Source organism: Alosa pseudoharengus, unplaced genomic scaffold (genome assembly GCF_046254945.1).
Source record: "Alosa pseudoharengus isolate Yale_2024_CS ecotype anadromous, Long Island Sound unplaced genomic scaffold, YU_APseudo_1.1 YU_APseudo_1.1_scf_1, whole genome shotgun sequence".
Classification (NCBI taxonomy): Eukaryota; Metazoa; Chordata; class Actinopteri; order Clupeiformes; family Clupeidae; genus Alosa; species Alosa pseudoharengus.
The window spans coordinates 57596097-57876994 of record NW_027468564.1 but is presented as its reverse complement, the minus strand read 5'-3'; the positions used below and the strand labels follow the sequence as shown (position 1 = coordinate 57876994).

At 43.3% G+C, this 280898-nt stretch overlaps 23 protein-coding genes and 2 long non-coding RNA genes across 35 annotated transcripts; 14 read left to right on the top strand and 11 right to left on the bottom strand.

The window, feature by feature from the left end:
• Positions 1–2921: 2921 nt before the first annotated feature.
• On the top strand, positions 2922–6552 carry LOC143134757 (LITAF domain-containing protein-like). The gene is made up of 5 exons (XM_076295382.1): positions 2922–3274; positions 4684–4790; positions 4966–5019; positions 5552–5696; positions 5798–6552. The coding sequence occupies exons 2-5, from the start codon at positions 4700–4702 to the stop codon at positions 5901–5903; spliced, it is 396 nt and encodes a 131-aa protein (XP_076151497.1). The 5' UTR covers positions 2922–3274; positions 4684–4699; the 3' UTR covers positions 5904–6552.
• An 11433-nt stretch (positions 6553–17985) lies between these two features.
• On the top strand, positions 17986–19784 carry LOC143116469 (uncharacterized). 2 transcript variants are annotated; one of them, XR_012985793.1, is made up of 5 exons: positions 17986–18047; positions 18697–18815; positions 18956–19062; positions 19290–19344; positions 19453–19784. It is a non-coding gene; the product is annotated as an uncharacterized LOC143116469 (long non-coding RNA). The 2 variants fall into 2 exon arrangements; XR_012985792.1 differs by having other exon boundaries at positions 18924–19062.
• Positions 19785–50801: 31017 nt separating this feature from the next.
• Positions 50802–53244, top strand: gpr139 (G protein-coupled receptor 139). The gene is made up of 2 exons (XM_076277662.1): positions 50802–50946; positions 52217–53244. The coding sequence occupies exons 1-2, from the start codon at positions 50802–50804 to the stop codon at positions 53242–53244; spliced, it is 1173 nt and encodes a 390-aa protein (XP_076133777.1).
• Positions 53245–58313: 5069 nt separating this feature from the next.
• On the top strand, positions 58314–60367 carry gprc5bb (G protein-coupled receptor, class C, group 5, member Bb). Its single transcript, XM_076277653.1, has 3 exons — positions 58314–59388; positions 59491–59603; positions 60323–60367. Exons 1-3 carry the CDS (start codon positions 58314–58316, stop codon positions 60365–60367), a joined length of 1233 nt encoding a protein of 410 aa, XP_076133768.1.
• An 8758-nt stretch (positions 60368–69125) lies between these two features.
• Positions 69126–73818, top strand: knop1 (lysine-rich nucleolar protein 1). Of its 2 annotated transcripts, XM_076295349.1 has the most exons (5): positions 69126–69294; positions 69769–71079; positions 71625–71687; positions 72298–72351; positions 73137–73818. In XM_076295349.1, the coding sequence occupies exons 2-5, from the start codon at positions 69769–69771 to the stop codon at positions 73440–73442; spliced, it is 1734 nt and encodes a 577-aa protein (XP_076151464.1). In that variant the 5' UTR covers positions 69126–69294; the 3' UTR covers positions 73443–73818. The 2 variants fall into 2 exon arrangements, with proteins under 2 accessions (XP_076151464.1, XP_076151472.1); XM_076295357.1 differs by lacking the exon at positions 71625–71687.
• An 80-nt stretch (positions 73819–73898) lies between these two features.
• On the bottom strand, positions 73899–76675 carry exosc1 (exosome component 1). The gene is made up of 8 exons (XM_076295370.1): positions 76627–76675; positions 75863–75978; positions 75583–75657; positions 75357–75445; positions 75178–75211; positions 75004–75054; positions 74723–74807; positions 73899–74454 (listed from the first exon to the last, which is right to left on the bottom strand). The coding sequence occupies exons 1-8, from the start codon at positions 76652–76654 to the stop codon at positions 74348–74350; spliced, it is 585 nt and encodes a 194-aa protein (XP_076151485.1). The 5' UTR covers positions 76655–76675; the 3' UTR covers positions 73899–74347.
• A 311-nt stretch (positions 76676–76986) lies between these two features.
• Positions 76987–79335, bottom strand: pgam1b (phosphoglycerate mutase 1b). The gene is made up of 4 exons (XM_076295322.1): positions 79032–79335; positions 78381–78655; positions 78002–78182; positions 76987–77756 (listed from the first exon to the last, which is right to left on the bottom strand). The coding sequence occupies exons 1-4, from the start codon at positions 79168–79170 to the stop codon at positions 77587–77589; spliced, it is 765 nt and encodes a 254-aa protein (XP_076151437.1). The 5' UTR covers positions 79171–79335; the 3' UTR covers positions 76987–77586.
• A 139-nt stretch (positions 79336–79474) lies between these two features.
• Positions 79475–88840, bottom strand: cdc25d (cell division cycle 25 homolog d). Its single transcript, XM_076295310.1, has 11 exons — positions 87387–88840; positions 86709–86803; positions 85493–85529; positions 85378–85408; positions 85094–85243; positions 84876–84977; positions 84662–84721; positions 80813–80911; positions 80339–80544; positions 80082–80199; positions 79475–79948 (listed from the first exon to the last, which is right to left on the bottom strand). The coding sequence occupies exons 1-11, from the start codon at positions 87542–87544 to the stop codon at positions 79838–79840; spliced, it is 1167 nt and encodes a 388-aa protein (XP_076151425.1). The 5' UTR covers positions 87545–88840; the 3' UTR covers positions 79475–79837.
• Positions 88841–88938: 98 nt separating this feature from the next.
• pi4k2a (phosphatidylinositol 4-kinase type 2 alpha) lies at positions 88939–95640 on the top strand. Its single transcript, XM_076295298.1, has 9 exons — positions 88939–89400; positions 90776–90976; positions 91697–91828; positions 93476–93629; positions 93712–93773; positions 93910–94009; positions 94148–94281; positions 94372–94431; positions 94527–95640. Exons 1-9 carry the CDS (start codon positions 89062–89064, stop codon positions 94686–94688), a joined length of 1344 nt encoding a protein of 447 aa, XP_076151413.1. The 5' UTR covers positions 88939–89061; the 3' UTR covers positions 94689–95640.
• Positions 95641–96121: 481 nt separating this feature from the next.
• avpi1 (arginine vasopressin induced 1) lies at positions 96122–98282 on the bottom strand. Its single transcript, XM_076295335.1, has 3 exons — positions 98122–98282; positions 96854–97304; positions 96122–96608 (listed from the first exon to the last, which is right to left on the bottom strand). The coding sequence occupies exons 2-3, from the start codon at positions 97222–97224 to the stop codon at positions 96413–96415; spliced, it is 567 nt and encodes a 188-aa protein (XP_076151450.1). The 5' UTR covers positions 97225–97304; positions 98122–98282; the 3' UTR covers positions 96122–96412.
• A 6600-nt stretch (positions 98283–104882) lies between these two features.
• LOC143116440 (uncharacterized) lies at positions 104883–106182 on the bottom strand. Its single transcript, XR_012985782.1, has 3 exons — positions 106073–106182; positions 105324–105443; positions 104883–104997 (listed from the first exon to the last, which is right to left on the bottom strand). It is a non-coding gene; the product is annotated as an uncharacterized LOC143116440 (long non-coding RNA).
• A 4365-nt stretch (positions 106183–110547) lies between these two features.
• Positions 110548–118306, top strand: zfyve27 (zinc finger, FYVE domain containing 27). 3 transcript variants are annotated; one of them, XM_076295268.1, is made up of 13 exons: positions 110548–110703; positions 111267–111520; positions 111666–111736; positions 111881–112067; positions 112612–112707; positions 113268–113380; positions 113467–113591; positions 114631–114702; positions 114868–114921; positions 116444–116585; positions 116724–116770; positions 116872–116953; positions 117090–118306. In XM_076295268.1, exons 2-13 carry the CDS (start codon positions 111291–111293, stop codon positions 117158–117160), a joined length of 1290 nt encoding a protein of 429 aa, XP_076151383.1. In that variant the 5' UTR covers positions 110548–110703; positions 111267–111290; the 3' UTR covers positions 117161–118306. The 3 variants fall into 3 exon arrangements, with proteins under 3 accessions (XP_076151383.1, XP_076151391.1, XP_076151400.1); XM_076295276.1 differs by lacking the exon at positions 114868–114921 and having other exon boundaries at positions 110554–110703; XM_076295285.1 differs by lacking the exons at positions 114631–114702; positions 114868–114921 and having other exon boundaries at positions 110556–110703.
• A 1204-nt stretch (positions 118307–119510) lies between these two features.
• On the top strand, positions 119511–122423 carry golga7ba (golgin A7 family, member Ba). The gene is made up of 5 exons (XM_076277638.1): positions 119511–119573; positions 120625–120750; positions 121156–121308; positions 121496–121597; positions 122340–122423. Exons 1-5 carry the CDS (start codon positions 119514–119516, stop codon positions 122421–122423), a joined length of 525 nt encoding a protein of 174 aa, XP_076133753.1. The 5' UTR covers positions 119511–119513.
• Positions 122424–126064: 3641 nt separating this feature from the next.
• LOC143134661 (B-cell receptor CD22-like) lies at positions 126065–134014 on the top strand. 4 transcript variants are annotated; one of them, XM_076295246.1, is made up of 11 exons: positions 126065–126147; positions 126295–126349; positions 126688–126744; positions 126926–127204; positions 127442–127699; positions 127786–128058; positions 128602–128871; positions 129430–129669; positions 129821–129899; positions 129986–130040; positions 130118–134014. In XM_076295246.1, the coding sequence occupies exons 2-11, from the start codon at positions 126301–126303 to the stop codon at positions 130370–130372; spliced, it is 1815 nt and encodes a 604-aa protein (XP_076151361.1). In that variant the 5' UTR covers positions 126065–126147; positions 126295–126300; the 3' UTR covers positions 130373–134014. The 4 variants fall into 4 exon arrangements, with proteins under 4 accessions (XP_076151361.1, XP_076151345.1, XP_076151370.1 ...); XM_076295230.1 differs by having other exon boundaries at positions 126872–127204; XM_076295239.1 differs by having other exon boundaries at positions 126079–126147; positions 126295–126441; positions 126872–127204.
• Positions 134015–141791: 7777 nt separating this feature from the next.
• On the top strand, positions 141792–145705 carry LOC143115937 (sialoadhesin-like). Of its 2 annotated transcripts, XM_076277606.1 has the most exons (9): positions 141792–141858; positions 141960–142035; positions 143030–143410; positions 143490–143735; positions 143886–144224; positions 144332–144586; positions 144878–144980; positions 145069–145123; positions 145212–145705. In XM_076277606.1, exons 1-9 carry the CDS (start codon positions 141793–141795, stop codon positions 145401–145403), a joined length of 1713 nt encoding a protein of 570 aa, XP_076133721.1. In that variant the 5' UTR covers position 141792; the 3' UTR covers positions 145404–145705. The 2 variants fall into 2 exon arrangements, with proteins under 2 accessions (XP_076133721.1, XP_076133722.1); XM_076277607.1 differs by lacking the exons at positions 143490–143735; positions 143886–144224.
• mis12 (MIS12 kinetochore complex component) lies at positions 145615–147844 on the bottom strand. Its single transcript, XM_076277628.1, has 2 exons — positions 147789–147844; positions 145615–146905 (listed from the first exon to the last, which is right to left on the bottom strand). The coding sequence occupies exons 1-2, from the start codon at positions 147811–147813 to the stop codon at positions 146283–146285; spliced, it is 648 nt and encodes a 215-aa protein (XP_076133743.1). The 5' UTR covers positions 147814–147844; the 3' UTR covers positions 145615–146282.
• Positions 147845–148512: 668 nt separating this feature from the next.
• On the bottom strand, positions 148513–151854 carry fam20cl (family with sequence similarity 20 member C, like). Its single transcript, XM_076281219.1, has 10 exons — positions 151349–151854; positions 150858–151033; positions 150358–150436; positions 150169–150261; positions 149909–150024; positions 149583–149763; positions 149206–149315; positions 149019–149100; positions 148839–148898; positions 148513–148753 (listed from the first exon to the last, which is right to left on the bottom strand). Exons 1-10 carry the CDS (start codon positions 151852–151854, stop codon positions 148513–148515), a joined length of 1644 nt encoding a protein of 547 aa, XP_076137334.1.
• Positions 151855–158458: 6604 nt separating this feature from the next.
• Positions 158459–161604, bottom strand: nptxrb (neuronal pentraxin receptor b). The gene is made up of 5 exons (XM_076295217.1): positions 160900–161604; positions 159875–160106; positions 159482–159723; positions 158864–159043; positions 158459–158774 (listed from the first exon to the last, which is right to left on the bottom strand). The coding sequence occupies exons 1-5, from the start codon at positions 161602–161604 to the stop codon at positions 158541–158543; spliced, it is 1593 nt and encodes a 530-aa protein (XP_076151332.1). The 3' UTR covers positions 158459–158540.
• A 968-nt stretch (positions 161605–162572) lies between these two features.
• On the bottom strand, positions 162573–167778 carry cbx6a (chromobox homolog 6a). The gene is made up of 5 exons (XM_076295204.1): positions 167336–167778; positions 166571–166614; positions 166393–166458; positions 166134–166200; positions 162573–165854 (listed from the first exon to the last, which is right to left on the bottom strand). Exons 1-5 carry the CDS (start codon positions 167402–167404, stop codon positions 164505–164507), a joined length of 1596 nt encoding a protein of 531 aa, XP_076151319.1. The 5' UTR covers positions 167405–167778; the 3' UTR covers positions 162573–164504.
• Positions 167779–167951: 173 nt separating this feature from the next.
• On the top strand, positions 167952–184468 carry pla2g6 (phospholipase A2, group VI (cytosolic, calcium-independent)). Of its 2 annotated transcripts, none has more exons than XM_076295179.1 (17): positions 167952–168044; positions 168913–169125; positions 169607–169819; positions 169944–170124; positions 170287–170474; positions 170558–170654; positions 170905–171087; positions 171461–171569; positions 172389–172502; positions 175302–175392; positions 175556–175719; positions 175854–176004; positions 176208–176344; positions 179849–180003; positions 180586–180753; positions 180954–181027; positions 182970–184468. In XM_076295179.1, exons 2-17 carry the CDS (start codon positions 168917–168919, stop codon positions 183112–183114), a joined length of 2379 nt encoding a protein of 792 aa, XP_076151294.1. In that variant the 5' UTR covers positions 167952–168044; positions 168913–168916; the 3' UTR covers positions 183115–184468. The 2 variants fall into 2 exon arrangements, with proteins under 2 accessions (XP_076151294.1, XP_076151285.1); XM_076295170.1 differs by having other exon boundaries at positions 168898–169125.
• A 3-nt stretch (positions 184469–184471) lies between these two features.
• On the top strand, positions 184472–192866 carry baiap2l2b (BAR/IMD domain containing adaptor protein 2 like 2b). Its single transcript, XM_076295196.1, has 16 exons — positions 184472–184681; positions 184835–184985; positions 185157–185235; positions 185489–185564; positions 185884–185970; positions 187284–187345; positions 187439–187510; positions 188129–188218; positions 188829–188960; positions 190032–190136; positions 190351–190447; positions 190571–190778; positions 191410–191475; positions 191618–192068; positions 192263–192309; positions 192414–192866. The coding sequence occupies exons 3-16, from the start codon at positions 185182–185184 to the stop codon at positions 192487–192489; spliced, it is 1623 nt and encodes a 540-aa protein (XP_076151311.1). The 5' UTR covers positions 184472–184681; positions 184835–184985; positions 185157–185181; the 3' UTR covers positions 192490–192866.
• Positions 192867–197704, bottom strand: pvalb7 (parvalbumin 7). Its single transcript, XM_076295192.1, has 5 exons — positions 197630–197704; positions 194815–194883; positions 194513–194645; positions 193669–193778; positions 192867–193407 (listed from the first exon to the last, which is right to left on the bottom strand). The coding sequence occupies exons 2-5, from the start codon at positions 194873–194875 to the stop codon at positions 193382–193384; spliced, it is 330 nt and encodes a 109-aa protein (XP_076151307.1). The 5' UTR covers positions 194876–194883; positions 197630–197704; the 3' UTR covers positions 192867–193381.
• Positions 197705–204914: 7210 nt separating this feature from the next.
• ncf4 (neutrophil cytosolic factor 4) lies at positions 204915–229580 on the top strand. The gene is made up of 10 exons (XM_076295158.1): positions 204915–205016; positions 205558–205642; positions 205869–206010; positions 208196–208266; positions 208704–208831; positions 209176–209224; positions 224030–224128; positions 225306–225481; positions 226470–226535; positions 229168–229580. The coding sequence occupies exons 1-10, from the start codon at positions 204985–204987 to the stop codon at positions 229373–229375; spliced, it is 1056 nt and encodes a 351-aa protein (XP_076151273.1). The 5' UTR covers positions 204915–204984; the 3' UTR covers positions 229376–229580.
• A 2181-nt stretch (positions 229581–231761) lies between these two features.
• LOC143115776 (cytokine receptor common subunit beta-like) lies at positions 231762–241223 on the top strand. Its single transcript, XM_076277599.1, has 14 exons — positions 231762–231820; positions 232111–232269; positions 232390–232510; positions 232625–232800; positions 232996–233138; positions 234011–234155; positions 234553–234688; positions 235233–235387; positions 236030–236160; positions 236266–236449; positions 238043–238127; positions 238870–238948; positions 239074–239177; positions 240362–241223. The coding sequence occupies exons 2-14, from the start codon at positions 232134–232136 to the stop codon at positions 240753–240755; spliced, it is 1989 nt and encodes a 662-aa protein (XP_076133714.1). The 5' UTR covers positions 231762–231820; positions 232111–232133; the 3' UTR covers positions 240756–241223.
• Positions 241224–258759: 17536 nt separating this feature from the next.
• Positions 258760–271372, bottom strand: pdgfba (platelet-derived growth factor beta polypeptide a). Of its 2 annotated transcripts, none has more exons than XM_076295132.1 (7): positions 270581–271372; positions 266357–266453; positions 263448–263522; positions 262069–262268; positions 260718–261738; positions 260241–260382; positions 258760–260066 (listed from the first exon to the last, which is right to left on the bottom strand). In XM_076295132.1, the coding sequence occupies exons 1-7, from the start codon at positions 270653–270655 to the stop codon at positions 260054–260056; spliced, it is 1623 nt and encodes a 540-aa protein (XP_076151247.1). In that variant the 5' UTR covers positions 270656–271372; the 3' UTR covers positions 258760–260053. The 2 variants fall into 2 exon arrangements, with proteins under 2 accessions (XP_076151247.1, XP_076151258.1); XM_076295143.1 differs by having other exon boundaries at positions 260241–260379.
• Between the last annotated feature and the right edge of the window lie 9526 nt (positions 271373–280898).

The following is a 280898-nucleotide window of genomic DNA, read 5'->3' as shown; positions in this document are numbered from 1 at the left end:
AATATGAAAATGAAAAAAGAATAGCCTACATGGATTTCTATGTAACGTCACGAAAACATGCGTGCGCAAGAGGCAGAAAGCAGCATAGAACAGTGCTCTCCATGAAAAGAACAAAATAAGTTTTTGTGCTGAAAATTGCACCAATTCGAAATCACGATGGTTAGAGAATGTTCAATATGTTCAATATCTCTAAAGGAATGCATGTCTTCGCCAAAAATGACAAAATACGATGTTAATGCAAACTCTGAAATATAGCCTGAAATGAGATGCTATCATTGATACAACGGGGGACCAGGGGTATATAAAAAATATGATTGTAGCTTACAGAAGCGGACTTTTTAAGTCAAGTGTATAATGTTGTGGCACCAAGCGTCTTCTGCCCCACGGCTGCGCGCGAATGTAGTTTTGTTGATAAACGGGAAACCCGCCGCTCCACAAACGTGTCTTAATTAACGTCATGCATTATAGGACCTCTTTCTCTGTCGCCATCAGCATAAAGGCCTCCAAATTATCCTGTGACAATCGTGTCCTTAGGCGATTCTTGATGAATTTAAGAGTGGAAAAACTCCGTTTGCATGCCACTTGAGTGACAGTGTTAGTAGGAATTCATTTGCTAACCATATATAGTTGTAGGCACAGGTAAAGAGGTTTAACTGCTGGAGAAGGAAATAGCAACAGATTGCACAATTCTTGCAGGTAGCACATTTCTTGCTCACCAGGTTTATTTCTGTATCTTCCTATATCTCCGCGGCATCATCAAAGTCCGACGCTTTGACTGTATTAGGCCTACTCGTTTAGAGGAGACTTTTTCAGGCTGTCCCAGTGCGTGGCGACATGTGTCAATTCCGACTGTAGATTTTCAACCGTAGCACCTTCACTAAATTTAAGCAGACATTCTCTTATGTTTCGAAGTGCATTTGGGGGCAGTTTATTAGCTTTTATAAGGGGAAAATATCGAGGATCAAGGCATGCTAGATCGGCAATTCCCCGCGCTGAAGGTAGTAGACGCATTCGGTTTTGAAATTCCCAGAAGTCCTTGGTTCATGTAGCCTAACTTTTGTAAAACAATAATAAAATAAAATATACAGGCAGCATATTTATTGTATTCCAATTTCAAACAATGCACTTTTAAATCATTTGATTGAATAAGGTTACAAAAGAATGTAGACTGATGTAAATATTGAGGGTCACCATGACTGTAGTGTAGAGACTCATGTCTGGTATAAATACTGATCAGTTTCCAATCATGAAGGAGGAAAAGGGAGTTATAGATAAATGGCTTATTCGAAGCCATGTAACACTATTGATGCTTGATAGTGGGCCGAGAGATAAAACCGATAAGACGGAGTAAAACCGTCTTTACGATAAATGGGCCGCGCAAACCTGACAAACATGCCGCTTCGTGATTCGCCGCCCCAAACGGCCCACGAGGGGCCGCGGCCCTTCTGGCATCTGCCCAAATGCCAGACCCTCCAGTCCGTCACTGCCTTTGGGTCTACAGCCCAGTATAGTTTGATATCTCTTTGTTCCATTAAAATTAATCCCATTCTTCCGACAGCTCAACCAAAGGCTATAGATCACCTCCCTTACCTCTTGTACAGTAAGAATCAACAATGACATGCCAAGTGCAAAGACAATAACAAGCTTGGGACTGAAGCCATGCAGACTCGGCTAGATTTAACAGTGTTTCTCAAACTTTTTTTCTGGGGACCCACTTTTTAAAAATGACAGACTATCGCGACCTAACTCGTGACTGTGGTAGTTAACAAACTAGATCAGTGGTTCTCAAACTTTTTCTTTCATTCCCCACTTTGAGGGGGCATTCTCGAGCCCCACCTGTCCCTCATCGCTCTAAGAAAGTGGTAGGTCAAGCTTAAAATTGTCAAATTTATTGAAATAATGACAAGTTCTAAATATATCCTCTTCAACAGAGTTAAAATCAGCTGGTGCTGCAGATATAATAATAAATAAATAGCCTACATAACACACATATTTCTGTTTTCCAGCAACATATTAGGAAGCATTGGCCATTATACAGCATTGTACAATATATTCAATGAAATGCCAACATGCTGCATTAAATGGATCCATAATCCAGTCATACTGAGCACTGCTGGTTGGGAAATATTTTTTAAATAAACTTTGCAGGGATGTGATGTAGGCCTACTGTTTAATACATGGGATCACAAGAGTGCCTCCCAATCAGACGTTTCAGCGATTTCGCTCAGAAATCTCAAAGGCATAATACTGTCGCGATCGAGGCGCCTGTCCTACTCAAGTTTTTTTGGTGAATGCAGTAATCTTATTTGCTAGGTGAGGTGCTTGTCTTTGCCTTGTAACTGGACATTTAACTCAAATGTATCGCTAAGATATATAAAATATATCGCTAAGATAGGCCAGCTTCGTCAAGAAATGTTCATTAGTGAACGTGCTTGCAGATTCAAACATGCGCTCTTCCTCCAAGAAGAGGCGACTTGGAGCTCAAACACGCACGACAGCACTTTACCAACCCGCGCCTTGCCGTGCGGCTGCAGTCTACTTGGAAGCAGCGGGGAACATAGGACCCGGGGAACATAGGGATGACCCCAAACAATCTTAGATAGCTAAAACGTTTTTTAAACAGAAAAGTGAATTATTTTATAGATTTCAGTCGGTGTTATGCTGTAAAACCTATCAATCTGAGCATGCGTGACTCACATCGGGTAGCGACTCACATCGGGGAGTGACACTACCTCGCGCTACCTGGCTTCAATCCTGGTGCGCCAGCAAGATCTACGTCATTTTGACGTCACATTGTCGCGCTACCGGTCGGGTGCGTCGAGTATGTAGAAGCCCTTAGGTCGTTGGGTGTCACCGGGATGCAGAGCTGGAGAGACTGGGAGGCTGGGAGGTGAGGGTAGGGCAGGCACGCAACCAAGAGTCGTGTCTGAGTCAGCTGGGGGTGGTGGACAGACCACCGCCATTGGAGCTGGAGCAGGGCAGTCAAACCTGTTGTAGAAGTGGTTCAACTGGTTCGCCCTGTTCTTCTTCAGGCCAGTGATAATTGTATAACTTTAGGGTGGAATACCTTGCCAAAAACCACTATGAGACTTATTCCCCTCAGATGGTACTGACCGACCCTATGGCTCAAGGACTATGTGTGTAATGCTGTTCATTCAGAGAGCTACACCCATCTGCAGGAGTGGCCGTAGCGTTAGGTCAGCCCTTAAAAAGTCTTACTTTGCCACTCACTGAAGCAGCATCTGTGACCGGCCACACACACATACAGGACCTGGTGAGTAGACGTTAAAATATCTGGGGTGATTTACTCTAACAATGATCTTGTTGTAAGCAAGGCTAACTCGAGACAACTTGCAAAGCTGGACAGAGACATTGAGAGGCTAGATAGGCTAAGCAACCAAGACACTTTATGAACTGTGGGAATAAAACAATGGTGCAGTCATTATGACTGTGTTGAAATGGGTAAAAACGATCATACTTTGCCTTATGTGCAACTATCATGAAAATCATTTTAAATGGAAATGTAGACATAGGCCTACTGTATTTAGGAAGTCAAACACCAGTAGGACTGTGTCTTTTTAAACAAAGTTATTGTACATGCAACTTTCAAATAGGACAGAATGTACATCACAGCAGTTCTAGCATATTGGGGGTTTCTTTGCCATATTTGGAAAATTAGAAAATAATAAGTACAGTAGGTAAATACTTAAAATGGCTTGTATATGTTTGAAAATAGTAACTGGCTGACGCAATGGAAACTAAGCCTTTCACAGTTGCCTTTATTATTTGTTGTCTCAAAGCCACTCTTGATATAATGTCCTCCTGACAGCTGGGCAAATGATTAACTAACTTCTCTTGCTAATTAGCCAAAGTAGCATGGAGACGTAGTCATGACTGTCTAAATGAGTTGAGCAGTGTTGTGATAGTGATAGTGTTGATAGTGTTGTTACTCTGTTTGTTGAGTGTGGACATGAAGCACCCTGTCCTGCTCTCCCACATTCCTATGTGTTTCTATGTGAACCTTGGACTCATATATCTCCCTATGTCACATAGAACACAGGACTAATATATCTCCCTATGCTACATAGAACACAGAACTCATACAGTATATCTCCCTATGCTACATAGAATACAGAACTCATATATCTCCCTATGCTACATAGAACACAGGCTCACGTCAGAACGTGCCATGTGGTTACAGGATGCACTCAGGGAGAGAGATAAGTATAAGTATAGTATAGAATATATACTCTTTTGATCTTGTGAGGGAAATTTGGTCTCTTCATTTATCCCAATCCATGAATTAGTGAAACACACTCAGCATACAATGAACACACAGTGAGGTGAAGCACACACTGATCCTGACCCAGTGAGCTGCCTGCTACAGCGGTGCTCGGGGAGCAGTGAGGGATTAGGTGCCATGCTCAAGGGCATTTCAGCCGTGGACTACTGGTCGGGGATCGAACCGGCAACCCTCCGGTTACAAGCCCGATTAGCCAGTAGGCCACGGCTGCCCCACAAGAAGATAGACGGAACTAAAGTTCTTAAATACACTCCTGGACCAAGTACAGAAAGAGTCATAGTAAGTGCCTTCTCCTAAATGTGTTCAATGTGTGAATGTGAGTGTGTATGACTTCATTATAGTTTTGGAATAACAACTAACCTCACACCTTTATTATTCAGTTATAGCTGTCAGATTATGGAAAAGGGTCCACTTCCTCCTCCGTATCCAGGACCACCCACAAATCCTGACTATGGGGCTGGATATCCTCCATATCCTGCCCAGCCAGGTGAGCTGCTTCTCAAGGTCTCAAACAATTATAGCCAGTGTGTCTTCATTAAGCCTCATTATGTTGTGGGATAGCCTTTATAGGCTTCCTATGCATTATAAACATAATTTGTTGGTAGGTGGGACTATCCTCCATGAGCTTGCATACTGAGGATCTCATTACCTCTCTACTACAGGTCCAGCCCAACCTCCACCAGCTCAATATGTAATGAACCAGCCAGCACAAGTGGGTGAGTCTCAAGAGTGTCATTATCCTGTGCAACCAGTTCCTAACAACCATGTAAATCTTACAGGTACAGTCAGGGATTTTACGCGATTTCAAGCCCATTCATTTTTTTTGTCACATTCAGTTAGTTGCCCATTCTGTGAGTACACTGTAAAAAAAGAAAAAAGTAGGCACTGTTAAATGTTTCACTGTTCATTGGACCAGGTTCACACCAAACATCCTGGACCCATTTCACCCAAACAATTTATATTGGTGTCACTGTTTTGCAAAAATAAATCGTAAAAGTTTTGTGCTTAATTGAGCTGTCTGGCTCAGATGGGGTCCAGCATTTAAATAAATCTGACCAGGAGGCACTGTCCCACCATCACTCCATCCATGTGTGACAAGTGTGAAAAGCTCTAGGTGCTAAGCTTTAAATGCAAACAGAACTTTTTGAACTTGTACAACTCTTTTGTACTAACTCTGTATATTTATGCTTTCTCTTTTGTACTAACTCTGTTAGTATGCATGTGTGTTTTGTGTATTTGTACGAGCAGTGACAGTGGTGGTAGCAGCACCAAATTTGACTGATGTCCCTGGTCAGATGCAGTGTCCTCATTGTCAGTCCGACATTGTGACTGAAACCAGACACACTACTGGCCTTTTGACCTGGCTCATATGTGGTGGCCTCTTCCTGTTCTTGTAAGTGCTCACTTGGGCTTTTTGGAAATCCATTTGAAATTGCAAGTTGGAATAAATATTTTGCTGTATATACAGTATATAATTGAATATTTCTCTTGTAGTTTCTGGCCATGTGCTTTCATTCCATTCTGTGTGGACTCCTGTAAGGATGTGGAGCACATTTGCCCACAATGCCACCAGAAAGTGTACCACTACAAACGCTTGTGAAAGCCCTGCTTCCCCAACAGATCATTGCGAATGAATCAAACAAGGTTGGAAACAAAACATTCTAATCCACAGAAAATGGAAGACACACATCTAATTCTCTCTGTCCATCTGTAATTCTTCAACATCTTCAACAGTGACAATTCTAGAAAAAACTGATGGGGTGGCCAGGTTGGGGTCGGGCTGTTGTTGTTTTTATGATGTATTTACTGTATATCCACTGTTTGGTGAACCTTTATGTTGTATTTATGTGTATTTATGAATGTGTTCTCTCTGCTGGCTGCATAACAAATTGAAAGACTCAAAGAGGGGTGGCACATAAATTTAACATGCGAAAAGTAAAACAATACATATTAAACTCTTAAATTCAATACTATATAAATGAATTATGCATTATTGACAACAAACTGCTTATTTTATATAAAGAAGAATTTAAAATAAACAATTTGACATGTGAAGCAGCAAATAACTTGGATTTTTGTAAACGTGAAGCACATAACTTGGTAGATGCAATGCAACGAGAAAGAAAAAAGCCAGTACCTAGCTCTACAGGCTAGATGTGCAATGCATGAATAGAAAACTTTACAATGGAAGAAATTGTAATTAAAAATTTGTTGTACCTGTGACAATGACAATAAAGACCTATTCTAAATGGTTCTTAACCTCAGTGACACAGGACATGTACGGCAACATGTGCCCATTAATATAGCCTAAATCATCTGGCCAACATCAAATCATATAAAATGCTTGTTTTGGCTAAGAAAGCAAATTTTCTTGAAGATGTTTCGTGCTGACAAGCCCATTATCTGATCCCTGGTAAGGTGGCTGACTGGATTTTTGGGGTGGCCTGTGCCACCCTGTGCTCTGTGCATCTGGCTCTGGCCCTGTAATTCTTGACTGAATGGGGGTTCTCAACTGTTGTAGAAAGAAATGGCTGATCTTTAATGCAATATCTGCATTGCCCATTATCCAATATTCCAAAGACACATTCTGTTTACTAATCTGATATCATTTTACAGTAAAAGGCTAACTGAAAAAAACATCTGAGAACCCTTTTACAATTATGTAAGTACATCATAAGTGCTTCATATAGACCAGAAGAGGGTGTGCACAGCCACGATACTCAACATCGCCAAACTGTCTTCTGAAAGAGCACAAGTTGCTGTAACATTCATTCTCAGAGCAAAAGTAGATTCTGGTTAAGTAGAGAGTGACTGACAAGGTAGAAGAACAAAGAAAGACTTGGAGCGACTGATTGAGGATTCTGAATTATCACACCTCTTAAACTCTCGCGATGACGAAGAAGTCTAAAATGCAGACGTTTTGCTCAACACATGTCTAACTGTTGGTCTTACATGTCAATGACAGTTACATTTTGGTAGGAATGAAGTTATAGACAGGTGATATTTTTGAGATATGTGCTTCCTAGAGGCATTTTTTAGTAAAAGTTGGGAACAGGACTTTTTAACATAATTAAGGTGTGCTGAATCCAACTAGCCCTGTTCCCAAGCTGAATTTTGAGTTTATAACCATCAAATTAGCATAAACAAAATGGTTGCCAAAATGGCGATTTTGGGCACTTTCATTGGGCGGATGTCATTATACAATGTAAATTAATTAATATTGTTCACAGACATCTTCCTTGGCCAATAGATCAAGAATACAGGCTGTGAAAAAAAGAAAAACAATCTAGTATTATGCCCATGTTAATTACCTGAAAAAACTTTGAAAAATATAATTGTTAAAATTGTATAACTGAGCAGGCACACGGTATTTGACGAATGAGACTTATGTTTTTTGAGGGTCAAGAAAGATGTGTAGTGATGAAATGTAAAGTTTAAAATTGTGGCCTACTGGTTAGGTCTTCGGGCTTGAAACCAAAGGGTTGCCGGTTCGATCCCCGACCAGTGGGAAAAATGTGGGTGGTGGAAAGGTTGAGCACTAGTCTCCCATGCCCACATCAACGGCTGAAGTGCCCTTGAGCAAGGCACCTAACCCCTCACTGCTCCCCGAGCATCACTGTAGCAAGGCAGCTCACTGCTCCAGGTTAATGTATGCTTCAATGTGTGACCTGTGTGTTCACTAATTCACGGATGGGATACATGCAGAGACCAAATTCCTTGTATACCCAAGTATACTTGGCCATAAAACCTGATTTACATTACATTTACATAATTGAAGCGAATTGGGTTGGTAGTTACACAGGCCTTTACCCATTTCGGTAACACTTTACGGTAAGGGTACATTAATTATTTATGTATTACTTCATTCATTAATATCTAATTAATCATCAGGAATTTACTGAGTTCATAGTTTGTCATTTGTGACCTCATACATGAACACATTACTAAATTATTAGGTACGGTGGGCACATCATTATGAATTATGATGTATTAACCATGATCATGACTTTATTTTTCTGCCAAAAATGTGGTCATCACTGCTCAAATTCTGATTTGAACATAACTTTGGAGTTCTCTAAACACATGTCATTATTCACTACTTTATTTGAGGGGCCACAGACATGATGAATGCATGAGCAATTATCCTAAAATTCATGTAATCATGATGATCATGCTTAAGAAATCATAAATCATAATGATATACCCATCACACCTAATGCTTTAGTTGATATGTTGTTCATACATGAGGTCATCATGAATAGATAGATAGATAGATAGATAGATAGATACTTTATTGATCCCCAGGGGAAATTCAAGATTGAATGAGAGTATATGAATTCATGTCAATTCCTGATGATTCATAGGCTATAAAGGAATGAAGTAATGCATAAATCATGAATTAATTCATGCATGAATTCATGATAATTCATGTACCTTTACCATAAAGTGTTACCCATATTTCTTCATACTATTTGTGTTAGTAAAATGATTGCATGTCCTGTGAATTAATAGCTAGATGAATAATTTAGTGCATGAATGAATAACTAGTGCAAGTTCAAGTTTAAGTTACTTTATTTGTATCCAGAGGTAGATTTTGTTTGCAGTATAGAATGCTTCAAGAGAATTTGCCAGAACAGGAGCACAGAGGATGCCATCTTCCCTGTCCCTCCTTGACAATAGCAACACCTATGTGAGAATGCTGTTCATTGACTTCAGTTCAGCATTTAACACCATTATCCCCTCCAAACTGATCACCAAACTCAGTGAACTGGACATCAATACCTCCCTCTGAAACTAGATTCTGGACTTCCTAACCAACAGACCGCAGTCTGTTAGATTAGATAACCTCACCCACTCAACCCTCACCCTGAACACTGGCGTGTGCTGAGCCCTTCTCTACTCCCTCTTCACCTACAACTGCATACCTGTATGTAACGGATGCCAGCTAGCTTAGCTGTGCTTGTGGAACGTTGGTAAACCTCACTCCCCGACGCCTCAAGAGTGCTGCTGGCATACGAGCCAGTAGACTGGGCTATTGGCTCAATTGTTAGCGCGCTCGCCTCCCAATCCGAGGTGCTGCTGTTCGCGGGTTCGAGTCCGGGCATGTGCAGGGCTGAATCGTGCAGGTTCAACACAACGCAGGTTACATGTACATGGCTCTAACACCATTGTCAAGTTTGCAGACAACACTACAGTGATTGCTCTCATCAGCAACAATAATGAGACAGCCTGCAGGGAGGAGGTCCAGCACCTAACATCGCGGAGCACCGACAACAACCTGGCTCTCAACACCAAGAGGACCAAAGACCTCATTGTGGACTTCAGGAAGTCAAAAAGCAAGCACACAAAGCCCCATCCTCATCAACAGGACTGAGGTGGAGCATGTCACCAGTTCATGTTTCTGGGTGTCCACATCTCTGTAGACCTCTCTTGGACCCTCAACACCTCTACCTTGATCAAGAAGGCTCACCAGCATCTCTTCTTCCTGAAGAGACTAAAGAACACAAGCTCTCTCCTCAGATCCTGGTGAACTTCTAAACCTCTACCGCTGCACCATTGAGAGCATCCCCACCAACTGTGTCACAGTATGGTACGGCAACTGCTCTGCCTCCGACTGGAAAGGACGGCAGAGGATGGTGAAAACTGCTCAGCGCATCACTGGTTCCTCACACCCCTCCATCAACGCCCCCCCCCCCCCGGTGCCTCCGGACAAGGAGGCGAACATTTTGCCCCTATTCCACCCATAGTATTCTATTTACATTTATAAATGTACACACTTTATTACACTTACATATAGCGATATTCTACTGATATTTCTACGGTTGTTCATGATTAGTTCAAAGGAACTCCAATGATTTTAAACTCCAAACATGTGTCCACCCACCACGAAGAAGATGTTTACCAAGTCAGGCCACACTCTTTGCCAAAGAGGACCGTAAACATAGTCAAGAGTATAATAAGGTGATAATAAGGCTAATTAGCATAATAATAGTTTTTTTTTTGCATTTTTATATTTTTTATAGCCTTTACCTTTTATTTATTGCCCACGGGAGATTTCTGAGATGCACAGATGTGAACAATATTATTTTTTTATTTACATGGTATAATGATGCCCGTCCGAAGAAAGTGCCCAAAATCGCCATTTTGGCAGCCATTTTGTTTATGCTAATTAGATGGTCAAAAACTCAAAATTCTGCTTGGGAACAGGGCTAGTTGGATTCAGCACATGTTAATTATGATAAAAAGTCCTGTTCCCAAATTTTACTAAGAAATGCCTCTAGACCCTTATACAAGGACTTTTTCTTGAAAAAGCACTTGTCTATTAGTAGTTCATTTGTATTCAATGCATTTAATATTTTCACAGTTTTATGGCACTATGGCACAGACATAGCAAAAATGAAGGCTGGCACTCCTCATTTTGAGAACTATGTTTGCCTTTTGTTGTCCAGTGTGTAATGATTGATTAAAATCACACAGTGATTTGGTTACAAGGTGTGTTGTTTGAAGGCAACATTTGCACAAAATACACTATACTGGTTCCCTGCTGAAATTGGCCTCATTTCATTGCTTGTGTCATTACATGCAAATGTGTTGAATTAGCTGTCATAACTATATGTCAAAGTCTAGCATATATAAATATATGTGACCTGACAGACAGGAACGTCAGGATACCTAGAAATGTACTGTGGTGTACAGCTCTGACTAAGGGGTGTTTTACTGTACATTGGTCATTTGCACAATGCTGTAAAAGCCTTTGCTTTCTTTATATTGTCACAATGTCTGTCAGCAGGAAAAACTTTGAAACATTTCCACTGTCTTGCAATCAACCCCCTCCACACACAATAATGTGTAACTTAGTTTTGACATTGAAAATGCTGCCTTGCACATTGTTGATTAGAAAATACTTCCAGAGTAAACTGTCATATCAATTTGACTATCTTGACATAAACAATGGTACTGACACTGACATTGTAATAAATATTTGCTTTTGAGCAGTGATGCCAGTAACGCGTTACTTAGTAATGCATTAGTCTATTTTGACCACTTTTTACAGTAACTAGTAGCCTAGAAATCTAGACGCACCCTACCCAGATAGCAAGCATAGTCGGCCCGATTCTGGCCGAGTGCTGGCAGTGTCGGCTGAGGTCCGAGTCGGCTGAAGCACAGTAAACACAGTCGGCCCGATCCTGGCTGAGTGCTGCCACTGTCGGCGGAGTTTCAGGTCGGCTGAGGCACTGTCCCCTTGAATGGGCCGACACTGACACGCAGTAGTTGGGCTGATTACTGAGTGTCTTATTTGGCCCGATTGGGGTTTGATGGGCTACTGCCAGGTTTCGAATCAATCTCGGCAGACGGATTTCATACAGTGTGTGGCCCGATACTTCAGGAACGAACAATGATCGATCAGTATCGCGGCTGTTGGCGGCAAAAATGAAACATTTAGCGACAGCCGGACGCTAAACGTACATGGCCCAATTCTGTAAAGTGACTGTCGGCCCATTACATGTGGAAGAGCCACGAGCAGAGCAACACTGCCCTCAGAAGGCAAAAGACCTTAACTCACCAGAGTGTGAAACTGAGAAAAATGACTTTAAAGTTATCTTAATGTCCTGGCAATTGAGCTATAGGTATAATATTGTAATTTTCACACTTTGTAGTGTATACCTGTCTTAATCTATGTACAAAAAAAATGACACTCAAATTTGACCTTTGACCTTATTTTGGAAGTTACTGTGTTCTGCCTTAGCATTGGTTGAAAAATGACAGTCAGTCATTCTAAGGCAAAAGACCTTAACTTCTATTTCATGGCACAATGTCATGATAATGATAAGTTTCACTTAAAATTCAAACAATATTGACCCTATTTGACTGACCAAGAGTAAATGCCTTTACTTTGTCAACATAAAACTAGATCAGTGAGGGTATTTTTTTCTCTCTGTATTTCATTCTATACTATACCACACAGGCGGTCAATTGATTGACTCACACACTCTCTCTGACAGATCTCAGTATTAAGAATGAGAGTGTTTACATGTTGATGTTTAAATATCAAGCAGGTACTGATGTTTGGATATGAGGAAATAATTTGGACTCTTTGGCTTGTTTATTTGGATAACCAGTGGCCTAGAACAGCAACGCTATTTCAGCATCATTCCATTGTAGCATCTTAATGTTGAGAGGCGGTCTGCTAGGAATTGATTGGGATTTTACTTGCAGTAGTTGCATTATTATACAGTATATTCAGGTCTGACATTTAATGGTGTGCTGAAAAGTATGAATGAACATGATACTACTGATACATTTCAGTTTTCCCTCACAATTTACGTCAAATGATGAAGCGATTGGTTGCCCTTATTTGGTCATATTTTATTTTTATACCATTTAAAATAAGAGTCTGACAACAAAGTTTAATTCATGCTATTTAATTAATTCATTGAATTGGTTAATGGAAATAGGGAAAAAAATAGTTAGAGATGGATGAAAATGAGGTGTGTGTGCGTACATCCGTGCATGGGTACATATGTGTCTGCCTAGCCTAAGGCATGTGATAGGCTGGCGATCCGTGGACTTTGCGTTGGGGGGGGGGGGGGGCTTTCTAGAACAATAGCCAAAAACTTAGTAAAGTAGACAATAATACATTCATCATAGGAATAATGTGTTGATCTGTTTTATCCTGTTGAATCATCAAAAAAATGTGATTCTTTAAAGTGTAAGTCTGGTGTGAATTGACCCATTAGTCCTGTTGTTCAAGCTCACCACATGCAGCCCATAGGAATAAGAATGAGACGATTTGAGACAACATAGGCCAAGTTGTGGACAGGCAGCTTAAAGCAGACCCATGGGGGCATGATGGAGTTAGCAGTTAGCACTGCCCCATGCCCTCATGGGTCTGCTTTAAGCTGCCTGTCCACAACTTGGCCTATGTTGTCTCAAATTGTCTCATTCTTATTCCTATGGGCTGCATGTGGTGAGCTTGAACAACAGGACTAATGGGTCAATTTATACCAGACTTACACTTAAATGAAACCTGTCTTGTGATGCAGAATTAAAGCACGCGTGTCTGTGTGTGTGTGTGTGTGTGTGTGTTTGTGTGTGTGTGTGTGTGCGTGTGCGGTTTTGTGCGTGTGCGTATGTGAGAGAGAGCTGAGTGAGAGGGGAATGAGGCCTGACCCCCTATTCTTCATCCTCACAGTCATTCCGCACAGGTAATGACTTCCAGAATGAGCCTCTGGTAGCTGGCATCAAGGGAACAAGGTTTTTCAAAATCCCCTCCTTCTTGCCCTTCTCAACACCGAGATTTTGAGCTCTCAAGGTGGAAGGTATGCAGGTTTTGAATTTCTTTTGTAGAAAGTCTACCTCCATGAAGTCTTCTGCGCGATGTGATGTTTTGACCCACATGGACGTTGAACCACGCTGCAGTTTAATGACTTTGAGGGTCGCCAGTCGGGGCGTTTTCTTTGTCTTTGCCATGGAATGGCCATCCACCCAGTCCCTGATGGCCTCATTCTTAAGTTCCAAAACCTCCATCCGCTTGTTGTTGGAATTCTGGACAACGGCCATGAAATCTTCGAAATCATAAACCACCCCTCCTGGTCTACGTTTCATCTGTTGTTCCACACCATGATGCACGCTGTCAGCACTCATAAAAGTGTGACCAGGCTCAAAGAATTTCAACGTGATGTCTTCTGTTGAAACCACCGTGGAGTTGACTAGTGACACAAGAGAGGAGAGGAGGCACCAGTTCTTATTTTGGGCACTGCAGTTATCAACCCAGTAAATTATATGCTTGCAGTCCCTCTCCTTCTCTAGCGCCATCACATACGCAGATGTGATCTCCTTAGCACCTCGCCCTGCTATTCCCTCATGCCAGACAACAGAGATGTTCTTTTTCTTATTACCTTTTCCTCCCACCGATGCGAATGTCTCGTGATAGAGACTGATGCGCCTGGTAAAAAGCGCCGATTTCACCCCAGGCATTCTTGGCAGCATTATGACTTTCTGTAAGTCCACACTTCTTACTGAAGTATCATCAGGCCACTCTCCATCCGCATCGGCACGATAGTGTAGCCTGGTATCAACCGCTTCGGCCTTATGCTGCTTCCACCTATCACACTGCGGGCAGTTTTCCATCTGGTGTGCTGCCTCTATGTGCTGGTCCTGCAACAAACAGAGTTCGCACTCCTCTTCCCCAAGTTTGGCAAAACTGATATTTTTTGACTTCACTGCCTTGCGGTAGGTGTCATACCCGCACTTGTGGCCTTTCTCGACATAGTCAGAAAACATGAGCTTCATGGTTATGTCACTAGGGAGATACCGGCGGCAGGGTGCGTGCTCCCTCCTGTAATGACTGATGGTGGGGTGAAAAGACTCAATATGAGCAAAAATAGGCTCAAGGTCAATCTTATTTGCCGGCTCATGTCTCCCTCTCTGGTCAGCTGGTGGGGCTAGGGTGGATGTTGGCTCCTTGCTGATGACTGACTGGACTATGCTGTCGTTCATGGGATGGTAGCCTAGTGTTGAGAGGAAGAACAGCTTGCAAACTTGATGTGGGTTTTCACCCTCATCTTTCATCCTGTAAATGAAAGTCCTGCCTCTCCTGCTTGGATTTTCAGTGACCTTTGAACTTTTGACCTGGCTTACGGAGTGAAAAACAAAGGCTCTCTTCTCTTTGTAGGTAAGGTCCCAAAAATCTCGCCATATCTTCCTCCGATGGTCCTGGGAAAATTTGGCGGAACATTGTCGACGGCACTTCGCTCCACATGGGGCCCTTAGCGGTGGTCTGCTGCTGGGCTCTGGAAGAGCAGGAGTAGATGCTGCTCCGGGCTCACAGCTTGGGACAAGCTCCTGGACAGATGAATATTCAGGGGTTGTCATCCTTGGGGCTGAGGCTGGTGCAGCTGGTGGGAGTTGTGGCTCTGGTGGTGTGACATCTATAGGCTCAGGCTCAGGCAGTGACATGGAGGGCTCAACAGACACAGAAATGAGGGCAGACAGGTCAGTGAGGGAAGGCCCTGGTTCCATCAGTGAGAGAGGGATGGAGTCCTCAAAAACTGCTTGGATGGCACCTGGAGTACTGGTAATCAACATGTTGTCCTCTCCAAAGAACAGATCAGTGCTTGCATCAAGGCAGTCGAAAATGGTCCACTCCTGTTTTACAGGGGACTTGCATGCACTATCAGTTTTGCCAGGAACTTGCTGCTGATTGTGTCCAGTAGTAGTAGTAGGCACAATAGAAACTGAAATGAATAAAATAACATTGATTAAAAACATGTTGATGATTGATAGTACATACAAGAGAATTATTAAAGATATGTTTCAATTGTCTACTGCAGTGGTGGCCAAACATTTTTGGTCACGAGTCACAGAAAAATATACACCGCTAAGGGCCAATACAGAATAGAGCGGCACTTTTCAAACAGTTAAAGCTGGTAGAACAGTATTTAAATCAGAATACACCTGTTCAAAGACTTATGATAATAATGAAATCACACAGTTCTGTCCAATTGTTGATGATTGTTGTATGAGTTAGTTGTTAGGCCTACTGTCTGGGTAAAATGCACATAGAATAATATAAGAATGGGCCACATCTTTTTTTAATATATATATATATATATTTATTACGTATGGTGATAATTATACCATATTATTATTTCAAACATCACAACCATGGTGGGTTTTAAATTAATTCCACCCAAATCGTATTCTCCGACTTTTCTTTATTGTATGTATATTTAGTAGCAGTAGGCTAATGATAATTTGGCTATCAATAAAACAAGCATTACAATTATTTATTTTATTTTCAACATTTGCAAAACAACACGGGAAATATGTTCGACCAATCATTTTACTTCTCATCATGACATTTCTAGGCTACAGCTTGCTCGTTAATGCTAGAGTTTTCTTCGGAGACTAGTTATAATATTTAGGCTATATCATAGGCCTAGTTCTGATATTCAATCAACTGCAATGACCAGCAAGCTAAATGTGGTGCAAAAAAGAAAAGACAGTTACATTTTATTTGATACCACGCTATCACTTGTAAGAGGTGTAAACATTCAGGGCGGTCTTCACAACGTGACACCGTGACATCAAGAAGTCACATGTTGGGATTCGTCTAATCGTTGATCATTTAATTTCCTCGCTTGGCAAATCAAGACGTAACTTGGATCAGGAAACTTCCTTGACCGACCAGTCACGCTAGCGCGAGTTAGTAGCTAGCAGTTATTGGCAACAATGCTTGAGCAACATGGGAGTGTAACTGGCTGCAAGTTCATTGTTTGGCATGGATTTTAACCGGGGTTCAACAAAAAGGTAGGCTGCTAATTACTACATTTTTGCTGCTGGTGTCACGGGGTATAATGCATGCCTGCCTGTCTGTCTGTCTGTGTGTGATATGTTGCTGCGGCTCCAATCAACCCTCACCCCAGTGAGTGGATGTCATTGGCAGGCGAGAGCTAGCCTGAGAAGCAAATTTCTATTTAATTGTAAATGTATTCTTGTAGGCTATGACATAATCGATATCCTACAAGCCATGATGTGATGTTCTGATTGTTACGGGATAGGGCTACGTGGACTGTAAAGTGTTTGTGTCTAGTTAGTTGGTGAAGTACGGTTAGTCTAAGTTTGCTGACAACAATGCTTAAGCAACATGTGAGTGTAGCGTAGCTGGCTGCAAGTTTCGTTTAATGGATTTGTTTCCTTGTCGGTGGTTTGGCATGAATTGTAACCGGGGTTCGACAAAAAGGTAGGCTGCTAATTAGCCTACTACATTTTTGCTGCTGGTGTCAAGGGAAATGTATGCCTGCCTGTATGGCTGTGTGTGATATGTTGTGGCTCCAATCAACCCTCACCCAGTGAGTGGATGTCATTGGCAGGCGAGAGCTAGCATGAGAAGCACATTTTTATGTCATTGTACATATATCCTTGTTGTAGGCTGTGACATAATCGATATCCTACAAGCCATGATGTGATGTTCTGATTGTTACCGGATAGGGCTACATGGACTGCAAAGTATTTATTATATTATAAGTGTTTGTAGTACTTGGTGAAGTAGGTTAGCCTGCTGCTACTTAAGTTTGCATCGGTAGCTAAAGCTAGCTATGTCTAACTGTTAGTGGATTTTAGATTATGCTCCAAACTATATCTTTATGCAGTCGTGTGTCATTCTTACCTTGATCTTGGCGTTTCCGCTTCAAAGCCATCTCCAGCATCATTTTGCCTCTAGAGTATGCCATCTTCACACTTAGATTGTCAATAATCACAACAAAAGCAAGCACTGCAAATACACTTTATTGACGTTACAGTAGGTTAATGTGTGTGTCTGAGGTGATTTAATTTGACTGTACATAGGCTTAATGAGTCGTAACTCCAGCGCGGCAATCAGTAACTTGGTCGGTCAGAAGAAGGCAGAATGCCATATGTCAACCTTAACTTATTGGAGTGTTCAGGGGCTGCGTGAAAGGAAGGCAGAAAGCCGTATCCGAAGTTAAGGGCTTCTACCTCAGATTCCTATCGCCTTTTTTAAGTTACGGCAAAAACGTGATCAAATTTCTCCCATAAAACAATCGAATTGACACTTGATTCTTGTCTACATGATAAAACTCATGTTTATTACCCTGAAAATAACAATAACTCATTTTTGCCAAAAATTGAAGTTATGGCCTTTTGCCTTAGCACGGCAGAACTGTTCAGTTTGAAACCAGCAGGACGGCGCGAAACTGTCTCGTTTTGGACACTGCCTGTGGTAAGTAACATGCAACTTTACCTTTACCTGTTATTGCATGTAAATCATTATGAATGTACGTAGGCTTATTATTGCAGACAAAGTTTAACAAGTAGCATAACAAGAATGGGTGTTTCAATCTAACCCCCTTGACGATGACGAAGCTAGCGGTAACATACGTTATGATTTCTTAGCCTACTTTGTTGGCCTAATTACCGTTAACGTCAGTGTTGGTGGTTAGTCAAAAACGTTCAGTGCTGTAACGTTAGCTATACTTGCATAATTATGTGGTTTTCAAAGAAAAGTGTGATCTAATCATTTTAGAAATAGCTTAACAGTTAACCAGTATTGGATTACTTAGAATATAGCGATTGGTAATTGGGCATTTCATCGTTATCTATCCAACTTCAGGCATAGGCAGGCAGGACTGAGACTGTATGCCTTAAGAGAGTGTGTGAGTGTGAGAGAGAAAGAGAGAGAGAGAGAGAGAGAGAGAGAGAGATGGTAGCAGGGTGGGTCCTGTCCTGGTCATGTAAAGCTCATCAAAATCTGTATTTTAAGGTCGTTCTGTATTTTGTACTGAGGGGTTGTTTATGATCATGTAATAATTTTGAACACATACTTCCATTAACCTAACGTTACTGTGACTTTTTTTAAATGTACACCTCAGAATCCAGGCCACACTGACCAGAGACCTGCCTGCACTCCTTTGGATGAAGAAGGCTACCCGTGTATACATGTGTGAACCATTTCTTGTGTTGGAAAAACAGGAGACCTGAATAGCTCTTGGTAAGTACATTGATTTAATAGAATAAGTAATACGTTTTTGTTTAGATGAGCCAAATCATAGGAATCAGCTTTCATCTAGGCTTGTGTTTTGTGATGTGTCATTTTTAGATGCTTTTGGTTTGCCTCATCCATTATGTCAGCAAAGAACAGGAGTGGGCAGGAAACATGCGCTGTTGAAAACATGGCCAACCAACTGGAGCACCCACAAGGCTCTTGTGAAGGAAGTCCACAAGCCTTTGTGCTTCAGGTCTGTATGTGTTGACAAATATGTCTTGCTCTTGGTGATTGTCATTGGTAATATATCAGCATTTAACAATCACACAATGTCAATGTTGCCCAAAATAACTAAGACAGCTGCAGAGTGGCAAGACTGGGCTTTAGTAATATTTTGTCAGACAGTAAAGGATAAATAGTTTAATGATTTTATTTCTTTTCTTTTGAAATGACATGCTGTCCATGCATCTCAAATTGAAGGATGGATGGAAAGAACTCTTTGATCAACCCCCACAGAGAGCTGAGGTGGCTATCTGTAAGTATATTTGAGTGGACAAACAGAACTTCTCTGACAGATGACATGTTAAAATCTTGCTTTAGACCTCATAATGATCTTATAATATTCTTTTATACCTAAATGCAGTTTGGAGACACCCCCGGCTGGTAGTGCTGCTGAAACTGGTGGAGGCAACAATGAAGCGGCAACAGAAAGAGAAGGCAGGTGGCAAAGGTTGCTGCTATTGAAAAATGCTTTGATAGTGAGTATGTGTGCATGTATGTAGCTGGGTAGGTCATGGTACATGGTACAAAAATACAGAATTTAAAGCACTAGCACAACACTTAACTCACAACCCACAACTACTGCCAATGGAATTACTCTTTTAGAGTGAGTGAGTGAGGGAGAGAGATAGAATATTTCTGTAAATGTTTAATGTTAATTTAGAATAATTTATTTCTTTGAATCATTATACAGTTTTAAAATGTTTAATTGTTTGTGTTTTTGTATATGAAAGATGTTGATTGTTGTAGATAAAAGTAGATTGTATATTTTAACTTGTTAAATTTCTAAAGTGTATATATGTAAAAGCTTGTATAATTTTTAAATGTTTGTTTTATTTGCAAGGTTGTGTTTGTCAAACTTGTTAATAAAAGTAGCTTGTGCTTTTAATTACTAGTTCTGGATTTGTGTTTATTTTCAAGTACTTTTGGTAGTTAATGGGCCACATGTGGCCCGGGGACCCAGCCGACATTCAGCCAACACTCAGTCAGATCAGTTTTATAGTGTGTGGGCCAGTACAGGCCCAGAGGCCCAGCCGACACTCAGCCAACACTCAATCAGATCAGTTTTATAGTGTGTGGGCCAGTACAGGCCCAGAGGCCCAGCCGACACTCAGCCAACACTCAGTTATATAGTGTGTGGGCCAGACCTGGGCCAACAGAATGCATGACGGTCATTTCACAGTGTGTGGGCCACACCTGGGCCAACAGAAACAATAAGAGTCATTTCATGAGTATCCAAGATGGCGGCGCGTACACACGCAGCGACCTCTCTCTGTCCCAACCGTACGGTGTTTTGTTCGTTTAAAAAGTGTTTGTCCGAAAGTTTTACGTGTTCGTCTCGTCTTACTACGTCGTACTACAAGTACAGCAGACAGTTTTTAATTGACATCTGCAAAAGCAAGTTTTGCAGCGTTCTGGACTTTGCAACAGAGACGCTAAAGGAACTCGGACTACTCCGGCCTGCAACAACACCGGACTCGCCTGCTACTCCTCCCCCGGAAAGAAAGCGTCGGAAGCGGTGTGCGAGGAAGCAGAAGAGGGGCAAGCGCGGAGGCGTCCGGGCCAGGCTAGCGGCCAGCCCAACTCGCCCAGCCATACCATCCATTCTCCTGGCAAATGTACGATCACTGGACAACAAAATGGATCACATACGACTGCTGAGATCAACGAACCGGACAGTAAGTAACTGCTGTGTGCTTGTCTTCACTGAGACTTGGTTAAATGACAACATTCCGGACTCTGCTGTACAACTGGAGCAGCTAGCATGCTATCGAGCAGACCGGGCCATTGTAAAGGGAGGTAAATCACGAGGAGGAGGAATCTGTGTTTACATCCGTGAAGAATGGTGCCGGGACACTGTAGTAGTATGCAAACACTGCTCACCTGCAGTGAGCAGACCATCGACGGTGCTGTGGTGGAGAGAGCGAGCAGCACCAAATTCCTGGGGGTGCACATCAGTGAAGACCTCTCCTGGACCACCAACACAGCATCACTGGCGAAGAGAGCTCAGCGCCGCCTGTACTTCCTGCGGAAACTCAGGCGAGCAAGTGCTCCACCAGCCATCATGACCACATTCTACCGAGGCACCATTGAGAGCATCCTCTCCAGCTGTATCGCTGTGTGGGGCGGAAGCTGCACTGAATACAACAGGAAAGCCCTGCAGCGCATAGTGAACACAGCTGGAAGGATTATTGGTGCTTCACTCCCCTCCCTGAAGGACATTTACACCACCCACCTCACCCGCAAGGCGACCAAAATTGTGAGTGATGCAAGTCACCCCGCTCACAATCTGTTTGATCTACTGCCCTCTGGGAAGAGGTACAGAAGCCTGCGCTCCCGCACTACCAGACTCACCAACAGCTTCATACACCAAGCTGTTAGGATGCTGAACTCTCTCCCTCCTCTCCCCCCTCCACCCTCAGCTACATAACATCCTGGACATTGGACCCACAAATGGCCGCCTGCACCACTCCACTTGCACACTTGTACACTTTGCAACTTGTTGTTGTTGTCCTGGAAACACAACACTTCTGCTGCTCTTACATAACTTGCACCACTATGCCACTTTATTTCTTACTTAGGTCAAACAGAACTACCTCAGCCTCTTATTGGCCTGACTTTGCACTAGTATTTTATTTTATTGACTGTCTATGCACAATTTCAACCAAATTTTGCTGCTCTTATTTTTTCATTATATGTGCCCTCTTATTTACTTATTTACTTACTTTTTTGTTTACTTGAATGTTATGTTTGTCTGTGGACTTAAAATTGTTAAAATATGTCTTGTCTCCACCGTGGGATAGTGAGAAACGTAATTTCGATCTCTTTGTATGTCTGGAACATGTGAAGAAATTGACAATAAAGCTGACTTTGACTTTGACTTTGACTTTGACTTTGACTTCACAGTGTGTGGGCCACACCTGGGCCAACAGTTCCAATAAGAGTCATTTTACAGTGTGTGGGCCAGAACTGGGCCAACAGAAACAATGAGAGTCATTTTGCAGTGTCTGGGCCACATCTGGGCCAGAGGAAATTCTTTGTGTCAGTTATCAGTAACTGGGCCATTGTTGGGCCGGAGGCCCAGCCAGAACTGGGCCAACACTCACAAAACCCTGAGGCAAGGTAGTGGGCCAGAGGTGGGCCGGTCAAATTTTGCTATCTGGGTAGCGGCAGCAAATTAATTTGCTCAGCCTGTACGTCTAGTATCGAACCATAGGAATTTCGATTGGCTGACGCCGTGGACCTCATCCAATCACAGCGCTCTATTTTGTTAGAGAGTCGGGCTTAACAGCAGGGTTGCCAGATTGGGCGGTTTCCCGCCCAATTGGGCGGTTTTGCAATCTATTTTGCGGGCAAAAATGGGTTTGGGCGGGTGTATAAAAATTGGGCTGGTTTCGGATCAGTTCGGCGGGTTTTTGTAACCGAAACACATAGGCACTTCAGACCCTTCTTCCAGCGACCCTCAGCAGGCAGCAGTCTCTCACTCACTCACTCACTCACACACCCTCTGGCTGACGTGCCCCCTAAACTCACAACAGACACTCTCAGCTCACGTCACCTTATGTATCGAAACATGCATTCTAGCTATAAATGGCATAGTGCATGGTATTTCCATAACCGCGAGATATGCGCTTCACAATGACGGCAATAAATTGTTAGATATTCATAGCAGACAGTAAAGCCCAGCAGTAATTTATCTAAAATAACACATATTAAGAACCATTCATGATGTTGTCAAATATTGAAGTTGTGGGAAGTTTAAGCTGTATGTTTCTTTCGTCCCCCATGTCGTTTCATTTATCCCGGCCAGGAGGGACGAATGAAACAAAACGCACGTTCGATTTCTCCTTAAATAACTACTGAATGGTTTTGTTCAGACCTGAAAATGCAACTGTATTTGACAGAGGACAGATGTAGGTTGCTTGTGACAAAATATTAGCTTTCAGTGTTTTACGATGTCTTTGTAAATTACGTTTAATTAAAAAGTGTTTCAGTCTGGTTCTCCCCTACTGCGGCGCAGACCGCCCTTCAAACACACAGCTCGCGGGGTTTTCAAATTAAGCTAGCTGACTGACAATATCAATATGCCAAAGTGGGCAAAGATAATTTTCTCATTACAGTCAATCTCTTTATGAGGGTGCACACTGCTGAAAGATTACCTACGAGACAGGATGGACTTTCCCCTTCTTTCAGGGTTGATGGATGTGCGCACAGGTCTTGCGCGAATGGCTTGACATAGGACTACGGCCCACGTTCCGTCCAGCCCGACAGTTGTTGAGGAAGTTTGACAAAGCCTACTAGAACTTTTTAATTATTTTTAGGCCTAATAACAATTGCTCAAAGCAATTTTCACGAAGGGCCTTGGCCATATGCCTATGTTTTTTGTGTAGAGATGGCCCGCCATGCATGAACGTTCTGCTTCTGCAGCGCACTGACACCCCTGTTCGTTCAACTCGACTTTCATGAAAACTCTAGGTTTAACTGCCTGTCAGGTAGGCCTACTAATTGTTCTAAATTACAGGTGTCAAACTCAAGTTTGCCTTTAGCCTATATCTGGCGTATGAAAATATTTTTTGCGTGTATAGAGTTGCCATGCATGAACGCACTGCTTCTGCAAAGAGCGCACTGACACTGGCCTAAATAGCCTATGTTCAGCGCGATTTTCAAGAAAACTCTAGGCCTAACTGCCTGTCTCAAGGAATAGATAGCGCCTATGTATTAATTAATTGTTCTAAATCACAGGTGTCAGACTCAAGTTTAACTCAAGCCTTTAGCCTACATTTGGCGTAGGCCTATGAAAATATTTTTTGTGTAGCCTAGAGTTGGCCCACCAGTTATGAACGCACTGCCTCTGCAAAGAGTCGACACCCCTGTTCTATAATCAATGCGATTTCATCTAATGTTATACATGAATATGCATGTCATGTTGCTATTATAAATAATTGAAATGTTGTGCGTTAGGCTATTTTGTATGTTCATATATCCACTCAATGTTTTTATGTTAGGCTAGTCTACTGAATGCTTTTGTTCCAAGCGTCTATTGACACAAACAGACTCATTGATAGTCTACGTTTATTGCATTATTTTCCGTAACATAAGCTTATAGAAGAATAGTCTGACTGAGGTCCGTGTAGCCTACTTTTGCGTTCATTTGATTGAATATTGTTTCTGAAATTGGATAGGCTAAGTCCAAAAATGGGTAATTTTAAAGCTTGTTAATGATTTCAATGTGTTTAAATGAGAAACAAGCAAAAGCAAATTTGGGCGGTTTTTTGTGCATTCTCGCGGTTTTTGGCGAGGCTTTGGGCTGGAAAACCTTGCTGGCATCTGGCAACACTGCTTAACAGGATAACGACAGTCCTGCGACGGTGAACAACAAGGAAGGTGGCTATGGCGAACGAAGAGCGGTTGTTTGAATCGGCGTTGGCGTCAACTTTGGAGGAGTAGGACTTGTGCTTTTCTTTGAAAGTAGAGCAACACAATGCACTTAAGTCATTCCTTTCGAAGAAGGGTGTATTTGCCGTTTTGCCGACCGGATACGGATATGGTCGTAGCGCTGGCCTATTGCATGCCTAGGCAGTTTGAAAGACAATTCTCTGCCCGCCCTTGGATTAAGCAGGTGAATGATTCGATTCCAGACTAGGCTATACATTTCAATGATATAGGATGGCCCGCCAGGCTAAGTAACTAGTAATCTAACGCGCTACTATTTACAAACCAGTAATCAGATTAAAGTTACTTATCTAAGTTTCTGTGCGTTACTATTTTTGTTATTTTCCTTAATAAAAAGATATATTCTTTGCTTTCTTCTTGTCTTGGGGATTAATGTCATGTAGGCTATGCTCACGTTTTCAGCATGATCACAATTCAGTGTAAAACCATGCAGCGACACAAACGTAAACAATGGAGGGAGAGAGAGATGCACATTTCATCAGTCATTACTTTGAGTTTGTGTCAGCTGAAGATGACAACATTAAGGTACATTGTACATTCTGTGCTGGCGACAAAGTGCTGTCTAGCTAGACATCCCAAGTCTCCCGAAGTGGTGCTTTTGTGCCTGAAGAGCATCCAAGACAGAGAGCATCCTGGTCTGTTTTGCTAAATCAACCAATCAGTTTTCAGTGTAAGTGTGCTTATATCTCTTTTCTCCCAAACTTAATTAATCAGTTCAGTCAGTGTATCTAGGAACAGGAGCGTGATGGCAGCGTCAGTGCTAGGGATGTTAACCGGTAGCCGTTTAACCGGTGGTTGACCGAATCAACGTTGACCGGTTAAAATTTTCTGCCGCCGGTTAAAAAACAACAACAAAAAAAACACTATTTTTAAAGCTCCCGAATGCCAGCCAGTGTCTGTTATTACACTGCGCACACACGTGTTATTGGTGTTGTATTGTATGGGGCGATATGATCACTCAGTTTTTCTTAGGCTTAATGTAGGCCCTTTTGGCCTATTTCACACGGTGTTTATATGTTCATGTTTGCCGTTTTAAACATGTTTCAAGTTCACCGTTGAGTTAAAAATATAGAAATTGTTCTGATCGTTATTACACCATTCTCACCCATTCTCACAATCATTTTGACGTGAGAAGTTAAGTGTTGCGTGTAGCCTATTGCAATCCTGACTGCAATATTGTGACAAACTTCACTGCTTGTGAGTGGCTGCGTGTTGACTATGGCATGATGATAATTGTAACAATGTAATGGCAAACGAAGACACGAAAGACTAACTTAGCATATGCCTACTTGTTGTGTTTTATTATTCATCTGTACTTAAATGGCATGACGACAGGAACTTATTGCAAAGGATTTTGTGCAGCACGCTACAGAGGCTGTTGGCAATCGGTAAGTTTTTTTACGAAGACGTTGGTTAATATACTTTCCTGTAACACCACCAAATGTAGCGTTAATTCTCTGTTTGTGACTGTAACGTGAGCTTTTTATAGCCCGAGCTCGGTGCCGCGTTGCATGGAAGGTCGACGTTGTGCGTAATGTGTGCCTGTGCGTGGGTGCGCAGGGAAAGCAATTATTTTTCTCCCCAAAACAAAACCCTTATTCCTCCACAAGTAGTGGACAATGATTGGGGAAAATGTATAATACAAAGGGCACGAACTAACATTGTGTGACGGGAGCCTAACCATTCTAAAATGGGGGGATAACTTGTTTCACGGGCAGAGAAAGACGCGCGACAGGACACGGGTATCATAAATGGCAGTTATAGAATTTTCGGTGACCGACTTTAACCGGTTAATGAGGCTCAGTGGCCGGTTAAGATTTTTTTAAATTTCGCCATCCCTAGTCAGTGCCCCTCAAAAAGGAAGATTTAAGACCCATTTCACATCAGACTACACAAAAGTGTACCCAATTGTCTCAAAAGATAAAACATAATGATAATCTTGCACACTGCACTGTTTGTAACAGCGACTTTAGCATTGCTCATGGAGGGTTAAATGATTGCAAAATACTTGTTGAGGTGAGTTTAACAAGTGTAATTTAATTTGCATATTACTCAGGCCTATACAAGATGGCTAGTTGCCAAGGCTACATGAAAAACAAATCTACAAAAAATCGACATATTTTACTATAACAATTTCTATCAATAGGCCTTCCTTATTTGGTGTACTTAGACATTATTGAACAAACATCTGAATTTCAGTATCTAAGTAGGTTAGGTTGGGATGTCTGCTATACATTGCTGTTAAAATGCACTTCCAGTATAGTGAGTATTGGAAAAACCAGTTATCATTTTTATGTTGAGGCGGTGGGGGTGTTGTCGGCAGCTGCTGAAAGTAACTAATAAAGTAACTTGTATCTAACTTAGTTAATTTTAAAATCAAGTAATCAGTAAAGTAACTAAGTTACTTTTTAAAGGAGTAATCAGTAATCAGATTACTTTTTCAGGGTAACTGTGGCAACACTGCTTTTGAGGCATAAACAAAGAATTTTGAGCAAGATACGTGTTTTTGCAGGTAATCTACTATGCGTGCAGTTTCCTCTAATTGCTTGGAGAAATGCACTAACTGTTGTGCAAATTGATAATTCGAGAAATGACTAAAGCGACTGAGAAATACTGTAACATAGGCACCTAAGTTCCCATCCAAGTGGTAGCCCAAACTATGTCTACATTAAATCTATGGTGACAATCTGGCCATAGCCTGCAGTTACAGTAAGTCATGATACAATGATTGTTATTTTGGATCATGAAAGTAAGTTTGGATTATTTTTTAACTTTGGACGTGCATAACACACAGGGAGAACAGTGCAATGATTGTACAACCCCAAATCAGAAAAAGTGTGTTGTGTTAAATGCGAATACAAACACAAATGTAATAATCTACAAATCTACAACTCATATTTAGTTGCAAAAAGGACACAGACATCTTGCCTGGCTCCGCCTGTCTACTTCCGCTCAATTACATTTCCCTACAGTACTCCGTTTAGCATAGCTTGATCCACCCTCGTTTACTTCGGCGTCCTGGAAGCCGAACCAACCACCCTACGTCCCCGCCCCCAAAGCAGACCGCTTGGAATACATCAACGTCGGGAGCGAAAAGGGCTTATATACTTATAAAAACTTTGAGCAAATGTGAATAAAAGGCACAAAATAAGGTTTGTGTGAGTTATCTGTGTGTACGTTGGATTTAAGGGACCATTCCATTTCTATTTTTAGCTCTTTCTAGTTTACTAACAGGAGTGTCACGAACAAAGTCACAGTCGAGCTGCCTGCCTGTGGGGTTGGCAAGTTGAACTTTACATGTTATAACGTCAGCTGAACTAATTTTCAGTGTCCCGCCAGCGGGACGGTTACCCCCCTCCCCCACCTCCCCCCAACATTCTAAATCAATTGTATGCACCATATTGCTATGTAGCATAGTAATGTTATACATCATTTCAAAGCTTTGGCTCTTGTGAATCCAAAAATGACAACTTTTTTCATGTACAATCTGTATAGTGCTTTACATTCTCAGATTAATTGTATTATGTCTCAATTAAATTTGATCCAAAATGCCCCCCTCCCCCTCCTCCGCTTTTGGTGCTACCCTGACTTCTGGCTGCAGTGTAGCTGCAGCACCATAAGTAGATGCAATAAATTGCATACTGAAATATTCATAAGAATCCATAGAAATTGAATCTTCGTGTTGTATTATCCAATATTAGTTGTACAGACTTTTTTGTAATTATTTCATAATTACAGACTTTTTTGTAATTATTTCATATTTTGTCTAGTCAGTCTATATCAGAACACCTGACATACAATCTAAATAGTCCACAAGAAACCTCAAATTGTTAACCCTCATTTGAGACCAGGATTATGCTTCTACACAAAGGGGTTCATGTGCAGTAAGCATTTGAGTGTCAGTATGCATTCTGGATAACAAAAAGTCCTATGGGGAGTATCCATAGGCATTTTACAAAACGCATGAGCATACCTTGGCAAATAATGGTCTAAAGCACTCATATTTTCATTCTATATTGATCTACTTTTGCACACAGCTTCACAAGACCTGGTGCTAGGGCTCAGTTGTGTTTCTAAGGGATATCAAGTGACCTAGAGGGCTGAAATGTGGTCAGTTCAGAGATGCTTGTAATCCGGCAGAAAGAAAAAACTATATTCTAGCCTCTGTAACTCTGTGTGAGTACATCACACAGTTATTTTGACTGTTTTCTACGAAAACTACAGGTTCTCAGCTTTCTATAGAGGTCCAACATTTGATGGTAGGCCCCAAAAGAGGTGGGAACAATACCCTTGTAAATAGGCATAGTGCAATTTCAGGCAAAAACTTTAATTTATTGAGATCAATGTTAAGTCATACCTTAAATCTGTCACTTGAAATACAAACGTATTCCCTAAGATGACATACTTGGCTATTTTCTACCAGAGAGGGTTAAAGGGGAATTTAACTCACATTCTAGCCTGTTATCGCAGAGCAATCAAGGATCTTTGGCTATAAGGAAGTTCCACAGTTAACGTTATATGTGTCCTCTACACTGGGGTATTGGAAATGAATTATGTTGGTAATGTAGCCTAGTTTTGGGATTAGTCAGTAACATATAGCCTACATATTTCTTCATAACTGTTGAGTTAGTAAAAGGTCTGAATGTCCTGTGAATTAATAACTAGATGAAACGTGTGACTGTTAGCTGTCTTTCCAATTTGAATCCATGATAAAATGTAAGCTTGCTTGCTAAGGGCGTGATGCAGAGAGACTTCTCTGTATGACGAAACGCCGGTTGTTAGTGATTGGTTCAAAGCGGTAAAAAAAGGAACTCCAATGATGTTGGTTATGGTTATGGGATTTGGCAGACGCCTTTGTACAAAGCGACACACACAAAAACAATATAATATTTAAAATTTAACAGGGAACAGATTAGAATGTTGGTCAAACTATAACATTAACAACTAGAGAATGTAATTCCTGGGAATTACGAGTGCATGAAAATGAAAAATGGCTGCTGAATAAAATATTGTTGAATATTGTTTAAAATCTAATCCAAGTAAAAAGATGGAGGTCAGATAGAGAAAAAAGTTTGGTGGGGAGTTGTAGTTGATGACAACTGACAGTTGGAATAGTTGAACATTTAAAAAGTTGGATAGTTTAAATGGTTAAATTATTTAATAGGGAATTATTGTATTGAGGACTTATTATGAAGTTGATGTTGAGGACAGAGGGAACAGTTGGCGGGAGTTGTAGTTGATGACGACTGACAGTTGGAATGGCTGAACAGTTAAATAGTTGGATAGTGAAAATAGTTTGGTTATTTAATAGGGAATTATTGTAGTGAGTACTTTTTTTTTTAAACAGTTGTGGGCAGAGGAAACAGTTGGCGGGAGTCATAGTTGATGACAACTGACAGTTTGAAAGGCTGAACAGTTAAATAGTTGGATAGTTAAAATGGTAAAAAAATTTAATATAGAATTATTGTAGTGATGACTTTTATTTTGAAACAGTTGTGGGCAGAGGAAACAGTTGGCAGGAGTCATAGTTGATGACAACTGACAGTTTGAAAGGCTGAACAATAGTTGGATAGTTAAAATGGTTAAATTATTTAAAATGGAATTATTGTAGTGAGGAGTTTTATTTTGAAACAGTTGTGGGCAGAGGAAACAGTTGACAGGAGTCAAAGTTGATGACAACTGACTGTTGCTAGAGTAGTAGAGTAGTATAGTGGTTGCTATGCTAGTTGCTAGGTTTTAACTGTGAATGTGGTTGCTAGGCTGTTGCTAGGGTACTTGAAGTCGTTGCTAGGTTGTTGCTAGGGTGTCCATGGTGGCTACTATCAGAAATAAAGTTACTACAGTGGTTTGCTAGTATAATCATGTTGGTTGCTATGGAAACTGACATAGATGCTTAATTTCAATGGTTGCTAAATTGGTTGCTAGGTAGGTGGTGGTTTAATATAGTACTGTAGGCTAGAGGCATAGTTGATGATAACTGACAGTTGGAATAGTTGAACAGTTAAATAGTTGGATAGTTTAAATGGTTAAAATATTTAATAGGGAATTATTGTAGTGGAGACTTTTATTTTGAAACAGTTGTGGGCAGAGGAAACAGTTGAACAGGATCTGTAGTCTTAAGAGAGCCAGATTGTATGCTTAAAGCCTGAGACAGACAGTTGCTGGAGGTGGCCGGAACCATATGGCTCTGGCCGGAACACTTGGCATAGGATTCCAAGTGCCCTATTGTGATGCCATAATTGGCAATGTTAAGTCTATGGGGAAATTTTCAGTAGTTTTTAATTAATAGTTCAAAAAGTATAAAAGTTACAAATATGAAAAATACATTCCACACCTGTCCTAACAGTTAATGACCCCTGCTATGTGTGAATCTAGCCGTGTTATAACCTTTGTTGTTCAGACCTCACCCAAGCCAACTCCACAGTTAGTACTAGGGGCATGGTAGTGTCAGACCCAGGTGATATGGAGGTAAAATAATTTGGAGATAGCGTTCACACATACACATCACATATACTCATCACAGGAAGTGTGCTCATATCTCAGCAACCCTCTCACGTATCTAAACCAAAGTTACTACATGGACTTCGGACCCCATAAGGAAAACGCTCAACAAACTTGATGACCTTTGACCTCTAGAGGCGCTGCAATTAGCAAAATTATGTTTTGGCTTGTAACCATTGATTTGTTTGGAATTGGTGTCTGGTTATACTGAGGAAGGTCCTAAGGCCAACACATGCCAACTTGTGACGTCAATGTAATTGATCTGGCCGCCGTATTGGATTTCATCAAAAACAGTAAAAAGTTTTCACAGGTCACAAATTTTGTCTGATCTTCACCAAAATTGGCACAAACCATGTTCAGACCATGTCTGTCAAAATTGGCGACGAAGCTGCCAAACAGGAAGTGAGCTCATATCTTAGCAAACCTTCCAGGTATCAAAAGCATTGGTACATGGACTAAGGACCTAATCAGCAGGAGGCTCAAACAATTTGGTGACCTTTGACTTATAGGGGGCGCTGCACTTAGCAAAAATGCATTTTGGCCTGAAACTGTTGATGTGTTTGGAATTAAAACTTAGTGGTGTCTGTTAATACTGTGGGAGGTCTCGGGCAGACAAAGGCCAACTTGTGATGTCAATGTAATCGATCTGGCTGCCATCTTGGATTTTGCTGGAAACACGAAAACATTTTCTGGAGACATTGACAAAATCGTTTGCCCATCGCAGCCAATAAAAAACAGTGTTGAAGCTGCCAAACAGCAAGTGACCTTATATCTCAATCAATCTTGGGTGGTTTGACATCCCAGATAGCAAACATACACTGGGACGGAACTGGGCCACACCTACCACAACGTCCGGCACGGATCTGCATAATGGACCTGATCCGGCGTTCAAACGCTCATCGGTCCAAAACTGGTCTGGATGCGTTTGACGGATCTGGTTCCAATAAGGGCTAAGACTGGCCCAGTTCCGTATGATGTTCCAGATCTGCTTATCATATGCAATACGGGTCCGCTTATTGTGTGTGGTACGGACCCGTTTATCAGATATCAGCTGGCTTTGTTTGACATGTGAAATGTGATTGGTAATTAATTATCCTGAAAAATCGGTTTGCTACACTGCTAACAGGTTCGTTAGGTTCTCCCAGGCTAAAGTTCGTAACGTTTTCCCAACAGCTCAACTAATAAACATAAGCTAGGCTACAAACACAATGGGGGGTTAAAAAAAACCTTACAAATAAGTGTCTTATTATTTTTTTAATTCAACAACCTGGCTGTAGAAGTGCAATCCCAGACAAAGTTTAAGTTGTGTTAATTCCACTGTTCCCATCGATATTCAGGCTGTCTTCCTCAGTCATCTCCATGGTCAATCTGAAACAACACAAAATAAACATTAGCGAAGTCACAATTACACTCGTTTTTTTTTTTATCAGTGATCCTGTTAGCGTTATCACTGTTTTTTTTTCAAAATAGGCTAGTTATTGTGATGGCTGTTTTGCTAAAGCTAAGCTATAGCCTATATTGCTGGAAAATAATAGTATAAACTTACAGTAAAGTTAATTATCAATCGCTCGGCTGCTTGTTGTTGTCTCTGAATAAACCAACAGAGATAAAAAGCAGATAGCCTACCTTGAAAAGTTGGGCAGTGTCCTAGTCCAACCCCAGGCTGGCAAATCATGTCAAAAGATTGATAGTGCGCAAACCAAAGATCCTTGATTAACGTTACTGCTTGGACTTCTGCATGCGTGGCAAGCATATGGGGTTGTCTCATAGCACTGTTTGATCTGACACGAACAACAATTGACTACTTTTACCACTGCTAGGTAATAATAAAAATAATGAAACGAGCATATTATCGAGCCAACTATATCTTCTTTTCCAGCCTTACTGTAGAAATGAAGTGGCCATGGGAACATAGTGCACCCCCATGGTTTCTACATTTGTGCCATTCCAAAATACCTTTTTTTTCTTTAGCAGCCAGTTGACAATGAAGTAGGGAAAGGACAGTCAATTTAGCAGAATCAGCACCTTAATTAATATCATTACCACCTGGGTCTGCTGTGAAAAAATGGTCCTTTGGCTCATATCCGTATCACAGGTTTGGGCCAAATCAGTATTTTGTATTTTAAACGCATTTCCTGACTTCCAGTTGAGTTGCGGAAATCGGACCTGGGACAAATCTGTAAACCGGTGATAAAACAGCATTACTAGCAGAGCTGAAACCTCTATCAGGAGCAGATCTGGCCCACAGCCAGATACCGTATGTCCGCTACAGGCGGATCTAAAGGCTTTTATGCGGATCCGCCCAAAGGAAATTGCTATCTGGGATGAAACTTGCTGTGACTGCTTATAGCTTTTTTTTGCCACACACTCAAGCAGCATTTGTGACCGGCCACACATACAGGTGAGTAGCAGGTGTGGAAAATCTGGGGTGACTCTTCATAGCACAATGATGAGAACTGGCGTCTTTTTGAAAATTCTGAAAAAGACGGAAAAACAGTGTATGAGAAAAACATTCTACAATGTGTTTTCTACATTGTAGGCCAATTTAACACTAGAAGCGCCATCATTTCATACAGCTAGAACTTCCGTGAGTGGTCATTATGACCCTAGATTTTAAATCTGTTATTCAACCATGATGGTTATTCATTTGACACATTAATGCATTTGTTGTGTATTTACTTTGCCTTATATGCAACTATCACATGCAAATCATTTTAAATGGAAATGTACTGTTGACGTATTTAGGGAAAGTCAAACACCAGTAGGACTGTATCTTTTTAAACAAATTAATTGTACATGCAACTTTTAAATAGGTCAAAGTGTACATCACAGCAGTTCTAGTATTGAAGGAGTTTTCTTTGCCATAATTCTAGAAAATAACAAGTACAGTAGGTAAATAATTAAGATGGCTTGTATATGGTCGCAAGTAACTGGCCGATGCAATGGAAACTAAGCCTTTCACAACTGCCTTTATTATTTCCGTGTTGTCTCAAACCCAATCTTGATATATTTGCAAATGTCCTCTTGACAGCAGGGTAAATTATTGACTAACTTCTCATGCCAAAGTAGCATGGAGACATAGTCATAACTGTCTAAATGAGTTGAGCAATGTTGTGATCGTGTTGTTAGTGTTGTTACTGTGTTTATTGGGTGTGGATACGAAACACTCTGTCCTGCCAATCCTTTTCTATGTGAACCTTGTACTCATATATCTCCCTATGCGACATAGAACGTGCAGCTCATGTCAGAATATGCCATGTGGTTACAGAATGCACTCAGAGAGACAGCGGGACTAAAGTTCTTAAATACTCTAGGTGCTTACTGTTTAGCAACCTCACACCTTTATTATTCAGTTACAGCTGTCAGATTATGGAAAAGGATCCAGTTCCTCCTCCGTATGCAGTACCACCCACAAATCCTGACTATGGGGCTGGATATCCTCCATATCCTGCCCAGCCAGGTGAGCTGCTTCTCAGGGTCTCAAACAATTATAGCCAGTGTGTCTCCATGAAGCCTCATTATGTTGTGGGATAGCCTGTATAGGCTTCCTATGCGTTATAAACATAATTTGTTGGTAGGTGGGACTATCCTTCCCGAGTTTGCACATTGAGGATCTCATTAGATTAGGAAAGATTTCTGCAGACCCCTCCCACCTCGGAGACAGTCTTTTTGAGTCACTCCTCTCTGGCAGGAGACTGCGGTCCATCATGACCAGGACCCAGTGACGGACTGGGATTAAAAAACGGCCCTGGCATTTTCACCAACCAGCGGCCCACATGGGGACGCGCATGCACGCGCGGTGCATGTGCCCGCAACACACAGATATAACTTCACATGCACGGACATAACTTGGTTCAGTCTTTATGCATATTAAAGTTAGAGTTCATCACCAATGGGGCTACAAACAAGAACATGGATATATCAATGCACAACTCCAAAATGAATGCAATATGAAATATGAAAATGAAAAAAGAATAGCCTAGAATACATGGATTTCTATGCAACGTCACGAAAACATGCGTGCGCAAGAGAAAGCACCATAGAACAGCATAGAGCAGTGCTCTCCATGAAAAGAACAAAATGAGTTTTTGTGCTGAAAACTGCACCAATTGGAAATCACGATGGTTAGAGAATGTTCAATATCCCTAAAGGAATGCATGTCTTCGCCAAAAATGACAAAATACGATGTTAATGCAAATGAACGGCAAACTCTGAAATAATAGCCTGAAATGAGATGTTATTATCATTGAGACAACAGGGGACCAGGGTAGCCTATATAAAAAATTCCGATTGTAGCTTACAGCAGGCGACTATTTAAGTCAAGTTTATAACGTTGTGGCACTAAGCGTCTTCTGCCCCACGGCTGCGCGCGAATGTAGTTTTGTTGGTAAACGGGAAACCCATCAGAGCAGCCGCTCCACAAGTCTTAATTAACGTCATGCAGAAAAAGGTGCGAAGGAGCTTGCTCTTCTCCGCAACCCTGTCTATCACGTCATCAGCATCCAAGTTCATTATAGGACCTCTTTCTCTGTCGCCATCAGCATAAAGGCCTCCAAATTATCCTGTGACAATCGTGTCCTTAGGCGATTCTTGATTAGAGGTGGTCGGTCGCGAACGAACTAGTTCCTTTGAACGGGTCTTTAAAATGAACGACCTGAACTGGTTCGCCTTTCCAGTTCTTGTTCGTTCTTTCGTTCGTCGCTGAATTAGGGTGCATTCAGAGCACCTCGGAATGAGAAGGACCGCCCCCATGGCTACTTTGTTTTTCCGACAGCAAGTGTTCAAGTGCTTTGCCATCGAATGTGTGACAAACACGGATGCCACAACAAAGGTTAAAACATACACTCACTAATCCTAAACAAACAACTGTATTTGCTTAAAATATAGTGTAAGATGCTCGTGAAAGAAAGATATGCAGCTTTTCAAGTGATAAAAAGGGCAAATTCCCAAGTTCACATTAAAACTGTTGGACATGAAAGGCCACATGGACTACAAACGAACTACAACGTGACGACAAAAGTGATGACGAGCCCCTAACTGGGCAACTCTGTTAGCAAAATCTAGCCCCAGTTTCCGACCTCTGACTCACACATTAAGTGACGTGAATGACGCGGAATGATGATGTTTTTACTCGGAGAAAGGTTTTTTCCGAAGCCCATAGACCTCTCCAGAATATATCCCGCCTCCTAACTTCCGTATCCATCCAACTTCCGGGCGTGGATTGTCTATGGGAAATAACATGGCGTTTTGTAAGATCGTACCTGTCAAACTCTGTAGGTGACAAAGTAGAAAAAGCTGCTGGGCAGATTGGCCTACACACTTCTGCCATCTAGTTTCCACTGGATTTTTTGATTTTCGGTGCCGTTTAAGTAGTATAGTCTATAGTATACTATACTTAAACGGCACCGACAATCAAAAAATCCAGTGGAAACTATATGGCAGAAGTGTGTAGGCCAATCTGCCCACCAGCTTTTTCAATTATTGAAATTTGCCGTTTAATTTGAGCGGTGTGATATTCATATATTTTTTTTCTTATACATATGACCTGTAGTGTTTAAAAGTGAACTAGTGGTTCGAAATTGAGCACAATATAGTGACCAATCTTGCTGGTTTACGTTGGCATGTTCTGATAGAAGTCAACGGTAGTGGCATGATCAGTCCAAAATGGCGAAAGCGCGACAGCAGCGCCAACTAGCGATTGTTGTCAAAACTGCAACAGAGTTTCGCCTCTTGTTACTTCTATACTCTTTGGTTACACTGACCTAGTGCTGCTGTGAATGCCTATGGCCCAGGGGGCATATTACAGAAACCTCCTAACTCGAAAATCCTATCTTATCTGTTTGGTAACTACGGTAACAAGGGTTAGGATCGGATTTAGGAAAAAAGTCATTACAGAACGGCCGATCCTAAAGTCAGTTTCTTACCTTAACTCCAGATAGGAAATGTGTATTACAGAAACATCCTAAGTTAGCAAAATCTTAAATAAACTGTCCTAACTTTAGGATGACCCATCAGCTCTCCTAACTGTCAAATTACTGTTACAAATAAGCGAGATGGCAGCTCTTTTGTTACATGTAGCGCAGTATACTGTCTGTATAAATCGTCTTGTAAATAAACTACCAGTGCTTTTTCAAAGTTCACAATGTCTCGTTTTAAATGGAAGTCTAACAATGAAGTATGGAGCTACTTTGAGACTCGTAAATGGTGTAAAACAGTGATTTATTTGCATGGCTAGGCCGATAACTAGCGCCCGATTTCTGAGTGCAGGGGACAAGCCGAGATGAGCTAACGTTAGACATACGTTCACACTCGGTATCATGTTTCAACACACTTTAGGTCAATATCACACCGGAATTCTCCTTTAACAAAGGTGGCAAAAGCCATTGGTGGATGAGCGCGACGTTACATCAAGTTTCCAACGGGTAATGAAATCCACATTGAATTATTATTATGATAGCTGCTAGCTGTCAGTTGTGAAGTGAGGTGATCCAACAACAAGTTTCATCTGTTGCTAAGTAACAGACATAAAAGCTGAACGTCGATGCTAGATCGCCTACTTAGGATATCTTAACCTGAGATAAGATAGGATTCCTAAATTAAGATAGGATATGTTTCTGTAATACCAAATTGAGAAAAATCCTATCTTACACTTCTCCTATCTTAACTTAGGACTTAAGATAGGACGTTTCTGTAATACGCCCCCTGCTTCCTAAGGCGAGAGCCAAACCAATCGTATGCTGTTGTCTGTATTGTTTCTAAAACGTTCTCATCGAATTAGCCAATGAGGGGCATGAAACATAGCAACCGTTTCCATGAAAGAAAAAAAAACAAATGGGTTATTGAGATAGTGGGATACATACGATAAAAAATAAAGATAGGGGAGACCGGGGCTGGTTGGAACAAGGGCAGGTTGAGACACTGTTAATATCCAGGCTACTAGAGGGAGCTGCAACAAAATTCCAACACTAAACTGACGGCCTTATTGAGTAGAGTAAACTCACGTATGTAACTGGTCTCCAGGTCATTAACCCTTTAGGTGAGAACAACTTCTTGATTTTGTAGTGTCAAAACTTAGAATATGCACCTCCCACTAAATACATCCTAGAAGGGTAATAGTTAGGGATATATAAAAAATATTCATTATAATTGATTGCTAGGGGACTCATCTATAATTTAAAATGAAGTTTAAAAACCTGAGGTGACCGATATTAGCAGGCTAACAGCATTGGTGCAAAAAAGTTTGACCTAATGTGGGCGGGGCAGGTTGGCACACTGATTTTGGGGTTGGTTGGCACATACATTCTCTATGGCTATTTTGTGACAAATCTATAAACTTTGTATTTTACACATAAAAACATCATCAATCTTTATTTTAACATTGTTATTGTAATTACTGAACATAGTTTTACATTTGGAAGCATTTCAGACATTTTTAAACATTTGAAGTAAAAAAAAATCGGTAGGGACCAAATTGGTCTTGACGGTGGGCCCTACTGAATAAAAACACAGAAAAGAAATCAGCAAAGCCCTACAGGTAGTGATATAGATGAGCACTTCAAACAAAAGCAAAAGGAGTACTGCAAAGGACTATAACATAGGTGTTCCAACCAACCCCGACTACATGTGCCAACCAACCCCGTGCATGGGGCAGGTTGGAACACGTGCACAACACCACTTTAATCATGTATAACTCAAAACAAGGGATCATTTGTTGACATTGAATGTATACATTTTGTAGCTGAGATCCCAAGCTTTCAGTTAATCACAATTTGACCATTTCAACGCATTGTAAGACGGAGAAATATAACCGAGAGTGAAAAGTGTTCCAACCAGCCCCGGTCTCCCCTAATGGTTTACATTAACAACTCCATTTTGCATTTCAATATTGGCATTTACATTTAATTATCTGTCTAATGGTAAATGCATGCTGTCTTTGTATTTTCTGTGTCATGCAAGGTTAATAAATGCCTCTTCAATCTGTCTCGTTCATTCGTTCTTCTCACGCCAAGACCCCCCACCTGTTTCACTTCGGTCACTCGTTCTTGGCAGAGTGAAGCAGAAGAAGCAGAGTAATTATGGCTCGTAGCCTAGGCAAAATGGGGACTTGAAACCTTTTCATCAATATAATCTTTCTGCCAAGCCTTTAAACATGTTTGTCGGCATAGCCTACTGGGTCTTTGTTCCTTTATGAATGAACACATTTTTTAAAAAAGAAATTAGCTTATCTTGCCGTAGTCTACTCTATTTACCTTCAATATGTCAATGTAATATCAAGGTGAATGAACACATTAGCTACTGCTGTTTTGTCTAAAAGTAGCCTACACATAATCATTTAGTTGCAGCTATATTTGCCGCTACAATTACAGTGTTGTCTTGACTGTTTTCACAAACGAGGAGCTGAAAACCTGCATTCCATGATTCACCGCTGAACTACGTTGTAGGCTACCGGAAATGCGACTGAACGAAAGAACGATTCAGAAATCATCTTGGCGAACTGAACGACGCGAACTGTGTCATGAGAACGAACGACAAAATCCACCTCTATTCTTGATGAATTTAAGAGTGGAAAAACTCCGTTTGCATGCCACTTGCGTACATGACAGTGTTAGTAGGAATTCATTTGCTAACCATATATAGTTGTAGGCACAGGTAAAGAGGTTTAACTGCTGGAGAAGGAAATAGATTGCACAGTTCTTGCAGGTAGCACATGTCTTGCTCACCAGTCACCAGGTTTATTTCTGTATCTTCCTATATCTCTGCGGCATCATCAAAGTCCGACGCTTTGACGTCTAGGCCTATAGAGGAGACTTTTTCAGGCTGTCCCAGTGTGTGGCGATGTGTCAATTCCGACTGTAGATTTTCAACCCTAGCACCTTTACTGAATTTAAGCAGACATTCTCTTATGTTTCGAAGTGCATTTGGGGGCAGTTTATTAGCTTTTATAAGGGGAAAATTCCGAGGATCAAGGCATGCTAGATCGGCAATTCCACGTGCTGAAGGAAGTAGCATTCGGTTTTGAAATCCCAGAAGTCATTGCTTCATGTAGCCTAACTTTTGTAAACCAAGAATAAAATAAAAGATACAGGCACCATATTTATTGTATTCCAATTTCAAACAATGCACTTTTAAATCATTTGATTGAATAAGGTTACAAAAGAATGTAGACTGATGTAAATATTGAGGGTCACCATGACTGTAGAGACTCATGTCTGGTATAAATACTGATCAGGTTCCTACTATGAAGGAGGAAAAGGGAGCTTGAGATAAATGGCTTATTCGAAGCCATGTAACACTATTAATGCTTGAAAGTGGGCTGAGAGATATTGTAAAACCGTCTTTACGATAAATGGGCCGCGCAAACCCGACAAGTATGCCGCTCCGTCATTGGCCCGCCCAAACGGCCCACGAGGGGCAGCGGCCCTTCTGGCATCTGCCCAAATGCCAGACCGTCCAGTCCGTCATTGCCAGGACATCACGACACAAAAACAGTTTCTTCCCCTCTGCAATTGGTTTCCTCAACAAAACATAGCCCCCCTTTCTGCATAGTGTTTTTGTCTCTGCATTTGCACTTTGTCATATTTGTATATATATATATATATATATATATACATAGGCCTATATTACATTATATTATATATTGTATTTAAATACTTCTTATGTGTCTTGCACTATTTCACCAAGTCAAATTCCTTGTCTTTTCTTTTTCGTGTGGAAAAGAAAAAAAAACTTGGCAATAAAATTATTCTGATTCTGATTACCTCTCTGCTACAGGTCCAGCCCAACCTCCAGCAGCTCAATATGTAATGAACCAGCCAGCACAAGTGGGTGAGTCTCAAGAGTGTCATTATCCTGTGCAACCAGTTCCTAACAACCATGTAATCTTAACTATTGATCTGTCCAGAAACCTATATGACTGACATTAGCCCTTCAGTGTAAAGTCCAGCCAAAACATTTTGTTCTTACCGCCCCTTTAATGAGTGTGGGGCGGGCCTGTGACTAAATATTAAACTTTGTGCCTATCTTTAATAATGCCTTTCTTTTTTGACAAGGAAGATCATAGATTCAAAACAAAATGTCCGCACACAAACATAGGAGTCATAAACAGACCAACATATGAATTAAAACATCATCAGATCCTGCGGACCGAGACAGGAAATTAAACCAAAATACGAAAATATTTTGCCAGGTTGATGGGATCAGGTGGGGTCAGGTTATTGCTTGAAAATTCCCCACCTCCAAAGTGGGGAATGACAGAAAAAGTTTGAGAATCACTACTCTATATCATATTATGATAGAGCAAATTACAGTATCTCACTCTGGAAAAAAAGGTCTTGAATGATTCATATTGTTATTCTATTTATCATCAAACTAGAGTGGTACTTAGTAAACTGCATACCTCTGCCAGGCGCCTCGAAAATGGACAGAGGTGAAAACATAACCTCCATCATGGAGGTAATAATAAATACACAAGAGTGCACAAATACACAAGAGTGTAACCTGCATTGTTTTTTGACTGTGGGGTCCAGCCCTGCATCTTCAAATCGAGGCTTGGACCCATTAACTTGCAGTATCTCAGACAGGGAGGCCACTTTGCTAGCAAATATATCAAAACCCCTGGATGCTTGCATTTGTTGCTAACACCTCTCTTAAAGGGGAACTCCGGCCACTTAGGACATAGGGCCTTGCTGTTTGAGGTCACAGAATGCTGTTGGTATGGGGAAAAAATACAATTATTTATAAGGACCTACTGCACTGTTACTAGCTGGCCAACTGGCACCCGGTAAAAAGTGACAAGGGGCCATATTTTGTAGCCTCGTGAGACCATCCTGATCTCGCGAGCTTCAGGGTTTCACTCGCAGATCAGTCTGGATACTTTCCGTTAAAGAAAATTTGGAGCAGTTCACCAAACGAACGTCCAATCAGCGTTGGCTTTGAGGCGGGTTGAGGTGTGACGCAACGAACAACAGCATCCACAGAGATGAGCATAGCTATCGCGCAAGTTTTATTCAAATTAGAAAGTATTCCTGGGTAAACTGTGAAGCTATGAATCTCAGCCATGCAGCTGGGAGGAATGAACGACACAGACATCCTCCACGGCTGATTACAGTTCATAATGGAGGAATATACTATCTTCAGAAGTGTAGGGCCTACCGTGAAAACTTGATGGGAATTGTCGTTGATTAGGTTCATAAATGGTAAGTTAAAACATCTTAACGTTTGTCACGTTACCTAACTTAATTGTATGTTAAACGGCATTAGAAGAATACTTTGTTCATCTAATTGGTTGATTTGGCCCGTCGATAACCAACAAAGGTGGTGATAGACAGATGGTTTATCCAATCAGCTAACCAGTATGTCCGCCCCTTCCCAAAAGTTCTTCAATGAAAAGTTCCCAGATGGATATGCGGAGCAAATCCATCTGGCGGAGTCAGGTTACATATTTTGGCGATCAGAAACGGATGGTCAGATGTGCAAAGTTTATAGACATTAATGGCGTGGCCAGTCCACTAAATTCACAAATTTAATGGCATGATTTTGTGATCAAACGCTGGACGCTGAGCGCAAAAGGGTTGTTCTTATGTTTCTTAATCAGTCATGGGTGTGTTTTAGGTGTAACTTCCTTTAAACCAATGAGAATGACATCTCGAATAGAATAGAATAGAATAGAATCGTTTATTTGTCATTGCCTTACAGACAGTTGGGGGTTATGAATTTGACAGCTTGTGGATTGTTTTTTAACCTGTTTGATTTTGACTTGATGGACCTGAATCTCCTTCCAGAGGGCAGTGGTGAGAACCGAGAGTGACCAGGGTGTGTAATGTCCTTGAAGATAGAGCTGGCTTTCTTCTGCAGTCTACCATTTGCAGATGTCTGTGAGTGAAGGCAATGGTGCTCCAATGACACGCTCAGCAGCCCTAACCACCCGCTGCAGGCCCTTCCTATTCTTTTCTGTGCAGCTGGAGAACCACACATTGCAGCAATAGGTTAGGATGCTCTCGATTACTGACCGATAGAAGTTGGTCGGCAGGTGGAGAGGGAGGTGAGTGAGTTTTAACTTCCTCAGGAAGTAGAGCCTCTGTTGTTCCTTTCCCACCTGGTGAGAGATGTGCGTAGTTCAGGTGAGATCAGCCGAGATGTGCACACCAAGGAATTTAAAACTCTCCACCCATGAATGGAGAGGGCAGAGTGCAGTGGGCCTTGATCTCCTAAAGTCCATTATTATTTCCTTGGTTTTGGAAGTGTTTAAGTCCAGGTTATTTTGAAGACACCAGTTTGTCAAGTGCTAAACCACCTCTCTGTAGGCTGCCTCGTTGTTGGAAATCAGGCCTACTATGGTAATCTGTCATTCCCTTTAACAGCGAGCAGCGCAACTTCAAATAGCGCATCGGTATTTTGATAGTCAGCGGTGCATTTGAAGGAATCTGCTTGCATGCAAGACTGTATGGAACAGGGATTCCACTAAACCTTGCTTTACTAAAATGTGTTTAAACGTGTTTGTGACTAGCAGAGTATAGCCTACACACATCTGCACTCTTCTATTATTTGAACTCATAGGCAAAGTGAAACTAACTTCACCGTTGTGTCATAGTCAATGTCAAAATAGTTCTACGCAGTTAATTACTTTTACTATTGACTGAGAAGGGGTTACCATCGAAAACATAGCTTGAAAAAAGCAACACTTACCCCAATTAAGTTTGAATGACTAAATAAAAATAAATACTAGATAAAATATCCTGCAGAGGAGTTGCTGCTTACATCTCGTGACGGTGCATCTTCAGCTGTGCTTCATATGCACCTGTCACTATAGACCAGGTTTATCTTGGTCAGAGGTGTAATGATTATTAGAGGGTGTAAGATAGCGATTTTTGGTAATGCGCCAGGCCACACCCCTGGGCGCAAGGTTTAATGAAAGTGGAGGGCATGTTGAAAAATCATCCCTTTATTGAGTGTAAGATTATAATAAGCCTTGCGTCGCCCTTTCCGCCAAGTGTAAGTTAGGGCCCTGAATGGGTGTATGATATGAATAAGACCTGCGTTACGCTTAGCGCCACCTTGCGCCGGGATCACGATACGGCCCAAAATGTGACTAAACAGATGAAGCCTAAAGTTCTTCTCTTTCCCATATCAAATTCAGACATAAGGGTAATATAGCATAGTGCCACAACCCACAAGACCGCTGACAATAACAATTTCCAAATCTTGAAATTCAAACCAGCAGGATCATATTGTAGCTTTAATGTGGTTTCATGCCATTTCTTTTTCACAGACCCTCCATTGACTGCTCTGAAAACATATCTGATATCTGCACTAGTGCGTTACACAACTATATCCTCTACCCTCAGGGGCCTGTGCACCTTTAATTTTACATCTAATAAACCTAATTAATGATTGTTCATCATAATGGTACATATCATATTGGAACCTATCATAATGGAACCAAGACATTCTCCATATATTTTCCAGACCAATTGTGTTCACTGTTCACTGTCCACTGTTCATTGTTCATTGGACTAGGTTCATGCCAAACATTTTTTTTGCAAAAATGTACCTTGTGGTTTTGTGCTGAATTGAGCTGTATTTGGCTCAGATGGGGTCCAGCATTTGTGGAGTAAAACTGCCCAGAAGGCACTGTCCCTCCACCCCTCATCCCTCAATCACTCCCTCTATGTGTTCAAGAAAAGTGTGAAAAGGTCTAGGAGAGTTCAACTTTAAACACATACACAATTCATTTTATATTTAGATAAAAAAGAGGAACTAATTTTGAACTTGTTCAACTCTTTTGTACTAACTCTGTTAGTATGTTTTTGTGTTTTGTGTTTTTGAATGAGCAGTGACAATGGTGGTAGCAAATTTGACTGATCTCCCTGGTCTGATGCAGTGTCCTCATTGTCAGTCCCAAATTGTGACTGAAACCAGACCCATTTCTGGCCTTTTGACCTGGCTCTTGTGTGGTTGCTTCTTCGTGTTCTTGTAAGTGCTTACTTGGGCTTTTTGGAAATAAGTTGGAATAATCTTTTTGCTGTATACTTATATATGCTAACTAATTGTGCACAAACAAACACAAATACATACAAAATGTTAATTATTACCACCAATCATCCTTGCTGAGAGGATACAAAGATGGTAATCTAATATTTCTCTTATAGGTGTTGGCCATGTTCTTGCATTCCATTCTGTGTGGACTCCTGTAAGGATGTGGAGCACCTTTGCCCACAATGCCAAAGGACGGTGGGCCGTTACAAACGCATGTGAAAGCCCTGAATGTTTGGAATATGTTTTAGGAACATGTTGGATGTACTGTAGCTTACCCCCACATATTCACAAAGGGGCCTAATGACGCAGCCTATTCAACTCAACTAGTCTTATGGGGGACTGTATATTTTCTTCTCTGAACATTAAAAAAAAAGAAAAGTGAAGTGATTGAAAAAAATCTTGTTCCCTGTCTATGACTTGAATTTAAAGCTGTGATGAATCTGGTGTGATTATGACAAGGCCAGTGTTGCATTAACCTGCAGTGCTTCATTTCGGCCTGAGGAGGGCGAGCACAGCCATGATACTCAACATCGCCAAACTGGCTTCTGAAATGCTGTAACATTCATTCTCAGAGCAAAGGTAGATTCTGGTTAAGTAGAGAGTGACTGACAAGGTAGAAGAACAAAGAAAGACTTGGAGCGACTGATTGAAAGAACTGGGGGCACATCAGACAGTATTTTAGAGAATAACAGTGACACCATATCACCACTAATAGTCTTCATATTCCTGTCTTTGGGACCATACAACCTCACCGGTATGTATAGCACACTGACTCTTTTAATGATACTCTTGAACAAGTCTAAACAACTATTCCTGCACACTTTTGTTGCAAGTGCAACATTATCTTTTGTGAGTTGTCCACAAACCAAGGCAATTGTAGCTTGTAACATTCTCTTGGGTGGTGTTACAAAAGGTGTTTGGTTCCTCGAGGTCTGGGTTGTTTTTTGAAGATCATCACTTTTGATTTGTGTACTAAATGGACTGTCAGGGCCCAGCTCTGACTGTACTGCCCTGTCAGGTCCAAGTGTTGTTCAGTGACAGAAGGTCATCTGCAAAGAGCAGGAATTTTACTTCTATGTCCAAGAGGGGGAGCCCAGGTATTGCCAATTGTTCCCGTAACACCGTAAATTCATTTATATAAATATTGCACAAAGTTGGGCACCAACTGTATCCCTGTCTTATATCATTGAGTGAAGTATTCAGTTCAAGTTTTACTCCACACTTGTTTCCCAAATGTATTGATCTGATGGTGTCATATATTTAACCCTTTACCAAATTTCCCTCACGGGATCAAAAGAGTATATATACTTATACTTATATATACAAATATACCCCCTATTTGACGATTTTGAAGTACAGCCCTTCATGCCAAATTTAATCAAATGTTTTTTGTTTGTTTTTTTAATCGAGGAATTATGCAAATTTTCATTTTTTGGTGAACATGTTGACTTATCAGCTTATGCAGAGTGGTTCCCCAGGTTACTGCTCAGACAGATGCATCAGCAGTTATTAGGATCAGATATTTGGATACAACAAACCTACCCCAGACATCAGGGAAGCAACCAGCTTGAAAAACGAGATAAAATATTGTTTTGGAGAGTTCTTATGGGTGGACTGCATTTCAACTGTCCAGATGTTGTCAGGACCACAAGGTCTTTTTGGTTTAGGTTTTTTATATTATTTAAAAGTTAATCAGAGGAGGTGCCACCAAGGGGATTTTATTTAACCCTATATGGCATCAATACGGTTTTATATGTTTTTGTTCATCTTTGAAACTTTGGTGTGTTTTCCAGGTATCTCAACTTTTTTTTCTCGATTTTGTTGTTGGGGGTTCCAACTCTCCCCAAATATATCACTTTGAGCCTTCAATTTGTTGTAGAGTTTTGTTGTATTGTTCTTATTTTTTCTTTTTAATTGTAAATTTGTAGAAATCACAAAATAGTTGAAGAGGAGCGCTTCCTGGATTCAAAGCTGTATGTTTGAGATGCTCTTTGGATGGGAAACTGGTCATCCAAAACAAGGAGGAGGAACTCTGTTTCAAAACTGTTGTATAAGTGTTTATTTTCATGGCTTGGACATTTGAACCTTTTGAAACTTGTGATAACAGTCAGTCAAATTCTTTATACGTCTGATTTAATTGGATTTTGTTGGAATATTGTATAAATGTTTTGTCATAGCCTACATTTGACTGTTTTTTCTTTAGGATTCACACATTTCATTGTTCTGATTAGTTCTGATTAGTTTAGTTCATCCAATTGCGTGCAGAGGCATTTTTTTCCATTGTATTGTTTGAAACATGGCCCATAATCACATCCCAGAGCATTACCAGACTCACATTCTGGGTAATTCTGGGTCTGGCTACGTCAGGCTATGGTTATCTGTCAGTGGTCTGAAAGAGGAGTGAGTAAGTGCACTTATGGAAGATGGGTCATTGTCAGTGATGGCTTAGTTGACTACACCCATCCCAAGAGCGGAGCAATACATAAACCTTCCGAGAGAATACCTTTAAGCATGTACAGGCCTAAGGCTCGACAGAGGTTTACTAACTCTTTTCCATTCTTGTTTATTTATAGAGTTGTCAGGACTATTCCTTGTCATTGTGATGGGGATGAGGAGGGGCTGATAGGTTGCTGAATATGTGTTTATTTGCTACTTTGTCTATGCAGTCAAGTTCTATGGACTGCGCCATTCCTCTTGGAAAGGATTTGATGCCAGCCGTGGTGAGCGGTGGTAGGCTTTGCAGTGTTTCCGCCCACAGTATGTGAATGTGACATAGCATGTGACAGCCCATCATATGGACTTCTGGTCAATGATCCTCAGAGCCTCTAATAGTTGAAATGTCCTCTGTCTCTGTGTGTGTCTCTCTCAATCTCTCTCTATCTATCTCTCAGGTCATATCAGCTATCAAACTGCTCTGCTCCTCAATAGGAACCCGAGGGCTTCATCTTTGCAATTGCAAAATGTCCTCCTGTAACACTGGGGGTTACAATCTGTCTTCTAAATGTTCAGTGCTAATGAAATTGAAATGCAGACCAAGCACTCACAAACTTCTGTGACGTCTTCTTCAAGTTCTAGTTCTGACCAGGTTTGCCAGGGATGTGCTGGCTGACATGTTGCTGTAGACTTGTTGGTGGCTTTTCTTCCCTGACTAAACTCTTCTTCCAGGTCCTGCATGCTAATGAGACCCACAGAGCGGCATCCTAGCATAACAACCTCAGTTACAATCAGCACAAAAGACAAACATTTTTTTTTGTTAATCTCCTTATTCATTTTGCATTATCCTCAAATGAAATTACAACTCTCTCTCTCTCTCTCTCTCTTTCTCCCTCTCTCTCACTCCCTCTCTCTCTCTCTGCCCCCCTCTCCTTCGTTCTCTCTGACACATATACTCTGTTCATTCGTCAATGTCTTAAATCTCATTTCTGTCCTAATATCCCTTGGTTGGCAGCCTTGGTGAATTATGCATGGCCTTGATAAATTTGTCTGTCACAGTGTGCAGCAAGGCACAAAAACGAGAAGATGGAGAGTAGAGGCTGGAGGGAGAGACAGAAAGAGAAAGAGGGAGAGAGATAATTTAAAAAGAGAGAGAGAAAGAGAGAGAGGGAGAGATAGATAATAAGACAGAGAGGGAGATAGAGAGAGGAAGAGAGAGATAATGAGACAGAGAGGGAGAGAGAATGAGAGAATGAGAGAGAGTGAGAGAGGGGTTTAGACAGATAGAGTGCCCTCAAGGTGTAAACCCTGGACCCTCACAGTGGCTTTCCATCACAACTAGCCCATCAAGGCTCGCCATGACAGCCTGCCACATGTATTTGGAGATAGAATTCTGTTTAGATAATAAAATACAAACAATTATATCTCCAGAAAGAAATCTGATAGGTTTTAAAAGGCTGAGGCTGAAATATGGCTCGTACGATTGGCTTTATATGAGAAGTGGCATAGAGCCCACACCATATGGATCTCTGACCAGGGAGCCTCTATACACAGCCTCTAATACTTTATATTGTCCATGCTGGTACACTGTGTTGCTCACCAGCGAGCGAAATCTTCTGAGGTTTCTTGTATCAGACCAAAACAGTATCAATATCAACATTATACTATTATTAGTAGATTATTGAGTGGGGTATGCTAAGACAGTATGTTAACAGCTGAGCCTTTTTGTTTAGAGTTTATTACTGTAATATCCCTTTTGGATATTTTGTTTAGATTAGAGAATAAGTTCTTAAATTCAGCTAAAAGAATAGCTCTAATGTTGAAGCCCCTCCGCTGTATTCTGTAATGTTTTCTGTAATGGCGATGAGAAGGATGCTCACAGCTCTGGATGTGAAGAGTGCCAGTACTGACTGAGGGTCAGCTGGAGTCCTGTGGGGGGAGGCCACTCTGGCTGACATTTGCTCACCAACGTCTGACCCCCAATCATAAATATTTGATTTGACATTTTGAAATATTAATCTAATTGGTAATCTCACTGTCTGCAGGACACACAGACAGTATATACTGTATCTATCTTTTGTGTTCTCTCTTTCTCTCTCTCTCTCTCTCTCTCTCTCTCTCTCTCTCTCTCTCTCTCTCTCTCTCTGTCTCCATCACGCACTGGCTCATTCTGACACATGCACGTGCACATCATCATTTTCTCTTTTTCCCCTGGTGCTCATGCCATCCCAGCTGTGCTGTTTAATTAAAGGACGAGGAGAGAAGCATTAGGTGTGACTGAGGGGAAAGGGAAGGACATGTCTAGACATTTCTTATTTCTTCCTCTGCCTCCAACTCTCACTGATGACGCTACTGCTCATGGAGACATCAGAACACACAAAACACCTGTCTGTGTGTGCTCAATGACCACCTATGCTGCAGGAAGCAACAAGTAGATTTATTTCATTATAGGATTTTTACTTGTGTGTTTGTATTTTTGTGTGTGTGTGTGTGTGTGTGTGTGTGTTTGTGTGTGTGTGTGTGTGTGTGTGTGTGTGTATGTGTGTGTGTGTATTGGGGGTGGGGGTTGGGGGGTTGTGTCGGACGTAACTCGGAGAGTTCAGTGGGTTCAAAATGTATTTGTCTGAACACTCTCAGTGGGAAATGAACAAGGTGACGATAGTGTGTGTGGACACACACACACACACACATGCGTACACACACACACACACACACACACATGTACACACACACGTACTTAGTGACTTTGTCCTCTCCCTCCTTGATGGTTGCCCTCCCTTTTTCATTTCCCTGCAGCCTCCTCTCAGGACCCCCTCCCTCCCTCCCTCTCTTCACTCTGTCTCCCCCTGCCACTCCCCCACCCCTTGTTCTCACCCTCCCTCTCTCCCTCCCTCCCTCTCTCCTTCCCTCCCTCTCTCCCTCCTCCTCCCTTCTCTTTCTCTGTTGCTCATTTCTCTCTCCTCTCAGTTTTCCTCACCTCGGCTGCAAAGCTGTTCGCTTCACCTCCTCTCTCCCTCTTCACTGTCGCTCTCACTCCTCTCTTGTCTGTGTCATTCTGTCTTTCTCTATCTCTCCAGCTCTTTCTTCCTTCATCACCCTCTCTTTCTCTCTCTCTCCAGCTCTTTCTTCCTTCACCCCCCCCTCTCTCTCTCTGTTCAGATTGTCTCTTGACCCATCACTATCTGCATCTGCAGCCTCCTCCTCTCATTCCCATTCACACACGTTCACCTCCTGCAGTAGACTGAGCTGATGCAGTGAGCAGCAGGACCAGGACAGAGTGGAAGAGGAACCATGGAGCCCAGTCACATCTTCCCTGCTCTGTCTCCCAACCAGAGTGCGGAGGGAGGGGGAGACTGGAGTGTGGCGCCCCAGGCGTGCCCCCTCAGACCACTGCCCGTCATCTACTACAGCACCCTGCTCTGCCTCGGCCTGCCAGGTACAAATCTGCATCTTTGATTGTGTCTGTGTGTGTGTGTGTGTGTCTGCGTGTGTGTGTGTGTGTCTGCGTGTGTGTGTGTGTGTCTGCGTGTGTGTGTGTGTGTGTGTCTGCGTGTGTGTGTGTGTGTGTGTGTGCGTGTGTGTGTGTGTGTGTGTGTGTGTGCGTGTGTGTGTGTGTGTGTGTGCGTGTGTGTGTGTATGCACGCGCATGAGAGAGGGAGATGAAGAGAGAGAGAGAGAGACAGAGAGAGAGTATGCATGCACGGAATTTGAATACAGAAGTTGTAACAGCACAGGTTATACAGTAATTGTATGTCAAGTTGCCACCGTCACTCTAGATGCCAATTTGTCTGTGTGGCTTGTCTGTTGTCTGAAGTGGCTGACAAGTGTCTGTTGTCTGAATGCCATTCAGTGTGATTAATATGAGTAGTGAAGCATGTGTGCGTTCACCCTTCAAACTGAAAGAGACTGATGGATTATTAATGGTGATCTCTTAGCCCAGATGTGCTACTGTCTGTCTTACTGACACACATTCCCCAGGAGCAAATTCCTCTCCCTCTCTTTCTCTCTCTCTCTCTCTTTCTCTCTCTCTCTCACACACACACACACACACACACACACCATGAATTCAATGTTTAATTCATTGTGAGGAAAAGGTCTAAGATACTGTCTCTCACTCGTGTCTGTCTCTCTATTGTGTGTGGTCATGGAGAGGATAGATCTCTCTCTAAGGATCCCTCTCCCCACTCTCTTCTCACTCTGGCTCACCTCTGAGCCACTAACCCCTTGAACATGATGCATCAGGTCATATACCATCATAAGTGCTTTAAAACACCAGCCTCTGTTTAATCTTTTAATCTGGTGTGTGATGTCTCATAAATATTTAGAAGTAAGGACAAGTATTGAATAAATGTGCTAGCTGGGATCAGCCACATTCTGTAGGTGCTGCCACCGTTGTAATGTTATTCCTTAGTTCATTAGATGTTTTTAATGATGTTTTTATATTACATATTGATGTGATATACTCCATACTGTACATTTAATATACTGGAATAAACTAACAGTCTGTTTAAAGAAAATATACATGTTACAAGGAAGATGTTTCAGAATGGACCAAGTACAGATTTTTGATTTTGTAAATAAAATGTAAAGATCATTTACATGGTTCACAGTGTTTCACGTAAAAGTCTGTCGCTTGAATCGCTTTTAATGCATTGATGATATGTTGACTAAACACTTTAACGTAAACCTCTCCTGTCATCCCCCAGCTAATCTGCTGACCGTCTTGGTGCTGTCCCAGCTGATGTCGCGCCGTCAAAAGTCCTCCTACATCTACCTGCTGGCCCTGGCCGCAGCGGACATCCTGGTGCTGCTCCTGGTGGTGTTTGTGGACTTCCTGCTGGAGGACTTTCTGCTGAGGGCGCCGTTGCCCGCGGTGCTGCGGGACGTGGTGCAGGTGCTGGAGTTCTGGGCACTTCACACCTCCGTGTGGGTGGCCGTGCCGCTCACGGTGGACCGCTACGTGGCCGTGTGCCACCCTCTGCGCTACCCGTCCATCTCCTACCCCGCGCGAACGCGCCGAGTCATCGCCGCCGTTTACGTGGGCTGCCTGCTCACTGCCGCCCCCTACCTGTGGTGGCCGGACCTGTGGCGCGGACTGTCCGCGGTGGGGCGGGCAGGGGGGGCGCTGGGGGCCAGGAACGCGAGCGAGCTCGTGCTGGACGGGACGCAGGCCCACAGGACGGTGGGGCAGCACGCGCTCGTGTGGACCCACTGCCTGACGGTCTACGCCGCTCCGTGCTCCGTCTTCTTCGCTCTGAACGCCGCCATCGTGAGGCGCCTGCGCAGCCGCACGCACAGCCACGGCCGCCTGCGGCTGAGAGGCCTGGCCACAGGCCGCACCACCGCCATCCTGCTGGCGGTCACCTCCATGTTCGCCATCCTGTGGGCGCCGCGCACCGCCCTGCTGCTCTACCGCCTCTACGCGCCCCAGCCCCAGAGCCCCCACTCCGCCCGCCTCCTGCACCTGCTCGCCGACGTGGCTAACATGCTAGCGCTGCTCAACACTGGGGTCAACTTCTTCCTGTACTGCTTCATCAGCAAGCGCTTCCGCGCTGTAGCCGCCAGCGCTCTGAGGGCCCTGCCCCGGTGCCGGCCGCCCCCGCCGCCTTTCTATGCAGGCCACGCTATCTCGGCCTCCAGCAGTCCCTGGATCTCCCCTGCCAACTCGCAGCGTGTCCGGATGTTCGTCTACCAGTATGACAAACACGGGCGCCCTGTGTGCATCTCCTCTTGAGCAAAAGTGTAGGATACGGGATTAGAAACAGGTCCAAGCTCTCTCACTGTAGGAAGTTCACTGGTGCTGCTGACTCGTTGTCACATTACACTCTATATTCAGTGATACTGAATGGAAAGGGAAAAGAATGCTAATGTGCTAGACATGCCTTAGCATATCTTCCAAGAAATAGTCAATGATATGTCATACTGGTATGAAAGCGGCAATAATAATAAGAAATATTTTCAGCTCTTTTCCCGCTTAGAATAGAGCTGCAAGCGGTGATTCTGAACATTACAAAGGTGCTGGTTGCTGAATGCACTTATGACAGCTTTGTCTTAGCAGGTGTTTCCCTCTGAAGTGAAGACCACATTGATGTTCAGGGCTTTCATGTGTTGGCTCATCTTGCCCTCATGCATGGGAGGTTAAACATGCTCTCTCATGTAGGTGTTACGGATGCATGGGTGACCTTTTAGTCGTTCAGAGAGGCGTTCGTCCTCTGTGAAGAACAAATTTAGTCAACTTACCTCCAAGAGATCAACTGGTCCCTCAACCCTCTGTACAGCTCAATGGGACAAAAAAAATCAATTGGCTTCAAAAGACAGCTATCCAATGGCCAAACGGTGTGTATGAAGGTCACAGAATGTCATTATCTGTCACCAACAATCCTCTTTTCACCTTTAAGTAGACATCCCCTCCTGTTTCTCTTTAAAGCATGCTGAGTCACAGTGGCCTATCAGATCGTCACTTGCCCACTGAAAACCAGTCTCCTAAGCTATCTCACCATGGCAACAAAAGAGCTCTCAGGCTGGGAATTGTCCCATGATGGATATGAAGAGGTGCGAAGGTCAGCTAATTTATTGAAGAAAAATGAAAGAGGGTTTGAAAACGGGAGATGAGATCATGTAGACGAGGCTTTGAAGTGATGAATTACTTAAGGACCCATTTGTGTCAGTATTTATTTATTTGATTGTTTGTTTGTTGATCATTTAATTATATATTTTTATTTATTTGTATTTATTCATTTAAGTGTAGCTTGCAAGTTTCAAAGCAACATTTTTTGTGCATTTCTGAAAGTGTTGTGAAGTAAATGCCAGTGCAGTTTGTTGTGTTTACTGATGACAGTTGATGTCTCTGCAGTATGTAGGGCTATTGTAAGAGCTTATCTATAATGTAGGCTACTACGTCAGCTGGTAAATATGGATTGGCTCCTTTGATTGACATTTGTTTTAAATGGCAAAGAAAACTGAGATGAACTTGTGTTGTTTCTCATATGTTCAGTATTTGTATGTGGTATTCTCATGTTGACTTGTGTTTAGATGTGTACTGGCTCAGCTCTGCCACGGTTTCCATGTCTAGCAATAAGGATAGAATAATAGAAACATACCGAAAAAGGCTGTTACAAAGGGAAACTAGCACTGATTTAAATGTACACAAACTCTGGTGACAATTCTGATAACATTGCACAAGTTACACTAACTCCACCATCCAGGCTGCTTTAATATCTGCAATGCAGGATAAACCACAGGGTTTAATCTCAAAAAGAAAAAAAACAGTCAATCTCTTAACTTTAAGCAGAAAAATGTCAAATGTGTCAGTATCAAAACTATAGCTTGCTTCAGTATAAATATATATGGTGCTGCTGGGGTTAATAAGAAAGGAAAGACAGCAATGCTGTTACAAATGTTTGTGTGTGGTAGGTCTTGTTTCATAATTATTTTCCTACAATGGCACACGTGTGATTTTGGTATAGAACTGTTTTGATGTCACAATAAAAAGACAACAAAAACATTTCCGTGACTTCATTGCCATGTTTAAATGAAGAGCTTCTGTATTCATGGTTCTCTTTGTTCTTGGGGAAATAAGACTGGATTTAAATGAGACAAAAATTCGACAAAGATTATTTGCAACATAGTTTATACACTTTGTATAACAGTATAACAGTATTTTATTTTAGCAAAATGGATCCCAGCCCTAGCCTTTTCAAACCACTAGGTGGAGCTTGGTGTGTAATTTGCACACTATCTTGATATAGGCCTACTTTCTGTTGCAGGTAGCTATCATCATATTTCATCATCAATTTTATATAAACATGGACAGTACATTTGATGCACAGAAAGAAGGAACACTTGACTTAACCAGTGTAAAAACATTAAAGATGGTGAATGAAGAGTGTGCGGGTAACACATGCTTCTGCAGAAGGCTGATGGCTGAATGTTTTTTTTTTTCAACAGTGTCTAGCTAAACCAAGACAGACAGCTAGACCAATCACAGTCACCCTAAAACGGAACCTTAGGGTCTTCCTCCTCTCTTCTCCACTAAAGTTCTTAATGAGTTGATAGGATTGATGTGGATGAACCTCGACTCTGTCAGTTCAGTTTCTGCTTGTTGCATGGCAAGAGCAACAAGTGCCATCAGCTTCAGATACGTTTCACTCTTATTTAAACAGCTAGCTAAAGAAGAAGTCATTTTAACAATGAGAGGGCTTGGCCTCTCACCTTATCATGTTGGGATGAGAATTTATTTGTGCTGCAAATTTTGGGTATTGATCTGTGATTGCAAATTAAAATGTTTAACTTTGATTTCCTTTCTCAGTTACTGATATAGCTTGTCACCATTAATTTCATCTATACTGTAAAACAGATTATCCAAAGGATAGCTTTCATGATGTCCAAAAAGCACTCTTGTTTATAATATCAGTGGGGTCATGATGATGCCAGATGAGGTCAGTTCTAGTCCTTCCTGAGTCCCCTAGAGAGTGGAAGGACAGTTGAAGTGCGGATTATCTACTCTGCTACTTAACCTCAGAGTATAATCACTGAAGTGAGCAACTCAGCACTTTGGTCTCGCTTCCCCCTTCACTCCTGTCTTCTATTTTGTCACTTTCAATCTCTGTCTTTTTAGGGGATGCTATTTGTATCTAGGCTCTCACCATCACTGCTTGATTGTGTGATAGAAGTAAAAATGTCTGACTTTTGCTACTGCACAGTTTAATCTGAATTCATTTGTGGACAAAAACAATAATATAAAACAATTTTCTTTAACATAGCATACAGTTTTGCAGTGCAGTGTTGACAAATGCATAAATGCTCTCACTTGTTAATATGCTATTGCCTATGCAGATGGGTGAAATAAATTTACTTCTCATGAAATTGTTTGTGACTGTGACAGAATGACTGACTGGTTGTAGGCTTCTGTGCAATTGATTACACTTTGTGTTGGAGCTGCTAAGGTTGGCATGGCTAGTAGAAGCTAATCTGATTATTAACTGACACAGGATTAGTCGAGAGGATACAGTCATTACCCACAAAACTGGTCTGAAGTCAGCCTGAGACACTTCGTACAAGTAAAGTTGAAAGGCATGAGAACACTGTCTACTTTTACAGATTTAGACAGCCTGTGTCTATGTGCGCGCAGTGATCCATAGGCGACCAAAAACGAAGACACGCACGAGATTAACTCCTCTATAAAGTTGCGAGATTTCAGCTATGACATAACATCTTGAGGAAACGCGTCTCACGTTGAATTGCACCTAGGCCTACGCATCAGCGCAAACAACCGTCTGCAGATAACAGGCCTGCCAGTTTATAGTGAGATGGAGCGGCGCGCTAAATAAATAAGGTATGGTGATCTCTCCTACTTTTGGGAATCCCTGACCGCAGATTCTGATCTCGGCCTCTTTTACTCTTGGATTATAGTTAACTATTACTGCAACTATTTCTACTTGTTGAGATTCCCAATCGACAATGGACGATTTAGCGTCTTAATGATGAGCGCCATTGCATTATTGACTTGATGCAAGTTGCAATCACGTCTGCAGCGACTCCGCACTTTCAAGACGCGCAGTAAAGTATAAGCTACGCTCTCTTTGCCAGTGTATGAGACAGAGCGAGAGAAGGCGGGAGTGGGGGGAAGGGGGGCAGAACACCTACATCAAGCTCTCAAATCTGCGCCTAGCGGGATGAATTGAAACGGTAATCTTTACTGCAAGGAAATGTTTTGAATCAGGCCAATAATTTTTATCGAAAATCTTCGCAGTTGATGAGGTCTCGAAAGAAGTTTTCCTGCAAAGAAGTAGCCTACTGCAACGGCAGGAAGAACGGCTCACAATTATAGCCTAGAAAATCACACCCAAGGAATCTGGTTGTGCCTTCAGCCCACGATGGTTCATTCGAGATGAGACATCCGTTTGGGAATAAATAACTTAATAAAAAAAACTGTTAAGCCACTGCCCATATACGACTTCAGCCTACGGTAAGTAGACGTGTTGCTTGAGTTTTGAATCCTCTTCATCACTGAGATAAATGACTGTAGCATAACCTAGTGTGCTTCTATGTCAAGTGTCACCAAAAACAGAAAAATGCCATTCAGGGTTGACTATATATGTTTTAATGCTTTCAAAAGCGAAATATGAAAAGATGTTAGGTATTATCTAGTCATTTGCGATGGCTCATTAATGGCTATCCAAACCTTTACTGTATTGATTGTCTTTGAGGTTTCTGCCCAATCAGTGGCAGAGGTCACTACTTTAACTCCACCCTCTGCATTCTTCCTACATATTTCTGCTGCTCCTCCAAAATCTGTTAGTGTGTGTTCTTGCCATATATGATAACAAAAAACTCCTATGCAGAGAAACAGAGGACAAGGAAAATACATTGAATAATGTGACAGTATGTGTGGCATGACTCCTCAGTTCATAGATAGTGTAGTGTACAATTAAATTAGACTTCTATGCTGTGATAATCTGGATAATCAGGAACGTCTTTTTAATACGCAGTCTGCATTTTGTGGATTGTGATGTGCATTGGAGATGTTGCCCTGCTACTCAGTGATAGCAGCTTATGTAAACCTCATCTCAGCCTGCCCACGCTGTGCTGCTGGTTTCCATGGTAACTGTTCAGGGCTGGCACAGGCTTGAGGTGGCACATTGTGAGAGACTCAACAAAGGCATGACATCATGAAGTTGCTGAGCTGAAGTTAGCTGTCTCCCACAACTGAATGATGCTCTATGTGATGTGTGCAGATAAGGTGTAATATTCAGGACTCATTTTTGCTTTCTCTGCATTTCCACCGTTGCTCTTCGTCCAGCCATGGCCCTCAGCCCTGCCCTCCTCTTCCTCTTGTCCGTGATCAGCTGTGGCTCGACCGAGGACTCCGACTCCCACCCTCAGCCCCCACGGGGCTGCGGCTCATCGGTGGGGGCCCCGTATCAGGTGCTGTGCGACCTGGAGTCCGTGTGGGGCGTGGTCCTGGAGGCGGTGGCGTGCGGCGGGGCAGTGACGGCCCTGGTGCTGGCCCTGGTGCTGCTGACCCGGCTGCGCTACGTGCCCGAGCCCGAGCGCCGCAGCGGCGTGGGCCCGCTCCTGCTGCTGCTCGCCGGGACGGTGGGCCTCTTCGGCCTCTCCTTCGCCTTCCTGGTGGGCCGCGGGGAGGGCCTGTGCGTGCTGCGGAGGGCCCTCTGGGGGCCGCTCTTCGCCCTCTGCTTCTCCTGCCTGCTGGCGCAGGCGCTGCGGCTGAGGAGGCTGGCGGCCGGGAAGCGCGGCCCAACGGGGGGGTCACTGGCCGGCCTGGCGGTGGCGCTGACTCTGGTGCAGGGGGTGATCGCGGCCGAGTGGCTGCTGCTGACGGTGCTCCGCGAGGGCCACGCGGCCTGCGACTACCTGCCCGTGGACTTCACGCTGGCCTGCAGCTATGCGCTGGGGCTGCTGCTGATGGCCACAGGCCTGTCTCTGGGCGTGGTGCTGTGCGGAGGGGGCCGGTCGGAGATGCTCCGGCGCAGGTGGAGGTGTAACGGAGTCTGGCTCTTCCTGTCCTGCCTCGCCTCGCTCATCCTCTGGGCGGCCTGGCTCGGCTTCTATCTCTACAACGACCTGGTGGCCACGTCAGTGCTGCACCATGGGCGACCCGATTGGGACGAGCCCGCACTGGCCGTCGCCCTGGTGATGGAAGGGTGGGCACTGCTGCTATTCCATGCCATCCCAGAGGCTCACCTGTGTCTGCGGCAGGAGCCTCAGTTTAGCATGGCATCGCCGGAATTCTACGACACTACCAATCAGTCGTCCTCTCAGCTCCAGGACCAAGGCTTTGAGGAGGACGAAGTACCCCCAACACAAAGACCTCCATTTGCAGACAACCAGGCCTTCACCATAGAGGAACACAGTGCAGGTATTTGTCAGTTCCCTGGCTTCTTTTCACCCATTGACCATCCTTATGCAATCATAACACAAATATCATTGTGCTTCATTTGAGACGTGTATCTGTTCCCAGCTCTTCGGTCCGGTGCATACCATAATGGCCTGGCAGGGCCTCGGCAGGGCCTGCCGTTCAGAAGTCATGTGTACCAGCCCACGGAAATGGCATTACTGATGAACAGTGGAACAGTAAGACCTACTTACTCTCTGACTCGTACTTGCTGCTGCGTTCCATTTGCCTCATCGATGGTAACTGGTGACTGGGAATGACGTTTCATCGGAGTTGAATGCGTTCCATTTGTTAACATGTCGGAAGAATAAAATGCTACCGTCTGTTAGCAATTGTCTGTTATTAGCGATTGTTACCAGATATAGCAATACCAGTTTGTAACGAAGCATTACACAGTACAAACAAACAAACAAAATGTTGTAGCAGCATAGCAACAGATAGAGGTTAGACACTATTGTTTCAACAACCGATTTAATGAGATACAAATAGAACAGAACTGCTAATGAACATTCATATCTACAACTCTTATTTAGCCTACTGTTAAAAGGCCCAGCCATCTTGGAAATTCAAACTCGGGGTACTCGGGGTTTGAACGGCTTCAGGGGGTCACATCTTGCTCCTAACTGGCAAAATAAACTGAGAAAAGCGACTTACGTGTACAAGTGGAACGCACCATTTCTAACTTACCATACCCACAAGAGACAGAAAAGTACATTTTAGAGGTAGGCATGTTTTACTAAATAAACAAAGCTGTAATGTTGACAATTCGTATTATGCCAAATGCATGTGACATTACATTCACCATATAAGACAAGCCACGATGTGTGAGATAAAGTCGTTCTAATCTTCACCTAGTAATCCCTCTCTCCCCTCCCCTCCCCCCTACACACACTAACAGATTCCTACAGCGCCTCCAAACTTCACTGGAAGACAGCTATGGTGAGATGAGAAGGAATCGGCTGGAGAATAAGATGCTCAGGATTCTACTTTTCAGAAGGACAATCGTTTTTCAAAAGGACATTTAAGTATTGTTACTTCAGTGATGTAATGAAATGGCTTTCTCTTTTTTTATGGGAAATTTCTTGTAATATTTATTTGAATCTTAAAATATTGTACTAAGCAGCTACATTTTTCTTCTGTGACAGCGATTCCACATTCCTTACAGTTTATTGTAGATGTGTAAAAGTGTTGTTTTTTTAATGCTTTGTGATTTTAATGTATTGCACAGATTTTGAAACTTTCCTATGAGGGATGTTGTGACTTGCACTTTATGATGAGACTGAACAATCCCAATCAACTCACAGTGAATGTATGTTTAATTAATGAATGTATTTCCGCAACAGAACATGAATATATGAGATAAGATACTGATGTCAAGTGTTTATATATTTATTTATTTATTATACTATATGAATTTCCTGGAGTCTAATATGGAAGCTTTCTATGGTGCACAATGCAAAAGTTATATAGGCTACTTGTCCAACACATTCTTTCACACAAGCTTACATCACAGACCACTCAAGACTCCGTGCCATGATGTCAGAGGTGCAAACAATATTGGAGGTGTGTTGACAGCTCACCTTGGATATAGATATGCAAACTCACCTTGGATATAGATATGCACCGTTTTATTGCAGGGTTTTAGGATATGTCATCTGGTTTGTGACCACAGCCAAGTTCTATAGCAGGCTATACACGTAAATTGAAGCCTTTTAGACTGAAAGATTAATTATAGATTGATAGACGAGTTTTGGTTGATTTGACCATCAGTTAACTTTGAAACAGGCACCTTACTTTGGATAGACAATAGCAATATTTTAGAGGAGTGATTAACGTCAAAAAATGTTTAGTGTACTAAAGACTAAATAGCTTGTTATAGTTACCAAAATGATAGCCAAGGTGGCAGAAGTGAACACATATATATGGATAGCTATAAAAACTGTGCTTTCCTTATACAAATAAACATGACAAAATACTTTTATAACCCTTGATCCAGCTCCTTTCAATGTGATCTCAATGGTAATTTTTGTTTGCATCTCCAACAGTCTACAAATGCCCGTGTGTTTGTGTCAAAGAATAGTTGCCTACCATGTGCTAGGCTACACACTGAATAGCTTGAAAAAAATGATTAATTCATAACTAAGTCATAACTTTCAATCAGTTATGTAAACATAATTGATGCCTATATGTTCAGATAGACCAGATCATGGTCTGAAATGTATGCAATATACCAATCAATGTCATCTTTAAGGCCTACACGCAGGGGCGCTGCTAGAAAATTTGGGCCCTACAGTATGGCAGACAATAGTTCTGGGCCCCCTGATATTATATAGTATTATCAGGGGGGCTCTCTGGGGGCCCTTAATCCTAACCCCCCTGCTGCTGAGGTCTTAAAAAAAAAAAACTTTCTATAGCCTCATTTGGAGTATCCCTAGATTCCATACAGGGCACAGATTAACATGCTGGCTAACACGGTTCCCACAACATTAGCAAATTAGTTTAGACAAAACAGCACAATCCTGCATGCTGGTTAAAACATTTGAAATCAACTTTGACCATGCAAACCTAGTCTTTATTTTATTTAATAATGTTAGCCTGAAATAGTCTTTGTCTCAAACAAGTTTATTTATGGCTTGGTCCAAGATAACATGGGATCCAAAAGGCTCCTATATAGGCCTATCTGGTGGCAGTGAATTGCACCACAGATTACACATCAGATTTACATAGCCTACCCATGAATGCATCGGCCTAACTGTCATTGGTCTAGGCCAGGGCTATTCAATTAGTTTGTAATGGGGGCCAGTTCATGAAAAGCATTACAACTGAGGGGCCGGAGAAATGCGGCTTGAAATTGGGTAGCCTAATCACATTACAGCTGTAGATACAATGAAGTACAACAGCAGCAATATGGGTGTTCAAATGTTGTATTTTGTACATGCATAACAACATCTTTAACTGGTTGTTGATGGCTAATATGGAATGAAATCTGTGATAAGATAACAGTAATGGAATCTGTGCTTTGCACAGTAACTGCTAGGTCCAAGATTTCCAGTGAGTACAAACAGGATTCAAACACTGTTCAGGTGAATTAAATGTGTAATCAGTCGCATATGTTGCTCCTCTGATATAGGCCTACTTGTTACATTTGACGTTCCCACCATTTAAATGAGATGACCGTGACCTTCAGATTTTTTTTAGCAGTGGGGGCAGGCCAGTCATAATAGCCTAATGATAATAACACGGGGGTCCGGGGGTGTCTCCCAAGGGATTTTTTTTTCTTTTCTGGTTGCTAATCACACTATTTTAACATGTTTTGAGAGGGACAGGCCCATCTTTTTTCTGACGCACGTCACGCTACCCCATGCATTATACCAAATGTCACTGCTTGAATAAATGAAAAACATAGCCTACTGAACATGGGCATAGTTCACGATGACAATGAAAACGTTTAGCCTACTTGGTTTCTGACAGAAATTACGTTTTGTGCCAATATATTGTAGAAACACAACCACGGCCTTTATTTGGTGAACGGAGGTGCAAATCATCTCCTTCACTTCCTTTGGTTATTATACGATTTACTTTACCACAAAACGTTTTGCCGTCGCCACATTTACAAATACAATTTACCTTCGTTAGGCTATCGGTGATACTTTTTGCTTCGAATAGTAATTTAGTGCGCATTTAATGTGACATGCCACATGATTTCCAAGAGGCCTTTAGACAGGCTCATTTCTGACGTCACTAAACTATTATTGCATTACCCTATGTTGTAAGACGTGAAGAAATGAAGGACAGTGGCAATAGCCTATAGGCTACGCACAAATTCATCATTCACTAAATGGAGAGAGACTCCAAGTTTTCTTTCGCTATCATTGCGAAAAAATAGCAAGGCTACTAGAAATACTTTGAAATTCCCTTTGAGTCGGATCTGCTCCACCTTTCCACCAAGTTTTGCAGAAATTGTGCCCGTGTTTTTTTTGCGATATTGTTGACAGCAACTATTTATGTGGTGCAACCTGTTAAAGAAGCCCTATGCAAGTCTGGTTATTCCTTCGCTGTTTCTGGGTTTTCGCCTGATTTGGGCTCGCATTTTTTACGACATTGCTCCCCCTGCAGCTTCGGTAGCAAGTGACTGCTACACTAAACCCCCACTAGCTAGCGAGCTAGCCATCAAGAAACCAAGCTAAACACATACAGGGCTCACAATAAAACGGTCGAGCAAACACATTGTTCAAGAGACTATCAAACCACATTACAAAAACGAAGTTCACCCAAGGGTAGGCTACTTACAATTTCAGCAGCAACAAAGCCAAGTCGGAGTCCGTTTTGCAGTCTTCTTAGAAACTACAATCTGACTACATTTTCGAGTCCTTCCGCCGAGTCACATCCGGATTTCTTCGGTCCGGGACCAGAAAGTTGCATATTCGGTTTTTCCGCGGAGAAGCACTAGTGGGAGACGAAGCACCCACCAAACGACCCAAAAAGTGTTGTAGAACCATCAGAACGACTAACGACGGTAATTTTTGCTAAAATTGTTGCATAGGGCTTCTTTAAATATTAGTAGTTCATAAACTCCAACGTAGTGCCAATTTAGGTTGATACTAAACTAAGATGGAACTTACGTTCACGTTCAAATGTAATGAATTGTAATGTAGTCTAACTTGTGCAATGGGCTGAGGTGCAGTGGCTGCAGGATTAAAGCGAGCGAGAGATGCAAAAGTGGAGAACAGCTCATGCGCTTGATAGAGCTTACATTTTTTTTAAAGGGCCACTACAAATGACCCCGCGGGCCGGATCCGGTGTTCCAGTTTAGATGGTGAGCAGGTTAACTTGTGATATTTGCATAAAATCCGTGAATATTCAACAAGACCCTGCCTACTTGTTAACAACACTTTGCTCTGCCTCTGCCCTTCCAGTGCTGGAGATTCACATTTTCACAAGCCTACAGTGCGTGACAGAATATGAAGCAAGATCTTGCCGAAAACATGCGGAATCGCTAATGCATGTCTGCTTAAGCATCCACACAAAATGTTGTGCAAACAGGAAATGTGTCAAAGTAAATCAGCGAAGGTTTTGTTGGGTTTCGAACATGAGTCTCACTGAGGCTAAATGTTCCAAGCAGTAAACATTATCACCACTACGCCACAGAGAGCAACACTTGTCATTAGTCTATTAGACTAGTCTACTAGCTTACTAGCTATCCTGATGTCCATGTTAACTGGTGATATCCAACACAGCGAATGCATGCCTTAAATAATGCAGATTAATTTTGCCTCAGTAATTTTGCATCACAAACAGTAACAAATGACCCCATCAGACGTTGCTCGTTTTTTGTGCAGAAACACACATCATGATTATAATGCGCAAAAATTATGAAGATCACTTGGGCCCAGGGTTGCCAGATTGGGCGGTTTCCCGCCCAATTGGGCGGTTTTGCAATCTATTTTGCGGGCAAAAATGGGTTTGGGCGGGTGTATAAAAATTGGGCTGGTTTCGGATCAGTTCGGCGGGTTTTTGTAACCGAAACACATAGGCACTTCAGACCCTTCTTCCAGCGACCCTCAGCAGGCAGCAGTCTCTCACTCACTCACTCACTCACACACCCTCTGGCTGACGTGCCCCCTAAACTCACAACAGACACTCTCAGCTCACGTCACCTTATGTATCGAAACATGCATTCTAGCTATAAATGGCATAGTGCATGCAATTTCCATAACCGCGAGATATGCGCTTCACAATGACGGCAATAAATTGTTAGATATTCATAGCAGACAGTAAAGCCCAGCAGTAATTTATCTAAAATAACACATATTAAGAACCATTCATGATGTTGTCAAATATTGAAGTTGTGGGAAGTTTAAGCTGTATGTTTCTTTCGTCCCCCATGTCGTTTCATTTATCCCGGCCAGGAGGGACGAATGAAACAAAACGCACGTTCGATTTCTCCTTAAATAACTACTGAATGGTTTTGTTCAGACCTGAAAATGCAACTGTATTTGACAGAGGACAGATGTAGGTTGCTTGTGACAAAATATTAGCTTTCAGTGTTTTACGATGTCTTTGTAAATTACGTTTAATTAAAAAGTGTTTCAGTCTGGTTCTCCCCTACTGCGGCGCAGACCGCCCTTCAAACACACAGCTCGCGGGGTTTTCAAATTAAGCTAGCTGACTGACAATATCAATATGCCAAAGTGGGCAAAGATAATTTTCTCATTACAGTCAATCTCTTTATGAGGGTGCACACTGCTGAAAGATTACCTACGAGACAGGATGGACTTTCCCCTTCTTTCAGGGTTGATGGATGTGCGCACAGGTCTTGCGCGAATGGCTTGACATAGGACTACGGCCCACGTTCCGTCCAGCCCGACAGTTGTTGAGGAAGTTTGACAAAGCCTACTAGAACTTTTTAATTATTTTTAGGCCTAATAACAATTGCTCAAAGCAATTTTCACGAAGGGCCTTGGCCATATGCCTATGTTTTTTGTGTAGAGGTGGCCCGCCATGCATGAACGTTCTGCTTCTGCAGCGCACTGACACCCCTGTTCGTTCAACTCGACTTTCATGAAAACTCTAGGTTTAACTGCCTGTCAGGTAGGCCTACTAATTGTTCTAAATTACAGGTGTCAAACTCAAGTTTGCCTTTAGCCTATATCTGGCGTATGAAAATATTTTTTGCGTGTATAGAGTTGCCATGCATGAACGCACTGCTTCTGCAAAGAGCGCACTGACACTGGCCTAAATAGCCTATGTTCAGCGCGATTTTCAAGAAAACTCTAGGCCTAACTGCCTGTCTCAAGGAATAGATAGCGCCTATGTATTAATTAATTGTTCTAAATCACAGGTGTCAGACTCAAGTTTAACTCAAGCCTTTAGCCTACATTTGGCGTAGGCCTATGAAAATATTTTTTGTGTAGCCTAGAGTTGGCCCACCAGTTATGAACGCACTGCCTCTGCAAAGAGTCGACACCCCTGTTCTATAATCAATGCGATTTCATCTAATGTTATACATGAATATGCATGTCATGTTGCTATTATAAATAATTGAAATGTTGTGCGTTAGGCTATTTTGTATGTTCATATATCCACTCAATGTTTTTATGTTAGGCTAGTCTACTGAATGCTTTTGTTCCAAGCGTCTATTGACACAAACAGACTCATTGATAGTCTACGTTTATTGCATTATTTTCCGTAACATAAGCTTATAGAAGAATAGTCTGACTGAGGTCCGTGTAGCCTACTTTTGCGTTCATTTGATTGAATATTGTTTCTGAAATTGGATAGGCTAAGTCCAAAAATGGGTAATTTTAAAGCTTGTTAATGATTTCAATGTGTTTAAATGAGAAACAAGCAAAAGCAAATTTGGGCGGTTTTTTGTGCATTCTCGCGGTTTTTGGCGAGGCTTTGGGCTGGAAAACCTTGCTGGCATCTGGCAACACTGCTTGGGCCTCGAACTGCTCACTAAAATAGCAAGCTAGCAGTAATAGTCCACCCTGCTAACCAATTGCACCACTGGTTATTTTGTACCTATGCAATAGCATGGTGTTCCTATTAAATGAATGTAGGTCTATGTTGTCTTGTGACAGCTTATTTGTCAAAAGATATTCATTATAGCAAACATCTAGGCTAAGTGAATGTTTTGCAACAGGCTGCTGAACGAGCAGTAAGTAGGCTAAACTATTTTTTAATTTAGGCTACGTGGGAATCTGAAACAGCAACATCTGTCATCAAACTCTCTAGCTACATCAAAGTTTTGTAATATGCTACCATGGTAACCATTTTGTGTCGTCAAACTAGGACCAACAAATTAAATAATATTTAACTCGGAGAAAATAAGTTTCATGTGTTCACTTCAAATCATTAGACAGCTCACTGCATAACTTCACCGAGACATGACACTAAGTTATGATAATTTTTGCACATGACTGACGTATTTCATATTATTAACCCCCAAAACGGAATAAAGTGTTAGTGGGACATGCCAGTTTGTTGTACATCAGTTAGGTTTTGGTATGTGAGGCAAAGATGAACCTATTTGTTGTTTTGAGGCTTGCATATGCCCATGTTAAATTGTGATGGCACCAGTTAACATGGGCGTATATTTCTCACTTATGTTAACCTGTGTTAACTTTTACTAACAGTTCAATATATACATAGAAATCTGGCATCTGGCTTGTAGTGTAGTGGTATAGATGATGTAGAAGCTAATCCAATCAACTTTCTTGTCCATGCGTGGTTCGAATCCCAGCTAGATCGCTAGTTTTATTTTTTTCCATTCATTCAGTATGTGTCATATTTGTGGATAATGCTTAAACGGACATGTATTAGACATACACTGGTGATGTTTTCAGCGATATCCGTTATATTGTCTCACTTGCAAACACTTCGTGAAAATGTAGCCTAATATAAACCTGCACTATCAGAGGCAGAGCAGATTAAGAAGTAGGCAGGGCCTTGTTGAATATTCACAGATTTTATGTAAATATCACCAGTTAAACTGCTCACCATCTAAACTGGAACACCGGCCCGCGGGCCGCCAATTGAAGAGCCCTGGTCTAGGCTAACCCAGAGCCCTAGAGAGAGATCTATAGGCTCTGGGGCTGGGCTCATTTCACTGCCTTTTGTTTCTGTGACAAATCTCTTGAACCTATAAGTCGCTGGTAGGCTACGGGTATGCTTGTGAATAGCCTGTTTTCCAGAAAAGCATTTAAATAAGGTTCACAAAACTCAAATCCATTGTGTCTGAATGAATGACATAATGGAGTAAATTATGTCAAACCATGATCTTCGCAAGAGGCAGTGGTGGAGTAAATTTACTCAATTACTGTACTTAAGTCACTTTTTCATCTGTAGCCTACTTTACTTAAGTATTTCAATTTTGTTAAACTTTTTACTTTTACTCCAGTACATTTTGAGGCCAAATATCTTACTTTTTACTACATTTTGTGACAGCTGAAGGCTGTTCCTTTTAGAAAAAAAACTGTCCAAATACATGTATATTTTCTATTAAGCGAGCTAAACTTTAAATAATGGTGTTGCCTAACCTATGTTATTGTCATATCCACTGTAGCCTACCTTGTTGACCCCTTTTTATGTTACCATATCTAGCCTCTTGACGCAGTCGAGCAAATGATAGACAATAGACAATCTGACACTATCAAACACAAAAGGGAACATCTTGATTTGGTCCGAAAGTGTAATTCATTCAACAAAGAAAAATGGTTACTTTGAAGTATCTAAGATAAGATATCACATTAGTTTGTTTTAGTTCTTTCTACATACAACAATTAGCTGATTTTGTCCTTGAATGGAGGAGAAAGGCTCAATGACTATGTCTGTGCCGAATCATTTAAATGCAAAGTATTAGTCATAATACAATTCAGGACTTTTACTTTTGATACTTAATAGCCTACATTTGAAGGCGAGTACTTTTGTACTTCCACTCAAGTGGAAATGTAAAAGGAGGACTTCTACTTTTACTAGAGTAACATTTGACCATGTGTATCTCTACTTTCACTCAAGTAGGCCTACAGAATTTGTGTAGCCTTACTTCGTCCACCACTGCTACCAGGGCACTCTTAGCAGCAAAGATTCTAATCTTTGTTTAGCCTTCGCGAAGCGCGTCATCTGTTGTCAAGGAACATATTACATTTTCATTTCCGGGTTACAGGGTTGTCCATGCGTGAGGAGGAGATACCGAAGACTTTTCACGTGTTACGAGGGTTGGCTGATGGTGTTGCTTACCAGTCCGTACTGAAGTATAAAACAAATCTGACAGTTGGTTTGATATTTTTTGGTGTAGTTTAACTACTAACGGGTTGCAGATTCTTATAGGAGAGTCGTCAGTTGGGATCTCTGTAAATTAACGTAACGGTAAGTAACGTTAGCCCATTCATTTGAGCACAGTTTTGTGACCGTTTGGCTGCTTGGACATTAAAAAGTAGGCTAGTTTCTAACATTTGGTATAAGTGCATTTCTTTCTTGTAAATGCATGTGAAGTTAAAGCACAGTTCTGTGTTTCCAGTTAAATACTTTGTTTGAGTTACCCAGTGAAGACCTTCCAGTTTTTTTTAAATCACTCATGGAAGTGTTCATGGCACACTCAATGCTTTGTTTTGTTTCTTTTCATTTGTATTAGTAAAAATAAGTGTCAATACAAAAAGTAAAATAATTCATAAAGATGCATACATTTTGTTTACATGGCAGTCTATCAAGGGAGATCACACATTTCACTCTACATTCTGAAAATGAATGATCATATTATTTATTGTTTTACTGTAGAAAGAAATTAATGATTTGAACCGACATAACATATCTTTTGTATTGTGTTTTGGTCTGAAATTTCAGATGGCAAAAGATAAGACTGCAGTCAAAGACAAAAAACGAGATAAAAAAAAGAAGCAAAGCCTTGAAGAGGTGACCAAGGTGGTGGCCACGGATGAGGAGGTCATGAATAAGGAAGGGGAGCCCATTTCCACCAAGAAAAAGAAAAGAAAAGAAAAAGAGGTGGTCGTAGACGATAATGAGCAAAGTGACATCATTGAGAGTGAAGCGATAATGGAAAAAGGAGAAAAGAAGAAGAAGAAAAAGAAGAAAAGCTCCTGTGACCACCACATAGCCACAGAAAACAGAGAGTCAAACATGGAAACGGACATCATTGTAATAGAGAAGGACCCTGCAAGTACTGAGGTAAAGAAGAAGAAGAAAAAGAAGAAAAGCTCCTGTGACATCAGTGCCCTTGATGCCGGTGACCAAGTCATAGCCACAGAAAACAGAGTGTCAAACATGGAAACGGACATCATTGTAATAGAGGATGACCCTGCAGGTACTGAGGTAAAGAAGAAGAAGAAGAAAAATAAATTGCAAAGTAAACAGGGCATCAATTCTGAAGAGGATGTACTACCAGACTGTGAAGGTGGAAAGAAGAAAAAGAATGGGGAGGCATTAACAACTGTAAATGATTGTGGCATTTCTGGCTTTGACTCTGCAGAGAAAGACTCGGTGGAAACACTAAAAAAGACAAAGAAAAAGAAAAAAAGAAAAGCTGACGAGAATAACGGTGACATTGAAAAGAATGGGTCTGAGAACACTAACGGACAGAAGGCAGACATTGAGGGAAGCGTCACTGTTGAAGAAAGAAAGAAAGAAAAGAAGAAGAAAAGAAAACAGGATAGCCTAGAAGAAGATGCATGCTTAACAAGTACCATTAAACAAACGGAACACAAGAAAGAGAAAAAGAATAGGAAAGATAGCAGTCATGTGGAGGATATGACAAACACTGCCACAGGATCCCAACTACAAATACTAGAAGAGAAACCAATGGATGGCAAGACAAAAAAGGGGAAAAAGAAAACAGATATTTCTGAAGCACATGAGCTGGAGAACAACCACATGCAAGGGGAAAAGAAAAAACAGAAAAAGAAAAAGGCTAAAGAAGTGGAACCAACTCAACAGCTTGTTGACAACGAGAAGCATAAGGGAGAAGCCACTAGAACTGAAGCTGTAAATGGGAAGAAGAGAAAAAAGAACAAAAATGATCCTGCAAAGACATGTGTAGAAGTAGAGACACCAACGCCGAAGAAGAAAAAGAAAATATCTGAAGAGAGCACTCCAGCAAAGACAGTCAAGAAGGAAGAGTCTGTAGAGGAACATCAAGAGGTAAGTATGACCTGACAGATTTCTGCAACTGTGATGATGTATGTGACAGTAGATCTTGGATATGCTGAGGAGAAATGGTGATATATGATATGCAGGCTAATCTTATAATATAATGTATATTCAAAGTTAACAATGTCATTATTTTCGTTGTATTCAATTAAAAAAAATCTAATTGCACTCACAGCCCTGCAAAAACACAGCTACACGATTGCAATAGGGCACAGCCCTACTCCCCACCATTCATATTATTGTTCAGTTAGAATGGGCTACAGGACTGACCTGAGGAAGGGCTTGCCCCAAAATGTCAATCAAATATTGCTTGGGAGCTACTGGTGTGCGCTCTTTTGTAGTTTCTACAGGACTGGTGAAGTCACTGCTGTAACATGACGCTGAATACTGATCTGGAAGTTCATGTCTGTGTTCCACTTTTTGCACAAAACAACATACTCATGTAATCACTGAGAAAATAGCAATAACTGAGATTGATGTATAAATGGCACTTTTACTGGGACTCAAAATTTAAATATTTGCCGCTGTGTTTACAGGTGACTGAGGTGGTCTTTTTGTCAGAGAAGCCTGGTAACCAGGATGAGATTTTGATTAACCAGGTATCTGCTGACAGTCGAAAGGTGTTAGCCTAGCCATTTGTATCCATTTTGACTTGAACTTGCAGTGTTCGTCATTGTGCAGTATTCCTACATCTTGAAGGTGCAGTCAGCAATTGCGCAGGAAGTCGCATTTGTTTTGTGTTTAAAACAAATGTGTTAAATATAAATGTATTAGACACTTTTGTCCAAAACAATGTTCATTATATTTGATCGAAGGAGCAAACTAAACACACCAGAGGTAGTCCACCCCTACCTTCAGTATTCCTAGAGAAACTCCATGCAAGGTTTCGTTTTTGTTAGACAGGCTGTCGTCACTTTGTTTCCAGTTTGACGCATGAGCTGCCTACAGAGACCGTTTTTTTTTCTTTGTACTCTCTGAATGGGCAGCGAGTGGTTGTGATATGATTGCTGAATATAATGGGATTAAAATGGTGTAAAATTGCTGACTGTACCTTTAATTTACCTTTAATTTCTCTCAACATCAAATGAATGGATTTAACCACTTCTAATCAATGTAGAATAGAAGCACAGACAAGTAATTATGTGGGGATATACTTGTATTCCATTTAACATTTCATAGCATAATGGGGTAAACTGTGTGTCATTTCAGGAAAGACGGTTGGCCCTGCAAAGAGAAATTGACGAGGAATCACAGCCAAAATCTGTAAGTCCTTCACAGGGTTCCCACTTTAAGTGAAATGTAAAATTCCATGACTTTTCCCTGACAAAAAAAAACTGAATTTCCATGACCTACTTTACAATGAAGGGTACAATATACCGACCAAAGCTTTCAGAACAGTCGCGTAGCGTCCAAGAATCTTTTACTTTTGATGAATAAATGGGTATTGAATGAACAAAGTTGGCCTAACCACAACTACTCAAGCAAGCAGTAAAGCTAATAACCAGATATACACCAATTATGAGTGGAAATATCTGTAATAATAGCCTAGAAATCTAGACGCGCCCCTATCGGCAGCAAATTAATTTTTTAAAGCTTTTATCATGTTGGCAAACGTTTGAACTAGCCAACTAGCTCCGCTGGTGGGAAACGCATTGGACTCATAGCGCTGCCGGTGTCCTATTGCGTGCAGAGGGAATTTGAAAGACAACTGATTATCCCGCCCCTCGGACTGAGCACTGCGAACGGTGAGTGCCCAGACCCTACATTTTAATGTGGGTCTGGCTCGCCAGGCTACTGTAATAATGTATTTTGGCAAGAAAATGTTAAACTGCTACAACAAAATTCATTGATATTCCATGACTTTGCCCCCAAATGATAAAATTCCCTGACTTTCCATGTCTGGAATAGCCTTCCCAAAATTCCATGACCCGTGGGAACCCTGCCTTCAGTTATACTATATAACTGTTTAACTATATATACTGTATAACTGTGACATTTTGATCTACTCTGAAATTCTTTGAAAATACTAAATTTTACCTTTTTGTTAGACTTTTGGACAGTGGAGCACTGCCACCTTTGACAGTTCAGACCAACAGCAGAAGTTCTTGCGACTGATGGGTGGCTTCAAGAAAGGCAATCAGCCAGCTGCGTCAGGTGTTGGACGGCCAAACATGGCTCTGGGGAAGGAGGAACAACAGAGCCTGCAGCAGAAACTCCTGGGACAGTTTGAGCGTGCACAAAATCGTAGAATGGATTTTACAAGCAAAGGAGCAGGACTTGGATTCACTGCGCCAAGCAATAAGAAGTTCTCGATCGATGTGAATGCCAGCCGCTCAGTTAAATTTGATGACTGACTATGCACACATGTCCCTTCATTCAGTTTGATGGGACTGAAATGTAACTCTGGGTTAAGATGACCTGATGTTTTCCTGGCTGACTGAAAACAAGTAATCGTTCTACTGAATAGTAGATCTTTGTACTGCACGTCAACTAATGGGGTCTCGTCAGTCCAGGCTGTTGGCACGGTTGTGAAGCAGGCCTTTGCAGGCGTCTCAGGAATCCTTTTCAGCTACGTGAGCCTAGTTCCCATGGACTATCCTGCTACATCAAAAGGACATTCTTTTGAGTGCAGTGGCAACATGTTGTATGACTGAATTTTATGTTTCTGTAATGAATATTTGTAAACTACAGTGCTATAAAATCAGTCAAATCATGAGGTTGAGAGATTTACATATTTTCAACTACAAATTCTTTCACACACCATTTCATTTAGTGTATTTCCACCAAGCACCACAACATCATCCTTGGGATTGAACTTTGCCATGTTGGGACATCAATTTATTTGTTACCAAAAGAGTACATGCACTCTTAGGATATACATAGAAAAGAAAAGCTCTGAAATAGTAAAAAAAAGAATGAATAGGAAAAGTTAAGAAATAAAATGATGGAAAGAAGTGTTCCCAATCTCTAGATCGTGCTCGAGGTTAAAACAAGAAAACTTTGCCGCCATGTTGACCGGTCACTTGAAAACGTCTTTTCCTCGAACTTCTGGTTGCTGTTCTGCAGCTGGAAGTCTTCATGTTTGTTTTTTTATCATACCAAAAGAACACTGTACTCGTTTTGTTTGAAAGCACCAGGTCTGATGCGTGGAACCCTTCAAACTTGTGGCTCATGGTTGGTGCTGTTGCTGCGTTGCATTTCTGCTGTTGATGAGGGAAGCTGTGTGTTCCTGGGGAGCAGGATGGCACGTCGGCTCTGCTTACGCCTGGAGGTACTCCGGCTGCACCCGCGCCACCTTGCGGAACTCCTTTGCATGGGTGCGCGGACACTGCATCTCACACCAGCTGACAGGCACCATCTGAGCACCTGAGGAGATGAGAGCTGTTGTGAAAAGCTATGCCTTGAGAAAACTATTTCGTTAAGAGAGGGTGCTGGGGTGTTATGCAAGCTAAAATGTTGGGTGGGCACAATAAAAATGTATGTGTGTGTTGTACTTTAAAACTTCATTTAAGTCACATGCACACCTAGCTGATTGATATGATTTTTCAAACGTAGATCGTGAAAAATCTACACGTCTATACTGGTTTTCCAGTTCTTCTAATTTGTGACAAATAATTTAACTCCGTGTTCTCACCTGCTTCACTGTGGGCCACCACAACACCGAGCTCATTTTCTGCTGTTGTCAAGAGATAATTGGACTGCACATCACCAAGGGAGATCTAATACTGAGGTCAAGGTTTAGAACTGGTATAATAATCCTACAATGGACAAATGTAACAAATCTTCATCTGTACAGACAAAACTGACCTGGTCCTCGTGGCACTCAGATCCCACTTTAGAGAAGAAAGGCTGCACACTCACGTTATACTAAACTTCAGGTTATATACGGAACACTGACATTTATTGGAAGGATACCACTTTTGCAAGGACGATATCACCAGGTCGAAAGCATTTATAGGTTTCAACCTGAAGCAGAATGAAGATGTTATTAAATAAGATTGTCTTGAATAATACAACAGGCCAAATATGCCAGGCATCAAAAGTAATATAAAGGAATTCAAGTAGAAATTGTGCTCATGTCTGTCTCACCTTGTCTTTTTCTGTTGCTCTTACATCTTCTTTCCTTTTAAGAAAAAAAAAAGTAGTGTTTAAGTCAGAAAGACAAAAGCCAACAATTAACTAAATTACAGATTATGAGAACCAGACATTTTATTACAGACAAAAACATACAATGAAATTGCCTATCTATCAATGTGTGTTCAAGATACCTTATGGTCCCTCTGAACCTGTCCTTCAGTGGGGTGGAACCAACGTAGAGGATGTGAACCTTAGCAAACCTGGGATTGATACTGGTCACCTATACAGAGAGCAGGAGTGCAGTGTAAACAATATGATGCGCGAATAGTCTTAAAATATAGCTTTTGCAATGCAGTTTGTGTTTGTTGTGTGAGGACCTAGATGTGTGATAGCCTGTGCAAATGACATCATTCTCACCTTGCAGGTTACTATAGCGCCAACATCGGGTAATAACTGCGTCTCTGTCTCCTTTACAACAGAGATTACGGGTAGCTGAAAAGATCACATCAAGTTAATCAAATGTTTTGCAAAACTCTCATACCTCGCAGGTCATAATCGTGCCGCGACCTGGAAACAATGCAATCTTACTACATTGCGCGAGAGAAAACATAATCCCTGACCTTTCAGGAGAACCACTAATCCCTGCAGTTGCGCAATATCTTACACTTTCATTTATGAAGTTCACACACACACCCACCTCCTCTCCTTCGTTTTTTCTCAGCACGTAGCCCGCAAGAGAGGCGAAGATATATCCATGTCTCAGGTACGTGCCCGTTCCAGGTATGCAATCTTCCGTGCTGCAAAGCCTCTCACCTGAAATATTAAATCAGCAACATTATGCTACGATCGGCATGTTCTAAATCAAAGCACGTCAGGCAGAAAAAAAGATAACATTTGCTAGTTTACAAAAAGTAGCCATGTAATACAAATATATTCACGCTGAGTCGGCTGATCCATGCCCAATATAATAGGCTATAACTACGAATTCGCTGGTTTCCCAGTTGACACTGATATTCGCCTGGAGACATTAGCTGAATTATATGTCAAGGTGTATCAAACGTTTCATGAAGGAATGTTTGGAACTGTGTTCACGCCCAAGGCAGTGGGCAGGGCTCAACAAACTAGCTGTTTCGATAACAAGTAGTAAACGAGAATGAGTAAACCACTATTTTCCTTAACTAACTGTCAAACTAATACAGCCGAACACTCCATGCATACACCACATGCATAGAAAACGTGCCAAATTTGTGTCATCACAGCCTACTCGTGTGCTGCTACTGAAGCATGCTCAATCCACGTTCTGACACCAGGCAAGTCCAGTTTAGGATACACAGAAACTCATTAAACAACACTATTTATTTCTCAGACAAAAGTTAGATCGCTCATTGAAACTTGCTTGCGTTAGTTCTGTCAAAAATAACGCAAATTGGTTCAAGTTTTAAGTATTTTAAGCGCACTTACCTGGAACACACAGCTTCATCGGCGACATGTTTTCAAGCAGACACGAGTCATCGTCAATTGGCTGAATACAGGAGGCCTTGGTTTCCTGTAATTGGTTACTCAATCTATGACGTTTTAGCAGTCCCCATACGCCATATTTGTTGAGGCATGCTACGTGCAAAGGCTACCTCTAGCCTACACACTAGGCCCTACTTACAAATGTAAACAAGGTATTAAGAATGCGTTATCCGCTATAAATATGGTGGCTACATCGAACATATGTTTCAAACAAATCTTCGCAGAAGAGTAAACATTTGCTGAAACACTGCTGCATCAGTGAAATGTTGAAAGTACACAGTTCATTAGGACAAAATGAGGATATTTTTTATAATCAAGATTTTACTTTTATTTTAATTGTACAGCATTATGTCTTCTCATTAATGACAAACATATCATGACACAAGTTAAAGAAGGTGTTCTAAACAGTGGAATGCAGCATGGACAGGATTAAGATTCCAACACACTTCTTTTCACATTATCTTTTCAATTCAGTCATATACTTGGGGCTGGAAAGTGAAAGCACATGTTTGCTTTTTTTTTAGCAATGTCCTTGCCTGGTAGAGTATTGCCTGCTTATTGTCACAAAGACATACAAGTATCACATATTTGGAAGCATCAATTTAATTTCATTCTGAATCTTTACAAACATACATTTGAAGTACTGCCATTTGTGATAGTTTTCTGGCTTACATTTACAATATAGGCCTATTGTTTGAAATCACTAGACATAATTCCATGCACCTCTTATTTAAAATGTAGCCTAGGCTATGGCTTGTGTGGTCAATAAGTGACAGGCTACGAGTTAGGAGGTGAATGAGCAGTGTGTAGACTATGTTTGGATTATCTTGCATGTTTGTTTCCAGAGGGATTGTTGTTTCACCATAACACTAACATTTTGCTACTATCTTTTTTCTTTCCCCTCTATTTCTTGGCCTTGCCTTGTGCTGCCACAGCCGCCATGGCTTTTTGCACTGTCTCTTCGTCTCCCAGGAACTGCATGGGCTTGACAGGCTTCAGGTTCTTGTCCAGCTCATACAGGATGGGGATCCCAGTGGGTAAGTTCAGCTCCATGATGTCTTCATCTGACATCCCTATAAAAAAGGCAGAATACAGATGCAAATTCACAGTCATACATACAGACTTTAATTAGAGTGATAAATCATGTTACGTGTTACCCTTTTTAGTGCCTAGTTTTCACTGATATCGAATAAAAATAAGTGTTCAGTAACTTAATCCTATTCAGATGGGGTGAGAAAACCTGATTGTCCATGTAGGCCTAATTTTAGATTACAACTATACCAGTTGGTGCAATGACAAACTTGTTCAGGATACTTACCCTCCAAGTGTTTGACAATGCCCCTCAGACTGTTGCCATGAGCAGCAATCAGCACCCTTTTGCCCTCTTTGATTTGTGGGACAATTTCTTCATTCCAGAATGGCAGGGCCCTCGCAATTGTGTCCTTCAGGCTCTCACAGGAAGGTAGCTGGTCATCTGTTAGGTCAGCGTAACGACGGTCCTACAAAAACAGAGTTCATGAACATTCTGTATTAAGGTAAATAACAGGGTCCCAAGACACATTTCATTTAAACATCTTCAACACAAAATGTGTTGTAACATATGTTGTAACATAATTATGAGGCTTGCATGAAACCAATTCATATAGATGGAATCACTTTAGCAGTAGAGTTGTAATGCCCTCTTTCATGTGGTTCACCTTGCTGATGTTGGTGTAGAAGTCATGATCTGCATCCATGGGTGGAGGGGGAATGTCAAATGAACGTCTCCAGATCTTCACTTGGGCCTCACCATGCTTAGCAGCTGTCTCAGCTTTGTTTAACCCAGTTAGACCACCATAGTGTCGTTCATTCAGGCGCCAGGTCCGGTGCACTGGTAGCCACATCTGGTCAATCTGTTCCAGAACCAACCACAGGGTTCTAATTGCCCGCTTCAGAACTGAAGTGTAGCATATGTCAAATTCATAGCCGGACTCTATGGATATAGAGGATGAAAGGAATTTCAGAGGTTACAAATCCACCTGCAGAACTAGGCCTATGATGCCCTCATATTAATGACAGACTATGGGTGTGTCACTAGGAATGTTGAAGACAGGTCTGCTCTTGCCAAGTAATCTAACAAATCTTAAGCCTATCTTCGCAAAACAGTGTTTCTTATGCCTACGTTGCAACAACACATTTTACATAAACATTTTCTCATCATGACATAATTGAACCGCTTAAGAGGCATACCGCAGTCGTTGTAGCCTACACATCTACCTGGTTCTTGCGTAACTACATTCTCATCCAGGCTGAGGTGTGCTTAATCCAAAGCCAAATGGATCATGGATGCAATTTTTAGGGACCATCACCTTTCAAGGCGAGACCACCTCGCTGGGCCTCCTGGACTCCCGTGTCACTTAAGTCGGCATCAAACCAGCCGCAGAAGCGGTTTTCCTGGTTCCAGCAGCTCTCGCCATGACGAATTAACACCAGCTTGTAAGCGGCCATCCTTGAAGGTTTTCTTGCTTCGCAGTATTTCCGGCAACTGAAGAACACGGCGTTCCTCTTTAAATGTGTCGAAAATATGCGCGACAGCTCAGTGCGAAACAGTCTGGCCACCCGTGGATCAGGTTATGATGCTGACGGGTTTGGTTTCCACAGGGATGTCCGACCGCACGGTCGCAGATGTGCCCGTTCGCAATGTCTGTTATGTCGCGAGACAGCGCTTCCTGACCATCTAAACCAATCAGGATTCTAACACATGAACCAGCCAATGCTTATTTCCGCACATCAGCAGGGCGATCGCCATATGACCTTCGGTGACAAGGTGGATTGTCACCCAATGGCCAACATTGTGTATTCAAATATTTTTATCGTTCGGATTTATGCACTTTTTTCTGTGAATGGGCCTAGGCCACTGCGTTTTTTGTTGCCCTATTATATTTGTCCTCTGCTCACTATGAGTAGAGCACACGCGTGGCACGCGCACACACGTAGGCACACACAGACAAACACTAGTAACAACAGTTTTATTAAGAGAGAAAATTTGCAAACTAAGACTCTTTAAATCCTTCATTTTTAACCCATAGTCTCTGTTTACAGCCAACAACTTTTCAGCCAGACATTGTTTCATCAGTTCTTGTTTTGGGTGTTGTAGGTAAGATCCTTCACTAGGTTAAAAGTTTTGATGTCGTCTAGCTGTTTTCTTCTTCTGTCTAAATCCTTTGAGTTGCTCTCTGAAGTCCCGATGACGCATTGGCACATACCCCTTTGGCTCACAAAAGTCCTATTGAATACAAAACAACCAGTCACACTGCGGGTGCAGGTCAAAGAGACCATGTTGGGAAAATGAAATGACACAAAATTGATGAAAGACAAAACAAGTCAATTAAGTTGTGTGGTTATTCATGCTGTCATACCGGAAAGCATGAGAAGAACTGTTTGTAGCCTCCACGTAAGAGATACACCTCAGGATGGTAGAGATGAGGATATACACATGAGTGTAGATTCCGGTCCAGTTTTCTCAAGTATTTACATCTAAGGCACAAGACACTTGTGTATTACTATGACAGTTTTCCCATAGCCATGTTTTCAAATATACATCTGAAATCTCTAAAACCATTGAAGACATCTCTGAGGCACTGCATGCAGTAATAAGAGAAAATGATGTTCTCACAGCCGTGGTCCCCTCTCTGAAGACAATTCACAGTGAAATATCAAAAGCTTCCTTGGTGACTTGCTCTGCAAAGGTGATAGAGGTCCTGGGCCTGTCTCTGGAGAGCTGGAGTTCTGTTCCTCTGCCGGACGGCAGAACTGACCAAGGGTGAGGCCATGATGAAAAGCCTTCTGGACCTGAGCTTCTGTGTGGAGGTTCACCGCACCCTACCAAACAGCCATGGGGATTTGTGATATACATTAAAAAAAAAACAACAACATAGAGTTACTCTTTGTAATGACTCAAAATGCAATGGAAATGCATAATTGTTGCCACTATTTTAAACGGTTAACACTCAGCAGATCCTTATAAGACACACTTTCATACTCTCTATGTACCATATGGCATATGGTCTCTACATGTTATAGCTTAAATGACTTAACAAAATATGTACCTGTCTCTCAATGTCTTTCAAGTGCAATACAGTAATTCTACCTTAATGTGACCTCCTAGATATTCATAAGGGTAGCGGCAATCAATGATGAGGAAATCCTCCACTGTTGACTCGAACTCTCCATTCAATAGTGAAGCCACCTAGTGGACAGGAAGATGAGATGGGTTGCAAAAATAAATACTGCACTAAATCATTGCATTTTAGAAAGAATTTACTTGTACTATTTAAAATGATATATATTTGTATTTCTTTTTAGGTGACTAGTGTAATCCTCTTTTTAAAGTTTCCATAGTGTCTGTCTAAATTAATAATCAAGACATTCTGAAGGAATAGTCAAGATATTTTGAGCAAATCCTTCTAAAAAGTGGTAAAGGGGGTAAAAAGTGCAATAAAAGAGGGGTTTAGTAGATTAAGTGGCAAGGGCTGCATAAGAAAGGTGGGGGAGGATTGGGATTGGGGGGGGGGGCACCAACAAGGAGCACCCAAGAGCAACAGGGGCAAGGAAAAACTCCCTTACCAAGGAAGAAACCTTGGGCAGATCCACGGCTCAAGGGGCTAACCCAACTGCCAGGGGTCTTGGTGTGTGTGTTGGGGGGATGACAGGGGAGATGGGATAGTGTGCTGTGTATGTGGGGAGAGGGCAGTGTGCAATATGTGTGTTGGAGAAGCTTCCTCATGAGACAATGTGCTGTGTATTGGGGGGAGGGGCAGTGTGCTTTAAGTATGTTGGGGATGTGTGTTGGAGAAGCTTCCTGATGAAATAATGTGCTGTGTAGGTAGGGGAGAGGGGGGGGGGGCAGTGTACTGCAAGTATGGTGAAGGGACTTACTAAGCGCTTTCAGATATAACCTCCGGAGTACATGCGGAGGTTTGTCAAACGGAGGTCCTACCCTTCGGATGATTCAGATATGATGCTAACCTGCGGACCTAATACTGACCTTATACGGACGTATGTGTGAACGACATACACGCACATTACAGAATCTCCGTGTGGTTGTCGAGTGAGGGGTGGGGGCTTGTAGAGTTCACAAGCTGCGAGCTATGACGCAGAATATATGCGGCCGCTGCCTGTCACAGCTGCTTTTTGTATAAAAAGTGTAGCCTATGCATTATAGGCTAAAGAAGAGAAATCTATTGTGCATAGGCTAATACTTGAAGTAGGATAGTCGCGTAAGTGCGCACATACAGTATTTGTATGTGTGCTTCGAATAAACACATTTATCTGTTTTCAACGTTATGTACCAGAATCTGGTTTGCGTTGGAGAGAGAGAGCATGCACACACTTTATGGTAGGCTACCAGCCAATTCAGTAGGCTAACTCAAGACTTCAAGGCCATCATACAACGTTTTTTAGCAACAAACAAAATACTAACATAACAGTGAAGTTTTTTCATGGTATATTTCTCCCCTAGCATGATATGATTTGAATTTAGACAACTACGCCATTTCAGCGCGGTGTATGAGTAGGCCTAAGAGCGAGAAGTTTTATAATGCCCTTGCCACTCCGACTCATCAATAAAAACTGCGCGCACACACACCAGACCACTTGACTTTACATCATTAAACTATTTCAGTATATTGCTTTTCTGATTGTCAAAACCACACCTAACTTATGGCGTCTCCACTCCACAGCAAAAGTGTCCTAACCACGTTACAGCTGTTTCTATCTGAGCGACTCCAATAGTGAAAGGATTTCAGTGTCATATTTCGGTGGCACTAGCTAAGCTGTCGTGGAACTCGAGATGACATGTCTACTGATAGGCAACAGGTCTCACCCACACGAAATTCTAATTGCAAAAGATGCATCCTACCTCATCTGTTGTAGGCTACTGTAGTTATTCGACATTGGGCTTTTCACAATCCAACGATATATCCAAAGTGCGAACTAGTTGGTGATGGTCTATGAAAACTGCCAGTATAGGCTATGCATGCTACACGGAGTTCTGACAGGGCTGTGCATGGCCTAATAAGCAGGCAAGATATAACCCACGATCGCCATGGTTTCGTTGTCAATTCGTGTTTGTGGTAATAATGACAGCAACAATAAAACCATCTGTATCTTACGATCTTCATCATTCTTGACAGATCACCAGCCTCCTCTGGATGGTCATATGCATAAGATAGCCTACCTTTAGTTTTCATTTAGATTTTAAACACGAATCTACTGTCTTTACTGCCGGGAGAGAAAAAAAATCCTGTATTCTTTTCTGTAGCCTAATTCTGCCTAAGGCTATCAATGAACAGAAAACCGTGTTGGCTAACAATTTATTAAATACTCCTGTTATTGTCGTCAACGACGTCGCTGTAGGCTACTGCCTTTTCAGCGCCTTTTGCTTATGATGATTCAGTCTTTTGAATTCGTTTGGCCTTGACATGCAGTTGTAGGCTACAACGTGCCGTTCCCTTCATGTGTTCTATCAAAATGTTGTATGCCCTCATTGACAGTAGCTCCGTGATGTCTGCATCTTTTCAGGTCAGAGATTTTCTGGACAGCACTATGCCACTCCATCATAACACTGGCATTTAAGTCAGATCTAACCACATGGACGCACGAAAGAAACGTCACCAACACGCCCTCTCACTAGGTGTGATTTTAACCGCATGTTCTACTTCTCGTTCAGACACAGCACATTTACATAATGTCCGGAGGAAATACTAGGGGGGGAGTAGTATAAACACCGGGTGAATTCGGACTTCCATATGACCGGTTATGTCGTTCAGATATACGGCCCCACCGTTTAACATCGGCAGAACCTCCGGTCTTACACGTATGTCTGAAAGCGCTTACTATTGCAAGCAGAGTACTGTATGTATGATGTATGTGAGTGATGACAGTGAAGATGTGTGTGTGGGCGGGAGGGAAGTGGAGCAGTGACTGTGTGTGTGTGTAGTGTGTGTGTGGGTAGGTGGGGGCAGTGTGCTGTAAGTATGTAGAGGATGTGTGTTGGAGAAGATCCTGAAGACAATATGCTGTGTATGTAGGGAGGGGGGGCAGTGTGCAGCAAGTATGTAGAGGAGGCTTACTGTAGCTAGCAGTGTGCTGTATGTATGTGAGGTGATGACAGTGATGATGTAAGTGTGTGTATTGGGGATGGGGGTGGGGGTGGGGTGGGGGGGGGGGGGGCAGAAAGGCTAGGCAATCAAGGACATGGGTAGATAGATGGAGGAGAAATCAAAAATAATAAATAAAAGGTTCTGTGCAAAAGTTGGAGAAAGTCAGATGTGTGTGTGTGTGTGTGTGTGTGTGTGTGTGTGTGTGTTTTGACGTGTGATGAAATAAGAAAATAAATAAAAGGTCTGTAGCATAGGGAAAGGGATGTAAAAGTGCTAAAAGTCATGTAGGTGTGTGTGTGTGTGTGTGTGTGGGGGGGGGGGTCATGGGGGGTCATGAGTGCTGAGGAGTGAATGAGTGCAAAGTCAGTATAGTGTGAATTCAGAGTTGGGAAATGTTTGAGAGTGCTGAGGAGTGAATGTGTGCAAAGTCAGTATAGTGTGAGTTCAGAGTTCGGATGGCCTGGGGATAAAAACTTCTCCTGAGTCTCTCAGTTCTGGCTTTGTGACTACATACTGTAGGTGAGAGTGTGGTTTTCAATTTTGTTTTCACAGGCTATGAATTAAAGCATGTTTTTGTGCTCACCAAAATGCTAGCTTGTAAACCTTGATTATTACACATTGTATTATATTACCCATAGCATATGACTATGTAACTATTCTGTAAAAACATTGTAGCCAATCACACTATATAACCAAAAGTTACAACAACTACTTGGTTTGGGCTTAGAGGAAGCATAAGGCACAGGGTTATGGGTATATGTATAATGTTACACTGCACTTCGTAGTGTTTTTACAATTCAAATGATAATCTACACTGTATAGGAGATCATTCTTACTGTATTGGCTGATACACAATGAAGATCTTGATCCACTTCTTCAATGGGAAGAACATGCATCTGAGTAAAGACATACAGACAGTATATACACACAATCATAGTTTTTACTGAATCTTTGTCAGGAAACAGATTATATCACATTTCCTGAATTCCAATAAACTACTTGACATGAATCCAATACAAGACCATTTGGAACTTGACCCACTTGACCTACCTTGCTAAAGTCTCCTATAAGGTGGTTTCCTATCAGTGATTCTAGAATCTGACTCCGGTTGGGATGGTGTTTGGACCTGACTCGGCCCAAGGAGAGCAATGCCTGCAGAGTTCAAATGAAATTTTATCACAAACCGGGGCTCATGGACGGAGAGAACAGAGTAACTTGGCCCATAAGGAGCACCTTTAACTTCAGCTAATCAGTTAAAGTAATGTTACCATGTCATCCGCTGGCTCCACTGTGCCTGCCTCCTCTTGGGAGAGTGTGACCTCTGCTGGTGAAGTATTGTGCTGCTCCTTGGCCAAAGTACTGACCTCTTGATTCACTGTTTTTGGAAAACGTGATGACAGCTTCACACGCACTCTCTTCTATTTGGATTGTGCAAAGGGATTCATTCATTAGTTGTGACACATTTGTTGTCTTTGATGCCATCGACTTTGGTCAATGTGAAAAGTTTTCAGTAAGGTTGTTTATTATAGAAGTTTAAATCACTTATGCTTACCAGTTTCGGAGCTGAGTATTCAGGTGAAAACCTACAAGAGAGAAAGCAATGTATACTAAAACATTGTGGTCATGCTGTGGAATGTCCTTTGATTTTCACTAACTCATGTTCTTACCTCTCTCTGCTTTCAATATCTTTGGTGGAGTTCCTCACTGGAAATAAGAAGGCTTTTAGAAATTCACTGATTAATTACAAGATAAGATAAGCAACTGTGTTTGAAAAGGGCACAGATGATATTTTAATAACATCTAGCATTGTGTCCATATAGCGATACATTCAAATGAATTCTTAGTATGAACTGTCAGTGACTGTGTTATGGACGTAGGTATCCCGGTTATGAGGTTTTTCCCAGTTTTGCTCATATTTGGAATATGCCGTTACATGAAGAGAAACCTGGTTATTAATATCAATAGTATACCAACAATTAAGTCCTATGCATATAGGTAGCCAGCCACTGTCCGGAATAAGGTGAAGCCTATAGGCCTACACGGAACAGAAACCCGGTTTATTTTGGCATACTCCAGCTAGCATAAACCAGATTTCTCAATACCAGGCTCAATAAGGGCTTATCTGGGGTTCTGAAATTGGGGGTTAACACAAAACTAGGATACTTCAAAATCCTAGGATACTGACGTGCATGTAAACGCAGTCAGTGAAAGCAACTGGCGGATTGTGTTGCTTTAATTTTTGGATTTGCCAGATTTATCTCACTATAACCTTGTTGACAAGGAAATGCACCCTTTTGCAACACAGTGTATAATAAAAAGATGCATGGATATTTTTGCTTCTGCACAGCAAGTTTGCTCTTGGTTGTGCTCTCTTGGTTGTCCTCTCTTGGTTGTGCTCTCTTGGTTTTGGTTCAATATGTAATCTCCTTTGTTGTCATGTTACCAGTGCTACCCCGACAATATCACTGCAAATCTGACTGATACTAAGTTTGATGCTGATTACAACATGATATGGTTGAACTCCCAGTCAAAATTATGGTAATTTTCATTCAAACACTGGACCACTTTCCTTGTTTTCTTTTGAACCTCCACAGAATATTTATGATCAGAAAAAAATAAAAGAGATGAGATGAACAAGATGAATGCAAAGCATGTAGAGCATCGCTTTCCTTTCTGTCATACATTGAGAAGTAAATAATGTTTGTAAGTCTCAATGTTGTTTTTGACAACAAAAATATCTGGATCCGAAGCTTTGAATGTTTTTTTTTACAATATATAAAAATATTTCTGTCAAACCCTAGCCACCCCTTTTTTTGCTGCACATGTTTTGAGCTGGGTGCATTATATGCAAAGATGTGGTTTAATCCTAAGACATGCCCAAACCTGTTGGCGTCTCTAACTGAGGCAGTCTTTTGTACGGGGCTCCAGGGGGGGAATGCGAGTCTGGCGTCTGCTGAAGATGTCTCCATGGAATATTCCTGGAAATGACAAATATGACATTTCAGGCTTTAGGTTTGCTAGCCTGTAGTATTTTGGCTATAAATGTTTATCTCTGATTATATAGCTTGGGTCCAACGTCTAGGCTATAAAATGGCTTTAACAACAATAATGACATAGGTCTATGAAATAGAAATTCAAATGATGTATTAAATTAATGTATTTGTATGCTAGCAATTAATGCCCTTGTTCTAAAGTTTTTTGAAGCATATTTTCCTCTTGTCATCATAGCCTCTAATTACATTAGGATGTACAAGCCTAACTTGCAGTCAAAATATGAATCAACTTTTGGTTACAATATTAACAATAAAGTGTAAATTATATGACAACTGGGCAGTTAAACTTAGGCCTACAATAAGGGGGTTAATTTCAAATACTTTACCATGTAACCTACTGCATTAACAAATTAATAAAATTTAAATGGGCCCATGTCCCTGAATCACATTTTAGTAAGAATTGGCTTGCAATTGAGACTTTGCCACTGAGAACTTTTATCAATTATTAGCCTGCAGATCCAAATATACATGTGAATAAGAGGCTTACACCCGCATTGCACAAACTCACGTATCCTGGCAGTGAAGACTGTAGAAAAGTAGAGTCAGATCAGAAACAGGTGAAGAAGAGTATCTCGCAGGTGAAAGGCTTTGGGGAGACATTTCATCATTCCAAGTGTTCTTATATAAAGGGGTGACGTCCATCTGGGAGATGTTTTCTGTTTTCATCAGTCTACAATGTGTGAAGAGTTCACCTCTGTGATCTGATGGAAATCCCTGCTCAAGTCAGACTGTATGCTCTCATGTTGCTACAACAAACATGTGCTTGCCCTCCTCCCACTCCTCTGAGGCGACGTCGACCCGCCTCAAAGACGACTCTAGCCGCGCTGTCAATTTGAATTTCCCAAGAGTGCGTGCCGCGCAGTTTAAACCACCAGCAATAGTTTCCATTAATCCTGAAAATGCGCAAATCCTAAATGCAAAAAGAAAAACGAGTAATAGGCTATGTTCTTGTTCTTAGAGTTGGTTCAAGGTGAGGACAGTCTATAGCTAAGCAATAACAAATGCATGCATTTATAATGTTAAATGTGGGCTATGCCCTCCCAGAATTAGGCTATATTTTGGGCAATACATCACTTAGGCCTAATACAAGCACTGACCATTCGGATTATTTTGTGCTTTGTCGAATTCCGGCAAATGATCGGTTTTATTTTAATTTATTTTTAACGTTGTAATGAAAACTCGGCTACTCATTTCCAAAGTCTAAGTCATCACATCAGCGTTGTATTTTGGGACAAAATATTATATTTATCTCATAGGAATACTATAGTAGCTTGGGACATAGGCCTATAGTGCGTCTAGCCTATAGTTATATTTCGTAAGTAGCCAATGCGGGGTTTAGGCTAGCCTTTGCAGATATAGCCATATCTTTTCATTATTTGACAAACGCCGATATCTAATAGTCCAAACATTGGATAAAAGTGAGAAAATAAACATTAGGCCTATTTGCATTGCATGCTGAATATAGGGCAATAATCATGCTAATCACTAATATAGGCTAATAATGTTATCCTTGGATATCATAGGGGGAAACATAATATTGTCGAGGAGGAACATCAAATTGAGATAAGTGTAGGCCAGTTAGGCTGGCCTACAGGCTTTGAAAGCCAGCTGCATTTGTCACCTCAGACTAGCCTCCTTGATGAAGCGTTTCACCGATTTCGTGCCAGTTCTTGACTCAAGATCAAGGCGCTGTTGGCTTGAGTTGAGCTTTAACAAGCACAATTGTACGGTGCTTTTGAGCTACAACCAATCAACCACAAACACTGAAACAGCAAAGCAGAGTGATCAATACCCTTGAATTCTGACTTCAGAGACGTGGCATTGTCAACATCTCAAATAATAGTTCGGCAGGATTTGCAAACTATCAAAAGTTAATCCAATCCCTGTTTCAGGGGGAAACGATGAACGATGGCACCGAAGTGTTGTGCTGTATCACGTGTATAGAGTGGGCGTTACGAGAACAGCCAATCAAAACATATCTATTGGACGCTTATTCGGGTAACAAAGCTGATTGGTCTAATCAGTAGGCAATCATTTCAAGTTTCCGGAAGCTGACTGTCAGGTGACTTGTTTGTGGAAGATTTGTGCTCTTATACATAAAGAAGCATCATTGTGGTGTTACAGAAATCCCTGGACTGCTTTCCCCTTTTCCCTGCTATTCTATTTTTCTTCCCTGCGTTGGAATGGACGAGACTAGCCCACTGGTGTCCCCTTTACGGGATTCAACTGATTTTAGCTATTGTCCCACTGAGCCTACGAGTCCCCGAGGCGGATTTGGAGGGACACCGGGCTCAGTCGTGCGCATTCCGGCAGGGAGTCCTGGAAGAAGCCGTGAACGGCAGCCACTTTTGGATCGAGACCGAGGAGGGTCTCCACGGGATCCACACAGAAATGAATTCCCCGAAGATCCAGAATTTCGGGAGATTATTAGGAAAGCAGAGCGTGCTATTGAGGAGGGTATCTACCCGGAGCGCATCTATCAAGGATCCAGTGGGAGTTACTTCGTAAAAGATTCCCATGGGGTAAGACATTTCAGAGAAGGAAACACTTTCGTTATTATAATCCTGATGTTTCGTATGGCTTGATAGTCCAGTTATCGCTGATGTCCATGGCGCAACATCGTGTTTGCCAACCAGCTGCCTATGCTGCTAACAAGATGACGCTAGCTAGGGAAGTTTTAAGCAAGTCACATGAAGTTAGCCTTTTCAATAGTAGCCTATTACTTGTGCTCACCATAACTGGATCAATACTCAACCAGAACAGTATGTAAACATCCAAATTAACGTTTTGTTTCGAAATATTATTATATTGTTGTAATTTGTCTATCCACGCTTTAAATGCAGTAAGCTAGCAGCTGTGTCATCGCAGGAAAAAAGTCCAATTTTAACGTTAGCGGCATAATTTACTGAACGAACGTTGGCCATCCTTCAAATTGCTTTTAATATGCAACTGGCAGGTCAAATGATTTCAACTAATGCGAGTGTAGGCAGGTTAGATAACGTTACAGAAATGAAACCTTGGGTGGTTTGTTTCTTAGGGACTCAACGACCCAGAGATTTTTTTGTATTGTCATGTTCCTCTTCTAAACGCAAAGATAAACACTGATGCTTGGTAGCCCACTTTTCCTGTGAAACATCACGGAAGGAGCGGCAGCAGGTCGTCTGTGATAGATCAAGTGACAGTAACGCCTTTTCATCCCGACATGTGTGTGTTTTGGTGCAGTATCTCTGACCCAGAGTTAGACCTTTGCCATGAGTTGGCTGAAATTCACTATGGTGGATGAACAGAATTGTGTCTAGGACGCGCTTGTGTGAACCGCAAGGTGAAATGACTAATTAATGTAGGGCTACAGTTTTAAAAGCTGTCCCATGATAGTAAAGTTGGTATGAGTAACTGAACATGAGTGTGTCTGTGTGCGTCTTAATTAAGCAACAGCATACTGCCACACTCCGGATAGTCACCCACACAGTAATATGACATGGTCATGTGTCCACTCCACTCAGTGTTGTAATGGCAGTTTTAAGAAGTGGCTGAACTATGAAACCAGGCCAGAGCTGCTAAACTTGGGTAGAATATAAAATGTGCTGCATCAAGTGGCTCTGTAGTTCGTAGAATGTTTCATTTACAGCCCCCCCCCCCCCAACATAACAGATGCACACAGTTCTTTTGTAAACAGATTTGCCCCTTGCCCATATGTTTTTGAAATGTGCATCCACTGTTTTTATGCAAGATTGCGTCAACAGTTGTAATCATGGTCACATCTTTAAAATGCTTTTCGTATATATTTACATTCTTCCATTATGCTGAAGGATTTGGCAATATGTCCTACGTAGACTCTTAAAAGCTGTCATCTTCAAAAAAAGCTCTACCTTATCCACCCCCCTCCACCCCATGCAGAAAATCATTGGAGTGTTCAAGCCTAAGAATGAGGAACCGTATGGCCAGCTGAACCCCAAATGGACCAAATGGCTGCAGAAGCTCTGCTGTCCTTGCTGCTTTGGCCGAGACTGTCTGGTGCTCAACCAGGGCTACCTCTCAGAGGCAGGAGCCAGTCTGGTGGACCAGAAACTGGAGCTCAACATCGTGCCACGGACCAAAGTAAGTTGTGCAGGGATGTGAGAGGGTAACATGAGCATCAAAGGTTTAGATGTGGTAAACTCAGCTCATTCAAAGGTAGCTATTTGTGGACAGCAGGACGGGTGCTTTGATGGAATGTGATTTATTTTGACAAATAAGGATTAAATACCTGCTCAGGGCAGCGGGTTCTGCCCAAAAAAGCATCCAGCTAAAATTGAATTATGAAGCTGGCAGGCAAGCTTGTTTGTCAGGGTAGCGTACTGTTTATGATTCAATTAAGCTGCCTTGTGTTTGCGTTTGTAAATGCTTTGGCTTGTTGTTTGTATGCTATGAATAAATGCGGTGTGAAGGGACATCTTTTGCTGATTTATTTTATCGGCTGGTCAGGGATCTCTCTCACTTGTTTCTTGCAGCCTCTGGAGCACAAGTGGAGCTCTCAAATATAAACAGTTTATTGCATCAAAGCCAAGGTCACACTGCACATTGTAAGATCAACATGCATTCACTGGCAGACAGTCAGTCATTAGATTAGAATCTCTGTCCTGTAGTGTGTAGTGTTGTATGGATGCTTAAACCACATGACTTCAATTAACATGCATTTACAACAGTTCAATTAGTTTCAGGCTACATGGTTGCTAGCCCCCTGGATTCATGATTTTCCTGAACCAACAGATTACTTCGGTTACTTTACAGAAAGACCTCAAATCTAAAATGGTCAGTATCACTTTTTTTCTCCCCTAGGTTGTCTACTTGGCGAGTGAAACGTTCAATTATAATGCCATAGACAGAGTGAAGTCTCGAGGAAAGCGCCTGGCTCTTGAGAAAGTTCCCAAAGTGGGACAACGCTTCCACCGCATTGGCTTGCCTCCAAAGGTAGGCACCATTGGATTGAGATTTACCACATGTCATGTTGCCTTTATTGCCAGCTGATGTTTGAATGACTATGGGAACCACTTCATCGCACCCAATACTTAGTTTCTTTAATCCTTTACTTTAGCTTGTTATTATACACTACACTACTCAAATGCATGGAGAAAAGTTTGAAATTGAGCTATGTGTATATATTTCTTATGTGTATATATTTCTGTGATTTTATATGTACACAGTACATCAGAAATTAATTCTGCACCTCCGGAAAGTTTGACAGCATTTTTCCTTTTAAAAAAGTCGATATGGCCATACTTTAGAATTGTGGTTTTAGAAGTGAAACCTTGTCTGTAAAAAAACAGAACTAATTCCACAGAGGGAAATCAGATGGTCAGAATGGGCAGCCAGTTAATGGAGATTAGAGAGGCACGAATGCCCTTCACGGTTTCATTTTTGATTTGCATAACATGTGAAGGAAAATAATCAACATTGGAATTTTGCATTGACAAAGCATTGAGGGAGATTACTTTAGTAAGTATCATTTGCTCACAGTCACATGGTGTATGATGGACTTCCTCAGAGCTCATCTTTGACTGTAGTTCAAGCTCCAACAATGCTCCTTTTGAAAGTGTATTTTAGGGCTTTTTGCCTTTATTCAGATAGCACAGTGAAGAGTGACTGGGAGCGAGTGGGATGGGAAATGATCATGGGTCGGATTTGAGCCCAGGTCCCCTTTTGGCACGTGCACCCTAATGGTACGTTCAGACTAGGCGTATTTTTCTCAGCTGGCTTCCATTTTACATTGTTATCCTATGGAGTAGCAGCCTGGAAATACCCAATCTCATTCACAAAGTGAGTAGAGTCGAGTAACTCTCGATTGGGAAATGTTTGCAACACTTGCATCACAACGGGCACTAACTTTGGTAAGGCTGGACCAATTATTTCAATCACATTGATCAGAGAGTCCTAACGTTACTTCTTACTTCACCTAAACTTACACAATAAACAGCACCAACAGTCAGGAAACCATGTATGTGGGTCTACCTTTGCTGTAAATAAATGTCTGCATTTTTCCAACTGCATTTTTTGACGTTTGCAGGTGTTGCTGCTTCTGTTTATCACAATAAGTTTTGGTTTTGTCTTCCCCTTTCGTCGATAATGGGCCTGACCTTTTTTGTTGTCTGAGGGAAACGGTTGAAAGAAGATCTAGGTGGGCTGGGCCAGGCTAATGGAGTAGACGTTGTTTTAAAAAAAGTCCTCGGCTTCTTTTAAAACGCGATCGTGGGCGTCTTTTTCTGCAACTCAGAGCTGTTTTTAAAGTTGAGAAATGTTCAACTTCTAGCGGATAAATGCCCTAAGTCAAGCTGTTATTTGACAGCTGACCAATCACAAGTGAATAACAGAGACCTGTGGTTAAGACGCTTCCGGCTGCTTTTTGGAACAAAAACGATGGCAGATTTTTTTAAAAACTGAAAAAGCGGTCTGCACAACTTCTCTTGTCCGAAAAACATGCAAAGTCTGAACGTACCCTAATGTGGTACGGATGGTACAAGCACGTGCGTCACAGTTCCTCCCAGCAAAGAACTAGACAACAGTGTGTGGGCCTCTGGTATGAAATGAAGAATGCGTCTTCACCTTGTCCCTCTTGTGCAGGTTGGCTCTTTCCAGCTCTTCGTGGATGGATATAAGGATGCCGATTTTTGGTTGCGGCGCTTTGAGGCCGAGCCTCTGCCAGAGAACACCAACCGTCAGCTGCAGCTCCAGTTTGAGCGACTGGTGGTTCTCGATTACATCATCAGGAACACTGGTAATTAAGACAATAATGTGGACATTCTAGATTTGAGAATGGGGATTTGCTCTCTTGATTCAGCTGCTGTGTTTCTTAACAGATAGAGGAAATGACAACTGGCTGATAAAATATGATTGTCCCATGGACACCTCAGGCAACCGGGTAAGACTAACACTTTAATGCTGTTTCTTATTCTCTTATTTCAGTAGTGGGGACTCTTACTTCCGCCTCGCGTGTGTTTCTGTTCTTGTATTTCACAAAGGTTCTCCTAATATTTTAACCTCTTATATTGTTACAGGAAACTGATTGGGTCGTAGTGAAGGATCCAATTATTAAGTTGGCAGCCATAGACAATGGCCTTGCTTTCCCTTTGAAACATCCGGACTCCTGGAGAGCTTGTAAGCTAAACACTGTATTTCAGCACTTATTCACCAGTGTACTATGTCAACATAGCATTTCTCCTCACATATTAAAGCATTTATCTTTTACTAATGTAAAAAGTGTTAATATTATTTTTATTTTTATTTTAACCACAGATCCATTTTACTGGGCATGGTTGGCTCAGGCTAAAGTGCCTTTCTCTCAAGAAATTAGAGACCTTGTTCTGCCTAAACTGTCTGACCCAAACTTCATCAAGGACCTGGAAGAGGATCTATACGAGCTATTTAAGGTGAGCGTTGAAATGAAATATCAATCCAACATTTAAGTATGTATTCAAATGTGTTTTTATTTAATAATATTTTTTGTTTTGCCTCTTCAGAAAGATCCCGGTTTTGACCGAGGACAATTCCATAAGCAAGTATCTGTTATGAGAGGCCAGGTGAGTGTAAAAAGCAGAGCCAGACTTTGAATGTACATCAGCATCTGCCATCCATGTGGACTAGTCTGACCATTGCTACTCTTGGATTGGTGCAGATTCTCAACCTGACCCAAGCTCTGAAGGATGCGAAGACTCCTCTGCAGCTGGTCCAGATGCCTCCGGTGATCGTGGAGACGGCCCGAGCCCCGCAGCGTGCAAACAGCGAGTCCTACACGCAGAGTTTCCAGAGCAGGCGGCCGTTCTTCACCTGGTGGTGAAGGCCGTGTGGTGAGTGTGGGCAAGGACGTGCGCCAACGCCATATACCTCTGCTAGCACCTTCTCTTGTCACGCCAGCAAAGACTGGACAGATTGGACAGCGGAGTGATGGAGCAAGAGGTGGTGGAGAGGGGGAGGAAGAGTGAGAGAATGGAGTGAGAGAAAGGTGGCCTGTTTTCTGTCTCTCGCTTTTGTTCTGTTTCTTCCTTTGTTGTTGTCTGGCCATCCTGCTGTAAGGAAGTTTTGCCTTGAAAAAAAAAAAGATTCATTTAACCGTCAGACTGTCGGTCATCTTTGGACTAATCCATACTAAACCTCTAGAGACTGGCATCTGGAGCAACGCAACAGCGAAGGACGTTGATTCTTGTTGTACTCAGACAAGGTGAAATGGACCCGCATGATTCCTGTGACTTGTTAGTGCTTTATTGATCACTGTATATGTGGAGGTTGATCTGCTGCATTTATTTCCACGCCATCTGTCTGAATAGATGCATGCTCATCAAGATGGGTCTCCGTAGTTACCTTGGCCTGGTTGTCAAAGATGGGTCTCCATAGTTACCTTGGCCTGGTTGTCAAATGGAAAACAGGGTTCTTGGGATACTGCTGATGTGCACACTCGCTCTGTCTTCATGTTCTCTCTTTTCTACTCACATTACACATCTGATTAGGAAGGAACTGACTTGTGGTAAAGACTGCCTACTGCAGGAGGAAATACAGACTTGCCCCAAATGGCATCCCAAATGGTTTTCTATTGTAGGGTACTTATCTATTTCAAAGGAGATGATGCACTGTTATGGAAGGGCCTTCTGGTAGATTGGTTGTCCCCTTATTTTTTTTTAATACAAACTGTATTTGCCGTCACCTGAAACTGACCCACATGTATTGTGACAACACACTGTATAATTTGTATGTAATGTATTTAATGTAAAATTATATGACTATAACAAACAGTACTTGATCACTGGCTTGTTTTTGTTTTTCATTTAATCACTTGCATTAGTAGTATTTCATGAGGTCCAGTACTTAATCATTTATGTATTTTTGCATGCATTACATATTGCTTAGTGTGAGGGGCTAAAAAGACATCACACCTTAATTTATTTGGTGGGCAAAGTGCAAAGTCTCAGCTTTATTTCATGCACAACAACTTGCTGTCATATGGGAGCATTGAGCTGACTCATCTGTGTTTGTCTTGCCCATGATGTTAAACTACCACACATGCATTTTGCCTAGTTATTAAAATAGCTTTAGTTAGACTTAAGACTTTGCACTTTGCCCATCATTGAAATTATGGCCCCCCGGTCATGTGGGTGATGTGATCCTATGGACACTGCACATTCATACATCTTCAGAGCACAGAGCTCCTCACCCACTCACCATACTGAGAAACTCTCAACTGACACACCAGCAAGAGTTTCACAAAACTTAAACAAGTTGTGTGTGTGTGTTTCAAGTTTAATAGATCAGTTTCAGTATTGAATTGAAGTAAAACTTAGCTAGGCCACATTGGCACCCAAAAATGTAAGTTATATGGTGAGGAATGAGGCGAAGTAGTGTGTCTCAGTTCAAGTAAACAGAAAGTCTATCCCGTTCCTCCAGTCGCCAGTGCCTACATTACTATCATTAATATTAGCTTGGCTATCGTAACAAAGGGTACAGTAGTGTGGGTTGAGGCTGATGGAGAATGGGCTACACGGATGTCCCAGTTTGTTGTGTAATCCCATCTCAGTGTCGGATCCTGTGAAGGTGCCGCTGGGGATCCTCTCTTGCGCCAAAACGGTTGGAGATCTCGGCCATCTCTGTGTCCCTCAGTGCGATGGCCGGCCCCTCAGTGCTGCTTGCCGGCTCTAATACTCCATCGAATCCCACCTCAGCATCTACATCTAGAACATCCTCAGGCTGTCTCTTTGCATCCCCGCTCCTGGAAGCAAATTAATAAAAAGGAACCAAAGTGACCATGAATAAACGTGATAAACGTGATCTTTTCATACATCAAATAATAGTTTAGAGACTAGTCATGCGAGGTGAGGTGAGGTGAAACTGTTCTGAACAGAGATGCCTTTCATAGCTCAAATGACCGGGAGAAACATTTAGAAAACTGAGCAGTGTTACTTTTAAAATACATTTTTAAAAATGGTCAAGTAGCAGGCAGAACATCTCTCTAACCTGTGTTGTATTGATGAAGCTCTAGTCCTTCTGTTCCCATTCCGGTGACCATCTGCTCTTATGCCACTTTTGGTGCGTGCACGGACCCTGAGCCCGACCAGGGCCTGAGCTAAACCAATTTCCACCTCCGCCCGCACATCCTCCTCTTCCATGTCTCCTGTGTCCGTTTCGCGGTCTCCTCGCCACACCATCCTGGCTCGCTGCTCAGCGTTCTGTTCTCCTGCAGCCTGAAACAGGCGACGCAGCTGCCGCAGGTTCACTCCATGGAAGATGTCGTGCGTGCCCGTTTTCCGGATCTGACGCCCCGTGGGATTCCAGCATGGGACATGAGATGGTCCTGGTAGGACAGAGGGAGAAGCCAGGTCTTCCATAATGCCCGCTGCTCACACAGTCAAAGGTTATTGTGGTGGTGTAAGCAACGCCAGTGGATCAGACTGCAAGAAAGGCTTCACTGGGTAAAAAAAAAAATGACAGAAGCCTTGACTGGTGAGATGGCATTATCACTGAACAAAACAGTTATAATTACAGATACATTGAAAACAGACCTACGTATTCTACTATATATTCACCCATATTGTTTATGTTTGTTTTGAAAATATCCTGTTAGATATAATACTCACATAACATTTTTTCAAGTTATTAATTTTATGGACTTCTTCAGTTGCTATAAAGTCTCAATATTAAAACGAATGCTAAAATGCAAATTTTCTAAACGCCATTTTGCACTATAACAGGGTAGGGGTAGTGAAATGTTTCGCAAGAGAACTTAACCTTAGGACTTAACCTACCAAAAAAGGAGAGACAGGTACCCCAATTAATTAAACGGTTTGTTTGTTTTACATTTTACTCAGAAATGTCTCATGAGAATGGCATGCTATTTCGTAGACAATCAGAACTGACAATGACACACTGCCACATCTTCAAATAGATTAGGGTTAATCTACTTGGCCTAATGCACAGATGTAGAACAGGCCTGTATCGGACTCTTTCAGAGCATACAATGACGCACGCAAACTACGTCACTGTTTTTTTTTTTTTCGGTGCGCTTTTTTGTTGTTGCTCTTTTGCGACATAGGCTACAAAGAAACATTGTTTCAGTTTGGTAGTTTAGGACTAGAACAAAGTAAATGCTCTCGTACTGCGGTGTAGCGTTGTACAGACGCAGGCTATTAAGTCTACGATCGCTTTTTCGAATGTAGCCTACAAAGCTAGGCTAGCCTGCAGAAACAGCTCACTGCTAAGGGAACGTAATATAACAGGCTACTCACGTATTGCCATTCCATGAATCTAGCATCAAGTTTTGGATTAATGCGTCGGTGACCAATTTTATCCACCATTGCAACATCGCCTGCTATCTACTAGGATAACCACAAGTACACATTCTGCTTAAACACATTCAGCGAACGGGATAGGCTTTATAGCACCTATGGGTGCTCCGCCCACGAGTGAACAGCTTGGGCCAATTACAGTGTGCCAAACGTCCTTGCAACACAACCATGGGTTGAAGTTTGTTTAGTGGCCCAAGGTGTAATCTTCAATTGACGTCAATGAGATGACATGGGGCTATTCTTCATCCAGAAGAACAAGCAAATTCTGGACATAGATAGATAGATAGATACTTTATTCATTCCAAAGGAAATTGTAGGCCTCCAGCAGCAATACAACCATAGCACAACAAATATCGCATGCATAAAAATCACTCAAAGAAATGCCAAATTTAAAAAGCATGTGCAGTACAACGGTTTGGTCTGACCAAGTGATGCACTGACCATGATATGGTGCTATGGAGTGTGTGCAATAGTGATAGTGCAAAAGTAAACAGAGCAGGGATTAAACAGTGCAATAACATCCTGTAAGTAGCCTATATATTAATATGTATTTTTGTTATCTTATGACAAATAGATCAGGATATAATTTATTATCTTATTATCTATTTATTATGCAATTTGATTGGCTTTCAGAATCCTGCAATCTCAGTGGTTGTTGAATTCCTGTATGGCCCAGCCGTGGCGCGATTCGCTGGGGCACCTGCACATGCCGGCGACCTGGGTTTGATTCCCGCCCCGTGGTCCTTTCCAGATTCCACCCCCACTCTCTCTCTCCCACTTGCTTCCTGTCACTCTCCACTGTCCTGTCTCATTAAAGGCTTAAAAAATATATAGGCTATATATATATATATATAAGAATTCCTGTATGAACTGAGAGAATCCTGCTATAGGCTATCATTGGCTGTTGACAGTACCTTGGGTAACTTTCTTTCTATGGCTCTGCATATTTCTCTATTGTGTGCATGTGCATTTACATTGTGAGCTAAACTGAACTTCCTGGTCCAGGGGAGTGTTGACACTATGGTAGTTCTCTCTGTTCACACTGTAAACAGCTACTTTGCCCGGGTCGCACCACTTGACCACTCCGCCGCACGTGAGTACCAGCTCAGAGTCCTCCCCTTCCAAGACCCCACATGCCCATCCTTCACAGAGGAGGATGTCCAACAGCAGCTGGCCAGGTGCAAAACTGGCAAGGCACCAGGGCCAGACGGCATCCCAGCAAGGGTGCTGCCTGAAACTCTGTCATGGAGCTCTCTTCCATCTTCCACACCATCTTCTGGGAGTTGCATAGGACAGCCTCAATACCCATCCTCTGGAAAACCTCAACCACTACCATTTCTAGTCCACTGGATCCACAATTTCCTCAGCAATAGACCACAGACTGTGAAAATAGGCACTGCAACATCATTGACCATCATCACCAATACCGGAGCCTTTCAGGGGAGTGTCCTCAGCCCCTTTCTGTTCCCTCTGCACACCAACAACTGGAACTGCCCATCACCTACAAATATACTGATGACACTCACTGTCAACCAGTCAAACAGGTCAGCAGTTTTAAATATTGGGACTCATAGACAATAAACCTAACTTCAATGAACATGTAACTGTCATGCAGGAAATGTGCTCAAGATTATATGTCATACACAGACTGTTGGCCCCCACCTCCTACTTTACAAAAGCATTGTGACTACTGAACATGCCTGTGTAATGAAGTTCATATGTGCGGAATTGAGATGGGCAAGTATACTGTAGGAGACATTCCACTCTTTCTTGTCAACCAAAACATTTATATGCATAGGTTGCTTTCTATATCAAACTTGCATGCATGCAGACATTAGGGGAAACTTTTTATTTAGTCTGATTTGTTAAAACTTGCACGGCTTAATTTAGACAAGAAACTCTGAGCTATTTGTTGGTTGGGACTGCCCTCTCACTTGTTAGATAGAGATAGATAGATAGATACTTTATTGATCCCCAGGGGAAATTCAAGTGGTGATGTAAGGATTTAGGTCTACCTGCTTCACATTTCAGGACCATGGTCAGCTGCAGGCTACAGCATAGACCAGGGGTGGGCAAACTGCGGCCCGCGGCCCGCCAAGCACTTTCATCCGGCCCGCCGAGCATTTCATTTGGTTATCAGGCTGCTCGCTATTTTTTTCCTGCGATAGAGGCGACGTTGGTTAGCTTTACTGCAAACTGCTTTTCACCCCCCTTAGAGTACGTTTACAATGTCAATGTCAAAATATCATGTTGAATAGAGATAACATCATGTTAAACGAAGTTAACTCTTAGTTATCTCCTTTGCAGCAGATCTAACGTGAACATTATGCGATCCATTTAATTGGGAACGCGTCTGCACTCACGAGAGGGAGAGAGAGCCACAGGTTCGAGCTGGCTTGTCATTGTTGATAATTGATATCTCCTTTTTATAAGAAACTTTTAAAAGGAAATCATAAGGGCAACAGTAGTTCCCACTACTGACCATTTAAAAACTGTGAGAGGGCCCAGCCGTAGGTAGGCTACAGCACTAGCCATAGCGGAGCAGGCAGAAGATCATTAAGCAATTCATGTTTTAAAAGAAATACTTTTCATACTAAATTATAGGCTATAAAAAAATATTTTCTTATGTGTGTGTGGTGACGGGGGGGTGGGGGGGGGGGGGGTGGGCTGTTGTCCTCCTTTGTCCTCCTTTTACATTTCCACTTGAGTGGAAGTACAAAAGTACTTGCCTTCAAATGTACTTAAGTATCGAAAGTAAAAGTCCTGAAATGTATACAGTTGCATTTACTATTGTTGAAATTATTCGGCACAGACATAGGCATTCATTGAGCCTTTCTCCTCCATTCAAGGACAAAATCAGCTAATAATTGTTGTATGTAGAAAGAAACTAAAGACAAACTAATGTGATATCTTAGATACTTCAAAGTAACCACATTTTTTTGTTTTTACACTTTCGGACCAAATCAAGATGTTCCCTTTTGTGTTTGATAGTGTCAGATATCATTGTCTATCATTTGCTCGATGGCGTCAAGAGGCTAGGCAACATCAATATTGTAAAAAAAGGGGTCAACAAGGTAGGCTACAGTAAATAGTGGATATGACAATAACAGAGGTTAGGCAACACCATTATTTAAAACCTAGCTCGCTTACAGTAATAGAAAATATACATGTAAGTAGCCTACACATGTATTTGGACAGTCTTTTTTCCCAAAAGGAACTTGAGCTGTAGCCTACTTCAGCTGTCACAAAATGTAGTGGAGTAAAAAGTAAACTAGAAATGCAATTCCAAGGAATTACCAGTGTATGAAAATGCTAAAGTTGTGATGTAAAATATCATGTATAGTTAAAACAGATAATACAGAGATGGTTACTACGGTGATGCTAGGATAGACATGGTGGTTGCATAGCTTAATAAAAGTTAATAGTTTAAAAGTAGACTGTTTAAAAGCTGAATGTAGATAGTTTAAAAGTTGTTGATAGACAGCTAGTTTAATAGATAGTTTAATGATAGTTTAAAAGTAGACCGTTTAAAAGTTGAAGGTAAATAGTTTAAAAGTTGTTGACAGACTGGAAGTTGAATGAATGTTGATATTCAAATAGTTTAATGGCTGTGTATAGGTAGATATTTGACGATAACGGAAAGTTGGAATGGCTCTAATGTTTGCTAGCAGTTATGCTAAGATTTTTAACTATGCTAACCATGCTACTTAGCTAATGTTTTATAGTAGTGCTAGCAATGCTAACCTGCTAACCATGCTACTTAGCTAACGTTTTTTTAGCAGTGCTAGCAATGCTAACATGCTAACCATGCTACTTAGCTAACTTAACATTTTCTAGCAGTTTTGCTAAACATGTTAACTATGTTAGCAATGTTAGCATGCTAACTATGTTAACCATGTTACTTAGCTAACTTAGCTAATCATTTTTAGCAGTTATGCTAACTATGCTAACTAACATGTTAACATGCTAATTGTGTTAACCATGTTACTTAGCTAACCTAGCTAATCATTTTTAGCAGTTTTGCAAAAAATGCTAACTAACATGCTAACATGCTAGCATGCTAACTATGCTAACCATTTGACTTAGCTAACCTAGCTAATAATTTTTAGCAGTTTTGTTAAAAATGCTAACAATGTTAGCAATGCTAACATGCTAGCTTTGTTAACCATGCTAACTAGCTACAGTGGGTAGGAGTTGATGAAAAGTGTTGACATAGTTGATGACAAGTTAAAAGTTGAATGTAGATAGTTTAAAAGTTGTTGATAGACAGCTAGTTTAATAGATAGATAGTTTAATGATAGTTTAAAAGTAGACCGTTTAAAAGTTGAATGTAAAAAGTTCAGTAGTTTAATGGGTTACATTGTTTAACAGTGGATTATTGTAGTGAGGACTTTTATTTTGAAACAGTTTTGGGCAGAGGAAACAGTTGAATAGGATGTGTAGTCTTAATTGACCCAGATTGTATGCTTAAAGCCTGAGGCTGCAGGTGGCCTGAACACCTGCCATAGGATTCTAATTGCTTAATGGCCGTATTATGATGTCATAATCGGCAATGTTAAGTCTATGGGGATTTTTAAAAAGTTTTTCTTTAATAGTTTAAAAAGTATAAAAGTTTCAAAGTTGAAAAGATATAGCAACCCGATCTGTTTGAAGACCTACGTTACAAAGTTTGAATGAAGTATCTAAGTTAAACTGTTCAAGAGAAATTGCGTCTAGAAAAAGTGGTAAGCGGAATAATAATAATAAGAAGTTGCCTACATGTCATCATAGACTGAGTAGTGGCCCAGCAGCTATTGATAACCTACCAGGGAATTTGGCTTTAGTTTCAGTTCAGTTCAAATGCCTTGTTAGGTTAGTTTAAAGGGGTGGTTCAGGATTTTGGACATAGGACCTCATTTCCAAGTTACCAAGTGTGATATTACATTAATACACAAGATTAGGTGTTATAATCCCTTGTGCCAAGATCCAAGATAAAAACACAAGTTGGAGACCGTTTTCAACACGTTTCATCCAGTCCTTCTAGTTGCAGAGTTCGCAGGTGCTAGGCTGGCGCGAGTCAACAGTATGTGTAAGCCTGCCACTAAAAACAGTCTTACCCACTCCATAGTACACCGAGGCAAATAAATATAACGCCTGAATAGACGAGGACTGGGTGAAACGTGTTAAAAACGGTCTCCACTGATAAATAATACACTTGCTAACTTGGAAATTAGGTCCTATGTCCAAAATCCTGAACCACCCATTTAAGCTGCTGGACCAGTATTTGCTTTATGTTGTACTCAATTTTCTCATTGTTTTTCATTCTAATAGCATGCGTTAGGGGTGTAACGGTACACAGAAGTCACGGTTCGGTTCATACCTCGGTTCGGACATCACGGTTCGGTACGAGTTCGGTACAATGGAGGGAAAAGCAAAACAAAAATGCAGAAAGCATTTTTTTTGTGCATGTCTCAGGCTGTACCACCTAGTGTCATACAGTCTCTTCCCTGAGCTATCTGCAACAGCCTGAAGTGTGTAAGATGTAGGGTAAACAGTACAATAAGTACCCAGACTCCATCTGTAACTTGTAAACAAAATAAGACAATCAGCTCTAAAACTGAAAATAGGCCTAGAGCATCTCTTATTTCTGAAAGTGCAAATTACATAGAAAAATGATTTTTAAAAATCCACTTAAGCAAGACCTTCAACATCTGTGTTTAGTTGTATATGGAAGGGTCTACAATTTGCCTCACTATTATTTTTATTGTGTGTAAAGTAATAATCTAGCCTACTAACTGTGGAAATATCACACTATTTTGCCTTTTTTTAAAAAACGAAATTGCTCCTTTCATTTCATAAACAGACTAGGCCTACAACTAGAAGTCACGTGACTTTGCCCTTTGACGTTAACTCACCTTAGCATGGTTTGTTTATTAGCCTGGTTAGCGTTGTCACTTTATTTTACTGTCTATGCACTTAACACTACCTCATGTGAGAAGTTACAAGTTACCCCAACATAAAGGTAATTACCACGCGATTTACATAGCTTTCTGTCATTACGAAATCATTTAATTTAAGCCATAGGTTTTGGCCCTATTTGTATGTGTATCCAAAGGCTGCTGAAGCGCAGGGGAAGTTTTTTCCCCTCGTTTCAGTGATTGGTAGCCTACATCATCTGGGTGATGGCTTCGAATATGTGTAGCATTTTTTCCACTCACATACCCAACAACTGCTGAACAACGCCGACACACAGTTTCATCTTATCCACCACTCTTTCGCCTGTACTAACGTTACTGTAACTGAAGTTCTCAAACTTGCGATCTTAAATAGACCAGCGGATCCTCTAACTCTTGTGGGTCTAACCTTAGTGCTGCTAATGACTGACGGACTCGACCGACGACCTGACAAAAAAAGCATAGGCGCCAATCAGAGCTTCAGAGCTAAGGCAAGGCTACAGATTAGCGTTAGGTGTCGCTAAAGAACTCCCGTAACTCTCGCTACTTAACAGTAATTGCGCATGACATTAATTAATCCGCACACGAGTTTTATGTATTTTTATACCGTGTATTCTCCGTGTAAATTCATGCACCGAACCGTGACGCCCGTACCGTTTCGGTTCAATACGAATACATGAACCGTTACACCCCTAGCATGCGTTGACCTCGAAACAACAGGCCATGGGTCGCTTAATGCCACAGTTACGCTTTAACTGTCAAGTCAATAGAAAACATACTTACTTACATCCCATGTCTTTAGAAAAGTGGCATCATCCTCATGGAGGTAGAAAGGAAGGCCACGGAGCGCCACAGCACGTCGGATATTTACATCTGAGGATCCCTGCATGAGAAAACATGGAGTCAAGCCAGTTAATAACTACAAAATGCAATTCAATAGGATTACCTTTCTTTGATAGTACAGCTTCTGAAACCAAAGCATTCTTTTTATCTTAAGTCCATGGAGGAGTTGTAATCTACAAGACCTCTGCTTTCAAAGGGGGTCAAGCACTCTTAGTATGTGGAAACAGGGCCATTGTTAGTAGGCGGTGTGCAATTTCGAGCAAAAACTTAAAATAGGGGGGTAAGTGTAAAGATTTAAAACACATTTGGTCAGAACCACACATGAAATGAATCTATTCCAAGTATTTGTACAAAAGAAATGCTTACCTGGGATTCCAACATGATTGCAGGCCACCACCGAACCAATAGGCTATGTCTGCGGGGAAGGACGTCTGATATGATCTCCTTCCTTCTCAATGCCAATGTTGTTTGCATCAACTTCTGAATCTGTGAATTGAAGGACGAATACACATTTGAACATACTGACAATCTCTATTAGGACAATCCACCATCTCATGATGTCGCTTTAAATGCCACTTTAAATGCATCCTTAAATGGCCGAGAACAGTTTGCACATTAAATGGTTGTTTTCAACTACACAGCTGACATGCGAATAATACACATTCTGACTGAGCATGAACTGTGTGTGACCGTGTCAAATGAATTTAGGCTACTGACTTAAATGTGCAGACAGTCAGTAACATGACAGTGGACTAACGTTAATGGAGGAAACATTGCTAACATGCTGTAAACGATAATGTTGCAGGACCTGTGCCCTGTTATCAAGCAGTGCACCACAAAGCTTGCACTTCCAAGCTATTGTGTTAAATAGTGCTAACGGGGGTTAATTAGTTCATATTTTTAGTACTCACATTGGCAAATTGAGTTAGATCGCTGGCTGATCCAGCAAGTGCTGGCATACAGCAGCCAAATTCTTAGCTGCTAGTGCTAGCTAGTTCTAACCGGATAAAGTTACATCACGTAGCCTAAGACAATATTTTCAAACATTCGGGTTTTTAAACAATATGATAAAGGGCGTGCTTTAGGGTCAACATGCACCTCACTTTTCCACTTACGTTTAATTGCGGTTTTTCTCTCTTCTCGTCGTCTCCTCTCTCGTTGTCTATTTTCACTGCTCTTGTTCTCGTCTCTTGTCATCTGGTGGTCGACCGTTACCGGCGTCGCTTGTTACTCGGCGTTGGTGCTGTACACAAGGTCCACGTATGGCAGAAGATCCGCCTACAAATTTGCTACAATTTGCGAAGTTTCCCACGCTTTCTATTTTTTCAAATTACTTAAAGCGGATGAGTGCTGTCAACTTAAAAGTTCAAATTTGTTCAAGTAACACAGACGATTAGAGTACTATTAACTTTTTTTCATTTTTGAGTGTTTACAAATCAAAAACATTGTTTTACTTGTACTGTTCGGTTTTACAGTGTACAGTAATTGAGTAAATGTAGGCCTACTCAAGTAATGTCCACCACTGAACATGACATGAAAAGCTATGTTTTATCTCTTTAGCTCTATAACTCTTGTTACATTTTAACAACACGATCAATGCTGCATTTGTAATGATAATGAGGAAGGTGGTCCGTGTAACGCTTTGCAGTGCTATGTTCTATTTGCAGAATTCACATGAAAAAATATAAAAATAGGCTTAAAAATCCGTTATCCATTCTTTAGGACGGCACAGTAAATGGGTTATTGTTGCATATTTTGATTTTCAATTAAGCACAGTTACGGTTTTCTGTTCAGAAGTTAAAAATTGAAATGATGCGTCAATTTTCTAATTTTCCTTTTTTGAGCTTTTGGTTGGACTGAACCACGAGCACCTGGGGGAGAACACCATCTAGCTGGGCCAGGCTAGATGGTGGAAGAGCGCCGCCTAAGTTGTGCGTGATTTTGACTCATTACTTTAGTGATTAATAACTAAAACTTCGCCGATTTTTGGGAGATGGCACGTTAAACATAACTTTCAGCCTATGTTGAACATATCTACAGTATATTTGAATACCATGGCCATGCCATACCATAGCAAATAATTCCCCAAAGCAGAATTCTTTGCCATCGACGTCAGTCTAGGCTACAGAGGCTACCCCAAGCACTGTTTGACACGGGACATTTTTGCTTATTTAACACTTTACGCTAGACTATGTTTCATTAGGCTAAACGAAGACACAACAGTGAGTATATGCCTAATTTATCAGTTTATCTATTTATTAATTTCAACAGCAAATAGCCTACATTGCTATAGGCTACGGCTCAAGTCCATTGGATCATGTAGGTCTCCAAAGAGCTCCCAGAACATGAACATTCTACACACGTACTCATAGGTATCAGAATGCAGCAATGTCTCCCTCTGCATCTGAAGTTTTGATCTCGAACTGACATTATCAATCGCTTGGCACCTTGATGCAAGCTGAACTGTGTTTGATAGGCCTCCATCTCTACATCCGCTGATAAAATGTGATCACCAACACCGCGCGCCAATATGTATCAGGGCAACCCCCTACGCTTGTGGTTCACCCCAACAAAAACGGTAAAAAGGGCAAAAATCCAATATTAACTGAATTTTACTTTTGTTTCCAATCCAGTTTCTGTCTTTTTCTTTATCTTGCGTGACTAATGACACATTTAGAAAATAGCAGCAATTATCTATTTGCTGACCAGTTAAAAAAAATTGAGAATTGGATTATTGAACACATTTTTTATTTGGATCAGATGGATGGAGCAAATAGAACAAAGCACTGCAAAGCGTTACACGGACCGAAGGTGGTGTGATGGAGGTTCTATTTAATGAAGGAACTGAATTGTGCTTTGAAGAAGGTGGGTAAATCTACACCAGGGAATGACAAGGTTTGCTATGCAATGATAGAAAATCTAACTGATAAAGGTAAGGAAGTAATATTGGCTCTTTTTAATAAAATATGGGTAGAAGGGGTACTCCTCAAGGGAGTATTATTAGCCCATTACTTTTATCAGTAATGATAAATGAGATATTTCTCATTTGGAAAAGGGAAAAGGGGAAGAAATGTCAATCACATTGTAAATAAGATACAACAAGCAGTGGATACAGTACACACATGGACAATTGAATGGGGATTCAGGATATCTGTGGAAAAAACTAAGGTCATTTTCTTCACAAGGAAGAAAATAAGTCAGGAGTTACAGATTCAAATATCAGGTAAGGAATTGGAAAGAGTAGAGAGCTTTAAATATCTAGGTATATGGTTTGACAAAAGATTAACATGGGCAGTTCATATTCAGAAGATGGTAAAAAAGTGTAAAAAGGTATTGAATGTAATGAGGTGTTTGCATGGGGTGGAATGGGGTGCAACTAGGAGTGCTATGCATACAATATATATTGGACTGATTAGATCAGTTTTTGATTATGGGTGTGTTGTATATGGGTCTGCTGCTAAGACGGCTTTAAATAAACTAGACAGAGTGCAGAGTCGAGGTTTAAGACTATGTTGTGGAGCCATGAAGACAACTCCAGTCCAAGTAGAGATGGGGGAGTTGCCTTTAGATCTCAGAAGGGACCAGCTTAGCCTGGTTTTTTGGGCAAACCTTAAAGGTCATAGGGAAGACCATTTTAGTCAATCTACATTGGTAGAGTGTCAAGAGAGACAGAATGGTACAAAAAGTAGTTTTGGGTGGACTATTAAACAGAAAATAAATGAGATGGAAATAGCCTTGTTGGATATAAGTCCTACAGTAGTGTTCCTTTATGGACTCTTGAAGATCTTTCAGTTGATCTCAGTCTTTTGGAAGAAAGTAAGAATGGGGATATAGATAGTAATATGGTGCAGGGGTATTTAAGTGAAAGATATGGGATAGGATTATAATGTACACAGATGGGTCCAAAAGGGATGGGAGAGTGGGGGTGGCTTTTGTTATTCCAAAATTAAAAGTAGCAACACAAAAAATAATTAATGATAATTTAGCAGTCTATACAGCAGAACTAATTGCTATTTTAATGGCGCTCTCTTGGGCTGAGAGTAACAGGCCAAGAAGTTTAGTAATTGCTTCAGACTCAGCGTCAGCTCTGATGAGTATTCAGAACATAAATTCACAATCTAGACAAGACATTGTTATAGAAATTGTCCAAATGGCTAGTACATTAATTAAAGCTGGAGTCAATGTTGGACTTGTATGGGTTCCTGCCCATAAAGGAGTAACAGGGAATGAGTTGGCTGATAAGTATGCAAAAAAGGCAACAGAAATGGAGTATATAAGTTTGAGCATTAAGTATAGTAAAGCTGAGGTGAAATCAATCATTAAAAGAAAGATAAAGGAGAAGTGGCAAGTATTGTGGGATAATGGTCAGACTGGTAGGAGACTATAATATCCAAAAAAGAGTGGGGGTGAGTAGAAGTAGCCTACTTGCAGAAATACACAGGAGGAGAACATCATTTCAAGAATGAGATTTGGGCACACAGGCTTAAACAGTACATTATTTTTAATGAAAAAACATGCTGATGGGAGGTGTAGTGTATGTAACACACAGGATACCATAGAACATGCTGAGAATGTACTAGATATAGTAATGAGAGACAACAGTTAATCCAGCAGCTAGAAGATGAAGAGATACCTTTGAAAGTAAGGGATATTTTGCTAAGGAATTCTGGTGATTTTTGTTTTGGGTTTTTCTTTTCCTTTTTTAGAAGAACAGGTTTAATAAAGATAGTTTAAGTATAGGGAAATAATTTATTCAGACCCACACTCCATTTCAGAAGGTGGCGGTAATGCAACCAGACGTTGTTTGCCAACCGCCATAAAAACAAGAAGAAGAAGAAGAAGAAGAAGAATGCTGCCAGAGCCCGTCTACGGAGAGCCTTGCCACTCCGTATTAAGTCCCATTGTACCGAATTTTGGTTGCAGTTCCACCATATTTCCACTGGGGGCGATCGCCATGAGTGCAGAATGAATGGGAGTCAATGGAGCTAGACGGCTAAATTTGTCTCTTTCACCTGATTGTCGTTGACAAATCTCAGATTTGATTGTAGTTTGTATAACTTCAACATGGGTTATAGGTCAAAAGTTGAATGAACGAGTACTTAAGTCCTTTTGATTTCTTACAGTTTGGGTCGTTGTTGCCCATAACACGCTAGCATTGTGCTAATGAGTGACGTCATTGACACGTTTGAAAGGCTTTTTAGAACAATTAAGTGACTTTAAAAAATATAATACTCCACCAAGTGTATTTTCTTTGCCTCCCCTTTCGAATACAATGTTCAAATTACTTGAAAAAAAATTATATCCCGAGAAAAGTGGATTTTGAGGGGTATAGCTCCATAGACCTCCATGCATTCTGCACTCGTGGACGAGCGCCCTCATGTGGAACCACAGAAGGAACTGCAACCAGTTCAGAAACCGGAAGTTTTCCGAGAGTGGCAGTTCTCCCCTTATTAGACATTCTCTGATGCTGCATTTGTCCAGCAGGAGGCTATCTGCAGAGCCCGTTATTAGACATTCTCTGCTATCTGGCAGAAACAGCCTGCTTGAATCGTCTCTTTCGGCAATCTGTTGCTGTCCTGTTCTCATCACACGCTCTGAGATATACACGTTGGCCTGAAACATACCCGGAAGGAATCTCAATTGAGGAAGACGGACTTTAGCAGGAAGATATATCGCTATAGCGGAAAATCAGACGGGCAAGTGTAATTTGTGTTACAAGAAGGCTGCTTTACAGTAATAACACTTGGTGAGTAAATCTGCACCATGCACACAGCGTTAATGTACGTTCGAGGTGTTGTTTTTAATCGGTGTGTGTGTGTGGCCAACTGTCTGCCTGCCTGCCTGCCTGACGTTTCAATAACAAAACACAACAACAATCAGCAGACGTCAGCTATTTCACTTGAAAGCCCACATCCAAGACCGATTAAGTAAAGTCTTTTGTGGTAACGTGAATTGGCAAAATGTTGTTCAGCTAACGTGCTGGCTGGCTTATTGTAAGAGTAGAGCTAGCCTAGAAACGTGTTATACGTATAATGTTAATATTGTGCATTCGCCAATTGCTGATGATGTCAGATGCGGTTGTGATGATGGCTGGTGTGTCGCGTGCTGCCAAGTAGTTTTTTCATCACCTCTGATTGTCTGTAATTGTTGTAGATTTGAACATTTTAGGTCCAGTGAATGCACATTAATAATTTTATTGTCATATTAAGTCGAGAAGTGCCCTCACGGGATCAAAAGTATACTTACATAGAAGTGGATTGACATGAAGCCTTTATGTTGCTGTGTTGCACGTGTCCCTCTCTTTTGCAGTGTGTCCTTCAGTCCTGGGAAAGGATGCAGCCTACCGTGGCAGGTGGGCTTCAGGAGTCCCCGCAGGGCCAGGGGGAGAGAGGTGAGCTCTCCCAGCTCTCCTCAAGAGAAGCAACCACTGCAGAGACCTCTGAGCTTGGATGTCCGCGGCCAGTCACCTTTGACCTGCTCAATATGGTGGTCTCCTACAAGAGGATTGCAATCTACCTGGAGCCCATCAAAGACGGTGTGGAGGTGGTGCGTTATGTACTCGGGTGAGGAGAGGTTTTGTTTTGGATATATGTTCCCAGTTTGGAACATAAAGTGTCTAACTGGGGATGACCCATTATGAAATGCATTATGGTACAAAAAATCTCTCCCATTGCTACTTGTGAATCTGTGTGTGTGAATCTCCTGCAGATGGAAGATGCCTCTCTTCTCCTTCCTCTGCTGTGTCATGCTCAACATCCTCTTCATCACTCTCAGTGAAGGTGAGGGCCAGACTTTTCTACAGACACACTGTGTCTAGTTCAGGTTGCGTGTACAACATGATTACTTATGGGTGGTATAATGGCAAGTCATATCTAGAGGAGGAAGACATATGTGTTGATTGTTTTCCGTTTTCTCGTTGTTAGTGGCCTGGTTCTCTCTCTGCCTAATGGGTGTGTCCACCCCAGCTGCGCTGGGCTACATTGGGGAGAGATGCCAGGGCATCACCAGTGACACGGACCTACAGAGGAAAAGGCAGCATGCTGTCCAGCGCAGAGACCTGCAGACTGTCCACCTCACCAAGCAGGAAGCCATGCTAGAGGTCAAGGGCCTGTGAGTACCGGTAGTCAATGTGTAGGAGGATGGAATGAATGACTAGAGGCAGACGGATGCAAACTAGTTCTAATCCCAAAGTAGCAGTAGTCAAAGTCAAAGTCAAAGTCTGCTTTATTGTCAATTTCTTCACATGTCAAGACATACAAAGAGATCGAAATTGCGTTTCCTACTATCCCACGGTGGAGACAAGACATATTTTACCAATTAGGTCCACAGACAAACATAACATTCAAGTAAACAATATAAAAAGTAAAAATAAGAAGGCACATACAATGAAGAAATAAGAGCAGCAAAATTTGGTTGAAATTGTGCATACAATAGACAGTCAATATAATAGTGCAAAAGTCAGGCCAATAAATGGCTGAGGTAGTTTTGTTTGACCTAAGTATGCAAGTGGCATAGTGGTGCAAGTTATGTAAGAGCAGCAGAAGTGTGTTCAGAACAGGACAACAACAACAAGTTGCAAGTGTGCATTATTGCAGTATTGATTTTCCTTTCAATACGGTGTCCTATATACATGCTATGTTTTTCTTTGATAAAGGTTGAAGAATCTAGATGACCTTTTGACCCAGGCCTGTGTGTCTGCTGAGTCTGTGTACAAAGTGCTGTACTGGGAGAGCCACTCAATCTCCTCCATGTGAGTAGAGAATGAGCACCACACTGAAACACACACTGATATGGCTGGGTCAGTTTTTACTGGAAGTGTTGGACACTTACTCATGAGTCATGGCTAATGGACCAATGGTATTTTTTTTATGAAAACAGTACTTAACATGACATTGTGTGGATACAGCCATCGTGGAGAGTTCATATTGATGAGTCATTCTGAGCTTTCAAATATTTGAGCAAACTGTCATTGTTTTTTGGAAGTAATTAATCATTGACTTCATTCTCTGATGTTGCATGTTAATCATAATGCTCACTTGGGCGGAGTTAAGGGCAGCTCTACTATATCATATATCTTACTACAAATGAGGAGGTAGCAAGTATGGAAATTCAAATTGAATAGCACATCTGACTTTTATTGTATCCAATTTTGTATAATATAAAATTAACACCACAGCAGAATACCCATGGGCAACCCATGACTAAACACGGGTCCATTAGCAGATCAGCTGGTGGAAGAATGTGAAACATGTGGTTGTTTGTTTAAAATACAGTGTCTATAGCATTTCTCCCTTCCCACCCTGTGTTGAGGTTCTACGGTGGTCTCCTGGTGACTGTCTGTCTACTGTACATCATGCCAGTGGGCTGGGTCCTGGCTTTGGTCAACAGCGCCCTCTTCCTGTGGAACAGGGAATTCTGCAGAGGTACAAACCTCCTTCAGACACTTCAGTCTCACCATAGACTCACCACTGTGTCTTTTTTAACGCTGAACATTGTCGCACCTCTGCAGTCCTGCTGAATGTGAAGTCCCTGCTGAACCCAGGCCAAAGCCAGTCAGAAGAGAAGGAGGCTGAGGTCAGAGATGCTGAGCCCACTTCCTTACCAGAGCAAACCCCAACTCCCACCAGCCTGGAGGTAGGGCAGAACTGTTGTTGTGTTCTCACTGTTCTGTGTGAAGGAACATGGAATGTTCTTTTTCGAATCATGGAGTGAGGAACTATTTTTTCAGGTATCTCTCTTTTGTAGGTAGGTACCTTATTGTCCCCGTAGGGAAACTGTTTCTCAGTGAGTACAACATAGTGTCAATCCACTGTGCCCCAGTAATAGGGAGGTGGTATGTTCTCCGGGCACATTTGCACGCGTCGAAGACGTGCGGTCACAATTGTTGGGAGGCACACGACACCCCTCGAATTCCACATTGATGATTCTCATCACACGCACTCGACACAGACGCAGGACTAGAGCAGGCCTATTACACATCTTTTTTCTGCTATTGAGGATGAAATGGGAAGCTCTGTAATAGTCTATTGCGTATTTTGTGTGTCCCATTAAAACTGCAATAGATCAAACTCTTTATCACAACAACAATCAATTAAGACTAACTCAGAAAACATATTTAGATTTTCCAAAATTTGGCCTAAACCTCTTGACTGTTTGTTCTGCTTTGTGGATCAGTTATTTCTTTCTTTCTGGGAGAGTGTGAAATCTGTCACTTTTTTCTGTTAAGGGCCGTTCACACCAAGAAAAATTACTATAACCATAACGGCAAAAAAGTATTATTCGAGCTAATATGAATGAAGATGTTCACACATGAACTAAAATGACAACAACGTGAAGAATGATCTCATTGGGGATCACTTTCAGAACGATTTTGACAATGATAAAAAGCTGACAGCCATCAAATTTTAGCCATCACATTCAGCAACATGAGGAGAGACTTTCCTTATTGTTGCTCAGTGTAGATTTTAGCTTTTTGTAGCTTTTAGCGTTACAGTTATAGTTCCTGGTGTAAACGGCCCCTTTACTCCCACTGCTTAAGGATGCATCACCTCTGCTGTTAGGATGGCCATCACTAAAAGAATGATTATATTCAGACAGAAAACACCTCAGTCTTCTCTGGAAGGTGGATAAAAACATAAAAAGGCTAATCAAACTTTCAAAACGTGCTGTTTAGGATCTTTCTCCTGCCAGCATTGAGGAGGCGGAAGAGGCAGAGCCTGATGATGAGTTTAAAGATGCCATTGAGGTATGGCAATACCCCCCCCCCCCACTTCAGCTGTCTTCAGTATATCTTGTATTTTTCCTGTCTTTCCACTCACCTCTGGTACACATACAGCGAGTGACACCTTCTAACTGACAGGCAGACGGACTCTGCTACTCTGTAACCTGGCTTTCCTCCTGTCTGATTTAGTCCTCTCTCTTTACCATCTCACTGCTTAAGGAGCACCAAACGTCCCTGCTGCCGGTGAGTAGCTCCCCTTAGTGGACTAGAGTGATCCTACACCATACCAGGGACATCGCTTCTTTCTACAGAACCAGCTGCCTTTGCCTCCACAAGCTCCATGATGCTCTGCTGTTGTTTCCAAGTATTTGAGGGTCAGGCTGACACGTAGTGCGTAGAGCAGGGGGGCGTGTGTGTGGGGGGCGCTCTAGTGGGGAACTGCAGGGCCATGTAGTGTATGTGGAGCTGCTGGAGGCAGAGTGGCTGGCTCTGCACAGCACAGGAGTCTGCGCTGCCAGCCCACTGAGGACCACGCAGGGATGCGGTCACTGTGCTGGACCTCAGCAGGCAGGCAGGCAGGCAGTCCTCCTGAGCTGTGTGTGGTTGTCACTCTCTCACTACAGCAGGCCTTTAATTAGGCCCTGTTGCCTCAAATAGTAGTTACCGTAGTTACCATACTAATATGCAAACATTAGTAAGTGTCTGTGTCTGTCGATGTTTGTGGTTCTGTGTGTTTGCTACTCATGGTTACTGGTGGGCCAGCTATTAGCATTTGAACTGGTAGAGTATAGAAAAGCAATGAGACAAACACCAGCCTTTCATTGTGTGTGTCATTCCCTCTTATCCTCACGCACACCCAGGAGACCCCCCTGGCTCTAGTGGTAAGTGAGGGCATCCTCTGTCCCCTTTCTGCTTGTATGAACCAGTGAATGATTCAGATTCTGAAGTCAGAGCTAAACCTTGAAGGTTATTTTAAAGACTTGATAAACAAAGTCGGACAAAAGGTTTCATATATAGTATGTTTATGAACAGTATAACTCTCTAAAAGAAAACAACACATTTAAAGCGCCAAAATGCAACATGTGGACATTCACTGTGGACATTAGCAAAAAGACCCTATGTTGCATTTTGGCGATAGTTACGCTTTAACATTGTACACTTCAGCTGTACACTAAATACTATTTTGGGAATGCTGCACTGTATCTTGAATAGCCATGCATACTTGCTATTCCCCCAAGTATGCATGAATGACATTTGAATAATTGTTTGTTTGCATGCAGTAACATCTATTCGTAGGTAGATCTGTTCAAATTGTGCAGTAGTAGTACAGTATTGATGTGTATTGGCATGTTAGTGCATGTATGTTTGTTGCAGTGGCATGATAGATGTCTAGTAAATAAGCAGTCCCCAGTAATTCAAACCGTTATACAATACTGTTTCTATTAGGTTTTTTAATATAAAAATGCTTTGTAGTTTGTGGTAAACTACAAGGTGTTAACATGACATGAAGGTTGAAGTTGTGACACGTAGGTGAATTGTTGCAAGTACTAATGTGTTCCATTGGTGGTCCAATGGGCTGGCTGCCCACAGAGCTGAATGGATGCTGTGATGAGTCTCATGATGGATTAATTTCAGCCATCACTTGTCTTTTCTGATGATCTTTCTTTTAATGCCATGTGCTCCCCCTCACTGCCAAAGAAAGGATCAGGTCATATTATAGATTGGTATTCTTATTTTTCTCTCTCTCTCTCTCTCTCTCAACCAGGATGATGATGAGGTGGCAATAGGCACTACTGACTACGACACCTTCTCAGATAATGGACTGTTGAGCAAACACGAGCCCATCCGCAGCAAAGTGTCCAAACTGACAGAGAAACTTCGCAAGCGTTATCCAACCAACCCTGCAGGTCCGAGCCTTTTGCTCTCTTATTCTTATTCTGAGACACTCTCCTGTGTCTGTCTCCCATGATTAGGACATTTGGAAAATAGCTTTGACAAGTGAATTTTCTCTCTTTCTCACACCTACTTTTTGCTGACATCTCTAGGTAATTGCTCATATTGCAGTGCAGTGTTTTCGGTTTTGAAAAAGCGGGTAAGGTTTGCTACTTTTCACAAGTGATTTGTTTGACCTAAATTGTAACGTTATAGTTTGTGATGTGTTGTAAAATTGCCCAATGTTTTTCCATGCTCCAGAAAAACTGCAGTAACTGTGGAAATAGCTTCTGTTCACGATGTTGCTCCTACAAGGTGCTCAAATCCAGCATGGGTGCCACAGGTAAGCGTTGAAACCAAGTTACAACGCTACACAAACAACTACTTCCGACTTGCAATCATTCAGTTCTCTTTGTCTAACTAACCCTTTTCGACTAACTCCTTTCCTTTCTTTTGCTTTTAATTTCCATTTGTTCCAGCACCTGAAGCCCAGAGAGAGACAGTGTTTGTTTGTGCTGCATGTAATATGTACCTGAGCAAGAAGGAATGAAAGACTGGACCTCTTTTCTGACCACCTATTCATCCCACCGTTTACCTCCTTGCGTAAGCATGGCTTTGGCCTCCCAACTTTTGGATGAGCCTGAGGATCCGTGGCTCACACAGAAGACCTCCCCGAGAACTTCCTCCTCCACGCTGCCGAGGCCAGTGGGAAGGGGGGGGCAAAGACTCCCATCTCGTACTGTATCGTGCTCACACTGTTAATTAGACTATGGCTCCATTTCTGCTGCAGCCTCTGTCACTCATATCTGTGCTCAAGCAGAGCTCGTACCATCAAAATAATGGTGAGCAGCACTGCTATGACATCTGTCAGCTGGCTTTAGCTCTGAGAGTTGGCCCACGCCTGACCCTGGTGGTGATACATATCACTCTGGGGATGGTTCCATGTTTCCCTCATAATGGAGAAGGACAAGTTTGCTTGTGTGGTATAGCTAATATACTGTCTGAAATACTGGAGGATTTGAATGAAAGGGTCAGCTTGTAGTACTGTACTCCAATACCCTATGACGGCTTCTCCAGAGGATCTCCTCCCAAATATGTTCTGAAGTTCCACTGGCTAACCTCACAGACTACACAATCACTAAAGTGTTCCTTTCATTGTGGATAGTTTATTGTTGGGTATGCTGTAAAGGGATGGGCCATTTGAAATTACATTCATCATAGCATTAAATTGCTGACCCTTCTTCTTGATTCAGGTGTATGGCCTTTTTTTCAGTTTCACCTGCCAAGCCTGTCTGGGTGCATTAGGCAGCTTTTGGCACAGTTATTGGCACAGTTATTGGCACACATTCTTTTTAAATTACACTGATTTAAGTTATTGGTTGAAACAGGAAAACATTTGAAATAGTCTGGACAGCTTTCCTAAACAATCTCCTCCTCCACCCATTTGTTCAGCAGAGATGTTCCCAATCTGCTAGATGGATTTGAGGGAATCTTCAACGTGATGTATTGCTAACAAAGCCATGAATATGCGAATGTATTTAACTGTGTGTACCTCTGTGGCCCTAGCCTACAATCGAGTCTGTTGTGTTATTTTGCTGTATTTGTCTTATTTTATGAAGGTTTTAGAAATATATCATATATAGCAGTGCGGTTTATCTTATGCTGTGACATTCCACCAATAAATATACTGTACTCAGTTACAAGTTTTTTTTGCTTTTTTCCGTTCTTGTAAGCAGCGGACCTGTCCCTTACAGGTGCTCGTGCTCTTTCATTGATAATAAGATGTCAGATTTGGACAGGTCGCTTCACTGAACCAAGGTGGTGATGGACTAAAAGGAAATATGCATGTGGAATTACATTAGTCATGTGTCATGAGTCTTGACATAAAATCCCACCCTGCACTAGCCTTCGCTCAGATTGCCTATCCACCCCCACGCCAGCCGTCATCTCCACCCAACGATCCTACCCCTCCCTCACCCGAGCTATGCGTGTCCCACTAAAGGGATTTTAGCACCGGGAGATCCTTCGCCGCGGCCGCGCACGGATGGCAACATGGCAACAGAGGTAGGTGCTAATTGCGTGTATGTTAATATATTGGTTGAGGACTGCTCGATGAACTGTAGCCTACTTCCAAGGCATATACTAGGCTCCTGTGGTAAAGGTGGGAGCAGTTGTGACTGGGACATGACAAGGCGAACCATGTGTGTGTTCGACGGCATCACAGAAACAAAAGAAGTAAACCTTAACGTTAGCTGTTAAATTCAGGGCGGCATTTGTTAAATGGGGCTACACGTTTAAAAATATACCTGTACTCATCTTCTCAAGAATAGCCGATAGGCTACACGTCGTCTCTTAATCTACAAGTGTAATTGATTGTTCGAACAAACGGACAACACATATTTAACGCAGTATTAAAGATATGAATTTGCAGGTAGGCTAATCCTAATTTGCCATAAAATGTATTACACGGGCGTGTTCATATTCTGATTCTAACGGGTTTTATCATGGATCACAAAATCACATCAGGCTACGCTACGTGAAGACTCAAAAGATGAAGCATACAGCGATAGCGTCAGCCTACAATACTGGGCTCATTTTCAGGAACAAGCCTACACCTTTTTGTTTTTTATTATCAGTAAAATTATTGCTTATTAGCCTGTTTTATTATCGTACATTACCTAGTCACGTGTAGCGGTAGCCTACACTACAAGCTACTACATTGGCCTGCTTGTCTGCCATGTCGCACGGGCGGTGACGTAGCAGTGTACACAAGTGGGACATCAGAGAGGATAAAGAGGCAATCCTCGCGCCACTAAGCCCTTTGGTGAAAGCAGTTACCGGCGTATTGTGATTGCCATCAATCTGGCCGGTAATCCACCAACAACGCCGTACGGAGGTCAGGGATGCTTTCAGGACCGCGGACAGCAGCTGACAGATCAAAACTCCCATTCTGTCACGAGTCTGTAAGCATTTGCTTGTTATTTAGCTTTTACAGGCATATCAACAGCTTTCTTTCCTCTTGTAGCTGGGTGAATATGGTGACTTCTGTGGACACATTCATGCATGTACACTTATTAGCCAGTGTAACAAATGTCCCATTTTTATTTTATTTAATTTGACAGCTTAGAAAGTGGTTTGCCATTCACTGTTGTCACATTCTCCTTTAACGCTGATCTTTACGCTAGTGTGTGTGTGCGCGCACGCCTGTTTGGTGTATCGTCTTTGCGCTATCGATCGGTTGTGCTTTGAGGACATTCACCCACGGCAGCATTGTATCTGGATATCCAAAGGGACTTGTCTCTTCTCCACTTCCACAACGGCATTCATTTTTAATGAGGCGATTAGCATCAACAACTCGATTTATTCAGTCACGCTTTGAAACAGGGATCAGTTTGAAACCCATATCATCAGTAGAGGTCAACACAAGCCTTTGTTGGCAAAGACAAGAAGGGACTGCTTTGCCCCTGCATTCTCGGCTGGGGGTTGGGGTGTTGCGTGGTGGGTTAATCATCAAATAGAGACGAGAGACAAGCCATGAACACCATCAGAAAGAACGCAAATTGAATGTGATAAAGAGGGCCTGATGGATAGGTAAGGGCTTGCCCTATAGCAGAAGGACTAGGACCCAATGTTGCGGGTAAAGCTGTGCATCGAGACGTTTGGCAGACATTATTGTTTCTCTTTGTGTTGACTGTGAGACAGATGGCCAGATGTCCCTCTACTTGCAGGACATACACCAGGATTAGAGCACTGGAGTCTCACTACGCCAGCTGTGTACACACATCTGGAGCGTGTACACAAAGCTGAAATAACCTCCCGTGTTCTACTGGAGACTGAGGAAACTATTCTGGACTATGCAAAGCAATATGCTCACTATTGTGCTTTCCTGAATTTTTGACATAGTCTTATTTTCTCTCTCTCTTCTTTTTTCTCTCTCTCTCTCTCTCTCTCTCTCTCTCTCTCTCTCTTTTCCTGTGCCCCCCCCCCCCCCCCATGTTTCTTCTGTCCTTGCAGTTTCATAATCTGCAGGAGCTGAGACATAGCGCCTCACTGGCCAACAAGGTGTTCATCCAGAGAGACTACACTGAAGGTACCATATGCAAGTTCCAGACCAAGTTCCCATCTGAGCTGGAGAGCAGGGTGAGTGTGTGTGTGTGTGTGTGTGTGTGTGTGCGTGTGCGTGTGCCTGTGTGCGTGCGTATGTGTTATGTGTGTGTGTGTGTGCGTGTGTGTGGGGGTATGTGTGTGTGTGTGTGTGTGTGTCTGTGTGTGTGTATGTGTGTGTGTGTGTATATTGTATAGTCATCTGTGGGGTGGACACACTGAAAGCAATGAAATGAAAGGGATTATACAATATTGATCAAATTAGTGCATACAGTGTGTGTGTGTGTGTGTGTGTGTGTGTGTGGTGTGTGTGTGTGTTAGGTAAGAAGATGTGTTTGAAGACTGCTGTTTATTCTAATTTAAGATACTGGAGTCAGCAAACCTACATGTTGCAAATCTAGTGTTGATTATTGTGTTTGCTCTTTTGGTGTGGATTGCCAGATCGAGAGAACTCTGTTTGAAGATACTGTGAAGACGCTGAATAACTACTATGCGGAAGCAGAGAAGATCGGAGGGCAGTCATACCTGGAAGGCTGCTTGGCTTGCACCACTGCCTACCTCATCTTTCTGTGCATGGAGACAAGATACGAGAAAGTGAGAATTTGATCTTAGACAGATCAACACAGAAAGGATCATACAAATGCATCATAAATGGCTAAATGAAGATTTCGAAAATACATTGAAGTTATCTTTCTTATGTAAATAAACATGTATTTGCAGTGTGAATAAGCAGGTGACATTATAACAATTCCATTGGTTTTGTAATAACTTGCCTGTGCAGGTTCTGAAGAACATCTCCCGCTACATCCAGGAGCAGAACGAGAAGATCTATGCCCCTCGAGGCCTCCTTATCACAGACCCCATTGAGAGGGGCATGAGAGTTGTATCCTTTGTGTGTTTGTGTCTGTGTGTTTTTGGTGCAAGTCAAGTTAAAACAAACAAATAAACATAAAATCCAAATAATAATCACAATTCTAAAAGATTTACAGCTCTATTTTTGTATGGACATTGAACATATTTGGACGTGCTGTATGTGTACTATCAATTATTACTATTTATGTGTGCTATTTGTTTACACACTGCTCTGATTCAGTGTGTTCAGCTCTGGTGTGCTGTTTCCTTCAGATGGTATTTGCCCTGTGCATTATTGGATGTGTGGGAGGTGATAAGGTGTGGCCAAAGCCTGAATTAGTGTGAATACATACAAGGCCTTAATTGCCAGGGAGTGTTCTCCTGCCCACTGCACAATTCACTGGTGGGCAGAGAACTGCCTCTGTACTTCCCCTGGGTTCATTGCGAGGTAAAGAAACAAGTAGCAACAGTGGCAACTGAATTATGCATCTGAACCTATTGTTACATGTGTGAATCACAGCTTTACGGCAATATGACATTCCAGAAAAGAGTGCAGATCACTACACCAAACCATGGCCAAAACTGGCTGTAAGATGTCAGAAAGTAAATGAACTTAGATTTACTGTAGATTGCTTTTATTGTGAAACCAAGCATTTGATCCATAATCCATAATTCTGAATGCTACCTAAAATGTACTTTGGTGAGGATTATTGTGCTACTATGGCTGTAATTAGCATGTGGAGCCCCTGATGCTCTTTAACGGCGCATGCCAGATTGAGATTTCCATCTATGAGGACCGCGGCTCCAGCGGCTCCAGCTCTGGCAGCAGCTCCACCACCTGCAGCAGTGGCCGATGACCGCTGCCTCCGAGGTAGGACAGCTGGTGTCCAGTGCATCTGTGACTACTCTATATCCCTCTCCTTTATTGCGCCTCAAGTGGACATGAGCAGAAAGTAATGCCAGCTGTATTTAGTTCCTCATTTAAGTTGAATGATGCAAGCCACAGAACACAAATACACGTCATTTATTAATATGATGAATTCTTCACCTCTTGTCTCTGATGTTGAAACATTTGTGGGCGGAGGTTCACTTTATAAAAAATTATGAACCAATGTAAGCAGTGAAGGGTCAAGTTATGTTGTTGGTTGTTGGTTATCGGATCGGATGATCGGATCATAAACAGCCACAGCAACGAGGAGAAATGAGTGAAGAATTTGTTGGTTATGTTGTTGGTTATGTTGCTGATCGGATCGTAAACAGACAAACTAACAAACAGGAAAGACCAAAGAATTTGCTGGTACTTGTTGATACCCTCAACAAGGGTTTGCGGTTTGTTTGGATATGTCGCTGATCGGACCATAAACATCTACAGCAACAAAGAGGATTGACCAAAGAATTTGTTGGTAGTTGTGGGTGCCTACTAGCCTGGAATTTGAGGTTGGGAAATTCGGTGTGGACTGGTTGAGAAGCAACTATGCCCGAACCGGAGTAGTTTGAACCGAATGCACCAATCAAATTGTCTGGGCGGGCTTTTATACAATGATGGACAGATGAGCAACGGTGTCTAGTCCATCACGTCACCTGAGCACACACAACAAAAAACCTGTTGCTAGAAAAGATAGACATTTAGATTTCGCTATCGTGTCTGTTGTACAACATATTGACAGCGTAATACTGTACCTTCAAAAATGATCATAAAACAGCATTAAGGCATTGGTCGAGAAGAAGGATGTTTTGGCTGTTCTCCCACTGTTGAGCCTTCTGGAAGTGTCGTGACACTGATAAAGGAAGATAACCGCTTGATAAGCCCAGTGAAATCTACCTGAATGCTGCTCTGTTGATGCTTCTTGCCCACAAAGGTTGCTTTAGTGATGATTTCGGTTTAGATGGTAAATAGGCTTGGTTGCTGATTGGCCGCTATAGGAAATCTCCTACCTATAGAACGAGGAATTAATCACCTCTCCTGTGTATATCTGAAAATGACAAATAATGTAGATATTGATGTTATTATTGATGCAAATGGCATACACACAGGCAATTTCAGTTGATTATAAATGTGATTTGTAGACAACTGAACTAGCTATTTAAATGGTCTATGACTATGGTCTAAGTTTCCTCACTTAAGTCTGAGAAGAAATGCATCTTTAAAGTGTCACCACCCACCTCTGGTGCTATGAAATATGCAGGTTTGATACTGAGATTGAGAATTGTTGATTTTGGTATTATTTTAGCATCATCCTGCAATATACAAGCAGTACTGCAAAATGAGATGTTGAAAGACACTTGTGTGGTTCATGACATACTGTAATAATTATACCACTGAAGAACTGAAATAGAACTCAAATAAAAATGTTTGTGTTTTTTTTTTTTTACAGAGCTACTTCATGGGCCCCACCTAAAACACTACCCCTCACCTGCTTACTTTTATTTTACTTAGACACACACACACACATACACACACACACACACACATACACGTACGCACAATGCACACACATGCAGCATACACCCACATACTCTCTCATTGGGCCTGCAACCTTTTGTGCCAGACACCACCATATATCATCGATGTGAATGGATGTCAGATCCTGAGATGGATCTCACCGCACTGCACCACACCACAGCCAAACCAGAAGAGGCTCATCCAGCCAGGCCTTTAACCTGAACAACCATCCTGAGATGACCAAACTGGACCTTTGATTACACCTAAACTGCCTGAAAATAGAAGTGTTGTAGGGTAGCAAAGCCACCCATGTCCACAGAACATCACAAACTATGGGAGCATTAATGACAGGGCGTAGCTTCAGTTTGTGCCACAGAACAGTGCAACCTCTCTGAAGTTGCTCACTAGTGAAATGAGCCGCTAGACTTCGCACTATGGACCAAGTTTACATAGACCTCTATTGTTCTTTTATGCAAAATAACACATGGCATTGATGTAGCAACGGTTGGAAACTAGAGGAATTGAAGTAAGTCTTCCACAGGACAATAGATGGTTCCCAATGTTATTTTCCGCTCTGTTCAACTTCTGTTTGTACTCAGTGCTCATCAGATTTCCAAAGAACCATTCATAACTGCCATGAACCCAGCCTCCTTGGTAGACAGTGTTTTTTAAGCCTTTTTTCATATTATGCAAATGTGTGAATTGTATTTCTTTAAAGTGCTATCACTGAAATAGCGTTTTGCTGCATTGATGATCTAGTAAAGATGACACAAACAGTCACTTGCCTATCTGACTCCTACATTTGTCGTCTTCCTTTCTTCCGTTCTTTCTTTCTTTCCAATTTAGACATCCTCATATAGACTATTTTTCACTTCACCTAAAAAATCAGAGCTGGGATCTAGGTGGAAGATAGAAAATGTGCTTTTCATAATTGGTGTCTGTGTGGTAGCGGTGGACAGTCAATCAAATGTCTATGGAGCAGCCTGTTTCAGTTCATGGAGGTACAAAATAGCTATGAGGTACAAAACATCAGGTACAAAATAGCTATGAGATGTGTTGAGATGTGTTTTTTATCAAAGAGGTTTTATAGGACATGACAGGGAGAAGTAAAAGATGACAAAATAAACATAAGTGGAGCAGGGTTATTAAAGTAATTGCCACTCAAAGCCAAAACTACACTATACTTATCTGTGAGTTCTGACTTCTAGTGTAACTGTAAGGATAACCTGTAAGGGGCCTTTGTTGTTTTCACAAAAGACAAATGAAAAAAGTTGCCATCTGTGTCATGGGTGAAGGATTTCACTCTTCATTGAACTTCTGGTGAATATTCAAATCACCTGGGTACATCTGGAAGCTTCTTCCTGTTATGTAAAGTATTGCATATCCACATCAGAATATATGAAGAGATAGGGCAAGTGCAGTGCAAACAGGAACAGGTTTCAGATTGATTATCAATCTTTTTTTTTTTTGCAGTAATTGATGCAACAGGATGTGAATAACCATCACACCAGCAAAACATTAAAAATGAACTTCTAGTGAGTAGTCATTAACTGTCATGCATAAAACTGTATGATTTTACAGTTTACCCTGTCTAAAGAACATCACATGCTACTTTATGTCCCACAAGGTGATCTTATCAATACAACACTCAACACTCAGGTCCATGCTATGGCCTCACTTGGGGCCAGGAAGGAACCGAGGTGTGAGAACACTAACATTTGGAGAAACGGTATGGGGGAAGGCGATAACCATCCCAGTCAAGGTGTTATCTAAGTCATTAACATTTAGAGTGTAGAAGGACTTTTGAAACAGAATATATGCCAAGGGTTTGAAATACTCAAGTTAGTTTTTTACTCTTCAAGACTCATCAAGGGTCACTACAATATTGGTGCCCAGAAGTACGTCACATGTACTTCTGTGATTGCTTTTTATTGGAATAAACATTGAAGCTGCATTAACTGAAGAAACATCCTTTTTTCTTATGAACACCTGGTGTTTTTCTTACACAACGCTTACCGGTACTCAAAGAGGAAGGAAGTCTGTTCTGCACCATTACCAGTGCAGTGTCCTGCTGCTGCAACCCTGTCTGCTTCCACCACAAACCAAGGGCATGAACAGCAGGAGCCTTGCCTCACCGTGTAAGTCATCTACATCTGTCCCTCTTTGTCTTACTCGGACTTTTAGAGGACTTATCACAGGATTTAGAACTCTGTAGCTATGTCACCATGTTTCAAGGGTACTAAGCCATATTATTGGTTAATGTGTATGTCTTTGTGTATTTGCAGGGCACTATGGTCCAAGAGGAAATTATCGTGGCAGCATTATTTTTCTCTCTGTTTGGTATGACATTTCTCTAGTATTGTTTTTGTAAAGACTAGAGGTACAATTCAGGATAATTACCGCCATAGGAATGCATAAAGCAATGAATCAGGGTAATTTAATTTGTTTTTTTAAATATAAAATGGTGATGGCTGAAACTTAGTGTCAGGGATATTACTTTATCATTTACTGACCTGTATTATGAAATGTTTGGTATAGGTGCCAAGTTTACAGAAATAACTTGAATAGCTGATATATCATTCATATAAAATCATTTGAAACAAGACTGTATGAATGAATTGATGGATGTATCAGCAAGTTTATTTGTTGCATGACTTGTGACTGCTTGTAACTTTCAGGTGCTTCGGTTCAGAGAAATGACAATGGAGCAATGCAATCTTCTGCAATGAGCTGTGGTAGATAGACTGAATTCACATTTAAGTTTGAGTTGGTTGGATAACTTGAAAAATATCAATTTGAAACTCATGAAAATATGAGTTTGTATACTGACTAAACATTGCATGGTTTTTGACTGTGTTGTAGATGGCAATTGTTGGCGTGTGCTCTACCGCCCTCCCTTTATCTGCGCCCTAATAGGCTCATCCGTGGACCTGCTCAGCACATATACATACCCCTCCTCTGAAACACTCCACGGCGGAGTGTGGCATGTCGGATGGCAGGCAAAGGAAGAGCCGGTTAATATTACTAATGAGCCATTTTACAGAAACCGAACGGAATACCTTACACATTCACTGAAATCTTCCACTTTGAGAATAAGAGATTTGAGAGAGGGGGACTCGAGAGAGTACCGTTTCCGGTTCTTTACCCATAAGAATAGGTTTACTGGTGTTCCTGGAATCCACCTGTCTGTCACAGGTAATTGGACACACAGCAAGGAACAAAATCCACAAACATCATTTACTCCAGAGACAGAGTACAGAGACAGAGTACAACTCACTATGTAGAAAGAATGCATTGCCATTACTTTACCTTGATCTCCACATACCACAAATGAACTATGATTGTATGTCTATTGTATTAATATATGTATACATTTATTCATATTTTAAGATTAGCTGATACTTATACATGTTTATGGTGTTTTTCATCAAGGTCTAGAGGTGAAAGTATCAACTGACATGGTGACTGAGGGTCAGCATGTGACACTGACCTGCAGCACCACCTGCACACTGAGTCCGAGCCCACCTTATGTCTGGTACAGGAATGGACAGCCTGTAACTCACAGACACCACGGCAGAGACAAAGACTTCCATCTCAGTTCAGTCAGCACAGAAGATTCTGGACATTATTCCTGCGCTGTGCAAGGACATGAGCAGCTGACCAGCCCTTCAGTAGCCATAGATGTCCGATGTATGCACACAATTTCACCACAATTTACAGTAAGTCGAACGAATAAGACAAAACAGACGCACATTTTTTATTTGATTTTTTTACAGATTCTCCAAAGAACACATCAGCATACATATGTCCTCCTGGTGAAATATCAGAGGGCAGTTCAGTGACCCTGGTGTGCAGCAGCTCAGCTAACCCACCGGTGCACACGTACACTTGGTTTAGGAGCACCGGAGCTGGAAGCACGCGGGTAGGATCAGGAGGACAGAACCACAGCATCCCAAACGTCAGCTCTGCTCACAGTGGGGAGTACCACTGCAGCGCCGTAAACAGCGTTAATGAAGCTAGTTCTGCTTCCTTAAGGCTAAATGTGAAATGTGAGTGTTGACATGTTATGAAGTACTGTACTGTAACATGTTTGTATTAAAGGAACCGTATGTAAGAAATGTATTTCAATTAATCATAAAATGGCACAATATGTCACTAGACATTAAGAAATCATGTTCATTTCAAATACTTATATCACTGACTCACAACAGTAGTCCGGCCAGGATATTGTCATTTAAGAAGTGAAGTCGCAGCCCTCAACTGATGTTGATGTTGTGTTTTGTCATGTCATGTTGTGTTTTGGCCTGATGCGCCACCCTCTACCTATCTACTAATCACGAAGTCAGTAGTGTTTCGGCATCCGGTTTGGCAACCTCAAGTCAGGGGGAGGGGGAGGGGGAGGGCCAAAATCTTACATATGGTTCCTTTAATGTATGCATTATTGTCATTTTTTTCATAGGAATCAACAAAGGCAGCTTCTCAACACCTCTGTATATTCTTAATCTTGGAAACAGCCAACATTTTACAATGCGACAGCAGTGACTAGGCACATGTAAATCAGTGTCTGAAAGTGAGTGTCTTGACTTTTTCAGATCCTCCAAGGAGCCCTAAAACTGTCACGAGTCCCTCTGGTGAGGTAGTGGAGGGTAATAGCGTGACCTTGACCTGCAGCAGCGAGGCCAACCCACCAGTGCATACATACACCTGGTACCACAGGAGAGGAGCTCTCAGCTCAGAGATCGGAGTAGGACAGAATTATAGCATATCAAACATGACGTACGGAGACAGTGGGGCATACTACTGCCAGGCGGAAAATGTCAAAGGATCAAGGAATTCCATACCCATCTTTGTAGATGTTTTATGTAAGTAACATATCATTTATGATATTTGTGGGCACATATCATTTTATGTTTATTTTGTGCAGGTGTCCAGTAAGATTTAATACATTTCCACAAGGCCTAAATGATTGAGTACAAATTTGTGTTCAGCAGAGGACAAGACACTGAGTGAAGTGTAGCATGGCCCAAAAGACTGCTCGCTGTGTAGCGCGGCCCAAAAGACTGTTTGCTGCACTCTTCAAACGAATGTGTTGAAAACAACACAACTTGCGATGTTTTTAACACATCTCTGTCTAGATAGGGACAACACATTCGTTTAAAGAGTGTGTGTAGGGCCCCAGCCGTGGCACAACTGGCTGGGGCACCTGCACCGTACACCGGCGACCCGGGTTCGATTCCCACCCCGTGGACCTTTCTGCATCCCACCCCGACTCTTTCTCCCACTCACTTCCTGTCATTCTCTACTATCCTGTCAATAAAAGGCCAAAAAATATACTTAAAAAAAAAAAGAGTGTGTGTAGCACGGCCCAAAAGACTGCTCGCTATAGAACTGTGTCTATCTCACATTATTGTCTCCCACAGATGCCCCCAGGAACCTCTCTGTGTCTGTCAGCTCCTTTGATGGTGCCATCACTCTGATCTGCAGCTGTGATGCCAACCCGCCAGTGAAACATTACACCTGGCACAAGAGGACTGGAACAGGCACCTCTCAGAGAGCCACTGGGAGAAATCTAACACTGGAATCTGCAGAGAGTGGTTTGTACTACTGTGAGGCCAAGAATGAGGTTGGAGCTGCTGAGTCCAACTCTCTCCCCATATCAGGTGACTGTTTTTATTTTTAGTAGCTGAAAGATCAACACTTAAAACAAGCAACCAACCCCTTGAACCATGTCCATTATTTTTTTCACTGTGAAATGATATGGACGTATATTGACAAAATTCTCAATCAAATTATTTTTTTGTCTGTGTTCAGAAAAAAATACTGCTGGGATCTATGCATTAGTTGTAATTGTAGTAATCGCAGGACTTGTTATTCCCAGTATTTTATTGAGGTGAGTATATGGAAATAACTTACAAGAACACCTATGACACTGATCTTGACACGATAATCATAATGATCAACTTCCTTATACAACAGAAAGAAAAGAAATAGAGTAACTGAAGTCATGGAGGGCACTACTGACAGTGAACAGGTGAGCACATGTCCAGCATATATTTCCTAACATACCATATCTGACCCATGTCTCACCATCATCTTCTTTAATGCTAGGATTGCTCAAGTCCAGTGTATGTCAATGTTTCAAGAGTGGCCATGACCTTTGACCCCAAAAAGGACAGCGAGGACACAGAGAATGACATCCATTACACCAGTGTGTATTTCAAGCACTGTGACAAACAGGACACGTCTTTAAACTCCACACTTCAGAAGTCAATGTCCCCTCTACAGGAAGAGGAAGTTCTGTACAGCACAGCGAAACCTCATCACGCGTCACATGAGGAAGTACTGTACAGCACAGTAAAATGAAATCTCATCACGCGTCACATGACTTGTAGAACATGACCAAGACAGTCGATGTGATTTAAGCTTCCATGAGAAATGTGAGTCTATTGTTTGAACGGAGGTGTAGTATAAAGTCCCACTTCACCAACACTCCTTATCCAAATCATGTTGCTGTCAAGATTGTCAAAATGAGGACTAAATCCTCATTACAGGGTGGCAAGAATATGTGTACAGTCACTTCAGTGGGGAATACATGGGCATTAAGTGGGTATACATATGTATCAAAAACATCGTAAGTATTCTAGTTGTGGTCAGGTATCTAGTTGTGGTATGCACTATCTATAAGCAATGTGGGGGGGGGGGGAGCGATCTTGTAATTTAACGATGGACTCAACTCATGATACAATGTACAATTTTCAGTTCACGATTCTTTTAACAGAATAAGGTGCATACAAATTATGAGTGAAAAAGATTCCTTTATTTATGTAAACTGATAGAAACACAAGGTCTTAAGTCGTTGCCACCTATTCCAGCGCAGCTGTAGCAGCAGATGAACAGGCATTATTCACGTAGACGTTTAAAAGCCTGTATTTCATTTTCCGTTGACTCCGTTGGGGTTATGTAGTTGGTGGCAGATTATAAAATGTTTCTTTATTTTCAGTGCTGAATCTTTTGCTACATGTTGTCTTATGTTTTCTATTAAATCATTTTGTACATAATGCCCATTTATTCACCTTGAAAAGAAAATGTATTTTGAAAATGGCAGAATATCAGCACTAGAACAGCGACAAACATATAATGCATTTTGCATCGGATTTTTCAACACGTTCTGAAACTACACTCTCTCCTCTTTCCAATGACATCAATGACCCATGTGAAATTCTATCGTGGAAAATGCCCCTTTATTTACTTTGAATATAAAATGTATTTGGAAAAATTGCAGAATTTCAGCACTAGAACAGCGACAAACATCCAAAAATGCATTTTGCATCGGATTTTTCAACACATTCTAGATGGGTCATTGCCTTCAGAGTTTTAAAAATAAGAAGCAATGTTTTAAAATCGATTCTGTGGCTCACAGGGAGCCAGTGTAAACGTTTGAGTAGGCTAGTGGTGTGATCTGTTCTTTTGGCTCTCATCAGAATCCTTGCTGCCGCATATCTGGATTAATTGGAGTTGCTTGATTGTTTTCTTGGGAAGGCATGTGAGAAGACTACAGTAGCCTAGTCCAGTCTGCTTGATATAAATACGTGAATGAGTCAAGGTCTGTTTAATTATTTAATAGAACACATAAGAAAACATTTATCAAAAGATTCGGCAATGGAGTCAACAGAAAATGAAATGCAGGCTTTTTAACTTCTCTGAATAATGTCTCATCATCTGCTGCTGCTACAGATTGGAAGGCAAATGCCTTGTGTCATCGCGGATATGCGGTCAACACTTCCCCCTGGTGGTAGAAAATTCCATTTTTCCCCATTGAAATCAGAATCTCCCAACTTTAGCGTCGTGGTTTCACGTTTGCATGCATGCTAAACAGGGGGAAACAGCGTTTTTGCATTGTGATGTTGTTTCCTCGTTTGTTCTGAAATATCTGATTTGCCATTGGTGTGAACGGTGGTGTGGACGGAATTGTTTTTAAAAATGAACTGAAGGAGGGGAAAATATCAGTTTTTCAGAATACCTAAGTATTAACATGGTCTAATAGCCTTGTCTTTGAAAGTCATTGCTTGATCACCAGTTATTTCAGTTATCTGATAAATGAATACTTATAATAACACAGAGAAATGTCAGTGGGTATACTAAACCACCAACTTGGAATACACCCCTGGACAGTGTTTTGGAATACACTTGGAATAGCTTACAACCCTGGACAGTAGACTATTGATTGATTGAATTGACATTGTTGTTTATTATTGCTATTCTCCTTATTATAATCTGACCAACATCTTAATTTGTTCCCTGTTAAATGTTAAGTATTATATAGTTTTGTATTTATATGTCGCTTTGGACAAAAGCGTAACCATAACCATAATCATGATGGCTTTCCACATCGCACATCTGTGAAGGGGGTAAACCAAATACTGTAGGCCACACCACAATGTTGTTTGATTTCCAATGATCTCATTCCAATATTTGTCCCGATGCACTCCCTCATGGAGATGCACTCCATCCAGCCTTGACACATTTACCTGTTGCAGTCCCTTTCCACTATAAATACATTTGATGTTGAGGAGTGAATTCTTTTTTCCTGGCTCCTTCTAGAATTCTACACAAACATTCTTTAGTTTCAGTGTTCTTTATGGACCCTTTCAAGAGAGTTCCATTATCAGCATCATAGTTGGCCCCACAAGACTTCCTTTTTAACATTCCATATGTTATCTTAATGCAGAGGAAGTAGATTGGGGCCCAAATAGAACGTTCAAGCATTGTTTTTGTTTTTATTGTTGAAAGGGTCTATACAGTCTGTGGGGGAAATCTCTGAGGGTAATTGTCGCATCATCGTGTCCTGGAAAAGATTATTAATTTTCCGGGACAATCACTCAAAAAAGAGAACAATCCAGGGAAAACCAGTATGTGTGGCAACCCTACATAAAGGCCTATACTGACTGCAATACTACTTTGGTGTGACATACAGCTTTATGGTTAACTTTGTTTAGTGTTGATTTGAACTATTGTAATGTTCATATTCTGTAAGTCGCTTCGGACAAGTGTCAGCTAAATACCATAACTATAACCCTAACCATAACTTATATGAACATGAACATTTGAATGATATGTGATTGCACACTAACAGTTATTCATCAGTGTTTGCAAAAAGACACAGCTCTAGATCTAGATCTTTGATTGAGAGTTGTGCTTTGTATATGTTTGGTTAGTTATTATTCTGTTACATTTGCTATATGAGTACTTTAAACTGTTACTTTTAATGTAAATAACATTTATAGATGTCATTGAAGTTGCCTTGAACACAAAAAATCTGCATAGACACATAAACATATATTTACATTGCAAATAAGTTTAATATTGTAGCGTCAGTGCATAAGATGGCAGTGCCTTGGGGTTTAGGTGTCGGGAGAACTTTTTCTTTATCTTTATTTACTGTTTATGTACGTGTTTTAGTGTAGCGTGGATCTCTTTTTAGTTCTGTCTCTTGTGTGACCCTTCGTGTCGGTGTGGCTGCGTCCAACCCTGTGTATGTAATGTATGACTGTTTTTGACTTCCTGTGTAACAAGTACATGGTGTCTTCGTCAGCTTGTGACGTTCTCGTCAGATTGGCCTGCTCATCAATAATTGCATAATTGATTAGCAAACCTGGTGTTCGTGTGCTATATTCTGTGTCTGTGTCCCAATTTCTGATCCAGCAATAAAGTTTTGTGTTTTGAATCAAGCCTTGATCAAGTCACCACAATAAAGCACAGCCATAGCAATGATGAATGATTTTGACACTTACACACAATAATATTTACTCTGTTATGTTTGATATAATGTAGCTGACAGCTTGTAGAAAATCAGGATTTGCAACAACATCAACAACAACAACAAAAAAAAGTATCTGATCTGTCAACAGAAAAATTACATTCTGGTTAGTTTGTCACAGTCATATCTCAAATGGGCGTATGTGCTATTCTGTGTACAGAAATAAAGTGCATTCATACCACCTAAAAGCCACTTCCTGTGTACATTTACTTTGTCACTGTACTTTGACTGACGAGTTCACTGATGAACTTTCTATCTTTTCAGATTTCTACTGTGAAAAAGCTGCTGTTTATGTTACTAAGAAAGTGTATGAGACAGTTTCGTACATGCCAATATAATTTCCAAATGCACAAAATTAATCTGTACAGGCCCAAATTTCCTCCCATCCCACTTTCCTGGGTTGGTAAAACAGCACGCTGGCAACATGCCAAACAGCACTTACAGAAGCCTCAGAACTTCTAAGCCATTTGGCGTTATTAGACGAAAAATTAACTTTATGACCACAACCCTAAATGCTATGTTTGGAAAGGAGTCGATAGAGTTAGTAACAAATGATGGCAAGATGAATGCATGCATGTATGTGATGAATGCATGTATAGCCTGGCCATGCCCAACTAGAACCATGTTATCAGAAAATGCTTTCATGAGCTAAAAAGCTGTGCATGGGGCGCATTTGGATTCTCTGACATGAAAATGACCCTTCAGTGGATGAACAGAAATAAGTGAAGGTTCTGGAGTGGCTATCACAGTCTCTTGACCCCAATATCATTGAGCCTGTTTGGGGAGATCTCAAATGTGCAGTTGATGCAAGACATCCCAAGAGATTACGGGATCTGGAGGCTTTTCGTCAAGTAGAATGGGCATCTCTACCATCTGAGAACATAAAGATACTCATCCACAACCATCACAAAAGACAGCAAGCCGTCATTGATGCTAAAGGGGGCAATACATAGAATTAAGAACAAACGGTATGTAAACTTTTGAACATGGATGTTCTCATTATATTCTTTCTCAAAACAACAGCCAGGCCAACGGACACCTTGTCTCTGTTGAATGACTGAAGCTAATCAGATAGGCTTGGTACTTAGAATGGAGACCTCCAGGGAAAACTAATTTGCTGCTGAAAGTGGTGTTGGTGGATGGCCAGTAAGTGGCACTCTTCCCTGCCTACCAACGTGAGGTTGGTGTTGAAGATGCCATCATCTACCTGCTTTAGCGAGCCCACAACCACCTGGATGAAGGTGGTAGTGCAGTGAGAATAATGTTCTTCGACTTCTCCAGTGCCTTCAACACCATACAACCTGTTTTGGTTAGAGAGAAGCTACAAAGGATGCAGGTGGAGGAGACATCCATAACATCATGGATTGTTGATTACCTGACGGAAAGACCACAGTTTGTACGGATGGGAGGATGTGTGTCCAAGAAGGTGGTTAGCAGTACAGGAGCACCTCAGGGGACTGTACTCTCTCCTTTCCTCTTCACATTATACACCTCGGACTTTCAGTACAACTCTGCAACCTGTCATCTGCAGAAATACTCTGATGACTCTGCAGTTGTAGGGTATGTGAAGGATGGGGAGGATACTGAGTATAGAGAACTGGTGAACAGCTTTGTGGCGTGGTGTGGAAACAACCACGTACATCTGTACATCTGGATAACAAACTGGACTGGAAGTGCAACACTGAGGCTGTTTATAGGAAGGGACAGAGCAGACTATAAGCCTACTTCTTGAGGAAGCTTAGGTCTTTTAATGTGTGCAGCAGGATGTTGAACATGTTTTACCAGTCTGCTGTTTCTAGTACCATTTTCTTTGCTGGGGTACCAGTATCAGGGCAAAAGACACCAAAAAACTCAACAAGTTGATTAAAAGAGCTGGCTCTGTAATTGGAAGGACACTTGAACCCCTTGTAGTCCATGAGCCACAGGCCCAAAAAAGGCGTGTCACTACCACTTGGGGGGGCAAATTCTCACTATATTTTTCTGAAAGCTACATATCTCTGGAGTATAAAATGGTATGATAGCAAGTTGGATCTTGTAGCTTTGTGGCTGTACAGGCCTTCAAAGTTGACCTCTGATTTGAAAAAAGGAAATTCCGCCTATTGGCTTTTTTTTGTTAAACCACTCATAAGAGCCCAGAAAATAATCCAAACCTCATTATTACTGATGTATATGTGGTGTTTGATGTTGGCATACATATTTTGAATCATTATGTGATTTTGCCCTTCATTTTGGTTGATAAAATTCAAGATTTATGTGTAATAATGAGCAAACTACATTTTCAGAGACACGTGTTGCAGCACTAATTGAAATGCCCACTACCTCATTAATCAATGTATTTATACCTTCCTACCTTTCAGCAGAGACTTGAAATACAAATAATTACATAGGTCTGCATTGCTATGCTATTTAGTATTTGTAAATGTACTATTCGGAAACACCCCAAAATTCAGTAAATTAGTATTTTATTGAAACTACCCATAAGAGATATTCCAAGAGATCAAAACATCATGATTACCAATCACATATTACCTTTACATTCAAGGAATACCATATGAAAATTGTTCACATCACCACATGTACCCAGCTTAACATAAATATTATAATTTTATAATGTACAGGGCACATGAAATACATACAGTAATTTCCTGTGTATTAGCCGTATTGTGTATAAGCCACAGGACAGTGTTTTATGCAAGTTAAAAGAAACAAAACCATATACCATATTAACTGCCCCCGTGTATTAACCTCATAGCTGAAGAAATTTTGCAAAATCAATGTATAAGCTGCAGCTAATAGTTGGGAAATTATGGTAATTGCATCACAGGTGCTAAAATGATCTACATTATACATTTTACACTATACATTATACATTTTAGTTTTTGACTAGTAAGAATGTGGGAATGAGATGTAGATGAACTGGTTGGTGAAAATATTCATACTTTACACATTGTTATCATTATGTACAATTATTATTATTATTATTATTATTATTATTATTATTATTATTATTATTATTATTATTATTATCATACTTAAAATTGTCTTCCATCTGATGTTAAAATCATTTCCATTGAAAATAAATAATAACTATTTTCCAAGACTTGATCTACAAGTACATACATTTACAACAGTTTTAAAAATTCTACACAGTTAGATCTGATGAGACAGAAACTGAAATTGGATCAATCCATTTTCAGAGGAACATGAGTTCATTTGCATACCAACAGCAGGCAAAGCAACACAAGAGGTTAGGGATGATCTGATTCAGGCTCATACTACAGGCAAAGATCATGACATAGAGGCTGGAGTCAGATACACCTAAGCACAAATTCCATGATACATTGACAAAGCAAAAATTAAAGACATTTACGAGCATGAGTCAAAAAAGAAAACACAGGCACATGGCAAGACCATCATGTTAAAGACTGGACATGAGAGAAGTATTTTGTCACCCTCTTGGACCTTGGCGACACCTGAGGGGACCCCAAGGAAAACCTCTAAAGCAGCACTTGCAAATCATTTGCAGAAACTTGCATCACTATCAGATAATCTTTCAGATGAATATAATACAGCAACAATCATTGATGGAATGTCTCTGGTCCAGAAGGTCAATAACAATGTCTCAACTTATACAGACATTGCTGCTGCTATTCATAGCATGATCCGTAAAGAGGCAAAGCAGAGGCAGATAATTTTTTAGATTAAATTAGATTAGATTTATTGTTATTGTGCAGAGAACAGGTACAGAGACAACGAAATGCAGTTTGCGTCTAACCAGAAGTGCAAAGAAGCAGAAAAGTGCAATGTGATATACACAGTATAGGCAGGTGGTGCATAGACAGGACAAGAAATATAGTGCAGTGTAGACAGTACTATACAGTTGTTTTGCAGAAGGTGGTTTAGAGTAGCATAAATTAAATATAAATATGTGCAGTGTATTAGCAGTTACCTTATAAGAGCAGAATAAATATGGCTATGTACTGTAATATGAACAATGTATGAACAACATGTACAGGTATGTGCAATGTAGTGGCGGTACCATTATAGTAGTAGTAAGAACAATATAAATATATGCAGTGTATTAACAGAATATATTACAGAAAAACTGAATAAATATGGATATTTAGTATGAACCATATAGACAGATAAGTACAGTATGTACAACTATGTGCAGTGTGGTAACAGTACCATTGTAGTGCAGAAACAGTAACATTATAATAGTATTAATAATAAGTATGTGCAGGATGAAAAGCAGTAGAATATGGCTATGTACAGTATAAGTGTAATTAGAGTATGTACATTTGTAAATAAATAGATGGATGGGATAGATGGGTGAGATAGGGTAGTGCAGTTGTGGGGGGGGGCTAGGGGATGTCCGCCTCCTTGTTTTCCCTTTCAAGGTTGCCATGGTCGTGGACACCTCAACAGGCACAGGCAAGGAGGCATCAGGCGGGGGCGGGGCAGGGGGTGATGGGGGCTTAGTTTGTTGGATGTCACCGGGATGCAGAGCTAGAGTTCAGTAGGGTGACAGCCGCAGGAAAGAAGCTTCCTCTGAACCTGCTGGTTCGGATGCGGAGAGACCTGTAACGCCTCCCGGAGGGGAGTGGGGTGAACAGTCTGTGGTTGGGGTGAGAACAGTCTTTGATGATGCGCGCCTTACGCAAGCATCGCTTGCCCTGGATGGCCTCGATGGAGGGGAGTGAGGAACCGGCTCTCGATGTTGCAGCGGTAGACGTTCACCAGGATCTGAGAAGACAGATGGACCTCAGAAAAAAGAGACACTGGTGAGCCTTTTTGATCAGGGAAGAGGTGTTGAGGGTCCAAGAGAGGTCCTCAGAGATGTGGACACCCAGAAACTTGAAGCTGGTGACATGCTCCACCTCAGTCCTGTTGATGAGAATGGGTGTGTGTGTGCTAGCTTTAGACTTCCTGAAGTCCACAATGAGCTCTTTGGTCTTCTTGGTGTTGAGAGCCAGGTTGTTATCAGTGCACCACGGTGTTAGGTGCTGGACCTCCTCCCTGTAGGCCGTCTCATCGTTATTGCTGATGAGCCCAATCACTGTAGTGTCATCTGCAAACTTGACAATGGTGTTAGAGCCATGTACAGGTGTGCAGTCGTAGGTGAAGAGGGAGTAGAGGAGAGGGCTCAGCACACATCCCTGTGGTACACTGGTGTTCGATGGTTGAGGAGGTGCGATTATCTAACCTAACAGACTGAGGTCTGTTGGTTAAGAAGTCCAGAATCCATAAGTTTGGTTTTTCTTTTATCACATACATATATATTGGTAGATGTTTTTTCTTTACCTTGACATGTTTCGATGTATGCTTCCGTCTTCATCAGAAGGTCACACGGTGGAGTAGTGTGACGTGTTTTTATCAGCTGATGTTGTTACGGAGGTGTGATCCACCTGTCAGTTTTTTGACAGCAGAAGAAGTTCACAAATCCCAAAAGAATAGCGCAAAATAAGAAACAGCAGCAAGCAGGGATAGTTGGTTGTAAGGGACTGTTCGTTATTTATAAAAGGGGCCGCCGGAGGGATTTTGAGTGCTTCATAGTCCATGAGCCACAGGGGGTCGTCACTACCACTTGGGGGGGCAGATTCTCACTATATTTTTCTGAAAGCTACATATCTCTGGAGTATAAAATGGTATGATAGCAAGTTGGATCTTGTAGCTTTGTGGCTGTACAGGACTTCAAAGTTGACCTCTGATTTGAAAAAAAGGAAATTCCGCCTATTGGCTTTTTTTGTTAAAACACTCATAAGAGCACAGAAAATAATCCAAATCTTTTTTATTACTGATGCATATGTGGTGTTTGATGTTGGCATACATATTTTGACTCAACTGACAGCAGGAGGTGTGGTCCACCTGTCAAAAAACTGACAGGTGGATCACACCTCTGTAACAACATCAGCTGATAAAAATGTGTCACACTAGTCCACCGTGTGACCTTCTGATGAAGATGGAAGTATACGTTGAAACATGTCAAAGTAAAGAAATAACATCTACCAATATATGTGTATGTGATAAAAGAAAAAACAAACTTATTTATCTCAAGTGTAGACACAATGAATGCAATACAAGTAGTCCAGAATCAGGTTACAGAGGGAGGTATTGATGCCTAGTTCACTGAGTTTGGTGATCAGTTTGGAGTGGATGATGGTGTTGAACGCTGAGCTGAAGTCAATGAACAGCATTCTTACATAGGTGTCGCTATTGTCAAGGTGGGAAAGGGCAGAGTGAAGTGCCATAGAGATGGCATCCTCTGTGCTCATGTTCTGACGATAATTTCAATGAATAGATTAAAGATCCTTTGTACTCGTTTCAGCTACAATTTAAAAAAACATTTGTACTGCAGACCTATGTATGTCATCATTTAACATTAATTTCAACTCGCAATTGAAAGTAAGGAAGGTAGAATAGTAATGATCAATAAGGGCTGCATTCAGGTATTGCCATAACATGTTGCTCTGAAAACTCAAATTAGCTTTTTTTGCACATAAATCTTGAATTTTATCAACCAAAATGAAGAGCAAAATCACATAATGAGTCAAAATATGTATGCCAACATCAAACACCACATATGCATCAGTAATAAAAAGATTTGGATTATTTTCTGTGCTCTTATGAGTGTTTTAACAAAAAAAAGCCAATAGGCGGAATTTCCTTTTTTTCAAATCAGAGGTCAACTTTGAAGGCCTGTGCAGCCACAAAGCTACAAGATCCAACTTGCTATCATACCATTTTATACTCCAGAGATATGTAGCTTTCAGAAAAATATAGTGAGAATTTACCCCCCCCCCCCCCCCCCCAAGTGGTAGTGACGACCCCCTGTGGCTCATGGACTATAGAGTTAGTTGTTGAGAGAAGGATGTAGCAAAAGCTCCTTAACATTATGAACAACACCTCACATCCACTGAATGAACTACTGGTCAAACAACAGAGTGTTTTCAGCTGGAGGTTGCTCCAACTTCGCTGTAGCAAGGAGCGTTATAGAAAATCATTCCTGCCCACTGCCATAACTATTTACAACAACTCCCCTTTGTGCCGTGAGAGAAAATCTTATACTGAAAGTCAATGCAGTTTACAACATCTTTAACAGAGACTATATACAATTGTATTTATTAATTTTTTTTAACTTGTATGTATGTTTATGTGTGATATATGTTTATATTATTAATTGCTGCTGTAACACCATCATTTCCCTGTGGGGATTAATAAAGTAATCTATCTATCTATCTATCTAAAATGGATCCCAATACCCCAGTGCAGTGACGGGGACAGTAGATGCCATTCTTCGGATGAGAGATTAAAAACTGAGGTCTTGACTCACTGTGGTCATTAAAGATCCCATGACACTTATCGCAAAGACTAGTGGGTTTCCTGGTGCCGGGTGCCTTGTATTCTCTGTATGAACGATGCTATACAAATAAAGCTTATTATTATTATTATTATTATTATTATTACTATTATTATTATTATTATTATGTTTTGTTTAATGATTGCACTATTATGTGATGCCTTATTGTTTGAATCCCTTTAAATAAAGGTAACATGCTTTGCCTAATCACTCATCTTTTCATAAAGGAATGATACACATTTTACTAATTCTGCTGTAAACTTATGAGCAACAGCTATATGTGGGGATATGTCACGGCAGATTGTTTTAGTTGCACATGAAAAAACAAACCCTTATAAGGTATTTTTTTTGACGGTAAGATGCATTTATTACATTTGAAAGTAATGAATGCATTTGATTTCAATTCAATAAGGCTTCATCAACTTCCAAACAGATTGTGCTACGACTGTCTATGTTCTACAACAGGACGTGGGGTTAGAAATGGAAACTTGAACAGTTTGTCAGGATCACTTGTTTTAACACCCTCTCTTCTTGATGATGTTAAAACAGATAACAAAAAGGGAAGGAAATCCTCTGCAGAAAACTTTCTGTCCTTCACATTTTAGCATGAGCAACAGTTGGACACAAACTAGTGTTTCTCCTTGTGTAGATTATTCAAGACCTCTTTACTCAGTAAGTACACTCTGCATCTTCTTCAATGTTTTGAAAATGTGTTTACAGTATTGTGAGCACCCAAAAGAATACTCTAAACTTGTGATGGGTTTCTCTTCAAGTTGTCTGCTCGTGCTGTAAAAATGTCCCCTAAAATCCTTTGGATATTATTTGGAGGACTGATGGTTACAATCCCAGGTATGATGGCATTACATAACTGCTAAAATGTGCGCATATATGCGCATCAGAGGCGGACAGAGTACACAGCTTCATTACTTGAGTAAAAGTACAGATATCCCTTGCTAAATTTTACTCAAGTACAAGTAAAAGTACAACAGACAGATGTCTACTTAAGTAAAAGTATTTGAGTATCAAGAGTACATTTTCTAAATATTGCATTACTACTGCCACAGTGCTTACATTTATGTACAGAAACGTCCTACATGGAGTTATGAAAAATTTTAATGTTAATACCTTGGAGAATGTAAAAGGAATTAAAAGTAAAATCAAGTAATTTCCATATTTTTACCATGTTTCCAGGGATGGGCAGTATTTCTAATAAATGTATTTAAAATACGTATTTCAAATACAAAATACTATTTTGTAATTGAAACACTTGAAGCGAAAACTATCATTGTAACTTGTTCAGCAAATTGAAATAGTCTGGTGAGGTGGGGCCACGGGTTGGCACATTCCCGGCATCCAGTAACCTGCTGCGTCTTCATCCATTGTTTCGTCCATGGTTTCGTCTCTTATCTAAATCTGACCATGGAGTTGACTTTGGAGGAAAGCTGAAGGTGATTGCTGATAGGCTGTCCCAGTGGCACCTGCACAATCCAATCACGTTTGAGAGGGAAACAACAAATTGAGGGTTTCATACATTTCTCTTTTTTTAATGGGTACTCACAGTTATGGATAAAATTGTAGTGGAGTAAAGAGTACAATATTTGCCTCATAAATGTACTTGAGTAAAGTCATGAGTACTCCCCAAAAATGATACTCGAGTAAAGTACAGATCCCTCAAAATTGTACTCGAGTACTGTACTCAAGTAAATGTACTCTGTTACTGTCCGGCTCTGCATATACTATTTAAGTTTGCTTCATTTCTTCCTCATGCAACTTTTTAAATTCACTCTGAAATGTGAAATGAAATGATTTTGAATCTGTCCAATGCTACATTTAATCTCTGTAGGTTATTCTGTAAGTGATGGTCTTCAGGTCGCACGGCCACTGACTGGTGAGGTGACTTATTCCAGCCAAAGTCTGTGTGTGCTGCAGGGAGCCTCTGTGGTGCTGACCTGCTCCTACACAGCAGCCAGGAAGCAGCCAGTCTGGTCCACATTCTGGTTCAGTCCCAAACTAAGTGGTAACTGGTGGAGTGAGGAGCAGCCTGAGGACCTGCTCTTAGACCCAGAGTTTGCAGGCCATGTGGCGTACAGCAGGACAGAAGACAGAAGCTCCACTCTCACCATCACTGACCTGAGACTGAGTGATTCAGGAGTCTATCGCTGCCTGTTCACATCTGACCAAGGGACACATTCTGACTTAACCGGAGTCAATCTTACAGTCACAGGTAATTTGTGCAAATGAAATGTCCATGTCATGCTTTATATGAAATATTATTAAATTAAAGCCATTACATTTATCTACAGACCTGATGATTAAAATGGTGGGCCGTACATCAATGGACCTTTCTTGTTCTACATTGTGCAGTTTGGAGTTTAAAATGTTGGATGTTCCCTCAGAAGTAAAATTTTTATACTTCAACATATATAAAAATGGACAACATAAAAACCACACTTACCCCAAAAAACTAACATTACCTCTGAGTAGTGGTGACGGGGGAAGTTACTCTTGTACTGTTGGAGGCCTTGATGATCTCCGTTCACATGAAGTATGTAAGTTAGCTCACTTTTACTGTATGCCTTCATTAAAACACACAAGAGATATTTATGTGATTTATACGATTATGTGTTTGTTTTTTAAATGTTAGCTTAAAGGTGCGCTGCCTTTTCTATATAAACACACTTATTTTCAATGTATTTCAGGTGTGCTGGCTGATAGATGCTGGGGTGTGTCCTATTCGGACAGGAGAGTATGTGCTTTAAGAGGCTCCTCTGTCCAGCTGTTCTGCTCTTACACGTATCCCAGAGGTCACACAGTCACATCTGCATTCTGGTTTAACAAATGGGAAAAAGGAGAAAATCCAACAGATTTGCTTAGCATGGAGGATTTTGAAGATCGTGTAACCTACCTTGGAAATATGCAGGATCATTCCAACCTGACAATTCGAGATGTGAGAGAGAGAGATGCTGGAGAATATCGTTTTAGGTTTACAACAAACGACAGCTATTTTGGTAAACCAGGAGTCATCCTCAATGTGACAGGTATTACTACAAATTTGACTGTAGTTATTTTGAGATGTTGACATTATGCTCCGTACTTGTAGTCCACCATCATGGTTGCATCCTGTTTTCTGTTTGTTTGGTTCCAGGCCTGCAGGTGCGGATGAGTGCTGACCACGTAAGCGAGGGTCAGAAAGTGACCCTGACCTGCAGCACCACCTGCACTCTGAGCAACAACCCTACTTACCTCTGGTACAAGAACGCCAACCCCCTACCTCACAGACACACAACCAGGAGCAACAGGCTGTACCTGATGTCCGTCAGCAGTGAGGATGGAGGTGATTACACCTGTGCTGTTAAAGAACATGATCACCTCACCTCTTCTGCAGTCACTCTCAGCATCTGTAAGTTCTTTTCATTACTGGAACTTCTTTCTGAAACCAACAAAAAGGGTCATGCTCTTACCTGCAAAAACTACGTAGTGCAATACCAGGTGTTCAAAGTGCGCATCTGCAAAGTCAGAGACCCCATTCTAAGTATGTTTTAATCTTTTCATTTGTTTGTGTCTATTTACCTCTTTATAAAATCAATTTTGATATTCAATCAATCCTTTGAGTCATTCGATCAATTTGATCATTCAGGTATATTAGTTTCATTGTAACATAAAAATGTTCTTTGGATGTTTGATGTTTTAGCCCACAGTGGATCAGAGAATCACCCAGCTGTTTATGCCTCAGTTGGAATCCTCCTCCTCCTCCTCCTGGCTGTGTCACTGGTCTGTGGTGTTCTGTGGATGAGGTGAGAAATGTGTATTTTACCAGCAGCACACACAACAGGAGGCTTTTAACTTTGTTATAACCAGCGTGTCCCATGTGTTTGTACAAAGGAGGAGGAGAAGCAGCTCATCACAGGAAACAGAAACCACTGGAGGAAATGGCAAGGTAATCCTTTAAAATGTGTTCATCTGAGACGTTCCTATATTGTGGTGAAACCTGTAATCTTCATCCATCTTTTCTCTCTCCCACCCAGACACACCCTAGTACTGTGTGCAGCAGTGATCCAACAAAAGTAGAAGATTTGGAGGACGAGAACGATATTCAGTACTCCAGCATTCAGTTCCGTCAACCTAACAACGGAAACAACAACCTCCAGCCAGCTCAGAGAGAAGACGCAGGGGTGCTATATGCCACTGTGAAAGTCCCTTCAACTGAACTGGTCTGAACTAGTTACAGTGCAACTGCTTTTTGCTATTACATTTCACAACTAACCGCTTTTTTCCCTTCAAAGTTGTGGAGCCTGGGCTTTGGTATTATGTCATGACTCTATTACAAGACTCATTTATCCAGTTAGTTTTATATATGTAAATATAATTTTGTGGAATGTCACATTCTGGATTACTGTAATTGAGGATGATAAATGAATGACAACAAGCAAAGGTGAATAGTACTGTTTTACATCCAAACATGATTATTTTCTATTCTCTATATTCACTGTCTTCCTATGTGACAGTCTAGAAAAAATCAAGACTTGACCAATCAAGACCAATTACTCTTTGAAAGAATAAACCCTAGGAAGTCAATGTTTTAAATGCTGTATGTTTCCTATTTCCATTTGAAAATAAAGCAAAAAAAATGGCAAGATGGAGTGAATGATCTGTTCTGTCTACGTACAGTTTTTCTCCGTTGCAAGTTGTGTGTATATGTTTATGGTTATAGTGATTGGTAAAAATATATAATTACATTTTATAACCACATTTAAACAGCTATTTTTAATGTCAATGTAATGTTTATTGATGTAATTGTAAGTTGTCTGTGACAAAACGTTTGCTAAGAACCATAAACATATATTTCCAATGCAAACTTATTATATGACAGAACAGTTTGACCAGTTTTCAGCTGGGAAGGTTAAGTTTGCACTTAAAATATACACTGAGCACTCTTTTTGTGCATTCATTGTTTTTTTTAAAGTGTTAAAATCAGCCATGTCAGCCAAGCTGCATTTAGACTATAGTTCCATTGTTCCAAAATCCAACAAGACAGGCTTTGTACACAGTTTTCTGGGAATATTTACATAAAATATACATCTTCACTGAAAACAGCATCAGAGTTCGTCCAGATCTCTACTCTTCATCAGGATCTTGGCCTTGACATCTTGCAGGTGCCTCACTGTCTCCACCAGCGGGGCGAAGTTGTCCTGGACAAGACCCTCTTGTCTGCCGCAGGTGCGCAACTCTCCGACCCAGCTCAGGATGCCGCCCAGGTGCTCCTGCACCTCCTTCTGTTCTCCCAGCTCTGCCAGTAAGGCCTGCTTGGCACACACCTCTGCCTGATAGGCCTGGTGGAGCTCCGCCAGCGAGCGCTCCATCCTCATCAGCTCCTCCGACCCCTGTGGGTACTTCCTGTGGGACTCGTCCTCTGGCAACAGGACGTTGGGGGGCACAGAGAGGATGTTGTCCACCAGGAGCGTCTCCATGCGACTGGACAGCAGCTCAAAGCGCTCCTGTAGGAACTGGAGCAGCTTTTGGCTGCATTGCTGCATCTTGACACACAGCTCCTCTGGTGGCTCCTGCCCCGCAGGGCTGAGCTTGCGCTTGAACACAGACTCCACCACCAGCATGAGCTCGTACAGGCTGTCGTGGAAGGCACTGTAGATCCTCAGCATGCACGTCTGAGGAGTGAAGCCAAAGAACTGCGCCTCATACAGCTTCAGAGAATCTGGTGCCACTGCAACAGAAGACACAGAGTGCACAATACTTACAACTACAGTATGGTCAATGAGAGGTTCAATTGCAAGATCAGTGAATATTATTTTACTCTACATGAATTATATATCTGTATATTATCCTGTGCATGCACCACCTGTCTATACTTCACATGTCACATCTGTTTTTTGCACTTCTGGTTAGACGCAAACTGCATTTTGTTGTCTTTGTACTTGTAATGACAAAGTTGAATCTAATCTAATCTTATCTAATTATATGACACAGCTGAGCTGTTAGATGACTGACATGAGCATTTGTTGCCAAATGTTGCCTAGTTTGAGCCCTCAAGAAAACACACTGGCAAGTGATTCAGGTAAATCAGACTTCTTCACTGGGATTAAGTTAAGAATATTTTACATATCCAACAACACTTGCGATGACAGATGAATTTCAATTCAGACTTCAGACTTCTTGGTGCCAAGTCTGAGTACATTTGTAACACCAAGATGTGCTTCATTACAACATAATATGCGAGAACAGAAGTGTTCTTTTGTTTTGTGTGGAAACCGCTTGTCACAACTTTGTACTGTCACCCCTTTTTTGTACCCTGAGGAACACGTCAGCGGTCACTTTATCAAAATATCTCACAATAAACAGTCTGCTCGCGCCTGTTAAATTGTGGTTGCAAATTAGCTCTTTATGTTTGCAAACTAGCTTACGTTATAGGTTGCAAATAAAAAAACAACTATAGCGATCTGCGGTTCTAATTAGAGGCGAGCATTTAGTCAAGATTAATGACAAACTGAACACATTTATTTCTAAATGTTAAGTTTTTCTTCTGTCGATTTATAAAAAATAAATGACGGATCGTGGCGGCTAAAGTAAGTTTTAAAAAGACTTCCTACCGATTTTCTCTGCTGCTTCGTCCATTTTTCCAAAGTACCCGCGCTCTGTAACCTTGCTTCGCTAACGTTTATCGTAGCGTAGTACCTCGAGGCTTTACCACATTACCGCCATCTAAAGTCGTGGAGGCGAATAGCCTACTTACTACGGTGCGGCATATTCATACTAAAATCCAAGCTAAAATCAGTGGAGGCTAACACCTGTCCTATAACACCTGTCCTATAGGATATTGGTTGGTCCAAAACATTTGAAAGGGATTAGATAATAAAAAAATAATATATTTAATATATATAATAACTATTTCAATATTAACCCTTGTCAGGTTGCGTAACCGTTACGCTACCCCACTACCGCCACAAGGTGTTCATATGCTACTCAGCAAATTTCCGGGTCTGGTGGACAAACCATATTATCAGAGAATGTAGACGGGCTCTGATATTATTAAGCTTTTAAATCAATACAGCCATAACATTTATGTAAAAATACTTTAGCTCAATTACCTATAGTATAGACATAATTTATATGTCTATTATATTATATATTTTCCATTTAGGCCTACCCCTGTGAGATCACATTTATGATCATATGAAGGTTTGTATGATTGTATACCAAGTTCAATAGACAGACTTTTGTTGTTGGTTTGGTATGCATAATTACGCTGCGGTTGCCAGTGTAGAATAAATAAAGTTTAATTATTTTAGGGTAATCACAAGCTCATACACGTCATTATAATACAAGATAGTCAGGGATGTCATTGTAGATAACATTGCTGTATTGCTCCTGGCAATGTCCAACAACTTTGAGGACTCTTGCTAAACGGCGGTCCAAGGCTACAAGGTGTGGCTCAGACAGAAGAGGAGCTACAGCGGTCAGAGGGTCCTGTGAGAGTGACGCCCTCATGACATCACTGAGGCGGTACTGAGGCAGGGCCAGGAGCTGCAGCTTCATCAGAGTGGAGCGGCGGACCCTGTAAGGAGGTAAGAGACAGTCAAGGGAGGTTTGGCTTCTCAGCTGCTGATTCCGCTTTGCCTTTATAGCCACCAGGGGTTTACCTGCAACACTGCTCCAGGGGTGCTAATATAGAGGGTTCATCTTTGGAGAAACGACCAAACCTGTATGACATGGAGAGCGTCAGTACTACACACACACACACACACACACACACACACACACACACACACACACACACACACACACACACACACACACACACACAGGTTGTGAACACTTACGCTCTCCCATTGTCTAAGTGTATGAGGAAGGTGTCATTGCCAAACTTCTCAAATGTTTCGTAATGATGTCTGTCCATGTTACCTAACATGAAAAAAATCAGTCAAGATTAAATTCATGAAAATATGACAGCCATCAATTATACAAGCTCCTTCTGAAGCTGTGATGGTGGTGGTGACATGGACTAACTCATGAGAAAGTCCAGGATGGCCATGTCAATGACGTCTACTAGCCGTGTTCCTTGGTTGTATGGTGGGGTCTTTTTCACGGTATCACAGTAATTTTTCTCTGTCTCCCACCTATGATACAAGAAAACATTTTACATTAGTATTCAGTATTTCAATCCTCTCTGTTTTAGATCTGAGAAGGTCAACTAACTGTACTAGTTTACAATTTCTCTGTTCAAACATGATAACTTATGATTATGAACTAAGAGCACAGTACTGTGCACTACACACTGCATACAAAGCTAGTAGTGTAGAGTGCAGAGATCACCCACTGTGCCACAGTCTATGCACTACACACTGCATACAAAGCTAGTAGTGTAGAGTGCAGAGATCACCCACTGTGCCCGTTTACTGCGGCTGTAGGAACGCCTCCATGGGCTTCTCCAGGAGCGGCGCGGAGCCAAGGAGAGGTCAGGCAGCATGGTGGCCATCGAGGCCTCCAGAGCACGAGGGCGGCCACACACGGCGTGCTCCGTGGAGCAGTAGTATGAGCACTGACCATAGAAACACGTGTTACCCACTACAGAGGGGGACATGTGAGAGAGGGGGGGATACCGTCATGCTTATCATTAATAAAATGTGTACATGGTCACACATCTAAAGCTATGATGGGCATACTCATAGTTTAAAGTTTGTCCAATTCGCCGAATAAATTAAACACATACCTGGTGAATTAAAGAAGGTTTTTGCCAGTTTTCTGTCAGTGGTTATGTCTTTGATTTCTGTAATCACATCAACTAGCCTGCCAACAGCAGGTGGGACTCTACGGAACCCCAAAATCCTAGTCAAAGTAAAGAAACAAATTGTTACATGCTATTAAACACTGCTTTATTCTTACTGTGAAATACAAAAAAGTCCTCAAAAATATGTGATGGTGGTTTAAACCATCTACCTAGATGATATACACCAATGGTTTAAACCATACCTATCTAGATGATATGCACCAATTTCAGCATTGTGTCTTTCGAAGTCAGAGAAGTAATACAGATTGTAATTTGTTTCATCATCACGGTCTTGTCTGCAAAAGAGCAGAGTGGATTCAGAGCTGAACTCTCAAACAGATTGAATATGAAGACAGTCACCAAAGTGCTTCATGTGTCAATTACCGACTCACTTCATGGGCTTGAAGAGCGACTGCCCGTAATTAGGAAATGACATCACCAACTTGAGCTGAGTGCCTCCGGTCTTCTGCACTAAAGAGCACACACACTGTCACCATGGAAACTACAATGATCATAGGATGCAGATATGGCAAGAGAATTCAGAATTTCATCACAGACCATTGCAGACCATAATAACCTTAACGAGGGTAGCATACAGCATACCAGTACATATGTGAAGGTACATGACAAAATAACATGTGAAAATTGAGTAAGAGAATGAGATGAACACCCTGTAGTACCTCAGCACTTCCCTATTCTCTTCAGCAGAGGGACCTCTAGTGGCTGCTGATTGTCATGACATGAAATGCCAACTAGAGCAGGACGTGTAAACAGAGCAGGAGCATCGCTGGACACAGTAACTCTACTGGGGAAGATCCCTCCATTACTCAAATCACACTCTTTTGCTCTGGACTGCTAGTTGACATTGGGTTTCCGTAGTGCTCGTTCTTACCCGCACTGACAATCTTGTGGGAAGTCAGCTGCTCCTCCAGCTGACGCAGATTGGGATCATTAGGGTCATACAGCTGCCAGCGCGTGATGCCCAGGTGGAAGCGTAGCCAGGGCGGGTGAGTCTCGATGTCATTGTTCAGGTGAACTGCATCGTATCCCTCCTCACTGGCGCTCAACCTGAGGGAGAGAGAAGCACAGAGAGGGACGGCCATGTGGGATTGTGTGGAGTATTCAGGCCTGAGGCAATAACTTGTCCTTACAGTACATACTGTAGCACATTTAGTACACTTTAGTACACTATGCAATGTCCAAAACGAGGTGATATTCATAGTGTCATTGTTTCTACACACTTTCTGTATTGTAGATGTGTGTGTGTGTGTGCGTGTGTGTGTGTGTGTGTGTGTGTGTGCGTGCGTGCGCATGTGTGTGTGTGTCTGTGTGTCTGTCTGTGTCTGTGTGTGTGTGTGTGTGTGTGTGTGTGTTGTGCCTCACCAATGAGGACTCTCCAGCTCATTCTCCTTAACCTTTGGCTTCACTCGGAGCAGCCAGTCGTCCTCCTGGAGAGGTGGTCCAGGGGGCTTGTAGAGCGGGTGCTGGAACAGAGCCTCAAGCTTAGTGAGGTTAGGCTTCAAAGGCTGAGCGGAGCTCACAGGTCTCGCTCTGGCCATCTCACCGAGGGGCTCGACCATTCCACTCTGCTTTAGCGCTGAGCTCTCTTCCCTCTTCTGAGCGACCACTTGGTGGTCTCCGCCAACATCCATGGAGGAGACGGGAGGCTGTCTCAGGCCAGAGGAGGCCTCCCTGTGGCTGTCCGTACGTGGAGCAGCGTTGGGGTCGGCGAGGGCCCTGATGGTCTCGCTGGGGAGCTGGGAGCGAGGCTCACACGGAGTCTGGTACACGGAGAGGGTGAGCATCACCAGCAGGAGGTGAAGCAGCACAGACAGGCAGGCCAGCCCCAGGCACAGCGTCCGCACACGGCCACGTGTGCACCAGCGCATCACACTGACCACAGATCAGACAGGCAGAGGCACTGAGTACAGACCCAAAGCATCACACTGACCACAGATCAGACAGGCAGAGGCACTGAGTACAGACCCAAAGCATCACACTGACCACAGATCAGACAGGCAGAGGCACTGAGTACAGACCCAAAGGCACCAATGTGGGGTATGCCACCTTTTTTGATTACTTATCTGTGATATGATTTGACAAAGCACTTTTCACAATATTATGACAAACATTTTTCACAATTATGGAGAGCTATAGAAATGTGTTACCTCTGAAGTTTATCAATCCTTATTTGAACAGAAGTCATTCTTTGACTTTGCACGTTTTAGGGAGTCAAAAACGCTGTGCAAATGAAATCTCAAGCAAAAACACCTACTTACACACTCCTCTACAAGATGAAATGATTCAAATGACTCCTTCCCAGTGCCTGTCCACAGCGAGACTGGACAGCTTGCACTGTGTGCCTTTATTTTTTTATGTTTGTTTGCCCTCTTTCACTATTTTTGAACCTGAACATGACAATGGGAGAGTTGCCAGGTTGAGGTGCTCTGAATGACTAGAAAAATCAATGTTTCTCTCTCCCTCACTCTCTCTCTCCCTCTCTCTCTCTCTCTCTCTCTCTCTCTCTACAGTGTATCTCTCCAAGAAAGAATACATGGGAAACAGACAGATTGAGCTTTCAGACACATTCTTGAGGTTTGACTGACAAGATGTTGGATCATGGGCAGTAAGATCCAGTGAACAACAACAACAAGCATAAACATAATGTGTTCATGAGTGTCTGGATATTTGTCATTTGTGTGCATCAGAATGTGAAGTACACTATATGTTTTCACGAATGCAAAGATGACACCACCCTGAAAACCAACAGGTTTCTCACGCATAACATTCTAGTTTTGCTTTGTGACTGAAAACCAGCCAATCGATGGCAGGGTCACAAATGCAGTTCACATTGGGGAACCTCGTGTGCACCTCATCTATGGTAAAGGAGCAACAGAGTTATTATCTAAACACTTCTTTCCTTGCACTGCCCCATAAAATGAGTGTTCTATCTGGTGATATCTTCATCATGATGCACAGGAATCAGAAATATAATATTTTTTCCATTATACTCACACACCCCTCACAAACAGCTTGGAGACAATGAATCATGATGAGCTATGATAGATCTCTCTCTCCCTCCCTCCCTCTTTCTCTCTCCCTCTCTCTGTCTCTAACATACACACACACACACACATGCTCACACACACATTCTTTGTCTCTATCTTCATTGATTTCATTGGTTAATCAATTTCATTTGTCCTTATTATGGATTTCAGAGCTCAACACATTTTGGTGGTACACACAAGCCTTGGATGTTTTAATCACAATATTCACAGTTTTGCTGCACTGGACAGTTAGTGGTGATGAGAATGTATTTCCTCTACGCCATCTTACTGACGCACTCTTGAGAGGACGTCTGTGTTGGCTTCCTATGTGCTTGGGTCTGTGTGTTTTCTGAAGCAGAGCCGTAGTTCAGTGCTGGACTGTATGAGAGTTTGGCTTTATGAATATTTTACAGCGCCGCCCAGATAAAGGACCAGAATATGCAAGTTTAAAGAGCTTCAAAGATAAATAAAGCATGTACTCAGAGTAGAGCCCACACAAATGTTTAGGACAAAACGCATGCAGTCAGGTCACTGTTGAGAGTTGACAGTGATGTGGAGTGGGCAGAGATGAGTACACAAAGAACAGAGAGAGAGAGAGACAGATAGAGAGAGAGAGAGAGAGAGAGAGAGAGAGAGAGAGAGAGAGAGAGGAGACGGGTTAAAGTGACCTGACCAAAGGTCAAATCGAATCTGTCTCCTACGTTACCCAACTTTCATTGCCATATTACAACACTTTCCCTCTGTGAGTGTGTGTGTGTGTGCGTGTGTGCGTGTGCGTGTGTGTGTGTGTGTGTGTGTGGGTGTTTGTGTGTGTGTGTGTGTGTGTGTGTGTGTGTGCCCAGAGGTAAAGTCGTGATGAAAGACAGGAGGAGGAGAGTGGGAGTGAAGAGGAGAACAGACAGATGAGATGAGAAGAGAAGAGAGACAGACAGGGCAGCAGATGGGCTGGCAGCAGTGAGGAAGGACCACCACCACCATCACAACATGTCTGATGAGGAAGGACCACCACCACCATCACAACATCTAATAAAAAGACACAAACCTTGATTGCCATACACACACATAGAGATAGACACACACTAACACACACAGACAGATAGACAGGCAGACACACTAACACACACACCACACATGGCCACACACACACACCACACCACACCACACCACGACACACACACACACACACACACACACATACACATTTCAACATGTCTTGTAGCACTTTAATCACTTGATCAAATTAATATAGCTTGAAAATGTCTGCTGTAATAATGGAGTGCAAACCTAACTTGACCTTCTTCAGAGCACATTATATGAGCTGCTCTAGTACTCCATCTAGTCTTAGGTGGTGTGCACAGCAGCCGGCTCTACTGATGGTCAGAGGTGTCAGTCTGGTGTGCTACAGATGCATGCTGTCCTTGTTTATCCAGAAGAGCATCTGTATTAACCAGCTGCATACTGCAGGGCCAGATGATGAGGTTTGTGCTGCAGCAGATGGTCCTCACGCTCTGGGATTTTGCTCTCTCTGGATTCTCCATTCCCTCCCATCACGTCCCCCTCCTCTCCTGTGCCAGTGGTGGATTCCTCTGTGACCCACATTACGCTGTAGCCACATCTGGCTGTGCGCAATCCCCCAGGTGATCCCACTCCTGCTTCATGTATCCAGCACGGAAAACGGGGACCTGGCCGCACATCTGTTGTTTGTTGCGTTGTGGATTTATCATTAAAGCAACACACATTTGAACGCTATTCTTTTCTTTTAGTGTTAAATTCTTCTTTATTCAATTATAACTTCACATTTTTTTGGTTACCGTAAAATGAATACAATGATTACCTATGACCTGCAGTTGTGAGTGATCATCTATTCAATATGCATCATAACTTCACTGGTACAGGATGGGAAGCTCCTTTTACTTCCATAGAAGTGACTCGGTGCATTGCTGTATTGCATATGGATTCATTTGTTAAAAGACAAAGCTCTGATTCTAGATTCAAGGATTAGGGGGGGATTATCAATTCCTAGATAGATAGACAAACAGGCCACGGCGGGAAGGTATAATCTGGCTCTCCCGCTCAACCCTTGAGCTGGCTGTTGTAGAGGTCTGCTTGTGTGTGTGTGTTCCAAAGTTGAACTATTGGAGGCGGAGGACATTCCCTCCTCCTTATGAAAAGGCACAGAATTCAGATTCAGAAACAGGAATTCTTTTCCCTCACAGTTAGTCTTTTAGACACCTGCAGAAACCAAGAGACCAAGAGGTCAGTTCTTTGAGTTAATCCCCTAGAAGTGACAGAATGAAGTAATACTGTAAGAAGCTGAAAAGATTGGAAATGGGAAAAGATGTGACCAGAGGTCACGGCCCCTCTACTCTGTGCAGTGACCATTGCATTCAAGTATGTAGAGTAGAGTGGATTTTTCCCCCTGAAAAGCAGCCAACCATGCAGTGACAGACTGTGTCAGCAGGGGACCTGCTAGCCAAAGGATGAATAGATTTCTGGCTTTGTTCGGATAAACAAGCAGATGCCCAAAACAGACTAGGGAAAGATGAGCAGATATTTGCACTGAAACACTGCAACACTGACACACAAAGCAAGTGTGATTGTTTATAATATTGTGGACCTTCATTGAATAGAATAACTTTACATGTAACTGTGTTATACTGCACATAAAGCCAGTTGGTAGTGGAAACGTCTTGACAAAGAGAGAGAGAGAGAGAGAGAGAGAGAGAGAGAGAGAGAGAGAGAGAGAGAGAGAGAGAGAGAGAGCGCGAGTATGAGTGTGTGTGTGATGTTCTAAGGACAACACTACTCTCATTTGAGTATATGTCTGTGCCTGCGTGTGTTTTTGTGTGTGATTGTGACAGAGAGCGTGCGAGAGGGAAGAGTGTTGTGTATGAATATTAATGGTGTAGCCCCAGTGAGCGCACAGAGGAAGAGATTGCAGGGGGGCAGACCCTGAGTGAGTGGTAATTAAGATTGCTCAATAATTCAGTGAGAGACAGAGAGGGGCCTGACTGTGTGACTCAACAGCGTTTCTCATCAACACAAATAAGACCGGACGGTTCTTAGACTGATTTGTGAACACCACATGGGAAAGGCACAGCTCAGGAACACACAGTGATCTAGCACAGGGGTTCCCAAACTTTTCCACGACAAGCCCCCCCAAATACCACTGGGTTCTGGCCAAGGACCCCGTGATGTGTTATTAAACCCATCGAGAATACAGCAAATGTAAAAATACATTAAGCTAATCCTAATAATTATTTTAGTCACAAACACTTCGCGATGGAGCATACAGTGTGTAAAAATTGTATTTGGGGCTCTCTGCTATATGAGAGCTATCACTCATTATTCCCAGTCATTATCATGGAAAATATAATGTTCAGATATGCGACACATTATTATAATGGCATTGTATAACAACCCTCATAGTAATAGGTACATTTTAAAAATTTCAAATTAATTTATTTGTTGCTTTTATTTTTCCTTCCAACTTGCTGAGGCCCCCCTGGCACCCACTTTGAAAACCACTGATCTAGCATGTAGGCTACATTTGGATGTTCCAGGTTAGCCTGACTGTAAGTAGAATGCTCTGAAGTATGTGTCTGCTGCGCTAAGGTGACAGTCAGCTCTGGGTTTAGCCCCAACTAATCTGCATAATCCAACTATTAGGCCAAATACATCGGCCTGAGCCCCACAACTCATGCACAATCCATGGACACAAGGAGATTATCCCAACCTCTGGCTTACTCTCTCCCTCTTCCTACAGGTCAGATTTTTAACACCCCCCCCCCCCCCCCAAAAAAAAAAAAACAGTAGCCATGAAAGGGACTCTAGATAGCTAACAAGGCTGCTAATTTTCAACCAAGTGAGAGTGTCTGGATTTGTGGATCATAACTACTTTGAGATGTTTGGACAATACTGTGCAAAGCATTTGAAATAGTGAGATAGGCCTATTAAGCTTCCTTATGAGAGTTTTAGAAATTCTTTCACAAGACACCAAGCGAGCAGTTTCTAAAGCTGACTCCATCTGCTTCATCTGAGATCTTACCATGAGATGCATTGCTGTCAAAAGCATGCGAGTTGGCAGCCTTACTGGATGCCTTGTTGGATGTTTTGATGAATCCATTTGAAATCCCTTTGTCCGTCTCTGTTGCTTAGCAACAATACTGAAAGGGCATTTTCAAACATTTCCGACAAGTCTGAACATGAACATTATCTGGATGTAGAAGCAGACAGACATTTTTGGTAATTTTATTTCTTTTTTATCCACAGTTTACAATTTTATCGAAGATCCATGGAGGTGCAACTGAACAAGCTCAACAATGACATCACATGTTATCAACACCATGACCCATAGCGATAGAAAAAAGAAAATCAAAGATTTTGGGCTATTTTCAGGCACTTTACAACCATTCGTAATATAATTTGTGAGGCATGGCTGAGAGTTAGCAGCCAAAACATCGTTAAATACACACGTGTAAGGGCTTAGTCTCCTTTCACACACTTTTCTTTTCATTCTTATTGTTTGTACATTCAAGGTAATAAATACAATTTGGCTTTTGCTGGGGACTAACCGAAGGTAATGGATGGCTGATTGATGAGATTAGGTGGAATCATCCATGTGTACTGAGGGCCTGTTGATAAGCCTGCATTACCTTAGATAACAAACATGTACGTACATTGATTTGTTCTGAGTGCCATTCGGTTACGTAACATTACCAGCACAATCGGCATGTTCCCGGGCATACCCAGGACCTATAGAGGGCGGCTCATTACAAGTTTATTACAACACTGCCCAAGCTTGCTTACTGTTGGAATAACCTTGACCTAATCACAACACATCACAGCCACATTATCTGCAAACCAGCGAGTACAACCAACACAAGCTTGTGAGACTGTGACAGAAGCTTTACACATACAGATGCACATTATAATACGGTGCTCAAACCAGTTATGGCAATGACCTATGGTTAAATATGAGTTGAGACACACACGTACACACAGGCACACGCAAGCACGCACACATTCATACACACACACACACACACACACACACACACACACACACACACACACACACACACACAAACACACACACACATTTTGATTTCCATTATTTTGCTGTGTATGCAAAAAACGCACTGTAGCAACACTTAAAATGGCAACTATCACACAGGAAACCTGTAGAGAACAGTACAAGCAGCAGACTAGATGAACCTTCTCAGTGCTCAGCAGCCCAGACCTGCCCGTCCCCCTCGCCAACGCTCCAGAGCCCTCGCTAAACGCCAACGCACTGAGTAATTACACCAAGCTGCGACCAGGCTTCACCCATCACCCTTTAAAACACCACTAGGGTGAGATGACTACTCTGTACATCAGTATGACTGTGCTAGAAAGACTGTCAGTGTGGAGACTGAGATACGACACACAGCAATGCTCTCGTAAGGTCATTACCAGTTGTTGGTCTACTGTGGTGAATATCAAAACATCTTCCCAGCACCCGCCCACCCCCATGGGGCCTCCCCTTCCTACTGCTGTGGCCCTGAGCCTCGGGCACAGGGGTCCACTGGCTCTTTGGTGGCTCCTCCGAAAGCGTCAACGTCTCGGTCTGTCCACGGGGACACGTTTCCGAGCTTGGCTGTGCCACTGCAGCTGGCCAGGCTGGACACCTCTGCGGGGGTCAGCACTCGGTCCCACAGGTTGAACTTGGACAGTTCCCCGACCAGCGCCTGAGAAGCATCGAACCGGCCACCAAGGGTATCCTACAAACAGAACATTTGGTTACAACTATTGCAGCAGTTCATTGTAATAAACATCACACAATAAATCCTCTTATTCTAAAGGCACGTACCTGCTCCTGCCCCAAGATGAGAACACCCCCAGGTCTGATAGGATGCCAGGCAGCTAGACCTTCACCCTGGCCCTTCAGCTTGCCTCCTTGGTAGGCCCGCCACACGCCATCCCGTAATGTCCAGCTGATACAGATGTGCTGCCAGAGGCCTACAGGGAGGGACAGGGGCAGCTGTGCCACCTGTGGAGGAGAAGACAGAGAAGCCTGAGACATACAGTACTTGGGAAGTGTCATTGTGTGAGCCACATGGGAAAACAGCTGAGCCAGCTATGGCAACCACGTCACAGCTCCAAAAGAGGGTGAGCTCAGCCAGTATGGAGGATACAGTCTACTCTTAGCACTCCATGCAGTGTTGTTTAGAAACATTTCACTCAAATTCACTGAGTAAATAGTCCAAGATTGTCTGAGGAATTTATATAATAAACATTCTTGCTGCTGCAATGATTCTTGAGCCTCGCAACCTTGATATGAAACAATGTTTGTTTCTTCAATGGGTTTTCTGCTAGACGCACACAAGTGTTCCGGTACACTGATAGCTGGTAAACTGATATCTGGTTCCCTTTACACCAACCCTATATGTGTTCATGAGACGCCTGCCGGCCTGGCGGCTAATCTTACCTTGTCGTTGATGAGCAGCTCGACAGGGTTGTGGATCCCTTGGAGCAACACCAGCTCGTTGGGCTGTTCTGGGACGGCGTAGGAGAAAGGAGTGCCGATGCCCCCCTCTGTGTGCTTCAGCCACATGCAGGCTGTGAATGCGTACATCTCAGGAATGACCTTTCTGACCATCCCATACATGTAGTTGGTACGTACTGGGAATGACAGCTTATAGCCCTCTGGGTAGCTGTAGTCTGTAAGACCTACAAGACATTGGGAGGGCGAATTCAATGAAAACTGAAATCAGCAAGCGTGTCATGTTCCTATTTATGGTTTCCATACTATCATCTCTTCAAACAGAACTCTACCAGTTTCCCTCTTGTGTCACAAGTGAATCATGAGGCGTTCTCTTACTCTGCTCCAGCTCGGCGATGCGGTTGTGGAGGGTGTTCAGTCCCTCGTCAATCTCCTTGTGGTGGCCCTGGGTCTCCTTTCGCAAGGCCTTCCTCTCCTTCTCCAGGAGCTCCATCTTCTTCTCCAGCTCCCCCTCCAGGTCCTCCACACGCCAGCTGGGCTTGCCGCTGGCCTTGATGAAGCCCTTGGTGCCCACGTCTGTGTGATTCTGGACCGCTGGCCCTATTTCTGCCTGCTCCACAGATGGAGGTAGACACAAAAGGAAAAGAAGAAGGATCAATAAATGTATTTTGGATCTGTGTGGAATACTGCAGCTGCAGCTGTGTGCATGAGGTGCTCCTCTCTCTCTTTTACGCTCTCTGCCTCTCCTCTTCTCTACACTCCATTCTACAAAACACAATCTCCACTTTGTAAAAAAAACAAAAAAACACCAGCCATGATGATGACAGCAAAGGCTTTGCTTACGCCAGTGCTAAGAATCCATGCTCTGACCTGCTCAGAATTTTTTCAAGGTCTCCTCCATTCGTCCCCTCATCTTTTATTTATGTGCTGAGCGGATGTGTGTGGAGGGGTGGGAGGTTGGGGGCAGCAGGTGCACGATCTCCCCCAATGAGGGATGATGGGAGAAGAGGGCAGAGAGCAGTGAAAGGGCAAGTTGTCTCACTCACACAGAGCAGTCAGTATCAATGCCCAGAAGGTACTGATTTTGAAGGAATTTGTTCCATGTTTTCTTTTGGCTGTAAGGGATATTTAAGTCCTTTTCAGTTTGAGGGAAGGTTTAGGATACAGTTTTGTAAGACTTTCCATTTTTGTTTTGTAAGCTCTTTCAATGTCAAGTGAAAACATATTCTACTAGTCTCTAAAGAGAGGTTCACCACACCACATGTCGTTATCTAAACCATACAAATAATTGATAACTGATAATTGCGTAACGACTTTCACATGTCAAATAGTGGACTGATTCACATCCTTGTGAAAGTGACAGTAGGCCTACAAAGAAACCAACTGAAAGTAGCCGCGCTTACCTCGAGCTTTTCAATGCGGTCTTTTAGCTGGAGAATGGCTTTCTCCAGTTCCTCTACAGCCCGGGCGGTTTGCAGTTGTGCTGCAGCCGATGCGCTCACGTCATCCCCGGCCATCAAGCGGCGGTTACCCGCCCAAACCCCCACGCTCCTCTCGGAGATGCTGCTGTCCTCCAGTCCACTTTCGCATTCTGAAAGCTTTCCAGTCAATTCCCCTATGGTTCTCTGGTCACTTTCTATCAGATCATTTTGCTGCATGACAGTTTGCCGTAGCTCTTCAGCAGTGGTTCTGAGATAGTTCCACTCGACATCTGCGTAAGGGTCGTCGGCTTGGTGGTTAAAGCCTTTCGATTTACAATCTCCGACTGGAATTGGTGTACAAATAAGCCGACTGAAGGTAAATTGTTTGCGGTTCTCACCAGTCACCTCTCCAGGGCTAAGCTCGTTCAGTGTAGGAACCTCCATACCAAGGCCCAGGCCCCCTCCTTCGTATGATTCAGAACCGTGGAGAGCTCCCAGAGGGCCCGCATGCGCCACGGAACCAGGGGAGAGTGGCTGTAAAAGAGATTCCGTGGACAAAGATCGATTGTCAGATAGAGCTTGAGGTGCAGCAGGCGACGAACGTGAGTAAACACCTGCAATTATACAAATGGCTGCGCCGAGAAAGGCCAGAACCCCGGCAGCCACCAGGACAACAACGAACTTCATCTTAGCCAAAAAATCCAAACAAAAATCCTCAAACCAGTCAGCGTCCCTTGTGTTCTAGTAATTTCGCGTTATCAGATAGGCAACCCGAATTCTATAGGCAATCGACGAATGAAGGCAAACACTTAATTGTAAAATGAACGCATTTAGCTCAAGACCTGTAGTGTCCAGACGCTTTCCTCGGATGGGTGCTTAGTCTCCTTCTGTGCGTTGCTAAGATGATCTCAGTAGTTACTATGGGGACTGTGAGGGTAGGCGGAGAGATGAGTACAAAGAGGAGAGAGGCTGGATGCGTCAGCCAGCAGTGAACACCACGGCAAGGATGTGAGGGGGGTGAGGGGCCAGTCAGACACGCAAGCTTCCATTAAAAGCTGATTTTGTGACCTGAGTTTTATTTATTGTCAATAAAGAATTATAAACTGAGACAGGCTACAGTGTAAGCCTGCCATATGAAAGTGTCCATATTTTGGCACGAAATATTGTCAAAACATAGCGTAGGCTACAAACATGGTTTGTTTACATATAAAGATACATAGCCTACTTACTACATTGACATATTTAGTCTGAGGATGGGTGATGGGTTCCAGCCTTGAGGTGAACTGAATGAATAATGAGGTGTATTCCACTGTGCAAGACAAAATTGAGAAACAATACTGAGTAGGCTAGAGTAGTAATGATGTACTAGTGGAAAACACAATGGCAAAAAGGTTACAGTAGGTCTATAGCCTCATTTGAAATGTTTTTATAGGCTACTTGACACCAAAAGCTAGTTACCGGTAGCCTATCCCTTTAATTTCTTCAAGACGTCTAAACACTCTGAACTGCAATCATAATGTGTAAGGGGGCCACCATGGGGATGTTTAAAGAACTGCAAGTATAGTAAAGTATACTCTTCAGTGGGATTGGTGGATTCATGTGCCATTAGTTCAAATGGCCAAAATACAATAAAAGCGTTTGTTTGTCTTTAAAAGGTGAGTTTTATTAAAAGCCTCATACAAGAAACACACACACTGGTACACACACAAAAAGCAACAATATTATGACACTTATATGACCTGTACAATAAGGGTTTGGAAACATGCTTCAGATACATTACAATGTCAACATCATCATTGTCATCATCATTATCATCATCGTCATCATAATCATATTCATTATTACCATAACCAAGAGCATTTACATTATACGTATTACCATAGAGACAAACTGTAGTCTTAACCACACAGAGTTCATAACCTGGGTTTTCCATTCACTCAAACCCACACTGAACTTTTGAAATAATGATGGCTATTAAAATGTGGCATTTTTTAATTCACTTCAACAACATGGAAATAAAAAAATCCCTCAAAAATGCACAAAAGCCCATATTTCAATGTTGACAACACTTAGCTTTCAGACAAAGATGAGTTTGTCAAAGTGATTAAAAAAAATCTGTCCATCTCATTCTGAATGCCACTAATGACTCTCATTACTACATCCAACAAATTCAAAGCCCTATGACAATTTAAAATGTAGGCCACTAAAGTACAACTGAGCTGCCCTTCTTCAAAAAGGAAATATCCTGAAACTGCCTTGCATTGCAAAGGTGTACTACCGATGAACCGATACCGACGACTGATATACAGGTAAACAAAACATACTTCTTGGTTGAAATGTGTAATACTCCTACGACAGACTAGCCGTAACTACCACGTGTGGTTGCACTGAACGGAGCAGCAGAAAGGCAACACATGCGTTGACACGGGATACTGAACAAATGCACCAGGCAGGAGGCCCTGGGTCCAGGGGCAGCACCAGAGAAAGGTCTGGGTAGAGTGTCCTGTCTTCATTATAGCACCCAGTTCAACCAAAGACACACATTTTACTAAGATGACCACGGGGGCCAATCAGATGCTGGCAAAGCTTAAAACGGTACTTGGCATGTTCTGATTCAACACAACACCGATACCATTAACAGCAGTGCTCTGCATCTATCACATTCTGACAACTTTCTGCCCAAGCTCCTCACAAACAGCTTTGGCCTATAGCCCCATAAGGATCACAGTAACGTCAAACACAAACTACTCCTTAAAGGCTGAGACACTGAGAGAGGTGGACAGAGTACATAGAGAAATCAAAAATTTAAAAAAAAAATCACACAAGAGCATATGGTAGATTATATGTTACACTCAAAATGCAGTCCTCAGCTTAAATAAGAGTAAAATCAGTCTAGAGTCATGCCACACATGTCTCTCAGGGAACATGACATAACAAGATCAGAGAGGACAGAAGAACAATAACTTAAATGTCCTTAGTTTATGAGTTTTGTAGCTTTAATATTGTGCGTGCATATAAATACAAGTCCTTATGCCTGTGCGATAACGGAGACAAAACGTGTGGCAAGCGTCGTCTAGTAACAAACAACGAAGGAACATTTCTCATGAACACCTTGACTTGCTGCTGGACACACTGGAGTGTGTGCATATTGCCTTGTCCTGCTCACCAAGTGCAAGTGCTAATAAACAATCTGTTAACCTACACTAGGACTCTAAAGCAGAAACAGCACTATCATTCTCAAGATACCACCGTTTTTTCAATTTAGACTGATGCTCCCGGAAATATCGTAATGGCAAAACTATGCGTCCTTCAATGTAACCGGCTTTGTGGTCCCTTGGGTACAGACAGAAAACCGGACTAGAGCCTGCACTGCGAAATCACTGGAGTGGTTAAGACTACCTCCTTATCATCAATATTGTGCAAGAGGACATGCGTTGGGGATTAGAGAGGTTTCTCATTATGGGGCCTTACTGCAGCTTCTGGGTTTAATATCATCTCTATTCTTGTTCCATAAAAATACATTTCACTTTCTTAATGACTGCAGGACTTGTGAGGAGGCCAGGCCAGGCCACCCTGGCTGATGTGCTCTATGGCTGGGCCACCGGCGCGGCTGGAAGAGGCAATGACGGCTCGTCCGCCGGGGGAGGGGGAGGCGGGGAGGTGGCCGAGGGGGAGGCGGGTCCCGAGCCTGCTTCAGTGGGCTGGCAGAACTCTTTGATGGTGACGGTGAGGAGGTTTGTGGTGACGTCGGTCACCACCACGTTGGTGCCGCGGGGGGCCATCTCGGGGTGCCAGTCTGGGTCCCCCTCCACAGGTGCCCTGGTCTCCCCTGGCAGGCTGGCGGAGGGGGCGTCCTCAGCGGGCGCAGACGCGGTGCTGTCTGAGGCGGCGGGGGGCTGGCCAAGTTGGGCGAGGCGCTGGCGGAGGCCTCTCCTGCCCCTTGCGGATACCGAGCGACCGGCGGCATCCTCTCCCTCCTCGTCCTCGAGAGAGGAGGACGAGGACTGCGAGGACGAGAGCGAGGGCGAGCAGGGGAGGAAGGCGGCCGCCTCGGGCACGGCGGCGCTCTGAGCGGCGCTCGGCTGAGGCTGGGAGGAAGCGCCGCCCTGGGCGGCGGCCTGGGGGCCCAGTTTGAGGGGAGAGGCCCGAGCCCGGGGCTGCGGTGGGGCCCGCGGAGCGGCCAGCTGCCTCTGGTGAGGGGTCGGAGGTCGGCTGTCAGAGCCGCTGGAGCTGGAGGGGGAGGGCGGAGACTGGTACTGGGGCACAGCCGGCGGAGTGCTGGCGGACGCTGGCACGGACGTGCCCCCTACACGGGCCTCGGTGTTGGACGCCATGCCAGTGTTGGGCTGACAAGAGACGGGCCCGATGGCCTGTAGCCCGTATGGCTTGCCGTACATGGGGAAGCCCGTCATCTTCATGGGAGGCTGGAAAGGCCGGTAGGGCACTTCGCCGGACCTCTTGCCGATGATGCGGTTCCGCGAGGGGATCCCGGTCCGCCTGCTAGCGCCCCCCCCACCTCCTGCCTTGTCGATGACCTTCAGGTTCAGGATGATGCGACCTCTCTTGACCTCTCTGGGCTTGACCCTGCGGTTCAGGATGCGCACCGTCTCGGAGAAGGGCGAGATGGGGGGCCGGGAGGAGAAGGAGCTGGAGGCGGAGCCGCTGGGGGGAGCCAAGGGGTCAGGCCGGGGCAGTGGGCGGCGGGACATGCGGTGGCAGCGGCGGATGTCCTTCTTCAGCTTGTGGGAGGCCGCCAGTGAGTGGAGCTTAGGAGAGGGAGCAGGGGACGAAGACGAGGATGAGGAAGGGGGATTGGACACGGGAGTGGTGGGACTGGAGGAAGGAGGCCGAGCGGACGGCGGCCGAGAGGCGGAACGGCGAGGCGCAGGGCGAGGGCCTGAGCCCCGGGATGATGGCTCTCCTGACTTGGCCCGCGCCTGGACAAAGGAAGCACATGGGGTCCTTATTCGGAGTGTCTTACACAAAACCCTACTCATTCTCAATGAATTGCATGGCCTTATATCATTATCACACTACAGACATCTTACTGATGGAACATATTGTAATAACATGACTGCATGCTTTCTGTAAGTAGTACTGTAATTACAGTACAGAACATTTACCCCAGAGAGAACAGTCACAAGACCTTTTAGAAAGATCTGATATAGGCAGAACTCTCTTCATGAGTCAGAGGAAATAACGATTGACATTCAAACCTTGAGAACAAAATTTTTCGGTTTAGGCCCACGCTTCTTTGGCCCATAGAGTTCCTGTTCACGTTCTCTGAAGATGAAAGAACAGTTTGACTCAATTTCATGCCACCATTTTGTATTACGGGACATAAGTGAATTAAATTAAATGGAACAATATATACTTAATTTCAAATGCCCACTATTTCTTGTAGGCTTAGGCTATTGGCTGTGTAGGAGAAAATACATTCCAAACAGTGTCTGGAAACAAAGAGAATGTACGTACTTCTGTTCAAAAGCTGTGATGAGTCTGTCATCCAGAATATTGTCCTCTGGTTCCCATGTGCTATACCTTAGATAAAAATCGAAATACAGGTACTTTCACAACATGTACACATGCAAAACAACTGTAGACTACATTGCAACCTCCACTATTTGACTGAGTTTTTGAAAAAGCTACTTACTTCAATGCCCATCCTTTCCACTTCACGAGATATTCGATACTACCCTATAAGAGCAAAAACAAAGAGCGTTCAGCACGGGCAAACCTCATCCAAAATGCAGGACCGACTCTGGCTTCTGAAACTACTGTGTCTTTGTGTTCAATAATACTCTACTTTTTCAGGTCGGTCACGTTTTTGTAACGTTATAATCGGTTATAAATCGGTTATAACCCGATGTTTCTGCAACTACACACACAATGTCTAACTCACAAACTTACAATCTCATGATTCATGAACTCCTTTGTAGCTAGAAGCTAAACACTTTGCGTATCCACCATCAAAGTGGTGGACATTTAAATGCAGCTGCTAAGTAATGCACGCACAAACTAATTACCCATTTCTTAGCCAGTTGTAAGTTAATTCAGCTAACGCTGATGTGTAGCACTTCACGCTAGCTTGCTACAGTACGATTCAGCCACGCAAAGCATTCCCTCCAAGTTATCGATAGCTGGATGCGTATAATCTACTATGTACAGTTTCACATCTATGAATGGGGAGCTCGTAACATACATTTAATAGACTCTGTTCTGCAAAAAATCGCTGACCGAAAAATCAAACAATTACAGCGTTAGCAGTTATTAAGCAAGTTAAGACCTCTGTTAGGCCTGCCCCTCGTCATTGCGGGGGAACCGCGAAGCCTCGGGTCTCGGCATCGGCAAACGACCGAAGCGACCCTCACCCTTCAGCCGCAACACAATCAAATAAAAGGCCAAAACCAGCACCCACTTTTCGGACGCGACGTTTCAGGATGGCTTCCGCGGCGAAAACACGATCTCCGACCGCAGAGAGCTCCATCTTTTCCAGACTCTCCAGATGGTTCTGTCCGCTGTCTAGCCGCTGGCGGGGAGAACACTTAACAAATTTGTGACAGCAACAAACCCCAAGGCAAGAGAGCAACTGTCACGTGTCCCAGGTCAGCCCCTTCTGGTCGTCCTAGCAACGTCAAGGCACCAGGGAGGATGCTGCTCGTGGGCCGTCGTGGGCCTGATAGAGACAGAAAAGTATGACTTGTCCTCATACACAGTGAATTTACTAAATTGGAGAAGGAGTATTTTCTGTTGTGGATTATATTGTCGTAGCTGATGTAGAAGTATAGAGATAGGACGGTTTGTAAAATAGCTATCCGCAGAGTGAAATGACAGTTTGAGGTGTATACTAGTAATAGTACAGGGCTGACGAAGTTGTGTGCGTATGATGAAAAGAGAATGTACTGCCCTCTCGTACCGCCCACTTGTTAAAATGTCTCAGCTGATTGGACTGACTGGACACATTTGGCTGCCAGATGATTGGACAATAATTAGTCTGTCAATTCTTGAGTATAGTTTGGTTGAAGTGTGGCGATTGTTGATGTTCTTCTGTCATAAATCGTTCAACTATCACGCTAGAGCTAGAGCTAGAGCTAGTGGAATCAAGAAAGAAACCTCGGGATCAGAAGGTAGGTGCAGCAACTCAACTGTTGGATTAGAATAAGACGATTAGTCCTATCAAGGTTTAGTGATCACAGAACACGTCATTGTGTATTGGTTAACACGATAACCCTGTCACCGTGTAGCGATGTGCCAGCTAAGTTAACTAACGTTAGTGAGAAGTAGGCTACCATACAGCGTGCTCAGGCAGTCAGTAAGTGTTAGCTTTAACGTTAACTTAATCTCACTTTTGAGCTAAGTGTTAAAATAGATGGGTTTTTCGGATGATTGCATCAGCTCGTGGTTGCAAAGGGGACTAACGTTAGAAAGCATTTCAAAGTTGCTTATAATTGCAATCGTTCAGTGAGCTTAACTGCTCCTCCGGATAACCTATCGGCTTGCTCTATAAAATGACACGTAAAGGCACCATCAGAAGTGCAAGGCTAAGAAATGTAACGTTAGGCAAAGTTAAAACAAGCCAGCTTGATGTAAGGTTACTCTGAGAATGACTGGTGGCATTTTCGTCCGAAACCAAACCTAGTGTTTTTGTTTTGTTTTTTTGTTTTATCCATTTGCTTGCACTGTGTAGTTCATCTCTAACTTTTGTATGAGTCTGACAAAAGTCTCAATGTGAAGTATATGCTCTTCAGTCCATTTTTTCTGTCAGTTATCAGTGTATATAATTCTTTGATCTGTGAAATATCTTGTTCATTGATCTTTTCTGTATTGACTGTGGCCTTTCTGTATTGACTGTGGCCTGGAGTTGGTGGACAAATACAAATCTTCTGAAAAAATTGATAATATATGGATTTGTTTTGTTAACTGCCCATCATTGCCCAAGTGTAGCACTATAGAATAATAACACAAATACTTTGCTGATAGTATGAATGCTTTTAGCGGTATGCAGTTCTTGGGGCGTCTCTTGGACACTGTGTCCTCTGTCTCCAACTTGTTCTCCAACCCATACCGTGTGAGGGAAGTTCCACTGTCTGACTACAGTGGAGGGGGGCGGACAAGGCTGAAGGACGATGGCAAGGTAGTTTTGTACAGAAATACACAGTCATGGGACTGCCTGCTGCTGTGTCCGGAGACACCTGCAACTGCACTCAGGTACTGTACGCTAATCTTGGTGTTACATAAGAAGTATGGTGTGAATATGTATGGAGTATGACTATTTGTGTCTCTGAGTGTTGTTTCTGTTTTGCTTTCACTTTCTTATCTTATCTGCTTTCAGTTTCTTATCTTATCTAATGAACAAGTCAGATGAATGAACTTGCCTCAGGGGAACACACCTTAACCAGCTAACTCATTCTTTGAGATATCCTAAAGAAATACTAGCTAAACATGTAAATGTAAAGGAGTGCCTTGCTCAAGGGCACTTCAGCCGTTCCCACTGGTTGAGGTCGAAACCGGCCCGAAGCCCTAACCAGTAGGCCACGACTGCCCCCATTTATTGCTTAACATTTATTGCTTAACATTTTTTGTAATGCTTTATTGAAGATTGCTGGATGTTTATACAGTTTATACTTTATACAGGATGAATAAAGAAGATACTTAAACCTCATCATAATCAGTGTTCTTTTTTTTCCAGGTTGTTCCAAGTCCCCTCTGAAGAGGATGCTATGAACTGGTACCTTCAATATGCCCTCAAACTCCGCCCCTTTTATGAGATGCTCCCGTCATTAAAACCTGAGACCATCCAGCCAATAGTGGACTGCATTCGCAACCATCCCGACTGGAGCTCCGCCCATATTGCTGTGGATACAGGATTAAGAGACTGCTTGAAACACAATTATGTTCTGAGGTAAGATTTTTCTTCAGAATAAGGGTGGGACGGAAGGTACTGAGAACAATTCTGCTCATGTTATTTGCTTTTCTTTCTTTCTTTCTTTCTTTTGTTCTTTCTAACTTCCTGTCTTTCTTTTTAGTCAAATCAATGCTCGTGATGGCCAGGGTCAAACACCCCTACACCTGGCCTGTGAGCAAGGTGATGTTGCCTGTGTTAGTGAGCTTCTCGACGAGTGCCAGGCTCGCACCGACATCAAAGACAAAAATGGAGATACGCCCATGCACTGTGCTGCTAAGCAGGACACAGCAGCCGTCATAGAGGTGAGCTGCAGGTCGAGGCATTACAAAAAGCTGTGTAGTAGCACGTTATGGTTAGGTCAATAACCCTTCAGAATTGATAATACAAATCTTCCTTGTACAGAGGATGAAGGACTTCATCATCTCCTTCAACCTGAAGAGTTCTCTAAGTCTTTGTGTTGTCAGGTGCTGTGCTGCCGTCTGTGTGCCGGGGTGAATGAACTCAACCTGGCAGGTGAGACACCCCTCCACGTGGCCTGCCGCCAGGGACGCACCGAGGCGGTCAAGGCTCTGCTGGGCAGCGGGGCCAAGTGCGACGTTCTTGGAGGCCACTGTTACCCCATTCACGCTGCTATGAAGTACAGCCAGAAAGGGTGAGCAGAGCAGTAGAGAAACGGCCCCAGACTCTTGACCTGTCCTGCAGGGTTGGCTTTAACTCAATGTTTGTCCTCTCCAGCTGTGCGGAGGCCATTTTGACAGCTGACCCTGCTCAGCTCCAGGCAGAGGACCACACGTATGGAGGCACTCCACTGCACTGGGCCAAGACTTCTGAGGTCAGAGCCTTCTAATGTACAGTAATGTGGAGACAACAACCATTTGTTCCCATTGAAAGACACTTATGATACACTAATGGGTCTTGGTATCCTGCCCTGCTCAGATACAGAATGTTAAGACTTGAGGAACTACACCCAGAAGTTATTTTTATACAGTCCCAACAGTGCTTTGCTTTGTGGCCGTATGACAAATGGGAACTGTCCATGTGCAAATTGATTTTCATCAGCTCTCCTCTTCTCTTTGGCCCAGATGACTCGGATGTTGCTGGATAGAGGCTGCAATGTGAACTACCTCAGCAAGACAGGGGAGAGCCCACTCCACATCCTGACCAAGAAGGACCGCTTTGAGGCAGCCATGGTCCTGCTTACGCATGGCGGTGACGCCAACATCCGTGGCCCAGACGGAAACACTGCCCTTCACCTGGCCATGAAGGTAGTACAGCCTGTCTGATGCTGGGCATGGACGCTGTACCCTGTAGGGTCGTCTTAAGTCAGCTCTGTTCAGTATCTCAATTCACTACTAATATTAAACTACTAAGCTACTTATAAACCACATTTCAAATCCAGCATACTTTTGTCAAATTTAACTACATGCAGGTCCTCTATTTGTCCACTCTGAGTGTGCCCTAAAACAACACACAGTCCTAGCTCTGTATATATGCAGGTGTGATTTTAACCTCTTTTTTGACAGAATGACAGAGTAAACCATCAAATTCTTAAAACCTTAAAGCTTAATAACTAAAAATGAAATGTTTATTGCATGGGTTCCCCAGCCGGTGGTTTAATCTGCTTTTGTGTTTGTTCAGCTGGACCACATGGACCTGATTAAGGCTTTGATCGTGTTCGGAGCAGATGTGGAGATCCACAACGACCTGGGGGAGACGCCAGGCCTCATCGCTGCCCGCAGCAGCAAAGGTGAGGCAGGGCTGGGGTGGGGTTGGGTGGGGTGGGGTGCACTCAGATCAGGTTTCCCATTCAGTAGAACAGGGGATGATGAGGCAGTGATGGAGAGGACTGTGAGAGGACCGTTGACCATTATGCCAGAAATGTCTTCAATGGATTTTTTTAGAAAAAGTTGCCATCGAAAAAAGAAGTCCGACTTGAAGCCAAAGTGGTTTCCGCACCTGTAGTAGTTTCGACTGTAGGTGAGCACAAGAACGGTTCGTAAGTTGTCATGCATGTGTTTGTAGGGAGGCATGTAATGATAACATATTTAACATATTTATACTAGATATAAATATTTGCTGCCTTGTCTGCTAAATTGAATGTAACAGATTAAATGAAGACTGGCTGTGTTGTACATGTTTGTGTTTACAGTCATTGTGTGGGTAGACAGTTTTTTTCCTTTCATTCCATATGTAATGTTAATATACAGTAACTAAAGCATGCATTGCATGTATAGCCATGCTTCTTATCGTACCTCTACATAATTACCTGTGTTCTTTTGAACAATACTTCTATAGAATCAAATTAATAACATGAAATTGATTATTTAAAAGTGTACTAATGATTTGAGTCATGTTGTGTTTGTTTTTGTTTTGTTTTTTGGTCATGATGAGCATGTTTATGCATTTTTATGTCTCTCATCACCACAAACAATTCCCCCCTCCTCTCTTTCTCTCCTCTCTCACTCCTTTTTTATCTTTCCCTCTCTCTCTCTCTCCCTCTCTCTCCCTCTCTCTCTCTGGTCTTGTTGTGGATGCATGGCTCTAACCACTGGCCTTGTGTGCGAAGGCCCCAACAGAAAGATTCTGCTGGACATGCTGTGTAGTGTAGGAGCCGAGCGCTGCCACCCCCCATCCTCAGAGCTGCTCTCCCCCAACAGGAGAGTGACCACTCCTGGCATAGGTAATGACTCCCCCCCCCCCCCCCAGAGATCTCCACTCCACTCCACTCCACTCCACTCCTCTCTGCTGTGTTCCATCACCCTCCCATCCCCAAGACTGCTCTTGCTTTGTCACACACATTGTTGGTCAACTGAAATGTTATCAGCTCTCCTCTCTCCTTTTAGGGTCGTGCCATATGGCTCCTCCTCTAGTGTTGGGTTGACTGCCTGTGTTGCTCCTCTGCCTGACTCTGTCTCGTGCGTGTTCTCTAACTTTAGATTGCCTAGTACAGGGGTCGGCAACCTGCGGCTCCAGAGCCGCATGCGGCTCTTTGATCCCTCTGATGCGGCTCAGCTTTTGAAAATAATTAATAAGTATTTAATTAAAATGTATTTTATTTTAGTTCGTTCATTTTCAAAATGTAATATTGTAGCTCTATCTGAGTAGCCTAATTTATATAACTTTCCACCTCACTTGACTCCATAACCGTAGCCTGCACAATATTGGTAGGCCTACATTCGCAGTTCGTTGCCATGTCAATATCAAACAAAATCACCGATTTCCCTCCATTCCAGTTAACGACAACACTTTAATTGTTATTGTTGATGTGTGCACTTGCTGTAGGCTAGATAAGGAAAATGTCAAAAAGGAAACGTCAGCGACCACAGCTTGCGAGCGCGAACACAAGCAGGCTGAAATGGGAAAGTTTCCATCCGAAGACTGATTCTGAAAACGCAAAATGAACTGCCCGTTATCGCACACTGCAACGAGTTAGTATTGCTGTGTTAACCCTATTCCACTTGCATGTGAGAAATCTTTCTCACATATGAAAAATATAAAGACAAACCTGTGCTCACGTTTAAGGGCAATTCCGCACAAAACTGTCACATCCATAACGCCAACACAATGCCATGGTAGGCTATTTAGTTGGCGTTATGGATATATGACAGTTTTGCGTGGAGTTGCCCTTAAATGATGACAGCCTCAATTCTTGAATGCATGAAATTTCACCTCACTGAATATGAACCAGCCAGACTCCATCTCTGGTAGGCCTAATGTTAAATTTCGCCAATGACATGTCAACGAAAATTGAGTGTGTTGATACTTTGCATACCAAAGGACACTGGGAAAATAGGGGGTGGTGTTTAGCCTACATGGGAAGCCTAAGGCCTATAGCCTACTTCTGTCATTCCACTTTACATTTCAAGTTACTTGCACATTACTTTTAAAACTAGTAGAAAATGTAAAAAGAAATCGTAAAAGTGGCTCTCCAGGCAAAAAAGGTTGCTGACCCCTGGCCTAGTAACACGTTAGCATGGCCTCAGTGTGTCCTCACCTGTCTCCCTGAGTTCCTCTGTGTGGGCAGAGAAGAGTTAGTATCTCTGGGTTGGGTTTCCTGTTTATGTGACCTCTTTCCATCATGGTTGAGAATGGGCATTCTCTGTTCCTTCTTTGGCTGTATAAACACTACGTAGTCTCATCAAGCAACCTCTTGAACTCTCTTTCCTTGAAGTCTTATTACGATGCAGTTTTGGTGTTTAGAAAACAATAATTGATCAAGAGTTTGCTACCTTAGAAGGTGATTGTTATTCCGAAGTTATTGGGCTGTATTTTGGGTCACCAGCGCATGGCGTAATACTCGTTATTCACCCGCGGAAAGTTGAATTCGGTATTTTGCACGTTTATTTTTTAAGCATTGCGCCCAGGGGTGTGGCAATTAACAACCTAGGGAGGGGACTCGCGCATTGTCTAAAAATCGCTATCATACACCACCTAAACCTGGTCAGAAGTCAATGGCGAGTTGTTCATATGCTATTTTAAGAGCGCATGTCAACAGTCATATTGGCAGGTGCACGCACCATCCTTCTATCATTCATGAACGCACACCAGCGCACGTCCATGCAAAGCATTACAAATTGCACGATTACAATGGTAAACATAATTAGAATAAAGATATTACGAAATACTGTACATCTCATGATGAGTAGTTATTCACCATCATTTGCAAATTGGTAATGACGGTTAAAAGTGATTAGGGGAGAGGCGAGAGACACTTATGGAGCACAGCTGAAGACGCACTGTCACGAGATATAAGCAACTCCTGCAGGATAAATGTTGTTTTATTCAGTCATTTGAGCAACATTAGGGTAAGTGTTGCTTTTTCCAGCCTATGTTTTCGATGGTAACCCATTGTCAGTCAATAGTGAAAGTAACTGCATATAACTGTCTTGTCGTTGACTGACTCCTTGGTGAAGTTAGTTTCACTTTGCCAATGAGTTCAAATAATAGACGAGTGCAAATGCGTGAAGGCTATGCTAGGTTTTAGTAGAGCATGGTTTAAGAATGACTATTCCATACGGTCTCGCAAGCAGCCTCCTTCAAATGCGCCGTTGAATGCCAAAATGCCATGCATTTATTTGACATATCGCGCGTTGCGCCGTTAAAGGGAATGACAGATGTCATTCTCATTGGTTTAAAATGATGTTACGCCCCAAACACACCCATATGACTGATTAAAAGACCTAGAAACACCTTGTTACGCCATGCGCTCCACTTTTGAGAACGAAACCCCTCCCAATGTGAACTGGACATCCTACTAAATTTGAATAGACTTTTGACGAGTGACGATGCACTTTAGAATGTCATGATGGGGCCCATTGTCTCCATTCATGATAAACAACAGGAATAGCAGGAATAACAGTCATCTTTTAAGATAACCTATGAGATGTATGTGACCATGTGAGTTTGCACTGTGTCCTCTGGTCATGTGACGATCTGCTGATTAGTTGAGCCTTTCAAACTTTGTGTGTTTGGCTGACAGGGTTTGAGGAGCTCATGCACGTGTCTGCTACCATCTCAGCCATGAGTGGGGGCAGGATGGAGGTGGATGGGATCAAACCAGGAAGCAGGAAGTATGTCTGAGTGGACGTTGAAGCAAGACCTTAATATTCATTTATTCGGCCTGACAATTATTCTGGAGAATAAGACACATGCCAGATATTAGGTTTTATTTTCTAGCTTCATCAACATGAATAGATGGGTTGCTGTTGACCCTCTGCTCCTCTCTCCCCCCAGGCTGGACAGGTTGCTGTGTCTGGACGGAGGCGGGATCAAGGGCCTGGTTCTGATCCAGTTGCTGATTGCTCTGGAACGAGAGGCTGGTCGGCCAATCAGAGAGCTCTTTGACTGGGTGGCGGGAACTAGCACTGGAGGCATACTTGCTCTGGCTGTTATACATGGTGTGTGTCTCTGTGCCTGTGCCTGTGTGTCTGTGTGTGTCTGTGTGTGTGTCTATGTGTGTCTGTGTGTGTCTGTGTGTGTGTGTGTCAGTGTCAGTGCAAGTCTGATAAGCATCTGCCTGTGTTGCGTGTAGGTAAGTCCATGCCATACCTGCGCTGTCTGTACTTCCGCATGAAGGAGCAGGTGTTCAAAGGCTCGCGGCCGTACGAGTCGGCCCCTCTGGAGGACTTCCTCAAGAAGGAGTTTGGAGAGAACACGAAAATGACTGATGTAAAACACCCCAGGTACAAGCATTTGCCTCAGGCCTCTGTAAAGTTGCTCTAAGTGTAAAAAATGTAATCGCAGAAATCATATCATCCTTTTTCATTGCCGTGGGTTTGTCTTTTTAATTTTCTTTTGTCTTGCTTTCTCTCTCTCTTTCTCTCTTTCTCTCTTTCTTTCTTTCTTTCTTTCTTTCTTTCTTAAATCCTTTCTTCTCTGGCACTAGGGTGATGGTGACGAGTGTCCTTGCGGACAGACATCCCGGGGAGCTGCACATCTTTAGGAACTATGACCCCCCAGCCCTCCAGCGTGACCCACCGTATGGCTCCACTGCCACCTTTAAGCCTCTCACCATCCCAGAAGGTACAGCATACTGTCGGCCCACAGCCTCAACGTAATCCCTGTGCTAGTGACCTGGGGCCTCATGTACAAAGCTTGCGTACGCACAAAAATGCTGCGTACGCCATTTCTCACGCTCATGTCCGGATGTACGAAGACTGACTTGAACGTGAGAATGTGCGGTCCTCCACGCAAACTTCATGTCTGGCGTACGCACATTTCCAATGTGTATCGTCAGTTGGCGACACTTAGAGGCAATGCAGCGCAACAACATTAGTTGATCGCGAGTCTAGGCCTTTATTTGCACAGTATATTGTGAAACGTGGGTTATTAAAAATGATAACACTTCGAAAGTAGGCCTATGTTTCTATATTTGGACATGCAACATGCGCAAATTCTACTAAGTTATGCAACAACCTATCTATAATGACAACTGTAGACTTAAGAGGAGGACTTGTAGAGGATAAGAATTAAAAGGGAATGTGAAACATAGCCTACACAGCCCCGATATTTGGTTACGCGATTGTTGATGACTGGCTTATCAAACATTTCAGATTTTGAAGAGCTTTCCACAAAACCTGTGATAAATGGGGTCAGCTTCACGCATTTGCCCATGCCTTAACACAGGGGTCTCAAACACCCGGCCCGCGTCCGGCCCAATTCCGGCCCGCGACATATGTCAAAATAATAATGTAATCCGGCCCTTGAGACTATTTTTAATTGCGACAAACAACGATACTGATTAAAATAGACGATAGTTCCAAGTACGGTTACAAATCTCATTTGTACTCTGCTCCACTATGTGCTAGACATCCAGAGCTTCATTCAAACCCAAAATCGCTGCGCAAAGTTTTCAGGAAGGCTACACGCGAGAAACACAAAGACGTGCATTTGTAATGACGCGGAAGCGATGCAGGCCATAGTGTTACATAAATTGAAGCAGAAATTAAGCAGAAATAGGCCTACACCAAATGTTGAAAAACGTTTACGTGTGATGAAGTCTTAGGTAGGCTATGTTATTCACCTATTCTAAATCTGAAGGAGAATATCCTTTTGGAGATTATGATCCATCGTCTATTGAATGGAGGTGCGTCTGCATGTAGCCTATACGACGGTGTCCACTAAGCATACTATGCTTATTTCGACCCTCTGCCCAAATTAGCTTGGAGGTTGCAGTGGTAATCGTGATGATAGTGTCCGTAATGGATGTGATACAGACAGCAGGGCTAGTAGAAATAGGGCTCTAAACTACAAAGTCACCCGCAATATGATGCGAACTTCTGGGTACTCAGATTACCCGCGATAGGAACTGATTTGACCAGAATACTTTATTGTAGGCCTTGTGGTTTAGAAACCATATACATCTTAGGTGTTGGTATACATCTTAGGTGTTTTCCTGTTAATTTGTTATGTGGGCAATATGAAAAAAGGAAAGTAAACCTGCTCAAATATGTTCATCCAGTATTTACTGAAAGGTGCATAATTTGAGGTGCTTGCCATCCAGTGGCAAATTAGATGGGTAAATTTACCCCCTTCATAAACTTTTGTTTTACTCAAAGATTTTTACATTTACAGTAGGACTTTATCTCTGACCACTTTCAAGCCATGGCCTTTTGAAATTTTGATATAAAAATCCAATGGTGTTGCTTTCTTATAGTTTGCCAGGTTTAAAAACTTTATGAGAGGAAAATATTTTTATTTGGTGTGAAACACACACATACCTGTTTTTATGCTTTTCATTTGTTTTATAATTTGTATTAATATTTATTTTATCATTATTTTATTTATAAGCTAAGGTTGCTAGCACAGGTGTCTAAAACTAGATAAAAACACTTGCACTTTCTGTTTGCAGTTTTGTGTGGTATTTGAAAAAAGAACATTGCATTTTCAGAAATAGCCGGCCCTCCAATCAGATGACGTTGGCAGAATTGGCCCCCAGCTCATTTGAGTTTGAGACCCCTGCCTTAACATTTGCCGAGTGTTTTCCCTTCATATCTCCGATAGTTTTTATTTTAAAAGAAATACATATGGGACAGGATCATGCATGTGAATAGATAGGCTGACTAATAAGCGCAAATATAAGATATTTCCCTGATTGACTGCATGGCTACTTTGACTTTCCTTGAGTAAGCATTCGCATTATTTTCACACTTGTGTGCAAATATAGGGATATGATCCAGAAATCGTAATGGCGAGGTGGCCTGGATCAACTTAGTTTATTCCATTCGGGTGCACTCTGTTGGACACGATTGATTTAATGATTTTTTTAATAAATGCAGTTATGTTGTAATGGTCCAAATGCATTCAAACCCAGTTATGCGAACCCTGTCACCCCTGTCACCATTAAACTTTGCAACAGGTTTGAGTATGAATGGATCCACAGATGAGTTTTCATTGTTATTAATATTGCGGGATAGGCCATTTTGTCTTCGTGGAGGTCTGCGCTCTTGAATGTCCTTCTAGTTAGCATATTAAAATGAGTGTGATTGTGGGAGGAGAGAGGGTGGAGTGTAATGCTCGTGCATTGCGCTTAATTTCACGTTAATTGGGATGTACGAAGAAAAGCTGTGTGGAATGCTGCGTACGCACAGTTTCATACATCAGGATTTTTTTATGCGTACGCTACTTTTCAGGTTTGCACGTACGCAATGTTTTAGTATGAAATCCACGCAAGTCTTTGTACATGAGGCCCCCGGACATGGTGTGATGTGGCTGAGGATGTGCGGACCTTTACAGAGTGTGACTGTGTCACCATCTCTCTGTTTGAGTAGAGCTCCTTTCCTGTCTGGGATAGCAGCTCAACCCTCAAACCTGTTTCGCTCTCAGATCTATACTTGTCAGAAAATGACTTGCTACATGCTCAATTCACAAGCTCAGTTGTCTCCGAGTGGAAACAGGATGTGGTCCAGTTCAGGGGGAATTAGGCCACATGCTTTTTCGGAGGGCCGTTAGCGGAGAGCGACATGACTGAGTACTGAAGGTGCTGAACTGCAGTTGCATGTGACCACAACACAACCAGTTTCAGTAGCATGTGTCACTCAGGTCAGTCCGACTGACACGCGCCTGCAGAAGCCACACAAATTGTGATTTTACAGTCCCTCGTGATTCTCAGTCAGCCACGGCCACGGTTGAGTCCCACCTCACACACACACACACACACACACACACACACACACACACACACACACACACTACTGTGGCGCGCGCATGCGCAGCATTCAGAGCTCTGTGTTTTAGTATGCGTGCTGTTCTTTCAGGATGGGAGGATGAGGATGTGTTGATAGTTGGATACACTGTGGAACCCCCCAGAAAGCGTAGGAAGGTGACTGATGAAGGTGTGTCTCCATGTGTGTGTGTTTGAGTGGGAGTGTGTGTGTGTGGGGTGGGGGGGGGGGGGGGGGGGGGTTCTGGGTGCACTAGTGGGGTGAAAGATAAATCACCACAAGGTTTATACTTGGTCGCTAGGAATATTATATTAAGATGCTGTCAGTCTTTATCTCTCCTCTCTCTCTCTCTCTCTCTCTTCAGAACAATTGGTATGGCGTGCTGCCCGCTCCAGTGGTGCCGCCCCCACCTACTTTCGGCCAATGGGCCGCTTCCTGGACGGAGGGCTGCTGGCCAATAACCCCACTCTGGACGCCATGACAGAGATTCACCACCACAACAAGGCCCTGAAGGCCCAGGTCTGTAGCTCACCATGCCAACAGGAGTAAAGCTCTTAATCAGTGGGAACTTAAAATGGGAAAACTTTACTACTTTACATAAGACTTCCTTTATAGTTCAGGTGCATTGTGATGATCACTGCATGAGGTAACGTTACATTTTTACATTTAATGTTACACTGCATGAGGTAACGTTACATTAATAAATTACCTGAGTCATTTATTAATTCATCCAATGTCAGGAAAATGACAATTTAATAATGTATGGCTTCACTTGGATAAGTGTGAGACATGTAGTGTTTCCTATTAACTAGACTTTAGTGTAGTCTAGTCGAGTTATTAGCGGTTATTAGCGATGAGCAACAGTGTTGCCACCAGAAACATCTGCTTGGTTGTTCTTTATTTCCATCCGTAAGATTGAATAATTTTAATCTCTGGGGGAGGAAATCTGCAGCTTACTGATGTGTGTGAACCCTGATGTGTGTGACCCTCTTGTCTCTCTCTCTCTGTCTCTCTCTCTCTCTCTCTCTCTCTCTCTCTCTCTCTCTCTCTCTCCCCCTCTCTCTCTCTCTCTCTCTCTCCCTCTCTCTCTCTCTGTCTCAGGGGAGAGATGTGGAGGTGCGGAAGCTGGGTGTGGTGCTGTCTCTGGGCACTGGGAAACCCCCTCAGGTGGCGGTCAGCTCCGTGGACGTGTTCCGGCCCTCCAACCCCCTGGAGCTGGCCAAGTCCTTTGTTGGAGCCAAAGAACTGGGCAAGATGCTGGTGGACTGTGTGAGTGTGCTGGACAGCTGGGCCTTTTCTTCCTTCTCATTTTCCTGTCTAGCTAAGGACAAAGACCAGTTCCTCTAGAAAAACGTGAACAATAAGTAGCAGTAGTCAGCAAACTTCTGAACTGTTGAAGTTGACACTCTCTCTCTCTCTCTCTCTCTCTCTCTCTCTCTCTCTTTCTGTTCTCTCTGTTTCCCTCTCAGTGCACGGACTCTGATGGCTGTGCCGTGGACCGGGCTCGTTCCTGGTGTGAGATGACGGACATAATCTACCACAGGTCAGTCAGGCAGTGGGAGACACTCCTGATAAATGCACCAGACACTCATGACCAGACTCTCATGACCTGACCAGACACTCAAGACAGTCATGATAAATGCTCCCTTTGCTCTCCTCTGGTTCTGCTGGCGCGTATCTCCTTCCCTTCTCACTTCCTCTCTGTCCTGCTCCCTCGGCCACTGGCCTCTCTGGTGTCCATGGCGTCTGATCCTGTTCACTGCTCCCTTTGTTCTCTCTCTCTCTTCTCTTTCTCCTCTCGCTCTTCTCTTTTTTACCCCCAGGCCTTCCTGTGCAAAGACATGCTCTCTCCCTTTACAGCCCTTCAGGGCGGAACAAGGTTCCGGTTCGCCCTGTCGGGACTTATTTTCCCAATAATGACCGGCGTTCTATACATTATCCCGCTTATTATACGGCTACTTGCCAAAACGAAACCATAAACTCCCCACGATGTGTTCTATACATTATCCCTTACCTATGCTATATATACTATATTTATTTACTATACTATATATACTATATTTATTACTATACTATACTATATTTATTACTATACTTTATAAAATGGATAGTTCCGGTCCTTGATTGTGATTGGTCGAATCGCGTTCGATGCTGTTGTATATTTTCCCGAGCACGGCTGAGACCGCATTTCGTTCTATATTAATGCATTTAGAATGCATAACGGTTAAAATTCAAAGTTTCTGAGCAACAATTCCGATAAGAATCTACTAGCGGTGGAACTATTCTATGGGGACTCCGCGGAAGAATGGACATTTGTAGATGAAATAGCTTTTAAATTTCATGATTATTTGTTTATTTGCTATCAATTTTAATGTCCTATATGTGGTAGCCATTTTATAGCACTTTCGCTTCGCTCGCTTCGTGCCTAACAACACCCATCAGCTGTGCTATATTCACAACATAGAACGGCCTCTTGGGCTTATTGCTTAAATACATTCTATATTTATTACTATACTATATATACTATATGTATTACTATTAATGATTAAAATGTCAGAAAATGGTGAAAACAAGGTTTCAATCAGGGTTTCCCAGAATTGAGGGAATGATGGTGAGGGGTAGAAGAAGAGAATGCTGAGCTGCAACAGGAGTGGTCATTCCCTCTCCATCATTCCCTCAATTCTTCCTCTAATGTCTCTCTCTCTCTCTCTCTCTCTCTCTCTCTCTCTCTCTCTCTCTCCTCCCTGTAAGTCGAGTTCCAGTTGGTCCAAACATGCGTCTTATTTTTCAGTGGTGAAAATAGTGACCGTGGTTAAACAATGTTTGAGATATTTTTGAATGACTCTCGGAGAGTGCAGAGCACAGCCAAGGCCGAATGTCGTATCCGGCTATTAGTGAAAGTGAATTGAAATGTGTGGAGGTGGCCTGTGAGTTGGCTCTGCTCCAGAATGGATTTAGGTCTTCCTTGGCCCATGCTAGACTTTCCCACAAAGTTTCATGGATGTCAGGCCGGCTGTTTTCTCGTAATCCTGATTACTGACACACCAACAAATCACACTGAAAAATGAACTTCCCTGGTGGAGGTACTAAAGTTTTGCTTTGTGACTGAATGACGTGTTCTAAAGTCCAGCCTGTCTGTTTTGTGACTGAATGACATGTCTGTTTTGTGACTGAATGACGTGTTCTAAAGGCCAGTCTGTTTGTTTTGTGACTGAATGACGTGTTCTAAAGGCCAGTCTGTTTGTTTTGTGACTGAATGACGTGTTCTAAAGTCCGGCCTGTCTGTTTTGTGACTGAATGACGTGTTCTAAAGTCCAGCCTGTCTGTTTTGTGACTGAATGACGTGTTCTAAAGTCTGGTCTGGCTGTTTCGTGACTGAGTGACGTGTTCTAAAGTCCGGTCTCTCTGTTTTGTGACTGAATGACGTGTTCTAAAGTCCAGCCTGTCTGTTTTGTGACTGAATGACGTCTGTTGTCCTACTGTAGGCTGAGCCCTCAGCTGTCCCAGGAGGTGTTGCTGGACGAGGTGAGCGACGCGGTGCTGGTGGACATGCTGTGGGAGACGCAGATGTACCTGTACGAGCAGAGGGCCCAGATCCACACACTCGCCCAGCAGCTGCTGCAGGCCTGAACCTACCTGACCACACCTGACCAATCAGATGTGGTCATACAGCATGGAGTAGAGACAGAGGCTAGAGAGAAGGATGTGTGTCTGTAAGTGTATGGCCCAGTAAGATGGACTCTGACATTAACATGACCTAACACTAACTTGTCAGGGGGAGGAGGGAGACTGACCGTGATTTTCAGGGAAAGGATATATATTGGCTTTGTGTGTTTGTGCGTGTGTTGTGTGTGTGTGTATTGTGTATTGTGTATTGTGTGTGTGTGTGTGTGTGTGTGTGTGTCTGTGTCTGTGTCTGTGTGTGTGTGTGTGTGTGTGTGTGTGTGTGTCTGTGTGTGTGTCTGTGTCTGTGTCTGTGTCTGTGTCTGTGTCTGTGTCTGTGTCTGTGTCTGTGTCTGTGTCTGTGTCTGTGTCTGTGTGTGTGTGTGTGTGTGTGTGTGTGTGTGTGTGTGATTTCTGCATTTTCTGCTCACATGTGGTTCTTACATCGGTAGGGAAGAGAGGATCTGTTTATTATGCTACATGTCATGGACAAAACTGCATTCTAATAACAATCATGACTGTAGCCTTTGCCTCAAGACGAATGTTACAACTTGATCAATAGAAGTTAATGTGTCTGCGCTGCACAATGTGGAAGTATGTCTATTCAAGCCTGGGACCAGAAACCTGTCATGCAGAAGGTGAATGACATGCGGTGGCTATGCAGAACAAACTAGCTCCACAGGACAAACTGGAGTCTGGGGCATTTCATTCCATCATTCATTTGTTCTGTTCCAAGTTGTTCAGACATGTTCACTGGTCTAACTCGCTCTCTATAACAGAGCTGTAATTGAAGTTTACATGACTGTGCAAAAACCCTGCAGATATCCTCTTCATACTGAAATATTTAATGTCTCCTGCTTGACTGATCTCAGTGCTGTCACGGTCAGAGGCGGAGCTATGTCTATGCATATATTATCTCCATTTTACATCTTGACAAATATAAATTATGTAATATTATCCTCACCAGTTATACAACATAATTCCATAAATACATAATTTTGTGTACAAAATATTGATATAATATTAACATGAATTATTCATGTATTATTAATATACAGCATTATTTATTTGTGAGCTTTTTTTGTTTGTATGAATGTAGATGTATTAATTACCTCTGAAGCGGTGTGTTGGTGAAATCAGAGATTTCAAAGCTCCACCTGTGGTCTGCTCCAGGCCTTCTCTTTGCACTATTCTAGTCTTAACACCAAAGTGACATGTGTTTCCCCTTGAAGGAGTTGCTCTCATGTTTTGTACTAGTTTATTAAACCCGTTATGAAGTGATGATTAAAATATGAATCAAACATTAAACCTGTGGAATCTACCCTCTCAACTGTCACCGTTGTCTTTTTTCATCTACAAATTGTTGCCGGTCCTCTTCAGATTGACCAACGTCAGCGTTGGGACCTGGCATAGTTCGCCCCCTTGTGTCCATCTCGTTGTGATGAGCTGAAGTGCTGGATGCCATGTGCTGGGCTCTCTTGCCCCGGCGCAGCGCGGTCACCTGGGCCACTCAGGTGTGCCAGTCCGCCCTCAGGTCAGCAGCTCTCCTGCGCTCTGGGCCCTCGCCGCTCCTGTTGTGGCAGCTAAAGCTGAATTATTCAGAGACCCGGGCCATATCAATGTCTTGTGCTCTCTCTCTCTCTCTCTCCCCTCTTCATCCCTCTCTCCTTGTGTCGTTGATATGAAGTGATAACAGAGGACTGAAAAGGCTCATTACTGGGAGAGAGAGACTAAGAGAGCTGGAACATTATCCACTAATTGAGCATACCTACATCAGTGTCATCACTGGGGGAAAGAGCACACAGGAGTTAGAGCAGACGTGGCTTTACGTGGCACAGGTAAGAGCTCTCTTTACTAACTCTTTATCTTTGGTGCCAATACAGAAGCTATTACTAGCCATTGTGTTTTTGTTTCACTTTTCATTCTAAGAAATTACATTTTGTTCACTTAATATTTCAATGGATAATACAATTCTGTAGACATGTAGTGATTGTCTTTGCTCTTTTTAGTTTGTGGTCCCACCAAGTGACCACTATGTCTGGAGCAAACAGTGACCATCTGCACCGGTCCACTCTCACGGTCTACACTGTAAGTTTGAAATGCTGAGGGCAGAGAGGTGGAAAAAGGAACAAATTGGACACAGTGTAGAAATTATTTTCCTTGTTTTCCAACATACTGGGTACATTTAGTGCTAAGGGGGCACCCAGTTCATCTAACTAGTGAATAGGGTCATTTAGTGCTAAGGGGGTACCCAGTTTATCTAACTAGTGAATAGGGTCATTTAGTGCTGAGGGGGTACCCAGTTCATATAATTAGTACACTGAATGTTTTTTGTTTTCAGAATCTGATGGAACATTTCAACCCTGGCCTACAGAAACTGGTCACCTTAGGAAACAGCTATGTCAAAGCATTTCAATGTGAGTACTTTTAAACCTAAAGTTAAAATGAATATCAGCTTAGTCTTGTAGATGTGCATTATTAGATGGAGTATTTGTATGGATTCACACACACATGCTCTTGTACAGTATGTACTCACCTGTTCCTCTAGATCATCTGTAAAGTGATGCTGAGGGTGTGGGGTATCCTGGCTCACACAGGGTTTAATTTATCATACTAGAGTAGCCAAGCGTGTTTGTCCCATCACATGATTTAACTCTTATTGTGTGTGTGTGTGTGTGTGTGTGTGTGTGTGTGTGTGTGTGTGTGTGTGTGTGTGTGTGTTCATCTGTTTGGCAGCTCTTGCAGTGACCAGTGAAGCCTACTTTAGCGCTGTCGCTAAAATGGGAGAGCAGGCTCTTCATACATCTTCATCTCGTTCACTGGGTAAGATTGTGTGTGTGTGTGTGTGTGTGTGCATCATAAGGTTATGATGTTCACGGGCCATCTATCCCAAACTGTGATGCTCTTAACTCTGTTATTCATGCCTAGAGTTTTGGCACTTTGAAAGCAAGGCTGTCCCCTAAATAACTGAAGATGAAGGTGAACTTTCTTAACAGTCTTTCTCTCACTGAAGGTCTTGGACTGCTGCCAAGACAATAAGGATCCTTCCACCCTACGTCTGAAGCATTTTTATTGTCTGTCCATCTAAGAATTTGTGCCGCCCGGAGAAATACCCACATTTCTGTCGTCTGTGAAAATAAAAAATCAAGGATGCTGTTGGAAGTTAGGGCTAGAAAACTCAGTCTGTCAAATCATGCTGCCAGTAGCCAGTGAGTTGCCACTCTGTCAAAAGCTCACTGGGCAGCCTTGTAATATATAATACAAAGTAATACAAAGTTCAGAAGTAAAAAAAAAAAGGTGAACTTTGGTTGTTGGAAGTGCAAACCGTCGGTATGTGTAATGGCATCTGGACGTCACCTGTTTGGTATGGCTTTAGTCCAGCTCAGGTGACCGTGGGTGTGTGCTGAGCCTCTGAATAATTCACAGGCGGAGTATTCCATGTGCGCTCCGCTCATTAGTCACCACAACGGCCTCGCTCAGACCTCCCACACGTTTCCATCACACACACACACACACACACACATACACATACACACACACACACACTGACAAGGCCAGGGGGAGGCCATCTATGGTTACCGCCATCTCAATATGGAAAAGTCTTTAGGAGGAGCGTCCATTGTCTCTGATGTAAACTACCTTTTCATTAGCAAGTTATTTCTACATGGTAGTTGGCTAGCACAGTTCTTAAGACTTTTATTTAGGACTGATTACCTAAATAATCATAACTCATGTCCTCTGTTTCTCCCCTTCTTCCTCATCAGTGGGTTAAGAAACAGACACCATGCAGTTTTATTTACAGTCATTTCCTGTGTATTAGCTGCATCATAAGCCACAGGACAGTGTTTTATGTAAGTTAAAAGAAACAAAACTATATTAATAGCATATTAACTGCCCCCGTCTATTATCCTCTTAGTTTAATTCATTTTGCAAAATCAATGTATAAGCCGCGGCTAATAGTTGGGAAATGGCGGTAATGGGACATATATCTTCTGTACAGCACAGCTCATGTGTATGTAGTGTTTGGTTTAAGAGTGCACTGTATTCCGCTTGCCTACCAGTACTGGCCTCGTTTGGGGTCATTACCGGTTTGGCGAGCGCAGGGTTGACCTGTTAATGCCTTGGGTGCTCTGCAGGTGACGTGCTGGTCCAGATCTCTGAGACTCTGCGCAGACTGACTGCTGAAATCGAGGGAGTGGTGAGTGCATCTGCACCTCGTCCTGCAGTACGTTTGTCAGTGCAATCATTGGCAGGGTGTAGCTGATCTGGCCCATTGCTTTCTCCCACTCAGTTCCAGTGGTTCCATATTGAAGTGCTGCAGGCGATGGACAAGAATGTGAAGCTGGATGAGGAGTACATTGATGTAAGTGGTTTCACGACGCATTGTGTGGCCTCTTAACTTCCTAAGCTGATTAAGAGCGCTGTGTCCTGGGCTGTCCGGCGGTCAGAGAGCAAATGACTCCAGGACAATACTCCACTCACACATGGTAGCCTGCCTGTGGTATGTGTCCTCAATGAAGGCAGCAATGGGTTAAACATTTCTACACCGCAGACTTGCTTTTAAATCCAGTATATGTGTACAGTATATGATACATACTGTACATACATACATACATACATACATACATACATACACATACACATACACATACACATACACACACACACACACACACACACACACACATACACATACACATACACATACACACACATACTGTACACATACACATACATACATACAGCCTTAGTGTGTGTGCTATAAGTCCTTCAGCTTCTGCAGTGGGGTGGTGTGTTTGTGACAGTGGGTGACTGACAGCTGTGACCCAGAGGAGAGTGCAAAGCACGAGGACTATGTGTTTGAGGAGTGAGGAGCATATATAGCTTTAGGGGGAGAGTGTTATATATGTAGTGTGGACAGGAAATGTTTATCTAAGCGTGTGTGTGTGTGTGTGTGTGTCTGTGTGTGTGTGTCCAACAGGGCAGCAGAAGGGTGTATGAGCTTGAAGTGAGGAACCAGGCCGCTGCTCTGGAGAGACAGTTAAGAAGAGGAGCTTTCAGAGACTCGCTGGTGAATGTCAACCCAGTACTACATAGACATTTATCTTTGACCTCTGCTGACAGTGTGATCACTTAAAATTACTCATCTTCAAAAAACTCACAGCTCCTCAGAGAATATATCCTCTCATAGCACTTACAACTAGCCTTGCTAATTCTAGCACTTCTGACTAGAACACTTGACTGTATAAAAACAGCACTCAACGATGCACTTGTTCTTATTGTATACCTTTTAAATTGTTCTAGAATTGTTGGGAGAATTGTTTTAAAAAGCTTTAAACTGTTTACCATGTTGTAAGTTGTATGCGTCAGCGAAATGTAATGTAATGTCATGTAATGTAAAAATGTTTGTTGCTTACATTAGCTTAGTTAGGAAGCGCTTGTAGTATTACTACAGCACTGAACGGCCTGTGTGTGTGTGTGTGTGTGTGTGTGTGTGTGTGTGTGTGTGTGTGTGTGTGTGTGTGTGTGTGTGTGTGTGTGTGTGTGTGTGTGTGTGTGTGTGTGTGTGTGTGTGTGTGTGTGTGTGTGTGTGTGTGTGTGTGTGTGTGTGTGTGTCTGTCTGTGTGTCTGCTTCGTCTGTGTGTGTGTGTCTGTATGTCTGCTTTGTGTGTGTGGTTCAGGAGAGCAGTGAGTACATGCAGTATCTGAGACAGAGTAACCATGAGATCATGAAAGAGGAGGAGAGACGCTACCGCTTCCTGGCAGAGAAACACTGCGGCCTCACTCAGTCCCTGCTCTTCCTCATCAACAAGGTAGAAAACACACACACACACACACACACACACACACACACACACACACACACACACACACACACACACACACACACACCGGGATATAGAGATCTGAAACGCCTGGTTAGAGACACAAAGTTTAAGGTGTGTCCAGTCCACATTCTCTAATTTAACGTGATTTTGTGACCAGAGGCCAGGCGCATTGTTCAAAAGGGTGGATCAGTCATGGGTGTGTTTTGGCCGTAACTTCCTTTAAGCCAATGAGAGTGACACTTGTTCGCTTTAACAGCAAGCAATTTTGACAGTCAGTGCATTTGAAGGAATCTGTTTGCACACAAGACCGTGTACACAACATTCCCCCAAACTTTGCTTTATTAAAACCTGTGTGTGACTAGCAGAGTATAGCCTACATGCATCTATTATTTGAACTCATAGGCAAAGTTAAACTAACTTCACTATGGTCTTATAGGCAACAACAAAACAGTTCTAAAGTTATTTACTGTACTTTCACTATTGGGTTACAAAGGGTTATTATCGAAAACATAGCCTGAAAAAAAGCAACACTTATACCAATAATGTTTGAATGACTGAAAACAAATCATAAGGATATTTATCCTGCAGATGAGTTGTTTGGGACTTGTTGCTAAGGGCTGCTTACATGTCGTGACAGTGCGTCTTTAGCTGTGCTTTTGCGCCTTTCACTTTAGACCAGGTTTTTCTTGGTCAGTGGCGTAATGATTTTTAGAGGGTGTGTAAGATATTGATTTTTGGATCAGGCACCAGACAACACCTATTTCTTAAACTGACACACCTGTGAGCGCCATGTCCAATTAAAGTGGAGCGCATGGCGAAAACTTCATCACTGAATTGGGTGTAAGATAAGAACAAGCCTTGCGTCGCGCTTGGCGCCAGGAGGAATAGGATAGGGCCTACACACACACACACACACACTCTCATACCTCACATTCACTCAGAGCAACAGTGTCTTCTCTACCTTTATAGTCCAGAACAATTTGTACAACACACTTTATTCAGGAACATTCTTACTAGGAATGGCTGAGCATAACCTGAACGTGCCGCCTGTTTCAGACAGGTGCCTCACTGCACCAGAAAGGTGAGGGCTGGAAAGAGAAGGTCAATGAGAGCAGATCAGCCAGACCACGGACCCCCACACCCCTCGACCAAGAGGCCCAGGTGAGAAGAGGAGGGGGAAGAGATGATGAGCAGTGACTTCCATCATAATGAATACAATTCCTCATACACTACAGCATTTGCAGTGAGACACACTGCTCCACTACTGTCAGTGGAGATTCAAATAAATGGTTCTGTTACTGGACAGCAAAAGCATCTCACTCTTTGGCAGTCTTAAGGACATGACACGGGTTTGTTTGTCTTCTGTTGTGCTTAGCTGAGGAGCTCTCTGACAATGCTGCTGCAGACTGGGGAAAGAGAGGAGGATAGAGTTGGACGAGAGCAGCAGCCTTTGGGAAGAGTGCCCTCCAGGGGTAGGAAGAATTCATTGCACCACTGATGCCGTAGAGTCAAGCATGTTTAGAGCCTGAGAAGAAATGATCGCCAGTGTGTTCATTTTTTAAGGTCCCCCTCTCTCCCTCCCCCCCCCCCCCCAGCTCCGTCCCCTCTGCCCAGTCGTTCCCGCTCCAGCTCTGTGGGGGAGTCTCTGGGTCTGAGTGGGGGTCGGCCCATGCGGGCGCTCCTCGCCCATCCCGCCTCCTCCAACCCCGTGCTCCTGCCCTTCTCCTGCGGCGACACCGTCACCGTGCTGCTGCCCGAGCCCCGTAACGGCTGGCTGTACGGCCGTCTGGACAGCAGCCTGCGGTGAGCACCACTGGCCCTTCGCCGGCCCCGAGTCGGCCGCCTCAGGACACCTCAGTCATTCACAGCTCAGGCAGCCTGGCACAGTGTCAGGGTGTTTACGGCATGCACCCTCCCTCTCTGCCACAAGGTTTTAGCTGACAGAGACGTTTGTTTTGCACTAGGACTTAGATGTTATGAATTTGATTGAACACATATATTGTACACACAGGCACACAGTATCCTTGGGAAGATATATTTTTGATAAGTGCCCTACCCCATATTAAATGTTAATTCTGAGAGACTTTCTGCATTTCAGTCTATTTGGCTACCTGGTGGCTAGAGGGGGAATCTTTCCAGTGTGGTGTACTGAGGTGTTGTTGTGTGTGGTGTGTTGAGGTGTTGTTGTGTGTGGTGTACTGAGGTGTTGTTGTGTGTGGTGTATTGAGGTGTCGTTGTGTATTGAGGTGTTGTTGTGTGTGGTGTATTGATGTGTCGTTGTGTATTAAGGTGTTGTGTGTGGTGTATTGAGGTGTCGTTGTGTATTGAGGTGTTGTTGTGTGTGGTGTATTGAGGTGTCGTTGTTTATTGAGGTGTTGTTGTTTATTGAGGTGTTGTTGTGTTGCTGTGTGTGCTTGGTCCTCCTCGTGTGCAGGCAGGGCTGGTTCCCCGCTGGATATGTGGCTCCCCTGGAGGACCTCCTCAGGCCTTCAGGCTCATGGTGAGAAAACTACAACCTGAAGCTATGTAGTCAACACTGATAGTACAGTGGCTCTACAAATCAGTTGAGCTCAGTCAGTTCCACTATTGCTTTGGCTTGAGTTCATCTTCCCTCTGTGACCTCTTGACCTTTCTATCTGCAGTGGGGCCTCTATTCGAAGCCACAGCATGAACAATATATTTGAAACGGCTGACCAGTCAGACAAAGTCAACGCCAGAAGCGAAATCCCACCCCCGACTACTCCTGTCCGAAGGAGCTCAGTTGACATTCGCTCAGTCTCTCCCCTTCCTGAGAGAGCGACGGAGTTCTCATATGAAAGCAAAACCAATCAGAAGAGCTACAGTGAAATCCCGCCCCCTGTCACTCCACTTCGGAGGGCATCTGTGGACGTCCGGTCAGTCTCTCCTTTGCCTGATAGGAGGGCCGAGTCTCATTTTGACAGCAAACCAAACATCAAAGGCTTTGATGTCACCCCCCCAGTCCCACCTCCTCTTCCTCCTCCTCCTCCTCCGCCTCCTCCCCCTAAGACACCAATGGAGCTGAAACCTCCCGTCTCCCCACTCCCTGAGAGGAAAACGGACTCCAGCTCTGGGGTTAGCATTGGCCAGCTTCATCTGTACTGTAGTGTATATAATGTGTTGCTTATAGAATGTTTTATTCTAATCAATGTATTAATAATATTTTTGAACAATAATGAATAAGTATTGATATATCAACTTCTATCACTGTATATAGTGCACTGAGTAAAAGGTATGTGTGTGACTGTGTGTCACATTCCATATTTCAGAGATCTACTCCTCATGGGACGTTACCAGAAAACCCACTCTTCCCAAGGTGACACAGCTCTTGGTTTGTCCATACGGTTAGCAGGTGTTAGCAGGTGCATGCGTGCTTGTGCCTCTCCCCTCACTTAACTTTTCTTTATTGTGTTCTCATAGGGGCACCAACCCATTTGCCACAGTGAAGCTTCGCCCAACCACCACCAATGACAGATCTGCCCCACAGATTCAATGAATCTAGAAAAAACCTGCAACGGTTAGGTGCAGTGACCCAAAGTGAGATAAATTTCACTTCTTTGGAAGTGATATGAGGAGCACCTTGTAAGTTATGAAATTAAATATTTAACATTGCCTTTAGTATATGAAATGTACGTTTATGTAGGTGTGCTGTTGAAAGTGTTCTTAGGTCTTGAACGTTTGGTGGGTTTCTATTTGACTGCTACTTTAAAGTAGACTTTTTGAAACATTTCTTTCAAATTTCACTAACAATGGCGTTAATGATGCAATTGTAAATTGTGTGTCCTAAGATGCCCTGGTGATTTTTGCCCATGTGGAGACAATATAACTCACAATCCATTAAAACAACCAGGCCATTAAAATAAATGTACTCAATCAGTGTACTCAAGACATTGTTTTATTTCTCATTGGGATCATTCCCCTCTTCATAACTGAAGCTCATTGTCATCATCTTCATGTTTTATTGGCATATTTAATCATATTTTATCGCTCAGCAGGGGGATGGGGAGGTTGGGAGGGGGGGGGTTATGCAAGTCATGGCGGAGAGAGAGGGGAGAGGGGGGAGGCCAGAGAATGACTACTGTTTGTGATAAGACTACGATAGGTAGACTCAGGTTCAGGTGAGCAAAAGTGAAATCATAGTGTACTTTAAATAAAAGACGACGTCGACACGCACAGTGTGTTTGTATAAAAAGGGGGATGGAATAAATAGAGAGGTTTGTCGGTGGTTGCTGCCTCTCTGTCGCCCCCTGCTGAAGCTCTCTGGTGGTGGCTCTCTCGCCATACCAGGAGGCCTAGAGGGGAGGACAGGGGTCAGGTGGGGGGAGAGACGCGGGGTCAAGGAGAGGGAGAGGAGAGGTAGCCAGTGGGGGCGGCCAGGGATATGCATGTTACTCGTGTACCAGGGCTTCGAACTCTGGAAGAAAAAAAGACAACATAGAATAAAGATGAGTTCACTATTTGGAAGTTATCTCAGAAAGAAAAACACAACAGTGCAGACAGAGTGGAATGTGAGTGTGTGCATTTATATGGAAGATTAATATAATGTTTGCCATTGTGGGAGTGCATTAATGACTCCATTACATTGCATGTACATGTGAATCACAGAGAGGAAGTGTGCCTCTATAGCAGTTGTGTACATAGAGACGGACACGTGGAACGGGTGTCTCAGTCTCACCATCAATGCCGATTTTTCCATCTCCATCCTTGTCGGCAGCTGACAGGAATGTTTTGGTCTCCGCATCGGACAGATCTCTTCCCTCTGAGGAGAAGCCCTTCAGCACAAACCTGGAACACAACCATGGCAAGTTAGGGCTTCACATTGCCCTCTTTAGCACTGTCATCCCTGACCAACCTGGCAACCCCCTCAGAAGCTTGGCACTGCCTCTGACAGACAGTTCTTCCTGGTGATGAATGCAGCCTATAGAGGCTAATACCCGCGGCTGCGGGCCAGATTGACTGTGTGTGTCAAGCTGCCTCCACGGTGAGGTGATCAATATTTATCTCCTGCCAGTGGCGCCCATATCGCTCAGTGCCCTTGGAGGGCTGATGGGAAAATTGCATAAAAGTATGGAGAGAAGGCAGCTCTAAAATTGATTCAGCAGGACTGCACTCTGTATAAGTATAGCTCTGACCTCCCTACCAAATAGAGTGTGTCCAAGCAAAAGGCGTCAGCGCCCGTGGTTCATGAGTCTGTGTCCAGTTTGGGTGCGACCGTCACAACACTGCTTCAGTGTACTGCGGGGGTTTGTGTGCGTGCGCATGTGTGTGCATTTATACGGAGGATAAATATAATGTTTGCCATTGTGGGAGTGCATTAATGACTCCATTACATAATGTTCTTCATTAATTTGTGTGTGGTTACTGAATGAGAGTCCAGGATGCTTGTTGTTAAAATGGTGAATATGTACAGGAAGTGCAGGATTGTTCAGTGGAAGGAGTAATCACAAGTTTACATGTGTTAATTGTGTTGTTATGTATTAGTGTGCTAGGTTTGTGTGTTTTCATCTGTTGTTTCTCACTTGAGCTCCTCCTCCTCAATGTAGCCACTCTCGTCAACATCCAGCACCTTGAAGACCTGCTTGACGTTATCAGCAGACATGGCCTTCAGGCCCACCATGTCAAAGAACTTCCTGTAGTCAAAGGACTCTGCCGCTGTTCAGGGTAGAGAGAAGATATTAATCACACATCCAGTACATTACACATGAATACACACTCAGTAGTAAACTGACACATGTCACATACTTGAGAAAAAAAATGAAATTTAAATCATGAAATCTTTCATAAGCTGATCACAGTCTCAAGCAGAAAAGAGCACTTTTACCCTTGAATGCATCAAGAGCCTTCTTGATATCATCTTCTTTCAAAAAGTCTTTCATCGCCATCTTGGCACCTAAAAAACAAGGAAATAAGAAAGTGAAAGCTATTTAAAGATGATGGTGAACTAGGCAGCATCCAGTAACATTTACATTTTTTTCAGGAATAGACAATTGTCACAGAGCTATTATATACTGAATGATTGCATATGCTAAATATATATCAACACTTAGCAAAATATTCAGGCTTGTGCTAGGATGCTATGTTAAATTGAACATTAGTATTTACTTGAGAGTTCTCCATGCTTGTGCCAGAGAAATGCCATGCATAGATGCCCTTGAGTGTGCACACACATTTAGAAACAGTGGTACCTCATCCGACCGAGAAGTGTTTGCCAACTTCATTTGATTTGTTTTTCTCTCCTGTTCAGCCCGTGAACTATTTGCTGGGATTGATTTCAGGTGGCTGTCCTTTCTCTATTCACATTTCACACATACTTCTCCTTCATGCGTCATGCTTTTCTTTCACTGTCCCTGTGGCTCCTCTTCGCATGTCCAGCCTGGTCTTTGTGGCTCCTATCAATATCCCTAATGCTGTAAAACATTTGCTTACAAACCACTGGCGAGCTATGATAGGCCTCTAACACTCTCACTAGATCTTTCACTGATGATGTCTAGTCTGTTTTTGTCTGTGGTGCCTTCACACCTGCCAAAGCATCTCTGCAGGATCCCATTGGCACCCCACTACTGCTGAGGGATGGATGGACTAGTGACTGGTTGTAAGTACTGTATGCACACAGACACCAAACATTGCTGCTCAAAACGGTCAGTTTACTGCACATCTATATATATATAAATCTATATATTGTATTACTGTATTAAAGCATGTAAGCTTAAGATTATGAGCAGATATCTGATTCATTCTGGCAGACCTCCTGTCAACACAAGTACGACATTGGAAGGTGCAATATATCTTTATGCATGTTGTCCTAACTCAATGAATAGAGCCATTGTAAAGGCACCTTGTCGTAATTGTCATGCAGCAAAGTACCTCCCTGTCAGATCCTCAGTAATTCAAGAATCAGCAGGAGTAAACCCATCCAATTCCACTGGCACCGTTACACCAACAATCATGTGCGGCTGGACGCGGGCCTGGGATACTGGACACGGCCGTTACTTCAATTAGTCTTATCTGCACTGACGGCTTCTAGCGTAACCCTGAGAGCTGCCGTCTCCTTCCTGTCCGGCGTTCTTATTTGTGGGTTCCAGTGTTCCTTTGCCTCGGGTCCCTTTGAACAACTGAGAGCCGAAGCCAAACACTGCTGCCTGTGCCTCGGGTTACTCATAAGATGTCTTCACTATGCCACACGGTTATTTTGGTATAAAAACAAGGCCACGGTCAGTTGAAGAGCACGGTCATGAATAAATTAGGCTAATCTGTTTGAAACTTAAGTGACCACAGGAAAACATGCTCCTTCTAAGTTCATTGAATTGCAGCTGCTAAGATTGCTGTTGTCTTTCCTATACAGTACATCTTTCCTAACCAGTGTTTTCCAGTGTTTGTGAAGCTGAAACCACAGTACAAAGACACCTTAGTCTGGTATTTAATGTCTGAACTACTTCAGCACAAAAACACTTCAGCATAAACATCATGTGTGTGTGTGTGTGTGTGTGTTTGAGAGAGAGAGAGAGAGTTTCAAAGAAAGTGTGTGTCAAAGAAGTGTGTGTGTGGAGTGAAGTTCCTAGAGTATGAGCGGTGGGTTGGGCAGAAAAAAGATCTCTGGAGAATGTGTTATGCTGCACGAGAAACTCTACCCCTCTGTCTGGATGTGTGTGTGTGTGTGTGTGTGTGTGTGTGTGTGTGTGTGTGCATGCACGCATATGTGTGTGTGAATGTGTATTGCATATGTATGTGCACACGTAAACCAAGGCTGAGATCACAGAGATAAACTTTCATGACATTTGGAGTCATTTGGCAATACGGAGTGGCTATCCTCTCCAGAGAGCGCAGAGTTTGACCTCAACAAACACTTTACTGACTGGGTTATTTAACCTCACGTCCAACAACTACTACTGAAGCATCATTAAGAGGAGCATTTATATTGTACATAAAATGACATATTAAAGTGCTTGCATGTTATTATTTTTAAAACATATTATTTCATATTCAATATGCTGTTTAATTTAATTAAGAGAACTATCACTTCATTTTGTATTTGAGCTACTCTATGCTAAATCATACAAAATGGTGTCACTTCCATTAATCCTCACCTAAAATGGGATTGCACGAATCTTCATGATATATATAAGTGATGACAAGAGTCGTTTTGCTACAAATATATTGTTACATACTGTAGTTCACACTTGTAGGGAATTTGGAAAGAGATCATACATATTTAATGAGATATGTTACAATATCACAGAGTGGAACAATTGGTATAGTATGATTATTGTTATAATTTAAAATGTAAATAAATTACTGATTCAGTATATTAAATTCTGAAATAAGAATCAAATATCAAATTTAATTCAGCACACCAACCACATATGTTTTGGGTTAAATAAATAAATTAGCTCTGATGTAGTAATGATTTAGGACTGAAGACATCTTGAAGAAATTGTTCATCAATACTACCTCTGATAATTAATAATTCAAACGAAACCAATATTGACATCAGCCAGTGAGAGATTCCATGCAAGTCTGATCATGATATTTTCAGTCATATCCCACACATGACATTTTAAGAAAAAGATTCTTCTACATCCTGATCCTAAATGTCCTCTCAGTTCTGTAGGACCCCCATGCTTGGACCCCTGTCTTACCTGCTTGATGAGGGATGTGGAGAGAGGGAGAGAGAGAGCTGAGGATGGAGAGTGAAGAGAGAGAATGAGACAGAGGTAGGCTGGAGGGCCACTGTTTCTCTTATATACCCTGGTCCATTTTAGGAGATCTAGAGGGTCCCAGCCCAGGACAGAGGGAAGGTGTGTGTGTGTGTGTGTGTGTGGCGCCCAGTGTGAAACCACACTCACTGCACTATTAATAATCAGAGCCCAAACCCTCCACTCTCTTGCTTGCTCTTTGTTTCCAGATCTGTCCCTCCACCTTGCTGTAGTCATTTTGAAATCTTTTTCATCTTCAGCATTTCAGCATTGGTGTCTTTCATCTTTACCATCCCTCTCCTTTTGTCATATTTTATTTTTGTGTATTTCTACCCCCTCCCCCCTCATCTCAGGAGCACTCAAATCTGATCCTCCTCAGTTAGATCACATCCCTTCCTGGGGATGCCTGTCATCACTTCCATCATTCCATTGCTTCCTCTAAGTCTATTGGTCTTTCTCTGTATATCTTTCTGTCACTCCCTCCCTCTTCATATCAGTCTTGTCAAACATGCTTTACTGGTGTTGTTGTGTGTTTTGCGGTTGAAATGAACTCACAACAAGAACAGCTGAATATAAGTACACTCTTTCGGGGAATAAAGTCCGGTTCCCCGTTGCCCGCAGCTTCCAAATGCCACACCCTCCTGTGTTCCTGTTTCAATACCAGTCCCATCCCAACGGTGCTGATAGACAGAGTAACTGCTCTAGTCCCATGTAAATCACTATTAAAATAGACACACAAAGAAACTGTATAGCAACAGGACAGGCCCATGCAGGCAATCACATCCCAGGATGACTTCCCCTTCATCTATCACATAATAATAATAATAATAATAATAATAATAATAATAATAATAATAATAAGCCTTTCTCAGACTATAAATTCCCATGTGTTTTGTTCTATGTGCACCTTTACAAGCATTGGCACAGAGTTTCTCGCTCTCTGACCCTCTCTCCTTCTCTTTCTTTCTCTCTCTTTCTGTCTTTCTCTCTTTTCCATCAACCTCATCTCACAGGGGAACTCGCAGGTTAGTTTGTGTCTCTTTCTGTTAACCAAACTAACAATTGCCTCCCTTTCTTTGAGCTGCTGACAACCAAGGCCACACATTGGTGTGCATGCTGTCACTTGACATTGAGGTGACACATTGAAGTGTTTCTGTCTGTTTGTGTAATAGTGTCTCCTCAAGTTCACTGGTTGGGAGGGGTCTGTCCTTATGCCCCCAGCCTCCACCTGACACCCACTCACCTCATCACTTATGACAGATGGGACTCCATTCCACAGCTTCCCCACTCTGCCCTGTAGTAATGGTGGCCATAAAGTCACCACCAAATCTTAAATACATACAACCCCCTAGGGCAGTGGTTTTCAAAGTGGGGGCCGGGGCCTCCTGGGGGGCCGCGAGGGGGTGCCAGGGGGGCCTCAGCAAGTTGGAAGGAAAAATAAAAGGAACAAATAAACACATTTGAAAATGTAAAATATACCTATTACTATGCGGGTTGTTATACAATGTCATTATAATATTGTGTCGCATATCTGGACATTATATTTTCCATGATAATGACTGTGAATAATAGTAGAGTGATAGCGCTCATATAGCAGAAAGCTATATTTGGGGGGCCTTGTCGTGGAAAAGTTTGGGAACCCCTGCCCTAGGGGTCTAGAAGAATCTTCAGCAACCATTAAAAGTCAGTTTATAGGTAGTCTTAAACTACATGTAGAGAACAGGTACTTTAAAATAGTTATTTTAAATAGCTTTAAAAGTGTACAGTCACCACAATGTGACTATATGTCAGAAATAATTTAGCTTCACTTTTTAATTTCTTCTGGCTGAGAGGCAGCAAACCTCTAGCAGTCCATTTTCACCCACATTTGGCATGGGAGCGAGTATTGGTTTCAAGCCCTGGCACACACACACAAAGAGATATCAAGTTCTCGTCCTAAATTTGCCTTCCTTTCGCCTCTGTCTTTTCCTCTTGTCTCTCTCGAGTTTCTGCCTGGACACTGTATGTCCTTTGGTATCTACTTATGTCCACAAAACACCCCGGGCCTTGAATATTGATATTATGTTCCCATGACAATCAGGAGCATGGCTGTGAATGTCAAGGGAGGATGAAAGATGAAATGATGGAAGGCAGGAGGAGAAAAAGGAGGCAAGTAATCTGATGAACCCTGGAGCTTAGCTAATATAGAGCCGGTCTCCTGAGCTGCGTCAGAAGGAGCTTGCCTTTTAAAGAGGCCTCCAAGGCTGTGCAGTTGGTGTCTTGGCACCCTGTGTGGTAGAAATCAAAACTCTGTCCCTATAGGTGATCAGATATCATTTCTCTGTCTTTCTTAGATCAAATGCAAAGATAATATTGTTAACTGTCAAGGTGAAAATATAGCGAATAAAAAATAGACCGCAGTCAGAAATAGCAAATCACAGATGAAAATCATAATCCATGACCCAATAGCATGCTGTGATTTTTTTGACTTTTGAGAAATAATACTTAAGTAGAATAGCTAATACTATTGATCTATTCCTATTTTGTTCAGTGAAGGAAAAGAAGTGAGAATGAGTCAACCTCAATTTCAACCCAAAGTCTCCTATGAGTTCTAAACACTTGTTCTTTTATATATATTTCCATAGCTTGCTAAAACTGCAATGGTTTAAAGATGATCATTTTGACTGTTTAGAAAGTACAAAATGTACAAAATGGCCGCTTACGGTTGGAATAAACTTATGGTGCGTCTAGTGTGAAGTTAGCATTGAGTGGAGCTCATGGAAAGGTAAGAGCTGACAAAGAGGACTTGTCCTCCCTCTGGTCAGTTTCAACTGTACTCCCTGCCCCCTGTGTACAGTGTGTCCAGGGAGTGCCACACTATCACGCTATTTTCCCCAGTGCCCGATTACATTTCCCTGCCTCAGCACTTTGCTGTGGGCACTCTTGGAGGCAGGCTTTGGAGGAGAAAAGAGTAGAGAGAGAGAGAGATTGAGGAGAGCAGGAAGAGAGGGAGAGAAAGGGGGAGAGGGAGGACACAGAAGGACATAAATAGCACTGGAAACAGATACGCAAAGCAACCAACAGACATCTATGCAATAACGCCCATCCAATATGGAGAGAGAAGCGCACAGAGGACAGAATAGATGGGCGTTTGGCATGGACATTACAGTGGACATGAACCACCACAGAGCAGGAAGGACTGAAGGGCAGACAGACATGTTAGTAATGTTAAATGTTTAAGATGATAATAAGCCATATTAATAAAGCACTTGGAGGAGCATTCCCGAGGTCAGTTGTTTAAATTCCCTAGTTAATGAGATATGAGTAAACATTGGAGTAATACACCATTTTAAAAGCTACCTAAAAACAGAATAGTAAATAATTAAAGTGTGTGTGTGTGTGTGTGTGTGTGTGTGTACGTGTGTATGTGTGTTTGTGTGTGTGTGTGCGTGTGTCTGTGTGTGCGTGCCTGCCTGCATGTGTGTGTGCGTGTGTGTATGTGTGTATGAGAGAGAGACAGGAAGGCTTAAAAGGTTTAGGTAATGCGTAATGCTGCTACTGTTGTAGTGCTACTCCAGCAGGTGTGGGGGATCTCTCCCTGAAACAGGTGCAGAAATGGGAGACAGCACACTGGGCAGAAATGGGTCACAGCTGTGTGTGTCTCTGTGTGTGTGTGTGTCTCTGCATCTGTGTCTCTGACCATGTTATCGCTGCTTTACTCATGATCCTGAAATCAAGGTGAGTTTCCATCAAGACCAACTGAAACCTAATGAAACTGACTTAAAACCACATAACTTTCAGTGTCCCGCCGGCAGGACGGTTACCCCCCTCCCCCACCTCCCCCCAACATTCTAAATCAATTGTATGCACCATATTGCTATGTAGCATAGTAATGTTATACACCATTTCAAAGCTTTGACTCTTGGGAATCCAAAAATGACAATTTTTTCATGTACAATCTGTATAGTGCTTTACATTCTTAGATTAATCTTATTATGTCTCGATTAAATTTGATCCAAAATGCCCCCCTCCCTTCCGCTTTTGGTGCTACCCTGACTTCTGGCTGCAGTGTAGCTGCAGCACAATAAGTAGATACAACATATTGGGTACTGAAATATTCACAAGAATCCATAGAAATTGAATCTTCATGTTGTGTTATCCAATATTAGATGTACAGATGTATAGTCTATCTTATACACACTCATTGAACCAACAAAGTAAATGCAAAAATAGAGACATTTTTGTAATCATTCCATATTTAGTGTAGTCATTCCATATCAAAACCCCTGAAGTATAATCCAAATACAAGCATGAAACCTCAAAGTGTTACCTTTCATTTGAGACCAGGATTATGCTTCTACACAAAGAGGTTCATGTGCAGTAAGCATTTGATTGTCAGTATGCATTTTGGATAACAAAAAGTCCTATGGGGAGTATCCATAGGCATTTTACAAAACGCATGGGCATACCTTGGCAAATAATAGTCTAAAGCACTCATATTTTCATTCTATATTGATCTACTTTTGCACACAACTTCACAAGACCTGGTGCTAGGGCTCAGTTGTGTTTCTAAGGGATATCAAGAGACCTAGAGGGCTGAAATGTGGTCAGTTCAGAGATGCTTGTAATCCGGCAGAAAGAAAAAACTATATTCTAGCCTCTGTAACTCTTTGTGAGTACATCACACATTTATTTTGACTGTTTCCTACGAAAACTAGAGGTTCTCAGCTTTCTATAGAGGTCCAACATTTGATGGTAGGCCCCAGAAGAGGTGGGAACAATGCCCTTGTAAATAGACACAGTGCAATTTCAGGCAAAAACTTGAAATTCTTTTTGAGAGTTACTAATGATATATTTTTTTTGCCATATTAAAAAAGGCTCTTCATTTGTGCAACAACAGCATGATGACACATTCATGAAATAGTACAATAAATAAGCTCATATTTAGTTTAAGTAAAACAGCTTTAAAAATATCCTAAAGTCGACAATTTTTCTCAACTGATTTCTCAAAAGACTTTACTTTAATCATAAATATCCATGATGAGTTCAGTTATCCATGTAACTGAACCCTAATTGGTGTATTTATTTTTCAGACATAAAGTAATTATTTTGAGAGTTACAGGCTTTTGAGGTGGTGTTGTAGGATGTGTTAAGGACGATTTGAGAGATTTACCAAAGCAATTAATAACAGTAATAGATTTTGTGAACTGCTGCTTTCATGGTATGCCCTGTGTGATATTTGTTCCTACAGTATCAATGTCAGCCTCATCCTTCAACTGTTTTCTATTTTCTTTTTTTAAGTCACTCTATCTCTCCTCAGATTTCTGGAGGGACATGGTGTCGACAATGTGAACATAACCATGTGTATGTTAGCACAGTGTGCCAGCACGTCAGTCAATCTGTATTTTTTTTGCACAGCCCTGTGTCCTAATCATGACATTCACACCATTTCTTATTGAAGTGGCAAGCTGTAACAGTACACACACACACATACATAGAGAGAGAGAGAATTATTTGCACATGTACAAAGTATCATCCTTCACTCTTCACACGATCATGAGTAAAAAAAATCTCACAGCTGCCATGACCTTGGAGTTAAATTCGTCCTGAACAGTAGTGTCGTAAGATTTGCTTGCGTGTATATTAAGGTCACATTCGCTGCCACTTGCCGCGATTGCTTTGGACATAGCTTTGGTGTATGAAGTATTGTCTCTTAAAGGTAAGGCTTTATTGTTGGACAAACATAAATATGGAATGTATAAATATGCCCCCCGCCAACCCTTCCCCAACACACACACACACATAAAACCCAACATGACATTTCCCTGTCTAAGTGAAGTGCTGCTGAATATTATCTAATATAACAGGACATACTAACAAAAAGACTTGAAAATGATGCCTTGTTTGATCAAACTGTAACTACTGCTGAGTGCCATGTGTTCTTAAATTTCATCTTGCCCTAAAACACCTTGTACACCGAATTTGGAAGTCAAGAAATGACTCCACTGTAACGCCATCTAGTGGAGACATTATGGCACAGCAAACAAAAGGGGGTTCTGAGGGCATGGCCTCCACTTGAGCCCCAGATAAAGACTTTGTTGCGTTGCGTTGCGTCACGTGTATATTCATCTGTGTGAAGCTTTCACTTGGGTCAGGGGTTCTGCTTACAATCAGTATTCCCTTGGCACTGGTAGAATGTTTGTCTCAAAAAGTTGAAAGTTCAGGGTTAGTTTCATAAACTTATGATACTTTATCCGACCCATGACCCTCCGACCCACTTCAGAGCTTCTTCTACTTTCATCATAAACCATGTTTGATCAGAGGCCACTTTCTGGTTACCATGACAACTAGCACTGATCTTCACCTTTCAGAGTCTGCAATGATGGTGGAAAGTAGTTGATGTTTTGCCATTGAATGAACCCACACCATATAGTATACACATCAGACTATTACTGAGTGCACACACTGAATGTCCAACTAAGACCACGAAGAGCAGTTTGAGGAATCTGAACAACTTATTGGATTAGAATTGCATACTGCACCTTTAATAGGCCTACAATATTTCAGATGAAGTCATACAATGGCATTGTCATTGCATGTTTTGTTCAAATCCTAAATAAAGGAAAGTACATAATAATCATTGGCTTTTGAGCTAATGACTGTTCCTTATCGGGGAACTGAGTTCAATTCTCTGGTTTTCAAGTCTACTGTATGTCCACCTTTCACTTATTGTTTGGTTGGTAGCCTATAAAATATCTTTCCGTTTCAGCAGTAGGCTATATGTATGTAAACTGAATATCATTACATTAGGCCTACATTCTGTGACTCATATGTTTTGCCACATTGTCTCAGAAGTACCTTTTACCTCTTTTTGCAGGCCTTTGTGACTTTAATTAAATTATAGGCTATTACATTCATGGGCTTCGAGCTTCTAGAGCAAAACATAACTGATATAGGCCTAGCCTACATTTCTAATCAATATGAGTTTACTGTAGGCCTACACTAATACATAAAGGTAGGCTATTTAAAATATTTCTGTTTGGTAGAAGAAGCCTCCACAAACAGGCTAGAAAAAAACTATTTCAGGAGTTCTCAACTGATTAGGCGAACCCCAACATTAAAAATAAAGTAGCCTAATTTACATTGCACTTAATACAGCCTCCTCTCACATCACTTCGTAATTTTAAATTTCGCTTCCTGCTTTCAAATTGGAGAAAGAGCGACATCAGTGTCATTGGTTTACCACCCAAACGGACCTTGTTCCGCACAGCCTTGATTTTCTACCTACCTCAGCGTAGAAACCAAACCCTCCGGCCATCATGGCGCTTCCGCGGCAACTACGAGATGAAAGGTAAGATGTGCTTGTGTGTCTATTCATTTTATTTCATTGTAGGCCTTGACTGCATAGTCACGGAACAAAAAGCCGACCGAACTGTGTAGGTAACTTGAAAGACATGCAACTAATACGGTTGTGCATTTCAGATGGTAATATGTGAAGTCTACTATTTGACAAATGTGTCCGCGCGGATATCTGTTCTTTCTCTCTCGGTATTTTTGTTAAGCGTTATGTTAAACTGCTGGTTCAGTGAACATTTGCGTTCTTCTTAGTTGTCTAAAGCCATCCTCCAGTTTATCTATTAACCTGTAGGCTAAACAACTTAGTTTCTGGAGAAGCTGAGCCCTTCCCCCTTGTAGGATGGCTAGGAGCAGTCAGTTTGGATTTTAAATGTTATCTCAAAAAATACCCTGTCATGTATTTAGTTTAAATAATAGATGATGTTGAGGTTGTGGTGTGATGCAGTTGTGTGGTCCTTTATGGTGTGTGAGTTTGAATAATTAATTTATGGGCTTTTTTGAATAACTATTTCTTTTTATCCATTTCTCCTTTTCAGTGACTTTGATCAGCTTCCAGATAACATACCCATCAGTGCTACCATAGCAGACATTGTGGAGAAGAAGGGGTTCATTGTCTACTATGTAAGTTCTGTTAAAATGTGTCTTTTCTATTAATTTAATGCCACTATTATAGTAATTCCTAATCCCAGTTACATCTAGGGGTAGGCACTTTAAGAAGAGCCATTTATTAGTAAATGTATTGGAACATGTAAATAGCATAGTAACAATATTCAGTGGTCACTAACTTTTTGTTCATTTTCTCTCTCTCACTCACTCTCTTTCTTTCTCTCTTATCTGATTTTCTTAGCAATTTGTGATAGAGGTGAAGACTAAGGGAGGTAGCAAGTACCTGATTTACAGACGCTACCGCCAGTTCTTCACCCTACATCAGAGTATGGAGGTCAAGCTCGGAGCTCAATCAGGCTCATGCACTCTCCCCACCCTGCCAGGTGCGTCTTTCTGTTTTTCACCAGCAATCCACAATGCTCATTACACCCTTTAACAGCTGTCCCTCTGCTAAGGGATCCAACTACACCAAGCTCTTTAGATTAGTTATTACTCATTCTTTCATGCACCCATAAACATAATGATTATGTTCAGCTCATATTCAGCAAGATTGAACAATATGTTCTAGACAAGGGTCACTTTGCTAGACAGTGCTAGACAGTCATGTCCTGACACTAAGGGACACTTGGAGGTGGTCATGGACCGCACGGATAAGAGGCGGATAAAGGAAGAAGGTTGGGACGAATAAGTATTCTCTTTGAGATAATAAAATCAGAGGGGAAGGGGAGGAAGAAGAGGAGAGATGCTGCACAGCCCTGGGTACACTATGAGTAATTAGCTTAGCAGTTGCGAACCTAATTATGTTTGTGTATTGGCAGCTGTCCCTGTAGACTGACTGTGCCTTGTGCTGCCCTTGTATCTCCCGTAATCAATCCTGGCCTGTCCAGATAAGAGAATGCTGATGTGGAGCACAGGGCGCTGCTGCCGCTCAGCTTTCTCAAGAGGCCTTTTTGACAGGTGACAGACAGAGAGTGATGGGAAATGGTGGGTCAGTATTAAGGATATGAGGTAACGACCAGACAGTTCAAACGGATGAAGGACAGAGTGGGGAGACCTTTGGACTCCTTTGGAGTTGGACAAGTTGTTAGTGTTTGCACTTTAGGATGAATTAGTGTCTCTGTGGGGTTCTTTTCTTTCTTTCTTTCTTTCTTTCTTTCTTTCTTTCTTTCTTTCTTTCACTCATGCTCACCTTAATGTCTCTCACTCTTCTAGCTTTCTTTACCAGATGTCTTTTCTGGAATGCAGTTGGCAGAGTATCTGCTGATTGGAGCAGGTGTGTCGGACTGTGGATGCTTTGCCTAATACAATGAAAGCTTGTTCTTGCAGCAGATACTCAACATCACAGTCAAAACTCAAGAAATCCGTTTACACTTCCATATCAGCAATACAATCCTTTCTCCTCCCATGGTTCTCTCTCTCTCTCTGTCTCTCTCTCCCTCTCTCTCTCCCTCTCTCTCTCTCTCTCTCTCTCCCTGTCTCTCTCCCTGTCTTTCTCTCTCTGACTGCCTGTCTGCTTCTCTCCAGGGTGTGGCCTCTCCCTGGCAGCCATAGCAACTCTACTGGCATAACAGCAGAGTGCAGCAGGCCAACGCTTGGCAGCGGATCACAGCATCTTATTGGGTTGTCAGTGGGCTCCTGGCCCCACTCACTCCACTGGCTTTTATGTCTTTCACGCAGTAAAGTCTTCTCTTGAGTGTCCAGCGCAGCCAGTGGCGCATGGCTGATTTGGGTTTTATGGCCTGTTATAATGGATCAGAACATTACACCCTCCCATTGGAGGAGATGGAATACAGACTGTGTGTGTGTGTGTGTGTGTGTGTGTGTGTGTGTGTGTGTGTGTGTGTGTGTGTGTGTGTGTGTGTGAGAGAGAGAGAGAGAGTGTGTGTGTGTGTGTGTGTGTGTGTGTGTGTGTGTGTGTGTGTGAATGTGTGTGTGTTTGTACATGTATGCGCCTTTGATGTGTTCATTTGTTATGGAGGACGTTGTTCCATTAACGAACAATACAGTTTGTTAAATCAGAATCTAATGAGAAAAAGACATCAGACGAAAGTTTCCGTTGTAAAAGCACCTTAGGTTTTATTTAGACTGCGAGAGTTTGATTGAGAGCCATTAGTTCATAATGAGCAAAAGACATCCGAAGAGGATGTGTGAGAGCAACTGAGGGAAAGAGATTATTGCACGTCATTAACATGGTACTACATTTCTTTTAACGGCAGTTGGAAATGGCCTTCTCTGAATTGGAGGCAGCGCTCATTTTAATCTATGAGAATTCATAAGTATTTTTTTTCTTTTATGTATATTTTAAATCCCATTGATTAATTGGAACTCATTATGGAGGCATATGCATCAGAATAGACATGGCTGCCAACATATTTCAGTGTTCAACTTAATACTTGTTTGTTTCATTACATGTAAATGTGTTTTATTTATGGAAGACTGAGTATTAAAATCATATTACGGCAACTAATAACTCTGTTTACTAGAATCTCCATCTCCACATCCCCCAGGCTGTTGATTAAACGACTCCTGGGAATCGACTCCTCCTAACGTCTGCCTGTTTCTTCGCAGGGAAGGTATTCATGGGAAATAAGCAGGAGATAGCCGAGAAAAGAATCCCAGAGCTCAACACTTACATGAAGGTGGGGGGAAGTGCTAGCACTTGACGCTCTGGTCTTTTATCACCTGAAGAGAAGCTGTCTGAATAGGTCTTACCGCATATGCTGGAGGTTAAACGGCATTTAAAAGGCCAAATGGTTCTCTCTCTCTCTCTTTCTCTCTCTCTCCCTCAATCTCTCTCGCTCCATGACTCGTTTATTTTGCACTCTCTGCCTCAGACTCTCATCTTATAGAGGTGTCCATTTACATTTCTTGTTTGTGTTTCAACTGAATGCTTTCAGACTCCCAGTTCCCTTTCTTGATCACTTCTCTTTTTCTCTTCACTGTTTCCTCTCACGCAGTGTCACCGAAAACAAAGACCTGAGAAAGAGTATTGTGTTACTATTGATACGTTTAATGACTTGATAATAAGAACTGATTAATATGCTAATCTGCCTCTCCATCTCCTGCTGTGTTTCAGAGATTACTCGGTTTGCCCACGTGGGTTCTGCTGGATGATCTGATCAGAATGTTCTTCTACCAGACGGACTCTGACAGCCAGCAGGTCCCACGGGCCCTGCGTCGCCTCAGACCCCCCACACGCCGCGTGTAGGAACCCCTCACTCCACACACCACACCACACACTCTTCTAGGAACCCCTCACACCACACCACACACTCTTCTACAATACACACTTATGCACTTATACACAACTTTTTATGCTGAAACTTTACAGCCACGGCTCCACCTGTGAAATGGCACTGCCCTCACAGTTATTGTGATAGCACAGCTGGACAGCTGTGGGCAGATGTGAATAAAAAATCTCCTGTTCCAGTAATGTGTCCATGTTGTGTAAGAGCTTCCTCTATATGGATGGTGTCATAATGCAGGAGTTAACACATCACACGTCACCCAGTGTCCTAAGCCAAACCTTCCTCTTTCTTACTCTACAGGAAAACCATCAAGCCCAAAACTGATCTGCTCTCCTCCCCCAGGGCTGAGGTATGTTTACCATCGCCCCGGCAACCGCCTCCATGTGGGCTCACACACACACATTCTACATGCATGAGAACAGACTAGTGTGGTAAGGCCACCGCTAGATGAGTCTGCAAGGCAAATGTCACACGATGCTAACAGACTACAGGATTGTGTCATCCAGACATAGTCAAGGGACGTGTTCTTTTAGTAGCAGTTGTGTGGTAGGTTAGGCATAGGAGAGAATGTAGGTTTACTCATGGGAAAGAGAAAAAAACAGAAGTTGGGGTATCATTTGACCTTTTAAGATCACAGTTTTTTTATTTTACATGAGGACGAGGAGGAGATGAAAATTATGTGAGTGGGAGATCATCTAGGCTTACAGGAGGTCATCCATCCAGTCATGTGGTGAACTGGTGGTGACCAGAGCCATATCTCTCTATGGTGCTGGTGTCACATTCTTAGACATTAAAATGCGGAGGAGTCTGTTAGTGCTGCCGCGATTAGTCGACTTAGTCGACCTAATCGACCATGAAAATTAGTCGACGGCAATTTTTTTAGTCGAAGAGTCGTTTTACTATTGACCGCCTATTTATTTTTGGTCTCACACGGCTGTAATGTTATATTAACTCTATGTTATTAACTCTTGAAAAGTACAATGACTGTCTTTGGATGTTAAACAGGCTACTAAGACTTTGGCATGTTTTAAACCCCACTATGCACGCAAGTGTTAACGCCAGTAGCAAAGCTGCGTGCCTGCCTGCTTTCAGCGCAATTAATTATTAGGCAGAGCTAAGTGGGGGGAGCTAAGCTAGTAGGTTACGCTAGTCCAGACTCTACTAATATAGTAGCCTATTGTGGAAATTGAAATAAATGAAGTGAAGTATCTCACGTTGACAACGCAACGGCGTGTCATTACTGTAATTCATTTATACAAAAAAACGTTAAACCGAACATGCCGCCGCCCGTGATGTCAACAATCAAGGTGCGCCTCATTTCCCATGGTCAATAAGTCACGACGCATATTTTTTTAGCAACTGATAAAGTGAAGTAACCTATGTGGTAAGACGCGCAAAGTGCCTGTAGCCTACTTGTTTTGAACATGCTGATGTTAGGCTCATTTGCAAAGTCCTCATCTCCTGTTGCCTTTCAAAGTCCAGCGTTTCTCAAACTATGGGCCGCGCGGACCAGCACCGGCCGTAACGTGGACATTGCTGGTCCGGAGCCGCGGAGTGAAATTATTCCCGGGGCATCGTCTGATAATTTGCTGCGCAATTGATCAAGGAACCGCGGACCGACAGAAAAAGAAAACAAACTTTTCTGCAATCAGTATGAATTACTTGCTAATTTGGTGTCATCAAACATAGAGGCATACAATTAAATGGTGGTATGAGCGTTCATTCAATGTGCGAGAGAAACTGAAACCACTTGATAACGTTGGTAGCAAATCTCCAACTCAACCTATTGGAAAGCTATTTAATTATGAAACTACATTTAATAGAACAATGTGGATTTATGCAACTTCCATAAAAACAGAGCAAAGACTATAATACACTATCTAGAGTATTGTATAGTCAAATTTGAATAACGTGGCCAAAAGCTTGTGGCATAATTAAATATGTAAATATTCTTTCCATTTGCCTACCAGTATATGATGCTTGCATGATGAAACATCCCAAAACGATGACACCCATATAATTGCTGTTGTTTTGAGAAGTATTTATCATGCAACCATGCAAAGGCAATGGAACTATTCTAATTATATTTTACATTAGTAAAGCAGTCCTCTGATGTGCATGTTTTCAAACCTTTTGTGAACAATGTTAGCACTTTAAACACTGGCTGCTTTGAAGTGCATGTATAACAATATAGCATAACAATAATAATTGTGATGTGATATAATGATAATTTGATGGGGGGTGGGTTCATGTAGGTGGGCCCTATGACCCCAAAGTATGCCATGACCGGGCCTCAGGTCAAATAAGTTGTCTATGTCGATGGCAACACTGGCATACAAATAAAGTCTATCAAAGATCTGACATTACTGTAGATCTGAAGGTAGCATTTTAAATGGGTGTTTTTTTTTAATACATAATGTTTTTGAACAGTTTACTTACAGTAATACAGCTTCTAACAAAAGTAGGGTGATATATATTTTACGTTTTCCCTTTAGTTGAGTTCAAAATAAAACGTACACAACAAAATAACAAACACTTGATGTAAAAAAAAAAATAGTCGTTTAGAATCGAAAAATTAGTCGAAAGATTAGTCGTTAGAAAATTAGTCGTTAGTGGCAGCACTAGAGTCTGTTATCATTTAGTTATTCAGTAGCTGTAATAGTACTTTATCTTCCTTACATGTATTTGAATCTGCATTTTAAATTATAGACACAAAATTCAATTGGGAAATTGATAGAATTGCAGGATTTCTTGAGGGAACAAGCTATCCAAGCCATCCAAGCTTTGGGTATGAGATGTGACGTATTGAAAGTGACTGAGTCTTAGTTACTGGGCTCCGGCTGGGAGCAGGTCCACTTGAGATGCAGGATGTGTTTGTCTTTGATAAGGTCACAGGGGTTTAACAGTGTTCTCATTCCTCCAGTGTTGCAGCTCCATCAATCGTCCCAGCACTGGTGCCCTCTCCGCTCCACTTCCTCTCTTAATTTCTTTATCCATCTCTGTCTCACTCCCTCCATTCTCATCACCCCCTTTGCTTGCTTTTTTCCCACCATTTTCCCCACTCCCTCTTTTCCTCTCTTCTCCTTTTTCACTCCTCCCCTCCATCTTTCACTAGTCTTCCTTGCCTCCCCACTCTTTTACTTCTCATTGCTCTGTTCTTCATCCTTTCATTTCTCCCACTCCACCTCATTCTCTATTTTCTTTCCTTCATTAATCATTCCCAGTAGCGTATAGGACATTGAAGGAGTGTGTCAGCCCCTTTTCTACACTTATTTGGTCACTGAACCAGCTGAAGTGACAACCTTTTCCCTGCAGTCTGTCCATCTATCAATCTATCTGTCTTTCTGTCGGTCTGTCTGTCTGTCTGTCGGTCTGTCAGTGTGTGTGTCGTTCTGTTGGTCTGTAACACTCAGGGCTCTATCTTGCACACCAGCGCAATTGACTTTGTATACTCGCGCTTTTAGGCTGTATTTTGCACACCAGCGCATGGTGTAAAACTCGTTTTTCACCCGCGCAAAGTTTAATTCGGTATTTTGCACGTTTATTTTTTAAACATTGCGCCCAGGGGTGTGGCAATTAACAACCTAGGGAGGGGCCTGGCGCGTTGTCTAAAAATCGCTATGCTATTTTAAGAGCGCATGTCAACAGTCATATTGGCAGGTGCACGCACCATCCTTCTATCATTCATGAACGCACACCAGGGCACGTCCATGCAAAGCATTACAAATTGCACGATTACAATGGGAAACATAATTAGAATAAAGATATTACGAAATACTGTACATCTCATGATGAGTAGTTATTCACCATCATTTGCAAATTGGTAATGACGGTTAAAAGTGATTAGGGGAGAGGCGAGAGACACGTATGGAGCACAGCTGAAGACGCACTTTCACGATATGTAAGCAACTCCTCTGCAGGATAAATGTTGTTTTATTCAGTCATTTGAGCAATATTATTGTAGTTATATTGTTGTAATATAATTCCAGCCTATGTTTTCGATGGTAACCCATTGTCAGTCAATAGTGAAAGTAACTGCATATAACTGTCTTCGTTGACTGACACCTTGGTGAAGTTGCCAAATAAGTTCAAATAATAGACGAGTGCAAAAGCGTGAAGGCTATGCTAGGTTTTAGTAAAGCATGGTTTAAGAATAACTATTTCATAGGTTTCGCAAGCAGCCTCCTTCAAATGCGCCGTTGAATGCCTAAATACCGATGCATTTATATGACATATCGCGCTTTGCGGGGGCGTTTCAGCGAAAAGAGGGGGCGTGTTCCGGCGCAAAATGTCCCTGTTGATATTTTGTAGTTTCAGAAAACAATTCCGCCACAGAACCTCCTGGTCTAAAGTCAGTGGCGCAAATTCAGATGCTATTTTAAGGGCGCATGCATGGCCACAGGCCTGCAGAAATGAATGCTATGCACACCGATCTACAGACACCCTGTGCACAGATGGAAACATTCAAAGCCTTGATAATATTTGTCCGTTTCCCGGTTTTGTTCGTGCATTGGTCAACTAAAAATGTAGTAGCCTATATAGGCCTAGTACATCTACATGCAATATCTTTACAACAACAACGTCTAATTACGACCTATTCATTTGGACAACTTTATACAGCCCTATAAAGGCTAAAGTTACCTTTAGTTTTGTTCCAATTTACCGTTGTGTATGCCTTTAAACATCGTGTGCGCTTTAACATCAGCCTATAAGCATTATTCCAGCTGTGCTAAGGTTTTGACAAGCACCACAATTTTGCCTACCTTGTTGTAGCCCATCTGAAATAACTCCAAGCTTTGCTATGTTCCCTCCATCCTTTCGTTGTTTTCAAAAAACGTTTTATATCCATGATGGCCTTGGTCTTGAGTTTGTGAATTCGCTTAAATAAGCGTATTAGCCTATGTGCTGTTAACCAGCAACCATAGAGAGTACAAGAAAGCAGCAAGTAGCCTTGGCTACAATTTCTGTAGTTGCTGAGTCCATTCATTGTTATTCTCTCTCCTGCTCAAACAAAAGTTGTGCCTGCATTAAGTTGATGATAACGTGTTTACAAACTCTACTTTACATAAAATATTGTAAATAGCCTATTGTCATGCAGTTAATGGGATACTGTGCAGAGTTGGAAAGTTAGGTCAACTTGGAAACTGTTTCTGTTGCCTGATGGTAAGGTACATCCGTAGCTTACACTTGCAGGAGCGATTGCTTGGGCGTCTGTGTTGCGCAATGCACTTTGCTCCTCTCATCTATACGTCGCAGTTCCCATTTCTCCAAACCATACATAATTACAAGGACAAATATTGCTACACAAGGGAAATCAGTGTGGTGTCCGATGTGAAAAAATAGGTATAAATCTAGCGTACACATTTCCACGAATCACGGATGTGTTGATGACATAAATTAGGACAGTATTAGTGGACTTAATGAGACGTGATGTTGAACTGCATGCCGATGCCATTTAACCCAAATGCCCCAGCAGCAGCACGGGAGAGGAGAGCTTATCTGACACATCTGCATTGTCTATAGTGAGGTAATGTTAGATAACTAGGGCTGTAACGATATACGATTCGAAACCGAAATCGCGACATTCATATCAACGATACTGTGTCGCGGTGTGAAAAGGCAGAATCGCGACACACCTTTCTAGTGTTACACGCAGTGCTTTGCATCTTACGCGGCCGCAAAAGCAACCCACATCTCCCGCTTTACTTATAGGTAGCCTACGTTGTCCAAAAACAAACAAATAAATAAATAATAATTTCATACCTCTCCTTGCTTTCATTGTAGACTATGTGTGCAACTTTACCAAACAGTATAGAAGTAAACCCCCTCTCCTTGCCCCGCTCTCTCTCTCAATGAACACGCGCGACTTAAATAAAACATTCACAATCGTGAAAGCAAGGACGCATAGAAGACGACTAGCAAAATTACTATTAAATCCGCTTAGCATCATTAGCATGCTGCACATATTTGTTTAAAACTCTTGCATTGAAGTTGACTGATTATCTCAATACCAACGTTTCCCAAAAGGGCCTGTCCCAAGGAGAACAAGTATTACATTGAAACTTAAACACACATGGGAAAACTGAACAGTCCAATCAGTAGACTATGATAGGCTAAGCTAGCCAACTATGCTACTTTGTTTACAATATTTCCAGGCTTCAACCAGACAGCTGAATTAAAGAGGTAGAGTTGTAATACAAAATAGCAGGCCTAGGCTATAGGCTAATCTGCATAAAGTGTGCTGTCATAAATATCAGTCATTCAGAAAAATATTTTTATATCAGGATATAAAATAATAGATATATTATATTGTAATCCTCTGGTGTTCTAAGGGAGGCTATTAAAATATTAAAATGTTATTTAATAAAATGTCTAGCCCCCCCCCCCCCCCCCCCCCCAAAAAAAAAGAAAAAGAAAAATCGAGATTCGTATCGAACCGTGGGTCAAAAATCGTGATACAAACCGAATCGTGAGGTTGGTGTACCGTTACAGCCCTATAGATTACATTGCAAAAATATCACCATGCATTCATAACCTCGTGATTCAGTGAGAGTGATCCCAAAACATCGGAAAGTGACATTTCTGTATTACATTTTGTCAAGAGGAAAAATCAATAGCAAACTGTTCCCAACTGACTATAGCGCTGTGAACCGTTCCTGGCTGCGCCTGGCAAATCCGCCATCATAATAGCAATCCGCTATGGAACAAGCGTGCCTGTTGTTAAAGGGAATGTGAGATGACGCTCTGATTGGTTTATTGCACGTTACACCCAAACCACACCCATGAATAATGTAGCTACTACAGACCACCCCATTTTAGATTTGCGTCGGGCGCAACAGTCATAATCCCGCCGGTAAAATAGAAACAGCGCCCAAGATCCGCCCACAAAGCGATTTGCGCAAAGTCAATTGCGCTAAAGTGCAAGATACTCTCTCTTTATGACATTTTCCTTTGTTTACACTTCTGTTTGCACCCTGCAAAACCTACACTATATACCTAAACCCCAAGACAAAACAAATATTTATATTCTATTCACATCCTTATCCATCCTGGAGGGATGTGTGTATGTGTGTGTGTGTGTGTGTGTGTGTGTGTGTGTGTGTGTGTGTGTGTGTGTGAGAGAGAGAGAGAGAGAGAGAGAGAGAGAGAGAGAGAGAAAGAAAGAAAGAGAGAGAATGAGACAGTTTCAAAGAAAGAGATGAACGTTGGAAGGGGCAAGATACTGTATAGTTGCAAGATTGTGAGGACTTCTCTTCAGAGCAATGCATCAGGAGAAATGTTGCATCAGACAAACATATGTTACAACAATATTTTAATTCATGTGGTATACTAGGTATACTATAGGCCATGCGACTGCACACTGGTGGAAGTGGTGCGGTGCAGTTGGCCTACATAATTGCTAATCTGTACAGCCTGTCTGTAATTCTATAGGTTGTGTCATGTTTTTTTGTTGCATGAAATGATCAATATGGAATCTGAAGTGGACTTTGTCCCTGCAGTAATATAAGCTGTAGGCTGTAATTATATGGAAGGGGAGGGCGAGCATAAGACCAGTAAAATCAGATATTTTACACAATGATGACTCAGCACAGCCTATGAGTCAGACGTGTGTGTGTGTGTGTGTGTGTGTGTGTGTGTGTGTGTGTGTGTGTGTGCGCGTGCGTGCGTGTGTGTGTGTTTGCGCGCATGCATGCGTGTGTGTGTGTGTGGACGACACAGGCTCTTTCAGTAGAGAGGTGTTTTATAGTCCCTGTTGACCTTGCACCACTTTAGATTCGCACCTCTTTTTTCTCTCACTCGCTCTGTCTCATTTCATCTTTCTCTCTTTCTGCTTGAAATAATCCCTCCTTCTTGGTGTCTCTTCAGTGAAACTCTTATGGCAGTTTTTTTCCCCTCAGCCATACTCCCACATGCATACAGGCATAGAAACACACCAGCACCAACTTTATTCTCTCTCTCTCTTCTTTCTGCTTGTCTTTCTCTTTTCCTCCCTCTCTTTTAAAATCTCACACACATACAGAGAGAGAGAGAGAGAGAGAGAGAGTTCATTTTCTCCTTGACTAAGCCTGTCTGTTCAGTGCGTAAAGCCTAGCAGGATGGCTGGGGGTGATTGGAGTTTGGAGTGCCCATTTTACTTAATCAAAGTGAAGATCAATGGGTAGACACACAGATGAATAGCCCAGAGTTGTGGAGATTTGTCTTCATGTCCAGGAGAGCTATGGCCATATCACTTAGAAGACAGTTCATGCTGCACTGCATCTACAATGAACATGTGCAGCAAGACAAGTGTGTGTATGTGTGTGTGTGTGTGCGTGCGTGTGCGGGGGTGCGTGCAGGTGTGTAGTTGTGTGCGCGTGTGTGTGTGTGAAAGAGAGATATAGCATATGATAGTAATGGAAGGATTGAGAGTGAAAGATAAAGAACGTGAAAAAGATGGAGTGACAGAGGCACACAGAGATGACAAATGGACGACTCAGAGAATGAGCAGGTCCTTTTGGGATTGCCATGTGATATTATGGGATTTCTCCCGTGCCTCAACATATCATTTTTTAGAATGTTCGGTTTACAGTTCTAGTTCAGGATTAAACTCCAAAGCCAGCCTCAGTCTGGGGGAGCAGCTCCTGCTCAGTGTTCTTCTCTAGTGCTTACTGGACATCAGCAGCCCACTGGCCAGAGAGCGCCGGAGTTTTGATTACTGTCTGTCCTGCACTCTCCATGCTCCTGTTCTACGGGCAGAGCTCACAGAGCTGGAAAAGAAAGCTATTACAGGCAGATTAGAGCACACTTAGATGGATCAGCTTCCATTTAGACTGAGGCGTGTTCATTTGTCTTTGGAGTCTGCTGTGATCTTGAGCAGAATATTGAGAATATTAAGAATGTTAGTAGGTTGGAGTGTTGCTCCTGGATGTAAGTGTGAAGGTGGGACTCTCTCTCGCTCTGTAACACACACACACACACACACACACACACACACACACACACACACACACACTCTCTCTCTCTCTCTCTATTATTACTATTTCTTGCCATCTCAGTTCAATCCACATTATGAGTTCAGCTCCAGTCTTTTATCTTTCATTTTATAACATCCATTAGGATGAACTATTGCGTTGATAATTAGCCCTTTTAATGTCCCGTGTAAGTTCCATAAGAGCACAAGATAGACTGTAGTTCTCTGGACTCACTAATTAATATGAGGCTCAGCTCTGGCACCTCTGCTATAATGCTGTCCATCTGCACTACTCTATATAGTACTTGAATTTCCCCTTGGGGAACAATATAGTATCTATCTATCTATCTATCTATCTATCTAGTATACTGTATAGTTATAACACGGTTATAATGCTGTTCATCTGTACTACTGTATATAGTATACTGTATAGTTATAATGCTGTTCATCTGCACTACTGTATGTAGTATACTGCAGAGTTATAATGCTGTTCATCTGCACTACTGTATGTAGTATACTGTAGAGTTATAATGCTGTACTACTGTACTACTGTATGTAGTATATTGTAGAGTTATAGTGCTGTTCATCTGCACTACTGTATGTAGTATACTGTATAGTTATAATGCTGTTCATCTGCACTACTGTATATAGTATACTGTATAGTTATAATGCTGTTCATCTGCACTACTGTATGTAGTATACTGAATAGTTCTAATGCTGTTCATCTGCACTACTGTATATAGTATACTGTATAGTTATAATGCTGTTCATCTGCACTACTGTATGTAGTATACTGAATAGTTCTAATGTGGTTCATCTGTACTACTATATGTAGTATACTGTAGAGTTGTAATTCTGTACTACTGTATGTAGTACAGTATACTGCAGAGTTATAATGCTGTACTACTGTCTGTAGTATACTGAATAGTTATGGGGTTATAAGCCCTGCTGCAGCGCTGCACTGGAGCTGTAAGTGGAGTAGGGCTGGAGCTCTGCAGTGCTGGGCTGGATTGACCGTTGGTGGCGTGGCCCAGGAGAGGTGACTTATCTCTGGATATATCCACACGCCCTCACCTGCACCGATCCCCGTAGGCCCCGCCACGCAAACTGGGTCGGCTTGCTCCTCGTTTAGAGAGCGCAGCGCTAATGAACAATCAGATCCATTTTCTGGCGCCTCTCCCCACTGGCTCAGCAAGCGTGCACACGCTAATGATCTGAGCTGGGAGGTCAGCGACTCCCTAAATTGCGATGGGTGCGGGGAGGGACGCTGCGCTGACCCCCCCAGAGTAAGACTAAAGTTAGCCGCGGCCTCTCTGCTCGTCCCTGGCCTGCTCTGCGACTAAAATAACCTGGCCTTAAAAACGTGAGCAGGAGAATGAGCAGCTAATGGATTAGGTAGGCCTGGTGGCTGCAGGGGGTTCAGGGTGTATTTTAGCATGAGAGATGAGGAGCCACGTTTGTCCTTGCACCTGCAGCACACTGTTCCTGTGACCTGGTTGGTGCAACATGGTGCAAGGAGTTGGGACATAATGCATTATGGACATAATGGGAATTCACACATTGTGTGTGTGTGGGGGCGTGTGTGTGTGTGTGTGCATGCATATTACCATTTTTCTAGGACAAGGGGTGTAGTTGTGCAGGGGTGGGTGAGCGCATGCATGTGTGTGTGTGTATGTGTCATGTATATTGTGTTCGTGGGTGCACTTTAATGTTGATCTATAGGCAAAGGTGATGCATTTTAAGTATTGCATGTGGGAGTGCATTTGACTGTTTTGCACAAATGTGCATAAGTGTATGTATGTATCTTTGCACTGGTATCCCTGACAGAATACCTAAACTCTCTCTCCCTCTCTCTGTATCATTCCCCCCCTTTTTCTCTTTCCCTGTGTTCTCTCCATCACACGTGTGTTTGTCAGACTGAAACTCATTAGTCCGTACCTGCTCCTCCCGCTCTCTTTAACGCTCTCTCCCAAGTGGAACATCAGCAAGCGCTTCCTCTATCCACACCACCACTAGTCCCTGGGCTCAGCCATGATCATTAACTACAAACACACACGCACACAGAGTGATGAGGTGTGTGCGTGTGTGCATGTGTGTGTGTGCGTGTGCGTGTGTGTGTGTGTGTGTGTGTGTGTGTACGTACGCACATGTGAAGTCATCCATACCACTCCCCCAGCGACACATTATACGCGCCATCTCTCTGATTAGCACATATATTGGCGGCGGAGCGGAGCAGGGTGGGGTGGGGTTGGTGAGCGCGTGGAGCGGGTGGGGGAGAGGAAATTGCCTTGTCACATTTCTCCACCTCTGTTTCCCGCTGCTGTGTGTGTGGTGTGTGTAGGGGGTGCTGCGCTTATCGCCAGCCTGCACATTTTCACATTCACCTCGCCGGGACACCCCCTGCGCCCGTGCTGATTTCAGCACTCCGTCCAGCCCGCCAGTGTGTGTGTGTGTGTGTGTGCACATGAGTCAGTGTGTGTGGGGGTGGGGGTGTGTGCGGGTGTTGGGGGGGGGGGGGCAATGAAATCGAGGTATAATGATGGTTGGTGTTTGCCTTGAGTGCATTGCAAACAAGAGGACAAGGTTGTTATTCCCCGTTTGTGTCCTGTAACCTTTAGATGTTAGTCGTGGAGCTGATAGGAATGCCAAGTGATGTTGAGAGAGAGAGCGTGAGAGAGAGAGAGAGCACGAGAGAGAGAGTGAGAGAGAGATGTTTATGTGTATTGCATGTATAATATATATGTAATTGTCTGTCTATGCATCTACTGTATGTGTACATGTAACTGAGCTTTGGCAATAATGTTATTGAAACGTTAATGCCAATAAAGCTTTCTTGAATTGAATTGAACTGAACAGTGTAGAAGTCTAGAAGTGTAGTGTAGGCACACAGGCACACAGAAGTGCAGTGCACTGGGCCCCCTGCTCCAGCGTGCTGTGGGAGAGGCGAGAGCGTGCTGTGCTGCGCTGTGCTGTGCTGTGCTGTGCTGTGCTGTACTGTAGGCCCTTTGACACAGGTGATTGTGTAACAGCACATCTGAAACTGCTGGCTTTCACTTGTGGGCTGTGAGAGTGAAAGCCCTGATGGTGTCTTTTGGCAAGCAGGCCAGACCACACGGCAGCACGACACCACTCTCTAGTTCCTGCTGTGGAGAAGCTGCCCACGGACATTAGAAAGTTACACACACACACACACACGCACATGCACACACACACGCACACACACGCTCACACGCGCACACACACACGCACGCGCATTATGGTGTGCTGCAGCAGCACCCACTCGCCATATATTGTAGTACATCTGCCAATACATAATTAGCTGATTCCAGCCAACAATGTCGCACCTACACACTCCTACACGAACAAACAAAGCTCGTCAAAGTTCACAGTGCAAAAAGCACTCTCTCTCTCTCTCTCTCTCTCTCTCTCTCTCTCTCTCTCTCTCTCTCTCTATCTCTCTCTCTCTCTTATGCTCAAATATGCTCACACTTTAATAGTGTTGTCCTCTCCATGTAGTGATGCAGGCCTCATGCCCACTCACATTTCAACCCAAACATTGTGTCAGGAGAGCAGTGCCACAGATCGATGCATATGCGCTCAGCTCTGGTTCACAGCATCATGGATGTGCACAGCTACACATGTTTGGAAGACAGGTTGCGTGTGCATGTGCGTTTGTATGTGTCCACATGTTTGTGTGTGTGTGTGTGTGTGCGTGTACGTGTGCGTGCATGTGCATATGTAAGTGAGTTTCTGTGTCTGTGTGTAATCTCAGTAGATTGGTAATCCAGTCAGTTCCCCTCTGTCCCAGGCCTCATTAGTCCGGGCCTCCTGAATACAGTATTGGAGCTCATCTCATTAACTTTGGCCTAGTAGACACATACACATGTGTGCGTGTGCACGCGCGCACACACACACATACACACAGAGTATGGGTTTGGGTGCACACTCACCCACTCAAAAGAGTATGGGTTTGGTGTACACTCACCCACTCAAAAGAGTATGGGTTTGGGTGCACACTCACCCACTCAAAAGAGTATGGGTTTGGTGTACACTCACCCACTCAAAAGAGTATGGGTTTGGGTGCACACTCACCCACTCAAAAGAGTATGGGTTTGGTGTACACTCACCCACTCAAAAGAGTATGGGTTTGGGTGCACACTCACCCACTCAAAAGAGTATGGGTTTGGTGTACACTCACCCACTCAAAAGAGTATGGGTTTGGTGTACACTCAGTTTAGCACAGCTGCCTTAGTGCCTTATGCATGAGAAATGTTCTCTCCTTCTACCTCTCTTTCACTCTCTCTGTCTCTCTCTCTCTCTCTCTCTCTCTCTTTCTTGTGTCTCTCCTTCACACACACACACACACACTCACGCACACACACAAATCCAGACCTGCACTCTCTCACACACTCCTCTTTGCCGTTAGCAGCTGAGCCTGGAGTGGTTCTGTCTCTGATCTGTCTTGGGCTGCTATGTGTGTGGATGAAGATGCCATTTGCCCTGTTAAACTTTCACACACACACACACACACACACACACACACACACATCCTCACCGACTCCAAAACTCAGTGGAGCGGAGAGAGCGGCTTCTGCTCTGAGAGATGTTTTGGGGCTCTTGATGTAGAAAGTGAATGGCTCACAGGCACGGCTGTGGCTGAAGAGTCATGCGATGCTGTTCTACACGCACCCCCTCTCCACGCATACACTCACACGCAAACACACACTCACACACACACTCACACAAACGCGCACTCACACTTGCACACACACTCACACACTCGCACACACACTCACACACTCGCACACACACTCTTCTAGGGGACTTGCTGTCGCTGTCACATTCAGTTACTTCAGCAGCTCTCTTTCTATTCAGCCTGCCTCTCTGCCTTTGTGTTTCTAGATGTGTGTTTTTCTGTTGAGCAGCCACAAGGGATCTGTAGGAGCTCAGAAGTTTGGCCGTGTCCGTGTCCGTGCCTGGGAGAGGCTCTGTGTGTGGGGAGGCTGCATGCATGCCTGCCCCCTCAGCCCCTCCAGCATGGACCTTTACACAATCAGCCCCAGCACTTTACCTCTCTCTCTCTCTCTCTCTCTCTCTCTCTCTCTCTCTCTCTCTCTCTCTCTCTCTCTCTCTTTCTCCCTGTCTTTCTTTCTCATTCGCTCTCTCTCCTACTCAATTCAGTTCAATTCAATTCAAGAAAGCTTTATTGGCATGAACGTTTCAATAACATTATTGCCAAAGCTCAATTACATGTACAAAAATATAAATAAAATACAGAACTACTCTCTCTCTCTTTCTCCATGCCTCTCTCTCTCTCCTACTCTTTCTCTTTCTTCATGTCTCTCTCTCTCCTACTCTCTCTCTTTCTCCATGTCTCTCTCTCACTCGCTCTCTCCATCCCTTTTCCATCTGTCCCTCCCTCTCCCTCCTCCTCTTGGTCTCTTTTAGCCCTTTTGATTTCTCCTTGTAGTGGCGCTACTCTTTTGATGAGACACACACCAGCAAACACACACACAGACAAATATTTGCATAGATATTTGCTGCTGAGACACCATTACACATTTGTATAATACACGCAACACTTTTGCTTTTATCCACCCCTCCCCCAACTCCCTCGCTCTTTCTCTCGCTCTCTCACACACACATACACACACACATACCACTCTCACGAACGCACGCACACACACACACACACACACACACACGCACACACACACACACACACACACACACAGACATACACACATGCACAGATTTCCTTTAACTGTGTGTGAGTGCTCTTGCATAGGTGCTCCTGTGAGAGATCCATCATCTGATAAACACAAGAAAACTCTCCTCTCTGCACATCTCACATGCGCTGGTCAAACTCTCCATGACTAACGGCACTTTTCAACTTTCTCTCTTTCTTCTCTTCTCTCCTGTCTTTCTCCCAAAGAACTCCACTCACTCCAGCTCTCCAGCTCTTTCTCTCTCTCTCTCTCTCTCTCTCTCTTCTCCTCCTCCTCTGCCCCTCATGCAGTCTTTCCCCAGGTCATTCACAGCAGTCAGGCTGATTTGAAGAGTCATGTCTTACCTCTGTGTCTCCTTCACTCAAACGTCCCTCTTCCTCTCTGTCCACGTGTGCCGCGTGTGTGTGCTTGTGGCGCGTGTGTGTGTGTGTGTGTCTGTCTGTGTGTGTGTGTGTCTGTGTGTGTGTGTGTCCAGGCGATGTTTGACTTCAGCGGGAGCGGGAAGCTGGAGTTGAGCCTTAAGGCCGGTGAGGTGATCTTCCTGCTCAGGAGAGTCAACGCCGACTGGCTGGAGGTGAGCTGAAGGAGAGAGAGAAAGAGAGGGAGTGAGAGTAAAGGAGGGGAGGAGGGAGGGAGGGAGGGAGGGAGGGAGAGGAGGCAGGCGTGCGAGGGAGGGAAAGAGGATGCCGCAATGGGATAGGGAAGAGAGATGGTGATGTCGAGGGAGGGAGGGAGGGAGGGAGGGCTCTGAGAAGAGATTGAGAAGAGAGGAGGTTGGGTTAGACAAATAGAACAATGTGCACAATAAAAGCCCAAGACAACCAGGATACTGGGCTGTGAAACTGAGTGAGGAGAGGAGAGGAGCAGAGGAGTGGAGAGGAGAGGAGTGGAGAGAAGAAGAGAGGAGAGGAGAGGAGAGGAGAAGAGAGGAGTGGAGAGGAGAAGAGAAGAGAGGAGAGGGAGAGGAGAAGAGAGGAGAGGAGCAGAGGAGTGGAGAGGAGAAGAGAGGAGAGGAAAAGAGAGAAGAGTGGAGAGAAGAAGAGAGGAGAGGAGAGGAGTGGAGAGGAGAAGAAAGGAGAGGAGAAGAGAGGAGAAGAGAAGAGAGGAGAGGAGAAGAGAGGAGAGGAGTGGTGAGGAGAAGAGAGGAGAGGAGTGGAGAGGAGAAGAAAGGAGAGGAGAAGAGAGGAGAAGAGAAGAGAGGAGAGGAGAAGAGAGGAGAGGAGTGGTGAGGAGAAGAGAGGAGAGGAGTGGAGAGGAGAGGAGTGGAGAGGAGAGGAGAGGAGTGGAGAGGAGAGGAGTGGAGAGGAGAGGAGAGGAGAGGAGTGGAGAGGAGAGGAGAGGAGAGGAGAGGCAGAAGACAGAGGGAGAGAGAGGACAGCAGGAGCGTGACGGAGTGGGAGGAAGAGGAGTGAGGAGGAGGAGGAGGAAGAGGAGGATGAGGAGGAGTTGAGCTCTGCTCATGACTACTGAAGGCGTCTACACCCCACTCACGTACATGGAAAGTTGAGCTGTTCCTGGACAAAGCTGAAATGTGGACGCTTATCTTCATGTCTCAGGACAACCAGCAGGTGGCAGCGTCCTGCATTTGATCAATCTGTCACTCTGCCACTGACTCACTCCCTCTGAGATACCATCACTTTCATGCAATTACTGTAATGTAAGGCTTCATCATTTCTCTCTCTCTCCTTTATCTATCTTTCTATATGTCTCTCTATCTGTCGTCTGTCTGTCTGTCTAACTCTCCCTTTCAGGGGACAGTGAGGGACAGGACAGGGATTTTCCCAGAATCCTTTGTGAAGATCATCAAGCCGCTGCAGGGGAGCGAGTCTGATGATGAGGGGGCAGACGTGGGCTCCAAGGCCCCCGGGGTCAGCGCCTACAGCTGCCTGCGCTGCTACCTGCTCCAGCCCCAGGGCATCGACACCAGGTCCCACAGATACACTGGCCCCACTGTGTGTGTGTGTGTGTGTGTGTGTGTGTGTGTGTGTGTGTATGTGTGTAAGCGTGCGGCGTGCGTGCGTGCGTGCGTGCGTGTGTGTGCCTCATATTATAAAGACCATATCAGAGAAGAATGGATAGGCTCCAGTGTGTGTGTGGGTGTGTGTGTGTGTGCCTCATATTATGAACACCATGTCAGAGAAGAATGGATAGGCTCCAGTGTGTGTGTGTGGGTGTGTGTGTGTGTGGGTGTGCCTCATATTATGAACACCATGTCAGAGAAGAATGGATATAGGCTCCAGTGTGTGTGTGGGTGTGTGTATGCCTCAGGTAATAGACGCCAGGCCAGAGAGAGACGGACAGGTGTCAGGCTGCGGCAGACAGTGCTTACGGTTGCTACCTGAAAAGCAGCTGATTCAGGAGTGCACTAATAGCAGCACATTCATGCCAGACAGCTTTACAAGATGCAGTGACACTGCTCACTCTCTGCTTGTGTTTACAGAGTCTAAATGACTTTGATTTTATGGCTCTTCTCGTTTGCTTAATTGACCAATATAAATGCAGCTGTTAGAGATCTTCATGCCCCTTGCATTTCTCTTTCCAATCCCAAGAGCAGTCACACAATGTGTGTGTGAGTCTGTGTAACTCTTTGTGTGTGTGTATGTGTGTGTGTGTGTGTGTGTGTGTGTGTGTGTTGTTGTGTGAGCGTGTAATGAATGTGAGTAATGCTGATAGCCCTTTATGAGAACTGATAAAGCTTGTGATTATCTTATCACACAACCTGAATGGATTGCTTAGGGGGCGTCAACAGGCAATAGAGCCCTAATGCTTTAATTTGGCTCCACAATGCCACCACTTGGTTGTGTGGTAAACAGTGTTGGTCTGCTGTGTATTTTTAGTAGTTCAGGCTGAATATTTCATATGTGCCAGAGAGACACTTTTGGATTGTGAAACACCTTCCCCCTGTTGTCCTGCAGGGACCTGTGTGTGGAGGAGGACCTCTCTACACAGCCCACCTACATGGAGCTGCTGTCACGGATGAGGTCAGAAAAAACACTCACTTGTAGGGGTGGGCGATATATATCGTCTGCGATAATATCGTGATTGTTGTTTTAACAATGTGCAAATTTACATTATCGAGTATTTACATTACTTATGGGGAAAAAACACTGGAAATCCCGCATTGAAACCCCACATTCACTAATCCAGGAGGTGTAGCCTGTGTGAGAGAAGCAGCAGAGCAAGTGTCACATGATCACTAGTGGGTCCACAATGTCACACGCACGCCTAATGTTTATTTTGTGCAGCGAGAGGTTACTTGGGATTTTGTGCAGCTACTTCTGTTCAAGTAGCATTGATAAGTCACGTTTTTTCCTACATGGTATTATATGGAGAGAAAACATTACCCTTTGAGTATTGTAATAGTCAGTTGTAAACAAAAAATTCTTCTCATGTAGGCCTAACCCTTTTGTAAATGGACTGAAGTTCGCTCTAATATCGATTATGCTTACCGTTAGCATCTCTATGGGATTTCGCATATACATTAGCCATAAGCTAACGCATTAGTTTCTATTCTGTAACTTGGAATGTTAGCCTACATGATTTCTCTTAAACAAAACCTCGAAGGAAATGACTGAGATGTACTCTGTTGGTCTGCTTAGTTTTACAGTAAATCCTAATGCTAATATGGTCACTAACACCACACGTGTTAATATGGTCACTAACACCACACGTGTTAATATGGTCAATAACACCGCCAGTGTTAATATGGTCACTAACACCACACGTGTTAATATGGTCACTAACACCACACGTGTTAATATGGTCACTAACACCGCCAGTGTTAATTTGGTCACTAACACCACACGGGTTAATATGGTCACTAACACCACACGTGTTAATATGGTCACTAACACCACACGTGTTAATATGGTCACTAACACCACACGTGTAAATATGGTCACTAACACCACCAGTGTTAATATGGTCACTAACACCACCAGTGTTAATATGGTCATATGGTCACTAACACCACACGTGTCAATATGGTCACTAACACCACATGTGTTAATATGGTCACTAGCACCACCAGTGTTAATGTGGTCACTGACACCACACGTGTTAATATGGTCACTAACACCACACGTGTTAATATGGTCACTAACACCACCAGTGTTAATATGGTCACTAACACCACACGTGTAAATATGGTCACTAACACCACCAGTGTTAATATGGTCACTAGCACCACCACCAGTGTTAATATGGTCACTAACACCACCAGTGTTGATATGGTCACTAGCACCACCAGTGTTAATATGGTCACCACTGTGCTGTCCTGATTATTACCTCAATGACTACATTTTATACTCTCAACTCAACAGCTCCTTGTTCTTAGTACTGCCACTGCCACCACTGTGGTTAAACTCTTCTGATATGAGTGCTATTACAACAACTCATACCTTTATCATTTGTAGCTGCTACTAATTTGACCACCAACATTACTACACTCCCAGTATCTCTGCTACTATGATTTCTGTTTCATGTTGCCTCCTCCAGCTCCCCCGCTGCTCTTATCTGGAGCTCTGCTCTGCCCACCCATCCTCCTCCCTCTGCTTTTCTCATGAGCTCTTTTCCTATTTCATCATCTGTTCATGTCCTTTCCAAGGGGGTTAGTTCTGTTTTTTTAACAGCACCTCATAATCTGTTCATTTGTCTTTTGTATGGTTTATCGGAGCCATTATTCTCTCCCTTTTCCTCATCATCCTCTTATTCCGTGCCAGAGCACCTTGCCTCCATTCTCCCTCTTCAGTATGCAGCACGGTGTCCAAGCAGGGAGTCAGGCGGGGAATGGGTTTTGCTCTTTTAAAATGGGCAAACAAGTGCCCCGAGAGGAAGTGTTTCTTACTTGCAGATTTGTTTTTTTTGTTGACACCATAAAAATAACAGTTTTCGCAGGAAATTCTGGAGAAAGTGAACATATACAGACGCCTTGTGTTTCTGCCAAGTCATCATTTTACAGTTCCGTCACAGCTATATTGTAGAATCTCTGGTTATGGTTTATGACTCCAAATGTTGATGTTTTTATCCATTTAGATTTCTGTGGTATTGTCACGTCTGCAGGATCAGACCTCTGTCTTTTTTGTTGTTTTAAATTTGCTACATATGGTTTACAGTATGCATCATTCTGAATGTTTATTGTCAGTGTTACAGTAATCGTGTAAATGTACATTTGTAATGTTTGGACTTGGGTGTTTGGGATAAAATTGCTGGATCTGATGTTACTGTAGTTTTAAGTTATGGAATAAGAAGGTAAAAGATGAATTCATTTCTTCTTTTGAATACAACAATACTGTACAAACATTATAAGATGCATTTCAGTTATAGCTCAGAAAAGCATCAGCAGCAACAAACTGTGGTGTTCTGTCGTCCTCAGCCTTAAAACAGCACTTTATGCAACACTGCATGGTGTAGTAGACGGAGAGCTGGTGGTGGTGGGTGGATGGTGGTTGAGCGTGTATTGTCCCTTGGCTGTGGGTGGGCTGTGGGATCTCTCCAGTCCCCGTGCTGCTGTGCCAAATTCACATGGAGAATCAGGAGCAGAGCTTTCAGCTCACCTGCAGCCAATACTGTAATTGTGGCGCTCAGCCCTTGTGTTTGTGCTGTCTCCCACAGGGACGTGTTCCAGGTCCAGGACATCGCTCTGAACTACCGTGACCCTGAGGGGGACCTGGTGCGCATCCTGGACGATGAGGATGTGACACTCATGGTGTGGGAGAGCAAAACTCACAAGTCAAAGGTCAAGCGGCCAGTCAACCAGTACCCCTGGGAGCTGCACGTTACACTCTCCTCTGACCTTACTGTTTACAACACCGACTTCTAGGCTCACGTGTGTGTGTGTGTGTGTGTGTGTGTGTGTGTGTGTGTGTGTGTAAATGTAAGTGCAAACATGTTCATTTCTTTTCATGGGCACCATATTTTTTTTATTGTATAAGGTATGTTATGTAAAGGAACAAACTTCTACTTGTAGCTGTAATGTTCCCTTCTTGACTCTTCAAGCAGTATTCAAATAAACATCTACCACTGAATAGTGGGCATAGACCTTTCTTTCAGGGCACTATGGACACAAACTTGCTGTGGAAATACAAACATCAGCTCAGTTGGTACTGGTGAAAGGGGACTTCATGGCTGACCAAAATAACCCACTCCCCTCACAGGTGTAGTATACTAAATGCTGATGAAAAAAAAATTATTATTGCACATCTGTGCCTTGGACTGGTCACAATAAAAGGCCACTCTAAAATGTGCAGTTTCACAAGCACAATGCTACAGATGTCACAAGTTTAAAGGAATGTGCAACTGCTGTAATTTGAGTATTTATATTTTGACATCACTCATGGCCATACCATCTCAACAAACTTAATAAAGGAAGCTATCTACAGAAAAACTCCATATTGCCTCACTAAGCTCTGGACTCAGGGCAGTGGGCTGCAGCAGAATAAGCTCCCCTGGTGATGCAGGAGGTGAAGTTTAGAAAAGAACACGGCTTAGAGAGGAACAACACTCAGATGATGGAGTCATCACTTTTGGAGTTGTTGACTTGGCACACTGTGGGGGTTTTGTGTACAGTAATTGTGAGACCCCTGAGGGGGTCTTGGCAGATGCCATGTGATGTATTTCCACATAAAGCCCGCTTTCACTTCCAGTTCCACGGGCGTGTGCAGCGCGGGCAGGGCCTGGCGCATGCAGTGGCACAGTGCGCGTCCTTCAGTCCTGGCCACGGAGCAGTAGTGGTACAACCTTGGGTCATTTCAACCCGTGATATACTGAGTACTGGCAGCGTTCTTTTTTTGTAGTGCCCTTTGAGATTTGTAACTATCACTTTCCAACTTCCTTGTTTCATCTTCCTCTTAGCATTCACTATTTGGGCAATGGGCCTGTAGACATTCACATCAATATGCAAATAGGAATATTTTGGAAAGCCAGATATTGCATGATTCAGATATCGCCTGCACACCTGAGTGCAGTCAAAGCCAGACAAAAGCTAGAACACCTGTCATGTTGAATGGCCTATGAGCAGAACGCCTGCAGACTGCAGTTTGAGGATGTCGGATTGGAGCAATAACCTGACAGTCATCAACAAAGCACCCAGATAACAGCTGACAGGAATCTGGAACACACCAGAGGTTTGCAGAGGCCGGTGAGTCCACCTGAGAGAAACACCTGTCAACGGCCACACTGACTAAGGGCTGCTTTCAAACTAACAGAATTTCTAACTAAGAGGCAAAATAGGTGAGAATAGTGTCCAACAGGATGTCTCCAAAGATGATGAACAGAAATATGAGAATGCACATTGCTAATCTGATAGCTAAGATCATTCTGTGAAAGGTTAACTTAACTTTGCTGTTGTTGTAGTTGTGTTGTTTACAGGAGGGTGAAGGACTGTATCAGCTGGCACTTCTGATGGGAGAGATAGAGCATTTAATTGAAACGGGAGATAATTAAGTGGATCTGGCAACTGGCCCGGTCTCCCAACAACGCTAAAACAATGATTATGATAACAACAGAAGTTTTGATTTTAGTTTAAATGAGCATCACTAGAGCAGTGGTTCTCAACCAGTGTGCTGTGAGACAAAGTCAGGTGTGCCATGGAATTTTGAGCAACTCAATGCAATTTTTATACAGCCACATTGAGGGTGTTTTTAATGCATAAATGACACAGATTCTTAATTTAAAACCTCATATTATATGAGCACATGCTCATCACTGTTGTCTCAGCTCATGAACACTGTACAGAAAACAAATTGGCATAACAAAATTAACCACTCCTCTTACAACCTATAGTAATCTGTGTGCCACACTTTAAAATCACTGCACCCTAATTCATAGTAGGTGTGCCTTGGCATTTAGGTTTGACCTTTGGTGTGGCTTATCCCCAAAAAGGTTGAGAACATCTGCCCTAGAGAACGTGAATAGCGTAGTTTTTGGAGTCTGGCGGGTTTTGTACAAGGCTGATGCTACTTGAAGTTAAAACACGTCTACGAAGTTGAAAACAAATCGTCGGACAGCGTTTAGTCTTATAGTCACATGGAGAAACGAAAGATAATTTAGAGAACAACCCGAGGAGAAAAGTCACAGGTGAGGACTCAAAACATTAGGCTACTTAAAAGTGATACCCCGCGTTCTGGAAAACCAACGCGTCATTCAAACGTCACTCCAACGCTGAGCCCTTCTGCTATAACTCCCACAGAGGGATGGCCGCGTGTCATATGAAGGGGCAGATGCCCTGAAAATGTCTCCAGAAAGAAGAAAACATGTCTGACTCCAGGTATGCCTCTTTTCTTAGGATTACATCGTTAAGTATTTGGAAATCTTACTTAGCCAATGTAATGGTCAAGCCTTGATATATTTGGTAAGGGTTCATCAGGATTAGCCTGTAACAGAGATTTTGTGCTGTGTTGTTTTTGTTGTTTAACATCAAATGACACTTTTATGTTATTTCCATATGTTTATTTTACTTAGAATGTTTTCAGTGTGACAGAAAGCTGTCAAGTACAGTAATTAGAATGTTATATTGGAACACCATGTTTTTATGTAACACTGTCTTTTCACTTCCAGATATAATTCTTTCTTAGGTCCTGATGCAGCTGTACACCTCGGGGTGCAGTAACTTGATCATGTTCACATTGTCAGCATTTGCTGCCTTAATTCCACCACTGGTTGTTCTGGCCTCTAAATCTCAACATTGCCAACCCCAGACCAGTCCCTACTTTCATGGTAAGAAAGTGGTTATGAAATTTCATAACCAGATTCTATTAATATTCTTACTTTCTTATCAAAATCTACGGCAATCACAACCAATGTTACTGAATGGTCTCTATTTTACGCTGTCCCCAGAGTCCTCTGCTCTTGCGTCGCTCCAGTGCCGTAATGACTACTCCACTCACATCCAGTGCAGCTGGACACAGCCCCCCAACACCCGCCTGCACCTCTTCCACCTGGCTGTGTTCAGGAACAGGTTGTTCAGACAGTGCTGTAGGAATTTGAAATCTCAAATTGAATACCGTCAGTGAAACTCTAATAATGTAAAAAAATATTATCTATCTATCTATCTATCTGATTCATTCCAAAGGAGCACTGAGTCGCCCTGTGTGCCTGTTCCTCCTCCATCTCAGGATGCAGAGGGTCACCTCAAAGCCCACTGTCGGTACAACACCAGTATGTTTGTCATCCATGCGCAAGACTTTTTTTTCTTCAAGGTTCCTCATGTGAAGTTCCTCTCCAAGACTGTTGACCTTCACAATCAAGGTAGACCTGCACGTGTCTTACATCTACATCGATGTGTATTTATACTGTAGAGTTCTTGCAACAAGGTTATGCATATCTACCTGCTTGACTAATATTCACTAAATCTGCAGCAGTTACAAATGTTAGTGTTATGTTGTGGTAATGGAATATTGTCTCAGCTGGTGAGATTGTTGTTGTTGTTATTGTTTGTTGCAGTGAGAGATCCTCCACACCACCTGTCCGTGAAGGTCACAGAGGAGGGACACTCGGAGTTGACCTGGCAGAGCCATGGGACCCTCGAGCCCTCCCCATCCTCCACCTATCAGGTGCACTACAGACAGACCGACCAGGAGTGGACAGTGAGTCAGTCACACACAAGGGACATTCAGTCCAAACCTTCTTCTACACTCACTGTGTATAAAGCACAATACATTTGATATAGCAACAGTGATGCTATAGGTCAGTGACCTTTCTTTCCTCATCCTTATTCTTCTTATTGAAATGGGCTGCATGCACACAGCTATATGTGAAAAGCATTTATGCAGTCTGGTCATCTACTCTGCTCAGTGCTGTCCAGCCATCAGCTACTCAGATAGATTTCAGTTGACAGCATTTCTTTCACGGCCGGCCCAGGAAGAGGATGAAGGGGCTCTCTTTAATGATTCCCTGGAACATCATCACTGTGTTTTATAGGGTTCCCAGGAGAGGTTCTCTCTGAAGCACAGTGATCAAATCAGTTCAGTCCAAGTTGTGCAAGCTATTACTGTCATAGTAATTGCACTCCGTGATTTTTAAGCTGTTTAAAGGAATGGTGTGACAAGTAATGTCTAAATCACATATTACAACAGGAGCAGACCTTCCCCCTTATGATTGGTCAAGTTTGACAAAATAACAATCTTGAATCTGGATCCTGATCCAGATTATCATATAGGACTTCAAGCAGGAGCACACCAAAATAAATTTAAAGTGAATTGGAACAATATTTTTTAAATTGTGTGAGCACACACACCACACACACCACACACACACACACACACACACACACACACACCACACACACACACACACACACACACAGATGGACCTGATTACAATACCATCCACCCCCCATCATAATAACTGTGCAGGAAATTATCTGCTTGCTAACAGGTAGGTAGTTAGACAGATAGCCAGTTTATAACGCTGTTCAGTGGTGTGTGTTGTGGCCTTGTCTGTCTTCCTATGTGTGCAGGAGCTGGAGGTCCAGGGTCAGGACCTGCGTCTGGAGGCGTCTGCACTAGTGCCTGACGGCAGGTACGAGGCCAGGGTCAGAGCCAAGAGCCATCAGGGCGTCTGGACGGAGTGGAGCCCCCTGGTGCACTGGAGGCCCAGTGATGGTGAGCATTGGGACAGAGGGGATGGAGTCTGGTTTCTGGTTGTAAGAGGAGCCATGGAAGATGGAACAAAAGAGATGGAAAAGCCTGTAAACCGTGTCCAAGTGATTCTAAGCGTTCATGCTTTCTGTGTGCTGCTGGTTGGCTTGCTGCTGCTGGCGCTGGTGTTGGTGCTGGTCTTACATTGTGTCAAATAACAACATGAATAGAGATGGTGAGGTTGCTAGATTAAAACTGTGTGCCATCACTGACCTCACGTTGTTGGAAAAATAATGGGTTATTGAACACTTATTTCTATATCAAGAAATGTAATGTAAAATAATGTTGGTGTGTGTGTGTGTGTGTGTGTGTGTGTGTGTGTGTGTGTGTGTGTGTGTGTGTGTGTGTGTGTGTGTGTCAGCATCTCTGCCAGGTCCCTCTAATCTTGGTTGTGTTTTGGACGGAGAGAAGAAGGTGCTCTGTAGCTGGGAGGCACACGCAGACCTCGCTCAATATGTCACCTACAATCTGTCCTACCGCATCAACCCCACAGCACAGTGAGTCTCTCACTCTTTCTGTCTCTGTCACTGTCTCTCGCTCCCTCCCTCCCTCCTGTTTTCTCTCTCTTTCTCTCTCTCACTCTCTGTATCTCTCTATCACTCACTTTCTTTCCTCATTTTATTCTCTCATTCAATGAACAAAGGACTGCAGAAGTGTATTTTTGTTGCTCAAGACACATTTAATTACATGGTAATGATAAGAGAATTGATTTGTATGGTAATGTGCATCCCACAGTCGTAAGGAAGGGGGTGAAACTATAATGACAGTCTGTCCTTGACGTACAGTTTAAAGCCCCCACCCATCCCTGCTTATGCACTGCCTCCATGCATTGTGTTATTGCACTGTCACTTTAATGCAGCGTTATCTTTTTTAGAGGGAGATAAAACTAGCACATCAGATTAGATGGTCTTAATTCAATCTCACACTCTCACTTGTCTCTTTCCTCCCTCCCTTCCTCCCACCTCTCTCTCTCTCTCTCTCTCTCTCTCTCACACCTCCACCCTCCCTCCCTCCTTCCCTCTCGTCTGCGTTGGCTGACAGGCCTGGCCAGTGCTGTCCCCAGCCCCCCGGGCTCCTCAACAGGACGGCTCCAGTGCTGGGCTTCGGCTGCACTCTCCCCGTCACCACGGCCAGGTCCCTTCAGGTCCAGCTCAAGGCGATGCCCATCAGGAGAGAATTTAAGTCCCACAAACACAGTATGTTTTGATGAGTGTTTCGTTGCATTCTTAGTAGCGGTCCATTAAACCTAATCATTTATCACTTGTTCTTAGTGTTTGGGAGTGCTTTGGTGAGGGCCAGATTGCACCTGTGCTGCCCCCCTGTGTCCATGTTATGTATTGTGAGCTGATGTCCTGAGACTTATGCTACCCGTATACATCAGAAGACTTTGACACGATTTGGGAAAGATTCTTGAAAGATTTTTTCTTTTTCTTTTACTAATGCCCCCAACTTTACTACACTCTTTCAAGAATCTTTCCCAAATCTTGTCAAAGTCTTCTGGTGCAAGGATGGCTTTAGTTGATTTACATCTTACATTTATTAATTTAGCTGACGCCTTTGTCCAAAGCCACTTGGACATTAGTGTAGCAGTAAATACTCCCTTGCACTAAGAACTAAACCAGAAAATGACAGTTCAGAATCAAGTGAAGAGGAAGTGCATTGTAAGTGCAAGTTAAGTGTGATAGGTTGTCAGTGGTGTAAGTGATTAGTGCAAGTTCAGTGTGATAGGTTAGTAGTGGTGTAAGTGGTAAGTGGGTGCAAAACCGGAGATCACGTTCTAGTTGATGCATGTCTGTGGGTGTCACCATGGAGACCTGACATGATGGTGTGTGTCCTAGTCCAGCCCCCCAGGCCCACTGGCGTCCAGGTGGAGGGGAGGGGGGACAACTGGAGGCTGAGCTGGACTCCGCCCAAGCTGCCCACTGTTCCCATCGCCATGGAGATTTACTACTGGAGCGCTGACACGCCGGTAAGGAAGCTCCTCTCAGACGTGTAGGATCATGATGCCATTGATTGATTTTCTCTCCAGTTTCCCTGGTCACGTTGTCCCTCCTCTCCACCACCTCCCCCTCAGGAGGACCGTACATCCTTCACTCTGGAGGCTCACACAGACTCCCACTCCATCCCAACTGCATCACTACAACCCTCCACGCGCTACTGTGCCCAGGTCCGAGCGCGGGTGGACACGTCAAGGAGCAGCCATTACAGCGGCTATCCCTCCTTGTGGAGCAAACCCGTCCACTGGACCACAAGCTCAGGTGACCAGCCAACAACCCTAATATAACCTCTGCACAACATCTCTTCAACCTCTGCACAGTCGTATGCACTTTACTATAGTATCAGATTCCCGAAGGCTGTCCATTGGGACAGGTAGAGTACTTCTGTGTCTTCACATGCTGTGATGTTTTTAAACTTAAAACCACACAAATAAGGTGCAGTTGAATGAAGAAGCTGGGACTATATCAAAGTAGCAGTCCAGTTAGCAGGAGCTGACCCCAGCTGCCCTGCTGTGAGGAGAGCCAGCACTTCTCATCTGTCATCTCTTTTAATCATGTCCTCTCCTCCACACACTTGTTTTAATGTCCATTTGATCGGGGCAGCCATCTGGCAAACGCCAGTGAAGCAGAGAGAGCAAACAGGCAGGCAGTGGTGCGAGCTGAGGTGGACGTCTAGTGCCAAAGAAACAAACAGCATCAAACCTCAGCCACAACTGCTGCCTTTAATACTGATGTGGCAGACACATAAAAGTATTTTTACAAAATGACAATTTCTACAAAATGTGTCACCTCTACACTCTATACATATACATAACAGGACTTAAGTCAACCTTTTGACACAGTGACTGTCATACAATGGTCCCTTCTAGTGTAGCTAAGAAAAAATATTGTGCCCCTTCAATATAGGGATAAAATAAACACAGCGACACTCAGTCTTTGTGGTATAAAAGGGGCCAACATGTGCAAACAACATAATAAAATAGGCCCATATGATGTGCCACCTCAACATAAGAGTTCAGTGTCATTTATATGGGCTGAATTTTAGCAAACATACAGTAACGGTAGCCAGCTGGTCCATAGCTGGGCACTATGTACGTTTTGTAAACCCCCTGTTAGCTCTCTCTGCTTCACTGGCGTTTGCCAGATGGCTGCCCCGAACAAATGGACATTAAAACAAGTGTGTGGAGGAGAGTAGCCTGGGCTTCTAGCTCAATTGTTGGCGCGCTTGACTCCTGTTCCAAGGTGTCCAGCCGTTCAGAGGACAAGGTGCGGGTTCGAGTCCAGGCGAGTGCAGGGCTGAGCTGTGTGGTCAACACAATGCAACACGTGCATTATTGTGTACACTGCATAAGGTGAAATGACTGCAGTCTGCAGTCTGAGCTTGACTTGTATTGTTCTCCATTTATGGGTCATTTGAAAAATCTGCGAATTATCATTGAAAAGTAAAAATGGCCAGATCCGATTATACTGTATATTGAGCATTTATGAATTGTGTTTAAATAGAAGGTAGAATGCATCTGTCTAAGCAAGGAGAAGGGAGTGAGGGAAAGAGAGATGACAGAAGAGGGGGAGGTGAAGGACAGGGAAGAACAGCACTGAAATGGAGGAATTATGATAGAATTAGAAAGGACATGCTTAACTTAATCCCTTTTAATATTGTGCATGACTCATATTTCTTAATTAGTGCATTCATTACCATGTGTGATATAAACAAGTAAACATGTGTGTATGTGTACAGTGGAATTAATGAAATCCGCTCTCAGAAGTGTCTGAAGGAAATCTCTCTCTCTCTCTCTCTCCCTTTCTCTCTCTCTTTCTCTCTCTCTCTCTCTCTCTCTCTGGATGGGTTGGCAGTCCTGTGGTCGGCCTTCATGATCTCATATGTGACTATGGCAGCCTGTGTGTTTGTAACAGTCTTTCTCCTTTACATCTGTCAAAGGTAAATACATAACACAACAATTACATATACTTTATACCGTATATACTGTACCTTATTTCACAGACTCAAAGTCCAGATAAACATATCACATATTACATAAAGAGCACATGCATACAAACACACATGCATACATACATACATACAGACATAAAAATGACTGTATGACAGTTAATGACATTTTTAAAACGGATTGTTCTGGTCCTTAATTATGATTGGCTGAATCACGTCCGATGCCGTTGTAAAACCCAGCACAACCCTTCATGTTGACTGCATTTCGTTCTATATTACTGCGCTACTTAAAATTGATTCAAAAGTTAACGTTGCTAAGTCTCAATGTTGCTTGGCAACCACTCTGATAGAGGGAATATATATATTTCTTGGCGGCAGAATGATTATCTATGAATAAATCATTATATTTCTCGTTGTTGTTCCCTTTATTTTGGGAAACTTTGCCAGGACTGTAAATGTGGTAACAGTTTTACAGCGCAATAAGCCACTTGAGTGCGAGTGATTTTAGAACAGCAAAGGGGGGTTTGCACTGCACATCGTGCCTAACAACGCCCTGCAGCGGTGCTAAAAGCACTGGAACCTACAGCCTCTTGGGCATTACTGGTTAACTATATCAATTGGTAATAACAGAACATATCAATTATCAGGATTTTGTAATCATTCATACAGACATACAATACCTGTCTCTCATGCAGTCTTTCTCTTACTGTTTCTCTCTCTCTCTTTGTTTCAGGAGGTTCAGGCAGTGGGAAGTATCGATCCCAACACCTGTCAACAGCAAAGTGCTAAAGGACATCTCAAAAGGCAACCAAGTGTGTCCCCTGTATCAGGAAAAGCTCTTTCTGTGTGTATTAAGGCTGTCTGGATACTGTAATTTATAAACGTGTGTGTGTTTCTCTGTGTGTGTGTGTGTGTATGTTTGCTCCCTCATCCTCAGAAATCCCAAGTCAAGGGGGAAATGACCCAGTCTGAAGCGGACAGCCCCCACATTTACCAGGCCCACATCATGGAGCTGTCCCTGGCCCCAGACGTCCTCTCAGAGTAAGGGCAAGAGCTGCTCACAGGGCCCGACTGATTCAAATGGTGCCCCTGTGGCAGAAACCCTCATCCGTGAGGCTGCAACACGCTGTGTGAAATATGTAGGAGATTGTTATTGTCTTTACTGGTTCTTAATTCACACAGCCTATATTAATCTTTAATCAGCTTGGCACATCTAACCAAACAAAGTGCAGTGTTCTCAACACAATAAAGTTATGTTTAATTATTTAGTAGATGCCTCTACCCAAATAGTCAGGGATGTTTTGCTGTGTAAACTTCCATAAACTGGAGGGTAATTGATGGGTGGCTAGTAAGAGTAGATAGGCTCAGGCAGATGATGTTGGGTTCTGTAGACAACAGAAAGACTTGACTTGAAATGTTAGCTACCACAGCCAGTAGACCAACTACTGTGGTCATAAATTGAATGAATGTTGCTGTTTCTTTCATAAGCAAAGAAAGGGTGTTTTATCATCACAATATGCTGCATTTCATTTTTATGCGTTTTGAGAAAGATGGCAGGAATACGGCATCTATTCCTGGGATGTGTTATCTACAAGTCCCCAGGCTTCATTCCAAGCTTCGACAGGGTTATGGTGTAAAAACACACCTTCCATCTCCAAGAGAATAGAGCACTCTGCTGGGTCCCGCGCTTTGTGGCTCAGAATGATGGCTGTCTTGACCCTGTCCACATCAATTAATGAGTCGGGGAACTTTCTTTAGAGTTTTAGTTGTACTGTGGGGAAAATGTCTCATTTGGTTACAATTGATATAAATAGCATGTAACCTTTTCAAGTTTTAGGCCTAACCTCATTGGAACCTCAGAGATCAGTGGAAATGATCTGCAATGCACAATGCTACATGTTTTGCAACATAACTTAAAGGGCTCAGCTGACTGTTTACTGTTATGAAAACATTAATTGTAGTCAGGATGAAGGTGTCATGTTAACACACATGGAAAAAAAAATGTGAATGACGTTGGAATCCAGGTGTTCGGCCTTGAAACTCAAATCCTCCACAGCAACAACTTTGTTGTGATGCAGCAAGCTGCAGCATGTCCTGTGAGCGGCTGCAGCTGCCTGCCGCCCGCTCCTCCTCAGCGTCCCTTCTGCTCGGCGCGTGGAGCCGCTCCGTCCGATCGTGGGAGTTGTCCTCATGCCTCTGCTCTGCTCTCCCTCTCTTCCTGCCAGGGAGCTGGACGACGTCTCCACTTCCTCTTTTCCCACCAGGCTCTCGGCCGACGCTCAGACAGGAAGTATCCTGGCTGTCGAGGAGGATGATTTGTACCAGCCGGTGCCCTGCTGTGGTTTCGACGCAGACAAAACGCTCGCCACGCCCTCCGCATCAAAGGCGTCTGAGTTGAGCTTCGATGACCTGTACATGGCCTGCCCAAGGTCAGGATCCTCCACGGTGATGGGAGAAGAAGTCCTCTCAGAAGTTGTGACCTGTCCACCCCTTTCCTCCTGCCCTGACGACTCGATTCACAACTGTGTGTCAACATCAGAGACATCTGTGACCTTTCCAGAAGTTTCTGCCCAGCCTGACTCCCCCTCACCAGCAGCAGACCAACATCCTGCACCATGATCACGCCACTGTCATGATTTGACCCAGCAACAACAGACAAAAGAGACTTAATGTAATTCCAAAGGAACTTCAATGAGAGAGACAACCATTGATTACTGTTCAACCACTGATTACTGTTCTAACTTCTCTTGTAATGCCATCTTTGTCCAGTAGAGGTAGTTGTAGCCCTTTGAAACCTTTGTTCAGCAAACTGTGTCTGTGCAGTAATAAGGTGCCTAGTTTAGATCATAGCTTGACTGATTTTGTTGCTGTATCATTCAAATGAGTTGTTTGAATTCATAATTTTTTACTATGCTGCTTTGAAGTTTTTGTGCCCAATGCACCCTTTAATAGTTTTAAGCAGTGCAGTGTGAATAAATTGTGAATCATTATGAATGGAGTTAAGTGATTCAAGCTTAGTTTGAATATCCTGCAATTACGTGGTATTCAGTGTATTCTATCTTAAATAAAAACGTCTGCATCGCTGCATCCGCTGTGACGGTTAAAGTTGTTTGAGAGGTTGCCGGTGTGTGTGACTGTGTGTGTGTGTACTGTATGTGTGTGTGTGTGTGTGTTTATGTGTGTGTGTGTGTGTGTGGGTGTGTGTGTGTGTATGTGTGTAAGAGAGGAAGCAGCTGGAAAACAAATGTCAGGCTAGTGTTGAGGGATATAGATGGAGGGCGATACTGGTCTATATACCAGCATCACCGCACAGACTCACTTTCCTTCTCTCTCTCCCCCCCCCCTCTCTCTCTCACACACACACACATAGTACACATCAACACAGAGAAAGATGAGATCCCATTCACTTTCAAAACATTTGAAGAGAGTGTGTTTGTCTGCATTTCTTCTGTACACCACTATGGCTGGATCTGTGCTGGTAGTGCAGGCCCGCGCGGTGCCCCCTCTGATGTGGAGCTCCTCTGATGGGACCTGCACACCAGGGGAGACGTGTCAACTCCATTTTACAGTTACAGTGGCAGAGTGTGACCTGTGTGTCGGTTTGTAGATTTGTGTGTGTGTGTGTGTGTCTCAATGGCATGTATGTCTGTGCATGCCCTTGTGCTTTCTCTCTCCCCTACACACACACACACACACACACACACACATCTACATCTGGAGAGGTGTTAAACAGCTGTGTCTGAAGGAGACCTTCAGGATTTATCACCTAACTGTCCCTCACCCGTCCCCTCCCCCTGAGCCTCCTATCTGTCAATCTGCTCCTCTCACCTCCCCTGCGGGTTTTCCGTTCACTTTACCTCCTTCACCTTCCTCCCATATAACCAGCGCCTCTCTCTCTATCCATAATCTCTCCCATATAACCAGCGCCTCTCTCTCTATCCATAATCTCTCCCATATAACCAGCGCCTCTCTCTCTATCCATAATCTCTCCCATATAACCAGCGCCTCTCTACTGTATCTCCATAATCTCTCTCCTTTCCCTCAGTAACGCCTCACACTCTCCTTCATTTAGTCATTCAGTTATTTTCTCTCTTTCTCTCTCCCCCCCTCTCTCTCTCCGTCTCTCTTTCCTTACATGCACAAAGCACACAAGCACAAGTGCTTTCCACAGCAGTATTGCTATTGATGCTAGTTCTCTATTTCTCTCCATCTTCCCAGAGAGAGCAGGAGCGGCGGCCCAAACTCACCTCACGCTCTGGGTCAGCCGTCCACTCAGACCCCCTGGACCCTCAAAGCAGAATCTTCAGGCAAGGAGAGTGAGCTAGGAAGAGCACGAGTTACACAGCCATACAGTCCCACTTTCCTACAAAATACTACACTGTACTATCACACCTACTGTGTGTATCTCAACCCTTTGGCTGTGATGTGTGATCATGACAGAGTGGAAGAGTGGCAGAGGTAGACAGACCGAATGAGAGTTTGTATTAGCCTTGAGTCAGATGATAACACTTATCACACATGACAGTTTACAAGACTGTTACAAGAAAAAAAAACTGAATCCTCACTTGCCAAAATGGATGTGAACTGGTTGATGGTGACCTGCCTGCCCCTGAGGCAATATTTCATTACATTACATTACATTACATTTGGCTGACGCATTTTTAGCCAAAGCGACTTACAACATGGTAAACAGTTTAAGTTTTAGAGCAGTTCTCAACAATTTTAGGACAATTTAAAAAACAGTAAAAATAAGTGCATCAGTGAGTGCTGTTTTTAATAGTTACTTGTCAGTTTAAGACGGCTGGTGAGTGCTAGGATCAGCACGACTTGTTGTAAGTGTTGCTATGAGAGGAGATGTTCTCTAAAGAACTGGGTCTTCAGGAGTTTTTTGAAAATGGAGAGGGATGTCCCTGCCCTTGTAGGAACTGGTAGTGTGTTCCACCAACGAGGAACAACAGATGAGAAAAGTTTGGATTGGCCTGAGCGTACCGGTGGTAGAGCTAGACGTCGTTCGTCTGAGGAGCGCAGCGGTCTGGAGGTAGCGTATGTCTGTATGAGGGCATTCAAGTAGGTGGGAGCAGAACCGGAGACTACTTTGTAGGCAAGCGTTAGAGCAGCGGGGTAACATGTGCCCTTTTGGGTTGGTTGTAGACCAGGCGCGCCGCCGCGTTCTGGATCATCTGAAGTGGTTTCACTGCACAGGCTGGGAGACCTGTCAGGAGGGCGTTGCAGTAGTCAAGTCGTGAGGTGATTATTGCCTGAACCAAAAGTTGGGTAGCATCTTGAGTCAAATAAGTCCTGATTTTCCGTATGTTGTAGAGTGCGAAGCGGCATGACCGGGCGACTGAGGCAACATGATCTGAGAAGTTTAGTTGGTTGTCGAGAACAACTCCTAGATTTCTTGCAGTCCTGGTAGGTGAAACAGACAGGGAGTCAAATTTGATGTTGATGTCGTGGTGTATGGTAGGTTTAGCTGGGAGGACCAGCAGTCCAGTCTTTGAGAGGTTCAGCTGGAGGTGGTGTGCCTTCATCCATGTAGCTATGTCTGAGAGGCGATCCGAGATCCGTGCTGAAACCAAGGGGTCATCAGGTGGAAAGAACAGATAGAGCTGTGTGTCATCTGCATAGCAGTGGTATGAGAAGCCATGCGAACGGATAATCTGTCCCAAGGAGGTGATGTAGATAGCAAAGAGAAGGGGGCCCAGCACTGAACCCTGGGGGACCCCTGTGGTGAGATGGTGAGGTGCAGATAGCTGACCAAGCCATGATACGTTAAACGAGTGTCCTGTGAGGTAGGATTCAAACCAGGAGAGAGCAGAACCGGAGATTCCCATGTTAGCGAGTATAGAGAGAAGGATGCAGTGATTAACCGTGTCAAAGGCAGCCGATAAGTCAAGCAGAATGAGTACTGATGACCGAGCGGTCGCCCTGGCTTCTTTTAAGGCTTCTGTTACAGACAGCAGAGCCGTTTCGGTAGAGTGGCCGCTTTTGAACCCAGACTGATTTGGATCCAGAAGGTTGTTTTGTGAAAGGAAGTCAGAGATCTGTTTGGAGACTGCTCGTTCAATGCCTTTGGATAGGAAAGGCAGGAGTGAGACAGGGCGGTAGTTCTCGACTTGAGCAGGGTTGAGAGAAGCTTTCTTAAGTAACGGTGTTACCCGGGCCATTTTGAACGCTGCTGGAAATGTGCCTGAGGTTAGTGAGGCATTGATCACATGTGTGATAGCTGGTGCGATGGTCGGGCTGATGGACTGAAGTAGGCTCGTAGGTATAGGGTCCAGCGAGCATGTGGTAGGACGGCTGCATGTCAGGAGTCTAGATACTTCACTCTCGGAGAGAGGCGTGAATGCTGAAAAAGATGTTCCAGCAGTCCCTAGAGGTTGTAGGAGTGCGGTATCTGAGTCAGATGCGTTGAGTGTAGAGAAGTGACTGCTGATTGTAAAAAATGAGGCGAGGGTATCTGCAGTAAGGCTGGATGGAGGAGGAGGCAGCTGAGGGTTGAGTAGCGATTTGAAGGTTGAGAAAAGTTTTCGAGTGTCTGTAGCGCTGTTGATTTTGTCATTGTAGAAAGCCGTCTTAGCAGCAGTGATGATGAGGTCAGGAGTGTCTGGTAGTTTTTGAGGTCATCAGTTAGTTTGGATTTGTGCCATTTCCTCTCCGCGGCTCTGAGTTTGGTGCGCTGCGATCGGAGGGTATCATTTAGCCATGGATGAGAGTGTTTGGATCGAGCTGGCCTTATGGTAAGAGGGCACAGCTCGTCTAGACACGAGCTCAGTGTGGAGCAGAGCGAGTCTGTGGCCTCATTAACCTCCAGAGAGGAGAAGGTGTTGAGTGGAGGTAGACCGGAGGCAACCACAGAGGAGAAGTGCGTTGGAGACAGGTTCCCGATGTTGCGGCGGAAGGTGACCATCGGCTGAGGAGCCGGAGGCTGTTCTGTCAGGCTGACGTTGAACTGGATGAAGAAGTGGTCAGAAAGATGGAGAGGCGTCACCATGAGGGTGTCTGTGCTGCAGTTCCGAGTGAGGATCAAGTCAAGCTCTTTGCCAGCTTTGTGAGTCGGTGGGCTTTGAACCAGTTTGAGGTCAAAGGAGTGGATCAGGGCCAAAAAGTCCGCTGAGCCTGGGGCATCTAAGTGGATGTTCATATCGCCAAGAACAAGAAGCGGACAGTCATGCTCAGGGATGGGGGACAGCAGAGTGTCAAGTTCGTCCATAAAGTGGCCTAGTTGGCCTGGAGGGCGGTAGATGACAAGCACGTAGAGTTTTTCTGGGGCGATCACTGTGATGGCATGGAATTCGAATGAGACATATTTGTTTGAAGGCAGTAGCGGGGTGAATTTCCATTTGTTGGAGATCAGCAGGCCCGTCCCATCTCCTCGTCCAGATGGGCGAGGGGTGTGGGATAGTGTAAGGTTAGTGGAGAGTGCAGCCGGGGTGGCAGTATTCTCTGGTTTGATCCAAGTCTCAGTGAGAGCAAGGAGTTCCAACGAAAGGTGGTTGGCAAGGAGGTTTCTGTAGGTGAGGACCGTTTAAGTTGCTGGAGGCGATTTCTGCCCCTTCTGGCATGATGCCGTTTTCTGCGATGGCCGGTGATAACAGATATGGTGGAATGGCACATTTGTGCCTTTGTCGGCACCTGTGCTCGGTGAACTTGCACAGGTAAACTTGCTCGTCTTGACCGCGTCCGTCTTAAACGAGTACGGCTGCAACGAGGGCTGACGCTTCAGCTACAGCCTCTATTGTTATGCTGACAGGAATTGCATGCAGCTGTCCTCGTGTCTCACTAATGATGAATCAGCGTAGACCGCCCTCTGACGTTCGCACAGCTTAGATTGTTCAAAAAGGGTGTTAATTACTGTCAACTGAAAGTCCACTCGCTCACACCGACCGAAACTCGCAGTTTCAAGTAGCCTCCTTCCTCAGCTGTTCCCAAACGCCCAGAGTCCAATTCTAAACAATTGGAGAGGATTGGCCAGTATCATATTTCAAATATAATATGCGACAGCACTAGCCTGGCTCCGCCCTCCTACGTACTTCGGCTCAATTTTCCCTTCAGTACGTCGTCTGGGTCTGCGGTATATTTGCGGGTTTTCTCCTGCAAAAATCTGCAGGTCCAATCAGCGAACAGAGGGAGTGGCTGAGAACGATGACGTTGAGGACTTGCGCTAGTTTGAGCCAGATATACTTCACGACCAAACGTTATCGATTGGTTATGGCAGATCCAGAGTGGCTCTGGGCAGATCCAATAGTTTTAAACTTCAACAGAGTACTTCAAGGAAGTTAACGCTTGGCAATGGAAAGTGGCCAGACTCTCTGTACATTATGAAATGTACGAAAGTCTGGTAGGACCAGGCTAGGACAGCACTAGGGTAAAGCAATAGCACTATTAATTAATACACGGCTCTTCACAAGGCAAGTAGAACGCTCCATTGGCTTGAATGGGATTTCCCAAAGTTCTACGGTAAAATATTTTCAGGTAATTACCGCTGCAAACATATAATTACCACTGTCAACACATCTACATCTCCGCTGCGCGTCGGGGTCAGGTTCGCCCTGTTGGGACTTATTTTCCCAATAATGACCGGCGTTCTATACATTATCCCTTACGTATGATATGGGACAGCACTAAAGCAATAGCACTATTAAGTATTGACGTGTAACAGTGATGATTTAGTTTCTTCCACTTGCACTTATTTTTTAGTTGTTTTCTTACATACTGGTAATAGCTATGTCAAACAGTTGGTTGAGTACTGGCCTCTAGTGGTCATACACGTAAAACTGCATGGCTTCCCTCATAGTTGGAGGATTAGAGCCAGCGGTAAGTTGTGTGTAAACAGAACCCCCACATAATTCATTACTAAACGTTCTAAATCAACACCTATGGTCTCGAGGTGTTATGCACTTCCTTTGCCAATGTAACCTGTGTATTTTGTGTAGTGTTTTTGTACATTAGAAGACATTTTACGTCGAAGTTTCAAATCACACGTGTGGATAGCTAATATTTCTTCTCCCTCTCATATTAGCATACTGTGTTAAAATCCATGCTGCTGCCTTGCTACGGAATCCCAAAGTGTTATCTCTCATGCCAGGTACATGTTATACAATTTGTTAGTATATCTGTATTGCATTTTTACTTTATTCATAAATACTATATACCGTAAAACTTCAAATAATCGCCGAGTCCCTAAGAGACGCCTGTCTCTTTTAAACGCCTGGCGTGGCTACAGGTTTGGGTTAAAGGCCGGTCTTCAGTAGAGGCCCGGACTGTTTTTTAGTTTCGGGTTGTATTTAATCTTCTAAAACCCGTCAGATCGTCTGTTTAAAGATTCGCAATGACACGAAACAGTTACAGAAAGGAGGTTAGTGTGAATTAGATGTTGCACGTCGTTACAAGCCGTCGCAAAGCATTCACATGTCTGGTCTAGGGATGTAACGGTATGAAAATTGAACCTCACGGTTATAGTGACCAAAATTATCACGGTTTTCGGTATTATCACGGTATTTTTAAAAGTGTGTTCAATATGTTCAGAAAGCACTGATAGGCCTACACAAGCTGAAATTGTTTCAAAAAGTGTCCCGTTTATGTTTAATTGGGTATGTGCTTATAGCTTAACTTACCCTAACATTATTTGGAGGTTGCTATTACTGTTATCTGGATCCAATGAGTGAGACCAGGCTTGGAATTTCACCATTCTGGGGGCAAGGCCACTTGGCCTTCAGTTGAGCATATTTGGTGGAGGGCACAAAGGCCACATGTTAGGGCACCAAGGCCAAAGTTAACTATACAGTAGTAGGCTATAAAAATGATCAAAGTTGTATAGCCTATTCACTGCAGTAGACCTGCATCACTGTATGAAACATTACAAAAACATGAAACATATTACATAGAACTGCAAATGATCTGATCATCTAATATTTACAGATATCTAGGCTATATTTAACATTTATTTTATATTTGGCCTGTTATGAAATCATGTATTGAACAATTTAAGCACAGTTCAGCTTTAAGAAACTCAAATAGCCTAGATGCATGCTTAGCATTTTGTGATACTTTCACAAACTCTTAGTCAGCTGTCCTCTGATTTACCGATATCTAGGTGATATTTGTAACATTTATTTTGTATTTGGCCCGTTATGAAATCATGTGGAACAATTTAAACACATTGTAAAACTTAAAGCCCAAATTTGACATCCATGCATGTCGAAATTTACTGCAAATTCAAAACTGGATTACTCTGGAACGGCTAACTGTACAGGTGACTGCTTTACATCTTTGTGTTCGGTAAGGTCTGCTGTTTATTCTGATATATGGTTTGTTATGTGTTAAACGAAAGGTTTGTGAAGTATTTCACCGAGAGGAATGGGTAGGGTGATGGACGCAAAACCTTCAGTAGAATTTATGATTAAATTGAATTATATTATTTACTTTTCTCGCGAACCGTTCACCATAGCAATTCGCGGCTAACATCGTTTAAAAGCTGAGAAAAAGCTCTTTCATGTGATACTGATGTCTGCGTGATAAGCAGGCTCGTTCACGAGTAGTTCAACTGAGAAGAATGGGTGAATTTAGACGCACTTTCTTTCTTGCGCTGTCACTTTCTCCACTGCATAAAATACTAAATGAATTTGCGCTGTGACTATTTTGACAGGCCATAGGCTAAATAAAAATCGCTATTAGTAGGACGCAAAGCAGGATATTGAAAGAAGGGCACCAAGGCCACCATGGCCTGTAAACCTCTGATTTTCAAAGGGACATCACGGCCAACGCAAGGGGCAACGACGTGGCCGCCATGAAATTCCTACCCTGAGAAATCAAACGTTAGGCTACTGTGCTCTTCTGATAACGTGAGTGGAATGGATTTAATGTGGACGCGAAGATAAAAAAAGAAAAACGCAGAGCGGCTAAATGATACAGTGCAAGTTTTGCGGTGAAAATGTTCCGCCTTTTAAAATCAGTTGTAGCCTAATCCAAATAGCAGTTAAAACCATCAATTGGACAACAGAATCATTAGGGTACCAATTTTGCTTCATTGTACCAGGCCTACTGTATGTCAAAAGCAGGCTCGGATGAAGCTGGGAAGGATTAAACACACGGTTTCAACACCGTGGTAATCAACCGTGATAATTATGATATTTCAAAAGAAAACGGTAATTGTTATCGTCAACATTTTTATCACGGTTTATCATTATACCGGTAATCGTTACATCCCTAGTCTGGTCACAGTTGCAAGGTTTTAGAATGTTGCATCAAGTTGCTGCTCATCTTGTTGCGAATCTTGGGTGTGATTTGGGCTTAAGTATGGCGCAGACTGCGCACGTTATGATTAGATGGCATTAAAAGACTGCGGTGGGGAAAAGCTAGAGTTACAAGGATACAAGGAAGTTTATTGTCACATGCATATAGTTACTGGAAGTAAGAAATGCAGTGAAATTATGTCTGGTGTCAGCCTATTTGTGCATTAATGGGGGGGGGGGGGGGGGAGTGCAGTAGAAGAGGGGTTTAGTAGATTAAGTGGCAAGGGCTGCATAAAAAAGGTGGGGGAGGATTGGGATTGGGTGGGGGGCACCAACAAGGAGCACCCAAGAGCAAGAGTTCCAAATTGTATAACTTTTTTTCCAATATGAACTATGCCTATATGTCCGACTTCGTCATCGTTCAATTCATCCCTTGTGTTAATTTGCGGATAGGCCGATGGTAAGCTTGTTTTTATGCTGGCAACAAAACCAGAACGGTTCACGAACGTTATTCTTTATTCTAAATGCCATGGCGATAAAGAGAAGAAGTCAGAAAAGGAATTTACCTTAGACTAGGCTATATCAGAGCCCGTCTACGGACATTCTCTGGCTATATAACCTACTGAAATAGGTTAATGATGTAAAGTCAAGTGCGCTTCCATGGGACTGGTGTGTGCGCGCACAGTTTTTATTGATGAGTCGGAGTGGCAAGTGCTGCGCATAGTTGCAGTGGAATGTGGCTGCCCAGGGCATTATAAAACTTCTCACTCTTAGACCTACTCATACACGGCGGTGAAATAGCGTATTTAGCCGTCTAAATTCGAATCATATGCTGGTGGAGAAATCCTCGGACATCCATGATTATTTTGTTATTCAGCACCCCTGGTCAAAAATATGTTCCTGTGCGCCTGGAAGTAGGCTATGATTTGAATGTAGACTGTTGTCAAATTTGGCAAATACAAAACGGGAGAAACAGTATGGTTCATGCTCTCTCATGCTGTTTCATTCCTGCCGAAAAGGAGGGAGAATGACACATTAAGCACGTTCCACTTTTGCATAAATAATTCCTGAACAGTTTTGGTCAGGGCTGATAATGCAACTATTTGACAAAGGACCGATATAGGCTATTTGCTAGTGACAAAATATGAGCTTTCAGTGTGATACGATCTCTTTGTAGATTATGTTTAATTAAAACGTGTTTCATCTGTTCTGGCTATCCCCGCTATTTGGATCTTACTGTATCTCACTCAATGAACAACATCTCAACAATAAATGAATGATGATCTGTAATTGTCATCAGATAGCCTAGTTATATAGGTAGACATTCAGTGTGTTTGAAATAATTAATTCGATAATATTTTCCATCTTTGCAGAAGAAAAGTTTTGTGTAAAGGGAATTAAAGGCCTGTCTCATAGACGCCTGTCTCTAATACTAGCCGGTGCAGTTTGGCGATTTGGGAAAATAAAAGCCCAGGCTATTATTTGGAGTTTTACGGTAGTTGGAGGATTAGAGCCAGCGCATACTGTGTTAAAATCCATGCTGCTGCCTTGCTACGGAATCCCAAAGTGTTATCTCTCATGCCAGGTCAATAAATGACGAACTGGTCCCACGTCCCCTTGCCATTTCTTGGGAAACCACAATGCAGACAAGTAGAAGGGGTTACAGACGCACTGTTAAATAATAGTTGAAGCAGCAATATGCAGGAGTTTGACTGGTTTCATAGCTTCAGCTGCCCAGGCTATTCACAAAGTAGTTGTAAGCAGTCTGGAAAGCTTTAAAAGTACAATGACAGCAACTATATGGCTGCATCACAGCATTATTCCCGTGTCATGTTCCCATGACTATAGGCGGACTATGGCTCATCGTACCCGACCCGGCCCTCCTTAAAGCATTACAAAGGTTATTTGCTGAGCTGATGAATGATTGGTTCAAGTCAGCCATTTCAGTGGATGGATGGAGAGTGGCGGGCTACAAATCAGTCCACTCATGAATAAATGAATTTAGGTGAGCTTTGTTTTCTTTCCATTAACATTACGGATCTTTGTGTCAGTGCAATAGATAGATCGTAGCTATGATTCCTTTTCATACGGTCGTCTCTGCACATGTGCGCAGCCTTTAGCAGTGACCTGTGAGAGGCACCCGAGAGTGCAGCTGCTTGTGTTCAGGTGCCGTTACCAGGGGCAGAACCTGTAATGAGCTTTTCTGAAACTTTTCGTGAGTCTTCATCTTCCAGTGCCCAAACCTATTAGCGCTAATGCTAATCTCAGCCTTTAGGCCACCCGGCTCTCTGCGGAGTGCAGCGGCATTAATGATATTTCTCTGCTCTGCCACCATGATGGACTGCATGTCTTAATTTAGCCCGGCTGGAGCGGGGAGACTCGTCAGAGACGCTGATTCATGATGGGGACATTTGGGGGGGGGGGGGGGGGGGACGACTTTAAGAAGACAGATGTGCAGACAACGCTAATGTGACGGATTACTGCTAGCCATAATGAGCTCCCGGACACTCCTACTAATGGAGTCATTACAGGCCTGTGGATCACTGCAGTGGAGCACAGGAGGAGTGAGAGAGAGAGACAGACAGAGAAAGAGAGAGAGAGAGAGAGAGAGAGAGAGAGAAAGACAGAGAGAGAGAGAGAGAGAGAGAGAGAGAGAGAGAGAGAGTCTGAGTTAGGGCGACAGGAAAAGGGCGAGAGACAGAGACTTGGACTGGCTCCTTGAGGAAGAGGGGATGAGCATCCAAAAAAAGTAAACAGTGTGTTGGGGGGGGGGGATCAGAGAGGGTATGCTGGAGGGGTTATCCAAGGTAACAGCCTTCTCTTCTCTGCAGAGAATGGGACCTGGCATGTGGCAGAGGGTCGCTAGGGAGCCGGAGCAAAGGAGCGGTGGAGCTAGACCAGGCACCCTGAGCACGGCACCATACTGTAAAGAGCTCAGATAACACCGTCATGGCAACTGTAAATCTCAATCTGATTATGATGTCCCATCCATATGCGATACACGTCAGTTTATACAGTAACAATTTTATGGACAAACTTATGTCAGCCAAAATAGAATATTTCTGTCCTTAGAATGACCATAGATGGACTTTTGTAACATACAAGCAAACACGATGTATGGAGTTCCCCTTATCAAGGCATATTTACAGGACATGAAAATCATAGATATGGTATTTTCCCAAATGACCTAACCTTCATTTTATTCTGTTGTGACAGTTTGTGTGTGAGGGAGAGAGAGAACTCCATTGTGTTCCACTGATGTGCAGTGTGTGTGTGTGTGTGTGTGTGTGTGTGTGTGACTATGTGTGTGTGTGTGTGGGGGGGGGGGGTCATTTTCCTGAGCAGGCGCATGTGTGTGTCAGCACACCAAGACAATACTGGAATGTCAGGAACGCAGCTTGCACTTCCTGTGTTTTCATCTTGTCGCTAGGTACCACTTCCTGTTCCAAGACTGGAAAACATGGGGTCCAGTCATACAATATTATTGTCCACAAACACACAAAGGGAAACATACGTAGACACACACACACATCACACACACCCCGATGTCCCACAAACAACCTCATTAACTTTTTTATGCCTGCCGGATGTTCCTATCTACCTATGACCCTGCTGGAGCAGTAAGTTATGTCTTGTTTTTGTGTCCAAGTTTTTATTGCTCCTCTACATCTCCGTCCCCCCGGCTACTGACCTCAGTGTCCCTCATATTTGTCCCATGAAAAAATCACAGTTTTTGAGGCTGAACAAAGGAAAGAATGAGGGACTCTTTTTGCTGTTTTACTAACCATATGCTCCTGTTTTTTCCTGCTTAACCTGAATGGTTCTCTCCCTGTCTCTGGGTGGAGAAGGTGTGTGTGTGTGTGTGTGTGTGTGTGTTTGTTTGTGTTAGTGTTACTGTGTGTGTGTGTGTGTGTGTGTGCGCGCGTGTTAGATAAGCTCATAGCTCATCAGCACCTGTACTCTTACGTAACAGTCCTCAGCCTCCCGGCCCGGGCAGATCAGTCCAGGTTAGTTGTCATTGTTTCCGTGGCGATGCCAGCCAGGCTGTCTGTGCATGTTTGATGCCATAGCTGTGTGCTCATGCCTCTGGAACCTGTTCACTTTGAAGTGCCTGTCTCCCAGGGAGGCTGCCCTATATTCCTGCAGTCCCGTTCTGCAGTCGGAGCTGCCATGTCCCAGGGCCGGTGTCAGCGGGCCGCGTGGTGCCCATGGGGAGCGATATGCATAGCTGAATGTGCCATTGAGCGCTGGGTTCAGCCGGGCACATTTACTGTACAGATGCACTGGAGTGTGACAGTCCTGTTCCGCGGACGTGACTTAGACAATCAGCCTTTATGCCGTCCAATGGGGCACCTGACGAGGAGAGGGCACCACGCACGTACGCGCGCCAACCGTCTCTCATGCATGCTCACATGCACACATACACACACACATACACAAATAAACACACAGATGTTCAGACAGGGTCAGAAATAATGAGAGAGAGAGAGAGAGAGAGGAGGGGAAAAGGGGGAGAGAGAGAGAGAGGAGGGGAAAAGGGGGAGAGAGAGAGAGAGGAGGGGAAAGGGGGAGAGAGAGGGAGCGATGGCAGACTGGCGCTGGTGGCAGGGAGGGCAGCCCGGGAACAGTCAGAGATGAAAGCTGCGTGAGTTACGGCCTGAGGTGCACTGCCCACAGGAACAGCTGATGACAGGGCAGAATAAGCAGGGAGGGACAGAGCAGGGGCCAAGCACTCCGCCAGAGACATGACACTCCACTGCTATGTTACAATGCAAAAGTCAGAGCTGAACACTCAAGTCATTGTTTAGGGGAAGTAAACTTAATTCCCTTCTATGACAACGAATATACAAAACAACAGTTCACAGGAACACAGGCGTGTGATGGGGCGCGTTTGTGGATGTGGGGCATTTGAGTTTCACAATGCTGGTGTTACATTTCAAAACAGCTCCCTGAACACAGTGCCGATTATTTTGGGCCTTGCTGAATGGGGACAAATCCAGTTCCTCTTTCCCACCATGTTTGCTGTCTGCCTCGTGGTCTCCTGCTGAAGCGGGGGCGGCGGCCGAGTGAAGGGGGGACTCGGGGGGAGAGAGAGAGCGGCATCGGTCAGCGGAGGAAGAGTGGGCGGAAGGGGACAGCAGAGCCACTGTAATCAAGTCCAACACTTTCCACTTCTCCAAACCCCCCAGAGGCGGAGGAAATGGGCGACTCGGTTCCTCGTTTCGTTTCTGCAAGTGCGGCGGAGCCCGACCCAGCCCCGTCTGCAGCCCAGCGTAGCGTAGCGCACCCAGGAAGCAGCGGCAGCAGCACGGAGGCTTCCCTCTCATTGCACTGCACTTCATTCATGCAGAGCTTTTCCACAACAGGCACCAGGGAAAAGACACCACAACCACAACAGGCACCATGAGAAGGCTTAAGATAGCATCAGCTATTACCACAACGACCAGCTCAGCTAGCACACTGGTGTCAACCAACACAAAAGCCACATTCAGTTCAATTTAAGGTTTATGGACGTGGGAAATGGTGGCTTAGCCAGGAGCTAACGGATTCATAAATTTAAAATAATAATAATAAAAAATAATAATAAATAATGCCTTCACAAACTGTATTTCATCAGCTGAATTATGAATTGTAGCCTAGTCTGAGGCAGTGACCCAAAATGAATTAATCTGGTAAAATGAATCATCATTAAGGCACATCCAGCAGTCCTGTGGGCTGTGGTGCTAAAGGTGGAGCAGCCTTCAAGTAGCTCAGACGGGTGGATGCTGCAGAGGGAATATGCACCCAAATGTGGCCATCTCTCCTCCCCTCCAAATATAGTTCTTGTCATGGGAATCTTGTCCTGCCATTATGAATTACATTACCCAGTTAGCAGAAAAACATACTTGGTGCTTCATGTAGTATTCATCTGCTGTACAGTAGATTCTGTTCACCTAAGAACTTTGTGATTCCAAAATCAGATAGATAGATACTGTAGATAGATAGATAGATACTTTCTTTACCACAAGGGCAAATTTAGGAAGCAGAGAAAGCTACATGAAATATAAATGATTCTGACAGTGAATATACACATGTAATGTCCAAACCATTCACATATAATGTCCAAACCATTCACAGAATTTGCACTATTTTGAATGATTCTGCTCTCTGGGATTTAGCATTCCAGCCCATGCATTGCACATGTTTTGGTACACACACACACACACACACAAACACACACAAAAACAGTGACAAAATATACACAAAGACATGGAGACTGTGAGAGACACAACAGCAGACACAAAATGGCCAACAGAAGTCTAAACTTTATCCGGTCCCATGGGTGAGCACATGCCAAAATGACAACACCATTGTACTTGACGGCGCCCACCCAGTGCGTTCGGCACATTTGCTGGGCTGCGCCGGTGTACGCTTAGTGTACGCCATGTCTGAGAGCCACTCTGTGTGAGCGAGAGGGTCACTAAGCAGAAGAGACAGACAGATAATATTGACACAGAAGATCACAATACAGCAGAGAGAGAGAGAGATGGACAGGACAAGCGTGATAGAGAAAGCTTCTCCAGAATAAACAGTCAGCAAGCGTTCCCATGAGTGAGAGACACAGGAAAGGAAGAAGAGAAGGATGATGAATGTGCGTCAGAGGGAGGACAGGAAAAGGAGAGAGGCACGCACCACTTTATCAACATTATCTGCTGTCATAGCGTTATAGCTTCATCCTCATTCATAAGCAACGAGGAAGGGGGTGATCAAATCAGTAGATGATAAAAAGCTAAGATTACGCATCAGCACCAGAGACTGGACGCCTCAGCAGGAGAGACTGGACTGGAGGTGAGATGTAGCTGATGAGGTCAGCAGATGAAGGTGGAAGGTGGCGGTGATAACTACGTCAGTAGATGTTACTCTTTTCTAAATGTTGCAATTCTGTGTGTTTTAAGCATGAATCTACTGTGTCATTCTCACCACAGGGAGTGACCAGGTCATTAGAAGAGAGAGCAAGTGGCTCTGTAAGCGCTGGTCCAGTAGCACGACTCATTAGGCGGTCAGCATGCGCCGTAGGAGAGAGATGTTGCTGGGGTTGGTCTCTGACCTCATCTCAACTCAGCTTTAAGAGGAACAGGTGCTTGAGCTCATGCTGAGTCACTAGCCAGGACTTCAATGCGCCTTGCAGTTGCGCATTAATCTGGGGAAGAATGACGTTACTGTGTGTGTGTGTGTGTGTTGTGTCTTTCTTTTAATCACTTTCCATTCATTTCCTCAAAATATACAGACAGACACATCATCACCGATGCTGATACAGCACATTGCATTCGCAAACACACATACACACACAAACACACACAGACCCCTCAGAGCATTTATTAAGACAGGGTGGGCAGCCACTTTTAGAAGCATGTTTTGTCAGTGTGCTGCTAAAGGTTGAGAGGTGGGAGCTGTTTAGATTTGACACTTGGCTGTGAACCTGGCCACTGATTGGACCAGGAGCCATTAGGCATGGTTTAGGTCCCACTAGGAACATGCCAGCACCCACACAACCCCCACCACTGTCCACCACCACTGCCCATCTTATGCACCCCCACTGCAGCCCATGAGCTGGACTGCACAGGTGCCTACCTCACACACCGGACAGGTGGGCCTCACACACAGAGGTACTCTCACCCATGTACACCACATGCACACTGAACACATACTGTAGAGCAGTGAGTACACCTGTGTGTGTGTGTGTGTGTGTGTGTGTGTGTGTGTGTGCGCGCGCATGTTTGGCCAGGGCCTTTTCTCGTCTGTTTGTGGGTCCTGTGGTTGTTTGAACACATTTCTGTCGGGAGCCTGTCACCCCGGCCTTCCAGGCAGCAGCAGCCAACTGACCCCTGGCTGCCCCGCGGCCCGGCCTCCGCGCCAGCTGAGCCCAGGTGTGAGCGAGTTCAGCAGGGGTGCTGGACAGGGTGGGCCAGAGGTCACCCTCTCTCCTCTTTCTGTGTGTGTGTGTGTGCATGTGTGCATGTCTGTGTGTGTGTGTATGTCTGTGTGTGTGTGTGTGTCTGAATCCACACCCTCCTAAATGACAAATGGTGCCAAAAATCACAGTCCACAATTGGACTCCTTTGGGGCAAAAAGACTTAAATGCTCCAAAGCGTCTCCTAAGGGGTCAAACCATTCTAATGTGACCTAACGTTACCCCAATGTAAACCATTCTAATGTGACCTAACGTTACTCCAATGTATTCTTAATGTCGTCGTTGTGTTTGGCAGTGCGGTCTCTGGGGTGTAGCCAGTGCTGCTCCGTCAGGCCTGCAGTCCTCATGGCTCTATCCAAACTCCCACCCACACGGAGAGCTGCCCCTGAGTGGAGCCCCATCACACAGGGCCAGGAGGACCCCTCAGCCCCCCAGTCTGGGACATGGTGTGTGTGTGTGTGTGTGTGTGTGTGTGTGTGTGTGTGTGTGTGTGTGTGTGTGTGTGTGTGTGTGTGTGTGTGTGTGTGTGTGTGTGTGTGTGTGTGTGTGTGTGTGTGTGTGTGTGTGTGTGTGTGTGTGTGTGTGTGTAAGGGGTTCACCTCATGTACAGCTAGCCCTCACACTATGTCAGTGGCGACATATTTCACTTTCCTCAGCTGTTTCTATCTCTCTCTCCCTCTCCTTTTACTCCACCTTTAGCCTCTCAACCCCTCTCTCTCTCTCTCAACCCCTCTCTCTCTCTCAACCCCTCTCTCTCTCTTCTCTCCCCTCTTTCCTCGCTTTCTTGACTCCCTCTATTTTTTCTCACTCTCCTGTGAGATCTTCACCCTCCCACTCGTCTGTCCTTCCCCCTCTCTCTCTCTCTCTCTCTCTTTTTTTCTGCTGTCGTTCTCTTCGTCTGTCCCTGCGTTTATCAGGCCTCCATCTCTCTGCCTGTCTCTGACCCATCTCCATTTCACCACCCGATAGCCCCCTGTTTATATGTCCGGCAGCCTGCTACCATGACGACAGCCCATGACCACTGCTCTGTGTAGGGTCACTGTGCCATGTACAGAAAGTAGAGGCCACACACAGAGATTAGGACTGTAACGTGACACACACACACACACAGACACGCACAGAGACGCATTCACTAAGAAAAAGACACTGCTAGGAAGCTGTGTAAAATTGGGTAAACACTTCTTCACATCCTGAATTAGTTTGGATGACATGAGCCAAATGGTTTCTTTTCTCTTGCGTGTGTTGAGTCAGGGTTTAAAAAGCCTTTTTGGAATTCCCCATGTTCCACTGAATTAGAGATTTGGTAATGGAGGAAACCCAGTTAATGGGCATTTGAATGAATGAGGTAGTTTTCCTGACCATGTTTATATAACCAAACAAACCACAGCCAACACTTAGAAAGACATTATATCAATTTAGATTTCATCTTTATATTAAAATAGCAATAATTACAACAAATAATTATAATCAATAACATTAATTACATTTGCGCACATACAGACAGAATCACATCTGTCTTATTTAAATAAGTTAACAAATAACACAGAGATAAGAACAATTGCATTTGTAAAATGTACAGCCAGTGTAAGCTAGCTAGCGTTTGTACAGAGGTCCCAACATCACTAACACACATGGCCCATGGGCCTCCCCTGCCTCAGCAGTCTCCAAACTAAACGCAGTGCTTAGAGCACTCGCTAAAACCTCCCATCTAATGTGTTCACTCCATGTGTCCCCAGAGGGACGGTCCCTCTCTGTATCTCCCTGTCCAAAAGGCCACATACTGTATAGCCATGCCCCAGAGCTGGACAGTACTGTCCCCATCTACCGTCCAGTGTCACCATTTGTTTTTATAAATTTAAACGTATACAGCAAGAGTTTCACATACAGTATATCACGAGGCATGCTTATCCTAATGATGTGATAACATTGATATTTCTGTCAATTGTGTTTGAAGCATTTGCGACACAAAACAGTCTACTTTCTTTGATATATGCATCAGTCTGAGAATGCACAAAATCCAGTGTTTGAACTTCCAGTGTTTCAGGCTTGACTTAAACAATAGGCAACAGCGTGGCATTGGGAGCGCTCTGCTCTCTGCTCTGCATGCATCGGCCTCCCCTGTCCGCTCTCAAATTAGAGTCCAGAGTCTCTTGCATCGGCCTCCCCTGTCTGCTCTCAAATTAGAGTCCAGAGTCTCTTTCGAAGAGAGTAGCTACTATCCATCGGGCGAGGCCAAAGTGAATTAGCACCAGTCCTCCAACACCACCGCTTCGTCCAGTTAAGTCCAGGGATCCAGAAGCCACTCCAGCAGGCAGTCTAGAATCAAACTGTCACAGTCACAGTGTCCATAAGGCTTCTACAGAGAACAGGCCCACAGCCACATACTGATTCCCAATGAAGTAGCCAACGGAGGTGGAAGCTACAGTAAGAGAGCAATGGAGAAAATGAAAACACTGGCCATGAGGTGAGGAGTGCACATGATTGGCGCGTGGAGTCAGAGACTATCCCTTTAAGTTCTACTCCTCTGTGTTGTCTGGATCTGGTGATGGGCAGAGGTGTGGCACTACACAGTTTAGTCCTCTGCTGTGGTGGGGCTGGGGTCACTCGGGGGCACTCTGGATACAAGATGGCTGCCTTGAGATGCGTTGTTGTTGGCGTATGTTGTCCCTGTGTCTTACTTCCAGCTCTTCTCCCTGGATCCCATTTGTTCCTCTTCCCTGAGCCTCACACCATTAGGACATGACCCTGTTTGAGACAAAGCACAGGAATCAGAATACACAGAACGTAGATACGTAGATTACCATCAACTGTAAGTCATTGATTTAAATTGAAATTTCTCTCTCTCTTTCTCCCTCTCTTTTTCTCTCTCTCCTCTCTTTCTCTCTTTCCTCTCTCTCGCTCTCTCTCTGTGTCACTTACATGATCATGGCTCTCATGGTGGCCTTGCTGATCCTCCGGCGGTGCTTGCGGCGTCTCCTGCGCAGGGGTGGGGGGCGCGGGGTGGTGTGGGCTCTGGAGGACGGACTCGCAGGCTGTAACGTAGTTGGAGCGTCCGTCACTGCTGGACAAAAAGAGAAGGGGGGGGGGGTGTTAGAATGTGTATAAAAGGCAACCTAATTGCCCTCCAAATGGGTTTGACAGTCCATGGAAATTTGTAGTGTATCCATTCCATTGACGTACTCAGCGGCACTGGGAAGAATCACAGGAAGTGTGGCTAATTACATTAAGGCCATGTTTGGGCTGGAGATAAGGGCACATTACTCCCGAAGAGCTCAGATTAGAGCCTGGGAGTCAATAGAGGATCCACGAGAAAGTGGGAGCGTGGCTAACAAGCCGCAGGACACCGCGGACGCACAGCGCGCCGCTCGGACATAATCACACGTGGACAACACCCACCTGCTTGCTGTGTGGAGGTCTGCGGCTGGCTCTGGGGATGTGCCTGATGATGATGATGATGAAGCTGTGACTTCACTTCCTGTTGCCTGTCCGTCTCCCTCTCTAACTCCTCTGCATGTAACCTCTTCCTCTCCTCCTCGGTGTCCTCCGCTGCTCTCTGGCCGTTGGTCAGCTCTGACTGGTTCGGATCGAATGGACTGCTCCCCTCCGACGCACTATGATGGCTACTCCCTACTGGTTGGACATGCGGCTGACCGGCCATGTCTGATTGGCTGTGGTGGTAAACGGGAGCGTGTGGTTGGCCGTGGTGGTAGGGCGGTCCGTGTTGTGGCTGGTGAGGCGTGGTGGCGTCAGACTGTGTGGGCAGATGCCTCGGCTGCTCTCCCACCGTGAGCCTGTCGCCGTGCTGCGGATGCTGCGGATGCTGCTGCTGGTACTGATGCTGCGCCCCACCCAGCGCACGTCTGCTGCTGTCGTCTCCGCTGCCGTGCTGGAGCGTCGGCGTCCTCCCGTCCTCCGCTGGTCCGCCGTCGCCGAGGGACGGCTGAGCGCCAGGCGGCATCTGTCCGGCCCCCAGCTCCCCTTCCCGATCTGCGGGCCACCCCCCCGGGTGCTGGCGGGGGGTGGTGGTGGTGGTGTGGTGGTGCGGCGGGGCCTGGTAGTCCATGCGGCGCGCGGGTGTGTGGTGCGGGGGCTCCCCGGCCGTGTGTGAGGGGCTGTACTTGTTCTGCCAGAGGCGCTCCTGGCCCAGGCGCTCGTCCAGATGAAGCCGCTGCGTGTGCTTGAGCTGGTCGTGCCGGTGCAGGTCCTCCTTGGTGTGGCCGTGCGGCTGCGGGGGCTTGTGGGCCACGCGCGGGGCAGGAGGAGGGGGCGGCGGGGTGGCCTGGGGCTTCCGCGCCGTCGAGGTGCGGCCGGCGTGGGGCGAGGTCAGAGGCTGGCAGCTGCACCTCACGTGGTCCTCCACGGGTATGATGACCTTCTCAAAGTGCGCCCGCATGTTCACATAGGTGATCTTGGTCATCTGAAACAGCACACCAGAGGGGGGGGGTATGACTTTTTCTGCCAGCTCACACAGTCAACCAATACTATCCATGTGCACTGCATACTAGCGACAGCTTCCATATATGTTTCTAGTGAATTTCCCTCCATTACTTCATGGGGTGAATCATTAACTGTGAAGCATGCAGGCACATTCCTTATCAGTATCAGTAGCTGAAAATGGTACCACAAGTATGCCAGTTACATAAGAAACCAAGTTTTATGGACATCTAAATTTCCATTGACTGTTGACTTCGGGGCTTTTCCCAGATGCTCAGTGCTTGTATATGTGTGGCTGTGTATGTGTGTGTACCTGCAGCTGCCTGGTCTCCGTGACGACGGGCACGCACTGCGAGGTGCGGCTGTTGCAGCAGCCAGAGCAGCGCTGCACCTCCACGCAGAGTGGCCACAGCATGAAGTGGGCGTTGGTGCGGTCATGCATGGAGCGCGTCACCTCCAGCACCTCCGTGCGCACCTTACACGCAGCCTGCAGCGCCGGCTCAGCACTCGCCACTGGACACAGCAGGACACACAGAGAGAGAGAGAGAGAGAGAGAGAGGAGGGGAATACAAGAGTTAGTATTATATGAGCAAGACATGGGAGATACAGGGAAAAACCCATGAATACACAAAACATATGACTAAAATGTAACTTTATAAAATGGAAGTTTCTTTTAAAAGTGCAAAGTTAATCTAAGACATTCTGAGATGTAAGTACAAATACATTAGGACAATTCTTGAAGAATGTGAATGCATTAATGCATTAAATGTAGGGCTGTCAATCGATTAAAAAAATTTAATCTAATTAATTACATACTCTGTGATTAATTAATCTAAATGAATCGCATATATAATTTTTGCTGTGAAAGTATTTTAAATATTTAAATTCAAATTAATCATTGAATAATCAGCATTAGTGACATTAAAGTTCAAAAACTCTTTTATTATTATTTTCACTGTTCAAATAATGGCCATAATAATCTACGATATAACTTAATATGCTGAGGAAATAAATTCAAAAGTGCTTCAGGAAGAAGTTTTTTCTTCACATACAAGGCATTTCAGGCCACAGACATAACCTAGGGGACACAATGAAAATCAACACTCCCCTCAATGTCAACACTATTTCTTTGCATTGATGTGCGACTTTAGAGTTGACAAACTCCGGTGATATGCAAATTCCTTGCTACATACATTGCAGAGGACTTTATTTTCATCAACTCTTTATTTTTATCAACACCATCAGGCCGTTTAAAAGTAAATATTCCAATAAGTGATCTAGGCAGTACATTTTCTTCTCTCTCCTTTATTTTACAGTCTAAAGGTTACTGACTAGAACGGCTTAGAGTCAAAGGTCATACGGAATCTATTAATCTGCGCTATTTTTTTTAATCAGTTATTTTTTCTCAAATTAATTAATTAAAATCAATCAGTTATTTTGACAGCCCTAATTAAATGTATTGTGTATTGAGTGAGTGTGTGTGTGTGTGTGTGTGTGTGTATGTGTGTGTGTGTGTGTGTGTGTGTGTGTGTGTGTGTGTGTGTGTGTGCATGACCATGTGGAGGGGCACAAATGTAGAGACAGGGTGGTGCCTATCCGTAGACATGACTGGAAGCCAGTATTGTCTACACACACACACTCACTTCACAGAAAATATGAACAATGAGGAGCTTCAAGACTGAAAATACTCACTGAGGCTTCTGGGAACTCGTTGATGAGCATCGCTGGAGTGGATTTCATTGGTTGTCTGGTTGTCTGATTCTTCTTCTGTGAAATGAAACAGAGGCATGGGTCACATGAGGAAAGAGAGGAAGCTTCATCCATTTTGAACACTGTTTCAGCCATTGACTGACTTCATTCTGGACCGTTCTGGTTCTTTGCTGGTGATTCCGTGTGTGTATGAGATATGAGGCACGGAGCCCCCTAGAACAGAGAGGATTTGTGGGCCCGTGAGGGAGTCTGGCTCCCGAAGCCTGACATTGTTTGGGCACATAAAGGAAATTGTCTGATTGTAACAATTGCTGCTATTTCTCCCCGCAGCCTGTCTGCCACACAGTGAGGAATGTGTGTGAACAGAGATATGAAAGTACAAATATAGCATGTGAGTTTGTGTGTGTGTGTGCATGTGTGTGTGTGTGTGAGAGAGAGAGAGTGTGTGTGTGTGTGTGTGTGTGTCTGTGTGTGTGTGTGAGAGAGAGAGAGAGAGAGAGAGAGAGAGTGTGTGTGTGTGTGTGTGTGTGTTTGTGTGTGTGTGTGTGTCTGTGCGTTTGTGTACATATGTTTGTGTATTTACTTGTGCGTGTGTCAAACTCAGTCGTAGAGACAGAAAAAATTGAATGGCGTGATTTTGTAGCTGTCTGTGTTTGTGTCTGTGTCTATGTTTGTGACATAGCGTAGTGGGATCGTTCGGTACACAATGGCAACTTCTCTGGGTGAGTCTCTGACGTCCAGACAGATGCCTGTCTGTCTATCAGTGTGTACCAACATGTCTGTATGTGTGGACGGACGTCTGCATATTGGACAATCTGATGTACATATTGTACTCCCCTCTCATCTCTACAACACAATATTGTATTTATACTTTCATTAAACCTTTTTACCCTTAACTTTGTTAACTTTTTATATATATATAGTTTTTGTCCGTGTCTAAGAAAGACAGGGAAAGAGAGGGAGTGCCTCTGTATGTGTGTGTTTTAGACTTGATGTTGAGTATGTTGGGGTCAAAAACACAGAGATATAAATAAGGAATCAGTGCCTATTGTTGTGTGGGAGAGGGGTGGGACCCTTTGCAGACACACACACACACACACACACACACACACACACACACACACACACACACACACACACACACACACACACACACACACAGGATTCCGGTACGGGAGAACAATGGCGTGGCCTTGAGTGTGTCTCTCGGTCTGTAAACGGAGAGTGAGGCCTGAGCTCAAGGTCAGTGGTATTGTCCGCTGTGTTCTCCGGGCTGCTTGTCCATGTAAATATTACCATTAGCACCCAGAGCCACGCACTCCCTGGGCATTCCACACACGGAGGCTTTCCTGTGACCACCACCCTGTCCCATCTGCCCTGCAAAATGCAGCTGCGCACTTCTCCAGCTCCCACTCACCACACACACTAGCTCAGTGTACGCCCTGTGTGTGTGTGTGTGAGAGAAAGGGGGAGAGTGTCTGAGTCTTTTTCTGTGTGTGTGTTTTAGGTCTGAGTGTTTGAATAGAGTATGTCTGCTGCAGTGAGTTGCACTTTACTCTGTGTGGGTGGATAGAGTCAATGTTCGGGTGCCAGTCTCTGTGCAAATGTGCGAATGCCATCTTTGAGACCGAAATACCCGTGAAGGATTTATTGGAGCCGGCCTGCGGTGAGGGTCTCGCTCATCCAGCACATCATCCCATTTAGCACACAGAGCAGAGCTGCCATGCGCCTACTGGAGTCACAGCCTCCCCTCTCTCCTCTCTATCTGCCCCTCTCTCCTCTCTATCTGCCCCTCTATCTGCCCCTCTCCTCTCTATCTGCCCCTCTATCTGCCCCTCTCCTCTCTATCTGCCCCTCTCTATCTGCCCCTTTATCTGCCCCTCTCCTCTCTATCTGCCCCTCTCTCCTCTCTATCTGCCCCTCTCTCCTCTCTATCTGCCCTCTCTCCTCTTTATCTGCCCCTCTCCCCTCTCTATCTGCCCTCTCTCCTCTTTATCTGCCCCTCTCCCCTCTCTATCTGCCCTCTCTCCTCTCTATCTGCCCTTCTATCTGCCCTCTCTCCTCTCTATCTGCCCTTCTATCTGCCCTCTCTCCTCTCTATCTGCCCCTCTCTCCTCTCTACTGTATCTGCCCTCTCTCCTCTTTATCTGCCCCTCTCCCCTCTCTATCTGCCCTCTCTCCTCTCTATCTGCCCTCTCTATCTGCCCCTCTCCTCTCTATCTGCCCTTCTATCTGCCCCTTTCTCCTCTCTATCTGCCCCTCTCTCCTCTCTATCTGCCCCCTCTCTGCCCCTCTCTCCTCTCTATCTGCCCCCTCTCCTCTCTATCTGCCCCTCTCTCCTCTCTACTGTATCTGCCCTCTCTCCTCTCTATCTGCCCTCTCTCCTCTTTATCTGCCCCTCTCTCCTCTCTATCTGTCCCTCTCCCCTTTCTATCTGCCCTCTCTGTCTGCCCTCTCTATCTGCCCCTCTCTCCTCACTATCTGCCCCTTTATCTGCCCCTCTCCTCTCTATCTGCAGCTCTCTCCTCTCTCTCCTCTCTATCTGCCCTCTCTATCTGCCCCTTTATCTGCCCCTCTCCTCTCTATCTGCCCCTCTCTCCTCTCTATCTGCCCCTCTCAGATGGACAGAAGAGTGAAGACAGCTCTGAACAGAGAACAGAGGAGCTTTTCAGATTGTGTGTGTGTGTGTGTGTGTGTGTGTGTGTGTGTGTGTGTGTGTGTGTGTGTGTGTGTGTGTGTTACTGTCACTGTGTATGAGAGAGAGAGGTGTGAAAGGAAACCACAGCATGTTGGAGCCCCATGCACAGCAACTGCTTAGAGGGTGTGTGTGTGTGTGTGTGTGTGTGTGTGTGTGTGTGTGTGTCTGAAAGGGACTGGTGAAAGAGCTTTACCTACGGAGTCAGTGTCCAGCAGCTTCTTCAAGTCTTCTATCGATGAGATGGGGCTGTCCCTTACCATAACCACCAGGGACGGAGGGAGTGGGTCCCCCTAACAGAGAGAGAGAGAGAGGAAGGGAGGGTTAGCATGTCAGATTCTGAGCACTTCACAGATTGCCTGCAGCCACAGAAAATGGAAGGGTGCCACTTATCCTGACAGGAATCCATCTGTAAAAAATGTGTAAGTTTCCATGAGGAAATATAGGTAGGGAGCAGAGGTTAAATTACTAGGTGTGAGCATTTGACTGTATGGATGTGTATTCCTGTGTGTGTGTGTGTGTGTGTGTGTGTGTGACAGAGAAAGAGAAAGAGAGAGAGTCCATGTGAGCAGTATTTGAGTATGTGTGCATGCAACGTTTACGTGTATGTGTGCGTGTAGCCTGTGCTAGTGGTTTTGTGAATATGCGTGAGTCAAAAAGTTTGTGTGTTCAGGATTAACCCGGAGAGCAAGGGTTTCCTCTGAAACCAAAGGAAAATAATAAAAGGAAGTCTCTGTAAATAGGTGTCTTTATCCTTTTTCATTCAGCGTCTATTTTCATTCCTTTGGGTTAGTCATAATCAGCCTGCTCTCTCCTGACAAACACACACACACACACACACACACACACACACACACACACACACACAGTACAGTACAGTCAGAGTGGTGACGTTTGTGTGGTGGGGGCCGTTGGGACGCTGGGTGCATACAGTGTGCTCACTGTCATGTGGCAGAGTACTGAAGCAAAGAGAAGCGCAACACACAAACACATCACTCCAAGCTACTGCCAAACAAAGCAACTAAACACACACACTCACACAAATCACTCCTGTGTGGGTGCGCGCGTGTGCGTATGTGCACGCTTGCATGTTTGTGCGTGCGCGTGTGCATATGTGCATGCTTGCATGTGTGGGTGTGTGTGTATGTTTGTGTGTGGTAAACCTGTCTATGCATGCAAATGGTAGTAGGGGGTTCTGTCACACACCTGTTTACATTTTACTAGTGTTTGACCCAGCGGCCTAACTGCCCAGAGACTCTCAGAGCGAAACCACTGGAGCCAAACTCCATCCAGTCCTAAATACCCCCCCCCCTCCACTCCTGCACTAGACTCAGAGCTCAGAGGCACTATAAAGACCAGATTATTCCTCCTCTGCCCAGAGCTACAGAAAAGTACTGCTGCCAAACAGAGCAAAATCTGTGTGAAGGGAAAATGGCTGCATGCAGAAATCACACAGAGCTTCTTTTCAACTCATGAGTCTGTGTTGTAGTATTCAACTCATGAGTCTGTGTTGTAGTATTCAACTCTTGAGTCTGTGTTGTAGTGTAGTAGCGTTCAACTCATGAGTCTGTGTTGTAGTGTTGTAGTGTTCAACTCATGAGTCTGTGTTGTAGAGTTCAACTCATGAGTCTGTGTTGTAGTGTTTGGTGTTTGGAATTTGTGTGCTGCTCTTCCTCTTTCTTCTCCAAATGTGTGACATGGCATTAGGGAGGAAGCCTCCCTCCCCAGTCAGACCAGGGGCTGATGTTTCTCACAGTGCAACAGCTCTAGTGTCAGCATTTCACAGGGAACGGGCCGTTTATCACACGCACTATACTGCTGTCAGATATATGCGTGAGAAAGAGAGAGAGAGAGAGAGAGAGAGGGAGGGAGAAAGAGAGAGAGGGAGTGAGAGAGAAATGGCTGTGTGGTGTACCATTAAAATGATCAATTCATTGAACACTGCACCATGTTGTGTATGTATTTGTGTCTGTTAAGTGTATGTGAGTGTGTGTGTGTGTGGGTGGGTATGTGTGGGTGATTGTGTGGGTGTGGGTGTGGGTGTGGGTGTGTGTGTCTGTGTGGGTGTGGGTGTGTGTGTGTCTGTGCGGGTGTGTGCTTCTGTCTCAGTGTGTGTACTGGTAGGTGTGCGACTGTGCGCAGGTGTGTGCCGGCATGTTGGTTTTTCCACCAGATGTGTCTCAGGTGCCAATCAGATGACATCAGCCTGCCCTCCTTTGAGGGATTAAAGGAGGATCGGACTGATCTGGAATGGTTGTCCGTCCGGGGAGAAAGGTTAGAGGTAATTGCATAGAATTATGGAGCTGCCCGGCTAACTGCTGACACATGCACACACACACACACCTACATGCCGTACTTACATGGATACATAGACATGAATAGACTAACAACACCCACTGTAACTCCCTACACCCATAAAGATAATGTGCACACTCCCAACACGAAGACCTGTGGCAAATGGTCAGGGCTGTGGATCCAGACATAAAGAAACACTTCATCTCAAGACTTGGCAAAAGTAAACACACTCAGACAGCCTACATCCCTGTGTGTGTGTGACACACCTGCAGCCTGCAGCGGACACACATCACACACACACACACACAGGATGCATGAATTCCACATGTCGTGGAAATGGGTAGGTAGATGATGGATGAACAGATAACACAAGGGAGGAGTGAAAAAAGTTGATTTGATTTAACACACTGCTTACAGCCTTCTCTCCCAGCCTGTTCTGACATCTCCTAAAGCACTATTCATCTAACTGTCACAGAACCACAGTGGATGAGAAACACAGAGAGAGAGAGAGAGAGAGAGAGAGAGAGAAATAAAGGGAGGGGAGAGGGGGCATCAATGTGTACCATACAATGAGCTTGTGATTTTGCCGGTAATCGATTTCTCTGCTTCAGTAGATCCATATACACTACAATCTGCTCAGATTCAATAGCTCACAGTGGATAGCACAATACATTTGAAATGAGCATTTGTTTTGGGACTCATTCAAATCATATCTGGTAGCATCATATTCCAAACCACAAATATTCGCTCACAGAGGACATTTTAATACCCTTGAGAGCTTTAAAGCCCCAAATAATCTTATGTGTTTTTGGGCTTTGGTCGATAAAATCTGAAAACAGATTATCGTGATTTTTACCCCCCCTGTTCTTACATAAACAGGGGAGTTAATGCCTGCGGCCTAGAAAAGATGCAATGACAATCGCCCTTGGTTTGGCAGTTGAAGTGAAAGGAAATGATACTTCACTCTGACCTCAGGCCAAACCTGTTTGGGCTCACTGCGGTAAAAAAGAAGACTCTCAGTATTTTCCCTTCACTGCTCTTTTTGTAAGTGCTGATTGAGACTGAAATCAAGCTGATTATTAATCTCACTTGTGTGAACACTTGGAGGAAAAAACACAAAGGAAGGACATGGGGAGGATGAATGTAATGGCCATGGTCTTAGTACTACTGGAACTTATTGCTATAGATTTTTTTCAGGCAGAATTCGAAGTAAGTGTCTTCTGAATGGAATTCAAAAAGCATCAGTGCAGTCACTTTGTTTTAGCTGTCTTCACTTCTGCAGCGTGGTTTTGGGTCATTCTTCATAAACCACAACTGAGGATACAATTTCATTAAGCGCTGCATGTTTGGTCTCTTCAATAGCCACATGCCTGTGTTGTAATGCATCTATTAACTTATTATTTTACACTTCTAGGCAATATTCTAGCCTGGTAGTTTCACGGACAGAAGCCTGGATGAGAGATCGATGGCTGTGACATCCCGTTTTACCCTGTGGTTGAGTGCATTTATAAATTGTGAATATTACTAATCTTTGGGCAGAAAGGTTGAGGTGGAAAGAGCCCTCAAAGATGGTCTTGCCATGAGAGAACAGCGATGTTTTCTCTTTTTTTTACAAGAGCGGTCCCGGGAACTCAGCCAGGCGATAAATTTCAAGCAGGCTAAAACGAAATGTCGCACTTCGCTTGATTGAAGTGCATACAAACAAAATTTGTTCAAAATCCAATTAGCCTCCAGCCTCCAGTAACAGGAAACCATGGCACAGTATTTCATAAACATAACGGAAAATGGCGACATTAATAGCGGCAACAGTGGTATGGTGCACTGCCAATGGACAACTGAACATACACTGCATACAGGTGACAGGTTAGCAGGACAGATGCCACCGCAACACCGTAAGTTCTAACAGAGCTTCAATTTACTGCCCTTCGCCTCACCAAGTTTATGAGAACTGTTGTATCATGTTGTTTATCATGTCATGTCATGTTGTAGCTGTTTTGTATGTTACTTTAAAAAAACGTGACTTCAGGTGAGCAGAAAAGAGTATTCTAAAACTGACCATTTAAAAAATTGGCAAGGAGACTCCCCAGGTAAAAGCCATCCATATGACAATCAATGTCAGTCTTACCTCCGCGCTACCAAGCCTCAGGAATGCCGCAAACGCCGCGAGCAGCAGAATGCACGAGCTCTTCTTGCCGCCCATCCTCGAGACCCCGCGATCGGCTGGGCATTTATGGGCGCGCGCTGGACGGGGTCTCTCCTCAGCACTTCAGCGCGCGGGACAGCGCTCCGGCGAGAGAGCACTGGCTTCTTTCAGGACCCCTTTTGCGTAGAGTAGGCTACTGTCCCAAACAAGGTCTTACTGAGGTTTTCGAGCGAGTTGATTCGGAGAGGGTCAGGAAAGTATCCTCTTGGAAAAAAAGTCAGGTTTGTCTAATATATAGTAGGCTATCCCATCTATATAGTATAGTCTATTCTAATAATGAAGATTGCGAACCCCAACACGTTGATAGGTGGGATTTAGCTAACTGTTGCTTAAATGTGATGTTTTACCATCAAGGAGCATTACAAGTAATTAGTAATCGGGGAAAGATAACATTTATCCTCCTAAAATAATACCATTATCTTAAAGAAATGTTACGCGTATTGATTTTGTAGATCGACTTGCTGACAGGTGTCAGAATTCCAGATTTCAGATTTCCAAAAGGAAAAAAAACTTAAGTGCATGGCTAAAAAACAGTGCATCTATTCCATGAACATCCAGTTCAAATAGGTATTCTTCAGGTAAAAGAAAGTCGAGTGTGTTATCCAAAACGATTTCCGTCGTGCGCAAACCTCTTGCTTGTGTTCTAAACTGTATTGCAGCTGTGACTGCGCTCCTGACTGAGCTATAGTGCAAGATCAAGTTGTTAGCGCTCCAGTGCCGTTCCACTCTGATTATGCTGCGACTGTGCAGCTTTCCAAATAGAAACGGCCTCCAGTCCTCAAGTTTGTAAGTCTGTCCCCCTCCCGTGCCCTCCCCTCGCCCCTTTAAGGCAGGCCTGCCATGTCCATATTAGGAACAAGGGGAGCTTCTCCTTGGTTGAAGTGTGGTGTGCTGCAGAGCGATCTTAAAGGGAAAGTCCTCAACTCTGCCGAATGTTGCAGTATACTTCATTACAGCATGTTCTCCACTAGACATTTTAATACACGTGCCAATGCGATGTTTATAAAAATACGTTTCAAGCGGAAGTATTTCACCATAACAGTATGTCATTCACCGAATGCAAATGAGATTGGGCAATTATTAAGCACCATAGTGACTAATGGGTCTTGTCAAACACTCTTGTCTGGAACAGTAAGGTGAATCATATCTCCTGAGAACCGCAAAACCAACTTAATGTGTAGGAGAAGTAATGTAATGAACATTTTGATGAGTTTGCCATATTTTGAAGATGACTGTGGATTTGCTTATGAAAAATGATTGACAGATAGCTGATGTGTGAAAAGCAGTTAGCTTATATAAGCTCTGTGCTCCTCAATGGCCAGTATGTTGGACCACCTCAGTGTAATATAAACCCATGAGGTCGTGCTGTCCGTCCTTGGAACCTCTCCAAACTGAAATGGTGTGAGAGGACACACTTTCACGTAAAGGTGAAGTTTCTTGTATAGTTTTGAATGCAATATTGTGAACTATATAGCTTAAAAGGACTGCTCTTTCTCTCTCTCTCTCTCTTTCACTGTAAATGACAGGAAGATTTATGTACAAGCTTTGGAGTACTACCGTCCACCCAACCCTAACCCACTTTCCCCTGCTCCAAACCACCCCTCACCCCCCATTTCTCAGAAGATCACACGTTCCGCTGGGGCAGGTCACGATGACGGCTGTCAGAGGTCAGCAGCAGAGATGTGGATTCCCCCGTTGCATTCACAGGAAGTGACATGCATGTTTTTAACATCCCCCTGTGAGGGTTATTTTTGGACCCATTGACCTTTTATATCCACATGCATTGAGTGATTGATGGCTGGAGGACATGGTTGCTGTCACCGACAGTGTCACATTAAAGCTGAATGCTCACCTGCACTGAGAGAGAGAGAGAGAGTGTGTGTGTGTGTGTGTGTGTGTGTGTGTGTGTGTGTGTGTGTGTGTGACGGAGAGACGGAGATAGCAGGTGGACTCTGGGCATTTTACTGTAGCATTTCATGTTTAATGTCTTCGGAAGGAGAATGGGTTGTGTGTATGTTTTGATGTGTGTATTTTGTGTGTGTGTGTGTGTAGCCACACAATGACACCCCTGTTATATGCTTTTTCATTGAGAGCAGTTTGACTTGGTTGTCAGGCCCACCAGTGGGGTTTGATTGGTATGGTGTGATGTCTGCATAACAGTGTGCCTAAGCATGTGATTCCACCAAGTGTGGATGTGCGCATATTATATATGAGAGTGTGTGTCTGTCTGTCTGCATGAGTGTGTACACACACTCTTGTGTGTTGTATGAGTGTGTGTACACACTCTTGTGTGTTTTTGTACTCACCGGTTAACCTGTCTGATGAGAGTATGTGTTTGAGTCTGATGAGGATATGGATATGTGTTTGAGTCAGGTGAGGGTATGTGTTTGAGTCTGATGGGGATATGGATATGTGTTGGAGTCTGGTGCATGGTCTGGTCTGTGTTGTGGTAACTGTTTTGATCTGGCGGCTCGGGCTCCTGATTCACTTACTCTGTTTACTGGGTCTGAATCATAGCACAGAAGAGGCCAGACCACACAGCAACTGAAGTCTGACAATTAAATTTGGACCAGAAAGACACACGCGGAACGTCTTCACAACATCCTCACCTCTACCCATCTGTCGGCCTCTTTCTCTCTCTCTCTCTCTCTCTCTCTCTCTTTCTCTCTCTGTCATTCTCTCTCTCTCGGTTTCTCCCTCCCTTTCTCCATCTCCCCTTCATGCGTGTCTTTCAGTGCCCTTTTTAAAGAGGTAAGATCCTGTTTATGCCGGTCAGGCAGAGCGGAGGGCCAGTAGTTGTTGGATCTCGTCCTCTTGTCCTCTTTCCCAGCCTCCCCTCTGCTCCTTTAACAGAATTAGGCAAAACCAGCCGTCCAGCCAGCCGTCCAGCCAGCCGGAATGGGCCGAGCTGGAGCTCACCTCAGATTCCTCTGTGTAAATTAGCCTTCGTCTGCCTGCCTAACGTGATTAATGGAGCCAATTTAGTCCCTCCGCCCAGTAGCCCAAACTACTAAATTCACTTCAAAGACAACAACTTAGAGTGCTGCTTAGATCACGCCTCCCCTGTCACTACTGCACATGATAGCAAAAGCTCTTTGAAGGTGTTAACATCAATAGTTTTGTTGCTCTTTAGTATGTTGTTCTTTTCTTTTCTTTTCATATGATTCATTGGCGAAAGGTAATTGTTGGTTGTAATTTGGAAAAGTCAAGTGGCAAGAATTGCGATGTTGCTATTCAAATAGTTCCACAATCAGTGGAATGGAAATTTTTGGACAGGGGCAACGTAGGAAAGAGCAGCAGGAGCAGTGTTGGGAATTCTGCCCCTCCACAGGGTTTACTGTTTGGGAATGCACCTCTTGATCTCTCAATTGTTTGTAGAGGCCCTGGCAGTAGGAAACAATGGCCAACGCCGTCACCACTTGGCTGTGAATCACGCCGTTGCATCGTTCTCAAAGCCCTCACGTTAAAAATGAATGGAGAGTCAGGAGGCCTATACTCTTACAGTTGAGAGAGGGAGAGAGAGGGCTGAAGAGAGAGAAGGAGGGCAGGGTAGAAAGGGAAGAGGAGGGGAGGGGGGGTGGACTGCATTGTTTGTGTTTTCCCGAGTCAACAGCAGAGGAAATGAACACACCAGCTAAATATACAAACAGCACAATGCACGAGCATGAAGCAGCTGCACACAGGATCATGAATTCAATATGAATATAATACCAGATGAAGAGAGGCCGGACATCAGCATCCGCTAACGCAAACTACCGGCAGAGATGGACGCATGAGCGGAGAGAGGGATGGGCACCAGGCATGGTTTGGGGGCATAAATAAGGGCAGGTGACAAACCACCACATGGAAGATGGAGAAAGATGTTTAGTCTAAGGAGATTGCGTCAAAATCATTGGCTATAATAATGATTAATAATAAAATATAAAATATAATAATAAAATTCATAGGCATTTTAGGTACATCTGTATGCAGTATACACACGTGTACATGTTCATTACATGTAGGCCTCTGTGTTAACATTTCTGAGTTGAGTGTGTTTGCAGAAAGACCTTACAGGATAAAAGAACGTTATGTGTGTTGCCACGCTGGGCTGTAAGCAGCAGGCATTTATAGGTCATAATGCATGTGAATCTGCGTGTGTGCAGACACAGTCTTGGTCCGAATTACAGGTCACAGGCAGAGGCGGGAGAAAACAGGAAGTGGCTATGCTTATGTTTTCTTTGGTTCTGTGGCGGATGTTGCTGTCATTTCTTAATGTGGCTGTGCTGGCGGACCAGGATGCTCAGATATCTCCATAGACCTTTGCTGTGTTCATAAACCAAACCACTGGACTCACACATCTACACACACTCCTCCCCACACACACACAGAGGGGAGAGAGAGAGAGCGAGAGCGCAAACGGAAGACCTTTTCACATCCGCTAGCCCCTGTGTCCCCCCCCCCCACATCACTCTATTAACCAACAGCACACCGTCCCCAGCCCAACTGATAATGTCATAGCAGAGGTGGGGCCACTTTCAATTCCACCATTTGATGGAAGAGCCCTCTCCTTTTATCTAAATTAAAACAAAAGGCTATCTGAGAGCCGTGGTCCACTCCCCTCTCTGACCACTGACCAAACTCCACCGTAGCTGGTGTGTAAACACTGATTGACTTGGGTCAGTGTGGTGATGTTTCCATTTCGGGCTGCGAGGCTGAGCCCATTGTGCACCGGCCATGCAGCCCCCTCCTTTCTATGCTGGTGTCAGACCTCGCTGCAGGAGTTTCCATATTTCCTGAGTTTCCAAAAGGGTGGCAGCTGTACCTGCCCACTGCAAATTAAAATAGGACAACTGGAACGCCTCGTCTTTGAGGTGTGATAGCACCCATGTCATAATCTCCTCCGCGCCCCTCCTAGGCTCTGTGGGAGTGTCACAGAGAGGGGGGAAGGAGAGGCGCTGGTTCAGCCTTGTCTTGGTTCTGGGGGAATTTGCTCCAAGACCTTCGTTTTCATCCAGTGTTTCTGGCACAGGTTGCAACATTAGGCTCAGGTTTCAGGCATATTTGCAAATATGAGGTCCTTAAGCTACAGTACGGTGTCAACACACGCCAAAGCGAAATGGAGACGGAGAGATCAAGTGCATTCTCCTCTGGTCTTGGCTGGCTGTGGAGCACTCAGATGTGGCCACGTGTCTCTTCATGCTCAGGGTGTCCGGAGGCCTCCGCCTGGGTGTGTGTGTGTGTGTGTGCCGCTGGCTGCTCTCGATCAGGTTCAGTCAGCAGTCAATACTGTTGCATACCTCAGACGTCTGTGTGAGGTTCTGCTGTTCTGCAGTGAACTTGGTCTTACAGCATATAAGACGTAAATATGCATGTATGTGCGTGTGTGTGTGTGGAGGTGCTTGGGAAAGTGTGTATACTGAATGGGGTTCTTGGTCTCGGACTGTCGTTCCCTTTGAGCGGCTCACAGTGGGACTTTATCACTGCGTTTGTGTCGGTATGCAGTCCAGCCCAACCAGGTGAAATATGCTGAGGTTCACAGGAGTGGCTGTGTGCTGTGGCGGGGGTCAGCCTCAGAATGTGTGGGCCAGACAGGTGCTAACACTTTATTATCAGGCTGTGGCTTAAGGTCGGAGGTTAGCAGGGATAATGAGCCATGATTGGCTGGGTGGGAGAAAGGAGCATAATTCAGTGCTGTCGATGTCTGCCATCAGCCTGTCACTCTTCGTGTAAATCTTGGCTAAATCCAGAGAAGAATTACATTTATTTGACCTTCATCCTTCATTAGAAGCATTTTGTGTAACTGAAAACTGTCAGAGATTGCCAAGAGAGTATTCAAACCACCCTCCTTTGTGTGTGTGTGTGTGTGTGTGTGTGCGTGTGTGTGTGTGTTGTGTGTGTGTGTGTGTGTGTGTGTGTGTGTGTGTGTGTAAGAGAGAGAGAGTGAAACTATGAGAGAGAGTATATGTGTGTTTGTGTGCGTACGTGTGTGCGTTTTCTGTCATGAACAAGCATTAGAGCGTATTTCAGCAAGTAATAGCCCCACATGTAAAGACAAGTTGGAGCTATTGGTGTCATTTTGGTATGTTTTACTGTAGACATATTTTGATAATTCTACATGATTACAGGGGGTGTGGTTCCCCCCATTTTTTGTCTTGTGTCCATATTATGTAGCCACAGTTGTATTCTTCACCAGTATCTCAACACATGTCAACAAACTGCTCCGTACGCCATTTGGTGTGTCCATGTTATACAGTAGTGGTGACAGAGAAACTGCAGTTGATTTGCAGACTTCTCTCACTGTAGCCATGGCCCACGTGAGCGTATGTGAAAGGCTTCACCCCCCTCGCGTCCACCTCTGGTCAAAGGAAGTTAGGGAATAAAAGGAGGACTGAAGTCACCGTTGAACTAAAGGAACTAAAGGAAACCGCTCTCCCACTGAAACCCGCCCCCACCCCTCTCCTCCCCTCTCCTCTCAGCCAGAGTGTTTGCTGGATAAATAAATAAGGAGGTGAAAAGAAACACTCAGTTAAGCCCTCTGTGGTGGGCTGACATGTCTGAGGAACAGAGAGCCGTTGAGCTGTGTTTAGTCTTTGTCCTGTGTGACGCGGGGGGGGGGGGGGCGTGTCGGGCAGGTGTCTCTGGGATGCAGGTTCAGTGCGTGTTGCAGCCGCTTTGATCTGCCAGAGCAGCAGGGGCTCAGGAGACGCAGGAATTTCCCCTCTCACAGTGCAGCGCAGCACAGCACACTGGAACACCACTGTGGCAGAGCCCTCAGTCACTCACCTCCTTATCTCTCTTTTCCCTTCTCCTGTGCTTCTCTCATCCCTCGCTCCTTCTCTCCTTCTCTCCTTTTTGCACATTTTTCTCTCTCCTTCATCTGTCTTTCTCTCTCTCCTTCATCTGTCTATACTTCTCCTCCACAATTCTTTACTCTATCTGTTCCCTCTTAAAGAGTCCAAAACATTCCAAAGAGAAGACATCTTAAGAAGAGCATCCTTGGCTTTTGTCTTTTCCTCATCCAAGCACCCAGAGCCTTTTTTTCTCCCCTCAGGCCCTCGCTGCTCTTCACAGCACACACACACACACACACACACACACACACACACACACACACACACACACACACACACACACACACACTCCTCAGTTTCCAGAACTGCTCAATCCTTCCCTTGTTCCTCCCTGTGATCCTCTTCAGCACATAAATTATGAGCATCATAAGCTTTTTCCGCTGACAGCCGTCCGCCCGCAGAGAAGACCCCACAGGTCAGCGAGCGCTCTTGCAGTGGCCTGTCCTCTGCTGTGTTTACAGGCATCACTTGTCATGCTGTGGAGCATGTGGTCCTCCACTGTCCTACAGTAAGTCATGTGTCCGTGGAAGTCTTTGAGATGTTGATAGCACAGTGTCATGTCCAGGTTCACTCAAGTGGTAAATCAGACTCGGTTGAATGGGCTCGAAGTGATCGCTGGAAGCGCAACAGGAGGCATCTCTGTGTTAAGTACATGGTTACGGTGCTAAGTGTGTGTTAGTGAAGTAGTGTGTTTGCTGAAAGGGTGCTTTTCTGCATGGTAGCATGCTATTGTGGGCTGCTAGTCCAGTAATCATTTAGAATTACATGTGTCTGGGGGCCTGGTGCACTGTGTCTGCATGTTTTATGTTTTATCGCGTCATGTAATGATCATGCTAAGTGTTTCTGTTTGTGTTCTCATCTCAAGCATTTACAGCATAGAGCGCCTGACTGCAGAAACCATTTGTTGCAGCTTATTAACCACTTTAAAACCACTCTACTCTCTATCTATCATCTATCTACAAATATCTATCAAATAGATGTTGAGTCATGTTGGACTCTTTCATGTGGGTCTAAGGCAGTGAAAGTGAGTGAAAAGGAGATACCCATCACACCTTCGCAAATGAGTGTGGTCATGTAGCTCCATGCTTTTCCATCGTTAAAACTAATTACTGGCCGCGAAGACCAGCATCTGCCCAGGACCCCACTACTCCTTCCCTCCCCATTCACCTCAGGGGCTTTTCCACTACTAAAAGAGAGAGGGAGAGAGAGGGAGGGAGGGAGAGAGAGAGACAATTTGCATCTATTTTGGTACACTGTGTGAATTTATTTTTTTAACTAATCATTGTCCGTGCCTTTTTGTTGGCTTTCTGTCCAATAGGTTTATATCTGCTGTGCAGTGAAATGAATGATAGAGCATATCTAAAGGAATTGAGACCATAGAGAAGGCCTGCAAAGGTATAATGGTGCAGTTTGATCCGCTCCATCACCACTCACTGCCACTAAAGATGGACATGCTTTTTCATATTTAGACAAAAATGATAGCTTGTGCATGCACACACCAATGCCAAAATAATTCTATCATAATATTACCTATTTTTCTACCATTTCATAAAGAATTATTTCGTAAAGAATTACATATTTATGAACCAAATGTTTTATGTCTGATATTAACATACGCATTATATTGTTTAGAGTGAACATTTCTGATGACAGCATTGGCGCTCAGAATTATATGGCTCACAGAATTCTCTGAAGTCAAGGGCGTTTATTTTAGGCAGCCCATTCATTCACATACAAAAATAAACATACGGCAGAAAAATAGATGCTATTTTTCTCTTCCCTTTTTCTGTCGTTTTTTATCAGTGGGCAGTCAATCTGTCATAGCTCCATTTTAAAAACAGTAGTTTATTACAGCCTTCACACGCCACCGCCTTCAGTGCTTCCTCAAACACCACACACTTCCAGAAAACATGCTATACGAGAGAACTGGGATAGTGAGATATAAATGTGTGACACTGACAAGGTGTGTTTTAAGGAATGGCTTGGGTGGATGTGTTTATATATATGCATGTGTGTGTGTGTGTGTGTGTGTGTGTGTGTGTGTGTGTGTGTGTGTGTGTGTGTGTGTGTGTTTATAGTGCCTTACTGGCCCAGCGGTTGTAATGTGACATTAAAAATAAGTGTCACAAGCACCCAGTGCTTTAATGAGCATGACGTGTCACTCAGCCGCCCATGACGTGTCATTCAGCCGCCCATGACGTGTCATTCAGCCGCCGACTAGTAGCCGACAGGCTATTCTCACTCCACAACAAGACAACACTGACAACATGTCCTCCTCAACAGGCTATTCTCACTCCATAACAAGACTCCACTGACAACATGTCCTCCTCAACAGGCTATTCTCACTCCAAAACAAGACTCCACTGACAGCTGTGTGTCCAAAAGTTGTCCACCTGGAATCGACTTTAATGAAGGAACGTAGCATGGCACGCTAACGCTGGTCTGCCTGAGCTAATGACTGGCCTGCAACATCAGTTTGAATGGCGAGTGATCGTGAGCCAAAAGAGAGCGAGACAGCCAGACACAGAGAGAGCCAGTGACACAGAGGTTTGACTGAGGACATGCGGCGAGCTGCTTAGAGAGCGTGTGCGTGTCTGGGCTGTGCTGGCCAGTGACGCTGGGCCGGGCGCTTCCCACAGAAAGCCCTTTCTCTCTGTGTTCATGTTTCAGCACAGTGCTGTCAACAGGGGAGGCATGGCCGTGAATCATGAGGAGGGATTTAGACAAGACAAGGAAGAGGGCGAGCGAGGGAGTGAGTGACCTGAAAGGACAGGCATGTGTGGAATGCGTCTTGTTCCCTGGCAGCCAGACGAGGAGCGGGAGGGAGCCCGCAGATGGCAAACTGAAGAGGCATTTAGCACATGTTACACTGGAGAGATGGTGCACAGCAGACTCACACACAGCCAGCCGGCATCTCCTCACTCACTCCCTCCCTCACTCCCTCGTCTCCTCTGGGTGTCTGCACTACCATCTCTACCTCTATTTAAGGGAGGAGCATTACTTTTTATATCAGTCTCATATTCATATTTTTAGATTTTTTTTTCTCTGTCATTTTCTCTTTCTTCTTCCCATGTGTAAAATACACATGCAGAGAGAGTGAGGGAGAGAGAGAGAAAGAGTGAGAGAGTGAAGGAGAGAGAGATGCTGTGAGAATAATGTGAGCTGGGGAGGTGAGCTCAGATGGCCGGGCTGGGCTTGCTGTGGATTTCTCTCTTGGCGGGGAGGTGTATCTGATGGAGGGGACTTCCACCTTTGATATGAGTGTCATGCACGCTGCTGCATGTGGGCCCCACTCCCACTGCCAGCAAACACATTAGTGTCGGGGTGGGGGGGCAGATCAGAGGACGGGGGAGAATACGGTGGAACTGCAGGGGAGGGAGACCATAAAAGCAACAAAAAAAAATACT

Excerpts from the sequence above, each read along its gene's own strand:
- LOC143134757 (XM_076295382.1), top strand. The coding sequence starts at position 4,700 with ATGGAAAAGGGTCCACTTCCTCCTCCGTATCCAGGACCACCCACAAAT. Across the intron at positions 4,791-4,965 it reads TCCATATCCTGCCCAGCCAG|GTCCAGCCCAACCTCCACCA; the intron begins GTGAGCTGCTTC and ends TCTCTACTACAG. Across the intron at positions 5,020-5,551 it reads GAACCAGCCAGCACAAGTGG|TGACAGTGGTGGTAGCAGCA; the intron begins GTGAGTCTCAAG and ends TTGTACGAGCAG.
- gpr139 (XM_076277662.1), top strand. The coding sequence starts at position 50,802 with ATGGAGCCCAGTCACATCTTCCCTGCTCTGTCTCCCAACCAGAGTGCG. Across the intron at positions 50,947-52,216 it reads GCTCTGCCTCGGCCTGCCAG|CTAATCTGCTGACCGTCTTG; the intron begins GTACAAATCTGC and ends GTCATCCCCCAG.
- gprc5bb (XM_076277653.1), top strand. The coding sequence starts at position 58,314 with ATGGCCCTCAGCCCTGCCCTCCTCTTCCTCTTGTCCGTGATCAGCTGT. Across the intron at positions 59,389-59,490 it reads CATAGAGGAACACAGTGCAG|CTCTTCGGTCCGGTGCATAC; the intron begins GTATTTGTCAGT and ends ATCTGTTCCCAG. Across the intron at positions 59,604-60,322 it reads TACTGATGAACAGTGGAACA|ATTCCTACAGCGCCTCCAAA; the intron begins GTAAGACCTACT and ends ACACACTAACAG.
- knop1 (XM_076295349.1), top strand. The coding sequence starts at position 69,769 with ATGGCAAAAGATAAGACTGCAGTCAAAGACAAAAAACGAGATAAAAAA. Across the intron at positions 71,688-72,297 it reads ATGAGATTTTGATTAACCAG|GAAAGACGGTTGGCCCTGCA; the intron begins GTATCTGCTGAC and ends GTGTCATTTCAG. Across the intron at positions 72,352-73,136 it reads AGGAATCACAGCCAAAATCT|ACTTTTGGACAGTGGAGCAC; the intron begins GTAAGTCCTTCA and ends CCTTTTTGTTAG.
- exosc1 (XM_076295370.1), bottom strand. The coding sequence starts at position 76,654 with ATGTCGCCGATGAAGCTGTGTGTTCCAG. Across the intron at positions 75,446-75,582 it reads GCGCTATAGTAACCTGCAAG|GTGACCAGTATCAATCCCAG; the intron begins GTGAGAATGATG and ends CTCTCTGTATAG. Across the intron at positions 74,808-75,003 it reads ATATCGTCCTTGCAAAAGTG|ATCTCCCTTGGTGATGTGCA; the intron begins GTATCCTTCCAA and ends CCTCAGTATTAG.
- pgam1b (XM_076295322.1), bottom strand. The coding sequence starts at position 79,170 with ATGGCCGCTTACAAGCTGGTGTTAATTCGTCATGGCGAGAGCTGCTGG. Across the intron at positions 78,656-79,031 it reads AGGTGGTCTCGCCTTGAAAG|AGTCCGGCTATGAATTTGAC; the intron begins GTGATGGTCCCT and ends CTATATCCATAG. Across the intron at positions 78,183-78,380 it reads TCTACACCAACATCAGCAAG|GACCGTCGTTACGCTGACCT; the intron begins GTGAACCACATG and ends CTGTTTTTGTAG.
- cdc25d (XM_076295310.1), bottom strand. The coding sequence starts at position 87,544 with ATGAAAACAGAAAACATCTCCCAGATGGACGTCACCCCTTTATATAAG. Across the intron at positions 85,530-86,708 it reads TCAGTTAGAGACGCCAACAG|TGAGGAACTCCACCAAAGAT; the intron begins GTTTGGGCATGT and ends TCTTATTTCCAG. Across the intron at positions 85,244-85,377 it reads AATACTCAGCTCCGAAACTG|AAGAGAGTGCGTGTGAAGCT; the intron begins GTAAGCATAAGT and ends CAATCCAAATAG.
- pi4k2a (XM_076295298.1), top strand. The coding sequence starts at position 89,062 with ATGGACGAGACTAGCCCACTGGTGTCCCCTTTACGGGATTCAACTGAT. Across the intron at positions 89,401-90,775 it reads TCGTAAAAGATTCCCATGGG|AAAATCATTGGAGTGTTCAA; the intron begins GTAAGACATTTC and ends CACCCCATGCAG. Across the intron at positions 94,282-94,371 it reads ATCTATACGAGCTATTTAAG|AAAGATCCCGGTTTTGACCG; the intron begins GTGAGCGTTGAA and ends TTGCCTCTTCAG.
- avpi1 (XM_076295335.1), bottom strand. The coding sequence starts at position 97,224 with ATGGAAGACCTGGCTTCTCCCTCTGTCCTACCAGGACCATCTCATGTC. Across the intron at positions 96,609-96,853 it reads GCTTCATCAATACAACACAG|GAGCGGGGATGCAAAGAGAC; the intron begins GTTAGAGAGATG and ends ATTTGCTTCCAG.
- zfyve27 (XM_076295268.1), top strand. The coding sequence starts at position 111,291 with ATGCAGCCTACCGTGGCAGGTGGGCTTCAGGAGTCCCCGCAGGGCCAG. Across the intron at positions 112,708-113,267 it reads AGCCACTCAATCTCCTCCAT|GTTCTACGGTGGTCTCCTGG; the intron begins GTGAGTAGAGAA and ends CCCTGTGTTGAG. Across the intron at positions 116,771-116,871 it reads TTTCGGTTTTGAAAAAGCGG|AAAAACTGCAGTAACTGTGG; the intron begins GTAAGGTTTGCT and ends TCCATGCTCCAG.
- golga7ba (XM_076277638.1), top strand. The coding sequence starts at position 119,514 with ATGCTTTCAGGACCGCGGACAGCAGCTGACAGATCAAAACTCCCATTC. Across the intron at positions 120,751-121,155 it reads CATCTGAGCTGGAGAGCAGG|ATCGAGAGAACTCTGTTTGA; the intron begins GTGAGTGTGTGT and ends GTGGATTGCCAG. Across the intron at positions 121,309-121,495 it reads TGGAGACAAGATACGAGAAA|GTTCTGAAGAACATCTCCCG; the intron begins GTGAGAATTTGA and ends TTGCCTGTGCAG.
- LOC143134661 (XM_076295230.1), top strand. The coding sequence starts at position 126,301 with ATGGTCCAAGAGGAAATTATCGTGGCAGCATTATTTTTCTCTCTGTTT. Across the intron at positions 127,205-127,441 it reads AATCCACCTGTCTGTCACAG|GTCTAGAGGTGAAAGTATCA; the intron begins GTAATTGGACAC and ends TTTTTCATCAAG. Across the intron at positions 129,670-129,820 it reads CAACTCTCTCCCCATATCAG|AAAAAAATACTGCTGGGATC; the intron begins GTGACTGTTTTT and ends GTCTGTGTTCAG.
- LOC143115937 (XM_076277606.1), top strand. The coding sequence starts at position 141,793 with ATGAGCAACAGTTGGACACAAACTAGTGTTTCTCCTTGTGTAGATTAT. Across the intron at positions 144,587-144,877 it reads TGCAGTCACTCTCAGCATCT|CCCACAGTGGATCAGAGAAT; the intron begins GTAAGTTCTTTT and ends TTGATGTTTTAG. Across the intron at positions 144,981-145,068 it reads TGTGGTGTTCTGTGGATGAG|GAGGAGGAGAAGCAGCTCAT; the intron begins GTGAGAAATGTG and ends GTTTGTACAAAG.
- mis12 (XM_076277628.1), bottom strand. The coding sequence starts at position 147,813 with ATGGACGAAGCAGCAGAGAAAATCG. Across the intron at positions 146,906-147,788 it reads CGAAGCAGCAGAGAAAATCG|TGGCACCAGATTCTCTGAAG; the intron begins GTAGGAAGTCTT and ends CTTCTGTTGCAG.
- fam20cl (XM_076281219.1), bottom strand. The coding sequence starts at position 151,854 with ATGCGCTGGTGCACACGTGGCCGTGTGCGGACGCTGTGCCTGGGGCTG. Across the intron at positions 150,437-150,857 it reads CCACAAGATTGTCAGTGCGG|TGCAGAAGACCGGAGGCACT; the intron begins GTAAGAACGAGC and ends TGTGCTCTTTAG. Across the intron at positions 149,764-149,908 it reads AACCTTCTTTAATTCACCAG|TGGGTAACACGTGTTTCTAT; the intron begins GTATGTGTTTAA and ends CCCCCTCTGTAG.
- nptxrb (XM_076295217.1), bottom strand. The coding sequence starts at position 161,604 with ATGAAGTTCGTTGTTGTCCTGGTGGCTGCCGGGGTTCTGGCCTTTCTC. Across the intron at positions 159,044-159,481 it reads AGCTGCTCATCAACGACAAG|GTGGCACAGCTGCCCCTGTC; the intron begins GTAAGATTAGCC and ends TCTCCTCCACAG. Across the intron at positions 158,775-158,863 it reads TCATCTTGGGGCAGGAGCAG|GATACCCTTGGTGGCCGGTT; the intron begins GTACGTGCCTTT and ends TTCTGTTTGTAG.
- cbx6a (XM_076295204.1), bottom strand. The coding sequence starts at position 167,404 with ATGGAGCTCTCTGCGGTCGGAGATCGTGTTTTCGCCGCGGAAGCCATC. Across the intron at positions 166,615-167,335 it reads TGAAACGTCGCGTCCGAAAA|GGTAGTATCGAATATCTCGT; the intron begins GTGGGTGCTGGT and ends TTGCTCTTATAG. Across the intron at positions 165,855-166,133 it reads CGAAAAATTTTGTTCTCAAG|GCGCGGGCCAAGTCAGGAGA; the intron begins GTTTGAATGTCA and ends TCCTTTGTCCAG.
- pla2g6 (XM_076295170.1), top strand. The coding sequence starts at position 168,899 with ATGAATGCTTTTAGCGGTATGCAGTTCTTGGGGCGTCTCTTGGACACT. Across the intron at positions 175,393-175,555 it reads ATCAAACCAGGAAGCAGGAA|GCTGGACAGGTTGCTGTGTC; the intron begins GTATGTCTGAGT and ends CTCTCCCCCCAG. Across the intron at positions 175,720-175,853 it reads TGCTCTGGCTGTTATACATG|GTAAGTCCATGCCATACCTG; the intron begins GTGTGTGTCTCT and ends TGTTGCGTGTAG.
- baiap2l2b (XM_076295196.1), top strand. The coding sequence starts at position 185,182 with ATGTCTGGAGCAAACAGTGACCATCTGCACCGGTCCACTCTCACGGTC. Across the intron at positions 185,236-185,488 it reads CCACTCTCACGGTCTACACT|AATCTGATGGAACATTTCAA; the intron begins GTAAGTTTGAAA and ends TTTTGTTTTCAG. Across the intron at positions 190,137-190,350 it reads CCCTCGACCAAGAGGCCCAG|CTGAGGAGCTCTCTGACAAT; the intron begins GTGAGAAGAGGA and ends TGTTGTGCTTAG.
- pvalb7 (XM_076295192.1), bottom strand. The coding sequence starts at position 194,875 with ATGGCGATGAAAGACTTTTTGAAAGAAGATGATATCAAGAAGGCTCTT. Across the intron at positions 194,646-194,814 it reads GGCTCTTGATGCATTCAAGG|CGGCAGAGTCCTTTGACTAC; the intron begins GTAAAAGTGCTC and ends TACCCTGAACAG. Across the intron at positions 193,408-193,668 it reads TGGAAAAATCGGCATTGATG|AGTTCGAAGCCCTGGTACAC; the intron begins GTGAGACTGAGA and ends TTTTTCTTCCAG.
- ncf4 (XM_076295158.1), top strand. The coding sequence starts at position 204,985 with ATGGCGCTTCCGCGGCAACTACGAGATGAAAG. Across the intron at positions 205,643-205,868 it reads AGGGGTTCATTGTCTACTAT|CAATTTGTGATAGAGGTGAA; the intron begins GTAAGTTCTGTT and ends TGATTTTCTTAG. Across the intron at positions 208,832-209,175 it reads AGACCCCCCACACGCCGCGT|GAAAACCATCAAGCCCAAAA; the intron begins GTAGGAACCCCT and ends CTTACTCTACAG.
- LOC143115776 (XM_076277599.1), top strand. The coding sequence starts at position 232,134 with ATGCAGCTGTACACCTCGGGGTGCAGTAACTTGATCATGTTCACATTG. Across the intron at positions 236,161-236,265 it reads ACTGGAGCGCTGACACGCCG|GAGGACCGTACATCCTTCAC; the intron begins GTAAGGAAGCTC and ends CCTCCCCCTCAG. Across the intron at positions 238,949-239,073 it reads ACATCTCAAAAGGCAACCAA|AAATCCCAAGTCAAGGGGGA; the intron begins GTGTGTCCCCTG and ends CCTCATCCTCAG.
- pdgfba (XM_076295132.1), bottom strand. The coding sequence starts at position 270,655 with ATGGGCGGCAAGAAGAGCTCGTGCATTCTGCTGCTCGCGGCGTTTGCG. Across the intron at positions 263,523-266,356 it reads GCTGGACACTGACTCCGTAG|AAGAAGAATCAGACAACCAG; the intron begins GTAAAGCTCTTT and ends TTCATTTCACAG. Across the intron at positions 261,739-262,068 it reads CGGAGACCAGGCAGCTGCAG|ATGACCAAGATCACCTATGT; the intron begins GTACACACACAT and ends GTGCTGTTTCAG.